The sequence below is a fragment of the Callithrix jacchus genome, chromosome 18 (assembly GCF_049354715.1).
Source record: "Callithrix jacchus isolate 240 chromosome 18, calJac240_pri, whole genome shotgun sequence".
Taxonomy (NCBI): Eukaryota; Metazoa; Chordata; class Mammalia; order Primates; family Cebidae; genus Callithrix; species Callithrix jacchus.
Window position 1 is genome coordinate 6,631,282 of NC_133519.1, and position 230,778 is coordinate 6,862,059.

Here is a 230,778-nt window from a genome sequence, read left to right on the forward strand (position 1 = left end):
ATTGCAGCAGTGGAGGCAGCGGCTGTTGTCCATGTGCAGCACCAGGTTGGCAGGGCACAAGGTGCAGTTCTTGGCCCCTGGTCCCTTGCATTCTGTGCAGCTCTCGTGGCATTTTTCACAGTTAAATTTCTTTCCCTGTTAAGAGCAATCAGGAGGTTCCTTTTGAGTGCAGAGGTATTAACAAGGCACTGGAGTTTCCAGATGGCATTTCATCTTGTCTCCAGAAGGAGGGCGGTGTATGGGGGACAGCAGAAGGATGGTGTGTTCTGAGCCCATTTTAACTGTGCTGGGTGAAAAAACCAACTGTCTGTGATGGGGTAGAATCATGGCTGGGCACTGCCCTTTGAGATCTGCTAGTAACAGTGGGAGAACAGATGTATAGAACAGCTTGGGTTAGGAACTGACAGCTCATGTACTCAAGGACAGCTCAGGTCAAGGACTAGTTTTATCTGGCCCACACTACTGACTTTCAGTTTAAAATATTTTTCATTCATTTCTCACATCTCAAAAGGGGGATATTTCACATGTAAATTCATTCTTAATTTCTCTTTAGAAACTAGAAGACCTGTCAACACTGGATTCATTACTCCCACGTGGCAATGGCCCTGATTTTTACTCTTTTATTTGACACAATCCCTAGCACTTGCTATTTTGTCACCAACATGTAGGTGATACATCAATTTCCTTTCCTTCAAGCTTCAAGCTTATGCTGTGGTTTTCTTTGACCCAGCATGTATGTTAGTGACCTGCTCGGCCTCTGTGCTTATTGGATTCTTGTAGTGTGGCCCCGGAATAAGGTATGTTGTGGCCCTGTAGCTCAAGTAGTTAAGTCTCTATGGGAAGAGAGTAGAGAGATGAGAAGAAAGTGGCTTCCTTCCCAACAAGTTATTCCTTAACTGGCACTGGAAATGTGGGTTAGGGAAGATGCATTCCTATTTTACTTCTGTAACTTTGGAAGTATGGTATGATAGAGAAATAAAGAGGACTATAATTTGCTTTTATTGAGCACCTTGGTGTGTTTCAGGCACTGTTAAGGTTTTCTCAGCTGTGTTACCTCGTTGAATCCTGTATCTCATGTATTACCACATCCTTCAGTTTTAACCCCAGCTTTGTTACTTACCACTCATATAATCTTTCTTTTTTTTGAGACAGGATCTCACTTTGTTGCCAAGGCTGGAGTATACTGGTGTGATTGAGTTCAAGCAATCCTCCTGCCTCAGCCTCACAAATAGCTGGGACTACAGGTGTGTGCCACCACGCTCGGTTAATTTTTGTATAAGATGGGGTTTCACCATATTGGCCAGTCTGGTCTCGAACTCCTCACCTCATGATATGCCCGCCTAGGCCTCCCAAAGTGCTGGTGTGAACCACTGTGCCCAATGTGAGCTACTGTGCCTGGCTGGTAGAAGATTTTAAAATATTAAACATACACTATTTCTATAGTATGAGATTTTTGGGACTTTTTGATTGCCCGGAATGACATGAAGGAACTAAGCTCATGTTCCTCTCTGGAGAGAGCAGATGGCTTCACACCCCCTGCCCTCCATACCTCTCCCACTCTGTATTTTCCAACAAGACAGTCCGAGGTGCAGATCCCTCCCATGAGGTGGTAACTCCACACACAGGTTAGGCAACTCAACGCTCCTTTTCCTGAAAGAAGAAACACTTTAAGTTATGATATTGACCTTAGATTTCAACCTCTGTCTTTGTTCCAGAACACTTAAAAACAAGGAATATGTCAAGTAAATTGAAGAAGGGTGAATTGATTGATGATATGAAAAAGAAAAATATCTCCCACACAAAGTAAAAATAATACAATTAGTTCAATCGATGTAGATTCTCAGTCTGAAAATTGAGGATTTAGGGATGACAGATCTTTTATTACAGCAAGAGAAAAGATTTTCAGAGAATGAGAAATCATGTTGAAAGCATATAAAACCTTTGTTCATCCTCCTGCTTATTGCTTAACTAGTGTGGAGGATGTTACTAGCTGTTTGGACAATTGCAATACTCAGTGCATAAATCATGAATAGACGGTTTCTAATTGAGCAACAACACTAAACTTGGCACTTAAAATGCTAGGGCTGAAAGAATTTAGCAGCTCATTTTGTTTGGCGGTTCTTAATTTTTGGGTTGTAATGATGGTGATAGATTCCTTTGCAATTCTCTTGAATGCTGTAAGTTCTCTTCTCAGAAATTTGACATTTATTTCTTATTTATTTCTCATTTAAAAATATTAATAAATGAAAATTAAGGCCCAGACATGTAATGTCACCTATCCAGGGTTACATAGGTGGTGGTCAGGATTCAAATTCAAGTTTGCTGACCTCTTGATCTTTCTTTTTTTTGTTTTGTTTTGTTTTTTGAGATGGAGTCTCCTTATGTTGCCCAGGCTGATCTCAAACTCCTGGACTCAAGGAATCCTCTTGCCTCAGCCTCCAAGTAGCTGGGATTATAGATGCGTGCAATTGCTCCTTGCTGAGGTGCTCTTTCTACCACACCATTTGCCTTATCACATGAGCCACCAAATAGAGGGGTTGGAATCTACAGCCTGTGTTTCCTATGGAGGCAGCACTCTTCTCTCCTAACTCAGACACCCCAAAAAGGACAGGCCCAGACATGTTTTCTATGCAGGTGTCAAGGGATAATAACTTCTGGAAACTTTGGGGATAGGAGACCTAAATCTAGCTCATTCTGTTAGGAATGCCTGAGCATTTTTGCTGTTAATTTTAAAATGGGAGCATCAGATTAATGGGCATAGAATATGCCTGGTATTGTAAGTTGGAACTTGATATAGGTCTTCCCATCAGAACAATCCTATAAAGGGTGGTTTTTGAACTTGAAGTAGAACCATGAATCTGTCCTTTACATTCACAATGTAGTTACATTGACTTTTCATGACTGATCTGTGAGCTCAATCATTTATAATGCTTCTGTGGAAAAATTAATTCTGAGCTCTAACAACAGCTTAGAGAATAAACACCTTTACTACTGAACTGCTTCTTAGATTGGAAGCTGCCTGTAGTGATATAAACCACTTTAGTTTTACCTTAACTCTAGCTTCATACAGAATTTCCTGCATGTTCGGGAACATTATTGTGGTCTCCGATGGAAAAATCAATCTTCTCTTATTTTCATTGTTCCTTTTTCCCATTCTACATTTTTCTAAAATATAGCTTAGATGTCTTACTTCAGTTTTTAACACAAAAGAGAGTTTTTTTTTAAATGATGAGAAATTAAGGGTAGATACATGCTCTCACTTTAATGTGGAATCTAAAACAATTGAACTCATAGAAGTAGAGAATAGAACGGTGGTTACCAGAGGCTGGGGGGACTGGGGAGATGGTGGTCAAAGGTTATAAGGTTCTAGTTAGACAGGAAGAATATGTTGTTGGAATCTACTATATCTTGTGATGATACTTAATAATGTACTTTCAAAATTGGTAAGAGTAAATTTCAGATGTTCTTATCACAAAAATGAGTAAGCATTTGAGGTGACAAACTCCTTTTTTCTTCTCCAACTGCCTTCACAGGAAACAGAGGCTGTAAGCTTTGGACCTCCTCTATCTGGTGGCTAAGGCAGATAGTGTGGTAGAAAGAGCACCTCAGCAGGGTGCAATTGCACACATCTGTAATCCTGGGCTGTTGCCCAGGCTAGATTGCAATGGTGTAATCATGGCTCACTTCAGCCTCAACCCTTGGGATCAGGTGATCCTCCTACCTCAGCCTCCTGAGTAGCTGGGACTACAGGTGCACGTACCATATGCAGCTAATATATATTATTTATTTTTACTTTTACTTTTGAGACAGACTCTTGCTTTGTCACCCAGTGGTGTGATCTGGACTCTGCAACCTCTGCCTGCCAGGTTCAAGCAATTATCCTGCCTCAGCCTCCTGAGTAGCAGGGACTACAGGCATGCACCACATCTGGCTAATTTTTTGTATTTTCAGTAGAGATGAGGTTTCACCATGTTGATTAGGCTGGCCTTGAACTCCTGACCTCAAGTGATCCTCCTGCCTTGGCCTCCCAAAGTGCTGGGATTACAGGCATGAGCGACTGTGCCTGGCCACATTTTGCTTATTTTTTGTAGAGATGAGGTCTCACTATGTTGCCCAGGCTGGTCTCAAATTCCTGACCTCAAGTGATCCACCCACCTTGGCCTCCCAAAGTGCTGGGATTACAGGTGTGAGCCACTGTGCCTGGCCTGATGGACATGTTAATTAACTTGACTTAATTATTCCACATGGTATACATAGATTATGACATCAATTTGTACCCTATAAATATATATAATTATAATTTGTCAACTTACAATAAAATAAATTAAAAGTAGAAAACACCAAAAGAGGGGAACAGGCCATAGCTACATTAGGTCACAAAATTCCTACCTTAACATTGGTTACATTTTTTTTTTGAGACGAAGTTTTACTCTCATTAGTAGAGATGGGGTTTCACCGTGTTGGCCAGGCTGGTCTTGAACACCTGACCTCAGGTGATCCACCCACCTCAGCCTCCCAAAGTGCTGAGATTACACACATGAGCCACTGTGCCTGGACATGGTTTGTTACATTTTTCTCAAAGACCAACAATAAATTGTCTGAGGCCCAGATCCCAGGCAATATCCAAGGGCACTACATGTCAGCTTTGGGTGACAAATCAGGGACTTCATTTACATCTCCTACACTGATTTATTGCCAAACCTGCACACTTAGGGTACCCAGAATCTTTTGCAAAAGGCAGTTTGTTAATTTCTAGAATGCGTTCCGTTATTTTAAAGTTTAATATAGTACATCTATCATTGCTTCTAAGGATCTGCAGGGGCTTTGGGACCTAAAAGACAGGCATTTTGGCATTGTTTTAAAACTCAGAGCAGCTCACCATCTACTCTCCTTCAGACTGAACCCCATGGGATGAATTTAAATGCGAAGCAACTTCTGAGCTCTGTTCATGAGCCTCAGTCCCCACAGAAAGATGCATCTTGGGAGAGTTAAGAAGCTTTGGTTACTCAGCCTGGATTTTGATTCCAAACCATTTTATGAGGAGAAGAAACAATAACACAAAATCAAAAAACAAAAACAAAATAGAAAAAATAAAATTTTATGAGGAGGATAAGTAAAAAGTTAAGTATGTAAAGGCAAGGAATGAGCTAATTATGGAGGTATCAGTTACAGAGAAAGGTACATATTAGGCCTGAGTGTGCTACATTTTCCCAGTCTACCCCTCCTTCCATGCTTTTACATATTTTTCTTTTCAATATCTTAAAATTGTTGGGCAGTCCAAAGTGAATAAAATACATAATTGGTAATTTCTTCTTTAGGTTGCAAATTTTTTCCTGATTCTTTCATGCATCCTCATTTCTTACTATGAGAGCTAATGACTTAAGAAGGAAGGAACGCATCTTTTCTTTTACCTAGTTTATTCTCCTGAGAAAAACCTGTCTCCAGATTTTGTATCTATATGCTGCAAAACCAGATGATTAGCACATTTTCCTAGCCAGCAAGGGACATATGTGCTATAGTAAAGAAAGGATTGCTCACTGCAAAGAATTATAAGAAAAAATAACTTTAAATAAAAAACTTAAATTAAAAAAAGAATGATAGCAGGAAAAATGAGTATCAAAGAGAACTTCAACTGGGCAAGTCCATGGGTTGATGTCAAATACGGAAGGAAGAGGTACGAACACTCCAGAGGGCTGCAAGATTCATCCACTAACTCCTGTTCTAGAATGTTTTCTATTATTTTAAAGTTTAACACCCTACAGATACGTTAAACTTCATTAATTTTTATTTTTGAGACAGAAAATTTTTTAGTTTTGAGACAGACTCTTGCTTTGTTGCTCAGGCTGGAGTACAGTGATAGATCTCAGCTCACTGCAACCTCTTTCTCCCAGGTTCAAGCAATTTTCCTGTAATTCTCATCCCTTGAATACAATCTCATGGATACTGTGAGGATGAACTTTTGAGAATGGTAATGCCCAAACCATCATCCTTGATTCACCCAGGAAATCTCAAACCCAAATAAAGACATGTATAGTATTTCTATAGTATAAAGCCACAGTAACCAAAATAGCATGGCACTGATACAAAAACAGATACATAGACCAATGAAAAAGAATAGAGAACCCAGAAATAATGCCACACACCTACAACCATCTGATTTTTGACAAAGTTGGCAAAAATAAACAATGGGAAAATGAATCTCTGTTCAATAAATGATGCAGGGATAGCTGGCTAGCCATATGCAGAAGAATAAAACTAGACCCTTTACAATCACCATATAGGTGATAACTCAAGATGGATTAAAGATTTAAATGTAAGACTTCGGCCAGATGTGGTGGCTCATGCCTGTAATCCCAGCACTTTGGGAGGCCAATGTGGGCTGATCACCTGAGACCAGGAATTTGAGACCAGCCTGGCATGCATGGTGAAACCCAGTCTCTACTAAAAATAGAAAAATTAGCCGGGCTTGGTAGTGTGTGCCTCTAGTCCCAGATAGGAGGCTGAAGCAGGAGAATTACTTGAACCTGGGAGGCAGAGGTTGTAGTGAGCTGAGACTGCACCACTGCACTCCAGCCTGGCCAACATAGCAAGACTCTGTCTCAAAAACAAAACAAAAATACACCAGGGATGGTGGTGTATGCCTGTAGTCCCAGTTACTTGAGAGGCTGAGGCATAAATATTACTTAAACCCAGGATGTGGAAACTGGAGTGAGCTGAGATTGCATCACTGCACTTTAATCTGGGAAACAGTGTGAGACTCTGTCTCAAAAATAAAATTAATAAAATAGATGGGACCAATAGACACTGGGAAATACAAGAGCAGGGAGAGAAGGAGTGGGGCAAGAGTTGAGAAACTACATATTGAGTACTATGCTCACTACTTGGGTGACAGATTCATTTATACTCCAAGCTTCAGCATCATACAATCTACCTTTGAAACAAACCTGCACATATAACCCCAATCTAAAATGAAAGTTGAAAAAAATATATTGTTTTTCCAACTGCGCTTACAATATCATGAATCATTTCTCTAATCCCCACAAATAACTTCAAAGGCTGGTGTTGTCCTGTTTTGTCTGGTTGCCAGTAAAAGACATTAGCTCACCTAATGATGGCTGCCTAATCTTAATTAGAAACCAAGTACCCCCTACTGCACTGAGCTGCTCACTCAGAAACACTAGTGGTTGGAATTAGGGTTGTCAGATTCCACAAATGAAAATAAAGTATTTTATCAGGCAACTCTATTTGAAATAAAGGTCTCACACATCCAATAATCATGGTAACAGAGATAAGTTCAACTTTTCAAAAAAAATCAAATAGCCAATATTGACCACCACGTGGCCAATGACAGTATCAGCTTTCTACCACTCCCATTCCACCCCAATTCAGTGTATTTTCTCTCATCTGTTATCTAATTCTGGTTAGATGTTTTGAGCATTAACCACATGTGTTTCTGGAATGAAAAAGAGATAACATGGCTTAATGAGTAGTTACTGCTGTTTGGAAGGCTAATTCTTTCACGGGCAGGAGTCAATTGCGAATGGGCACAGACTGGGAACCACTATATGGTAAAATTTTTATGGAGCTGCCTTAGGGGCTTCCTGGGAGTAGTGGAGATGGGCATCAGATGGGGCTCTGAGGTGGTTCCTCTGCTTCCACCCAAACAGCTCTGCCTGGATCAGTTTACCTAATACGGTTCAGCCTCATATTTTATCTGCGGAATGTGGCAACTGCTAAAATACCATTTGAAACCATTGCTCTAGATTATTACTGTGTGTCCAATACAGTAGCCACTACAGGTGGCAACTGAGCACTTGAAATATGGCTAGTGCAACTTGAGTTGTGCTGTACATGTAAAATAAAACATCTCTGTAACATGTATGTAGATTACATGTTCAAATATTTTGGATAAATGTGTACAATTAAAATTATACTTATTTTTATTTTTTAAACATGACTAATAAAAATTTTAAATCACGTTTTCTTTCTCTTGGACAGTGCTGATACACCACTATGTACAACTACACAAATTAAACTAGCCTGGGCTGCAGGGACCTTGGCTGGTTTGTTCACGGTTGTATGAACATTGCGCCATAAAAAAATGGATGAATGAATACACAGAGTGCTAAAGGAATATAGAACGAAGGGTCTAGGGGAGGCTTTCTGGAGGAAGTGATGACTCTAATGGATCTGAAAGAGGTACCCAGGCAGAGCAGGCTGGAGAAAGTAATCCAGAGAGAGAAAGTGGGTGAGGTTGGCTCAGGTTTACAGCAACTAACTATGCATGGATTAGAGGATAGGAGAGGAGATGGTGAGAGATGAGGCTGAAGATGAGAAGAGATCTGTGTTGACAGGCCTCATATGCAAAGATACTAAATTAAAATTCTATCCTGGCCAGGTGTGGTGGCTCACACTTGTAATCCCAGCACTTTGGGAGGCTGAGGCAGGTAGATCATTTGAGGTCAGGAGTTTGAGAGACCAGCTTGGCCAACATGGCAAAACCCCGTCTCTACTTAAAATATATATATATATAACAAAATTAACCAGCTGTGGTGGTGTGTGCCTGTAATCTTAGTTACTATGGAGGCTGAGGCAGGAGAATCACTTGAATCCAGGAAGCAGAGGTTGCAGTGAGCCAAGATTGTGCCACTGCACTCCAGCCTGGGTGACAGAGCAAGACTCTGTCTCAAAAACAAAACAAGATTCTATCCTAAGGTCAGTGGAGAGTTGTTTTTAAGTGGAGGTCAGTCACTATATTTGTTGTTTAAAGAGATCAGTCTAAGAGCCTATGGAAGACTGATTTATTACAGGCTGACCAATGCTAAAGCTAGGAAGACCAACTAAATAATTGGTAAACTATTCAGATAATGCATGGTGAGTCTGAACTATGGCAGTGACACTAGAATACCAAGAGAGTGGAGATGGAGTTAGGAGATATTTAAGGGGTAGATTTGGCAAGATTTGGGGACAAATTGAATGTGGGGATTGAGAGAGGGGGAGGAGCAGAGGGTAATGGCCAGGTTACAGTCTCAGGCAACTGGGTGAGTGGTGGAGCCATTTAACCAGATAGGGAGCATCAGAACGAGTGGTTTGGGAGTGTGGTGAGTAGTTGGAGGTCTCTGTTGAGCATCCAATTAGAGATATTCCATTAGCAATTGTATGGAACTGGAGCTCAGGAAAACCATTTGGGAAAAAGACAGATTTGGAGATACCAAGACATAGGTAATATTGGAAGCCACCTTAAACTTGGAGATGGCTTTATTCACATGTACTTGGGAAGAAGTTATTTTAAAATATAATGTCATCAAGACACTCTTCAGGAGTTTCAGCTCAGTAGCTAAACAGAAACATGCTGATGGTCTTCTTCCAGTGTGGGGAAATATGTGATTTCTCATCTTGTTTTCCCTAATTCTTGGCATTTCTATGTCATCAACCTATTGCCTCAAGATGAATCATTTTGGAAGGAAACAACAACCACCACCACCAGGATTAGAAGCAGGGTCTAACAGGTTGGCCTTTGCTTGTTTCATCTAAAAGTCTTAAGTGTTCCTCCTGCCATCCCACCAGGCATTTGGATTAATAGAGTGAGGCTGGGCAATAATTTAGGGTATAATCCTCTTCTAAGAATCTCATTATCCATTAGTAACACATATGCATTAAAAATAATATTTTATAAGTTCAGGTTCTGACATCCCATCCACATTAAACATAATGAAATCATAGAATAAATATAAAGAGAGAAAACAAACAAAAGATAGATAGATGGCCTTACAAAGAAAATGAAATCTGTTTGGAACATGAAGAAAATATCAATGCTAAATGGTAGTCAGATTCAAGGCATCCACCTTCTCTGCTCCAGGACTAGAAGTAGGCAATGGTGGCTGCGAGTTCACCTTTTCTACCAAAATAGGAATTAAAAGTGTTTTACATAAGACCAGGACCAAAATCTAGGCTTAGAGCTTAAATCGGGAGTCAGGTTGAGACTCTGCCTTCGTAGACATAACTTCCTGACGAGAACTCTCCTGAGCTCCTAATTGAATTGCTGATGGGATCTGTGCTGTCATCAACATCACCTCCAGGAATACTGGAACATCTTGTTTCTGGACTGAGTTTCAGGTTGGAGAGAAGGATAGAGTTAGTGAAAAAATATCTGGACTATGAGAAGTAAAGATAAAAGAAGAGATAGAGGGAGTAAAGAACCAAAACCAAAACATTTCATTTACAATGAGCTTAAGACCAGCATTCCAAAGTATATAGATAAAATGAATGCTAAGAAAGACGACAGGCCAGGTGCAGTGGCTCAAGCCTGTAACAACAGAACTTTGGGTGGCCAAGATGGGAGGATTGCTTGAGCCCAGGAGTTCAACATCAGCCTGTGCAACATAGCGAGACCTCATCTCTATTATAAAATAAAGTTTAAAAAGAGATGATAAACACAATAAACAATTAGATCATGAATTTACATCAGATAATATTGATATCATAAAGACATTTGACAAAGTCTTTAAAATTGGTATGTTTAAGATGCCCGTAAATAAATGAAGACATAGTATCTATAAATAAATTATAAGACACAAAAAGATCAAAAATAAAAATGGATAAGAAAAAGAAACAATTAGAAACCTTTCTTCTTTCTTTCTTTTTTTTTTTCTTTAAGGCATGGTTTCACTCTGTCACCCAGGGCTGGAGTGCAGTGACACAATTACAGCTCACTGCTGCCTTGACGTCCCTTGCTCAAGTGATCCTCCCACCTCAACCTCCCGAGTAGCTGGAATTACAGTTGTGTGCCACCATGTCTGATAATTTTTGTATTTTTTTGTAGAAACAGGATTTCGCCATGTTGCCCAGGCTGGTCTCAAACTCCTGGGCTCTAGGGATTCTCCTACCCCAGCCTTCCAAAGTGCTGGGATTACAGGTATTAGCCACTGCAACTGCCAATTAAAAATCTCAAAAGTAAAAATATAGTCACTTAAAAACAAAAAAATAGATGGGTTGGACTTTAGACTGAACACAGAGAACAAATCAGGGAATGAAATGGAGTGCCGGAGAATTAACCTAGTATAACTCACATAGAGTCAAAGGGGTAAAATATAAAAGAGTAGGTAGGATACAAAGACAGGTCAATAAACTCTAAATTGCATTTAATAGAAATTACACAAAAGGATATTGGAGTGGAGAGTAAAGAAACAATTTTTGGAGGTCTAATAGCTGAACATTTTTTCATTTGCAAAAAGACATTAGGAGTATGTCTTCCTATTCATTCATTCATTCAGTGAACACTTAATGAACACTTATGTTTTATACTCTAGAGTAGAAACAAGGGATACACAATGAAGTAGTATAATCCTTGCCTTTGCTTGGGGGGCTCACAATTAGTAGGAGAGATGGACATGTTTAATTAAAATGTAATCTAAAATTTCTATGAGAAAGCAATGTATTACAGAATTAAGGAGGACGAATACTCCTGGGAGGACTAACAAAAGCTTCACGCAGGAGATGGGATGATACTCAAGATGAATCTTTAAGTTGAGAGTTCCCTAGAGCATTGTTCTTCAGGAAGACGAAACAAAGTCAACAGAGGCATGAAAGAGCATGGCATATTTGGTGGCTGCTGAGTGGTTCTGGGTAGTTCTAGGTGGTTCCAGCTTCTAGAATACATGGAAGAAGAGTCCTTAAGACATATGTTAGAGACTGTTGGGAAAATCTTAATCAACTTTTAAAGATAAAAGCACTTATGGGCCTGAGCCTTGGCTCACATCTGTAAATCCCAGTACTTTGGGAGGCCAAGGTGGGTAGATTACGAGGTCAGGAGTTTGAGACCAGCCTGACCAACCTGATAAAACCCCATATCTACTAAAAATACAAAAATTTTCCAAGTGTGGTGGCGCACACCTGTAAGCCTAGCTACTCAGGAGGCTGAGGCAGGAGAATCGCTTGAAACCAGGAATTGGAGGTTGCAGTGAGCTGAGATTGCACCACTGCACTCCAGCCTGGGTGACAGAGCAAGACTCCATCTCAAAAAAGAAAAAAAAAGAAGAAGAAGAAGAACAAGAAAGAAAACACTTATTAAAAGTTTTTTGAAGGTTAATAAGGAAATGCATAGAATGGAGAGATCTACCATATTTATAAATACAATAACTCAGGATTATAAAGATGGGGTTTTCTCCAAAATAAATTCAATGTAATGCCACTCAATATCCAAATAGTTTTTAAAAATGAACAATTAAAAAAATGAAACTTGACTGATTATATATTTACATAAAAGAACTAAAAATAGTCGAGATAATTTTGAAAAGAACAGGAATGTACCCTACCAGGTAATACATTTTTCTAGAAAGTTTTTTTTTAAGTGAATCAAACACATTGCTTTATTTTAACATCAAGCTACTGTGGCATGGTCCCGGTAGAAGATATTAAAATATGCATATACACATAAAGCTGAGAATATGGGTATGGGAATTACAGAAAACATCAAAAAGTCCTCTCAGCTATTCCCCAGAGGATTTTCCATAACGTTTCAAGGTAGCCAAGTTGGCAGAAGGGTGGCCACCCAGGTTCACCGCGGAGTTCCTATTTTGACCGTACGGTTATTCAGAAAAGAGTAGCCGGACACCATTTTCAAGTCCTCCGGACAGGACACAGCCACTTTTCTCTGCATAGCGAACTCCCTAAAAGCGCTCGACTTACCTGGCAAGAAACCTGCCTCCAAGAAGTGGCAGCGTGAGGACAGGAGTCTGGACGCGCATTGTGGGGAGAACCACGGAGCAACCTGGGCATCTCTTACGCCCCGCGTCTCAAACACCCCGGTCCCCAAGTCTCCACACATCGCGGTTGCGCTCGGGCCAGCGAGGCCAAGCGGCCGCGGGGAGAACAACCTCTGCCCTCGCCGGGGAGGGCCTTATGGCGGGAGGGGGCAGCGGGAAAGGAAAGAGAATCTGAGCCGAGAAGGCGCCGACAGGCCTGGGTGAAAGCGGTGCCACCCACCTGCGCGACCTCTTCGCCAGCCTTCAAGTACGGCCTAGGGGCGGGCTGGACGGGGACGCGGGTCAGCCTCCTCTAGCCTCCGGCGAATGCTCCTTCTCCCTGACCCTCTAGCCGCGTCCCTCGCTCCCTCCGAAGGCAGCCGAGTGGGGAACGCAAGTCCTAGGCAGGGCGCGACGGAGGGACAGCGGGGCGGACCGCGACCCTCCCCCGGCCCCGGCCCGCAGCGCTGCTCCTAGACCAGGCCCGGCCCGTCCAGGGATGCCCCCAACACGTCAGGAGGCGCGCTCCAGCCCTCCGCCGGCCTAGCCCACCGCTTCTCAGCCTCCCTGCCCGGGTCCCAGCGCGACTCCGCCACAGGCGCCGACCCCCACCCTCTCCCCGCAGCTAGCAGTTCTGCAGGGATCGCAGCTTCCTGCAGGCTTTTGTCCGCACCGCCGAATCTCGCGATCTCGCGCGCAGCGGCCTCGAAAGTTTTAACAAAATGTAGACGTACTTCTTTCCTAAATATTGAGAAGCATTCATGGTGATCACATTTACGGAAAGATGTAAAGAAAAATGAGAAATTTGAATTTTAGGACAATCATTCTGTCATTAGTGTACCAGATGACCTGGTGTGGGGGCAAGATTCAGAAGTGGTGACCAGCCAGCTGTTTCAAAAGGTGTGATACTAGATACTGAGAATGGAAAATGAGGATAGTGAGAATGGAAGAAGATGTCATTAGATAACTATTTGGGAAAGAGAATCAACAGACCTTGAAGTTTCGCTTTGTTGGAGGTGGGTGGGTTGGGCGGGCATCAAGGGAAGGAGTCAAGGAGAACTTCAAAGTATTGGCCCAGGCTCGTGGGTAGATGGTGAGCCTTAAGGATCTCTGGGACAGACAACTAGGCTTCTGTAAAAGAGGCATGGAGCTTGGGAGAGTTTGAGGCAGAAGTCTCAGGGAATAGTGAAAGTAATGAAAATAAACAAGTTTCCCTCAGTGATTCAACAGGTAGAGTAGGAAAATGATGAGTGGGCGAACAATACTTCCTCAAGGAGATGATGCCTGTCTCTGGGCCTTGAAGGATGGGGGATGGGCAGGAGCAGCCCAGGTTAGAGGGAAGATGGGGAAGTTAAGAGCAAATGATGTTGGAGAGGATGATACATGAGGCGAGAAAGCAAGAGGAACCTCCAGGTGGTGAGAAGAGAGAAAGGGGCAAAGAAGGAAGAAAAACTTTCATTTTTCTATACCACATGCAAAATGTCAGACAGACTCTCAACTTTGCATTGATCACAAGTTGGATGGTATCTCTCACAGGTCTGTGTCCTTTGCTCGGCATAATAATGGTCTGGGCAGGTGCGATGACATTCTCCTTTAGAGCTAAGTAGAAAGAAAAATGTATCGCAAGACAGGCAGTCTGTGGGCTGTGGGCCCTGGCACGTCTTGCAGCTCCTGTTCCACTTCTCACACTGGCCAGTGGAGTTTTCTGCATAATATCTGAAACCAAGGGAGAAGAAAAGATGGAATATGAAGCTTTGCTCCTAAGTTGGTTGCGGTGGAAAACATGGTAGTCAGGTTTCATTTAAAAGCTGGGTGACTTTCACCTCTTTACCTTACTCATTAGATCACTGCTAATGCCACTAATGAATCCAATGATTCCCAGTGTTCTTACCTGTTAATTGGGCCAATCTCTACCCTACTATTTGTGAAAATTAAATTGGGTAACACATATGAAAAGACCTAGTGCTTATCACACCTTGTAGCACCTACATCATCACTAGCTACCATTGCCTTTTTGTTTCAGGTGTGCCTCTCCAAATTCATGCTTTAAGTTGTGGTTAATAGGGGGCATCAGGGAATGGAAGGATTTTTTTTTAATAGAGATGTGTATCTCACTATGTTGGCCCGGCCATTCAGAGATACATTTAAAAGATCCATCCAGGCCAGGTGCAGTGGCTCACACCTGTAATCCCAGCACTTTGGGAAGTTAAAAGAGAGTAAAGAAATTCTTTCTAAGGATGAACTTCTAAATGTCATCTGATTCATCTCTGTATCTCTAGACATCAGCACACTAAACCTATCCTAGAAACCTAAAGATTCATCTTTGGTTTCTCTGGTGCAAAACTATAGGTCCCAGTAGGCTTTTTTTGGTAGACTAATTCAGCTCCATGAACTTGATGAAAACTCATCCCATGCCTAGGTCATGGTGAGCCTTCCTCTATTTAGCCATCTGTCACTGATCTGAGTTAGTACACTTGTACCTCAGTGGCCCAGCTTGTCGTAACTTGAGACTTGCTTCACTTTCTGCAGTTATGTGAAGAACAATGACTACCATGTGTCAATCTGTAAGACTGAGGTACCTGAGAGACAAGGCAATAATGAACTGAATAGTTGACAAAGATCACATTAGACTCAAGAAACCATCAAGGAAAAGTGAAATCTACACAGAGCAGAGGGAATACATGGGATTAGAGTCAGAAGATCAAATTTTTACTCCTGACTCTGCCATGTGTTAGTAGCTACGTGACTTTGGGCAAGTCACTTACCCCTCTTAGGTTCACAAACCCTCCTCCCAGGTTCACTTACAGTTTCTTCATCTGTAAAATGAAGAGAACTCATATCAGCCTCATGAGATTGTCACAGAATTAAATCATAATGTAAAGACACATTGTGAGTGGAAATACTTTGTAACTCTTAAGCAGCATCCCCAATTTTTTTAACCTAATGTTCTTATTATAGATTGTTATAAAGATGAAAAGCATCAGTAGGAACTCTGGGAAAGAAAGCATATCAATTCCAAGTAGGTTTTTAATATTATCAAGAAATAATGCCGAAAGACAATGAAGAGTTTATCGGGTCAGATTAAAAGAGTGCAATACCGGGGTCCAAAGTGGCTGCCGCCGGAGGTCATGGCGCTTGTGAAGGCGAGGTCATCAGTTCAAGGCTAACCTGAGCAACCTCATAAGTTCAAACTGATTGGCAAAAAAAAAAAAAGAGTGCAATACCACTGCTTGCTCTGCGGACTCATCTCTTGAGCCTCCCAGCCTTGAAAATCATCTCATGCATAAGCACAAGCAGTAACCCAGGCTTCAAAGAAACTTCTCTGAGTTAAACACCAAAATAATTATGTAGGTTGGGATAGGGTGCAGAGAAATATGTATCTACTTTTCCAAGGCAGAGGTTTAACATAAGAGGCTTATGGCAAGCATGTGGAACACTGATTTTATAAAAGGAAGAGTTCTCCTCATACACCTCATGAATATTCCATTTCTTCTTTATTAAAGAGATCTATGACAACCTGTGCCTCTCCCCATCAGCCCTGGGTAATTTCACATGCTGTGGAACAATTGTCTTCTTAATTCCATAGTCTGCATTCTATTTAGATCACGAGATGATCAAGCACCCTTTTTGCGCTTGAGAGTATTTACTGGCTAGATTTGAGGAAGATGGGATCCACATCTTTGTAGACACTTACTATGGTGATGCAGAAGGGCTAAGCCAGGTAGCTTCATCCCTGTCTCTTTTTTTTATTTTTGTTGTTGTTGTTGTTGTTGTTTTGAGACAGGGTCTTGTTCTGTTGCCCAGGCTGGAGTGCAGTGGTGTGATCTTGGCTCACTGAAACCCACCTCCCAGATTCAAGAAATTCTTATGCCTCTGACTCCTGAGTAGCTGGGATACAGGCACCAGCTAACAGACCCTGATAATTTTTGTATTGTTAATAGAGACACAGTTACACCATGTTGGCCAGGCTGGTCTTAAACTCCTGGCCTCGAGTGGTCTGCCTGCCTCAGCCTCCAAAAGTGCTGGAATTACAGGCAAGAGCCACTGTGCCCAGCTATCCATCCCTGTTCCTGTCTGTCAGGGCCCTTTCTTCCTTGATCTATATAGCTGGTGCTTTTCCTTTTTTCCAAGATACGGTCTTGCTCTGTCACCCAGGCTGGAGTGCAGTGGTGTGATCTTGGCTCACTTCAGCCTCTGCCTCCCGGGTTCAAGCAATTCTGCTTCAGCCTCCCAAGTACCTAAGATTACAGGTATGTGATACCATGTCATGCTGATTTTTGTATTTTTAGTAGAGACAGGGTTTTACCCTGTTGGCCAGGCTAGTCTCGAACTCCTGACCTTGTGATCTGCCCTCTTTGGCCTCCCAAAGTGCTGGGATTACAGGCATGAGCCACCGTGCCCAGCCTGGCTGGTGTTTTTCAAGAGCTGCTAACTGTGGCTCTGTGCTGAGTGTTGTAGAAGCAAATGTAAGAAAGAAGAGGTGTTTTTCTTCCAGGAGTTTATAATTTTTGGGGGACAGGCATATAGGAATAAAAATAAACTCTAAAAGGTCAGTGATATGGTTTGGCTCTATGTCCCACCCAAATCTCATCTTGAATTGTACTCCCATAATTCCCATGTGTTGTGGGAGGGGCCTGGTGGGAGATGGTTAGATTGTGGGGGCAGTTTCCCCCATGATGTTCTTGTGGTAGTGAATAAGTCTTACGAGATCTGGTGGTTTCATAAAGAGAAACCCATTTTGCTTGATTTGCATTCTCTCTCTTTGTCTGCCACTATCCACATAAGATGTGACTTGCTCCTACTTGCCATCCACCATGATTGTGAGGCCTTCCCATCTGCCTGGGACTGTAAGTCGAATTAAACCTCTTTCATTTGTAAATTTCCCAGTCTTGGGTATGCCTTTATCAGCAGCGTGAAAACAAACACAGTCAGTCTTTGTCTTGCTCATCTTATTCATGCATACAAAGTGCTTGTCATGAAACGTGTTAAATAAATAAGTGAATGAATGAGATAAATCGAAATGCAAGGCAGCATATGGCACTAAAATGAATAAAATAAGCAGTAACTGCTATAGGACTGAAGAGACGTGTCTATTTGGGAGAAAGTATTTGAAGAAGGTCTAAGGTTACAGCCCTCTATTTGGGTCTGGAAACTCCCAATGCCATAGGTTATTGATTGGGTAGAAAGAGTCAGAAACAGGCCTATCATCAATCTTTTATCCCTTCCTGGGAATGCCCAAGGGGAAAAAACAGGATGACTGGGTCAAACCCTCTTCCAAATATGCTGGCAATCAGACCTTCTGGTAACACAGTTTTTCCTAGCAGAAAAATAATAGAGTCCTTATCTGTGAAATGCTTTTAGAGAGATACATCAAGTGTGTGTCTAGGTTGTTAATGATAACAAAACTTGTAATCTGTGGATTTATGGAGGGCATGACAGGTTGGGGAATTAATGGGGAATAAGTGGAGATGTTAATGGAACTGTTTCCTTTGTAAATCAATGTTGCACATGCACTGCTCACCTCACATAAGCAGGTTGGGAGAATGTGAGTCCCTGAATTTTAAATCTGAATCTGAACAAATTTAGAAACTGAAGAAAAAGAACCTCCATTAATGGTCTTGGGCTTCTCTGAGGAAAGGATGCTTTGCCTCTGCCTTGTGATTGCTGAGACCTTTCCCAAATTGTTTTAATTTTTAGAAACAAGGTCTTGCTCTGTCACTGAGGCTGGAGTGCAGTGGTATAATCATAGCTTACTGCAGTCTCCAACTCCTGGGTTCAAGTGACCATCATCCCCAACCTCAGCTCCCATAGAAGCTGGGGCTATAGCCTCATGGCTCCATGCCCAGCTAATCTTATCTTAATATTTTACAGATTGGGGTCTCACTATGTTGCCCAGGCTGGTTCAAACTCCTTGCCTTAAGTGATCCTCCAGCCTCAACTTCCCATGCCAGTGGGATTACAGGCATGAGCCACAGTGCCAAGCTGTCAATATGCTTTGAATTATCAGTGAGGACTGTTGCTGAGGAAGATCAATTGCTCATGTGACTCTGGCCGGACAATCTGACCCTTTGTGTTAACTCATTGGGTCACTCTGCCTCTCCTGTTTCTCTTCTGTTATGGTGAATTGGTTCATCTTTGCTCCTTACTAGCACTGAGACTTCAACCTCGTTTTTTAAGTGTTCTAAATCTTAGTTTCCTCATTTGTAAAATGGGTTGATATCTGGTGTGGCTGTGGAATTACATGGGGGAAATGTATCGAGCACTTACCCTTCCCTACACTGGAGCAGGTACTCTTTTCCCAGCTGAAACCAGCCCAGGTGGCAGGAGTGGCACTGCCTGCTATGTCTCCCGTCACATGTCCTGCAAGAGCTGTGGCAGCGGGCACACCGGTGACTGTCCTCATTGGCATAGTAGCCCTCTGGGCAGTCCTTCACACAGGTTGTGTCTGTCAGGGGAGGAAAAAAGTCTTTCTGGACATTAAGCATGACAGGTCTCCCCTCTGTTATCCCTCCTATGTGCCATGGTGGGAGGAAGGAGAGGGCTCCAGGAGGAATGGAACAATGTCCCTGTGAGTTGATGGATATGCTTGGGAACTAAGGTGAGTGCCCCAGAAACAGAACTGCCCTAAGGCCATGAGGAATACCAGGAAAACAGAGGTCACAGTGGATTAGCCGTGGTGAGTAGAACAGAAACTACAGTCCAGTGACTGTGGATGTTGGCAACGGCTCAATGTCCAGCTCATGTATCCGATTAACTAGAGGGAAGCCCCAGTTTCCTAAAGGAAAAACACCTCTATATTGGTCTCTTACTGCTGTTCTTACAAAGTATCCCCACCTTGGGGGCTTGAAACAACAATTGATTACTGTTCTGGAGGTCAGAAGTCCAAACAGACCCACAGGACTCTGTTCACTTTAGAGGCTCTAGGAGGGAATCTGTTTCATTTCCTTTTCCACTTAGTAGAGTTCACTGCATGCCTTGGCTCATGGCCCCTTCTTCAGTCTTCAAAGGCAGCAGTGCAGTATCTTCTCTCTGTCCCTGTGCTTCTGATCACATCACCTTCTACTACCGGCTCCAATCACCTGGCATCTCTTTTATCAGACCCTTGTGATGGCCTTGGGCCTATGTGGATAATTCAGGATAATCTCTCTATGCCAAGATCCTTAATTAAATCACAAAGTCCCTTCTGCCAAACAGAGTAATACATTGACAGGATCTGGGGATTAGGATGTGACATCTTCAGGACAGCCATTATCCAGTCTACCACAACATCCAAAAAAGTATCTAGTTTATAAATAGCCTAACCCTGGTGGTGTGGGGAAGGGTGGAGAGAATGTGAGGAGACCAGGCTGGGCAAATCTGGGCCCATCCCCAGGGGGCTACAGCTCTGTGTCCTACAGCAGCACTGAAGCCTCAGTTCTAATCTACAGCCTCCGTTGAGGGGAAGACCACTTTGTAGAGGCCAGGAGTCTTCCTCTCTGTATGAAGACATCTGAGATGATTACCAGTGGTATTCTAGATTGGAGATAAGTAGAAAAGAAAGTCCCAAGGATTGAGATTACATGGGAGACGTGGCTGGAGGGAATGCTTTTGTGAAGCAGCAACTGCTGGGGAGGAGAGTCACAGAGATTTGTGGACCAGGAGCTAAGGCAGCTGGAGACAGAAGACTGGTCTCCTTGAGTGTTTTCTATTGTGAAGTGATCAGGAATGGTACTGAGAAGGGGTCTCCCTGTGTCTTAGCAGGGGGATGGCGTCCTTGCTCAACATGAAGAAGAAAAGCTTGCTACACACATCTTTAAAATATTTCTTTTAATGTTTAAAAATTTAAAATTTTAATTAATTTTTTTTGTAGGGATGAAGTCTCACTGTGTCGCCCAGACTGACCTTGAACTCCTGGGTTCAAGCAATCCTGCCTCAACTCCCCAAAGTGCTGGGATTACAGGTGTGAGCCACTGCGCCCAGCCAACCACATATGTCTATTTGGAGTTTCACGCTTTTGGGAGGGGAGGAAAGTGCTCATACTTCCTGGTCTTCACCATATCCATCTCTTTCTTCTGTCTCCTATGGCTTCTTTTTTGGTCAAGTTTTATTTCATTTTCTTTTTCCCATGCTTGTTTTAAGCCTAGTCACAGTACCCCTGGAAACCTGAGGACATTGCTTCATATTAGCAATAACCTTCAAACCTGATCTGAGGGACATGGCCAAACTTGGACTTTGCCACATTTTACTTAAGATTTCTTAATCAGCCACGCTAATGAAGGGGAAATTTTGATGAGGAGCTGAATATCTACATGTTCTTAAAGTGTAAGCCCACAGGCAACTTTTTTTTTTTTTTTTTTTTTTTTTGAGATGGAGTCTTGCTCCATGTAGCCCAGGCTGGAGTGCAATGGCACAATCTTGGCTCACTGCAACCTCCGCCTCCCGGGTCCTTGTTCAAGAAATTCTCCTACCTCAGCCTCCCAAGTAGCTGGGATTACTGGCACGAGTCACCATTCCCAGCTAATTTTTGTACTTTTTAGTAGAGATGGGTGTCACCATGTTGGCCAGTCTGGTCTTGAACTCCTGACCTTGTGATCTGCCTGCCTTGGCCTCCCAAAGTGCTGGGATTGTAGGCATGAGCCACTGCACCCCACTCAGGCTACTTATTAATTACAAGGGAATAAATAGTAATTATGCATTAGGGAAACAACATCTTGGTCAGATGATCAACATTAATATCACCGAAATCACGCACCTCCAGGTGTGACTCTTGGAGGACACAACAACCCTGTGAAGTATGCTGGCCAACACCCACACTCTGCAACTGATCACAGGGCAACTTCACACCCATCCAAAAGGAAAAACGAAGACTGTATTTGTTTAAAGCATTGATATTGTGAAAGAGAAAGAAAGCCCATGGAAACATTTCAGATTAAAGGAGGCTAAAGGGACATGGAAGGGCCTGGCTTAGTGGTTCACACCTGTAATCCCAAAACTTTGGGAGGTTGAGGCAGGAGAATAGCTTGAGCCCAGGAATTTGAGACCAGCCTGAGGAACACAGTGAGACCCTTGTATCTTAAAAGAAAAAGAAATTAGCTGGACGTGACATGGAAGGGCCAGGCATGGTGGCTCATGCCTGTAATCCCATCCCATCTACTTGGGAGGCAAAGGCAGGAGGATCTCTTAAGCCTAGGAATTCAAGGCTACAGTAAGCCATGATCATGCCAGGGGACTCCAGCAGCCTGTGAACCACGCCTGGCCACCCGTCTCTTAAAAAAAAGTGGCTGGGCACGGTGGCTCATACCTGTAATTCCAGCACTTTTGGAGGCTGAGGAGGGCAGAGTGCTTGAGGCCAGGAGTTCAAGACCAGCCTCTCCAACATGGTGAAACCACATCTCTACCAAAAATATAAAAAAAATTAGCTGGATGTGGTGTGCTCACCTGCAGTCCCAGATACTCAGGAGACTGAGAATCCCTTGAACCCAGGAGGCAGAGGTTACAGTGAGCCAAGATCATACCACTGCACTCCACCCTGAGCAACAGAATGAGACTCTTCAAAAAACAAAACAACCAAATGAACAACAACAACAAGTGGGGGGACATGGAAGTGAAATGAAACAAGTGACTCTAGACTGAACCCTAAAGGGGAACTGACAAAATTTTAATATGGATAGTATATTAAAGTATTGTATGAATGAAAAATTTACTAGAGTTGATAACTATCCTGTGGTTATGTAAGAAAATAACACTAATCTGAGGAAATAGGTACTAAAATATTTACGGGAAAGGGGCCACAATATATGTAACCTGCCCACAAATGGCTTTGAAAAAATAATATTGGGAATGATGTTCATGTATACACTGAGAGAGTGAGAGAGTGTGACAGAGAGAATGAGCGAGAAGGGGAGAGAGAGCCACAAACAAACGATAAAGCAAATGGGGTAGAAGATGAGCAATGGGCAAACTGGGTGAAGCCCATCCCTGCGCTGTTCTTTGTATGGTTCTCACTCTCGCATTATTTGCCAAACACAAGGCAAAAAATTAAAAAGAAAGCAGCCAATATCTACTGGACAAGGCAGTGTTCGAGGAAGATTCCCAGAGGGAGGGAAACACAAAGCCCTCCTTGGAGAGGTAACTCACTGAGAAGAAGGCTGTCCCTGGGGCACGTGCAGCACTGGTCCTCTGACGGCCCTGTGCAGCGGAAGCACTTAGCATGGCAGGGCTTGCACCTAGTAGCATCCTCATCCCAGTACTCGTAGGGGGTGCATTTCTCATTGGCCATGCAGCTCCCACGGGGGTTCTTCATCAGGCCTTTCTGACAGGTGGTGCAGGTCCCAGATGATGAGCAGGTCAAGCAGGATTTGTGGCAACCTGCGGGCATGGAGGGGTGGCAGAGAGAGTGAGCGACAGCCAGGGTGGCCCTTGGTGGAATGTCTTCCCCTTGGAAATAATGCTCACAGTTCTTCCACATTTCTTCCAGAGATTTCCAGAACTCTGGGCCAAGGGTGTGGGGCTATGAGTTGGGTACAGCCCTTGAACTCTGGGGAGGACCATTCTTTTGCAAAATGAGAGAAAATTATTTTATTTTCTCTGTGGCACTCAGGAAGTGCCTTCATGCAACAGCCACCTCAGAAATCTTAGTAAGGCTCACTATAGTTACTCAAACTGCAACAAAATAATAACAAGCCATTCTGTAACAGCACCTTTTCCACCAGTGTAACACCTGTTATGGTCCTCCACTTACCTCACTTACCTCACTTACCTTGAGCTCATCACAAGTACAGCAGTTGCTGGAATGTATTTAACTGTCTGTTGACAAATAAAGGTCCCCTTTGCATTTATTTTTGAATACATAGTGCCTGTGAGAGGGCCTGGCATATAGCAGGACTCAGTAAGTATTTGCTAGACAAAGATAAATAACAATTCACTTTCACCTCTAGGTTTTCTTTTTCTTTTCTTTTTTTAAATTTAATTAGAAATGGGAGCCGGGTGCGGTGGCTCATGCCTGAAATCCTAGCACTTTAGGAGTCCAAAGTGGGTGGATTGCTTGAGCCCAGGAGTTCGAGAGCAGCCTGGGCAACATGGTGAAACAGTCTCTACAAAAAATCACAAGAATTAGCATGGTGATTTGGGCCTGTAGTCACAGCTACTCAGGAGGCTGAGGTAGAAGGATCACCTGAGCCCAGGAGGTCAAGGCTGCAGTGAGCTGTGATTGCACCACTGTACTCCAGCCTGGGTGACAGAATGATACCCCGTCTCAAAAAAAATAGAGATGGGGCTTCACTTTGCTGGCCAGGCTGGTCTTGAACTCCTGGCCTCAAGTGATTTTCCTGCCTTGGCCTTCCGAAGGGCTGGGATTACAGGCACGAGCCACTGCACCAGGCTGACCATCTCTGGGTTTTAGTAGTTGCTGTTCTCTCTGCCTGGAATTCTCTTCTCCCAGATGCGTGCAGGGTTTGCATCCTCCCTTTCTCAATGAAATCTTTTAAGACATCTCAAGTTTTATCTCCATTCTGCCAATCTTCGTGTCCTGCCCCTTTGCCTTATTTTTATTCTTGGCTTATGGTCTTCCCTAATAGAATGTGAGTTCTATGAAGGCAGAGACTCTTTTTGTCTCACTCCCTGCTGTTCCCCCGGCCTGAAAGAGCACATGGCACATAGCAGGCCCCCAGTAAGTCTTCCCTGCGTGAACAGATGCATGGTATTATTATTGTTGTTTATATTATCCTCTCATTTTATCTAAATCAGGAAATTGGGCTGGAGATGCCAAGTCACTTATGCTAAGTAGTATCAGGAGTTGAACCCAGGACCTCAGCAACTGCCTCACTACTTCTGTCCCAGTGCCTCAGGAAAGGTATGGGACTTTTAGAGGTGTCTGTACTATCTATTAAGGGATAATCTGGGTGATCAGAATGGATCTAAAGTTCTTGTGTTTCTTAGAGAAGATCCTGCTTAGAGATTGATTGGTTGGTTGAAAACAGGGTCTTGCTCTGTTTCCCAGGCAGCGGCAGTGGCCGCCCAGTCGGTGTAGCCTTCTTGGCGCGGCCCGCTGGCCAGCGGGGAGCCTGTGAGCTTGGGTTCCTGCTGGACAAGGTGCTGCTTTTCGGGCCAGTTGCGGTGGCTTAAGCCTGTAATCCCAGCACTTTGGGAGGCCGAGGCGGGTGGATCACGAGGTCAAGAGATGGAGACCATCCCGGTCAACGTGGTGAAACCCCATCTCTACTAAAAATACAAAAAAATTAGCTGGGCATGGTGGCGCGTGCCTGTAATCCCAGCTACTCAGGAGGCTGAGGCAGGAGAATTGCTTGAACCCAGGAGGCGGAGGTTGCGGTGAGGTGAGATCGCGCCATTGCACTCCAGCCTGGGTAACAAAAGCAAAACTCCATCTCAAAAAAAAAAAAAAAGGAAAAAGAAAAGAAAAGAAAACAGGGTCTTGTCTTGCTCTGTTTCCCAGGCGGCGGCGGCCGCAGCCCAGTCGCTGTACGCCTTCTCGGCGCGCCCGCTGGCCGGCAGGGAGCCTGTGAGCCTGGATTCCCTGCGGGACAAGGTGCTGCTTATCGAGAATGTGGCGTCCCTCTGAGGCAGCACGGTCCGGGACTACACCCAGATGAACGAGCTGCAGCGGTGCCTCGGGCCCGGGCCTTGTGGTGCTCGGCTTCCCGTCCAACCAGTTTGGACATCAGGAGAACGCGAAGAACGAAGAGATTTTGAATTTCCTCAAGTACGTCCGACCTGGTGGTGGGTTCGAGCCCAACTTCATGCTCTTCGAGAAGTGCGAGGTGAATGGTGCGGGGTCGTACCCTCTCTTCGCCTTCCTTCGGGAGGCCCTGCCAGCACCCAGCGACGATGCCACTGAGCTCATGACAGACCCCAAGCTCATCATTTGGTCTCTGGTATGCCAAAATGATGTTGCATGGAACTTTGATAAGCTCCTGGTGGGCCCTGACAGTGTTCCTGTGCGCAGGTACAGACGCCGCTTCCAGACCATTGACATCGAGCCTGACATCGAAGCCCTGCTGTCCCAAGGGCCCAGCTGTGCCTCGGGCACCCCTCCTACCTCAGCTGCCTGGCAGTTGTAACGCTGCTTTCTGGGGGATTTTCATCTGTGAGGGTGTTTCCTCTAAACCTACAAGGAGGAACACCTGATCTTCCGGAAAATACCCCCTAGAGAATGAACCTTCCACAGAATACCCCCTAGAGAATGGGTCCTGTCCATCCCAGTCTCTCTGCCAGACCAAGGCAAGTTTCCCCACTAATAAAGTGCCAGGTGTTAGCAGAAAAAAAAAAGAAAAAAAAACAACAACAACAAAAAACAGTGATGTGATCATGGCTCACTGAAGCATTGACCTCCCAGGCCAAAGCGATCTCCCATCTCAGCCTCTTGGGTAGCTGGGACCACAGGTACACACCACCACATCTGGCTAATTTTTATATTATTATTGTTTTTTAAGAAATAGGGTCTTGCTATGTTGCCCAGGCAGGTCTCAAATTTCTGGACTCAAATGATGCTCCAGCTTTGGCGTCCCAAAGTGTTGAGATTACAGATGCACGCCACCATCCCCAGCTGAGATTGCTTCATTCTAAATGCTTTTCTACACCTCCCTAAATCTTAATTTTCAGATCGGGTTCTTTGTGTCATCTCTCTGGAAAGTCAGTTTGTCTCTGTGTTTCTTCCAAGACCACATTCCTTTTCCTCCCTTTGGTCTGGTACAAAGTGCAATCACATTGTAGGGAGACACATCAAGTGAGTCTCCAACTCTGTCCTCACTAGAAGGGTCACATTGAGCAGGTGCTTAGCTTCTTAAAGCATCTATTTCCTTCTCAGAAAAATGGAGAAAATCGCCATATACCTCAATGGCTCTCAACTCACAGTAAGCATCAGAATTACTGGGGGTGGGAGGAGGAGTTAAAATGTTGGGTGCAGGGATCTGTGGCTTTTAGAGCTGTCCAGGTGATTTCAATGAGCAACCAGGTGCCTTTTTCAAGATAATGAAATCAGGTAAGTTAAGAAAACATGCTCTGAGACCTGTAAAGCTCCCTGTATGGTAAATTACTTTCATTATTGAACATCAGAGAAAGGCAGGAAGTTCACCCTGAGTTCCTGCCCTCACACAGGCAAGATGGCGCCAAAGGCCTGTGGCTGAGTTTGTCACCTCCCAGAAGCCATCTCCAGACCCGCGAATGCCCACCTGTTCTGCATGTGGGCACAGCCTTGATGTCCATGGTTTTTCACAGGTGAAAAACCATGTAGGACATTAACACTAAATAATGCTTTATATAAAACACACAAAAAGGGGTATCCGAATCACAAGGCTGGAGCAGAAAGCCTTCAGGAGTGAGACACATCTTCATGTCCTACCAAAAACCTTCCCCTGAGTATGTTCTAGGGCGTGGGTGTCCCAGAGTTTCTCAGTGGAAGGTCACTCTTGTTAGCGGAACTGCCTCTGGACATCTATCTTGTGTTTGCTTGGGGGTGACATAGAGGGGTGAAGGGCTGCTGGCTGCCTCATCGGAGTAGATCCTGGGGCTCTGAAAAGCCCCCTGACCACACATTTCTCTCACTTGCTAGAGAATTCTAGTAATGCATAACTTATTTTCCTGTCCCTTGATAATGAATAAGAGGCAAATGATTCATGCGGAGTTAAAATATAAGGGGGAGGGCGGATTACTTGAGGTCAGGCGTTCGAGACCAGCCTGGCCAACATGGTGAAATCCTGTTTCTACTAAAAATACAAAAATTAGCTGGGTGTGGTGGTGCATGCCTGTAGTCTCAGTTACTCAGGAGGCTGAGGCAAGAGAATCACTTGAACTCAGGAGGTGGAGGCTGCAGTGAGCTGAGATTATGCCACTGCACTCCAGCCTGGGCAACAGAGCGAGACTCCATCTCAAAAACAACAACAAAAAACATGGGCCAAGTGCAGTGGCTCACGCCTGTAATCCCAGCACTTTTGGAGGCTGAGGTGGGTGAATCACTTGAGGTCAGGAGTTGGAGACCAGCCTAGACAACATAGTGAAACCCCATCTTCACTAAAGATATGAAATAAGCCAGGCACAGTGGCACTTGCCTATAGTCCCAGCTACTCAGTAGCCTGAGGCAGGAGAATCGCTTGAACCCAGGAGGCGGAGGTTGTAGTGAGCTGAGATCATGCCACCACACTCTAGCCAACAGAGTGAGACTCTGTCTCAAAAAACAAACAACAACAACAACAAAACCATGGAGAAAGACAAGAGGCACCAAGAAAGTCTTTTATGGTGGCACAGTTTGCTTGTGCTATAAACTTTTAATGGCTTAACATTTCAAGAAAAGTCTTGGGTGACTTTTGAAGATTCCTCCTCTGTGCTGTAAATCTTCATGTGAGAATGTTATTTTGATCAGCAGTTCATAGCCACTGTTGTGAGGAAGGTCCATGTGATTTGTCACTAATAAAAGTTACCTGTACAAAGCTTATGAGAGATTCATTTAAAAGAAAATTTACAACCAATTCACAATAATGACTCCTTGAGTGAGGAGGTAAAGGATGAGATGGGCTGGACATGGTGGCTCACACCTATAATCCCAGCACTTTGGAAGGCTGGATTGCTTGATGAAGCCAGGAGTTCAAGACCAGCCTGGGCAACATTCTGAGACCTCATCTCTATATCCCCAGCAACTCTGGAGACTGAGGTGGGAGGATCACTTGAGCCCAAGAGACGGAGGCTTCAGTGAGCCATGTCTGTACTACTAAATTTGAGCCTGGGCAGCAGCGGGAGACCTTGTCTCAAAAATAAAAAAAAAGATTGAGATGACAGTTCTGGGGCTGGGCCTGGGCTGGAATTGTGCAAACCCTGGAGCCTATTTTGAACCCCAGAAGTCTTTACCTCTGCACTCCTTAGTCTCTTTTTCATAATAGGTTCCTGCCAGACACTCCTCCAAGCACAGCCCAGCCCATCGTAGAGGACCCAGGAACTCTATGATGCAGTCATCAGCGTTGGGGCCACTGCACTCCAGGCAGTCTTTATGGCAGGGGACACAGTGGCGTGAGTCTGCATAGGAGCCACGGGGACAGGACTGGTGGCACACATCATTGTGCAGGAAGAACTCAGGCATGCACTCTGGGGAAAGGAGGAAGCAGCAAGTTATCTCTGGGGGAAAGGAATACATTGTTTCTGCAGTGGGTGAGCTCCTCCCTCAGCTCTCTGGTTGATTTGACTTGAGAGTATGCTTACCCTTCCCCCACCTGCCAGGGTCTATATCTTATGAGATATCAAGTCTATATCTTATGCTTACTCCCCCCCACCCCACCACCACCTGCCAGGAGGGGAAGGGTAAGCATAAGATATAGACTTGATATCTCACAAGCCCTGGCTTGATGGTGGGAGGCTACACATGGTGACCATATTAGATGGTGCTGGACTTAAACACACTGAAGTGGTCTGCCCTTTGGAGGTGCAAAAAATTGCAATGCTGCAAAAGACAGGGATAGTTGAGAGGCTGGAGGTATTGTTTGAAAAACCCAAAAAGCATGAACAGATTTTAAAAGTTGTATTAAGATTTTAAAAGTTGTATTGAGAACTTCACACTCTGTTCAATACACTAAGCAGTTCAGGAATGGTTGGATGAACTTTTCATTCATTGTTCAGGTACCACAACAAATAAAGATTTGATCAGTGTGAAGAATATGTTGTGGGTTTATTTTATTTCTGTTCATTTTCCTACTTTGGAGGGAATCCTGGAAAACACTTGAGGTCACACCAAGAGAACACTTTGGATAGGGCAGCACCAGTTAAATCAGTCTGTATTATTATTCTGGAGAGGAAATTGAACAGCTTTTTGGGGGAGATAATTCCTGAGGAAAAAAACAACAAAACTTGTTCATAGCCATAGTGGTCAACTCAGTCATAGCTGCCCAAACTTATTTTTTTCTTACCCTTTTTAACAATTGTAGTTTTCTTCTTTTTAGACTGAGTGTTGCTCTTGTTGCCCAGGCTGGAGTGCAAAGGTGTGATCTTGGCTCACTGCAACCTCTGCCTCATGGGTTCAAGCAATTCTCCTGCCTCAGCCTCTGGAGTAGCTAGGACTATAGGCACCCCCACCACACCCGGTTTATTTTTTATTTTTTTCTTTTTCCTGTTTGAGGTCCCGCTCTGACACCAGGCTGGAGTACAATGGTGCAATCTCGGCTCACTGTAACATCCACCTCCCAGTTCAAGTGATTCTTCGGCTTCAGCCTCCCGAGTAGCGGGGACTACTGGCTTGCACCACCATGCTCTGTATATTTGTTTTTAGTAGACACAGGATTTCACCACATTAGCCAGACTGCTTGAACTCCTGACCCCAGGTAATCCTCCCATCTCTGCCTTCCAAAGTGCTGGGATTATAGGCATGAGCCACTGTACCTGGCCAAACAATTTCAATTTTCTAGCTACTTCGTGTTTTGTGGTTTACTAGCAGTCTGTAAGATTTTATGTTCAAAAAGATGGGAACAGCTGGGCGCAGTGGCTCATGCCTGTCATCCCAGCACTTTGGGAGACTGAGGGAGGTGGATCACCTGAGGTAAGGAGTTTGAGACCAGCTTGACCAACATGGAGAAACCCCATCTCTACTGAAAATACAAAATTAGCTGGGCATGGTGGTGGGCACTGTAATCCCAGCTACTCAGGGGGCTGAGGCAGGAGGATCACTTGAATCCAGGAGGCAGAGTTTGTGGTGAGCCAAGATCTCACCGTTGCACTCCAGCCTGGGTGACAAGAGTGAAACTCCATCTCAAAACCCAAAAATCAAACAAAGGGAACATTAAGTTTTTCTCTGTATCTCTAGCACTTAGGATAGCACTTGCACACCTGCTGTGTGTACATGTGAGTGTGTGTAAGAAATCATGCAGAAAGTGGCTCTTGCTTGTCTTAGCTTGCAGCATCCATAATGAAAAGGGTGTATCCCACCCTCAATTTCTCTGATGACAGGCACAGAGACGTACCTTTTGGGAAAGGTAGGACGAATGGTTCCCGCAGCTCTTTGCCATCCACCCTCAGATAATCGGCCCCACCGGGTGGCTCAGTAGAGCCTGGCTCTCCTATGGAAAGCTCCCAGGTACCTTTGCATGTTTTCTCATGGATGCAGTCCTGACACATCTCTGGGCAGTGCTTGCACACCCCCTCCACAGCCATGTGCCTCTCGGGGCAGGTTTCCTGGCACACTCCGTGGTGCAGGATGAGGGCTCCTTCACAAGAATGGCAGTTGGTGGCATTGCCTTCACACGTTCTGCAAGGAGAGCTACAGCATTTGCATACGCCATCTTCTGCATAGAAGCCCCTGTGGAAGGAAGAGAGAGCACAGCTGGAGAAGTGATTCATTCCTGGGGGAAAGGAATTAGGGCTAAAAACAAAAGGGCTGCTGCTGTTATCAGCTGAGAGGCATCCATGGATTTATGAGGAAGTGAAAAAGAACATGCAGAAAAATGAAAGGAAAAGGACAGGCATTATTCTTGTGAAAGGAGAATAAATCTTGGGACCCTAATATCACTAAGCCAAAGGGGAAAGTCAAGTTGGGAAGTGCTTAGGGCAAACCTGCCTCCTATTCTATTCCTTCAAAAGATAGCTACTGGCCAGGCCAGATGGCTCATGCCTATAATCTCAGCACTTTGGGAGCCTGAGGTGGAAGGATCTCGATGGCAGGAGATCGAGACCATCCTGGCCAAGCTGGTGAAACCCCATCTCTACTAAAAAATACAAAAATTAGCTGGGCATGGTGGTGCATGCCTATAATCCCAGCTACTGTGGAGGCTGAGACAGGAGAATCACTAGAACCTGGGAGGGAAGGTTGCAGTGAGCAGAGATCATGCCACTGCACTCAAGTCTGGGTGACAGAGAGAGACTCTATCTCAAAAAAAAAAAAAGTTGTTACTAAGATTTAAAAAAGCTACAGTGGGTTGGGTAGGGTGACTCATGGCTGTAATTCCAGCACTTTGGGAGGCCAGGGTGGGTAGATCACCTGAGGTCAGGAGTTCAAGACCAACCTGGCCAACATGGTGAAACCCCGTCTCTACCAAAAATACAAACAATTAGCTGGGTATGGGGGCGGGCACCTGTAATTCCAGCTACTTGGGAGGCTGAGGCTTCAGAATTGCTTGAACCCAGGAGGCGGAGGTTGCAGTGAGCGGAGATCATGACATTGCATTTCAGCCTGGGCAACAAGAGTGAAACTTTGTCTCAAAAAAAAAAAAAGATATATATTACTGTTAAAACATTTTTTTTGGCCAGGTGTGGTGACTCATGCCTGTAATCCCAGAATTTTGGGAGGCTGAGGTGGGTGGATCACAAGGTCAGGAGTTCAAGACCAGCCTGGCCAACATGGTGAAACTCTGTCTCGACTAAAGATACTGAAAAAAAAAAAATTAGCCAGGCATGGTGGCAGGCACCTGTAATCTCAGCTACTTAGGAGGCTGAGGCAGGAGGATCACTTGAATTCAGGAAGCGGAGGTTGCAATGAGCCGAGATCATGCCTCTACACTCCAGCCTGGGCGACAGGGCAAGACTCCATCTCAAAAAAAAAAAAAAACACTTTTTTTCATGAATAAATACTATATTTGCTAACTTATAAATAACTCTGAATATCTGGATGCTGTGCCATTGCAGGTTATGTTCCTGTTATAAATATTATTGCTGTTCTAGGATGGATCACACCCCAAGGGTGATTCTTAGAAATAGCAATAAAGCTTCCCGAGATAAACTGGATATTGTATGTTCCTCAGACTCTGTGTCTTCTGTTGTTAGTTTTCTTTTTTTCTGTAAACACAAAGATGAGGGATTCTGCCATAATCAGATCATCCTACCCATAACAGGACAACATATGCTCGTAATTCTGCAGTATTCCTAGGCCACGCTGGTAACTTTCCTACTGCTCAAAAAATATAGACTCTCTTGATGGCTGTTTATCTTCATAGTGTCCCATGGTTCCATGAGAATGGTTCAACCCAGATGCAGAGGAAAAAAACATTGAGCAATCAGCTAACTGGAGTAAAGCAAAATGCATCTCTTTCTTCCTTGTTTCAATGCTTTAGCAATTCCTGGAACATTCAAAGAATCCAAGAGAGAGTTGGAAAAGGTAATGATTAAATAAATAAGACAATAATAATGACAAGGAGTTCAGTCCTGCCACTGAGAAAGCAGCGACTGACTCTGATCCTGACCTTTAGGATCCCTGACCTTCACCTTTGCTTCATTGTAACACTTGGCTCATTTTGCTGGGTGGGATGGAGCTCGGTTGCTAGGGAAGGAGGACTGGGAGTTTCCTGACCTGCCTTGTCACCCGGGTTCTCTTACTCTGATGCTTTGCTACCCTTCCTCCACTCTCTGCTGGACAAAATCCTCCAAGAACTAGTGACCATCAAGCTCAAATACCCAGCTGGGGATGAAGCTGGAAAACAGCATGCTAAGTCAAAAAGTCGATCACCAAAAAAACCAAAAAAACAAAAAAACATGTTTTGTCTTTTTGGTTTTATATGTTTTGTTTTTGTTTTCAGAGAAGGATCTTGCTATGTTGCCTAGGCTGGCCTTGAATTCCTGGGCTCAAGCAATTCTCCAGTCTTGGGCTCCTGATAGCTGGGAATATAGGTGTGCACCATGGCCACCACGGTTGGCTAAAAGAACATATTTTATACAAGCCCATTTATAGGAAATGTCCAAGAATAGCGAATCTATCGAGATTAGTGGTTACTTAGGGCTGGGGAAATGGAAAAAGCGGGAATAACAGCTAAAAGGGTATAGGGTTTCTTTCTGGGTTGATGAAAAGATTCTAAAATTGATTATTGTAATGTTGCATAACTGTGAATATACTAAAAACTATTGAATTATACACTTTTATATCTCAAAGTTGTGATTTTAAAAAATACTCAATTGTACAAGAAGGCAGCATTGAGTGATAGTTAAGCATCTGGACGTCAATGCCAGAGAGGTTTGGTTCAAATTCTGGCCATACCACGTATTCAATGGATAAAATCGAGCCTAATATTATTTTCCTCATCTGTGAAATGAGGGAAAATAATATAGTATGTGGATAAGAGAATTCTTCTGAGAATTAATGGAAACATATATTTAAAGCTCTTTGCACAATACCTGGACATTGCAAGCATTAAAAATATGGTGATTTAAAATGTTTTTTCCTTTGGAATCTCTTACCTCTTTGTATATTAAGGCCCTGAGAAGTATGATGCTGACTGATATAAAACTTACTGGATCATAAGGCTTTTGCAGACCCAGACTTCCTGCACTTGGTTTTAACTTAGCTTCCCACATCAATATCAATACCAATATCAATTGTTGGTAGAAGAATAAACTCCACTGAGCTACACATCCACAATACAATACATTGATATTGTAACAGTATCAATTTTTACACCTAGTTGGTGCTAAATATGTATCTGTGTTATTGAACTGAATATGCTTGGCTTCTACACTAGATTGGATGCTTTTTTAGTGTAAATGCCATAGCTTATATTTATACTCTATGAAGTCCATCTCAGTAATAAAAACAAATACGTCATTAGGAAACAGGTGTTGTTTTAATCAAATTCTTCTAATAAGAGGGCAAATGAGAATTTGCCCTTAAAGTAGACACTGCCAGTTATTTTCCCAAATTCATTTTCTGCCTCCCTCTCTCCATTTTTCATGGCTGTCAGAGTTCTGATTTGGGTGTTCGGGGGTGAAGCTTGTTCAGGCTAAGCCAGTCCAGTCCTTATGTTTTCATGCTTTTTTCCAAAGATTGATTTAGGGAGGTATTAGTGATGCATTCTTGCTACTGATATCAGAAGGGAAGTCTGTGGAAATTTTCTTTTCTCTCAAGAAAGGGATCAACAAAGGGAAACATCGCCTTTCCTGGCCTGGTTATGGCTGCATGGGGCCACAGGGTCTGGAGCAGAGACAGACAGTGTGGGCTCAGCATTGGCACCAGTCAGAGTGGATGAACTAAGGTACAAGAGCAAAATGGAAAAACTGGGTTTTCCAATGAGCCTTTTGGCCACTGAAGCAAGCAGTACTGGACTTCCAACATTTTTGTTTGTGAGATAGTACTCCCTGTTGTGCCTCAGTCATTCTACTTGGCATTTCTGTTGCTTATTGCTGAAGGTTTCTTGCTGGACTTTGCATTTGCTATTTCCCACTTTCTTCCTATGTAAATTCTGAAGGTGGGACCATTGGTAGGGAGAGCAAAGCAATTACAAACCAGGAGACCAAGGAAACCAGGAGGAATCAATAAACAACTAACCAGGAGTTATTTATTAAAATTAATGTCTCACCTATTTAAACCTGTAGAAGAGATTCACATCACAGTCTTACTTTAGTAATGGAGAAAAAGACTGACAACAGTTGATCATTAATACAAGATGGGAAAAGAACTTTTTTTTTAAGAGACAGGGTCCTGCTTTGTCATCCAGGCTGGAGTGCAGTGGTGCAATCATAGCTCACTGCAGTCTTGAACTCCTGGGCTCAAGGGATCCTCCCACCTCAGCCTCCCAAGTAGCTGGAACTACAGGCAACCACTGGCTAATTTTTCGATTTTTTGTATACAGAGTCTTGCTATGCTGCCTAGGCTGGTTTCAAACTCTTGGCGATCCTTCCATCTTGGCCTCCTGAAGTGCTGGGATTACAGGCGTGAGCCACTACACCCAGCCCCTGAACATACCTTTCATAAAAGTAAAAATATACGCATAAAATAGTCACAAAGGAGGAGTGGGCATCTGGCCTCACATAAGTCCTCTGTGGCCCACAGCACTGTCAGTCAACAGAGGACATTTATGTGGGCACTCATAGAGCGAGAAGTTTTTCGGTAAATAAGAAGGAATTGTTACCGAAGGACCATAGGAGAGTGATTACAAGCAGGAAGTAAAAGAAAAAAGGGAACTTACTCCTGGCACTTGGAGAGGCACCTGCCTTCCTAAAGAGGGCGGCCAGGCTGCATCTGGCACTTTTCACAAAGACTGGCTCCAGAGAAGATGGCACAGGTCTCTGCACAGTTCTCACATCTCCTGCTCCTTACAGAGGGCCATGTGCCTTGAGGACAGGAAGGAACACAGGCCTGAGCCAACAGATACGCACCTAGAAATCCAGGGAAGAGGGAAGATGGGAATAGTCATCATGTGTTTCTCCATGCAGACATGGCCTTTTTAGCCTTTCCAAAGACCAAAGTATCCAGGCATTTATTTCAGGCTTACCAAAATATTTAGTAGTGATTCTAAGTCCTACAGGATGAGTTACATTTCTAGAAAGGCAATTCACAGAAAGAGGCTTTTGCTGTTTCTTTCCTTTTCTCCAGATATTAGGTGTAGGTCATGATGGGACTTCCCTTTGCCCAGCTGATCAGTCTTATTAACACCCTGTCTGTGTCTTCCTGGTGTAAGGCAGCTGTACATGTCCAGCTTGATAGAATCTATTAATACTCTGCTTCCCCAGAGCCCGTCTTGTAAAGACACTAACATAGTTGCAACTTTTTTTTTTTTTTTGAGACGGAGTCTTGCTCTGTCTCCCAGGATGGAGCGAACTGGTGCGATCTCAGCTCACTGCAATCTCTACCTTCTGGATTCAAACCACTCTCCTACTTCAGCCTCTTGAGTAGTTGGGACTACAGATGTGCACCACCATGCTGGCTAATTTTTGTATAATTAATAGAGACAAGGTTTCACCACATTGGCCAGGCAGGCAGGTCTCAAACTTCTGACCTCAGGTGATCCACCCACCTTGGCCTCCTAAAGTGCTGGGATAACAGGCATGAGCCACCACACCCGGCCCATAGTTACAACTCTTCCACCCAACTCTCCTTTTAACAGAAGATCCAACTACTGTTTAATTAAAAAAAAAAAACAGATACTCATTAAGGAAACCAATTTTCAAAATCACTCTCAAACCCAGAATTCTAAGAAAATGCTTTAGCTTTTTGAGTATAACCTTTTATATTTAATATGATTATTATCGTGGCTTGTCTATGGTAAACTTTTTTGCTTTAGTATCAGATCCCATTATTAACATTGTACATTTCAACATGGACTTCATAATGATCATGTAAACAGTCTTTTTTTTTTTTTTTTGAGACAGCGTCTCACCCAGGTTTGAGTGCACAGAGTAACCACTGCCTCCCAGGTTCAAGTGATCCTCCTGCCTCAGCCTCCTGAGTAGCTGGGATTACAGGTGCGCACCACCACGCCTGGCTAATTTTTGTGTCTACTAAGAGACAGGGTTTTGCCATGTTGGCCAGACCTGTCTTGAACTCCTGACCTCAGGCGATCCACCCACCTCAGCCTCCCAAAATGCTAGGATTACAGTCGTGAGCCACCTCGCCTGGCCAAATGACCATTTCTCTTCACTCCAAGGTGATAATTGAGAAGTCATTGTACCTCTTGTAAAGAAACTTCTTTTCTTTTTGTTTTTGTTCTTTGAAAATCCGATTTCATTATTGGCCAATGTTTGGGTCTCTGTGTTCTTTAGAGTAGCTACAGTGGTATGCAACCTAAATTTATCTCATCTTAAATTTGTCCCAAATCAAACATCAAAATTAAACATCAGAATTATCCCCCACTCATGAGCTTTCTGGTTGATCGGGCTTTAAGTAGGCTATCCCAGGTTAATACACCATTAACTAGGGAAACATTGGAAGTGTGTGTTCCCTTCTCCCCTTCCTTCCAACAGCATTTGATGGGGAGGCTTTCCCAGGAAGTCGCCTCAGCAACTCCATGGGACAATTTCAGAGACAGAACAGCTTCAATGACAGCACTCAATCAATACATCCTGAGACCTTGACTAGAGCTCAGGGGCTGCTCGGAAATCAGCACGGCTCACACAGGGAAAATCAGAAAATGAAGTTCTAGCTCAGAATGTGGGATTTAAATGACCCTGACCCTCAATCAGTATTGACATCTTACCATTTCCCTTCATTACCTCCTCCCTCCCTTTCTCCCTTCCTTCCTCTCATTTTCTTTCTGCTTGTCCTGAGAGTCAGCTGGGTATAGATGGCGCTCTAGTCACACCTGCCTTCAGATCCCAGCTGTGCCGCCAAAGGGTAGGGTAACCATAGATACAGTAATTAAACTCTCAGAGTCCTACTTTCTTTGTCTCTAAAATAAGAGAAAATGATTTGCCCTTATAGATTTGCCCTTATAGTGAAGACTAAATGAGATGATGTGTGTCAAGTGTGTGACTCAGTGGTGCGGTGAATGGTGGTTCCTTCTTCCCGTTGTCTCTCTCCTGTCACTGTTGCACTCCATTTCTGAGCCTTGTTTTACTCCCTTCTCCCTTCACTCTGCTTTCATACCTGAGTGGCACCAGGAGGCACTGCTTGGCTTCTATGATGATAGTCATGGATACAAAGCTGATGAGCTTTGTGATAGAGGAAACTAGATTCAAATACAGGTGAGAGAAAGATGCATAAATAGATAGGATGGATAGGTACAGATAAGGGGATAGGTGCAGATACTGGTGGAGATGGAGATATAAATGATTAGGCTGCCATGCTGGGTCATTGATTTTATCCTAGTTTGAAAAAATTACGCTGGTTTTCTTTTTTTGTTTTTGAGACAGAGTCTCGCTCCATCACCCAGGCTAGAGTGTGGTGGTGCAATCTCAGCTCACTACAACATTTGCTCCTGGGTTCAAGAGATTCTCTGGCCTCAGCCTCCCAAGTAGCTGGGATTACAGGTGCCCACCACCCAGCCTGGCTAATTTTTGTATTTTGAGTAGACACGGGGTTTCACCATGTTTCCCAGGCAGGTCTTAAACTCCTGACCTCAGGTGATTCACCTGCCTCAGTCTCCCAAAGTGCCGGGATTACAGGAGTGAGCCACTGCAGCTGGCCCCCTGGTTTTCCAATATACTAATTAAAGGTGATGATTGACTAATGTACTCTCTCTGGGGAATCTGCTAAGGGCTGAATTTAGCCTTGTGCAGAGCCACCTTAGCCACAGACTGTCACAAACGTGTTCCGCATGCCTCTCAAAGTAACTGATTCTGTCCCTGAAGGCTTTTTAATCTTGCAGTATCACTCAACCCAAAAGAGAAGACAGCCGAAAGGCGAGCAACCATCCTGTTGCTAATATCAGTCACGATGCTCACTGAATGGCTGAGAGCATTGTTCAAAGAATCATAACACAACAATATTTGTCAAACAATGAACACCTTGCAAATCTTCAGTGTTGTGTGCCCAGGCTTCAGACTGACTTTCCTTTGATGTTATCATTTATATACTAAAATACATTTATAAAGACATGAGTTTTCATTATTTTTCTCATACTTGTGTAAACTTTAATGTCTATATCTACACATATGCACATATTTATAATTACATGTATCTCACATTCTGGCAATTTGATATTTTACTACATACATCTGGCATAAAAATTGTACTGTCAGCCAAGCATGGTGGCTTATGTCTGTAATCCCAGAAGTTTGGGAGGCCAAGGTGGGAGGATCACTTGAAGCCAAGAGTTTGAGACCAGCCTGGACAACATAGCAAAACCTTGTCTCTTAAAAAATAATAATAAATAAAAATAAAATAAAGTTCTGTAATGCCTTCATATGTCCACCAGAGGGAGATCTATACAAGCAGTTAACTTAGCAATTAGGCCTGGGCAGAGGACCAAGTCCTCCCCAGCAGGAGCTCTTTATTGTAAAAAATAAGGGTCTTAATCTCAGCAAGTAAATTTTAACCGTGATCACAGTTTCTCTTTTTCCCATTCCAGAAATTCTAGACTGCACAGGACTGCAAAAAAATGAATGAATGAATGAATGAATGAATAAATACAAATAAATAAGAAAGAACAAACGAACCACTTTGACCCAGAAAATGCAGTGTTCATTCTTCAGAAATGACTAGCTAAACTACATAAAGCAAGGGGTTTATTTGTTCTATTTATTTTTTATTACATACATAATTCGCACATGTTGCATAATGGAGAAAAGGCATGTACTATGATGTCTCCCTCCCAATCCCTTCTCCACCCTTTTTCATACAAACTATATCTATTCATGCTGTTTATCACCTTGCCTGTAAAGTGAACAAGCAGTGTACTTGGAGATCATTCTTTATCAGTACATAAGGCACCTCTTCCTTCTTTTTGGTGGCTCCACAGTGTTCCATTGTATGAATACATCGACTTGACTTCTCTGTCTCCTACTGGTGATGATTTAGTGTTCTCCAGTCTTTGTGATTTCTAAATGCTGTGGTGACTGGGAAGGCTAGGTGCTTCCTTAGCCTATTAATGTTCTGCAAGGACAGAGGCTTTTCTAGCTAGCCCCTGCCAGGCATGACCACTTAGCACGTCAGGAACGTCCTTATATGTTACAGAAGTCTCCACTGCTAAAGTTCTCACAGTCCTCCTTCTGAGTGCCACTGACATTTTGTGTTTATGGCCCCTTCTCTCTCCATGTCTCTCTAATGATCTCTGCATCTCTGCACCCAATTTGCAACTGGCCTCCCAGCTTCTTGGGGTGATTTCTCCATAGAGACCATCTCCAGAGACGGTCTCTGCTGCTGTGATTGGTGCCTCCCTATTTCCCTGTTACCTCTTTTGATTTGAACCTTCCACCTTCATCGCTCCTGCAGCAGGCTCTTCACCACAGATAGGTTTGCAGTGGGCACAGCTTCTTTTTTATTAAAAAAAAAAGTATTTAGTTTTTCTTAATGCAAAAAGGATAAAGAAGATAAACTTTACCTATAATCCCACCACTCAGAAATGTCTGGTGTGTATACTGTGGCACATGAAAGCCTCATCTTCATATCGAGTGAGTATAGTTACAGCTATGTATAGATGTGTGATCATTTATAGCTTCAGTATACATAAGACTGACCCCACACACTGCATTTAACACTATAAATCTCATAGGCATTTTTCTTGTTATTAACATTCCTCATAAACATAATGTTTAAATTTTAAGATGGAGCCTTGCTCTGTCACCCAGACCAGAGTGTGGTGGCATCATCTCGGCCTGTTGCAACATTTGGATCCTGGGTTCAAGCGATTCTCCTGCCTCAGCCTTCTGAGTAGCTAGGACTACAGGTGAGCACCACCATGCCTGGCTAATTTTTTGTATTTTTAGTAGAGATGGGGTTTCGCCATGTTGGCCAGGCTGATCTCAAACTCCTGGCCACAAGTGATCTGCCTGCCTTGGCCTCCCAAAGTGCTGGGATTACAGGCATGAGCCACCGTGCCTGGTTGTAAACATCATTTTTAATGGTTTACATATTTATTTGTATAAATGGTAATTTACTTAGCTTTCTTCCTTTGTTATATTTTTAAGATTGTTCCCTTCTCTTTTTAAAATTATAAATAAAGCTACTCTCAACATCATTGTGAGTATACATTCTTGGCTAAGTCAGGATTCTGCCTATTAGGCATTCTGACTTACCATTATCTGCTGCCTTCTTTTTGGGGCCATTTCCCCCAGACCTCTATTTATCTTTATACCCTCCCAAATGGCTTTTTTTGTTTTTTGTTTTTTGGAAGAGAGTCTAGCTCTATCACCCAGGATGGAGTGCAGTGGTGCAATCTCAGCTCACTGCAACCTCTGCCTCTTGGGCTCAAGTGATTCTAATGCCTCAGACTCTTGAGTAGCTGAGACTGCAGGCACATGCCACCACATCTGGCTAATTTTTGTATTTTTGGGAGAGAAAGGTTTTCACCACATTGGCCAGGCTGGTCTTGAAATCCTTGTCTCAAGTGATCTGCCCACCTTGGCCTCTCAAAGTGCTGGGATTATAGGCATGAGCCATCATGCATGGCCCCAAATTGCTTTTCTTTCTTTTTTTTTTTTTTTTTTGAGACGGAGTTTTGCTGTTGTTACCCAGACTGGAGTGCAATGGCACAATCTCGGCTGACCGCAACCTCCGCCTCCTGGGTTCAAGCAATTCTCCTGCCTCAGCCTCCCGAGTAGCTGGGACTACAGGTGCGCACCACCATGCCCAGCTAATTTTTGTATTTTTAGTAGAGACGGGGTTTCACCTTGTTGAACAGGATGGTCGCAATCTCTTGACCTCGTGATCCACCCGTCTCTGCCTCCCAAAGTGCTGGGACCAAATTGCTTTCTTTCATGAGCCGGGGAATGCTGCTTTCAAAGCAAACTAGTGTTTCAAACATTAAAACTGGATCGAGTCAAAGGATAGGGAGTAGAGTAGACTTCAATGTGTCCTGAGAGCTTTAGATATATTCTCTCACTTGTTTCTTAAAATGACTTTGTGGGAGGCAGTTTCACGTTTTCACTTTATAGACAAGGACACTGAGGCTCAGAGAAGAATGAGTAACTCACTCAAGGTCACACAGCTAACAAATTACAGAGCTGGGATTTGAATTCATGTGTGTCACTCTCTGAAGCTCGAATCTGCTAGAGGGTGTAGACATAGGCTTTAGAATTTTTCAGTAATGAATTTAAATTCTGAAGTAGTTTGATAGAAGCCAAAGTAATAGTGTTGCTGGTGGGACAGGTCTCTAAAAAATGAAAAACCAAAAACTGATTTGTAGTGTTTCCAATTTCTGTGGTGTAAATACTCCCACCATAGTTAATTTCAAGCTGTCAATGGTTTAACAATCCACTTACAGAACTCCTGAGTATGTAACAATCCGTGCAAGCTGATACAGATGGTTCTTTCATCCTGCTGGCCAAACATTTAATTACTTACACAGTGCCATTTGTTTTTTTCACTCTGTGTTCTGGTTGGTTAAATACCTAAACAGGGTGTACTCATTTCTAAGTGAGGCAGCTGAACACATCTACAAAGTCTAAAAATCAGATTTCCAAGGCCTCTTTAAAATTTATTCTAAAGTTCAGTGATTATTGGGGAACAAATCTTCTCACTATTGAAGCTGATTTTTTTTTTCGCATGTGAGCGGCTTTCTGTTTTTATGACTAACTCTGGGACTCTAGTCTTTCCCCAAGGATAAGAATTAAGATCAAGAGACGGGCTAGTGATAAATCATTAGGATGTGGTCAGACAAAAAGCGAATTCACTATGGCTGTGTTCTGTAGATTAGACTATCACCAGAGGATGTAATTAGAGCCTGCTATAACATGGTTTTAATCAATGATGGAAATAGGGGTAGGAGAAATGTACAGAAATTACTCCTAGGACTTTCCAGCACTACCGGGTGGAAACCACTTAAGAAAATCCAAATGGTTTAACAGTAACAGAGGAAACTGTTGCCATTCGCAAACAATGGCTTCAGGAAACCAGCGGAAGCCATCACCTTTTTTCAGAGCTCATGGTCTGCCCCACCTGAACCTTTCCCCCAAGGCTGCATGATGGATGCTTGAGTCACTGCTGAAGCTGCTTGCAGCCTGTTGAATACTGGTTTTATTCCTGCCACTTAGGGGCACTAAATAATTGTCACAATATACTTGTGATCAGGAGAGAGGGTCTGGGGATGATCTGTACATTTGTGCAGTGACTTTTTGGTGGCTGAAAGAACAAGAGAGTCCAGCCCCATCTTTGATTACTTAGCCTGAGCTGGAGGATTTTTCAGGCACTGTCTCATAGCTGGAAGAATCTGCGTCCTTGGACTAGGTGGGAGGTATTCCCACTTTGTTGGTAGTTGGCAAAGAATGGTGGCTCTCTCACTGTAGACATTCTCATCCTGATCAGCCACCTTATTAAGAGAGGAGGGCAGGGAATTCTAGCTGGACTTTTATTTCAAGGCTGTCTTCCTTGCCTGTGCTGATAGATGTTCATGGATTTGCTCGTGGTCTTCAGATGCAAACAAGATCTTTTTGTTTCCACTGGGGAGCAGCATGGGCGAAAGAATAGACTGAAGTGTGTGTCATCTTACCTTTTCTACCTTAACCTGAATCTGTTTGAAAAACAAAACAAAACTCAAAGCAAAACAGAAAAATGTGCTGGTACCACCTGGGCAGCTATATCCTCTCAAAAGCACTCTGTAATTTGCCTGGGTGTCCTCTGAAATGACCCAGGGTGACTGCAATCTGCTTTCCATCCTCTTAAAGGTGTGGATAATTAGTGCTTGCTCTTTGGAACCCTCTACTCTCCTATTACACTCTCAATCCTGTTTTTTAAGAAAAAGAAGTCAGGAGAAGGTTGTAGGCATTGGCTCAAATACTCCCAGGACTTTATGGAATGCACTTCCCATTTACTATCCATTTCAGTGCTGAAACAATGCTGGGGGAAGCTGAGCTATAGCTTTACCTTGCTTAGTGAATAAATGGCTTCTTCTCTGTGTTAATGGTCTGCATGTCTTATTTCATAGATCATAGGAATGGGAAAGTACAGCTTTGTCATTGACTTGATTGTTTTTGTTCAGCCATGAGAAACACTCTCATCTCTGTCCCCAATCCCCTATTAGCGAAAAATCCCCAAATGCACTAATTCCTCCCTCTCTTCAAAAACATTACATTGTGATAGTAGAAAATGTGGAGGGTGGGCGTGGTGCTTTGACAAAAGGGAACCACTGAAGCCTGGTTTCTGCTTGCAAAATGCGTAGTCCAGTTGAAGGGACATGAAATCATTTGGGGAATCAAGGCCGCTCTAACTCTTGGCTCCTTGGACCGTGTCATCGTCTGGATGCCAGATAAAATACAGATGTTCAGCAAGAAACACAGCACCAGACCATTTTCCTCTTGGCTTGCACCACCTCTAAAATGCCTGAATGCCAGACAAACTCATTTTCAGCATTTTGGTTCAGCTATAACTCACAGAAGATATCCCAATCTGCATTGAATAATCTCCAGCTATGTCTATGAAATAGGGCCCGTGTTCTCCCTGGCCTTCGGCTGCTGGGGTTTCGACGGTCTCTGAGCTGCTCTTCCATAAAACTGCGGTGGTAGATGGCAGCCATGGGCACACCTCCTCTCAAGCCCGGCAAAAGCCACAGAACTGTCACTCCCCCAGGCCTTTAGCATACTCCTCCTGTGCAGCCCTCTTTTCACTGCCATTGCCTCTGCACCGGTGATGCTTTTAACAAATTCCTACCTTGAAATCAAATGAAGAGCAGCTCCTGTTTTTGTGAGTTGTCTCTGCATAGAACATGAGTCAGATTCTTCCAGCAGGGAGAGGATTTTGTTTTGTAACCACCTCCAACATGGGGAGGTGGCTGAAAGTTTGTAATTACCTTGCAAGGAAGCCTACAACCGAGGCTCAAGTATGAGGAGGCATGTTCTAAAGACTCGGGGAGGAACGAGCAGCTGCAGGGCTTTGCTGTTGGATCCCAAGCTCCCACACGTGTGCCCTCCACTCCCTCCTCAGAAGCTCCACACATTCCCTGTCTGCAACTGGGAAGAGCATCTTTCAAAGGCAAGCTTGAACGATGGTGAGCTCTAAGAACTCAGCCACAGAGACCATCTGTTTTTAGCATAAATTCTAACACATTCGAGCAGTTCTTCCTTGTCTAACTGGAAAAGCCTACCCTACAGGTAAAGTTTCCTTTTACTGTAGTAAGAAGATACATGCCTGGGATAGAATTGAGTCTTTCCCTTCTGGGCCTACTTCATCCAGGTAGGATAGACCAATCATAAATTGCCCTTTGGGCTCTCTCTGCTGGCTGAATGCCAACCTCAGCTTCCTACCCACTCCTGCCACAAGCATCAGAGAGACTCAGAAATGACCCCAACTTGCTTCTCTGCACAGCCTTTCTCTCCTGGATAACTAAAAAACCGGGGTTATAGAATGAGGAAAGCAGAGCAGGCAGCTCAGGATAGGTTTGATAACAATGGTGAGCAAACCTAGAGGAAGAAGACATCGTTTCTTTCATGATATATTCATCTTCACCACCCTAATTTAATCTCTTTACATATATCTATGCAGAGTTTTTTGTTGTGTTGTTTTGTCTTCTTGAGATGGAGTTTTGCTCTTGTTGCCCAGGCTGGAGTGCAGTGGTGTGATCTTGGCTCACTGCAACCTCTGCCTCCCAGGTTCAAGTGATTCTCCTGCCTCAGCCTCCTGAGTAGCCAGGACTACAGGTGTGTGTTACCAGGCACAGCTAATTACCTTTTCTACCTGAATCTGAATCTGTGCTTGAAAAACAAAACAAAACGAAACCCAAAGCAAAACAGAAAATGTGCTGGTCCCACCTGGGCAGCTATATCCTCTCAAAAGCACTCTGTAATTTGCCTGGGTGTCCTCTGAAATGACCCAGGGTGACTGCAATCCGCTTTCCATCCTCTTAAAGGTGTGGATAATTAGTGCTTGTTCTCTAGAACCCTCTACTCTCCTGTTACACTCTCGATCCTGTTTTTGAAGAAAATGAAGTCAGGAGAAGGTTGTAGGCATTGGCTCAAATACTCCCAGGACTTTATGGAATGCATTTCCCATTCATATATTTTTATATTTAATAAAATTTAAAATATATGAAATATATAAAATTTAATTTATATATTAATTAGTAGAGATGGGGTTTCACCATGTTGGCCAGGCCACCGTGCCCAGCTTTTGCCTTTGTTTTTAAAAAAACCAAGATTGCTTTAGCTTATTTTAACCAAGAAATGTGTTTTAATAAATCCAAGCCCTGCGCAGTGGCTCATGCCTATAATCCTAGCACTTTGGGAGGCCAAGATGGGTGGATCACCTGAGGTCACGTGTTCAAGACCAGCCTGGCCAACATGGCAAAACCCCGTCTCTGCTAAAAGTACAAAAAGTAACCAGGTACTGTGAAGGGTGCCTTTAATCCCAGCTACTCAGGAGGCTGAGGCGGGAGAATCACTTGAACCCAGGAAGCAGAGGTTGCAGTGAGCGGAGATGGCGCCACTGCATTCCAGCCTGGTTGACAAGAGCAAGACTTCATCTGAAAAAAAAAAACCAACACTTTTTACCTAAGCCCTCTTTCAACTGAGAATTTACATTGGCCATTAAAGGGTTCAGAGCATCAAATACAGAATCCTTGCCTGGCTAATGTTTATTTCCAAACCAAATTAAAATCCCTCCTTGGGCCAGAGGTGCCCACATGCACAGACCCTGAAACCAATCGCATGTGCACTCCTGTGGTCCAGACTGGGTGGAGCTCCAGTGCCCGGTTCTCACCTCAGATGGTGCCATTTTCTGACTTACCCAAGAGAAAGAAGCCCTCTTCACACCAGTAACACTCATTCTGGTCACAGCTGCCGCAGTTACTGTTGCATGCCTTGCATTCCAGTTCCTTACTGTAGGTCTTCTCAGGACAGAGTTTATAACAATGGTGATCAAACCTAGAGGAAGAGGACATCGTTTCTTTCACAACGTATGTTGATGTATTTCTCTTCACCACCCTAATTTAATCTCCTTATATATCTATGTGGGGTTTTTTGTTGTTTTGTTTTGTTTGCTTGAGATGGAGTTTTTCTCTTGTAACCCAGGCTGGAGGGCAGTGGTGTGATCTCTGCTCAGTGCAACCTCCGCCTCTCAGGTTCAAGTGATTCTCCTGCCTCAGCTTCCCAAGTAGCTGGGATTACAGGTGTGTGCCACTGTGCCTGGTTCATTTTTGTATTTTTTTTTTAGAGAGGGGGTTTCACCATATTGGCCAGGCTAGTCTAGAACTCCTTACCTCAGGTGATCTGCCCACCTCTGCTCCACAAAATGTTCGGATTACAGGTGTGAGCCGCTGCACCCAGCCTGTGCAGCATTTTCAACAGGAGTAGATAATTGAATTTCAGGCTTGGTCTGTTGTGCCCACCCCAACCCAAGTCATTAAACACCGCCTTTTGGACCTCCAAGGACTCTTTATCATAGCAGCTGGGAGAAGGAAGGGATACTGATACTTATAGAGTATTGATTATGTGTCAAGTATTAGTTCATCGAAATATGTATAAATGTCTTATGGTAGATATTGCGTATCTGTAATTTCTAGATAAGGGAACAGGAGCTCAAGTTTAAGTGCTCAAAATCACACAGCTAGTTAAAAGTGGGACTGGGATTTTAACCAAAGTCTGTGTGAAAAGGTCGTTTGCATGATTTGTCACATAGCAACTGGCAGTGAGGCCTGAAATAGCTTGGTGTTGAGTCCAAGCAGCTTACTAAAATGTCTGTGACCAGATTATTAACAATAATAACAAAATGCCTTAGCTTTTGTTTATAAATATTTTTATGAATGTTAACTGCTATTCTCATTATACAGTAAAATGTTGTAAATCAGACTCCACTGAATTGCAGGCCTACGTGAAGGGGGAGTGAACTGAAGCTGACCCCCCACTTGATGAATTTCAAAGCATCAGCATGCTATCAGGGGAAATCTTTGCATTTCTTCCTTAACAACTCTTTTTCTTTTTTTTTTTTTTTGAGACAGAGTCTCCCTCTGTCACCCAGGCTAGAGTGCAATGGTGTGATCTTGGCTCACTGCAACCTCCGCCTCCTGGGTTCAAGTGATTCTCCTGCCTCAGCCTCCCTAGTAGCTGGGATCACAGGTGTGCCACCACACACAGCTAATTTTGTATTTTTAGTAGAGATAAGGTTTCCCTGTGTTGGCCAGGCTAGTCCCAAACTCTTGACCTCAGGTGATCCTCCCACCTTGGCCTCCCAAAGTGCTGGGATTACAGGTGTGAGCCATCATGCCTGGCAATAATTTCTACTGTTTAGCATTTCGCTAGCTGTATTCAAAGTTGCTAAATGTTTTCAAGTATTAATTACATATGTTTGTTTCTTGAAACAAATCTCTCATGTTTTACCCTTAGTGATGTTGGAGTATGTTCTTTCAGGGTATTTGTTTCTCAAAGGGTTTTATGAAACATGCACATTTACAAGTTGTGGTGAGCTGGAGAAGCAGACAGTTTTGGCTCCAAAGTTTAACAGAGGATGCTTAACAAAGTTTAACAGTGCCTGGCCAACATGGCAAAACCCTGTTTCTACTAAAAATACAAAAATTAGCTGGGCATGGTGGCGTATGCCTGTAATCCTAGCTACTATAAAGGCTGAGGCACGAGAATCGCTTGAACTTGGCAGGTGGACGTTGCGGTGAGCAGAGATCATGCCACTGCACTCCAGCCTGGGCCACAGAATGATACTCTGTCTAAAAACAAAAACAAACATACGTAAAAAAACCAAAGTGTGTCAGGAGTGCAGTGATGTGAGACATGATCAATGCAGAGAATGGCAGGCTATTCTGGAAAAGTTAGATTAAAACCATAAGGCTAAGAACTGATAAAGTTAACTGATCATTTTTAGTATTTTTCAGCTTATTGGACTTCCCTTTCTCTCCCATTGTATTCACTCCTTCTGTCTTCCCACTTATTGCCACATTTCAAGTGTATTTGTTTTTGGACAGGTGGGTTCCATGGATGGAGGGAAAAGGCAATGTGGTGACAGAGGAGGTGACCTGCCAAAGCCCAAATGTCCCAAATGTAGACCTGTCACTAGTTGTGGTGCAACCTGAGTAAAATCTCACCCCTCTCTGAGCTTCAGTTTTCTTTTCAGGGGATCAACATCCTCCTTGTGTTTCTGACAATCTCAATGGAATGATCAAGAGATGAACAGTCATGAGACTTTGCATATCACGAAACTCCTGAGTTCTTAGGAGGACAGGGAGGGACTATGCAGCCCGTGCATTACACAGGGCTTTCCTTTCCTTTGCATCTCCTTTCTCTTTGGCTTTTCTTCTAGACAGTCAACAGGGTGTGCTGGAAGGTAGACTAGAAGAGGAGCTGATATTAAAACATGCCATTTTTGATTTTGTGGATTTTTATTAGAGTACATTGGGAGTGATGGTTAACTGTGTTTCATTTAACCTAGTGCTCTGTGTCTCTAAGTTACCTAGGAGTTGATTAAGAGCTAGCATGGCACCGGGTGCGGTGGCTCACGCCTGTAATCCCAGCACTTTTGGAGGCCGAGGTGGGTGGATCACAAGGTCAAGAGATCGAGACCATCCTGGTCAACATGGTGAAACCCCGTCTCTACTAAAAATACAAAAAATTAGCTGGGCATGGTAGAGCGTGCCTGTAATCCCAGCTACTCAGGAGGCTGAGGCAGGAGAATTGCCTGAACCCAGGAGGCGGAGATTGCGGTGAGCCGAGATCGCGCCATTGCACTCCAGCCTGGGTAACAAGAGCGAAACTCCGTCTCAAAAAAAAAAAAAAAAAAGCTAGCATGGCACCTGGCTTCACCCTGGAGCCTTCACTCTGGTTAAGGACAAGGTCTCCATGCTGACATTTACAAACAGCTTGCTTAGGACCAGGTATGTTATTAAGGTCTGTCCATGAACAGCAAGATCTGAATCTTGGTAACCCGTGGCAGGATTCCTAGACCCCAGTGTCAGGCTGGATGACTTCCAGGACCAAGAAAGAGATGGCCTCCTTTCGAGGCAAGGAAACAGCTGGGCTCTTATTGCTAAATCCAAGAATTGCTCATTAATAGCCTGACAGGACAGAGTTGCTTCGGGCTACAGGGCCACTTTGCTTTAATCACAGGATTGAGGATTAAGTCAGTAATGCTTAAACTGCAGAAAAGTCAGTGCCATAAGAGGAAGCCAGACTTACATGTAATACCCCATAGCGCAAGGCGTGCAGATTCCGGGATCATCTGGAAAAAATGAAAATAATGAAAAATAATAATAACGAGGAACTTGTCATTTTGAAAAATAGACTCTGGAGAAGCTGTAGCTTGGGATAAACAATCCTGTGGGATATTTCAGGAAACGTGCTGTCCAGAAATAACATTTGAACAGATTGCACCATTGTTAATTAGTAATAAGATGTACAGTAGGATTTATCTTTATCAAACGCAGTAAGAGTTCTCATAAACATTCGGCCCTTACTTTCAAGGAGGAATAGGCTCCAGCTACTGGGTCTTCAAATTAAAGATCAATGACCATCCACATCAAGAACCCCCTGGCTTCTACTGAGGTAGAGGGATGAGCAAGTCCACACACAAATATTTGGAAGGGGCTACAAGCTTCTGAAGAGAGGGTTTTTCATCAGTTACCCCAGAATCTTGCCAGTGGAAATGAGCATCATTTGGGACACCCCTTTGAAATCAGCACAATTATTTTTCCCAAGTATCCACTTCAGGTTATGCCTGTCACAACTTTCTTTAAAAAAAAAAAAAAAAACTGCCCTGTTCTCATTAAGAGCAATGATTCAGTGCATCCCTGTTGGCTCCGAGAAGGGTTCTTTCCTGCAGCTTTCAGGGGACTTCAAGAGAAAAAGAATTTTGAGAGTCATCATCATAGTCTGTTTCTCTCTCTCCTAACACTTCCCAGAAGATGCAACTCTCAGATATGGCTATGAAGTGCATTCTATGACTTTCTCTGGCTTGCAGTTCTTGCACGTAACAGAGTTATCTCTGGCGGATTCTTTCTGTGATCTCACCTACCCTCCAGTCTTGCTCTTTTTATTTTAATAGGAGATGAAAGGCAACTGCTCCTCCTTAAAATGTTCCTCTTGGTATGTGAAGATTTTACGTCACCTTTAATTAACAAAAGTATTATCATTTGAACTTTGTGCATAGCTTTTCTTTCTAATCTATTCTGGCCTGTTCGGATTTTCTCAGATTGCCTTTAGGAGGTAGAGACAGCCTCACCCAAATCTTAGTCACATATTCGTCTCCGGTCCTAGGGAAGCTACCGAATGATATTACTGTGTACTACACATAATACAATGAATGCATTGCACCAAATGTTAAGTGAGAAAATTTCTAGCAAAGGCTCTGCCAATTAAAGCAGGGATCTGCAGAACTTTCTGGAAATAGCCTGATGATGGTGCAGAGGAAAGAGTGCTGACCTGGAAATCGAGCTACCTGTTGGAAATTTCAACTCAGGCTTAACTGTCTTGTGAACTTGCACAAATGTCATTTTACTTTCTGGGTCCTGGTTTCTGCAGGTGTAAAATGAGCTGGTTGGACAAGATGGTTGTTAAGACTCCCAGAAAGTCACAGATTCTAAAGTTGAACCTAGCAAGAGTTGGCAACTATGGCCCACCCCAGGACCTTGACCTTGCCATCTATTTATATGTATTGTGCAAGAATGCTTTTATGTTATATAATCAGAGTTGAGTAATTGCAAAAGACTAGAGATGTTTACTCCCTGCTACTTCACAGGATTTGCCATCTCCTGACTATAAGCACTATCGGCTCACGACTTTGTCATGCTCTTCTTTGCTAGGGGACAATTACAAGTGTCTGTAATTGTCGTAACAGCTGGTTTCAGAGTTCCTTTTAGGAAAAGAACTGTCCATATTTAGGAAACTACTTTGTTAAGCTCCGTGGGGTAGAAGTGTAATTGGAAGAGTTGAACAAGAGCCAAGAAAGTCAAAGAGATAGAAGGGCCCTTCTGCAGGAAGCTGTTATCTGCTCATGGGAGAGAAATGGTTTTTAATGTCTGGGTCAACATGGTTTGTAATACGGTGACTAAGACAGGACAGTGAAATGAGCCAAAAACCAAGCTAATTAGGTGGAACCAGGAACTGAAGCTAGAGATGCCCATGAGAAAAGCTTCCTGGAATTCTTAGAAATCTTGGGGAAGGCCAACAAACTGGGGATCTGAGACCATTGCAAAGGTGTGCAGAGGCCCCAATGAATACCACCTGTTCCACTGGGCTAGTTCATTTTCCCTTATGAGTCTATGCATCTGTATTCTTTTCAGTTTCTTAATAACTTCCTACCCCTCAGCTTGCATTTGGTCTGCTTACTTTACTCTGCCTCCCTGATGAATGTATTTGACTCTAACAGTTTTGCTAATTCGGCAAGGGCTGGGGAAATCCTAATCCTGTTCTTTAATGTTCTGGTCATCCCTCCCATCTAGGAACTTAATGAGCTTGCTCTCTGCTCCTTTAAGCGGGTCACTGATGAGAATGTTAAACAGAACCAAGCCTCAGAAATGTGCATACAAATGCAATCTTGAGTTCAGGAACTTTTCCAGCCCAGTTGCACAGTGAATTTGGTATCTTTACAACAGTTTGCATAAATGAACAATGCATAGAACAGGAACTGTGTCTTATAACAGCTGATGAATGCCCATTAGTTTTTCTCATTATTACCAGTTGTTCTAAAAAATGAGAATTATTTTAAAAAAATTTTTCCACTTCAGAAGATCCACAAGTCAGACCTAAGCTAAATGAATTTAGCTTGACCACTGAGAGGCTGCTGTTATGAGATTAAGGAAGAAGGTAACAATCCCAAATCTAGAAGTTGACTCTAAGTCAGCTTGGCATTTAGATGGTAAGGAGGGGTGGCTTAAGGAGAAAGATGAATTTTCCTGGCTTCTAGTCTGTGTGTGACAAGGGGAATGGGAAGGGAGTCTGAACAAGCTACAGTTGTTAGCTGTCTTGGAAGGTGTTATCCAAAGTAGGATGTTTAAATAGCTCTGGTGATTTGATCTTGTCAAACTGTTGAGCTGAGAGAGCATATTTGGGGGGGAGAAGGGGAAAGCTCAGTCAGAATTCAGAGAGCCTCACATGTTTGGAAAAAAGCCTTCAGAAACAGTGGCTGGTTTCCAGCTGCTCATATCCCTGCTAAGGAGAACGTGTGAGCAGATGCCTCGTCAGGACAGGGATGCCGTCTTTCTGTCTTGAGAAACTCATTTTTACTGTCTCACTTATATGGGCTGGGGTGGGCAGGACTACAATGTCCACTCTATCTTGAGAGCTCTTCGTGATCCCCAGTGTCACCTTCCCATTGTGTCTTTGGGGATCATCCATACTGTCACTCATCATGAACTCACTGTCCTATGGAGACATTGCCTCCTGCTTCAACGTCACCTTCAGCAGTCAGTTTACATTCTGTGCCATTTTATTTTGTTCTCAGTAATACCGATCACCTTCACCATTGAATTTGGATGGATGAGGGCCACAGTGGGAGCTGTGCATATCTTACCTATAAGATGTATTGGAAAGGAGATATTTTAAACTTGAACGTCTGGAGGAGAATTTATTTTTATGGTTTATATAAACCTGGTGTCCCATAATTCAGGACACACACAAGTGGAGGGTAAACATAACCATGGCAACCCCATGCAGACCGTGAGAGGGTCCTAGCCTCTTGCTGCTCCGTGAGAAATAAAATGTCAGCTCAAGTCAGGAAGCTGGCATTTTATGAAGATTCAATGTCACAATTACAGGGTGAGCCTGGCCACCGTGGCCATGCTGGCTGGCCAAAGAGACCAGGTCTCCCTATGTCATCCAGGCTGATATCAAACTCCTGATCCCAAGTGATCCTTCTGCCTTGGCTTCCCAAAGTGCTGCAATTATGCGTAAGTTATTTTGTCACTGGATAAAGACATTTGTGAAAAAAACTGGACTTCCAGGTTATTTATCTGTTTTCTAGCAGAAAAGCATGCAGTTTAAGATGGGATCTCACTGTGTTGCCCAGGTGGTTTTGAACTCCTGACCTCAAGCAATCTTCCTGCCTCAGGCTACCAAAGCCCTGGGATTACAGACCAGTCCTTGGAGAGACCAGGAAATCCAGAGTTTTCTCCGAGAATGGGGATTCCTGAGAAGTGAGTTTCACCTTGAATCAAGAAATGAGAATCATATGATGTCAAAGGCAATCCCCCAGGGCCTCAGGAACAGGGGAATGAAGAGCTGGGCTTGACAGGATGATGGTGGTTCTCTCTCCCACCTAAAAGCTACCACTACTTCAAGACCCCCTCAAGATGGTGACCTGTCTTGGTTTCAACACCTTAAACAGGAAACATTGGGAAGATTCATACTTCTCCATTCCATATCAGACATGTCTTAGAGTAAACTCTTATATCTGAATGACCAAAGAAAAGTATGAGGAAAAATGCAAAATCTATGCCAGGCCATTCACAATTTTGCTGGTGCCCTGGAGTTCACATGCATTTCAAGAAGAATAAAGTGTGTCAAACCTGCAGAAGACTGAAGCATGTCTGTCAGACCTGCCTCTTTTTTTTTTTTTTTTTGAGACGGAGTTTCGCTTTTGATACCCAGGCTGGAGTGCAATGGCGTGATCTCGGCTCACCGCAACCTCCACCTCCTGGGTTCAGGCAATTCTCCTGCCTCAGCCTCCTGAGCATCTGGGATTACAGGCACGTGCCACCATGCCCAGCTAATTTTTTGTATTTTTAGTAGAGACGGGGTTTCCCCATGTTGACCAGGATGGTCTCGATCTCTTGACCTTGTGATCCACCCGCCTCAGCCTCCCAAAGTGCTGGGATTACAGGCGTGAGCCACCGCACCAGTCCCCAGACATGCCTCTTAGACCTGGAGCATGGCCTGCCTATCCAGGTTTGTGATACAGAATTGTCTTTATAAGATGACATGCCAAAGTCAGATGTCAGAGAAGAGTACTACATGCAGAATGTGGAGAGAGGGGTTTCTAACTCAGATTGAAGATGGCCAGTTGGCCTGCTGGGGAAAGCCACATCCACCAGTGACATGCTGGACAAACTGGCCAGACCATACCCTATTATCTAAGGAATAAGCCCCACATTTTCTCCTTTTGGGGGAAGGGAGAGGGTAAGAGAGGAGAGGAGTTTCCATACAGACATGAGAAGCCTACAGGTCCACATGATTCCCTTGCTGATCAGATATTAAAGATCAATATTATGGAGTCAATGACCCTGTAGCAGATACGCTTTTATAGTAGGTTTCAACCACACCTCATCTGGAACTACCAGAGGACAAGTCTATCCCCATACTAGATGTTAGTGGTCTGGGTGATACCATTACCGAGACAGATCTTAAGAAATAATCTCTACCTCTTTAGAGAGATCTGGACAATCCCTATTGTGCAGAGTCAATGGTGTGCTTTCATCCAGGTTTCCACAGGGCAGGCTGCACAAGTGGCTGCAGAGAAGTCCTTTAATAAGTTAACCGTCAATGGCTGCAGACTCAGTGTAAAATGGGAAGATCCCAGGCAGCCAGAGGAAAGGAAAATGACAGAACCCCAGACCCTGGGATCCAGCTAGAGCCAATTCCAGCACTGATGGAAGCAATTCCTCCTGCAGCAGCAGCAGATGCATCTGCCAATGACTTCAAGCAACCCCCGAGTGCTCCTTCAGCTGTGGTGTGTATTGCCTGGCCATGTTCAATGGCTATTGCCCTGCCCCCATCCATGCTTTGCTCTGCCTCTCCAGGATTTGGGCCACATATGTTCTACTCAATGGGACAACCTTCCTTTTACAAGAGGACTCCAGGATAAATCCACTGTCTTTCTCAGGACCCTCAGAGATGGGAGTTCATGCCCAAAAACAAAGCAGACCCTGGCATATTATCACACCCTAGGGCTGTATGGAAGAAAGGACACTTAAACATCCCTCTTAGAATAAGTACATTTTTTCTTCTGTTGTGGTTTCCACGGTATCTGAGTGTGTTCAGATGTGGGCAGGTGAAAAATGATGGCCATGCTTTTCTACACATATTCAAAGGATCGATGGACCTCAAATAAGATGCCATTAACACATCTGGCTATTAATATCACATGACAAATAAAACCTAAAACCTGTCTTCCTCATTTCTGTGGATGATAAACAGCTGGGTGAATTGCAATGTGCAACAAAATTACCAACCCAATCGTATGTTCACTTCACCTCTGTTTATGGGGGGAAAAATTGACCTGCAGGAAAAAAACCTTTTGAACATGCTTATGTCCACTGGGTATTTTATCATCTACAAAAAGGTTACTAGCACTAATTTTTGTAGTGGCTAAGTGTGATTGAACTGTTTCCAATTAACATTATCAGAAAGATAAGTAGAAACCAGTACCCATTACAGCCCAGATCTTTTCTTTGCTTTTCTTTTTCTCATTTATTGCCAAAGAAATTTAATAATCCACTGTCTAAAAAGAAGACAAAAATGAAATGTCTTTGTATTCTGATCAAAAAAAGAGGAACATACTAGCTAAAATGCTTCTAACTTGTTTTTTTCCTAATTTTAGTATTCTTTTTGTATGTTTATTTTTCTTTTGGGGGAAAGAGAAGAGACTCAATGTCTTAAAGATAGCTTTTTATCATAATATGCCACAATTGGCCATGAAGTAGACATTATGTTCAGGCAGAATCAACCCTCTGCAAAACTCGGTGGTGGGGGTGGGGGTTAATTTCAGGGTACTCCTATCTTATCTTTGGCTATCTCATTCAAACTTCTAGGACTTTCATTCATAGCTCATGCTAACAAGACTCCCCCCACCACTCCTATTGAAACCTGTCTGTCCTGTGCTCTGTTACTGCAAGAACCTACTAGGTTACTGCCTAGGATGATAGGTGAATGGGCATGGCTGTTATGTGCTCTTGGGAGACTCCTAGGCTGAGTCCGATGGTTTCATTTTTTTTTTTCTTTTGAGACAGGGTTTCACTCTTGTTACCCAGGTTGGAGTGCAATGGCGCGATCTTGGCTCACCGCAACCTCCACCTCCCAGGTTCAGGCAATTCTCCTGCCTCAGCCTCCTGAGTAGCTGGGATTACAGGCGCGTGCCATCATGCCCAGCTAATTTTTTTGTATTTTTTGTAGAGACAGGGTTTCACCATGTTGACCAGGATGGTCGCAATCTCTTCACCTTGTGATCCACCCGCCTGGGCCTCCCAAAGTGCTGGGATTACAGACATAAGCCACCGTCTGATGGTTTCATAAAGGGCAGATACCCCACACATGCTCTCTTGCCTGTCGCCCCCGAGTGCTCCTTCAGCTGTGATGCGCATTGCCTGCCCATGTTCAACTGCTATTGCCCTGCCCCCATCTGTGCTATTACTCTGCCCCTACCTCCAGGATTTGGGCCACATGTTCTACTCATCATGCCCAGCCTTCTCCATACTGTTTTGATTAATCACTCATTGACTTAAAATATTAGGACGTTAAAAAATACAACATTTATACACGTTATGCTCACCCACCACTTGCATACTAATATATGTGTGTATATAACTTATTCATTATTATGTACTAGTACATGAATGTATTAGTGTATTTTCATACTGCTATAAAGAAATGCTAAAGAATCGGTAATTTAAAAGAAAAAGAGGTGGGCTGGGCTCGGTGGCTTATGCTTGTAAATCCAGAACTTTGGGAGGCCAAAGTAGGTGGATCATCTGAGGTTGGGAGTTTGAGACCAACCTGACCAACACGGAGAAATTCTGTCTCTAGTAAAAATACAAAATTAGCTGAGGGTGGTGGCACATGCCTTTAATTCTAGCTATTCAGGAGGCTGAGGCAGGAGAATTGCTTGAACCCAGGAAATGAACGTTTCAATGAGCTGAGATCGTGCTATTGCACTCTAGCCTGGGCAAAAAGAGCAACACTCCATTAAAAAAAAGAGAAAAGAAAAGAAAAAGAAGTTGAATGGACTCACAGTTTCGTGTGGCTGGAGAGGCCTCGCAGTGGCCTCACAATCATGGTGGAAGGTAAAGGAGGAGCAAGGGCATGTCTTAAATGGCGACAGGTAAGAGAGCATGTGTGGCGGATCTGCCCTTTATAAAACCATGAGACATCATGAAACTTATTCACTATCATGAGAACAGCATGGGAAAAACCTGCCCCATGATTCAGTTAGCACCCACTGGGTGGGGTGACATGAGGGGATTATGAGAGCTACAATTCAAGATGAGATTTGGGTGGGGACACAGTCAAACCATATCAATGAATATTTCACATATATTAAAAAGATGTGATAGAGTAGAAAATTTAAGATTTAAGAGGATAACATAAAAATAAACATTTGCATACCTCTCTCTGGAGACCAGTGACCCAGGCCACACCTAATCAAATGCTACATCTGAGCTAATAAATCCACATTTAACCTTGTCAAAACATATTATGAGTTTGGTTCCTTAAGATTGTAACTAGAAGAAATGGCTCTCTGATGGGGTAACTCACTTACATGTACATAAGGAATCCCCTGCATTTGGCTTCCAGCCCTTCTTTATAATGGATTATTTGATTCTAATTAACTTGTTCATCTTGCATTTTTGGGTCAGGAGGTAAGTAGAGATACAGATGTGAATGATAATGTTTGAATGATATGATTAGATTCTACGTTTTCCACCTCTTCACCACCTTCTGTAGCTTCAGTACATAAATTTATTCCTCAGAACAAACTTTCTAGATGAAAGAAACAAACTTTCTAGATGAAAATCATCAATTATTATGTCTTGATAAAAACACAATCTGAAAGTTTATCTGTTGGGAATATATTTTTAAAAAGTATAGTACATGCATGCCTCAGAGATATTATGGGTTCAGTTCCAGACCACCTCAATGAAATAAATGTTAGAATAAAGCAGGTCACACAAACCTTTTGTTTCCCAGTGCATATAAAAGAAATACACTATACTGTAGTCTATTAAGTAAGCAATAGCATTATGTCTAAAAATGTATACACCTTCATTAAGAAATACTTTGTTGCTAAAAAATGCTAATGATCATCTGAACTTTCAGATCTTTTTGCTGGTGGAGGGTCTTGCCTTTGTATTGACGACTGCTTGACGGATCAGGTTGGTGGTTTCTGAAGGCTGGGGTGAATGTGGCAATTTCTTGAAACCAGTGGAATTTGCCAGATTGATTGACCCTCCTTTACATACAAGATTTCTCTGTAGCATGCGATGCTGTTTGATAGCATTTTTCCCACAGTAGAACTTCTTTCAAAATTTGAGTTTTCAAAAAACTGATGCTACTTAATCAACTAAATTTATGTAATATTCTGTTCACCGCATCTTCACCAGGAGAAGTTTCCATCTTGAAAAGCCACTTTCTTTGCTCAACCATAAGAAGCAATTACTCATCTGTTCAAGTTTTATCATGAAATTGTAGTAATTCAGTCACATCTTCAGGTTCCACTTCTAATTCTAGTTTTTTTCCCATTTCCATCACCTCTGCAATCACTTTCTCCATTGAAGTCTTGAACCCTCAGAGTCATTCATAAGGGTTAGAATCAACTTCTTCCAAACTGTTAATGTTACTGTTTTGACCTTCTCCCATGAATCACAAATGATATCAAGAATGGTGAATCCCATGTACAGGAAGATGGAAAAAGACACTGGGGACTACTGTGGGAGAGGGACAATGGCTGAAAAACTACCTAGTGGGTACTATGCTCACTGCCTGAGTGTTGGGATCATTCATACTCCAAACCTCAGCATCACACAGTATGCCCATGTACTAAATCTGCACATGTACTCACTGAATCAAAACAAAATATGAAATTATAAAAACATATGATGGGTGTAGTGGCTCATGCAGGTAATCCCAACACTTTTGGAGGCTGGGATGGGAGGATCACTTGAGCCTAGGAGTTTTAGACCAGCCTGGGCAACATAGGCAGACTCTATTTCTACTAAAAATAAAGATATTAGCTGGACATGTTGGCATGTACCTCAAGTCCCAGCTACACAGGAGGCTGAGGTGGAAGGATTGCTTTAGCCTTGAAGGTTGAGGCTTCAGTGAGTTAAGATTGCACTACTGCATTGCAGCCTGGGTGACAGCAAAACCCTGAAAGAGAAAGAGAGAGAGAGAGAGGAGAGAGAGAGAGAGAGAGAGAGAGAGAGAGAGAGAGAGAGAGAGAGAGAGACTATAAAGAATTAAAAACAGGAGATAAAACAAAAAATTGGCCAGGCATGGTGGTACACACCTATAGTCCTAGCTAGTCAGGAGGATGAGATAGGAGGATCACTTGAGTCCAGCTTGGGCAAGAGAGTGGGGAAAAACAGAGAAAAGAATGGTATACTCCAGCCGGGGCAGCAGAGTGAAAAAAAAAGAATGGGGACTCCTTTCCAGAGGGTTTCAATTTACATTGCCCAAGTACACCAGAGGAATCACTATGGCAGCTATTACCATACACAGTGTCTTTCTTAAACAATAAAACTTAGGTTGGGCTCAATGGCTCACACCTGTAATCCCAACACTTTGCAAGGCTGAGGTGATTGGATTATTTGAGCTAAGGAGTTCAAGACCAGCCTGGGCAATGTGGCAAAACCCTATCTCTATAAAAAGTATAAAAATTAGCCTGGTGTGGTAGCACACACCTGTAGTTTAGAAACCCAGGAGGCTGAGGTGGGGGAATTGCTTGAGCCCAGGAGGAAGAGGTTACAGTGAGCTGAGAACTTGCCACTGTACTCCAGCATGGGTGACAGAGTGAGACCCTATCTGATAATAATAATAATAATGAGACATGAAATTTGAAATTACTCTTCAATCCATGGACTGCAAAATGAATGTCCTGTTAGCAGGCATGACAAAAACATTAATCTCATTGGACATCACCATCAGCACTCTTAGGTGACCAGGTACATTGTCAATGAGCGGTAATAGTTTGAAAAGTCTTTTTGTCTGAGCAGCAGGTCTCCAGAGTAGGCTTAAAATATTCAGTAACCATTCGGTAAACAGATATGCTGTCCCCAGGCCTTGTTTCATTTATGGACCACAGGCAGAATAGATTTGGCATAATTCTTAAGGGCCTAGTGTTTTCAGAATGATAAGTGAACATTGGCTTTAACTTAAAGTCATGAGTTGCATTAGCCCCTAACAATAGTCAGCCTGTTCTTTGAGATTTTGAAGCCAGGCATTGACGTCTCCTCTATAGCTATAAAGGTCCCAGATGGCATCTTTTCCCAATAGAAGGCTGTTCTACCTAAGCTGGAAATCTGTTGTTTGGTATAGCCATCTTCATATTGCTCTTAGCTGAATCTTTTAGATGATTTGCTGCAGCTTCTGCATCATCATTTGCTGTTTCACCTTGTACTTTTACATTATGGAGATAGATAGCTTCTTTCCTTAGGCCTCATAAACCAACCTCAGCTAGCTTCCAACATTTCTTCTGTAGCTTCCTTACCTCTCTCAGTTGACATAAAATTGAAAAGATTTAGGTCGTTGCTCTGGATTATTCTTTGGCTTAAGGAAATGTTGTGACTAATTTGATTTTCTATTCAGACCCTCAAATTTTCTGTGTCAGCACTAAGGCTGTTTCACTTTTTTTTTTTTTTTATCATTTGTGTATTCACTGAAGTGGCACTTTTAATTTTCTTCAAAAACTTTTCCTTCACATTCACAACTTGACAAGATACCTAAATTTCAGCCTATCTTTTTGTTACTGTTTTTTGAGACAGTTTGGCTCTGTCACTCAGGCTGGAGTGTAGTGGTGTGATCATGCCTTACTGCAGCCTCATACTTCTGGAATCAAGCAATCCTCCCACCTCAGCCCCCCCTGTAGCTGGGACTACAGGCCACCATATCTGGCTAATTTTTGTATTTTCAGTAGAGACCGGATTTCACCATGTTGCCCAGGCTGGTCTCTAACTCCTGAGCTCAAACGATCCTCCTGCCTTGGCCTCCCAAAGTGCTGAGATTACAGGTGTGAGCCACTGTGCCTGGCCCCATCTTTGTTTTTGATTTGCCTTTCTCACTAAGCTTAATCAATTTCAAGCTTTTGATTTAAAATGAGAGATGTGCAACTTTTCCTTTCATTTGAACATCTAGATGCCACTGTAAAATAATTAACTGGCCTAATTTCAATATTGTTATATCTCAGGGAAGGTCTGATGAAAGGAAGAGATATGGGGAATTGCCCAGTTAGTAGAAAAGGCAGAACACCCTCATTTATCAATTAAGTTCCATCTTACATGGTGGGGTTCATGGTACCCCCAAACAATTGTAATTGATGAATTTGTGGCAGGGTTGCCACAAAGCTGTACTTTGTAAAAAAATGCAATATGTGCTATGTACAATAAAGTGAAATGCAGTAAAATGGCATACGCCTGTTCATTTATATAAGATGGGCTAATAGACAAACATTCAATTTTTGTTTCTCAAGAGTATTTAATGACACAGGAACATTTCATAATAGGCCATGTAAAAAAGGATGATAATCCATATCTATGTATATGGTAGGTAGATACCTACCTATGTAGGTAGGTAGGTAGATAGATGATAGATGATAGACATGGCTTTATCAAAATCAGAAGGAAAAAAGCTAAAATATTAACAATAGTCTCTCTCTAGTAGACAGATGATAGATAGACATGGCTTTATCAATAATCAGAAGGAAAAAAATGACTGAGGCAATCTGCCATTACCACAGCAGTCCATCATTACAGAGACAGTCCACCACTACTGAGGCAGCTCTAACTATACCTCTATAAACAAAACCACAAGGAAGTTCACACAGCAGCTGGACAGAGCCCCCAGCAGCTCAGCAACGCCTCTGCTGGGAGACTGTGACTATGCTACCTTCTTGCTTGGCAGGGCATCTCTGAAAAAAGGCAGCAGCACATCAGGAACTTATAAATAAAGCCCCACCTTCCCAGGACAGAGAACCTGGGGGAAAAAGGCACTTATGAGTTCCACTGCAACAGACTTAAATGTACCTGCCCAGCAGCTCTGAATGGAACAATGGAGCTCACAGGTCAGCACTTGAGCTCCTATAAGGGACAGACTGTCTCCTCAATCAGCTTCCCTACCCCTGTACATCCAAAGAGTCACCTCATAAAGGAGAGCTCAGGCTGACATCTGGCGGGTTTCCTTCTGGGACAAAGATAACAGAAGAAGAAACTGGCAGCAACCTTTACTGTTGTGCAGCACCACAGGTGACCCCCAGGCAAGCAGGGTCTGGAGTGGAACTCTAGCAGTCCTATAGTAGAGGGGCCTGAGTGTTAGAAGGAAAACTAAAAAACAGAAAGAAATAACTTTATCATTAACAAAAAGGACATCCACTCAGAGACCCTATCTGAGTCACCAACTACAAAGACTACAGGTAGATAAATCCACAAAGATGGGAAGAAACCAGAAGGAAAAGTATGAAAATGCACAAAACCAGAATGCCTCTCCTCCTCCAAGGGATCACAACTCCTCACCAGCAAGGGAAATAGGCTGGATGGAGAATGAATCTGATGAATTGACAGAAACAGCCTTCAGAAAGTGGGTAATAACAAACTTCTCTGAGCTAAAAGAACATGTTCTAACCCATGCAAAGAAACTAAGAACCTTAATAAAAGGTTTGACAAAATACTAACAAGAATAAACACATTAGAGAAGAATATAAATGAATTGATGAAGCCGAAAAACACAACACAAGAATCTTGCAAAGCATACACAAGTTTCCATAGCCAAATTGACCAAGCAGAAGAAAGGATATCAGAGATTGAAGATGAACTCAATGAAATAAAATAAGAAGGCAAGGTTAGAGAAAAAAAAGAGTAAAAAGAAATGAACAAAGCCTCCAAGGAACACGGGATTATGTGAAAAGACCTAATCTACATTTGATAGGTGAACCTGAATGTGACAGAGAGAATGAATCCAAGCTGGAAAACATTCTTTAGGATATTATCCAGGAGAACTTCCCAAACCTAGCAAGGCAGGCCAATATTCAAGTCCAGGAAATACAGAGAACAACACAAAGATATTCCTCAAGAAGTGCTCTCAAGAATTCCTCAATTATGTGCCCCAAGGCACATATTTGTCAGATTCATCAGGGTTTAAATCGAGGAAAAATTGTTAAGAATCTATAAATTACTTTGGGCATTCCTTTTGAAATCTGGCACTAGACAAGGATGCCCCTCTCTAACCACTCCTATTCAATATAGTATTGGAAGTTCTAGCCAGAGCATTCAGTCAAGAAAAAGAATTAAAGGGTATTCACTTAGGAAAAGAGGAAGTCAAGTTGTCTCTATTTGCAGACGATATGATTGTATATTTAGAAGACCTCATATCTCAGCCCAAAATCTACTTAAACAGGTAAGCAACTTCAGCAAAGTCTCAGGATACAAAATCAATGTGCAGAAATCACAAGCATTCCTATACACCAATAACAGACTTAAAGAGAGCCAAATCAAGAACCAACTGCCATTCACAATTGCTACAAAGAATATAAAATACCTGGGAATACAACCAGCAAAGGATGTAAAGGACCTCTTCAAGAAGAACCACAAACCACTGCTCAAGGAAATATGAGAGGACACAAACAGATGGAAAACATTTCTTGCTCATGGTTAGGAAGAATTAGTATTGTGAAAATGGTCATACTGCCCAAAGTAATTTATAGATTCAATGCTATCCCCATCAAGCTACCCTTCACAGACCTGGAAAAAACCACCTTAAGCTTCATATGAAACCAAAAGAGAGCCCACATAGCCAAGTCAGTTCTAAGCAAAAAGAACAAAGCTGGAGGCATCACACTACCTGACGTCAAACTATACTACAAGGGTACAGTATTAAAACAGCATGGTACTGGTACCAAAACAGAGATATAGACCAATGGAACAGAACAGAGACCTCAGAGGCAATGCTACACATCTACAACCATCTGATCTTTGACAAACCCAGCAAAAATAAGCAACGGGGAAAGGATTCCCTGTTTAATAAATGGTGTTGGGAAAACTGGCTAGCCATGTGCAGAAAGCAGAAACTGGACCCCTTCCTGACACCGTATACTAAAATTAACTCCAGTTGGGTTAAAGACTTAAACATAAGACCTAACACCATAAAAACCCTAGAAGAAAACCTAGGCAAAACAATTCAGGACATAGGCACAGGCAAGGACTTCATGACTAAAACACCAAATGCATTGGCAACAAAAGCCAAAATAGACAAATGGGACCTAATCAAACTCCACAGCTTCCGTACAGCAAAAGAAAGACATTAGAGTGAATCGGCAACGAACAGAATGGACAAAAATTTTTGCAGTCTACCCGTTAGACAAAAGGCTGATATCCAGAATCTACAAAGAGCTAAAACAGATTTACAAGAAAAAAAAATCCCATTTAAAAGTGGATGAATGACATGAACAGATACTTTTCAAAAGAAAACATTTGTGAGGCCAACAAACATATAAAAAAAGTTCATCATCACTCACTGGTCATTAGAGAAATGCAAATCAAAACCACATTGAGACACCATCTCACATCAGTTAGAATGGCGATCATTAAAAAATCTGGAGACAACAGGTGCTGGAGAGGATGTGGAGAAATAGGAACACTTTTACACTGCTGGTGGGAGTGTAAATTAGTTCAACCATTGTGGAAGACAGTGTGGCGATTCCTCAAGGACCTAGAAATAGAAATTCCATTTGACCCAGCAATCCCATTACTGGATATATATCCAAAGGATTATAAATCATTCTATTATAAAGACATATGCACACAAATGTTCATTGCGGCACTATTTACAATAGCAAAGACCTGGAAACAACCCAAATGCCCATCAATGATAGACTGGACAGGGAAAATGTGGCACATATACACCATGGAATAATATGCAGCCAGAAAAAATGATGAGTTCGTGTCCTTTGTAGGGACACGGATGAATCTGGAAACCATCGTTCTCAGCAAACTGACACAAGAACAGAAAATCAGACACTGCATATTCTCACTCATAGGTGGGTGTTGAACAATGAGAACACATGGACACAGGGAGGGGAGCATCACACACTGGGATCTGTTGTGGGAGACTAGGGGAGGGACAGTGGCAGGGGTAGGGGGTTGGGGAGTGATAACATGGGGAGAAATGCCAGATATAGATAATGGGGATGGAGGCAGCCAACAATATTGCCATTTATGTACCAATGCAAGAATTCTGCATGTTCTTCACATGTACCCCAGAACCTAAAGTGGAATAAAATATTTTTTTAAAAGTGTATCTTCAACTCCCCCCCAAAAAAGAAGAAAAAAAACTAAAATAGTAACCATAATCTCTGCCTAATTTTATGTATACATATATATGCTTGTATGCTTTTAAAATAAATGTGTGTTATAGCATTGAGTAAAACAAAAATGTTATTATGGAAAAAAAAAAAGCTCAGGTCTTGAGTTCCAGGTATCATTTGGGCCATGTGTTTGGAAACAGTATCCTCCCACAGATCTCCCCTGAGGGAGCTTGTCATTTGGCTAAGTTCTTTATTTTTTTTGTTCATTTCTTTTCTGCCCACACCTACTTTCTCATCTTCCCATTTTGTCTCTTGGCATTTCCTAATTCTACACCACCAGGACAGAACTGATGTTCTTCTGTGGGGTGTGTGGCTAAAATCGTGGCAGATATTTGTATAATTTCCTTGCAAAAGATTCACTTTTAAAATGAATTGGTTTTCTAATATTATTCGGCAAAGGAGGCCAATGAATAAGAAATGGGGTTATTCTTGGCCCTCCTGAGACTCGTGGCTTTCACTGGGGCCAAGCATTCTTAAACAAGTCCCTATATGAGCACCTGCAGCCTTGTTGGAGTTGTTGGATCAGCAGAATGTCCAATAATCCCTGCTGAGATGTCCTACTCCTACCTTTGAAGAGAAAGACAGCATTATAAGCAGTGAATACTTGAATTGTTTTGAGAGATAATTAAGCAAATTGTTAATAAAATGCATATTCTCCCAGGGTAAATATATACTTACTTACTGAACAATGCTGTACAAATTTGCAGAAGAGCCACTGACATTCTTCAGTCCACCTGAAGGTAATGAACTGGGTAACACATTTATATTCTCAAAGAGTACAACTAATTATAAGCCCCAAATAACACAAAAAAGTACATAACTCAAATAGGTCTTGCTCTTAGAATTGCCTCAGATAATTAACACTCGGATACAAAATGGATCCTCTGACAGTTTTGCCAAAGCAGATTTTTCTGGAAGGTTCAATGGTGCTGGGATATAAAGTATTTGGTGAGGGGTTTGCTAGTGATTTTCAATCATCTTGTCCTCATGGGTGTCCAGAGATAATGAATACATGTTTGAATTGGCAGTGATGCAAATGGTGCAGCTGACAGTGGGGCACAACTCCCTGGAGGGACAGGGGGGTAGAAGAGACTGGAATAAATAATCGAATTTATTGTCTACAAATGTTGGCTAAAGAGGGCTCAGTCTTCTATTGGACTCCAGTCTTTACTGATTTCCCTAATTCCAGCAAGGGAATATCATAATAGGCAAGTTGTTTGTGGATTTCCATGCTTCTCCAAGCTGACTAGCAGGTGGAAGTGATAGATGAAAATACGCAGCAGTTTTTATAGGGATTGCTCACTAAAGCTGTACATTCATTTATGTATTCATTTATTCTGAAGCCTTCATTTTTGGGGGACGACATAAAAGAAAAAAATTAGATTATTATGTATTTTGAGATGGAATCTCACTTTGTTGCTCAGGCTGGAGTGCAGTGGCATGATTTTGGCTCACTACAACCTCCACCTCCCGATTCAAGCAACTCTCCTGCCTCAGACTCCTGAGTAGCTGAGACTACAGGTGTGTGCCACTGTGCTAGCTAATTTTTTTGTATTTTTAGTAGACAGGATTTCACCTGTTCACCAGGCTAGTCTTGAACTCCTGATCTCAGCTGATCCACCCGCCTTGGCCTCCCAAAATGCTGATATTACAGGGGTGAGTCACTGCACCCAGCCTAGGTAATAATTAAAAGTGAAGCATAAATTTGTGTTCAATAAACACATGAAACAGACACTAAAACGCAAGCTTCATGAAGACATGTTCTGTTTTTTTTTTAATGTATCTCCAGTACCAAAAACTGCTGGTATATAGTGGATGCTCCAGAAATATGCATCAGGTGAAGAAAACAAAAAAGTATGTAAATTCAGATAAAGAATTAGAGAGTGATGAGACTGGGGCAGAGAGAAGAGGCTAATTTAGATGGGCTGGTCAGGCAGCGTCTTTCAAGAATTGACATTTGAGTAGAGATTCCAATGATAACATAGAGCTAGCCCTGGGAGGTTCTGAGGGCAGCTGTTCCAGACAAAGGCCAGGGAAAGCTTGTCCCATTCAAAGAACATCAAGAAGGCTAGTGGGGCTGGAAGAGATGGAGAGAAAGAGAGAGAGTCAGAAGGTGAAGCCAGGGTCATAGGCAGGACAAGATCATATAGGATCTTATAGGCCAGGATGAGAGATGTACGTTCTAATCTAAGAGTAATGGGGAGGCATGAGAAGCTTCATTAAAAATGACTTACATGATCTGATGTATTTAAAATGATGACTGTATCTTGTGTGGTAATGGCTTATTTAACTGCAAAAACAGATAGGTCTATTAAATCTTGCTCAACTAGATTCTGTGTAACACACTCAAGAAATCTTTTTTTTTCTTTTTGGAATATACGAGGGGAGAAATGATTACAAATAAACTAAGACTGTGGATACCGTGACAGGAAAAGTCAGATTTGAGAGAAAGTCAAGAAATAAAATTGAGAGTATTAAATGATAAGATGTGTGGGGTGATGGAATGGGATTATTCCCTGGCTTTGCCCAAGCGCCTGGATGGATGGGAGAAGAGGAGCACCCAGCAGTGAAGTGGACATAGAAGTAATGAACACTTAGTGATCCCACACTGCAGACCATCCACTGCTTTGGAGACTATAAGGAATATATGCAGGTGAGAAAGGCACTTCCTACCCTCAAGGAATTTGCAGTCTGGTGAAGGTTCAGTAATTAGTAAAGCTAATTAGAGAGAAACCACAGTGAGGCAAATGATAGAATGGAGAAACAACCTCTAATCTAGTGTACCACAGAAATGTTTGTTCAGGCTGAAAGAAGCCAAGTTATGATTCTCTCTCTTCTTTTTTCCCAGTTAATTAGGCTTTTACTGGCCAGATGTGGTGGTTCACAACTGTAATCCCAGCAGTTTGGGAGGCCGAGGTAGGTGGATCACTTGAGGTTGGGAGTTTGAGACCAGCCTGGCCAACAGGGTGAAACATCGTCTCTACTAAAAATACAAAAATTAGCCGGATGTGGTGGTGCCTGTCTATAATCCTAGCTGCCCAGGAAGCTGAGGCAGGAGAATCACTTGAACCTGGGAGGCAGAGGTTGTGAGCCAATATCACGCCACTGCACTCCAGCCTGGATGACAGAATGAGACTCTGTCTCAAAACAAACAAAAACCAAAGAAGCAAACAAACAAAAAATAGGCTTTTATCTATCTTGCTTAATAGACAAATTCAGAGCATTCTTATTATAGTTAGGGTTGTTCAATAAAATGCAGTGCTGGGAAAAGAACCCAAGGATTACAGTTTTAGTGAAGGATGAATGAAAGATAAACTTGCCAGGAGGAAGAGACAGGAAAAAATTATCCTGGTCTTATCTTTAGCATTGACTAATGCTATTTGACCCACTAAACCTCATGTTAAAATGTTATCCCCTCCCAGTCAGGTATAAAAACAATATTTTTTAACAAATTTTTTTATCTCCAATGGTAGAGGTAGGGCCTAATGGGAGGTGTTTGGGTCACATGGGTGGATCCTTCATGCATGGGGTGGTGTCATCCTCTTGGGAATGAGTGAGTTCTTGCTTTATTAATTTCCCTGAGAGTTTTGATGAGAGCTGGTTGTTCAAAAGAGCTTGGCACCTGCCCTCCTCTTGCTGTTTCCTGCTTCCACCATGAGTGGAAGCAGCCTGGAGCTCTCACTAGAAGCAGGTGCTGGAGCCATGCTCTTGTACAGCCTGCAGAAGCATGAGCCAAATACACCTTTATTCTTTTACATTTCCTGTCCTCAATTATTCCTTTTAGCAATACAAATGGACTAAGACAGGTAGATACAACAAAATAAAACAACAAAAAACATCCTTTGAGAATTTGTAACCCTAAGCCAGATCTCACAAAGGTTTATAGTCATAATTCATGTTACCTGTGTGTTCTGGAACATCTCAAAAAGAAAATTCAATTTCAAGTAGTTCCAGGTAAGTAGTGCCTTGAGGAAATTGATGGAAGGAAATGTAAATCTTCTCTTAAAAAATATAATCTTAATCCAGACCCTGAAGTATTTTCATAGGTAAATTTTCAAGGAAAATGATCATAATTTAAAAATAGAAACCACACAAGGAAGTCAGTCACCATGAGAGAAAGTGAGCAGAAATAACAGCAGAATCAGACCCATAGAGACTACAGATCTTGAAATTACCTGGTGCAGAATATAAGATATATATTTAAAAAGTTTAAAGAAATAAAAAGAACATCTTGAAAATATAAATAACCAAGTGGTTTGTAAAACAACTACATATAACTTCTATAAGTGAAAGGCATAAAAATTAGAATCTAAAGCTCAATGGACAGATTAAACAGTGGATTAGGCATAGCAGAAAAAGAATTAGGTAAACTCAAAGATAGATACAAAGAAAAGATAGAAAGCCCACAGAGACAATAAAAGCTAAAAAATAGGAAAGGGTGGTTGAGAAATGCGGAGGTTAAAATGAGAAGGGCTAAAAAATGTCGAAGATCCAAAAAGAGGTAACTGTGAGAATGAGAAAAAGACAATATTCAATAACAATAAAATGCCTAAGAATTTTCCAGAATTGTTGACAAAACCCCCCACCAATCTGACTGGGCACAGTGGCTCATGCCTGTAATCCCGGCACTTTGAAAGGCCAAAGCAAGAGGCGTGCTTGAGCCTGGGAGTTTGAGACCAGCCTAGGCAATATAGCAAGACCCTATCTCTACAAAAACAGTTAAAATTTAGCCATGCATGGTAGCATGCATGTGTAATCCCAGCTACTTGGGAGCTGGAGGCAAGAGGATTACTTGAGCCCAGGAATTCCAAGCTGCAGGGAGCTATGATTGCCTCACTGCACCCCAGCCTGTGTGAGAGAGATATACTGTCTCATAATAATAATAAATACCTATGATTAATTTCAAGAAACAGCACAAACATATATATTACTATTTTGTTAATCTATAAGAAGACTCATCACAGTGAAACTGAAGATTAACCAAGAAAGCAAACAGCTGTTAGCCTATGGAGAGCAGTAAAGAGATAGCATATAAGAAGAAACGCCTTGAGAAGGGAATTTGGAATTTGGTAGATGAAAGAACATCAGTCTTTTCAGAAAGACACTATAACCATGGCAGAAAATTCTTTGAAATCTTCATGAAAGATCTGGAATTGTAGAATGTAAGAGCCAGAGGGAAACAGGCCAAAGGCTCAGCTCAACTTTATAAATGTATGAAGCATTCTCATCTGTTTAGAGTCCTCTGGTTCTTCTGAAAAAAAATGGCCTTTATTTCTTTTTCTGAGCTTCCAGTAAACTTTGTCTTTAAAGATACTGCAACTATTTTTCTGGTTGGGGTATAGTGAATTATTAGTCATCTACCCTTTTTATTTTTTTATTTAAGATGGAGTTTTGCTCTGTTGCCCGGGCCAGAGTGCAGTGGTGTGATCTTGGCTCACTGCAACCTCCACCTCCCAGGTTCAAGTGGTTCTCTTGCCTCAGCCTCCCAAGTAGCTGGGATTACAGTTGCCTACTACCATGCCTGGCTAATTTTTGTATTTTTAGTAAAGGCAGGGTTTCTCCATGTTGGCTCAGCTGTTCTCGAACTCCTGACCTCAGGTGTTTCACCTGCCTTGGCCTCCCAAAGTGCTGGTATTACAGGCATGAGCCACCATGCCTAGCCACCCTTTTTTTTTAAAAAAAGGATAATTTTGACTTTTATTTTAGATTTAGGGGTCCCCGTGCAAGTTTGTCACCTGGGTATACTGCATGATGCTGACATTTAGTGTATGACTGATCCTGTAACCAAGGTACTGAGCATAGTACCCAATAGCTCGTTTTTCAGCCCTTGCCCCTTCTTCTCCTATAGTAGTCCGCAGTTTGTATTGTTGTCATCTTTATGTCCATGAGTACCCATTGCTTGGCTCCCACTTAAAAGCAGTAACACACAGTATTTGGTTTTCTGTTCCTTTGTTAATTCACTAAGGACAATGGCATCCAGTTATATCCACGTTGTGGCAAAGGTTATGATTTTGTTCTTTTTTATGGCTGCAGATCTCCCTGTTAGGGAATATACCTCACTTTTCTCTGAGCTGTAGCACCTAGTCTTGTTCTCAGCATGAATTCATTCCTTCCACAAATACATTTTGAGTCCTACTACGTGCTATGGCTATGAAGGAGACTAATTTCCTAGCACAATATTTAGCTCAGGGGCAGGGGGAATTAAGTAAATAGAAAGATATTGCAATGAATGCTGTGTTTTCAGTGTTGCTCAGAGGATTCTGAACGATTTGCTAAGAAAATAATGTGATACCTAAATTAGAGCACGTGTGTGTGTGTGTGTGTGTGTGTGTGTGTGTGTGTGTGTGTGTGTGTGTGTGGAATGCCTTCAAAGAATGGTTTCTTGAGGAAACAAAAGCTTAGGTGAGACCTGAAAGATGAATTAGAGGGAGCAGGACAGAGAGAGGACAGAAAAGGAAAGAAAGCCATTCATGTAGAGAGAACTAAATCTACAGAGATGATTCCTTTAATGAAAGGATTTATTCAATTCCCCTTGAGGAAACTGTAGAGTGAGTGACAAGACCTCAAAAATACAAATAGTTGCCCTCATCTTAAAAACATACAGGTTTTAAATAATAGGATGGGGAAAGTACCAAGGTAAATTGCAGAGAGTTCAGGGTAGCTAGAGTAAAGAGTAGCTATGCTTGGGGAAGCAAAAAGGCAGGAGAGGAAAGGCTGGACAGATGAGTGGCTGAAGATCAATGATCATGAAGAAGCTTTCATGTCATTCTTGGGAGTATGAACTTTATCCCTGGGCATGGGAAGTCATTTTAGATTTGTAGACAGTTGTCATCATCAGGTTTACTTTGTAGAAAGAAGGCCATTATTACAGTAGAGAGTGAATTTTTGAGAATGGGAGAATAGAAGACCGATGCTGTATCTGGGGGAATTATGTCCGTGGCTTGAATGGACATAATGGTGAATGGACATATGGTGATTGAGATGTGTAGAAGGAGACAGAGTGAAAAATATTTAGGAAGTAGAAAAGACTTGTTAAACCACCGTGGGTTGACTTATGTCTTCCAAAATGATATGTCCAAATATTAATACCTACTACCTATGAATGTGTTCTTCTCTACGTTCTTGGCAATAGGGTCTTAGCAGATGTAATCAGGTTACTAAAATGAGGTCACATTAGATTAAGGTGGGCCCTAAGCTAAATCAAATAAGTCAGTTCTGTATAAATGTGAAGACACAGACATGCAGACATAGAAGGGAGAAGGCCATGAGACTATGAGGCAGAGATGTGAGTTATGTAGCTGCAAGACAAAGAATGCCAAGGACAAAGAATGCAGCCACAAGGAGCTAGGAAGAGGCAAGAAATAATTTTCCTTTAGAGCCTCCAGAAGAAGCCAACCCTGCCAGCTCCTTGATTTTGGACTTCCAGCCTTAATAACTGTGAGATAATACATTTCTGTTGTTGTAAGCCACCCATTTTAAGAAATTTTTGTAGAAATGGGGTCTTGCTATATTGCCCAGGCTGGTCTCCATCTCCTGGCTTCAATTGATCCTCCTGGCCTGGCCTTCCAAAATGCTGAGATTACAGGTGTCATCCACCTGCTGGCCTAAGCCACTCATTTTAGAGTACTTTGTTACAGCAGCTCTGGGAAACTAAACTGCAACTTATTAGTGTTTAGGGACACCATGTGTTCTGGCCTTGATCTTTAAAATATTGGAAAGAGAGCTGCCTGTTCTTCTTTTCAATTCACCTACTTTTTTTTAAAATTGCATTTTAGGTTTTGGGGTACATGAGAAGAACAAGTAAGATTGCTGCATAGGTACACACATGGCAGTGTGGTTTGCTGCCTTCCTCCCCATTGCCTATTATCTGGCATATATACCCATATTATCCCTCCCCAACTCCCCACCCACTGCTGTCCCTTCCCTAGGTTCCCCCACACAGACACCAGTGTGTGATGCTCCCCTCCCTGTGTCCATGTGTTCTCATTGTTCAACACCTGCCTATGAATGGGAACATGTGGCATTTGATTTTCTGTTCTTGTGTCAGTTTGCTGAGAATGATGGTTTCCAGGTTCATCCATGTCCCTACAAAGGACATGAACTTATCATTTTTTATGGCTGCATAGTATTCCATGGTGTATATGTGCCATATTTTCTTTATCCAGTCTGTCTCTGATGGGCATTTGGGTTGGTTCAAAGTCTTTGCTATTGTAAACAGTGCAGCAATGAACATTCGTGTGCATGTGTCCTTATAATAGAATTATTTATAATCATTTGGATATATACCCAGTAATGGGATTACTGGGTCAAATGGAATTTCTATTTCTAGGTCCTTGAGGAATCACCATACTGTCTTCCACAATGGTTGGACTAATTTACACTCCCACCGATAGTGTAAAAGTGTTTCTGTGTCTCCACATCCTCTCCAGCATCTGTTGTCTCCAGATTTTTTAGTGATCATCATTCTAACTGGCATGAGATGGTATCTCAATGTAGTTTTGATTTGCATTTCTCTAATGACCAGTGATAATGAGCGTTTTTTCATATGTTTGTTGGCCTCATATATGTCTTCTTTTGTAAAGTGCCTGTTCATATCCTTCACCCACTTCTGAATGGGCTTGTTTGTTTTTTTCTTGTAAATCTGTTTTAGTTCTTTGTAGATTCTGGATATTAGCCCTTTGTCAGATGAATAGATTGCAAAAATTTTTTCCCATTCTGTTGGTTGCTGATTCACTCTAATGACTGTTTCTTTTGCTGTACAGAAGCTCTGGAGTTTGATTAGGTCCCATTTGTCTATTTTGGCTTTTGTTGCCAATGCTTTTGGTGTTTTAGTCATGAAGTCCTTGCCTACTCCTATGTCCTGAATGGTTTTGCCTAGATTTTTATTAAAGGATATGTAATCTGAAATAAAGGTAGTGCAGAGGGGATTGAGGAAAGATTAGTTCCCAAATCTGCACCTGTTCTTTGTGATTTTGAACAAGTAACTGAGGTCTCTTGGGGGTCAGTTTACTCACTGAAAAACCCTAGAAGAATTCTGGGATTTTTATGGTGTTAGGTCATATGTTTAAGTCTTTAATCCATCTGGGGTTAATTTTAGTGTAAGGTGTCAGGAAGGGGTCCAGTTTCTGCTTTCTACACATGGCTAGCCAGTTTCCCCAATACCATTTATTAAACAGGGAATCCTTTCCCCACCTACTTCTTTTTAGTGAAAAGGGGAATGCTCTATCATATGTGAATTCGTGAGTTTGGGAGAAGTAACTCATATGCCCAGCTGAGCGAGATGGGAAGGTTAAAGCAGAGAGGAGTGGTTAGGAAATTCACAGTTCAGAGATTGAATTCATGTTTTTCCTTTTGGCCTTATAAAGAATAAAGCTGATGCTTTGATTTTTTTTGTCTGTGTAATCTCCCTTCTTCCTTAATGTTCATTTGATTCTGAATTGTGGGAGAGCTGTGATTATTACTTTTTTATTTCAATAAAGCCCAAGGAAAGGGGGAGGAATGACGGGTTTCCTGGAATTTTGGCTTGTGCAGCTGAATGGTGCTGTATTTGGATCCCTGGCACTTGGGAGTGGGATCTGGGGATATCAGTGGAAGATGACAGCACACAGAAGGCACTTAATATGTTTGCTGAATTTAAGGTGTTCTGGCTTCCTCATTTTAGAGGAGAGTAAACTGACCCCAAAGAGTCCTCAGTTCAAAATCACACAGAACAGGTGCAGATTTGGGAACTACTCTTTCTTCAATCCCCTCTGCACTACCTTTATTTCAGATTCCATATCCTCTAATAAAAATATTCACACCCACTTTGAAAGACCATATTATACAGGCTTAGGATGCTGTTCCAGATCTTTGACCCTCTGCTGGTTAGCAAAAGCCCATATCGCACTTTCATCTAAAGAATGTCTGTCCAGGCTGCAGGCTTTGGGGCACTTCAGTTGGGACTTGTGCCAACAGTTTACACAAATCATTCAAGTAGGAGCTCTCCATCTGCCACAGAAGGGGTCTTCAGCATGTTTAATCATTGCGGTTTTTATTTCAAGACCTTGCCCTGAATGTCCTCTATTCAGGATACTGTGCCAAGGCTGAACTGCCTGGAGCAAAACAGAACAATCCTTTGGAGATTGTGGGAGCCAGGCTGGAGAGCCAAAGGGACTGGGCATGCAGTCCCACCAGAATCATATTTTTTATTACCTCTCCATTCAGCATGATAATGGAAGGTTTCAGCAAACAGCCTTCCATTTCCTGATTGCTTAGGTACATTTCACATTCTCAGCATTCAAGGAAACTCTCCAAAGAAATACATTGCAGGAAAAAATGAAAACCAAGACAACATACACTTATCTCCCTTGCTGCTTAAACAGAAACAGAACTGCTGAAAAACAAAGCTTATTTTCCAACAGATATATTTTCTGATCATTAATTTTTGCCTGAATTGCTGGTTCATGTAAACAAACTAGGACTTATGTAAACAAGTCCTGTTATCTGAAAAAAAAAAGAACAATGAAAGAAATCTAAGAGCCATCTGGTATGATTCACTTTAAAAAAAAATAAAAGAGTTGCTCATAATTTTAAAAAGATATTTTGAAAGACTCTGCCTATGCATCATCAGGCATATTTTAAAGAAGTGATGTTTTCTTTTGTGTATCTTCAAGTCGCTATAGCAACTGGATCACTTTCTATTCATTAATCAGGAGTCACCAGCCAGAGAATCTATCCTTTTTCCCTCTAGGTTTGGAGCCTTGGTCAATTGCTCTACCTTTTTAAAACTTCACAGATTTTGAAAACAGTTTTCTTCAAAAATGTTTCTCTTAATCTGAGAGTTTTGCTGTGTTCCATGTGTCATTTATTGCTGCACATTTTGTCCTCTATGTTATGTGATAGCTTTTATGGAATACTAGGTACATTTTGATTACTTCTCTCTACTTCTGTGCTTTTATTGCTTACAGCTATAGGGGCTTTAACTGAATCTCCAGAGTTGTGCAACAAATTATACAGAAGCACTTCCACTTGTTCTTTCTTTTGTATACTGCCGGCTGGAAACGCTGTCTAGTTTCAAATGGAGTTTTGTTTTCCTTAATACCCTTTGTAAGCTTCTCCTCCTTCTCAAAAGTCAGCAATCCATCTCAATTTTTATTAGTAACATGGACCTGCCGAAACTGTGATGAGTAATCAGCACAATTCTTAATCACTTGGTAGCCTGAGGAGCATCGTGATCACCTTTCCTGGGTTATATTCACTTCCCTGAACACTTGGATTGGATGTCAGCTGCTGAACGGCTCAAAACATCACATGAAACAGGGAAGGAGAGACTTGTGAGTGCCAGGAGTCTAGAAGTGTAGGCTGGAATACACTTTGCAGAAATGATTTGTTCAGCCAGTACTAATAGTGTTTAAATTATGTTTAAGGAAATCAAAAGAGTTTTTCATAAAAGTCTGAATTACCTCGAGTTCTGCATGCAGCAATTGGTTGGGACTGAGGAGTGACTCCTTTAGATAGGGAAGCCCTGTGGCCTCAGTCCCCAGCTGGCCCGCTTGACCATGGTGTCTGCCTGCCACCTGTAGATATAAATGTCATGCCTTGCCAAATTTTACAGATGAAGAAACTGAGACTAGAAATTTTTAGGGACTTGACCAAAGCCAAACAGCTGATTAGTGGCAGCTTGAGGACTAAATCCAGCTTCGCTGATCACTAGCCCAGTGCTTCTAGTTTTGTTTTTGTTTTGTTTTGTTTTGATTTTGGGGCAGAGTCTTGTTCTGTTGCCCATACTGGAGTACAGTGGGATGATCGCAGCTCACTGCAGCCTTGACCTCCTGGGCTCAAGTGATCCTCCCTCCTAAGCCTCCCAAGTAAATAGGACTACAAATATGCACTATAATCTCTGGCTATTTTTTTGTATTTTTTTTTTGGCAGACATGGGGTCTCATTATGTTGCCCAGGCTGGTCTCAAACTCCTGGGCTTGAGGGATCCATCCACCTCAGCCTCCCAAAGTGATGAGATTACAGGTGTGAGCCACTGGACCCGACCGCTTCTAGTTTTTGAAGATTAAAACTGTATCTTCTAGTTTCTCCTTACACTGCACACTGGGGTACACAGTAGGTAATCAGGAAATATGTTTTAGACTGATGATGACTGAGAGCTGTACGAATCCATGTGAGTGACCACCAGGCAACAATGCAACGACTCTTACCACTGTGGGCTTTACAAAAAAAAAACACTTGGTGTTATTTAGAGAAAGAAGCAAATCATGATTCAGGTATAAACACATTGCCATGTGACAAGCATGTGTATGTGTGTGTATGTGGGGTGGGTGGGCAGGAAAAGCGGAAATACCCTCTCAGCTCCTGCTCCAAAAGTGGCAACTTTTCAGGATTTTTCAAAGGCAATCTGAGAGCTAGGAATTATGAACAAGATGAAAGGAACTTAGAAGCAGTACTTGGGCCACAAAGCTGATTTATCTAGAGAAGCTAGTGAACGAGCAAACATACTTTTACATTGTTTGCTCTCCCGTCAATTAATGGCAGATGTCTTAGTCTCTGACACAGGTCAGTTTATCCACCTCAGTAGTCCCACATTAAAGGAAGGCAGACCCACAAACTGGTGTGTGTGCCTGCAAGCATGTGTGTGGGTTTTGTGAGGGTAGGCAGTGCCTTACCGAATTAAAAGGCAATGCTCTTCAATTTTGAGAGACTTTTCTCCTTGTATCCATTCTTAAAGAGGACAAAAACTTATAAATAAATCCTTGCTGTTTTGATGCCACAGTAAATTAAGAGAAAAAGTTGGCCATAAGTGAAGACTCAGGCTGTGGTAATACTTCATCTAAATGGCTCACAGGGAAACAAAGCCATTATAATAATAAAATAAAAGCTTAGCACCTGCCAATGGGACAGGCCACCACTGTGATATTATGTCCTGCTCGGCTGGGAGATGCTCTGCTTTAGTGTCTACAATGGTCTTAACACAGAGCTTCGTGATAATGAAGAAAAGATTCCTGTGAATAGCCAAATACCCAGTCTCTACAAAGCCAAGCTCTTCTTCCTAATGAACCTCATGTGACCACTCTAACAACATTCCAGGGGCACTGAGGTCTGAAGACAAGAGGGATTTTGCAGTATGACTAAGTTTACACAATAACACATAAAGTGGAAAGCAGGCTGACAATTATCTGCTGAATTTAGAGAGAGCTTTGCCCCACCATGAAATACCTTCAACTGGCCGCTTATCTAGGATATGATTCTTTAGGATAATTTCTGGCTTTCTCTCCCCTGCATTTCTACCTTTATGATTGTTTTATGAAATCTCCTCTATTTTCTTTCTGTCTGTCATGGGTACAGCCCAGAACCAGTTTACAGAGTTTACTTAGAAGAGGAGCTCCGTTTTAGAAGGCTGGCTGTTTCGTTGCACCGGGATGCCTCTCTCAGACACTGCAGATTCTGATTCCAAGGCCATTGTTCTTTGTGGCATTTCACAGCCCTCCAGGGGATCTTCATTCAGATTGGCAGGTGATAAGCTATTTTCAAGTCATGGGTAATCGCAGTAATTCAGCATTTTTCCTTATTAGCCCCCTCTGCATGAGGAAGATACACTGAAACTGCTCATCTGTGCCATCTATTTTTTTCCAGGTTTACAGCTTTGGTTCTCCAGATGAGCCATGTTGTTAGTCCAAAGGGATTCAATGAAAGGGCATCTACCAACCTTTCTAATGGTCACAAATTACCTGGATGACAATGCTCATCATTTTTTCCTTTGCTTCGAGAGAAGCAACTGGCTGGTTTGAAAACCACTGATATAACCATTCCAGCATCTTGAGGCTCTATTGAATGATAGATACACAAGTGACTGCTTAAGTTTGTGAGTGTTTACTCTTGGTAATGAGTAATTTTCCAAAGCATCCATCCATTTTAGAAATCTTCAGTATTTCACCGGGCATGGTTGCTCACGCCTATAATCCCAGCACTTTGGGAGGCCGAGGCAGGTGGATCACGAGGTCAAGAGATCGAGACCATCCTGGTCAACGTGGTGAAACCCCGTCTCTACTAAAAATACAAAAATTAGCTGGGTATGGTGGTGTGTGCCTGTAATCCCAGCTACTCAGGAGGCTGAGGCAGGAGAATTGCTTGAACCCAGGAGGTGGAGGTTGCGGTGAGCCGAGATGGCGCCATTGCACTCCAGCCTGGGTAACAAGAGCGAAACTCCATCTCAAAAAAACAAAACAAAAAAGAAATCTTTAGTATTTCTAAGAAGTTTGGCACTAATGGAAGATAGATTTGCTTGACCACAGAAGGCTCATGTATTTTGGCATGTGCATCCAGGGAAACAGGGCTGTTTTCACAAAGACACTGCTGTGAACATCAGTGTTCTTTATCAACATTATGAAAGATGAAAGGGCTTATTTTGCAATGGTAATTAAATAGACCCTTGTGATTGACCCAAGCTGCCATGATCCCTCCTTTTGGCCCATTATTGTCAATTACGTCTACATATAGTAAGTACCATGTAATAATTTTTTACAATGGACTATTTATTTCAATCATCTAGCAGTTTAGCTGAACAGCTTTGCCACTTTTTTGAAGAGATATATAGGCTACAAGAAATAATTTATCTCCTTAGATGAATATTTCCAAGCACTATGCTAATGCTTCAGTCTCTGTGTATTTAACCTCTAAAACCAGTGGATTACTTGAATATTGTACTTTCTTTAACCAGTGTTTACCTTTAGGGAAGGTAATGCACCTTCCCTAAATGTAACTAAAGGAAAGTCTGAAGAAGCTTTCTGCCTTACACTAATTGTGAAAGCTCTACATTGTGAAAGTCTGAAAAAATGGGCAGGCATAATAACACATGTATCAGATGCAATTATAAAACAGAAAAAAAAAATGTGGGTTAAATAAGCACCAAGAACTAACATTTCCTTCTCTTTATAGGACCGCAAAGAGAATTGGGTAATTTTTAAAACTTTTTATTTGAAAATAACTTCAAAATTACAGAAACTTGCAAGGATAAAGTATTCATCCTTTACCTAGATTTCACCTATTGTTAACACTCTGCCACATTTGCTTTAGTCACTCATTTCTTTTTTGTTTTTTGTTTTCTTTGAGATGGAGTTTCACTCTTGTTACCCAGGCTGCAGTGCAATGGTGCGATCTTGGCTCACTGCAACCTCCACCTCCTGGGTTCAGGCAATTCTCCTGCCTCAGCCTCCCGAGTAGCTGGGATTACAGGCATGCACCACCATGCCCAGCTAATTTTTTTGTATTTTTAGTATAGACGGGGTTTCACCATGTTGACCAGGATGGTCTCGATCTCTTGACCTCATGATCCACCCACCTCGGCCTCCCAAAGTGCTGGGATTACAGGCTTGAGCCACTGTCATTTGTTTTATATATTATACATACTTTTTTGGGGAACCATTTGAAAATAAGATGCATACTTGTGGTCTTTAACCCATAGATATTTCATCGTGCATTTCCTAAGTATAAGTATGTTCTGTTAGGTAACCACAATAGAGTCATACTTCAGAAAGTTTCAACTTCAGGAAATGTAATATTAATAAATACATTTATCTACTCTCCCATCTATATTCCAATTATTTCAATTGACCCAATAATGTTCAATAAAGATCTGTTCTACGATCATGCATTGCATTTAGTCATCCCATCTGTTTGGTTTCTCCTAATCTAAAACAGTTTCTTGGCTCTTCGTTGACTTTGGTGACATTGATATTTTTAAAAGGCAATTTCTTTTTTGATTTTCACTTTTTTTCAACTTTTATTTTCAATTCAGGTGGTACATGCGCAGGTTTGTTACCTAAGTATATTGAGTGATGCTGTGGTTTGGGGTATAAATGATACTGAGCTTAGTACCCGACAGTTAGTTTTTCAACTCTCATCCCCCTCCCTCCCTTTCCTCTTCAGTAGCCCCCAGTTTCTGTTGCTGCCATCTTTATGTTCATGCATACTCCATATTTAGTTCCCATTTATAAATGAGAACGTGCAGTAATTGATTTTCTGTCCCTGTGTTAATTTGCTTAGGATAATGGCCTCCAGCTGCATCCATGTTGCTACAAAAGACATAATTTTGTTCTTTTTAATGGCTGCATAGTATTCCATGGTGTTTATGTACCACATTTTCTTTATTCAGCCCACCATTTACCGGCACCTAGGTTGATTCCATGTGTTTGCTATTGTGCATAGTGCTGTGATGAACATATGCGTGTAGGTGTCTTTTTGTCAGAAGGATTTCTTTTGGGTATATATATGCTGGGTATATTTGGATATATTCCCAGTAATGGGATTGTTGGGTCAAATTGTAGGTCTGTTTTGAGATCTTTGAGAAATGTCCAAATTGCCTTTCACTGTGGCTGGACTACTTTATGTTCAAACCAAAAGGGCATAAGCATTCCCTTTTCTCCCCAGGCTTGCCAGCATCTGTTGTTGTGATTTGTTGATAATAGCCATCCTGACTGGTGTGAGATGTTACCTTGTTGTTTTGATTTGCATTTCTCTGATATTAGTCATGTGGAGAATTTTTTGATGTGTGTTTTCTGCTCCTATGGCTTCTTTTGAGAAGTATCTGTTCTTGTCTTTTGCTCATTTTTAAGTGTGTGTTTTTTTGTTTTTGGCTTGCTGAATTATGTTTCTTATAGATTCTGGATGTTAAGACCTTTGTCAGATGTGTGGTTTGCAAATATATTCTCCTATTCTGTAGGTTGTTTGTTTACTCTGTTGATAGTTTCTTTTGCTGTGCAGAAGCTCTTGAGTTTAATCAGGTCCCACTTTTCAATTTTTGTTTTCGCTGTAATTGCATTTGATGACTTAATTATAAATTCCTTCCCAAGACCCAGGTCCAGAATTATGTTCCCTAGTTTTTCTTCTAGGACTTTTATAGTCTGAAATCTTACACTTAAATCTCTAATCCACCTTGAGTTAATTTTTTGTATATGGTGAGATTGGGGTACAGGTTTATTATTCTGCATACGGCTAGCCAGCTATCTCAGCACAGTTTATAAAATAGGGAGTCCTTTCCCCATTGCTTATTTTTGTCAATTTTGTTACAGATCAGATTGCTGTAGGTATATGAATTTATCTCTGGATTCTCCATTCTGTTTCATTGGTCTATATGATGTTTCTGTACCAATACCATGCTGCTTTGGTTACTATACTTGTAAAGTATAGTTTGAATTTGAGTAATGTAATGCCTTCAGCTTTCTTCTTTTTGCTCAGGATCATTTTGGCTTTGGATTCCATATAAATTTTAGAATAGTTTTTGCTACTTCCATGAAAATTGACATTGGCAGTTTAATAGGAATAGCACTGAATCTGATTGCTTTTAGCAGAATGGCCACATGAATGATATTAATTCTTTCAATCCATGAGCATGGAATATTTTTGCATTTGTTTGTGTCATCTCTAATTTCTTTTAACAGTGTTTTGTAGTTCTCCTCATAGAGATTTTTTACCTCCTTCCTTAGATATATTCCTACATATTTGTGAGGGGGTGGCAGGAAGGGGGCTATTTGTAAATGGGATCGCATTCTTGATTTGGCCCTCAGCTTGAACGTTATTGGTGTAAAAAATGCTACTGATTTTTGTACATTGATTTAGTATCCTGTAACTTTACCAAAGTCATTGATCAGTTCTAGGAGTCTTTCAGCAGAGTCTTTAGGGTTTTCCAGGTATAGAATCATAACTTCCACAAACAGCGATACTTTGACTTCTTTTTTTTTTTCTATTTCGAAAAAAGCAATGGTTTATTTTTAATAAGGGTTCTCATTTGGGATTTTCCTGATGTTTCCTCATGTTTAAACAAGTTAATCATCTGCAGCCAATCTACTCTGAGGGTCATGTTGTACCTTTCTAAAGACATCACCCCAGGAAGCAACCACTGTCCGTCTGTTCCTCTTTAGTGTTGTTAATCTGTACACTTGGTTTCGCATCCCAGAAACTTCCTCTAACTGCAATCCAGCACAACACCTGGGCCTTGAAGCTGGTGAATAAGTTTTGTTAGGCAACTAAGAGTACACGTCTCCAGGATCGGCATGAAACGGAGTTTCAGAATTCAGAGCTCAGCATCGAGGCAGGAAGAGGCTATTGAGATAATCTAATGATATTAATAATTACCCCATTAATAATATTTATAAGAAACGCTCACATTTATGGAGCCCTTCCCATGTGCCAGGTACACACAACTAGCCTCTTACAGCTGGGCCAGGATTAATTTCTAACAGAAGGGTTTATCTAAGCTGGGAGATTTAAAATTTTACTTTAACAGTAGAATCCTTTACCAAATGAAAACTTAACAAAAAATCAAATACATTAACAAGATTAATGCAAAGCTGTCCTGGCTAAATAGAAATAAGTGGATGGTGAGGAAGAGAAAGGGCTTCACAGAAGAGAGGTAGCAGGCCACTGATTTGGCCCACTGGTCCGGCTCAGCCCCCTCTGCTTCTAAATGAGGGTGGGAGACCCTGAGACTGGTTTGAAGTGACTCACCTGAAGTGAGCGCTGAGACTGAAGTCCTGTCTTTCCCTGCTCCATAAGGGCCCTTTCAAATCATTCACCATAGATTTACTTGTGAGGATGCTGCCATTGACTTGGTTGAACATTACAGATTGAGCACCTGCATGTGGTAAGCATGATTCAAGGAGCTGATGGGACAACAGGAAACAGAACCCATCAAGTCTCTGCCTGCCTGCAAGTTACATTTTAAGCGAGGGAAGAAATACAGCGCACAAATACTAAAAGTCAGTAAAACATCAAAACATTAGATACGTATATCTGATCTGCTAGAATTAAAATCGGATGATTGATGTGTGTGTGAGAGAGAAAGAGAGTGTGGTGTGTGTGTGTGTGTGTGTGTGTGTGTGTGTGTGTAGTATAGACAGAGAGGGCGGGGTGCTGAGGATAAGCCTCTTAGGAGCTGACATTTAAACTGAGATGTGATGACAGGAAGGAGCCAGCCACATTAGTATCTTGGGAAAAACATTCCAGGTAGAGGGAACAGATAGTGCAGGGCCCCGGGGCAAGAATGGGCTACAGCAATCATGACTAGGACCCTGCAGTGTAGCTGGAGAGTAAGGGTGAGGAACAAGAGGTAGGCAGTGAGGCCGGAGATATGTAGGAGACTAAAGTTAAGGCTTTTTATTAAAGCACACATCTGTCAGTGATTAAGCATTATCTACTAGTTCTAGCTTGAGAGACATATTATAGAATTCTCAAGTAAAGGGTCACTGGCTTCTTGGCAGAGCAAAAGGCATCGTGTCCCATTATATGAAGTGTTCGTTAATTGGGCATAGCTCTGATGTTCTCCCCAGTTGCTGGCTAGGTTCCCAAGTGGCTCATCCAATTAGTGCACATTTGGGCACATAATGTGACAGTCGGACAATGGCTTTGGGTAACTGTCATTAGCCATGTGCATCATAGCAAAGTGAAGTTGTTACTGACTTCATGGTTTGGATTTGCATTTCAACATTCAAGAGAGTAAATGACCATTCTTGGTCTTAAGGAATAATTGACATAATTTATCTTTAAAGTCTCAGTAGGTCAAATTTCCCATTTGTAAAACTTTCCAGTTGCTCCTTCACTGAGCACATAAACTGAATTTGCTTCTGAACTAAGTCCTCGCATGCCAAATTTTTACAGCCTTAAATATAGTACTTTATCACTACTATAAATGGTTCTTGACTTACCTCCCACAGACCCTTTAGGGCTGAAGGCAAGAGGCCTCCATAAATCACTTGTTTCAATTCATGTAAGATTTCTAAGTTGAAGCTGGGTTATTTGGATAATATTTCAAATGTACAGGCTTTATTTCTTCTAAACACAATAAACCTGAAATTTTACAATTGGCTTGGGCAGCTAGTGTGATTGCACTAGGCTTTCCAATAAGCACCCCTTAGAAACAACTTTCTTTCTCTCTCAAGACTCATCTCCAAACCTGACCCAAAGGCTCAATGTCATCACTCAAATGCTGGGGTTGTGGTAATCTGGAGTCTGTATTTTCAGGTTGATTTTATTTTTCCAGTGGAACATTCAGGTTACTAGCAATTATTTGAGGGCATAAAATTCCACCATGATGATAAATCAGGCTGTCAGCTCTTTCCGGTTCATATCAGAGGGTGGAGAGACTGATAAACTTTTCTATTCTAATATTCTACCTCTTACCCCTCTGGAGATAATGCCATATCTGTCCTTAGATGTGCTCTTGCCCTGGCAATTTCATTGAGTAGAGACTATTCTCCCAGTATTCCCAGGCCCCTCCCTGTCCCTGTCCCTGGGAGCTGTGGAATAAGGAGCTAAGAGGTAGACATCCCTGGGTTACCTGCCTGATTCATACAAAATGTTATTGACTTGTCTCACCTAATGGTGGATAGTTTATAGCTAGTCAGAACATACTGACTTCATGGAAAAGATGTGTAAAAAAAGGAAAGTTGGTTGCTACAGATGACGATAGGCACAGCTGCGAGGAAAAAAGGTTTGATCAACCCAGTCACATCATCAGTGAGAACATGACTAAGGTTTGCAGAAGTCAGCCTGGATACCCCTTGCCTTCCACTGCTTCAATCTGGGGTACTTGGCCAAAGGGTGGTCAGTGAGGCATGGCCCTGCCCAGATCTTGCCTCTGGGCCAAGTCCTTCTCCAGCTTGCTGGGGTGTTCCATCCTGTTCTGCTTCTGACTCCCTGCGCTGGCCCACTGTGCTGGAAGCTGAACTGGAGGCTGCGGGGAGGGCTGGAGCCAAGTTTTCCCTGGTGGGAGGTGCAGAGAGATTTTGTGGAAAGGATGAGTCTGGACACCTACCAAATTACCCTCTTGTTGTCTTTTGGAAAGCAGAAATTTCAGGCTCTAGAGGTGCAGAGGCAATTTGCAGACACTCATCATTGGCCCAACTCTCAGTTGGAGACCAGCCTGTTGAGCAGCTGGGTATCAACATGCAGATGCTCCTGCCTCATCCACACACAGCTCCTCTCTATTCTGGTGTCCGCTCTGTGACTTAAATCCATTTTTTTTTCTCTTCAACCAGTGGAGCTTGAAGCTCTTCCTACCATCTGTTAAAGGACTATGAAATGGCAGTTTGGCTGTGGCATAGGGAGATGGAGAGTTGGGGGGTGAGATGAGGACAGCTAAAACAGGCAGAGAAGTCACAGATAGTTACTGAGTGACTCTCTGGTGACAGGCACTGTGCTATGTGCTGTGACACAGTGGTTCCCAAGTCACATGTGGCTTCAGATACACCATCAGGCTTCTTAAGAAAAGGGTGAACATGGAGAGAAAGCAAATTAAATTTTGTTTTGATATTCACAGTAGAGCCTCTTGGTTCCTCTCTCTTGAAGAACTCACAATATGAGCACCTTTCCAGTTTTCACAATAATCTCTGGGGACATATTAGGAGGTACAGGTGCATGATGCTTTTCTTTATAAAACTGTGCTGTGTAACTTACTTTGCACCTGTGTAACTTTGCCCAAAGTTACACAGCCAGCAAGTGCTAAAGCCAGATTCAAACTTAGGACTGTCTGGCTCCAAACCCACAGACAGTCACGATATGAGCACCTTTCTAGTTTTCATAATCATCTTCTAGGGACTTATTAGGAGGTACAAATATGTGATGCTTTTCTTTATAAAACAGGATGGAATTAAGAAACAATGTATGTATGGGCCTTGACCAAGATTTTCACTGTGTAAGGGGAAGGATGGAGATGAATAGAGACTAAGATTTCTGACTCAATTTTCCACACTCCTGCAAAACTAAATGAGACCTAATCATCCGAAGTTCTAGTCACTACTGCTGGGCTCATTTTTATTTTTCTTTAAGCTTGATGAACAACATTAGCTGGGGTCTTGATTGCCTAAAGATTTCAGAAAAATTGAAGACATTTCACTAAAAGGAAGTAATTTGGCAATGGTTTTCTAGCTTGTTATTCTTAATCATGTGGAATCATTCTCACCAGTTCCCAGATTCATCTGTAAAGGTGAATGTATCCCTCCAGCTCAGCTGCCCTGGGATGTTTGATTTCACAGACCCCACATTGCTTTTGAGACAGGCAGACAGTCTTCTAAACCCTCCACCCTGTGTGTCTGGCTGGCTCGACCACACTCCGCTTTTGTTTAACGAGGTTTGTTTTGGAAGTACTTGGCTCAGTCCTCTCTCTGCAAGCTTACATGATCCAGACAGACTTCGCTCACAGCTCAACTTCGCAGGTCAGTTACACAACAAGTAGGAGGAACTTTGATTATACCCGGCTCTGGGGGAAATAGCATAATAGCATGAAGAGCCAAGATGATGAGCTAATTGCTCTAGAATTGAACTTAAGATACCTCACCGCTATGTTCTCTGCCCCGCCCCCCATAACTCTAAGAATGTGAGCTTGAATGTCAGAGAAGGAGCAAAGGAAATGTCAGGAGACACAACAAAGGAACATAGAATGCAATCAAGAAGGAAGCAAATATAGCCGACCGACCTTTGCTGAAGCTGACTGACCTTTCATTTCTATTCTTTAGGAAAATAGTGTATGAGTGCAGTCTACTTTGGAAAAAGAGCAAATATTTAGATGGTCTGTGGGTTTGGAGCCAGACAGTCCTAAGTTTGAATCTAGCTCTAGTACTTGTTAGCTGTGTAACTTTGGGCAAATGACATAAGCTCCATGGGCACTGGTTTTCTCATCTATAGAATGACAATAAAGATTTTTTTTCCTTTTGAGATAGGATCTCACTCTATTGCCCAGGCTGGAGTGCTGTTGTGCCATCATAGTTCACTGCAGCCTCAACCTCTCAGGATCAACCAGTCCTCCCATCTCAGCCTCCTAAGTAGCTGGGACTATGCATGTGAGTCAGCACACCAGGCTAACTTTAAAAAAGTTTTTGTTTCTTTGTAGAGACAGGGCTTTGCTATGTTGACCAGGCTGCTTTTGAACTCCTGACTTCAAGTGATTCCCCCTACCTGCCACCTTGACCTCTCAAAATGCTAGGATTACAGGTATAAGCCACTGAACCAGCCTAAGATAAGGATCTTGAGAATTATATTGAAGATTAGAGGTCATGCTTGTAAAATGTCCACCTAGCTGAACAATACTAATATAATGTATCTGCCTCTGTTTCAGCTTCCATTCTCAACACAGTATCTTAAGCAGATGTTGAAGTTATCTGTTTATATATCTATCTTAATCCATGGCTTTCAACCCTGATTGTACATTAGAATCAGGGAGATTTTATTTATTTATGTGTTGTTTTTTTGAGACAGAGTCTCATTCTGTCACCAAGGCTAGAGTGCAGTGATGTAATCACAGCTCACTGGAACCTTAGTTTCCCATGCTCAAGTAATTGTCCCACCTTAGCCTCCCAAGTAACTGAGACTACAGGTCTGTACCACCACACATGATTAATTTTTGTATTTTTAGTAGATATGGGGTTTCACCATGTTGCCCAGTCTGGTGTCAAACTCCTTGGCCTCAAGTGATTCATCCATCCACCTCAGCCTCCTGAGATGTTAGGATTGCAGGTACGAGCCACCATGCCTGGCCAGGGAGTTTTTAAAAAATACCAATGTCCACACCTCACTTCAGACTAACTAAATCAGAAACACTGGGAGTGAGTGTCAGTACCTGCATTTTACAGCTTCCCAGGATTCTAATGTGTACCTGGGGCTGAGAAACTCTAGCCTATCACATTTTCATGTGAGCCCCTTAGAAGCAAAGAACAAGTTTTATTCATCTTTATATCCCTGTGCCTAGCCTGACATAGATGCTCAGGAAATATTTCTTGAATCTAACTCAAAAACGGAGAGATACTGTCCAGATTCCCAAGATGTGTCCTATATGGGCTAATACATTTTTTAAGGCAGCAAACAAAGGCAAGAGATAGCAGCACTTGTTATTCTCACAGTAGGCACTTGAAAGATGACAGTAAAGAAGGGCCAAGGTCCTTTGGGTGACAGCCTACCTATTGACCATATGGCATTGACCACTGGTCCTCTTCTTGACTCATCAGTTGCCAGAGATAAGAGAAGTGACATAACAGTTCTTTTTTTTTTAAATAGTGACTTCTTCAAAAGAGTTGCTTTGAGAGAAGAAAAAAGTTAGACATGTCCAAGGTGGACAGGGTCAGAGGGACAGAAGGGAAATCGTTTACGGACACATGTTTGGGACGATTTCATGTACAGACACATAATGTGAAAGCTCAGAATATACCAGCAACAGTCCCATGACCAACATTCATTCTCCTGTGAGACTGTCACCATTACTCACAATCATTACCCGCTCTCTTTTTTGCAGGCATATGGTAGGATTGCACCTCCCCACTCTCTGATCCCAGGTGTAATCATGTAACTTGCTTTAGCCAAAAATATGTAAGCAGGAGGTACAAGTGCCATATCCTGGAGAAACCTCTAAGAGCCAGTGTCTGCTTTGCCTCTGCCATGGCAAGATAGTGGCTGCTTCATCAACCTGGTCCTGGATTAAGTTTCATATAAAGCAGAGTTCTCAGCTTACCCATAATGAAGATGTAGCATGAGAGAGAGAAATAAACGTGTTGAAGTCATAAGATTTGGGAAATACAACTTGGTATATCCTGGTGTTTATTTATAACCAAGAGCTTCTAAGCCAACTACTTCCTTTGTGAAGACAGAGGGGGCAACGTTATGCATAAGGTTGTTCCAGACGAACTGTTTCTGAACTACTCCGTCATTTCTCACATGCATAAAATTGGTCACATTTCAACATTTCTCTAACCCTCAGCTTCCCCATACATAAAAGTTATTAAGTTGCCAATGTGAAAACACATCACGTGCATTAAGTATGTAGCCTGGTCATGCTTGATAAATATTAGGCTATGCAGTCCTATTATATGTGTAATAAACTGAACAAGTGATGGGAAAGCAGAAAGCACAAAAGCATGCAATAAGTATGAGCTAAATGAATAAATGAAGAAAGCCAGGATGAGTGAGGGACAACGGAACAGCACAATGTCTTCAAGTTCTTCCAACTTGGTGTTCTCTTTTTAAAGGTTTTATGCCTTTTTAGCTTCTACCAGTGAAAGTGGGTATCGTTTAGACAATGGGGGGCAGGGAGGCACTAATGAATAAAAAATAGAAACAATCAGTTTATAATTTTTTAAAGGACAGTATTGTCTAATGGAGCTTATTTCTCTTATATTCAGAGAACTGTTGACACTACATTTATATTTGAATCCTTTCTCTGAAGCTGGCTCTTTGTTTGGCCTTTAGAAAAAAAAAGAGGTATTCTGAATGCCCCTTCCCCATCTGTTCATAGAGACAATGGTCAGTAACTCCCTGGGTCGTGCACTAAGGTTGGCTACACAGTGGACGATGCACTAGACCTCTGAAAAGAAGATGCTTTATGAATGCTGAGCAGCAGTTGTACAATCAGCAACTTCCTTCCAATTTAAAGGAGACACTGTGCTAGTTATATTTTATTCTGCAATGCCTTTGGTTTGGAAGGTACCAAATGGTTTGACACTGTTCTTGTGCCTCTAAAAGTATGTGGAAAGGGTCCAGTTAGAGATGGGAGTAAAAATGAAATAAATAGTAATCTGTGGCTATAGTATTTAATCTGAAAACCTTATATATCTTCTGCATTAGCAAATTAAACAGTGAACTTCATGTCTCCAATATTGTCAATACTTTTTCTACAAACTAGAGTCTCGCTTGTGGAAAGAGGGAACAGTAAGATTGAATGAGGTTGGTTCTCTGAGTCCTGAATTTGAAGTTTGAATGTAATGTGGGTTAAGGTGAAAAAGATTAGGGTGTCTCCTGCCAATCACACACTTATAATAGAACCCACTTTTCCATAGAGCAAGAAAGTCCTTTGTGGAGGTAAATGAAACTGAAGGAGGGTAAAGTGGTGGGGAGGATGCCAGGGCTAACTGAAAATATGCTTCCTGACTCTCCTAGACTCGCTGCTGTAGAGCTCTACCTGTGTGTTTGATCCCATCTCAGAGCCTTCCAGATATAAGCCCTGAAGGCTGACAGCTCTGGATGAGCAGCAAATCCAAATTAATTCACAAGACTATGAAGAAAAGTGTCACTATTTCACTGGTTGAGTCAGTTCTGTCATTGGACATAAAGCTGTAGCCAAAACTAAGAATGATGGCTTTAGTAGGAAGGACTGAGGAAGGGGACAGAGAACAAGGTTTTCTTTTATCTCTTTATTATTGCATAAAGCATAATGCTCTGTGGTGTGATCAGAGTGTCATAAAACACATGAGTTTTGGTCTTGGGCTCTTCAGGGTCAAGTCCTGATTCTAATAGTTACCAACCTAGTGAACTTATCCATATTTCATAAATGTTCTGACCTTAATGTCTTCATCTGAAAAATGAGAACAATTATATCTATTCCACAGAGTTAAGTCAGGTAATATGCTTAAAAACTTAGTACAGCACCTGGCACATCAGTAAGTATTCAATAAATGCTAGCAATTCAGTGACTATTATATTATTCAGAATCAGGAAAGAGAATATTAATGGAATCCTTCTAATGTTGAAGTACTTTTCTTTTCTTTCTTTCTTTTTTAGAGATGGCATCTAGCTCAGTCTCCCAGGCTAGAGTGCAGTGGCATGATCATAACTCATTTCAGCTTTAAACTCCTGGGCTCAAGTGATCCTCCCATGCAGTATCATAAGCAGCTAGAACTAGAGTCATGCACACCACACCCTGTTAACTTTAAATTTTGTGTACAAATCGTGTCTGGCTATGTTGCCCAGGCTGGTCTTAAACTCCTGGTCTGAAGCCATGCTCCTGTCTTGGTCTACCAAAGTACTGGGATTACAGGGCTGAGCTACTGTGCATGGACTTTTCAAGTCAGATTTATTGAAATACAATTTTCATAGTGTAATATTTGCCCTTTTTATGTGTATAGTTCTTTGAATTTTGACAGATGCTTACAATCATGCAGTCACTCCAATAATCAAGATATAAGACATTTCTAAAACCTCAAATAGCTGTATCGTGACCTTTATTTTTATTATAATGTGGTTATTACTAAAGTCTGTAATTTATTCAGCTTTCTTTAGTTTTCATCCTAGTGTCTTTTCTGTGTTTCAGAATCCCATCCAAGATGCCACATTGCATTCACTCATCATATCTCCTTAGGCTCCTTTTGGCTGTGACAGTTTCTCAGACTTGTTTAATGAACTGGACAGTTTTGAGTATTAATCGGGTATTTTACAAAGTGTCCTCCATTAGGATTTGTCTGATATTTTCTTCATGACTAGACTGGGATCATAGTTTTTTAGCAGAAAGACTATAGAGGTCAAGTGGTTCTCATTACTTTGTATCAGGAGTACCTTCAACCCGTATGATTTATCAGTTACCTTAATCACATGGATGACGCAGTGTTTGTCAGCTTTCTTCACTGTACAGTCCTTCTGCCCCTGCCCTTTCCATGCTGTGCTCTTGGATGAAAGTCACACTTAAGCTGTAGGGAGCAATGCTCCACTTTCTTAAAAGAGGAATATTTAAGTAAGTTATTTGGAATTCTTTTACATGAAAGATTTATCTTCTCCTTCCTATTTATTTACTCATTCAATGATTTATTTATATCTGTATGAACTCATGGATATTTATTTTATTCTTTGTGTTATCTTCTAATACCGTTTTATCTATATGATTGCCCAAATTGTTCCAGTTAAGGCCATTGAGAACTCTTCAGTTGGCTCTTGTGTCCCTTTGACATATGTCCATCATTGTGGATTTTTCCTTTGAGCACTGCTTTCTGCAGTCAAATGCTCTACCCCTGAGCTATAACCCCTACTATCCTCCTATTTTCTGTCATTACAAGATGCTACAGGTTCATCCTGTATATCTCCTTTCCTGGTTCAAAAATCAGCCAATTCTCCAAGAAGCCTTGGTATATTTCACTGTAGAATGGTATTAGAAACCACAATCAAGTGGGTTACCATGCCTGGCTAATTTTTTGTATTTTTAGTAGAGATGAGGTTTTGCCATGTTGGCCAAGCTGGTCTTGAACTTCTGGCCTCAAGTGATCCTCCCCATTTGGAACAAAGAACAATTTTGTATGATTTATCTAAATCCTTTTTGTTTTTTTCCTGAACCATTTGAAAATAAGTTATAGACATTATGACATTTTATCCCTAAGTACTTTGGATATGATATTGTTCAAACAGTACAGTTTCAGGTATGCAGGATGAATAAGTTGTGGATAGCAAGCGTACAGAAAATTCTGAAATTTGCTAACAGAATAGATCTTAATTGTTCTCACCACACACACACATACACACATATACACACACACACACAGAGTATGTGAGGTGATTAGTAAATTAATTTCAAATATATACATACATCAAAACATCATGTTATACAGACTATAGTTAATTATGATGCATTTGAAAACTACCAGTAGATTCTAAGTGTTCTCACCACAAAAAAATGATAAATTTGTGAGGTGACACATATGTTAATTAGCTTAATTTAGCCATCCCACAATGTATACATATTTTAAAATATGTACATCATAAATATATATGTTTTTAAATTCACCAATTAAACATCAATTTAAAAAATCTCATTGCGTATCTTAAATATATACAAATTTTATTTTGTCAATTATACCTCAAGAAGGGGAAAAGAAAAAAACCCAGGTTCTAATCAATATTTATGCATTTTCTAGGCTGGACAGGGTGTCTCTCTCCTGTAATCCCAACACTTTGGGAGGCCGGGGTGGGTGGATCTCTTGAACCCAGGTGTTTGAGGCCAGCCTGGGCAACATGGCAAACCCTCTCTACTAAAAATACAAAACATTAGTTGGGCATGGTGGCATGCACCTGTAATCCCAGATAACCAGGAGGCTAAGGCAGGAGAATCACTTGAATCTGGGGGCAGAGGTTGCAGTGAGCTGAGATCATGCCACTGTCCTCCAGCCTGGGTGACACAGCAAGACTCTGCCTCAAAATAAAAATAAAAATAATTATGCATTTTCTTGATTGTTTTTTGTGTTTAATCCCCTAATTTTCATTTTTTCTCCCCAAATATTGAGTTTTCTTTCCAAGTACAGGTCAGTTGCCTCATAAATACGCCACATTCTGGATTTATCTTGCAATTATCTTGAGGCTAAGTAAGGTTTTTCTTTTTTTTTATTTTTTATTTTTTATTGGATTTTAGGTTTTGGGGTACATGAGCAGAGCATGCAAGACAGTTGCGTAGGAACACACATGGCAGTGTGTTTTTCTTTCCTTCTCCCCTTCACCCACATTTGGCGTTTCTCCCCAGGCTATCCCTCCCCACCTTCCCCTCCCACTGGCCCTCCCCTTTTCCCCCCAATAGACCCCAGTGTTTAGTACTCCCCTTTCTGTGTCCATGTGTTCTCATTTTTCATCACCCGCCTATGAGTGAGAATATGCGCTGTTTCGTTTTCTGTTCTTGTGTCAGTTTGCTGAGGATGACGTTCTCCAGATTCATCCATGTCCCTACAAACGACACGAACTCATCATTTCTGATTGCTGCATAATATTCCATGGTGTATATGTGCCACATTTTTCCAATCCAGTCTATTATCAATGGGCATTTGGGTTGATTCCAGGTCTTTGCTATTGTAAACAGTGCTGCAATGAACATTCGTGTACATGTGTCCTTATAGTAGAACGATTTATAGTCTTTTGGATATATACCCAGTAATGGGATTGCTGGATCAAATGGTATTTCTATTTCTAAGGCCTTGAGGAATCGCCACACTGTCTTCCACAATGGTTGAACTAATTTACACTCCCACCAACAGTGTAAAAGTGTTCCTTTTTCTCCACATCCTCTCCAGCATCTGTTGTCTCCAGATTTTTTAATGATCGCCATTCTAACTGGCGTGAGATGGTATCTCAATGTGGTTTTGATTTGCATCTCTCTGATGACCAGTGACGATGAGCATTTTTTTCATATGATTGTTGGCCTCATATATGTCTTCTTTCATAAAGTGTCTGTTCATATCCTTTGCCCACTTTTGAATGGGCTTGTTTGTTTTTTTCCTGTAAATCTGTTTGAGTTCTTTCTAAATTCTGGATATCAGCCCTTTGTCAGATGGGTAAACTGCAAATTTTTTCCCATTCTGTTGGTTGCCGATCCACTCTAGTGACTGTTTCTTTTGCCGTGCAGAAGCTGTGGAGTTTCATTAGGTCCCATTTGTCTATTTTGGCTTTTGTTGCCAATGCTTTTGGTGTTTTGTTCATGAAGTCCTTGCCTACTGCTATGTCCTGGATAGTTTTGCCTAGATTTCCTTCTAGGGTTTTTATCATGCCAGGTCTATGTAATTCTTTGTCATGGGGAAGCAGTCCTGTGCATCGTAGAATATTTAGCAGCATCCTCAACGTCTGTCCACCAGATGCAAGTAACAACTTCCCAGTAATAACAATCAAAACTGTCTGAAACATCAACAAGTGTCGCATGGGGAATAATCGCCTCCAGTTGAAAATCAGTGATCTAGACACTTTTGTCAAGAATACGAGGTGAAGCCTGGGTATGGTGGCTCACACCTATAATCCTGGTACTTTGGGAGGCCAAGGTGGGAGGATTGCTTAAGGCCAGGAGCTTGAGACTAGCCTGGGTAACATAGCTAGACCCCATCTCTACAGAAAATAGGTTGGCCCAGGCTAATGGTACATGCCTGTAGTCCCAGGAGCTTGGGAGTCTGCAATGGGAGAATCACCTGAGCCTAGGAGGTTGAGGCTGTAGTGAGCTGTGATCAAGCCACTGCACTTAAACCTGGATGATGGGGAGACCTCGTCTCAAAACAAAACAAAATAAAACAAAAAGAATATGAGGTGATGTTATGTACTTGTTAAAGTATCACATCAGGAGACATGTAATGTCAGGTTTATGGAACTGATAATAGTGATGCTATGTAAAATAACTTGCTTCAGTTAGTAACCAGCAAACCTCTTCATTGTGATGAACTATTAATTGTGGTCGTACTCTGAGTCTGCATGCTTATCTTGTTCCGTAGCAATTTTCCACCCAATGTGTTTAAATCCACTTATGATTTGATGATTCTCCCTTGGGTCCATATACTAGGAGATGCAAAATTATGACTTCCTAATTCTTTCCTCAAATACATGACAGCTGAAATTTTTCTGTAAAGAAGAGTTTTACCTTTAATTCTATTCCTTTCTCTTCCTTTTTCTTCACAATGGATGCATAGATTTAAAATATTAATTGAGTTGGAATTCTTTATCATCCATTTTTTTAAAATGCTCTAATTGTCCTAAATTTGGCTAGCAGAAGTCCATTCACACGACATATTATGTCATTTGTTATGAATATGTAAAATATTTATCTGGTTCAAATCAAAACTAAAAAGATATAGCTAGAGGCTGGATGTGGTGGATTATGCCTGTAATCCTAGCACTTTGTGAGGCCAAGATTGGAGGATTGTTTGAGGCCAGGAATGCAAGACCAGCCTAGTCAACATAGTTCGACCCCATCTCTTAAAAAAATTCTTTTAAAAAAGATTAAAAAATAACAAAATATAGCTAGAGAACTCCTGCCCATCTCCTTTACCTTTCTCTATAGGTAACCATTTTTATTAGCTTCTTGGTTATCTTTTGTGTTTCTTTTTGCAAAAGTAAGTAAAATTGTAAATCAACTACACATTTTATCTCGCCATTTTCTGACCACCAAGGTAGCATATGATGTGCACTTTTTGCCCCTTGCCTTCCATGTAACAGTGTATCATGAAATCACCATCAGTTCATGCAGATCATCTTTGCTCTTCTGGTAGCTGCAGAGTGCTCCATTGTGTATATGTACCCCATTCATTCAACCAGTCTTCCATGAACAGACATTTGGGTTGTTTCCAATAGTTTACTACCACAAATAATACCGCCATGAATAGCATGGTGAGTCTGCTGTTTTGAATCTGTGGATGTATGTCCCCAGGGTAAATTCCTAGAAGGGGTGTTGTGAGGTCAAAGGGTAAATGCATATGGAGTTTTGTTATCCTGCCAAATTTGCTTCAAGAGCCGTTATACCATTCTGTCTTCCCACCAGGAGGCAATAACTGTGGTGTTCGCTTTCCTACAACCTTACCTGTAGAACTTGCAAACTTTTGAATTTTTGCCAATCTGTTAGATGAGAGATGGTATCTCACAGTAGGTTTAATTTGGATTTCCCATATAATGAACAAGCATCTTTTCTTATGCTTGTAAGCCATTTGTTTCATGTGATTTTTAAAAACACACCTCTCTGTTCTCGTAATTTCCTGGCTAGCACCTTAGATTTGACCACTTTATTTTATATCTGGATTTCTGAAATAGTCTTCTAGCTGGTTTAAATAATCCTGAACACAGTAAACACAATAACCAAATTAATCTCTTAAAACACCCTTCAAGACACACACTCTCCCACTTCTGTTTTTAAAAAAACCTTCAATGATTCCCTTTTAACTACAGAATACTTTTAACCTCATTAGTCTGGAATTCAAGATTTTGTTTTCAACCACTTCTCCAAACTTCTCTGCCTATTTCCTTATTCCTTCTGCAAAATCAGTATACTCAGTGTCTTAAAATCCACAGCAGAAATTCATCCCTCCAAGCCTTTTTTCCTGCTATTGTCCAAATACAAAGACCCCCTATAGTGCAGCTCTTCTCTCTTATCTGTGTAAATTCTATTTAAACTCTAATTTTCACCTCAGCTCCCATCTTCTTGAAAGCCTTTCTTGAATACGTCAGTGCCTAGAGGATCTCTTTTAAAAAAAAATCCTTTTGGTGCCTGTATTTGTCCCCTTATTTGGCACTGAATTTATATAGTCTTTCTCCTTTTTTTGCAATTCCTTAAAATGTTAAAATTTGCGTATATTTTATCCCAAGGGTGGAGACTAAGCCATTTCAATGGGCAAATACTAATAAATTTTCATTATCTCTTTCTAAGTTAAAACAAGGGCACATGAAACACTATATTTATTGATGAGGTAGAAAAGTAAGAAGATCTTATGTAATTTGATGAAAATCAATCATCAGGTCAGTGGTGAGGTCAATATGGGCTCTGGAGTTTAGGTTACAGTTAAGTGTCATAGCTATTGGTACCATCCCTAAATTAAACAAACAAACAAAAGCTGCCTCAAAACATTAGGTAAAAGTTACTCCATTCACTTCTATGCTCACTTAGTGAAGAAATATAATTTTAAGCTCTTAGATTTATCTTAGTTAAAATTTCCATTCAAGATACTGGTTAGAAAGAGAATTGACATCAAATATTCTTGGAAAAAAATGGTTTTATATAAAATGTTATCTATTTGTTTGCAACTTGATAAAGAAGAGAAATCGAATCTCATAATAAAAAAATCCTTATTTTATCTCAAAGTATCTAATTCAATATTTTCCTCCTGACAAAATAATTGTTTTTGGTCATGAGTTTAGTTTTCTGCCCACTTTTTGGAAATCTTTCCTTGGAATGACAGATGGCTAGCTCCACCCAGAAACCAGATGAGATTCCAGAAACCTCTGGTATTTGAGGGTTTTTTTTTTTTTATTAGGTATAAGAGACAGATATTAATGTTCACTAAATAGCTGGAAAGGAATACAAAACCAAAAAAAAAAACACACCAGGATTTTCGACAGCTGATTATTATATAATGTAGATAAAATGTCTCACAATGACTGATTTCACTTTTCTTGGACTCCCCTAGAGATCATCTAGATCTGGCCCAGAGATGAATCTACATTATTAAAATGGAACAAAGTTAAAATCTCTCCAAAGGATGATGTTTCTTCTCTCAGGAAGAATCTTGGGGAAATCTATAGCACATTATTCAGGTGTTTCAAGTTTGTATTTATCTCTTTAAAATTATAAAATGTAATAAACCATGGTCTGTTCAAAGGTATATTTCTAATAGTTCATGAAAAATCATTTATTTGTTTATTTTGAGAAAGGGTCTTGCTCCATTGCCCAGGTTGGAGTGTAGTGGCATGAATACAGTTCACTGCAGCCTTGACCTCCCAGGCTCAGGTGATTCTCCCACCTTAGCCTCCTGAGTAGCTGGGACCACAGGCACATGCCACCACAATTGGCTAGTTTTTTGTATTTTGTAGTAGAGACAGGGTTTCACCATGTTTCCCAGACTGGTCTCAAACTCCTGGGCTCAAGTGATCTGCCCACCTTGGTCTTCCAAAGTGCTAGAATTACAGTTGTGAGCTATTGCACCTGGCCAAAATAATTTATTTTTGTATTGTAGGATTTCTTTTTTTCTTCTTGGCTGAAAAGTTTGATTAGAGAAAACAAGAAAATCTGAGTCCCTGTGTATCCTAAGCCATTCATCTCTGCCATGAATTTGGTCAATTCTCAAATTCAGTTCAACAAACATTCATACATTAATTGTGCATTTATTATGTCCTGGCATTCTGCTAGTTCAGAGCATGTCAGTCAAAGAGCATGTTCTCAGGTAGTTCAGTGTCCAGGCAGAAAGGCGTGTACATACCAAGTATTACACTAGTCACCTGTGAAAGGTGTCATCACTGGCCTAACAAATAAAGGGAAACTAGACAAGGGAGAATTTTTTCTACTGGAGAGAGCAACAAAGGGTTCAGAAATAAGGTGATAATTGAGTTCAGCTAAGTCAATCCAAGAATACATGAGGCCCGATACATAGAGATATTATAAATTAAGGGAAATTTTAGAATTTAAAATGAGCAATTAGAGCTATTTAGAGTGCTCTTGTCACCCTTTCTGATGGTGTCACTGCACTTAGACCTGTGTCTACTCTGGCAGGTTGCTGTTTATGAGATTTCATTCGAGGCATTTCACTTGGGACAGATCCTGGTAACCGTTATAGCAAGATCACAGCCATATCACCTTTGAAATTCTCACCACCAAGGTGAGCACTCGGCATACCGTAGACAACGTTTCTTAAGTAATGAATGGACTGAAGAGCTTAATAGCGCTTTGTAAAGTAAATAAAACTTTCTAATCTATCTCTTTTCACAAGTTGAATCTTTTGAATTTTGAGTCCCCAGAGGGTGAGTGTCTGCTGTGGACTCCATTTCCAGTGGCTTCCCCCTGGTCTCATCTTTAGCTGGGTCAACTAAGAGGAGGATGAGCCCAGTGCAGCCCCTAGTGATCATGGTTGCCTTGTCACTATTCCCACCTCCATGCCAAGATCCTCACTGATCCTGAGAAAGTTCACACATATTCGTACATTCCATCTCAAGGTGTCTTGAAGCTTGAAGGAACTTCCCAGGGAAGGAACTTGAACCTTGAAGTTCCTTCCCTGGGTGGACTTGCCCCACTGTCATCACTGAGCAGAGCCAAGACAGCGCAATCCTCAGGTTTTAGATTACACACAACCCCACTCCAAGATGCACAAAGATGCTAGTATGGGTACATAACACACAACAGCAAAGATGCCAGAGAAGACCACAGAAATTAGCTAGGATGTGAAACTTAATGGGAAAATACATCTGAAATGGGCAAACAGTGAAATCAAGATAGTCAAAACATTCATCACTGCACTGTACAAAATCACCTTCTATGACTTCATGAGACAGAAACTGGAATTTGCTTATAGTTTTTTACTTCGGTACTTTTATTATTCATGCCTAGGCTTACTTTTTGCTTCCCATGTAATTAGCATTTTAACCTTAAATATCTGACTCTAAATTTATCTTCTTAACTGTTTATTAACTTTACTATGAGATTTGATCATCCAGTAATATAAGCATCATTTTATAGTGGAAGATAATGGGGGAATGGTATTTAAGCTTCCAGAAACTGTATTTTGTAGTTACAGATACTATAGAAAGTGCATGTTTTCCATTTAAGGCAGAGTGTGGTGGTGATAGCCACAATATAAATTATAATTCATGTCTAATATTTAAGTATTAATTTTAAATTAGTGCAACTAATGTAATTCATGTATAATATTTAAGTATTAATTTCAAATTAGTGCAACTAATGTAATTCATGTATAATATTTAAGTATTAACTTCATATTAGCTCAACTATCCTCAGTGAAGAAATATAATTTAAAACCCCTAGATTTATCTTAGTAGTTAAAATTTCTATTCAAAATACTGGTTAGAAAGAGAAATAATTGACATCAAATATTCTTGGAACAAAATGATATAATAATTCATGTATAATATTTAAGTATTAATTTCAAATTAGCTCAAAGAGAAGATTTAGAATAATCCTAGCACAAAGAAATGATAAATCTATGAGGTGATGATATATCAGTTACCCTGACTTGATCATCACATATCATATGCATATATCAAAGTATCACATGTATCCCATACATATGTAAAACTATTATGTATCAGTAAAAAATTTTAAGAAAATCCATTGGTTAAGACAAATAAAAAGTCTACTTCATTCTGGCACAATCTTACCCCTAGCAACTTCATGAGTATTCTATAGAACAGAATTGGCCTCACTAGGCAGCTTGTCAGAAACACAAATTCTCAGGCTCATTTTACACCGGTGAATCAGAATCTGCATTTCAACAAATTCCCTAGGTGATTTGTGCCCATACTGAAGTTTTAGAAGCATTAGTCAACCAATCCCAGGGCTTCATGGAAGTTCCATGAAGATAAATTATTCCATGAACTTTTTAGTTGAGTTTCCTTTCAAAGATCCCACATACTAATTATTTTCTATATGTTGCCTAAATGGACAATAAGAAACAATCCTGGAATTCAGTAACCTCCCTACTTTTCACCTGATAGTCAATGTAATGGTGCCATGTGTTACGAACTGTCTCCACTATCTCCGCCAGGCATGTGAGAAGGGAAGAAAGAAGGAGCTACTGACTTGAATTAAGGAGTTTTATGTGAGAGTGACAAGTGCTTTGCATTGCATGGTGGAGATTTCAATTCCGTTGTCACCATGATGTGAGGACATACTTGCTTTTGAAGTATTTTATTCTCTAAGAGTTGTCTTAGGCTCCAAGCAACAGTCATTTTTATTTTTATTTTTGAGATGGAGTCTGGCTCTGTTACCTAGGCTGGAGTGTGGTAGTGCGATCTTGGTTCACTGCAAACTCCACCTCCCAGGTTCAAGTGGCTCTTCTGCCTCAGCCTCCCAAGTAGTTGTGATTAGAGGCACGTGCCACCATGCCCAACTAATTTTTGTATTTTTAATAGAGACAGTGTTTCTATGTTGGATAGGCTGATCGTGAACCTTTGACCTCAGGTGACCCACCTCAGCCTCCCAAAGTGCTGGGATTACAGGCATGAGCCACCATGCCTGGCCCAACAGAGTCATTTTTATAAAGGAAAACCCCCATCCCTCTACCCACAAAATTTTGTGTTTTGCACTCCAAGTGAGTTAGAGGAATTAGGCATATCTTTGCTTGAGTTTATTCACTGTTGATCTTCCAAATTTGTTACCTTGAGAAGCTAAGGAGAGGCTGAGTCTTAGGCACCTGAAATGTGGTTGCTGGTCAGCCCCTACCAACTCACTGACAACCAGAGGAAAAGGCGCCATAGCCTCCTTTTCTAAACTTGAGTTTCATAAAGACAAGAAACCCATTCATTGCTTCAAAAGCAAGTTACTTCCTCACCGTGATCCTGTTTGTATTGAAGAGAGCCTACTTAATGGATGTTGATGGTAACGCCGATGCTGGCAGCAATGACAGGAGTGCCTGTTAGGGCAGTGACAGGATGAAGATGTGTGGAAAAGAACTCAGCTATTTCAACTCTCTAGGTGGCAAAGGAAGAGGACATAACCAAGCTACATCCCAGACATCCTTCTTCACAAGGGACACATTCTTCATAGTCTGGGTCTTGGACTTCACCTACACAGAAAGAGAAATGAAAAACACAATTCATTTCCATTGAGTGGAGACATGTCACTTGCTATAAAAATATGTTGGTGTGCCACTTATTTTAAAGTAAATCATAGAGCAATTACAAAGCCCAAAACCATCCTCAAGGATATATGTAGTTTCTACTTTTTAATCTCCTTCTATTAATTGAATAGACTGTATCAGCTTGATTGGGTACAAAGAGAACCAGGGTGGACCATATGCTAGGCAGCTAGTTTTGAAGTCAAGCTAGTAGATGTTATTTATTAAAGAAATCAGTTCTGCTTCTGGGAAAATGGAATTGGGTATGTAAATGAACAGGTTCTCTTTCTCTTTTTATCTGTCCTACTAAACACTTAAAAAAAAGTTTAAAATCTTTCACTACATTCATAAACATTAAAAAGAAACAGAATTGAGTGTCTTAATTATTCTAAAAATGTCTTAGGGCTCTCTTCAGCAACAGACCAGGCATAATTTTTATACAGAGCAGAGCAATAACAGTCTGTGGCATTCTTACATAGAACAGAGCTGAAACTATGTGTTGTATTTTAATTTCCTTCTTCCCATAAAAGATAAGAAATTGGGCAATAACAATAACATATAGGATTCGCAGACCAAATATTTTCAAGTGGTTTTAGGCCAGTTCTCACTGGCTTCTCAAAGCTGCCTGTAGCTCTGCTCTTTTTTGGATGGATGAAGATACCAAGGCATGGGCAAATTAGATAAGTTTTTCCCAGGGTTTCATGTCTAGCAATTGGGAAGGAGAAAACTTGACCCAGACTTTTGGATTCTAATCATATTTTCTCTCCCCTATATCCTGTCCACAATCTCTCCACCTCCAAGTTTCTTTTCTTTTTCTTTCTTTCTTTCTTTTTTTTTTTTTTTTTGAGATGGAGTCTTGTTCTCTCACCCTCTCACCCAGGCTGGAGTGCAGTGGTGCAATCTTGGATCACTGCAACCTCCCCCTCCTGGGTTCAAGCCATTCTCCTGACTCAGCCTCCTGTGTAGCTGGGATTACAGGCATGCAACACCACACTCAGATAATTTTTTATGCTTAGTAGAGACAGGGTTTTGCCATGTTGCCCAGGCTGATCTTGAATTCCTGACCTCAAGCGATCCAACTGTCTTGGTCTCTCAAAAGTGCTGGGATTATAGGCATGAACCACTGCACCTGGCCAATTTTCTATACATTTAAGTGCTTTCCTACTACCTTGGATTGTGTCTGGGGAAACCCAGAGAAAGGTTATATGAACAGAGAGAGAAAGGGGAAGCTATCTTTCTCCCCACCTGGGTATGGAGTCACGCAAAATCATCCCAAGTGCCAACATGCAAGCCAGGAAAGCAATTCAAGTCTCCAGGACATTTAGGACACAGTCCCACCTCCCATGTTCTGGTCCTGGGCAGGGATGCCAGAACAGGCTTACCTCGTCCACACTCTAACTTCTGGCACGTGTGGTTGGTGGGTGCTATGAAGTAAACCCTCGTGCATCTTGTGCAGACATGTACGCTGTGGCAAAGCTCACACTTGTCTGGGCAGGGCAGGCAGGTGTTCCCCCCAGTGGGAGTGGCCATCTGGGAAGCTATTTCGACACTCTCCCTGGTACAGGAAGTGCTCTCGGCCATAGTTGTCTGACCAGTTACAGGGATGAGGAAAAGAGGAAAAATGTACAAAGTTAGCCATGAAGTTATTATAATGTAAGATATTATATTTTAAAATGATGTGACTCAGTGCTTTTGTTCCTAGGGGATGAGGGGTATAAGATGGATTTAATGAAAAATGCAATAGCTACATCCTTGTAGTTGAAAAGTTTTCCTTGCAGGGAATCATTTTCCAATATTTTATATATTTCTGTGAACAGCAACTACTATCTGGCATGTGATATGAAAACCATGCTCTGTGAATAACTACAATTCAAAACGTGTTTAGCCTTCCCAAGAGCTCCTTTTGGTATCTGTGAAAGCTCTTAGACTTGGGGGATACAGAGATCCCATGAGAATAAACACATGCATAATCATTGACACGTTTTATGAAAGTGCAATCTTTTAAAATAATTTTGAATTCTTTTCAGTCACATACTTGAGTTAACTATCTAAGGTTTGAATTTCTGCAGAGCTGCCAATGCCCACAATGACAGCTTTATTGAAGCAATAGACCAAGCACACCTTTTTTTAACTCCTCTACATGCATTCCTGAGGGTTCCTGACTTCTGTCAACATTAGATTCTATAAGGAAAGAATCCACAGTGCCCACAGCCTAACAGACCATGGGAATTTGTTCCTGGAGGGAATGAAAAAGTCTAACCAGTTACAAAGCATCACAATTAGTTACAAAGGATTCTAATCAGTTACAAATGCAAAAACAACAATAAGATTAATAGTGATGCATCTAGAGGTCTCCTATTCCCATCCTCCTGGAGCTTTTGTGCTGAGTGGACTCAGGGTATCCATCTTCTCTGAATCAGATTTCCCATATGTCCCTGCCCTGAAGAGCAGTTGATCTGTGTTACTCAGAATAACCAGGGTCTAGGGTTCATTCTTCATGTGATCTACCACATGGAAATCCAAAATCATTGACCTTCAAGATGCAAGCCTGCTGAATTTGTGGATAAAGATAGCACTAATCCCATGTTCCAAGTGCAGAAACTGAAAGTCAGTATAATGTTAAATTGACTCACGTGAAATTGCCGATATTTGACTATTTTTTACCTGTAAGCATGGCAACTTTCAGGTCATTTATCATAACATTTCTTATTTATTCAAAGCCATGGTTGAAATACAGTTCTTTTTTTTGAGACAGGGTCTCACTCTGTTGCTCAGGCTGGAGTGTGGTGGCATGATCTCAGCTCACTGCAACCTCTTCCTCTGGGGCTAAAGCGATCCTCCCACCTTAGTCTTTCAAGTATCTAGGACTACAGGTGTGTGTCACCATGCCCAACTATTTTTTTTTTCGTATATTTTGTAGAGAGAGGGTTTCACCATGTTGTCCAGGCTGGTCTTGAACTCCTGAACTCGAGTGATCTGCCTAATTTGGCCTCCCAAAGTGCTGGGATTACAGGTGTGAGCCACCAGGCCTGGCCTGAAATGCAATTTTTAAAACACGCTTTTGGATTATGGACTCTTAAGCTATCTTTTTTGCTGATTATGATTTCACACCAGAAATCATACTGGTTCCTGTAGGATCAAGAAAATAAAAAGGGCTTCCACGGAGGTGGTGAGAGAAAATATTCTGCTGTTTCCAAGTTAGACATAGAAGACATTATCCTCTAAGGAAAAAGGAGGGTTTTTCCCCTATAAATCATGCACTTGGTGATTTTATAGCTATCAGTCAACATTGTGGAGCACAAAACTGATGTGGTGGAACCTGGAATCTCTGGAGATCACAAGGTCAACCTTCCAAGTTATGTTCTCAGCCACCTTAGGAAAACTTAGCAAATGCCATTTCCATCCACCATGACACATTCAGAACAAAATCTTTTTTTCAGAGTTCCCCAATTTCTCCCATGTAGGCAGGAAGATGTGAGGGAGAGCAGTGAGGAAGTCCACCTCTTCTCTATCCCCTATGCCTTCACATGACATCAACTCAGGATCCAGATGCTTAGGGGGAGTATGAGCTTCTAAATACGTATTTGTAAAATGATTGAATGAGTGAAATTATATTTGGCAATATTACATTTTCCCCTCTACACAACTGGATAATCAATCTTAAAAATTAGCAATGATGAGCCTAGATTTAGAAGAAAATGTTATTCAATCTCATTTTTCTTGTTTAAACATGGCTTTATTGAGGGGCCTCTTTGGGTGTTATAATTTGTTTAAAGAACAAGAATATGAAGGGGTCTCAGTGTTTAAAATACATAGACCTGCAAAGGGAGGTCACTTAGATGCCTTGGCCATGATCAGCTTTTCCCACAGGTTTGGTCCAAGACTATGTCAAGATTTGGTCAAATTTCGAGTAGCCCTGCTCAGTTAGTTATGGATGATAATTTGAACAGCTCAGAAATTTAAATACCATGCCTAAATTTTTGGCTACTTGCCCAGGGTCTTCACCTTTAAATTATTATAATAGTATGTAGATGAAGATATTTCCAGTGGTAGAAGGGCTTATACTTTTGTTAGGCACCAAAAACCTTCCTGTGAAAATAGGAGACAAGAGTTCAAATGGGATAATAGGGGATAAGAGTTTGGATTGGCTTTTGTTTATTCTGGACAGTAATTCCCCTTCATGAGAGCATTTCTTGGCAGCTGATTCTGTTAGGTGAGTAGGTAGACAAGCATGAAGATATTGGATGTCCATAGAAGAAAAGGAAAGGTGAGGGTTGAAGGCATGAGGCCAAAGGACTGCTGGAAAGGATAAAAGAAAAGTGGACAGACTCTGAAAATAGATTTGATGAAGTTGACTACCACATTTTGCTTACTGTCGCTGTTGTGTAATTGATGGAACTTAGGTTTGGGTCCAGTTTGGAACTGAATAAACCTGGAATAGAATTGGAGTGAATCCTCAGCAATATAGCTGGAGATGTACACTTCCAATAGGCATCATACATAAACCTTAATAAAGTCACAATTAAACAAGGAATTGAATCTCTACAAACTGGTGAGAGGGACTTATGAAGGTTGATGGGACCCTCCAGCTGGAGGATTTCTAGCCTTTTATTAAAGCTTCCATTTATGGATATGAAACTTCTTCAACTAAAACATCCATCTTCTCTACTCACTACAGCTGGAAGGGATGCTGCTTCTCTGATCTGGGGTAGGATTTCTACCATGCATTTCATCTTCATCTATTATTTTCTTGTTGTGTAACATATGAGGACAAACCTTGTTGTTAGACTGTAACTCCTTGAAGGTATCATGCTATCATCGATTTCATTTTCCGTGACATTCAATGCATAGTAACTTGTACATAGAAGGGATGCAATAAATGTTTAAGATGATGCATTAAACACAATTTCAAATAGAAAGTACAGTAGAAATGTCAGAGCATTTATAGGTAGATTGGTCCAAGTAGCTGTAGGATGCTTAGAAGACTAGACATTTGTTTGGTATCTAAACTTCTTTCTAATTTTGTGCTATGTATAGAGATGTGAAACAGATTTTAGATGTCATCTTGTCCTTTTTCTCTCTATTTTTTTTAACACATAAGAAGAGGCATAAAGAGGTGAAATGACTGGTTTAGTACCTTCTCATCAGTCAGTAACAAAGCTGGGACTTGAACCCACATTTTCTGACTGCTGGTCTTAACATTCCTTCCTCTGAACAATTCATTCATTCATTCAGTTATTTATTGTGCACCTTCCATATACCAGACACTGTGCTAGTGCTCAAAATACAGCAGAAACAAGGTAGAAACCATGGCATGCTCTTATGGAGCATAGACACTTATGGACCAAATGGACGCCAAATGTGTTGAGGCTCATGAAGAGGGAAGGGCAGTGCTCCCAGGGTGCTCAGGTGAAGGCCTACTCTAGGCAAGGAGGTTAGGGCAGCCCTCACTGAGGAAATGATGTTGAAACTAAGATGGAATAGGAAGACATCAGCCAGACAACAAGTGAAAACATTGCAAATAAAGTCTTAGGAGCAAGAGAAACTCAAATGCCCAAAAAAGTAAGCAGCTATACAGTAATGATAATAACAATAAGAATAGTTAATATTCCCTGAGTGCTCACCATGTGGCTAGCCCTGTTCTAAATGCTTTATTGTTTTATTTCATTTCAAGTCATTTAATTTTCATAAAAACTCTTAAGGAAGTAAGCATTATCATCAGCTTATGGATGAGGAAGGAAACAGAATAAGACAGTCTAGAGGTAAAATATGACAGATATTTGTCACATTTTGACAAAGAGAGCCCAAAACAATAATTTTTAATTTATACAAAGAAATGTGTTATCTTCTGATCTCCTGCAAATGCATGGCACTCTTAATGTATTCTTCATTTTTCTTGGTTTATTGCAAGGAATAATAAAGATTGATAATTCTCTTCTACCAGAAAAATGATGAAATGATGATGCTGGTAACTGACAGCCTCAGGATCAGTGAGACAGCTGGAAATGGTGGGGACTGGGAACAGACGGAGAGCAGTGTCTTTTGGACCCCAGGCAATGAGTTGGGAAATGCAGGTCCAGTGCTGCCAGATCTTTTGAGGCTCATGTGCACTCCAGCCTGGGCAACAAAAGTGAAACTCCATATCAAAAAAAAAAATTTTTATTGCTCTCTAATATATGGTCTTTTAATTTCTTGCATTGGCTAAAGCTTCCAGAGTACTGCTAAATAATAATTGGTAACAAATATACTTGTCTCATTAGTGACTTGAATGAGAATGCTTTTAACGTTTTTTCATTAAACATGATGTTGGCTTTGGAGTTTAGTTCATTTTATATACTTATTTTTATTATTATTATTATTTGAGACAGTCTCACTCTGTCACCCAGGCTGGAGTGCAGGGGCACAATCTTGGCTACTGCAACCTCTGCCTCCTGGGTTCAAGCAATTCTCCTAGCTTAGCCTCATGCCAAGTAGCTGGGATTACAGGCATGCACCATCATGCCTGGCTAATTTTTGCATTTTTACAAAATTTAAAATACAAAAATTTTGTCGTGTGTGTGTGTAAGGATCAAATCAGGGTTATTGGAATATTATTTTGAAATATACAATAAAATGTTGTTAACTATAGTCTCCATACTCTGCTATCAATTTCTAGAATTGTTCCTATTATTTCACTGTTTTTGTATCCATTAACCAATTTCTCTTTATCCACCCCCGGTCCCCTCACCCTTCCCAACCTCTAATCACCACCATTCTATTCTCTACCAGAATTTCTCAATTTTCTATTGGGCCATGTTTATTTTCTCCCTGTCAATTATTATTTTACACGTTTATACTTTTTTGCTTTTATTCATAAGTAGGTCACTTAAAGGCTTGTCAATTTCATTTTACCAAAAACAATCTGTTCTCAATTTGCATTATTTCTTTTGTTTGTCTGTTTTCTAATTTATTACTATGTAATTCCTTTAGGTTTTCTTAAAGGTCTTTTGTTTTCTTCTTCTAAATTCATGAATTGGTTAACCCTTTTCATTTAATTTTTTGCTTATTAACACGAACATATCTTTTGACTTACAGCTGTAGGACAACTCAGAAAATCAGCATACCTACACTATCTTACGTGTTCTTTCTTCTCCTCTCAACTTTATTAGATATGTCATTTCTACATTGTCATTGCTCATACATTTATATTTTCTTCTGAAACCACAATCCCCATACATGTCTTACAGTAAAAAATATTCAGTGCTTATTATCAATTCTCATTTTCTTTTTCCTTCCTCTTCTCTTTGTTGGCTGAAGTTTATCCTCTGGAAGATTATTCTATTGGGCTCATAGAAAAACTCTTTTTGAGTTTTTGAGTGTCTAAAAATATTAGGCTGTTGCTTGCATATTTGAGTTACAGTTTGTCTCAATAAAAAATTCTCTGGTCACATTTTCCATCCATGAAGATTTTATAGGCAGCTTTCTAGCTTCTTCTAGCCTTGAATACATCTATAGAGAAATCTGAGATAAGTGTCTTCTCGGTCCATTGTAAGTAAGTTGACCTCTGCTGATGTACCCAAAGGATCCATTATTTTTTCATTTCAATAACCTTATGAGGATTATCTCAGAATGGAACCTTTGTTTCCATGTCTCCTTGTACATGTTGTGACTTTTCAGTCTCTAGAAGGCAGGCTTTGGCTATTTCTGAAAAGTTTTCTTTTGTCTAATTGTTGGCTCCTCCGTGCCTATTTTTTCCTGAGTTCTGTTATCTCACATTTTATCTCCATCTAGTATCTTGAAACTCTTCCCTGAGGTCTTGTATCTCTGTATTGGGTTCTTGTTATACAGAGATGAATGATTTATTTCATGTTTTAAATTCACACTTTTTTTCTGTTTTTCAGTTATTCAGCAGCTCCATAGCACCATTTTTCTTCTTAGCATTTGTTTGTCCTGGTTTCTCTCCTCTCCCCTCTCCATTTTTTTCTTGAGTATCTTTAACTAGATCTTGTGTTGGTTCTCTTTTGAAGTCTAAATGAATTGAAAGGTTTCTGAGCCAGTGTTTCGTAAGAGGGTTTTGTTGGGGACAGATGCATGTCTTGACTCATGGGTATTTTGAGTACCTTTTCCCTTGACTTTTCTAGTTCAATGCTGACAGACAGCTGAGGAACTGCTGACCATGGCATTTTCTTGCTTTTACAATCTCACATGAACACTACACAATCAGCTTGTCTGGGTGGCTTCTCACTCAGTCCTGCCTCCTCTGCTTCTCAGATTCAATCTGAGACCAAAGGAGACCATGCCACAACCATTCCCACTTTTATGAACAAGGGGTTTTTAAGAATATTTTGGTGACCAACCCCCAAAACAGTCATATCAACCACACTACTGCAGCACTTTGATTTCTGGGATCTGATTTTCTTAACCACTCCTGGCCCTGAATTTCACTGCCCTGGTTCAGGCAATCATTATGCTTCCCTTTCTGTTAGAGTTTTCAGATCCAACTGCCTCCCATCTTCTGATTTTAGATACAAGGGTATGACATTGCTCTTCAGGAAGCTCTAGCCCTACTTGTCTCTGGTCAATAAAGACATTGATATTTGTTTGATGTGGCATAATTCAATATGGCTTTCCAAGTACATGCCTTCTTCATTTGAAGACATAGTCTTAGAGGCATTGGTGAGTCTACCATGCCTGAATGAAGGACAAGTAGAAGACGAGTGACTGTGCAAAGTAGAACCCTTACCACACATGGTGGCAGCCAACCCACATGCCATGATTACAACTTTGGTTTTAGAGAGGAGTAGCAGACAATATGCTCAGAAAAAAATAATTTTAAATTAAGTTGTTAGTCAAAGTCCATGGTAAGGATTTAAGTAACAATAATACCACTAGCAATTTATTGAACGAGGAGTGTTGGATTGACACTTCAGAGTGTGGTCCCTCACTGAGAAGAAATGTGCTCAGCTGGTCTTTCTGACATCCAGAATCATGGATATCTTCTATCTGATTCTTGCCATACCTTCCCTTGATCTTCACTAATTTCCAGAAGCCTTGAAACCTGGGCAACAGTTTCAATATTTTCTAGTTTATCTGAAAATCTCATAAATTTTTATATTTTGAAGTCTGCTTATTGGTCTCAGATTCTATGCCATCGACTTTTTAGATTCCACATATAAGTGAAATTGTAAAGTATTTGTCTTTCTGTCTAGTTTATTTCACTTAGCATAATGTCATCCAGTTTGTATAAAAGGATATATGTTAACATTCTCACCACAAAAATGAGTTGGCGAAGGGCTGGATATGTTAACTATCTTAATCCCACTACATTCAAAGAAAAGTCCTTTGCCTTTTTTAAACAAATTTCATTGTGTATATTTAAGGTTCACCAAGTGAAGTTATAATATACATGTAAATAGTAAAATGATTACCACAGTGAAACAAATTAACATATCCATCATTTCACACAGTTACCCATTTTCCTTCCTCTGGCAAGAGCAGCTGTAATCTACTCATCTACAAATATCTTGAATACAATACACTTTATTAACTCTAATCCTCATGTTGTAAATTAGATCTTTTATCTTAATTTATTTTCCCAGGTATTCTGACCTTTTCCACTAATAGAGGTTGAGAGGGACAAGGTGGTGGTGGCATTGGGCATCTCAACCAAGAGCAAGGTAAAGACACTGAGGTGATGGTGGAGGTCAATGAGGGAGGGACGGCCTGGGGACCCACCATGGGGCTTTCAACATAAATGGTTTAAAATGTTAATGTGAACTGAGTGGACTGGTGCCTCTCCTGCTGAGACATGTCCTTACAGAAACTCATAGAGCAAGAAGCTGGGATCAACAGGACAGCTGTTGCTGAGTTCATTCTGCTGGGCCTCGTGCAAACTGAAAAGATGCAGTCTGTGCTCTTTGTGCTCTTCCTCTTTGCCTACCTGGTCACAATTGGGGGCAACCTCAGCATCCTGGCAGCCATCTTGGTGAAGCCCAAACTCCACACATCCATGTACTTATTCCTGGGGAACCTATCAGCACTGGATGTTGGATGTATCACTGTCACTGTTCCCTCAATGTTGGGTCATCTCTTGTCCCACAAGCATACAATTTCCTATGACGCCTGCCTCTCCTAGCTCTTCTTCTTCCACCTTCTGGTGGGGACAGACTGCTTCCTGCTGACTGCCATGGCCTATAACTGATTCCTGGCCATCTGCCAGCCCCTCACCTACAGCACGTGCATGAGTCAGACAGTCCAGAGGATGTTGGTGGCTGCGTCCTGGACTTGTGCCTTCAGCAATGCACTGACCCACACTGTTGCCTTAACTACCATCAACTTCTGTGGCCCCAGTGTGATCAGTCACTTCTACTGTGACCTCCCACAGCTCTTCCAGCTCTCCTGCTCCAGCACCCAACTCAATCAGCTGTTGCTCTTTGCAGCAGTAGCCTTCATGGCTATGGTGCCCTTGGTCCTCATCAGTGTGTACTATGCCCATGTGGTAGCTGGTGTGCTGCAAATCTGCTCTGCTGAGGGCAGGAAGAAGGCCTTCTCCCTATGTGGCTCCCACCTCACTGTGGTGGGCATCTTCTATGGGACTGGCCTCTTCAGCTACATGAGACTGGGTTCGGTGGAATCTTCAGACAAGGATAAGGGGGTTGGAGTTTTCATGACTGTGATCAACCCCATGCTGAACCCACTTATCTACAGCCTCAGAAAAAACTGATGTTCAGGATGCTCTGTGCCAGGTACTGGTGGTGAAGCAATCACTGACCTGAGAGATGACCTTTTTTCCTGCCTTTTCTGGACTGAGGAAAATTTCCCCAGAAGACAGCAACCAACAAACTTTGTTTATAACCATTCTTTCTGTCTCCTGATGCCTGAGGAGTGGTGTTCTGTGTTTCCTGCAAGGAAACCCTACATAACTTATTCATTTATTTATTCAACAAATATGTATTCAATTTCTTCTATGATCCAGACAGTCTTCTAGGGCATTGGTGAACAAAATGGACAAAAGTCTCTTCACTCAAGCAAATCACATGCTATAAAGGTAGGCCAAATAAATAAATAAGCATCATCTATAGTATACCACATGGTGATATGCTCTGTAGAGAAAAGCTAGTAAGACAGGAAAACATGGAGTCAGGTTCTACCAACCATGCCTCCTGGGCAACTTGCTACCTAGTTTTGGGCTGTGCCCACTTTCTTGGTAGAGTTGAAATATTAGCAGCAGTTTATGCCTGGGCAGCAAAGCCCTACAGGAAAGGGCTGCTTAATCCCAGCCTAAATAACCAAGAATATCACTGCCAAGTTTCCTTTCAGAGGGATGTGAGACTCCCTCCGGATTAGACTGTGGAAAGGTATTTTGAATGATGGGCCCAGTGCCAAGAATTATTTCTTACTACTGTTCACCTTACACATCCAATAAAATCAGTTCCATCTCTTTAATACCACAAGAGGATCCCATAGGATGATCAGGGTCCAGAGGAGGAAAGAGCTGCTAAATAAAACTATGTTAATAGGTACATGAAATTGCAATAACCTAGCTTGTGCTAGCCTGACTGACTCGATTTGTTTCTCCCTCCCTGACTCTGGTGATCAGGTGCATTACTGGGTCATGCCACCCTCAAAGCTCTGAACGATTAAGAGTTGTTCACACTGTTGACAGCACCTGTAACCACTGCACTCAAAGCTCTGAACCATTGAGAGTGGTTCACACTGTTCGCAGCACCTGTAACCACTGCACTCAAAGCTCTGAACCATTGAGAGTGGTTCTCACTATTCACAGCACCTGTAACCACTGCACTCAAAGCTCTGAACCATTGAGATTGGTTCACACTGTTCACAGCACCTGTAACCACTGCACTCAAAGCTCTGAACCATTGAGAGTGGTTCACATTGTTCACAGCACCTGTAACCACTGCACTCCAAGCTCTGAAACATTGAGATTGGTTCACACTGTTGGCAACACCTGTAACCACTGCACTCAAAGCTCTGAACCATTAAGAGTGGTTCTCGATATAAACTTGCTGGAGACAGATCCAAGATGGCCAATTAGTAGCAGCTCAGGATTGCAGCTCCCAGTGAAAGAGCAGAGGCTGAGTGGAGGCCACATTTCCAGACAAATTTTTGTTGCCCACAGACCAGGAGATTCCCAGGTGGAGGAGCCCCATGGGTCACCAGTGCAGCTGTTTTGGCTGGCCCAGTGGGTTTCTGCACAAAATACATGGGTCTTGGCACCATTTTAGCTGCTGATTGGAGCTTGTGAGAGTCAGAGTCGGCCATTCAACTGATAAAAAAGGGGACCAAAACAGGGAGCCAGGCCAGGAAATTCCCAGGCAAAAAAGTGTCACGAATCTCAGAGCAGCTGTTTCAGCCAGCTCAGTGGGTCACGACATGGGAAATCACACAGATCCTGGTGCCTTTTCAACAGGAGACTGGAACACCTGGGAGACAGAGTTGCCTCTTCAACTGAAAAAAAAGGGGGGTCTGAAGCAGGGAGCCAGGTGATCAGCCTCGGCTGGTCCCATCCTCACAAAAAAACAGCAATCTGAAATGCTGTGGGTTGAGAGTTTCACAGCAAGCATAGCTGAACCCGGGATGGTCCAGCTCTGTGGCGGAGGGGCATCTGCCATTACTGAGGCAGTCCACCACTACCGAGGTAGTCCATCATTGCTGAGGCAGCCCGCCATTGCTGAGGCGGCCCTCCATTACAGAGAGAGTCCACCATTATAGAGGTGGGCCTCCATTGCTGAGGCCGTTCTAACTATACCCATATAAACAAGACTGCAGGGAAGTTCACAAGGCAGCTGGGCAGAGTTTACAGCAGCTCAGCAAAGCCTCTGCAGCCAGACTGTGACTAGGCTGCCTCCTCGCTGGGCAGGGCAGCCCTGGAAAAAAAAAGGCAGCAGCACAACAGAAACTCATAAATAAAGCCCTAACTCCCCAGAAGAGAGCAACTGGGGGAAAAAACAGAGTTTATGAGTTCTGCTTCAGCAGACTTAAACGTACCTGCCCAGCAGCTCTGAATGAACAATGGAGCTCAAAGCTCAGCACTTGAGCTCCTATAAAGGACACACTGTCTCCTCAAGCAGCTTCCTGACCCCCATATATCCAAAGAGTCACCTCAAAAAGGAGAGCTCAGACTGACAAAGATAGCAGAAGAAGAAACAGACAGCAACCCTTACTGTTCTGCAGCTGCTGCAGGTGATCCTCAGGCAAACAGGGTCTGGAGTGTACTTCAGCAGTCCTACAGCAGAGGAACCAGACTGTTAGAAGAAAAACTAAGAAACAGAAAGAAATAACTTCATCATCAACAAACTGGACTTCCACTCAGAGACCCAATATGAAAGTCAACAACTGCAAAGATGACAGGTGGATAAATCCACAAAGATGGGAAGAAACCAGTGAAAAAGGATGAAAACACCCAAAACAAGAATGCCTCTCCTCCTCCAAGAGATCATAACTCCTCACCAGCAAGGGAACAAGGCTGGATGGAGAATGAGTGTGATGAATTGACAGAAACAGCCTTCAGAAGGTAGGTAATAAAAAACTTCTCTGAGCTAAAAGAACATGTACTAACCCAATGCAAAAATCTAAGAACTTTGAAAAAATATTTCACAAAATTCTAACCAGAATAAAGAGCTTAGAAAGGAATATAAGTGAATTAATGGAGCTGAAAAACACAACATGAGAACTTCACAAAGCATATAACAGTTTCAACAGTCGAATTGACCAAGCAGAAGAAAGGACATCAGAGGTCAAAGATCAACTCAATGCAAAGAAGGCAAGATTAGAGAAAAAAGGGTAAAAAGGAAGAAACAAAGTCTCCAAGAAATATGGGACTATGTGAAAAGACCTAATCTATGTTTTATAGGTGTACCTGAATGTGATGAAGAGAATAAATCCAAGCTGTAAAATACTCTTAAGGACATTATCCAGCAAAACTTCCCCAACATAGCAAGGCAGGCCAATATTCAAGTCCAGGCAATACAGAGAACACCATAAAGATATTCCTCAAGAAGAGCAACCCCAAGGCACATAGTCGTCAGATTCACCAGGGTTGAAATGAAGGAGAAGATGCTAAGGGGAGCCAGAGAGAAAGGTCAGATTACCCACAAAGGGAAGCCTATCAGACTGACAGCAGATCTCTCAGCAGAAACCCTACAAGCCAGAAGAGAGTGGGGGCCAATATTTAACATCCTTAAAGAAAAGAACTTTCAACCCAGAATTTCATATCCAGCCAAACTAAGCTTCTAAGTGAAGGAGAAATAAAATCCTTTACAAACAAGCAATTACTCAGAGATTTCATCACCACCAGGCCTGTTTTACAAGAGCTCCTGAAAGAAGCACTAAACATAGAAAGGAACAACCAGTACCAGCCACTCCAAAAACATATCAAGTGGTAAAAATTATCAACACAATGAAGAAACTGCATCAACTAATGGGCAAAACAGTCAGCTAGCATCAAAATGGCAGGATCAAATTCACACATAACAATATTAACCTTAAATGTAAATGGGCTAAATGCCCCAATCAAAAGACACAGACTGGCAAATTGGATAAAAAGTCAAAACCCATCAGTACTCTGTATCCAGGAAACCCATCTCACATGCAAGGATACACAAAGGCTCAAAATGAAGGGATAGAGGAAGATATACCAAGAAAATGGAGAGCAAAAAAAAAAAAAAAAAAAAAAGCAGGAGTTGCAATTCTTATCTTTGATAAAATAGACTTTAAATCAACGAAGATCAAAAGAGACAGAGAAGGACATTACATAATTTTAAAAGGATCAATGCAACAAGAAGAGCTAACTATACTAAATATATACGTACCCAATACAGGAGTACCCAGATACATAAAGCAAGTTCTTAAGGACTTACAAAGAGACTTAAACTCCCACACAATAATAGTGAGAGACTCCAATACCCCATTGTCAATATTGGACAGATCAATGAGATAGAAAATTAACAAGAATATCCAGGACTTGAACTCAGACCTAGACCAAGCAAACCTAATAGACATTTACAGAACTCTTCACCCCAAATCCACAGAATATACATTCTTCTCAGCACCACATCACACCTACTCTAAAATTGACCACATAATTGGAAGTAAATCACTCCTCAGCAAATGCAAGAGAACGGAAATCATAACAAACAGTCTCTCAGACCACAGTGTAATCAAGTTAGAGCTCAGAATTCATAAACTAACTTAGAACTGCACAGCTTCATGGAAACTGAAAAACTGACTCTTTAATGTTGACTGGATAAACAATGAAATGAAGGCAGAAATAAAGATGTTCTTTGAAACCAATGAGAACAAAGACACAACATTCCAGAATCTCTGGGAAACATTTAAAGCAGTCTATAGAGGAAAATATATAGCAATAAATGCCCACATGAGAAGCAAGGAAATATCTAAAATCAACATCCTATCATAAAAATTGAAAGAGCTAGAGAAGCAAGATCAAAAAAAACTCAAAACCTAGCAGAAGACAAGAAATAACTAAGATCAGAGCAGAACTGAAGGAGATAGAGACACACACAAAAAAACTTAAAAAACTATAAATCCAGGTGCTGGTTTTTCAAAAAGATCAACAATATAGACAGACCACTAGCCAGATTAATTTTAAAAAAAAGAGAGAATAATCAAATAGATGCAATAAAAATGATAAAGGGGTATCACCAAAGATTCCACAGAAATATAAACCATCATCAGAGATTACTACAAACAACTTTATGCTCATAAACTAGTAAACCTGGAAGAAATGGATAAATTCCTGAACACTTTCATCCTCCCAAGCCTAAACCAGGAAGAAGTTGAAAGCCTAAATAGACCAATAACAAGGGCAGAAGTTGAGGCATGAATTAAGAGCCTACCACTCAAAAAAGCCCAGGTCTAGATGGGTTCACAGCTGAATTTTACCAGATGTACAAAGAGGAGCTGGTATCACTCCTTCTGAAACTATTCCAAACAATACAAAAGAGGGAATCCTTCTTAAAACATTTTATAAGACCAACATCATCCTGATACGAAAACCCAGCAGAGACTCAACAAAAAAAGAAAACTTCAGGTCAATATCCATGATGAACATAGATGCAAAAATCTTCAATAAAATACTGGCAAGCCAATTGCAGCAGCAGATCAAAAAGCTTATCTATCACGAGAAAGTAGGCCTCATCTCGGGGATGCAAGGCTGGTTTAACATACGCAAATCTATAAACATAATCCACCACATAAACAGAACCAAAGACAAAAACCACATGATTATCTCAATAGATGCAGAGAAGGCTTTTAACAAAATTCAATAGCCCTTATGCTAAAAACTCTCAATAAACTAGGTATCAATGGAGTGTATCTCAAAATAATAAAAGCTATTTATGACAAACCCACAGCCAATATCATACTAAATGAGAAAAAGCGAAGCATACCCTTTGAAATATGACACCAGACAAGAATACCCTCTCTCACCACTCCTATTCAATATAGTATTGAAAGTTCTAGCCAGAGCAGTCAGGCAAGAAAAAGAAATAAAGGGTATTCAATTAGGAAAAGAGGAAGTCAAATTGTCTCTATTTGCAGATGACATGATTGTATATATAAAAGACCCCATCATCTCAGCCCAAAATCTCCTGAAACTGATAAGCAACTTCAGCAAAGCCTCAGGATACGAAATCAATGTGCAGAACTCACAAGCATTCCTATACACCAACAACAGACAAACAGAGAGCCAAATCAAGAATGAACTGCCATTCACAATTGCTACAAAGAGAAGAAAATACCTAGAATACAACTAACAAAGGATGTAAAGAACCTCTTCAAGGAGAACTATAAACCACTGTTCAATGAAATAAGAGAGGACAAAAACAGATGGAAAAACATTCCATGCTCATGGTTAGGAAGAATCAATATTGTGAAAATGGCCATACTGCCCAAAGTTAATTTATAGATTCAACACTATCCCCATCAACCTACCTATGACCCTTTTCACAGAACTGGAAAAAACCACCTTAAACTTTATATGGAACCAAAAGAGAGCCTGCATAGCCGAGTCAATTCTAAGCAAAAAGAACAAAGCTGGAGGCATCACACTACCTGAGTTTAAACTATACTACAAGTCTACAGTAATCAAAACAGCATGGTACTGGCACCAAAACAGAGACACAGACCAATGGAACAGAACAGAGGAGTCAGAGGCAATGCCACACATCTACAATCATCTGATATTTGACAAACCTGACAAAAACAAGCAATGGGGAAAGGATTCCCCGTTTAATGATTCTGGGAAACAGGCTAGCTGTGTGCAGAAAGCAGAAACTGGACCCCTTCCTGACAGCTTACACTAAAATTAACTCCAGATGGATTAAAGACTTAAACATAAGACCTGGCACCATAAAAACTCTAAAAGGAAACCTAGGCAAAACCATCCAGGACATAGTCACAGGCAAGGACTTCATGACTAAAACACCAAAAGCATCGGCAACAAAAGCCAAAATAGACAAATGGGATCTAATTAAACTCTAGAGCTTCTGTACAGCAAAAGAAACAATTATTACAGTGAACTGGCAACCAACAGAACTGGAAAAAATTTTTGCAATCTACTCATAACACAGTGGGCTAATATCTAGAATCTACAAAAAACTAAAACAGATTTATAAGAAAAAAACAAATCCATTCAAAAGTGGGTGAAGGATATGAACAGACACTTTTTGAAAGAACACATTTAGGAGGCCAACAAACATATGAAGAAAATGCTCATCACTGGTCAGTAGAGAAATGCAAATCAAAACTACATTGAGATACCATCTCACACCAGTTAGACTGGTGATCATTAAAAAATCTAAAGAAAACAGATGCTGGATATGAAGATTGACCCAAAATTGATTAAAGACTTAAATGTAAGACCCAATACAGTACAACTACTGGAAGACAACATAGGGAAAAAATTTCAGCACCTTACTTTGGGCAAAGATTTTATGGATAAGACCTCAAAAACATAGCCAACAAAATAAAAAATAGACAAATTCACTTTGGGAGGCCGAGACAGGTGGATCACGAGGTCAAGAGATCGAGACCATCCTGGTCAACATGGTGAAACCCCATCTCTATTAAAAATACAAAAAATTAGCTGGGCACCGTGGCGTGTGCCTGTAGTCCCAGCTACTTAGGAGGCTGAGGCAGGACAATTACCTGAACCCAGGAGGCGGAGGTTGTGGTGAGCCGAGATAGCGCCATTGCACTCCAGCCTGGGTAACAAAAGTGAAACTCTGTCTCAAAAAAAAAAAAAAATAGACAAATTGGATTATGTCAAACTAAAAAGCTTCTGCACAGCAAAGAAAAGCATCAACAAAGTAAAGAGAAAATCTGCAGAATAGGAGAACATCTTTGCAAACTATTCATTTGGTAAGATTTTAATATCCAAGATACAAAAGGAATTTAACTCAACAACAACAACAAGAAGTACTAAGTAAATAATGGGCAAAGGATCTGAATAAACATTTATCAAAAAAAAAAAAACCATACGAATGGCCAACAAGTGTATGAAAAAATGCCCAACATCACTAATTATCAGGGAAATTCAAATCAAAACCAAAATGAGACCTCATCCCACCCCAGTTAATACGGTATCATCAAGAAGACTAAAAATAAAAAATGTTGTCAAAGTTGTGAAGGGCAATTCTTATATACCGTTGTTAGTGGGAATGTAAGTTAGTATGGCCATTATGAAATGTGGTATGGAAGTTCTCAAAAAAGCTAAAAATAGAACACTACTAAATGATCCAGCAATCCCACTACTGGGTATGTATGCAAAAGAAAGAAAATTGGTATGTCCAAGAGACATCCATACTCTATTACTATTTATGTTACCCACCAAAGAATTAACCTAAGTGGCCAGCAGCAGATAAAGAAAATATGGTGTATATATACAGAATGGAATACTATTCAGTCATTAAAGTCTTCAATTTTGTCATTCATGGCAACATCGGTGAGCCTGAAGGATATTTTGTTAAATAAGTCAGGCACAGAAAAATGAATACCACATATTCTCACTCATGTGTGGAAACTTAAAAAGTTGCCAGTATAGAAGTATAGAGTAGAATATGGGCCACTAGAGGCTGAGAAGGGGACGAAGTGGGGTTATAGAAGTTAGTTAATGAATAACATATTACAGGACAGGAGGAATAAGTTCTAGTGTTCTATAGCACTGTAGGATGACCCTGGTAAACAACTTATTGCATTTTTCAAATAACTAGAAGAGAGAACTTTGAATGTTCTCAATACTAAGAAAAGTTTGAGGTGATAGAAATGCTACTTTTCCTGATCTGATCATTGTACATTGTGTATATGTATCAAAATATCACACTGTGCCCAATAAATATGTAGGATTATTATGCATCAATTTTAAAAAATTAAAATAACTGATATAAATGAATTCTGAACAATGAGTGAGGTTCTTAAGCAGTCTTTGGTCCCCTTACCCATGCTTGAGAAGTCCTTTTTAGAGCCTCAGGTATGACTTAATTCTCAGATACAGATAAACTAAACTATGGTAGCAAAGCAAATAGAAAGTTTGTTTTAGGTTTGGGTCAAGTAAGAAAAAAAGACATACAGATATAAAAATTAAGAAGAAAGCAAGGTTAGAAGACAGACTGATGTGAACACTTGCTCAGGAAAATGAGTAAAAAGTTTTATTTAAAATTTGAAGTTTTCTTTAGCAAAGAAGGGGACTGAGATGTTCGGGTCTTATTATTGACAAGAGAGGACAGAGTATTATTTAAAACAGACCTACAGGGTTTAATTATGCACGATAAATTAGTGGCTTAACAGTGAAGACAGAACTTTCAAAGATTTTAAATTATACCTCCTTAGGGTCACTTGGGATTAACAAAAAGGAAAATCTTCCTAGCAGATTACTGAGAACAACTTCCTAGTTCAACTATATATTCTCCCACATCTGTTTACTTATTCAGAAATTATGTAATGTTACATTTAAACAAAAAATTCCGCATGGAGAAAAAAGAGAACTGAAATAATATTGAAATATTAATGTTGATATATTCATCAGATAAAATTATGTAAGACTCCCACGTATTCTATCATGGAAGGGATTTTTCCTTTTACCATTGACTCTTTCCAGGGCTCCCTTCATGTCTCTGTTACTCAGGCTATAGATGAAGGGGTTCAACATGGGGGCCACCACAGTGTACATCATAGCCATGACAGTCTACTTTAGAGTAGAATTATTAGTTGATGGGCATAAGAAGAGACCAATAACAGTCCCATAGAACAGTGACAGCACAGAGAGGTGGGAGCCACAAGTAGAGACAGCCTTGCAGATACCCTTAGAAGAAGGGACCTTGAGAATGGAGAAGACAATTCATGCCTAGGACCCAATGATAAGTAGAAATAGGATGACAAGAATGAAGCCTCCCATGATTAATATCACCAATTCATTAACTCGAGTGTCAGACTAGGCCAGCTTCAGCAGAGCAGACATATCACAGAAAAAGTGGAGGATCACATTGTCTGCACAAAAACACAACCTGGCCGTGAGTAAAGTGTGCAACATGGCATGGGAGGTGGTCAGCACCCAGGACAGCACCACCAGGGAGAGACACAGCATGGGGCTCATGATGGTGGCATAGTGTAGGGGGAAGCAGATGGCCACATAGTGGTCATAGGTCATGGCCACAAGGAGGAAGCTCTCTAGATCCAAAAAATACAAGAAGAAGTACATCTGGATCAGGCAGCCTGCATAGGGGATGGATGGGTCTTGGATCTGCATGTTCTGCAGCAATTTGGGCATTGTGACAGAGGAAAAGCAGAGGTCTGAGAAGGACAAGTTGCTGAGAAACAAATACATAGGCATGTGGAGATGGGAGTCTAGTCGAATGAGGATGATAATGATGATGAGGTTCCCCAGGAGGGTGGTAAGATACGTGGCCAAAAACAGGGCATAGAACAGTTTTGCTACTCTGGCTGGATGGGCAGGCCCAGGAGGAGGAACTGGTTTGAGGTGCTGGTTTGATTTCATCCCATCATGCTGTCTTCGGGTCCCTTAAAAACCTGAGTAAAAATAAACATGTTTCTATAATACAGGTCATTAGGTGTTCTTCAGTCGTTGGTTTCCCCATTATTATCCCTAACAACCATCTCTATAATCAGAAATGTGCCACATCAAAAAATGCACGCTTCTTTTCACTATGATTGATCTCACCTTTCATAATGTGTAACACAATTGACTCCTTTCCTTCTAAAACACTCCGATCTTTTAGCCTCTGTGCGATCACACTAGTTGCCTGACACATACAGATCATTCCTTCTTAACAACTGTGATTGGTTTCTTCTCTAATAGTACCTTATATATCGGTGTTTTCTGGGGATTTTTCTAAACTATTCTAATTTTACAGACTGAGCCCTGAAAGAGTTCACCTGTCCCCATGACATTGATTATCATCTACACCTTATGGGTAAATGTATCACCATTAGTATTTTGTAACCAGTTGCTTCCTGATTATCTCCCAGCTTAACAGATCCCAAGCTATTCTCAGCTTAACAGATCCCAAGGGCAACTCATGATCTCACCCTGCCACTCTCCCAATCCACTCACTCCTCCAGTCTCTCATATCTCAGTTAAAGAAATCCAGGCTCAAGTCAGAAACCTGGGAGTTTTCTTTCATTCATTTATTTCTCTCAAGCCCAACATCTTATCCTAGCAAGTCATGTAGAGTCTGTATTTCATTCTCTTTCTAATCCACCCACTGCTTTTCCCAACTGCCACAATCCAGAACAGGCTGACATCCTGATCCCCCATCTGGACTACTGCAATGGTCTCATCTCCCTGCTCCTGTGCTCACTAGCCTTCAATCCATTCACACTGTGGAATTCTAAGATAAAAATTGAACCATCATTCTCCTGCTCAGAGTCCTTATGGATTCTCATTATTTTTAAGATATAGGCAAAATTTCTTTCAAGGACACAAATATTTCATTATCTGACCCATGCCTACCTCCACCGCCTCATCTGGTCCCACAATGAAGCTGCATCAGCATTCTTCAACATTCTCCAGAAATGCTGACCTTGTAAGGCACAATTTCTTGCCTCCAGATGTTCACACTTGCTGTTCTGTGTAACATCTTCTTCCCTCTTACTTGGCACACTCCTGCTTCATGTATATTACATGTCACTGGCTCAGCTAAATCTTCCTTGGTCTCCCCAGGTGAGACCTGCTTCTGTGTTTCCACAACATCCAGTACTCACCCAGCAGCATTCAATGCCCTTGATTGCTTGTTTATAGCTCAGTTTCCTACCAAACTGTAAACTCCATACAGGTAGGCTGTAAAACCAGCCCAATACTCAAAACTATCCTAAGAACATCATACAACTGGTGAAATGAAGACCCTCAGGTTGTAGGGACACTAAGGTACCAGCTTATTTACCCTCCTTTGTGACTGCAGCAAGGTCAGCACCTGGGATGGTGCCTGGATATGGCCAATGTTTCACTAATATTTGTTGGCTGTCCTTCAGGCTGAGACATACATTCCTCCAATTTTAAAGCGGCCAACTCCCATTGTAGTTAAACTTCTATTAAATCCTTCCAGAATAAGAATTCACTAGCCTTAACCATTCGGTGCTAATTTTGACGCTTTATTACAAAATTCTGAGATAAACTTCAGACCTATGGAAAATGTTAGACCATCCAACTACACTACTCTTTATTTTAAAAAGACAGCCCAGGCCGGGCACAGTGGCTTATGCCTGTACTCCCAGCACTTTGAGAGGCCAAGGTGGGTGGATCCTGAAGTCAGGAGTTCAAGACCAGGCTGACCAACATAGTGAAACCCCGCCTCTACTAAAACTACAAAAAAAAAAAAAAAAAATAGCCAGGCATGGTGGTGAATTTCTATAATCCCAGCTACTCAGGAGGCTGAGGCAGGAGAATCACTTGAATCCAGGAAGCAGAGGTTGCAGTGAGCCAAGATTGCACCACTGCACTCCAGCCTGGGCGGCAGACTCTGTCTCAAAAAAAAAAAAAAAAACCCATTATGCATGTTTACAGTGTCATTTTGGTTTCAGTGTCAATGTCTATGTGGTTCAGTTATGTTGACATGAAGAAATGTATCTGAATGTTTGTATAATTTGGAGATAAAGGGAATGAATATACCTACCCTTGTGACCTCGCTGTACATCCTCTCCAGATATTTATACCTTAAAATGCCTCTGAGCTAAGAAAGCTGAAGGGTGTTAAGGTATGTGAGAAGTTCCTTCCTGAAAGGGATGTAGCTGAGTCTAACTGCTGGGATTTTCACCCTGCCAATGCTTAATCTAACCACATCAATAGTTTTTCACATTTGGACATAATGTGCTAGTACTGTAGCAGGAAAATGGCATCAAGTGAAGTTTCCTATGCTTGTTTTCTCAGAAGTCTGCCTCCTTGGGAAATGAGTGGGACCAAGCTCTGCTGTCAAGGATCTTATTAGAAATTTCAAACCAGAGAGACATCACTTGTGAATACTGCTGCTGATCGGGAATATGAATTTCAGCAGCTCCCTCAATAATGCCTCTCATCTTCTTCACCTGGTAAATCTGTTTCTCAGTCTGGACTGCATAGAAGAATCACAAAGGTCGCTGCTTCTAAAATTTTAATTTACATACAAACCACCTGGTGGTCTTGTTAAATGCTGATTTGATTCAATGGGCCTGGTGTAAGGCCTAATTAACATTTTGAAAGTTAAAATTGTACATTTGGTGATGCCAATTCTGCTGTTCTGTGGACCACAGTGAGTAGTAAGGACATATAATACATTTTTAAAAAACAGATTACAGCACCATCCCCAGATATATGTAATCAGAATCTCAGGAAGGGGGCCTTAAGTAAACTCCCTAAGTAATTCAAATACATAGCCGAGGGATTGAAATCTGTACTAAATGCCTATCTCACAGATATGTCATTATGTTGAAATGATACAATCCTGTAAGAGAGTACATTGCATAGTATTAATGGACACTATCATTAATGAAAAGATACTAAGTTGTGAACATTAAATCAAAGAATTTCTGGAATGTAGGAAAGTCTTGAAAGGCAGAGAGGTGAAAGGCAGAAAAGGAAAGTTATCATATCTGAAAAACTATCCTATAGAACATCATACAACTGGGGAAATGAAGACCCTCAGGTTGTAGGGACAGTAAGGTACCAGCTTATTTACCCTCCTGCCCAACTTACTGTGTCTGAGGTTAACTCCAGGGCCCTGATCCAACATCCTCCACCCCTTTGTTGGCGGCATATGATGTAATCGCCTTTAGAGTCATCACCTGTGTCTGTAGCCACCCTCCTCACTTCTCCCTTCCTACCTATCCCTGGCCCTAGGAGACTGTGCATCCCAGAAGAGTCCAGATCCTGGAAGAATTCATTACAAACAAAGCAATTACACAGGGCCTCTCTAGAACAAATTATCTTAGAGTCTTGCAACAGTGACTGATTACAGTTGCTGATCACATCTTACTACACTTTGGGGAATCATGAGAATGGAGAGCTCAGGGATGGGTGCTTAATCATTGCATGCTTAGGGAATGGAGAGTACACCTGTGAGGCTGAGGCCTACATCTTGAGAAGTGAATAAAAATGGTTGGAGAAGTTGTAAAAGTAAGCAGGGACCAGTCCATAAATGTCCTAAAATATCTGAAGGGTGTTAAGAGTTTAAGCTTTATCCTGTAGACAACAAGCCATTAGCCGTCTTTGAATAGAGGACAACTGTGGAAGGACATATGTTTTGGAAATATTTCCAGGTGGCAGAATCTCTCACTATACAAATAGGCCCTGCAAATAGGCCCTAGGAGAGAGAAAAACTGTAACCAACAAGGATCAGACTTTCATGACTCAACCATATATAGATACAGAGAAAGGACAGGAGTAAGAGAAAATATGAACTCTCAGATCACATTCAATTCTTCCTTGGGCCAATATGAAAAAGCAAATCCAGATCTGCAGCCCTTTGAGTTACTTCTAGTTCCTTACCTCTCTAGGAAAACCTTAATAACCAGACACCATCATTATCCCAACCACTCTCCACGTGTCAAGTTACCTCCTCCTCCTAGCTTTTCCTTATCCTACAATTGATCAGAAGACCACAACTGACATTTACAACTCCTTCTTCCACACCTAGTCCATGTTCCCTTTTTCTTAACTGCAGCTAGATTCACCCTTCCTTCCTTGTGAGCCTGCATCCTCAGTGTTATTGCTTTTCTTGGGTTGTCGTAATAGTGTTTCATTAAACTTTGCTGACAACCAAAAGAATCCTCTGCATAACAGATATGGTCTTCTCTTTCCTCATTATGCAGAGAAACACAATTTTCCATTGTTAACTGGGATTGAAGTACCACAGCCAGTAGAATAACCCCCTTTCTGCCTATTGATTCGGAAACATAAACAAACAAAATTGCCAAATGGCAGTCTCAACTTTCAGTAGAATAAAAACAACGAAGCACTTCTGGTAAAAGCATTCCTTTCTTTAGAATTGTAACAGACACTTCCTGTGCACAACTTCAGATTCTCTCAGCCATCCTCTTATTCCAGCCACAGCTGCAGTAACCAATTCTGCATAAACTTTGACCAGCTTCACATAGATTCAGTCTGACAGTATTACCTCAGGTCTAGTCCATCTGCTTCTTGTGTCCTGCCATATGGTTTCTCTGACCCCATGGGGTGGAATATAATGGAAAACCAGCCCAGTACTCATACATACCCAACCAGGAAGTGGAAGAGAGTTGTTCCTGTGTTGGTCACCCCTTAAGTACAGGTGCTGGGAGCTTATGCATATATGCTTTAGGTCCTCCTAGTGGCTGCCAACTCATTAAGCCATCCTAGTAACTGGTCTTCCTCCTTCCCTACTTAACACCCCCGCTATAGCTTACTTCATGTGACCTAAAATTCTCAAATAAACTACTTACAAATAAGACTTTTTCTCTGTCTCTACTTTTTGGGTAACTAAAGCTATGACAGAAAGTAAGATCTGTGAATTAACAGAGCCCAAAATTGTGGGGGCAGGAAGCAAAAGTTCTGTGGGTACATTAGTTGATCTAATAATGAGGAATGTCAGCCCTGCTACCATTCCCTGATATCCAGACTCATGAATCATGGCTATGGGAGAAACATATAGGAGAAATATTTGGGCTCCTGGTTCAAAGCACATCTACCTTTCTGGTACCCCTAATTTTTGTTACTTTGTGAACTGCTTTGTCTCTAGCATTTGCAACAATGCCTGGCACAAAGCAGATTTTCATTAAATATTTGAATTAAATGAACCACACAGACTAGCAGTTCTAGAACAATGCTTAATAACAGTACTGACAATATGCAGACTTGTCTTTTTCCTGATAGTGCAAATACCTCTACTATTTCCCTCTTAAGACTGATGCTGGCTTTTAAGCTTACTCAGATGTGTTATTATCCCATATTAAATAAACACGATCTATTCCTGTTATAGTGAGCATTGTTATCTAGGATGGTTGTGAAATTTTAGCAAATATATCATTTTAATAAAAACATTAAAATTATGCTTCAAAAACTCCACATTTAAAAGGATTCAAATACTTTAATGCAACAAATGAAATACAGGAAAACAGTAGCTATAAAACTACGGAGATGGCAAATTAAGCAATAACAGAAAACTGCTATAATTTATGCTATTTAAACTTCCTTTTATCCCTACTTAAGATTCATTTGTTACATTAACATAATACTGCATCTCAACATCTGCAATTTTGACAAATGCCTGGAAAGTTTTTTGTTCAGAAACAGATGCCAGTCCGACTGAAACACATTTGAAAATGTTCTTTTTCTGGTCATATTTGCCAACACATCTATGAACTCGGCCTCTAATCAGTCTTGGAAGTTCACGATCCTGTTTTTCAAAAAATAAATATAAAAAATTAATTTCTTCCTTTGAATTTCAATTTTTTAAAATATTGATACAATCAACTAAACATGTATCACCTCAAAATGCTATAATTCTTTCATGTGAGTCAGGGCCCCAATGTTGACAAGACTATGACAGTTATTTGCATATTGGTGCCCTGTAGCAGAGGAGAGACCCTCACTTGGTAGGGCTTTTACATGCTAGCAAGTTGTTGCTTCTTCAGAGACTGAATAATTCCCAGGGTAACAACACATGAATTACCAACTCTTATGTCAGATTCTCCGAGTTCCACTTTCAGTAGGCAGCAGACTAGGTGATTCCAAACAGCTCATCAGATAACAGCAATTAGAATAACTGGATGAAATGTTTTGTTAAAAATCTCCCAGCTGGGCATGGTGGCGGATTCCTGTACTCCCAGGACTTTGGGAGGTCGAGGTGAGTGGATCATAATGTCAAGAGATCAAGACCATCCTGGCCAACATGGTGAAACCCCATCTCTACTAAAAACACAAAAATTAGCTGGGCATGGTGGCACACACCTCTGGTCCCTGCTACTCGGGAGGCTGAGGTGGAAGAATCTCTTGAACCCAGGAGGTGGAGGTTGCAGTGAGCCAAGATTGTGCCACTGCACTCCAGCCTGGCAACAGAACAAGACTAAGTCTCAAAAAAGAAATCTCCTTGTGGCCAGGCATGGTGGCTTACACTTACAATTCCAGCACTTTGGAAGGCCAAGATGGGTGGATCATGAGGTCAGGAGATCAAGACCATCCTGGCCAACCTGGTGAAACCCCATCTCTACTAAAAATATAAAATTTAGCTAGGTGTAGTGGTGCCCACCTGTAATCCCAGCTACTCCGGAGACTGAGGCAGGAGAATCACTTGAACCCAGGAGTCAAAGGCTGCAGTGAGGCAAGATTGTGCCACTGCACTCCAGCCTGGCAACAGAACAAGACTCCATTTCAAAAAAAAGTCCTCATAAACATCAGAGAGATATCAAAACAGTGAGGAATTACAGAGACCCACTCCCCATCTAGAAGAGTATGGGAGTCTCAGATGAAACCTGATTTGGGGGGTGCTTTCTCCCTGAGATATCTGCAGATTACAGAAAGCCAGTTGAGATTCTAAGAAACTGAGCAGAGCTTTCATACTTGCATACATGGGAAACAAGTCTGAGGCCCCCAAAAAAAGAGATTCTAGTAACCACGCCAACTTTGACCCAAGGCTTACCATTGGTACTCAATAGTGCTATGTCTTTAGAGACAAGTGAATCAGAAAAAGATTAGCAATCTCCAAATCCTCTCAATTATGAACAAAATTAAAGCCTTTTGAATTGCTTTCATTAAATAGTCACAAAAAGCACTAATTAAAGGGAAAAGATTAAAATGAAAAACTTCTGTTTATCAAAAGCCATCATTAAATGTGAAAAAGTGAACCACGTGTATGAGAAAATATTTGCAATGCACATTATGGACAGAAAACTTATTCCCAGAATAGTTAAAAAAAATTTCTAGAATCAGTAAGAAAAAGACAAATAACTCAATAGAAAAAACAGCAAGATGCCCAAACAGACTTTACAAAAGAAGATATCTAAATAGCATATGAAAAGGTATTAATTCTCATTACTCCCCAGAGAATTATAAAGAAATAACACTCAACTTACTCACCAGAATGATTATAATAAAAAAGACTGACAATACTAAGTGTTGGTAAGAATACAGAGAAACCACAACTCTCTTACATTGCCTGTGAGTATTTAAATTGACAAAATCCTCTGAAAAATTATTTGGCAATAACTACCATATTGGAATATACACATGATCTATGACCCAGCAATTTTACTTCTCGGTATATATCAAACAAAAATGCATGCAAATGCATAAAAGACATAGATAAGAATGTCCATAGAACATTACATGTAACAGCAAAAATCCAGAAACCCAAATCCCCACCAACAGTGATATAGAAAGCTGTGGTATATTCATGCAACACAATATTATACTTAGCAATATAAATGAGTGAACTGCAGCTACACACAACATGGATGAATTTTACAAACTTTGTCAAGTAAAAAAAATCAAATATTTTAAAAGATGTACTGTATGATATTATTTCTATAAAGTTCAAAAACAGAATTGATGACATTAAAAGCCAGGCTAGTGGTGACTTGTAGGTAGAAGACAAGAGGTAGTAAATAGGAAGAGGCACAAAGGGGTTTGGGGGTGATGGCAATATTCTATTTCTTAACCCGGGTAGCATTCACTTTGTGATACTTCCTAGAACTGTAAAGTAATGATTTTTATTCTTTTCTGTAAATGTTATACTTCAATAGCAAAGTTTTTTTAAATCAGACTAGATAAAAATAATACTCATTCAAAATATTATAGGAATTGACATGACAATTATTCCTTGATCACCTGCTATGTGTCATGCACTGTATATTCATGTTTTATCATTTAATCTCCATAACAACCTTTTAAAATAGGAATTTGTTTCCCCATTTTATAAATTTTTTTTCAAATCTGAAATTCAAATAATTTAAGCAGGTTACTTAAGGTCATAAAACTAGTAAATGCTGGAGTAAATGCTAGAATCCAAGTCTGATTTCAGAATTGAGGACAATTTCAGAACTAAGGTTAAACTTTTACAAAGTATGTAGTTCTATACAGCCTCAATGTATATAGGTGTGCAGCCTCCTTTGCAATTTCCAGACTTCTGTCAGCAACCCAGCTACTTTCAGTTCCCTAAGCAAGTGAAACTCTCTCTTGGCTTCATGTCTTTGCATATGCTGCTTCCTCACGTTAGACTACATCCTTCTTTCCCTCCCCAACACATTTGGCTGAGTTGATTCTTACTAGTCCTTAAAGATCTAGGATAAGTTACCACCTTCTTTAAAAATCTTTCCCTGATCTGTCACACCTTTTCTACCTACTTCTTCAGCACCCTGCACATACCTAGCTCCACCATGCCATTCACCATACCACCGTGTAACATTTCTGTACCATTCTACCTGGGATTACAAACTTCTTGGGAGCCATTTACAATTTATACCCCACTTTATATCCCTCATATCCAGCACAGTACCTGGCACATAGAAGGCTCTTCATATTATACAAATAAACAACTTTCATATCAGAACTAACACCAAAGTGTTGAAAGTACTAAATTGTTAACAGAATTTTTATTTCAACTGAATTGTAGCCTGCACTTTTATATTTTGTTGACATAGGCTTTGCGAAGACTACTTTAAAAATACTCACAATTTCATAAAATACACAAGGCAGAGTATTTTTCCCATCCCTCAGAAGAAAAGTCTTTGAATAATATAGGCCAGGTGTAACAGCCGAATCAAGAACAGCTAAGCAATATTGAAATGGGGGAAAAATAAATGTTGGTAAATTGCAAATAAAATTTAACAAAGTTGATGTTTAAATAACTATTCATATTATTTATAGTTTGTATACAGTAATAATAAAGAAGACATTTTAAGAAGGGAAGATATTTCTCAGACAGTTTTATATGAAGGAAAACAAAACTTCTGACTCTCTCCAACTTAGGAACAGATCATATGCCAAGCTCATACAATTGACAATAAACAGCCATCTGAAACTTTTTCCTTAAAATGTGCAGTATAGAGTGGTTAAATCCCCAGAACAGTCTACAAGATTATAATAATAAAATGCACAGGTATAACAAATAAGCATCATAATGTAATGAAAAAAGAAACATTGAATTAGAATCAGGAGTCAGGTGTTGAAGTCCCAGGTCCTTCAACTTACTAATATTTTGTGACTTTGAGCAAACTGAGTTTTTAATTTATTTTCATTATACACATTTAAGGTATACAACATATTTTCATATATATTCATATATGTATATATATAAAATCAGTCCTACAGCAAGCAAATTAACATACCCACCACTGTCCATAGTTATGCTTTTTGTGTGTGGTAAGAGCACCTGAAAATACTCTCTTAGCAAACTTTTAATATACAGTACAGTAATATTAACTATAGACTCCTCTGCGCATTAAGTCTCTAGGCTTATTCATCTTACATAACTGCAAGTTTGTACCCTTTGACCTACATCTCCCTATTCCCTCCTCCTTGAGTAAATTGTTTAACCACTTTCAAATCTGTTTCTTCACCTATAAAATGCAAATTGTAATTCATGTTTATCTCAAGAAACTATTATCAAATGACAGCATTATTCATTTATTTAATAACCATCTACTGAGTTATTTTGAGGCTGTCCTCCATTTCTTCTAAAAAAGACCCAGTTATCCTTTAGAAAAATTCCATTTTTAGCCACATGATTTGGATAGGATTTGTCCCCATCCTCAGATCCAGGAGTGAACTGTGAGTGACTTAATCCAATCAGCATATTTTATTACTCAACTACACAGTTCAGGGTTTCTGTACTGGGCGTGTTACATTCAGAAATGATTATATGCAAAGACTCATTTGTAAGTCTCTAGGAAAGAGCAACCAGAAGAAAAACCTAAGAATCTGATAGTGTGGCATAAGAATGCATAGTCTACAGAAATTTAATAATCAACTTGCTACCATAAGGGGAGCGTCAGAAGCTTCTGGAGAGACTATAGTGTGGAGCCTTAAGATGAAGCCAAAACTATGACTGGCCAGAAAGATGGAGATAAATCATTGTGCCATCTCTTGAGCAGCTAGATTAAGCTTTGCCTAAAGTCAAAAACCCAGCTGCTTTTCAGTTTCATGAATAATTCTCTATTATTGTTTAAAAACCACTAAAGTTGTTTTTTTGGGGGGGACGTGGGGGGACTTGCAAATGAAAAGGACTTCCTATATACTGTGCAGTGTGCTAGACATTAAAGTCTAACAAAAAGGAAGTATCTACCTTAGGTAAGTTTAGAGTCTAGCCTAGAACTCAGGATTATTAAAGCACTATGAAAGCTAATCAACAGGTATAAAAGCATGGAACCCCTTCATTTCCTGGTAAGAATGTCTACTTCTGTCTATATTGGATATTGTGATATTTTTAAAAGGATTATTCTGGAGGAACCTGAACAATTCACCAAAGAGAACTCGGGGAAATGAATGGAATTAGCACATCCTTTTAATAGGCTCAGGTTATTTCTAATATTTCTATTCTGAAAATGAGTTGAAAGCCAAAGGCATTCTTCACATAGGAAAAACCAATTTAGTGGGAAGTCCAACAGGGTTTAAAATATATGAAATAGACGTTCTACCTCCGACAGTATATTAGTTCTGACAGAAAACAGACATGAAACAGAATACCATCTGCTATCGCAGTTATATAGCTACCCGTAAGAACTGAACAAAATAAGAGCTAAGACAAGCTTCAATGTAGAGTAGTAACAGCCACACCAACCAGCTCAGAAATATGCTTCAGGCAAAATGAGTAGGACTTGATGAAGAATCCCTGAAGTATATGGGAGTTCCAGAGGCCAGAGGCATGGAAAACTTCAAAAAGCCAAAAGTGAAAACTGAACAAAACCAGCCTGGCCAACACCTTGATTTTGGCACTGTGATATCCTGAGTACAGAACACAGTCGGCCCACATGGACTTCTGACCTACAAAACTTGAGTTAAGAAGCGGGTGTGGTTGTTAGCTGCTATGTTTCCATTAATTTGTTAAGCAGCAATTGAAAACTAATACAGTGTGTTTACTCAGAGTCTGAGTCTCTATTGAATCCAATGTCACTTCACATAATAAAGCTTTTTCCTTAATGGTAACGAGAGAAACTGGAATCATTTTTAGGTGAAAGTTACACATGTGAAATGAATGCACTGATGGAAATCTGAGACACTGATCACTGCTTGCTGAGGTCTGTCAGGCAGACCTTGACTCAGTGACTTAGTACAGTGATTTGAGTGGGCTAGGGATGGTCATCAGCTGCCTTTAGAGGGCAACTGCAGCTAACTGACCACTACTCCTTATATATCCACATTTATATTTATATTTATATTTATATATAAATATAAGGAGAAGGAGGCTGTATCTTTCCTGCTGCTGCTGTAACAAATTACCACAAACTTAGTGGCTGGCTTAAAACAACACAAAAGCATTATTTTAATGGTTATGGAGGTCGGAAGTCTATAATGAGTCATCAAAGCTATGTTCCTTTTGGAGGCTCTAGAGTAGCAACTGTTCCCTTAATTTTTCCAGCTTCTAAAAGATGCCTGCATTCTTTGGCTCATGGCCCCTTCCACCATCTTCAAAGCCAGCAAGGTAGCATCATTCAATCTCTCTGACTGACCTTGATGCTTTCTTGTATAAAGGACCCTTGTGATTACACTGAACCCACCCAAGTAATACAAGATAATCTTCCCATTTCAAGATCTCTAACTTAATTACATCTGCAAAGTCCCTTCTGCCATAAAAGGTAGCATTCACAAATTTTGGTAATTATAATTATACCTACCACAGGGACTATTATTAAACTTCAGTTCTTTGAATATACTTTAGGGAGTAGCAAAAATCAGACTGTTTTATTTGAAAGAAAAAGGACTAATCAGACATTAAAACTTGTTGTTCAAATAGTATTACTGAAGTATTTTTGAAGTATTTTACTTACCTAATACTTCAAAAAGAAGTACAGTTTTCTGAACATGTTCACGCCAATACTTCATGCTTTCAATAACTGCAGAAATAATTCTTAAAGAATTGTCTTTTTCCTTAAACTGAACCTGATACAATGAGGTTTCCTTTTGAAAAAATAAAAAACAGCATTAGAAAAATATTTCTTTTTTTCATCATACTCATTTATCTTCTATGTAAAAATTCTAAGTCCTTATAATGGACAAATGTGTAAAAAGAACTACTGAAAATTTTAGTTACCTCCCTAAATTAATGCCATCATTACTCTATTGGAGGAGGAGAAACCAGGGTGCACTTGGAGACAACTAATCAAGAGGAGAATTATTTATATGGGCACTTGTTCACTCATTCATTCACCAAATATTTTAAAGCATCATATGCCAGATCCTGTGTAAAGCCATTCCTTTCTCTAATGCACTCACACTCTAGGGAAGGAGCCAGACACATTCATTCATTCATTTACTTGTTTCAGAAGTGTTTATTGGGCACCTCCTACCTGACAAACATAGCTATTAAGGAAGCATTCATGGACAAAACAAACATGGTATCCACTCTCAAAGATTTTATAGTCTAGTGGAGAATTTATAAAATAAATAACATATAACAGAATGTCAGGAAATGTACTTTTTTAAGAAAAAAACACAAGGTAAAGGGAGAGAGAGAGAGAGAGATGGGGGTTATTATTTTAAGTGGGTTGTTGAATGAGGACAGAGGGAACAGCAAGTACAAAAGCCCTGAGAATGCAAAGTTCTTAGCATTTTTTAAGATCAACTAAGAATAAAGTGTGTTAAGATACCAATTTTCAAAGGTAGGGGGACACTCTCCTTTGTGAGGGTGAGGGTTGTGAAGAATACATAATGAAACTTTTCTTCAAAATACAAGTAGTTTCCTCCCTTTTCCCCCTCTTAACCAAGATCCTAACATGCCTCCTGTTGAGGATTATGGCCACAGTAAACCCCTGTTACTATGGTGATTATGTCATACAATTCTTGAGTGCAAGGAAACAAAGTTGAGAACCACTGTGAAACCTGCTTTATTTGTCTTTTTTCCAACAGAAAACAAAACACGCAAAAATAGATTTTACCCCAATGGCTTACGCTTTTTCAGACATACAGGCAGAACAAAAACTAACAACAGTAAGAAGCTCTTAGCAATCTTAGCCTGAAAGGACAAGAGGAGAAAATAAAAGTATCAAGCCCAGGAAAGCTATACTCATGAAAAGGCTGCATTATGCACTGACACAGCCACTGCTGGTGATAGAATATTTAAGACTGGAGAAAGTGAGAAAACTCAATCTTTCCTCCCACCCTTTGATGTCATACCAGTGACTCCTACTGGATGACCTCTAGCAAAAGCCAGAAGTAAAGAATCTCAGGATGATGTACTTTGTAGGACAATTCAGCCTTCCAGAACGGAGAAGGGCAGGTGAAGAATCAAGTGGGCCAAGAGGTCAGGGAGCAGAGATGAGGAATAACCAGCACAAATAATATATAAATAAAATTTACAAAGAATATTTAGAGCACTGAGCATAGAGAGGAAGTACAGTTGACATACAGCTTTAGGGAATAATATAAACCAAAGCACAGAATGTATGCTATGTTTAGAGAATCGTGATAAGTCCAAAGTGGCTGGAGCATTGGACAATTAGTAAAATATGAAATATGAGGCTACAAAGGTAGAATAGGACAAGATCATAAAGCAAAGGTCATAATAGGTTGATCATAAAAAGAACTATGGACTGCAGTGCAAATCTAACCTGCCGTCTGTTAGTGTAAATGCTTGCTGGAGGACAGCCACGCACATTCATTTACATATTGTTTATGGATGCTTACAAGCTACAGTGGCAGAGTTGAGTAGAATTGAGTAGCTTCAACAGAGACAGTATAAACCATAAAGCCAAAAAGTACTTACTAACTGGCCCTTTAAAGAAAATGTTTGCTGACCTCTGTTGAAAAATACTTAGAATGACATATGAAGAGCCTGGGTAACTTTATCAACAGTAGATAAACTATCATTATCTTTAAAATGAGTATAAAGTGAAAGTCAAAAATCCAGTAGAAAACTCTAAAGTCTGAAAGGAAGAGGAGCAGCCACTCATATCCTCTAAAAAAATATTCTGGAAACTAACATTCACCCATTTCAATGGAACTAAATATTTATGCTAATCAAGTAATGTATGTCATGGAACTGATTTCAGATGCTCTTATCCCTGTAAATTTCTAAATATTTACCTCACATTTTAAAAAATGTGAATAGGTCATTAATTGATGTTTATTTATTTATTTATTTATTTTTGAGACAGAGTTTCACTCTTGTGACCCAGGCTGGAGTGCAATGGCGCAAATCTCGGCTCACCGCAACCTCCGCCTCCTGGGTTCAGGCAATTCTCCTGCCTCAGCCTCCTGAGTAGCTGGGATTACAGGCACGCACCACCATGCCCAGCTAATATTTTTTTTTTTGTATTTTTAGTAGAGACGGGGGTCTCACCATGTTGACCAAGATGGTCTCGATCTCTTGACCTCATGATCCACCCTCCTCGGCCTCCCAAAGTGCTGGGATTACAGGCTTGAGCCACCGCGCCCGGCCTAATTGGTATTTAAACATTTATCTTCAGAGTGTTTTCTCCTGGAAAATCATCCAACATTTGTTTCTTATATTGATTTTGTTGAAAATTGGGCTTAAATGTCTGTAATGCACTGTTTTTGTCTAGCCCTCTCATTGTGGAACCAGATATTTTTGATGAATGTGTTGGTCTAGGTAGCTCAGTTTTTTTGTTGCGAGATAAGTTAGAAGGTTCAGGCATTCTTAACTGTTTTTGTTGCTGAGCTCCCAAACTCATTGGACAGGAATTTTTTCCGTCATTTGCCACTAAGTTTGTTTGTTTACACTGAGGCCTAAAATCATTTTCATTCCAAGTTTTCAAGTTGGTAGTTTTGTTGCCATCTTTGTAGCTGTAATAGTGGGGAAAAAAAGAGGATTTGTTTCTATAAGCTTTCTTAATTACAAAAAAAAAATTAACTTATATGGCAATTTATTATTTAGAAAGCACTTTATAACTACTAACTACTTAGAAATTCCAAATACATCACAACAACCCTACAATATATTATCTCTCTTTCTAGATGAGAACACTGATCCTTAATGAGGAATTAACTTGCCCAAAGTCATACAGCAAACTACTCACAAGTCTAGAGCCCGGGAAATACAAGATCTCCCAACTCAGAGTAAGATTTTGAGGACATTTGCATACTTCTTTATATATTCAAAATTTTAAAATTTTCTACAAAGTAAAATTTTAAGAAGTTAAACTGTGGCTTATCAATGATTTTAAATCACAAGGAGAATACATACAGGCAGGATGGATAGCTATTAATACTTGATTAGAAATTTTGTGCTTTTACTATGTAGCTTAAAAGCCCTATAATGAATTAAGTGCAGGATTTGCCAGCAACATTAAGTGTGTTGTATCAGCTGACCAGAACATTATGTTAGATGCAAATGAGGCCAAAATCAAAAGCATGATTTCTGAGCAGGTTAGTTAGGAGTTCCACAGGAAATAAAACTAGTCCAAGTCACAAATTCTTTTTCTGTTTGTTTTCTCTCAGAGACAGGGTCTCGCTCTGTTACCCGGGCTGGAGTGTAATGGCGAGAACACAGCTCACTCTAGCTTCAATCTCCCAGGCTCAAGTGATCCTCTCGCCTCAGCCTCCTGAGTAGCTGGAACAGGTGAATGCCACTATGCCCAGCTAATTTTTGTTATTTTTTCATAGAGACAGCGTTTCACCATATTGCCCAAGCTGGTCTCAAACTCCTGGGCTCAACTGATCCACCTCCTTGGCCTCCCAAAGTGCTGGGACTACAGGTATAAGCCACCATTTCCAGCCCACAAATTCTTAATTCTCAATAATTTTCCTGGAAATACAAATATCACAAGAGGGCGACCAATACAACCCACCCTTTATTTAGGTAAATAATCCAAGAGAGGTCCAGGTATACTACTGAGCAGGAACAAATTCAAATTTTATGAGGCCTGAAGCTTGCATAATTTAGGAAACACTGTTAATTGGGTACAAAGTTAGTATATAATAATAAGAAAGCAAAATTATAACAATTTAAGTTATAAACACCACAAACATCACAATACTTAGAAAAAAATATTATTAGAATTATTATTAAATTAACTGCCTAATACCCCTTTATAGGAAGTTTTCCTACATTAATCACTTCTTCATATGACAATTTTGTAATATTTTTTGGATTCATGATCTCATTATGTTGCCCATGTCAGTCTCAAACTCATGGGCATAAGTGATTCTCCTGGCTCAACCTCTGGAACAGCTGGCACTACAGACATGTACCACCACACCCAACAATTTTGTAATTTTATTTTCAATAAAGAGAAGAGAAACAGTTTCATCTTTCCTCTCTCTCACAGTTATAAAAATTACGTTTATTATTCATGGTCTAGAAAAATTTATTTCAGCTTTACAACTCTCTATTGGTAACAGCACATTTGTAGTAATATCAAAGATCACTGATCACAGATCATAACAGATATAATAATAATGAAAAAGTTTGAAATATTGCAAGAAATACCAAAACGTGACATAGAATCATGAAGTGAGCACATGCTGTTGGAAAAATAGCATCTTGCTCGATGCAGGGTTACCACAAACCTTCAACTTGTAAAAATGCAAATCTGTGAAGTGCAATAAAATGCAATATAATGAGATAAGCCTACATAAAGAGGATTTGACTGGATTAGAGATCCAACTGTATGCTGTCTACAATCAACTCAGTTTAGATTCACAAGACACATAAAAGCTTAGAATAAAGGGATGGAGGGCCGGGCGCGGTGGCTCAAGCCTGTAATCCCAGCACTTTGGGAGGCCGAGGTGGATGGATCACGAGGTCAAGAGATCAAGACCATGTTGGTCAACATGGTGAAACCCCGTCTCTACTAAAAATACAAAAAATTTAGCTGGGTATGGTGGCACGCACCTGTAATCCCAGCTACTCAGGAGGCTGAGGCAGGAGAATTGCCTGAACTCAGGAGGCGGAGGTTGCGGTGAGCCGAGATCGCGCCATTGCACTCCAGCCTGGGTAACAAGAGCGAAACTCCATCTCAAAAAAAAAAAAAAAAAAAGGGATGGAAAAAGATATTCCATGCAAATGGCAACCAAAAGTAAACAGAGGTGGCTGAGTTTATGTCAGACAAAATAGACTTTAAGTTAAAAGTTGTCTCTAAAGACAAAGAAGGTTATTATATAATGAAAATGGGTAAATTCAATAGGAAGGTATAAAAATTATAAATATATACACATCCAATATCGAAGCTCCTAAGTATATAAAGCAAATATTGACAACCCCCCCAAAAAACTGACAGCAATGTAATAATAGAAACAAAGCTCAATACTCTACTTTTAATAATAGATAAATCATCCAGACAGAAAAATCAGTAAACAGTGACCTTGAATAACACTATGGATCAAATGGACCCAAAAGACATACATAGAATTTGCCACCCAACAGCAGAAGACTACACATTCTTCTCAAGCACAGATGGAAGTTTCTCCAGGATAACTCCCATGTTAGGTCACAAAATCAGACTTAACAAATTTAAGAAGATCAAAATCATACCAAGTATCTTTTCTGACCATAATGGTATAAAACTAGAAATGAAAAACAGCGAGAAAATGGAAAAATTCACAAATATAACAACACACCCTTGAACAACCATTGATCAAAGAGGGAATTAAAAGAGAAAATTTTTACATTGTCTTGAGACAGAAACAAAACACAATATACCAAAACTTATGGGAAAGCAAAAGCAGTGCTAAGGGAAGTTTATAGAAATAAATGCCGAAGTAGAAATAAAAAGATCTCAAATAAACATCCTACTTTTCACACCTAAAGGAATTAGAAAAAGAGTAACAAACTAAACCCAAAATAAGCAGATAAAGGAAATAAGAAGACTAGAGTAGAAATAAAATAGAGAATAGAAAAAAAAAACAGTAAAACTAGGCTGGGTACGATGGCTCATGCTGTAATCCCAGCATTTGGGAGGCCGAGGCAGGTGGATCACCTGAGGTCAGGAGTTTGAGACCAGCCTGGCAAACATGGTGCAACCTCATCTCCAATAAAAAATACAAAAATTAGCCAGGCATTATGGTGGGTGCCTGTAATCCCACCTACTTGGGAGGCTGAGGCAGGGGAATCACTTGAACCTGGGAGGAGGAGGTTGCAGTGAGCCGAGATCGCACCACTGCACTATAGCCTCCAACAGAGTGAGACTCTCTGCCTCAAAAAAAAAAAGACAAAACTAAGAGCTTATTTTTTGAAAAGATAAAGTCAACAACCCCTTACATAGACTAAAAAGAAGAAAAGAGAAGGTTTAAATAAATTAAAGAGGAAAGATAAAATGGATTTCTCAGAAGTAAAAAAGATCATAAGGGGCTATTACGAACATTATATGACAACAAATTAGGTAACAGAGAAGAAACGGATAAATACCTAGAAACATGCAAACTACCAAGATTGAATCAAGAAGATGTAGAAAGCCTAAACAGACCAATAAGAAGAAGATTACAGAAGTAATCAAAAACCTCTCAACAAAGAGAAGCCCAGGACCAGATGACTTCACAGTGGATTCTATCAAACATTCAAAGATAAATTAATACCAATCTTTCTTAATTCTTCCATAAAATAAGAGGGAATACTTCTAAATTCATTTTATGAGGCTAGCATCACTATGATATCAAAATCAAACAAAGACACTGCTAGAAAACTACAGACCAATATCACTAAAAAACATAGATGCAAAAACCCTCAATAAAATACTAGCAAGGAAAATCCAACAGCACATCAAAAAAACTACCTAATGAGTACTCTGCTCACTACATAGGTGAGGTGACAGGTTCCATACTTTAAACCTCAGCATTAACAATACTCCCATAATCCGTGAGCGATGGCTCAAGCCTGTAATCCCAGCACTTTGGGAGGCCGAGGTGGGTGGATTACAAGGTCAAGAGATCGAGACCATTCTGGTCAACATGGTGAAACCCTGTCTCTACTAAAAATACAAAAAATTACTGGGTACGGTGGTGCGTGCCTGTAATCCCAGCTACTCAGGAGGCTGAAGCAGGAGAACTGCCTGAACCCAGGAGGCAGAGGTTGCGGTGAGCTGAGATCACGCCAATGCACTCCAGCCTGGGTAACAAGAGCAAAACTCCATCTCAAAAAAAAAAAAAAAAAAAAAAAACTCCCATGTAACAAATCTGCACATGTGTTCCCTATATTTAAAGCAAAAGTTGAAATCTTTTTTAAAAAAATTACACACCATGATTAACTGAGATTTATTTCTAGGATGCAGAGTGGTTTAATATCGCAAATTAATAATGTTATACACCACAGTAGCAGAATTAAAAATAGATGCAGAAAAGGCATCTGACAAAGTTCAACATCCATTTAGTTTACTCTCAAAACAGTAAGCACAGAAGGAACATACTCCAACACACTAGAGGTCATTTGCAAAATTCCCACAGCTAACATCATAATGGGGAAAAACTGGAAGTTTTTTCTTGAAGATATAGTACAAGGCAAGGATGCCACTCTCACCACTTCTATTACTGGCTGGGCATTCTAAATATGAAACTCCAAAATTTGAAAGCTTTTGAGCAACAACATGAGGCTCTATAGAAATGCTCATTGAGCCATTTCAGATTTTGAATTTTCAGATTTAGGATACTCAACTGGTAGGTATTCTGCAAATATTCCAAACTCCAAAAAAATTGGAAACATTTCTGATTCCAAACATTTCAGGTAAGGAATTCTCAACTTTTCTTGAAAGTCCTAGCCAATCAATTAGCCAAGAAAAGGAAATAAAAGGAGTGCAAATTGGAAAGGATGAAGTAAATGTCTCTGTTTGCAGATGACATGAACCTGTATGTAGAAAACCCTAAAAACTCCATTAAAAAGCTGTTAGAACTAAAAAACAAATTTAGTAAAGTTGCAGGATACAAAATTAACATACAAACATCAGGAGCATTTCTTTACATCAATAACAGATATCCCAAAAGAAAACCAAGAGAATGATCCCACCACAATAACATCAAAAAGAATAAAATACTTAGGAATAAATAGCCAACATGAAGAAAGAGCTATACACTAAGAAGTATAAAACACTGATTTTAAAAAAAGACACTGAAGAGAAAATAAATGAAAAATCCTGTGTCATGGATTTGAAGAATTAATATTGTTAAATGTCCAAGCTACCCAAAATGATCTACAGATTCAATGCAATCTCTATCAAACTTTCAATGATATTTTTCACAGAAATAGAAAAAAAATCCTAAAATATTAAACCACAAAATACTTTGAATAGCCAAAACAATCTTGAGAAAGAAGAACAAAGCTGCAGCCATCACACTTCCTTATTTCAAATTATACCTGAAACCCACAGTAATTGCCACAGTATGGTACTGGTATTAAAATAGCCACATAGACTAACAGAACAGAGTAGAGAGCCCAGATATAAACCCACACAGTTACATGTAATTTATTTTCAACAAAAGTGAGAAGAACACATAATGGAAAAAAGATAGTCTCTGCCACAAATGGTGTTGGAAAAACTGGGTATCTACAAGCAGAAGAATGGAAGTGGACCCTTATCTTACACCATATACAAAATTCAACTCAACATGGATTAAAGACTTAAATGCAGAAAGTGAAACCATAAAACTCCTAGGAAAAAACATAGCGAACAAACTCCTTAACATGGGTCTTGCTAATGACTTTTTAAAATATGACACCAAAAACACAGTCAACAAAAGCAAATATCAACATGTGAGACCTCCATCAAACTAAAAAGCTTCTGTACAGTAAAGAAAATAATCGATAGAGTGAAAAGCCAGTCTACAGCATTGGAGAAAATTCTGGCAAACCACATATCTGATAAGGAGTTAATATCCAAAATATTTAAGGCATTCACAGAACTCAGTAACAAAAACAAGTAACACAATTTTAAAATGGGCAAAGAACCTAAATAGACATTTTTCTGAAGAAGACACACAGATGGCCGAAAGGTATATAAAAAGGTGCTCAACAACACTAATCAGGAAAATGTGAATCAGAACTACGATGACATAGTATCAATTCACACTTGTCAGGATAGCTCTCATCAAAAATTGAAAAGATAACAAGCGTTAGCAAGGGCGTGGAGAAAGGCAATCCTTGTACACTCTTGATGGGAATGTAACTTGGTACAGCCATTATGAAAAACAGTATGGAAGTTCCTCAAAAAAATTAAAAACAGAACTACTATATAATCTAACAATCCCACTTTTGGATATATATCCAAAGGAAATGAAATTAGTATCTCAAAGAGATATCTGCATTTTCAGATTCATTGCAGTATTATTCACAAGAGCCAAGAGGGCCAGGTGCAGTGACTTATGCCTGTTGTCCCAGCACTCTGGGAGGCCAAGGCAGGTGGATCACCTGAGGTCAGGAGTTCGAGACCAGCCTGGCTGACATGGTGAAACCCTATCTATACTAAAAATACAAAATTAGTTGGGCATAGTGGTGCATGCCTCTAATCCCAGCTACTCAGGAGGCTGAGATAGGAGAATCACTTGAACCCGGGAGGTGGAGGTTGCGGTGAGCCGAGATCACATCATCGCACTTACATTGTCTTGTCGCCATTGCTTGGGCAACAAGAGTGAAACTTCACCTCAAAAAAAAAAAAAAATCCAAGATATATAAACAATCTAAGTGACAGATAAATGGACTAAAAAGTATGTCATGAAGAAATAACAATACTATTTAGACATTAAAAGGAAGAAAATCCTGCCATTTGTGACAACATGGATGAACCTAGAGGATGTATGCTAAGTGAAATAAGTCAGACACAAAAATAAAAATACTGTATGTGCCTACTTATATGTGAGATCTTTACAAATCAGACTCATAGAAGTAGACAGGAGAATAATGGTTTCCAGAGGTGAAGAGGTGAGAGAAATAAGATGATGTCAGTCAAAGGGTACAAAGTTATATAGGATGAATAAAATCTAGAGATCTAATGTATAGCATGAGGACTACAGTTAATAATACTGTGCTATACAGATGAAATTCGCTTAGAGAGTAGATCTTAAGTGTTCACACTACAAGAAAAAAATGGTAATTATGTGAAGGGATGGATATGTTAACTGGCTTGACTGAAATAACCAGGTCACTATGTTTATGCATATTAAAATATCAGGTTGTACAACTTAAATACATATAGTTTTAATTTAAAAAAAAACAACTTTTTTTGAAACAGGGTCTCACTCTGTCTCCCAGTCTAGAGAGCAGTGGCAGGATTTCAGCTCACTGTAAACTCCACCTCCCAAGTTCCAGTGATTCTCCTGCCTCAGCCTTCCGAGTAGCTGGGATTACAGGCACGCACCACCACACCCGGCTAATTTTTGTATCTTTTCATAGAGACAGGGTTTCACCAGGCTGGTTGGCCAGGCTGGTCTCAAACTCTCAATCTCAAGCCATCTGCCCACCTCAGTCTCCCAAAGTGCTTGGATTACAAGTGTGAGCCACTGTACTCAGCCCTAATTAAAAATTTTTAACATAATAGAAGTACAATAAATATTCAACTGCAATCAGAACTATAACAAGGATGAGAGTGTCAAGAGAGTGTTCTAGAGGCAAATAAGAGTCCAAAAACATATTTCTCATATCTTTGGCCCTCTTGAGCAAGTTGAAGGAGATTTAAAAGATTAAAAATTTAGTTATATGGGTATTGGGGGTCTGCCACCTCCTTTTATGAATTACTGACAAGTTATATACCATTTTAGATTATTAAACTTTTACAATAGATCTGTGTAACAATAATGGCTGAAAGATACGCTGTGCAATAAGAAAACAATACTGGGTGAATCAGCGCAATAGGCATTCTAAGTATTCCACCACATACAAACATGTTAAATATATTTGTGTATTTGTAAAATCCTTAATCAATGGTTTTCTTGGTGGTAATAGACAAGACAGCACAAACTTACATAAATACATCAAAACTGTATGTTTTATCCACAATATATACTAAGCACTGAAGGAAACTTAGCTGTCATCTAGTTCAACTTTTTTCCCATGGATAAAGATGTAAGACTCAAAAAAGGTGAAATGGCTTTTTTTCTGTTGAAAAATAAATAAATGGCTAACTCTGGATCAGTGCAACTATGAATAATTTTCTTTTTACCTTTTTTTCTAGAATTATTCTATTATTTCTATAATGAAAATAGTAAGTTAGTTTAGAAAAAAAACTATACCCCAATATTCCTTTAAAATGTATGCATTTACCTGATCCTGTTTGCCAGTTTGTGTTCAGTTCTCAGCTTCTAAAGCCTTCATCTCACTGAGCACAATAGCTTATGCCTGTAATCCCAGCACTTTGGGAGGCTGAGGTGAGGGAATCACTTGAGCCCAGGAGTCCAAGACCAACCTGGGGAACATAGCGAGATCTCATGTCTACTAAAAATTAGCCAGGCATGGTGGTGCACACCTATAGTCAGTCCCAGCTATTCAGGAGGCTGAGGTGGGAGGATTGCTTAAGCCCAGGAGTTCAAGGTTGCCATCATGCCACTGCATGGCAGCCTGGGCAACAGGGCAAGATCCAGTCTCAAAAAAAAAAAAGATTAAAAATTTTTAAATTTTAAAAGTTCTCATATCACCTCAATTGCTCAACTGAGATTTCTTAACTACTAAGTAAGTGCAAGCTCAATTTCTCCTCAGAGTCTAAAGCCAATTGTAGGAGCTTTGGATACAATTTTACTAATTTACGATTTTACTAATCTACCCATCTTTACTAATCTTACTAATTGCCTATATCCTAATTCTGGTGAATGAAATCTATATTGACAATGTGTCTAACATTGGAGTGTACTTTGTTCTTGAAAATTCCATGTCCCAAGGGAGTCTAGACTAGGCTGCTAGAAAAAAATACAGGATGCCCAGTTAAATTTGAATGTCAAATAAGCAACATATTTTTGATATAAGAATGTCCCAAATATTGGCTATAACATAATAATGTCCCAAATATTGGCTATAACACATACTAAAAAATTAATGATTACCTGAAATTCAAATTTAACTGGGAATCCTCTATTTTTATTTGCTAAATCTGGTGATGCTAGCCTGCTCTCTAAACCTGAGGATTAAATCTTTAACTGGTTCAAAAGATCTTCAATAGATTACCAACCGCCTGTATGGATTTTTAAATGTTCTCTCTTCCTGGATTTTCTGTTGTATTCCAGCAGTCTGACAGATCATGTATTAATTCAAATTGTAATATCCAATACTGGCTACCTGTCCAGATTAAAATCTTTTACCTGGTTTTCTGTCTAGAGCTTGTGAAAATGGATTTTCTTCTAGCACCTGAAGTTGGAACAATGTCTAAGAACCATCCCAAACCACTGAACAGGTCCAGTTTTAAGGCCTTATTGTGAAGAAACTAATGGACTGGTCCTGGGGAAAGTAGCATGAATAATAAAATCAAAACTCTTTTTTTTTTTTTTTTTGAGACAGAATCTCGCTCTGTCAACCTGGCTGGAATGCGGTGGCACTATCTTGGCTCACTGCAACCTCCGCCTCCCCAGTTCAAGTGATTCTCCTGCCTCAGCCTCCCGAGTAGTTAGGACTACAGGTGTGTGCCACCATGCCCAGCTAATTTTTGTATTTTTAGTAGAGACAGGGTTTCACCATGTTGCCCAGGATGGTCTCTATCTCTTGACCTTGTAATCCACCCACCTCGGCCTCCCAAAGTGCTGGGATTACAGGCATAAAATAAAGATATTATTTCAATGTATTTATTAACAACTATATAAGAAGTTCCTCCTTTAAAAAAAATACAGCATCTTTATCTAATAGAAATAAGAATAGTATTAACTTCATATGGTTGTTGCAAGGATTACTGAAATAATATATCAAAGCACTTAACAATGACTGACATATGTATTTGGTGGTGTTTTCCCAGCACTTTGTTTCCAGAGTTATTTCCTTCAATATTGCCGTTTATCCAAGGCTATTAAAGTCCAACCAAAAAAATCCATATTTTTTTCTATCAATTTTTTTCATGCTATTTAAACATTAAACTTTGGTCCTTATGGCAAGAACCCTCACCATCTTTTGATCATCTTATTCACTCCTTGAGCCCCTACTGTTGCAGATGCATATGCATCTCAGCCTCCATTTTTCTTTCTTCTTCCATTCTGTTTACCTCAAAGCTGACTGTCTTACAGGATAAGAATGAGCACTCTCACTGGTTCTCGATTCCTACATATAACCAATACTAAGATATGATTCCTATGTATTGTCAATTAAATCATTAATAACCCATAAGCAAAATCATAAATTCATGGCAATAAAGATTGCCAGAAATTTCATTATCACATTAAGAATCTTTTGAAGCATAATCACTGTCAAATTTACATATTTTTAAAGTTTTCCATGCATGTTCTTAAGTTCTTTTATAAAACATGATTAATACTGATATAGTTACTATTTATAGAAATTAAATGTAATTCTATTTAAGAAATGAAAAAGTAAAGGAAAAAGGAAAGATGATGAGAAAGACAGGAAAATGAGAAGGAACAGAAGAACAAAGAAATTTTAAGTAGACTCACCTCCAACCACTCTGGCTTCTTTCAGATTTTGATTGAACAGAGTTAAAGACAGAATCCTGACTTCTCAGAGGATGAGAAACTGAAGGTGGTATTTGCCTTTCAAGGAAATATGTCTTGTTAAATATTAATGGTTTGCTTTCAAATTGAGAAACTAAGATATACATAGAAGAATAACATCAGTCAGTAACAGACACACATCCATTGGTTTATATTTTTCTACATACACAGTGTCCATTGTTTTTATTACAGGAGCCAACACTGGATTCATAGCTTCCCAGGCCCAATCTCAAAAGATATAAGTAACATAGATAAAAGTAAGATAGGTTGTATTTTTCAAAATAATAACTTCATACTTATTTAATTTGGGGGGTTTAAAAACTTGAAGGAGAAAAGAACTTGCATATACAAACTTCTTCAACAGTACTTTGTTGGAAAATTTGTCACAGCCTGCCTTATTAATTTTTATAGATGTCTTTCTTATCTATTATATTTTAAGCAAAAATAATTTAATCTGTATCTTTTCTACAATCAGTTCTAGTATAGTAACTGAAACTTTGTAACATGAATTTCATTTAATCCAATGTTTCTTGAACTTTTTAAATCCCACCAACAGAAAGAAATACATCATAACTCAGAACATATATACACATGGTGTGTATGTGAGACAGAGACAGAGAGATAGAGAAAGGAGGAAATAGAATATAAAACTTCACCATCAAATCTTATCCTTAATATGTGTGATACACTGACAGTCATGTGTCACTTAATGACAGGGATACATTCTAAGAAATGCATTGTTAGGTGATTTTGTTGTTGTGCAATCATCAGAGAGCATGCTTATGAAAACCTGGAGAGTATAGCTTGCTACACACCTAGGGTGTAGTTATAGCCTATTGCTCCTAGGCTGCAAACCTGTGCAACATGTTACTTCACTCAATACAGGCAACTGTAATATAATAGTATTTGTGTATCTACACATATCTAAACATAGAAAAGATACAGTAAAAATATAATACAAAAGATAAAAACCAATACACGCAAGAGGGCACTTACCATAAATGAAGCTTGCAGGACTTAAAGTTACTTTGGGTGAGTTAGTGATTAAGGGGTGAGTGAATATGAAGGCCTAGGACATTACTATACACGACTGTAGACTAAACACACCATATATTTAGGCTATACTAATTTATAAAAAACATAATAAAGTGTGCTATGACATCATCACAGCTACTATGTCACTAGGAGATAGAAATATCAGCTCCATTATAATTGTTACGGCACCACCATCACACAGGGAGTCCATCACTGACCAAAACATTGTTGTGCAATGCATGGCTGTGTTTTCTATCCTACTCTACTTTATTCTCTTCTATTTCTTCTTTTTAAAGATCAATTATATCCCAGCCCAACTAATGGATCAAAACAAAAATTTTTAAAAAAAAACAAAAAAAAAAAAACACTGATGTAGTCCTCTCTCTTGTCCAATACAGGAAAATTACTATTTCTGACAAATAGTAACGCTGGTCAGAGCCTGAAGTACTTCAGAAGGACACACATCAGGAGATACAGAGGACAGCCTACCAATGACCTCTGAAAACTAGAACTAAAAGGTTATGTAAACTCCCAGCAAGGGCAACTTAGTTCATGTGCCAGTTGAAGCTATAAAGAAGCCCACTGGACAAAGGTGTATCTTAGTCTGTTTGAACTACTACAACAAAAAATACTTTAGAATGGGTAATTTATAAATATGATACATTTATTTCTCAGTTTTGGACGCTGGGAATTCAAGGCCTTTTACTGTGTCCTCACATGACAAAAGGATCACACGACTCCCTCACACCTTTTATAAAGTCACTAATCTTATTCAAGAGGGCAGAGCCTTAAGTACCTCCTAAAGGCCCCACATCTTAATACTATCACACCAGCAGTTAAGTTTCAATGCATGAATTTGGGGAGCGGGGAGGATACACTGAGACCACGGAGTAAACAGCCAACAAATGAATGAGGCAAAATGCCCTAAGAAGAGAAAAAGACGACGGCCAGTTACCAGGTATTTCCAGGCGTTTGCACTTCCTAAAATCTATCTATTTTTTTTTCCATTTCTCCTGTGTTCCCATGTACACTTATCCCCACTCTTGAGACAATTCATGTGTTTCCATTCTTTACCACCAAATGTATAAGCTATATTATCCACATGTATTTTGAGAATGAAAAAATATTTTTTACAATATATGTTATTACTTTATTAGAACAAAGGTTCCAAATCTAAGATACTCCATTTAAATGCTAAGCCACCATTGTAGATAAGGAAACTCAAACTCCTGACCTGGAATGTTCAGAAAGAGCCATGTAATTTCCATATTTGGATAATGGAAAGAAGGAAAAATAAACTCTCTGTTTTCATTATAATAAAATAGAAAATACAATTTTATATAATCCTAGTTGGTATTTCGTGAAAATTTTTACCTTATTAATTTTCTTACCTGCAGGTAGAGGAGGAAAATCAAAATTGTCAGGAGTACTGATACGTGGATCATCTTTAAGTGGATTGGAAGTTAATGGCTGTTGGTTCCTCTTTTTCTGATTGAACAATGGAACAGGCAAACAGCCTAAATTGAATGTACCAATAAATTAGTATATAATAGACACATAAGCAGATCTAGTTGTAAAATAACTAGCATATAATATACATTCTAAATTTGCCTACTTCTATATGCTAATATACTTTTACATTTCTCTATCTTTGGATTTTTATTCTTTTTAAGATCCTGAATAGCCTCATTTGTCTCTTCAAAAACCTTTTCTTATCCTACCCTAACACTGTTTTAATTCCTCACATACGGAATTAATTCCCATCTCCTCCCTCATCCCCCAACCTTTCCAAATCCTTATCCATGTCCTGTGCTTGCCTATTACCATATTCACTGCAGGGGACCTCTGGAGTACAATGGAGGTGAGGAAGAACCAAGCTCTGAACCATGCTTTGAACAACAGTGCCATATCTTTTGGGCCTTGTTTCTCAAAGCTTCATTGGATGAAGATTCATCTGGAATGATTAATATGCAAGTTCCTAGACTCCACTGTCACAGATTTTATTTCAATAGTTAGCCTGGAACTCAAAACTCTGCAATTTTAACAAGTACCCCAGGTGTCTGTAATTATATTTCTTTGTGGATCATTTTGAGAATGCCTTAGAGAAAGTAATAATATCTGGTCCAAATAAGAATAAATACTACTACCAATTCCTCCAGATAGCAGATCTAGGACCTCAAGTCAGGCTAAAAGTCACAAAATATAAACTTTAAAACTTAGGGAACTTGAAGGGGAAAGAAGTTCAAAATGCTTGTGCATTGCTATAAGGCAAGTCAGTAGAAGAATCTAGATAGGACCCAAGATTCTTAAATATCAGTTCAGATCTCTTGCCACTTTACCATTCTCTAACTGGTCATCATCAATTGTATTACAGGCAAATACAGACTCTCTGAAAACTCTCTGATTGAAGGCTGGGAGAATTATGGGCTCTGGCATCAGACTGCCTGGTTCCGAATTACGACTTCAAAGTAGGTTTGAATTACAACTTCAGAGTATGACCTTGGGCAATTTCCCTAAACTCTTTGTGTCATTATGACATACACTGACAGCATAATGATTAAGAGCATGGACGAGGAGCTGGATTCCTAGGTTCAAATGCTGATTCTGCTACATCACAGATTACTTATTCAACCTCTTTCAGCCTTGTTTTTCTCATCTGAAGAACAGAAATGATTATAATAACCTATCTCAGGGGATTGGTGTAAGGAATAAATAAATATATATAATTAATGTCTTGAATACAGTTAATCCACCATAAATAACAGTTACTATTATCTTCGTTATGCATCATCATTCCCCTGGTTCTCATCATCCTTGCCCTCTGTCTTTACACTAATGAACTGGGAAAGCAAAAGTGATAGGAGAAGCTATAAGACAGAAGTGCTTCTGAAAACAATTTTGGCAAGTCAGTCACAAATACAAACAAAAACAGATCTATTTCTTTGTTTCCAGTTTAAAAGCATAGAATAACTCAAGCACATCGAATTTGTAGGAAAAACACCAAAATAAATCCAAGAAGTTTGATTTTACTCCCATATCTACCACTAAATGTTTTGTCTTGAGTAAGTTATTTTACTTTCTTGGGCCTCAAAAGTAAAGAGGGTAGACTAACTGTTCAATCTATTTTAAAGTTATTTCCAAAACGTTACACCTATAAACTATACAAGCTTTACATGATATACAGAAAATTGTAAAATAAAAGTTGTTCAATACCTGCTGTACTTCGAGCTGAATTTTCTTTAGATTTTGCTTTATTTCCTTCAGTATCAAAATCTATAATTTTCCCTTCAGCATTCCAAATTTATGACATGGTCCCACTAAACCTGCAAAGAAATTTATAACTCATTTTGTCTCACCACAAAACCAAATCCTCAGCCCAGTAATTACTAAAATTATGGTTTTAAACCACTTTCAAACCTGACCATGTAAATACTTTAGGGAGTCCCTTGCTTTCCAGGAGTTTACAACATAATCCACTTCTCCAACCCTGTTCAAATTAAGTTATGACTAGAGCAGCTGTAACCTTGCTTCTGAAACATATGCAGATTTTTTCACACAGTATATGTAATTTATTTTAGAATCCAACACCCACAAAGAGAATTCTGAACCAGAACTACAAAGAGGAAAATGGACAACAGCATTGGCAAATATATATGCTTCCAAGACCAGGAAGGAAACACAGTATTTAGCCACTGGGAACATCCTCCATGCCCCACTTTAGGACACTGTGCAGGTTTTCTGCCTTGGCATCAGTTTGAACTGCCTGGATTATATAATACCAAAGACTAAGTCCTCCTGAGATCAGGACTTCAAGACCAGCCTGGCCAACATGTGAAACCCCGTCTCTACTAAAAACACAAAATTAGCCAGGCAAGGTGGTGGGCACCTATAATCCCAGTACTTTGGGAGGCTGAGGCAGGCAGATCATCTAAGGTCAGGAGCTCACAACCACCCTGAGCAACATGGTCAAACTCCATCTCTACTAAAAATACAATTTTTTTTTAAATTTAAAAACATATACAAAAATCAGCCAGGCATGGTGGTGGGCACCTGCAGTCCCAGCCATTCAGGAGGCCGAGGCAGGAGAATTGCTTGAATCTGGGAGATGGGACAGAGGTTGCAGTGGGCCAAGATCCCACCCTGGGCGGTAAGAGCCAGACTCTGGCTCAAAAAAAAAAAAAAAAAAAAAAAAAAGACTAGCTCCTCCTTCATATCCAGAATAATTGTAATGATAAGTTGTGAGTCCATTTCCACAACTTCATCAAGTCAAACAAGTTTTTCCTTAGTTTTCTTCTTTTACAAGTTCTCTTATAATTTTGCATGTTTAGCCCCTAATACATTTCAACCCCAATCTAATTCAACAAACACTTCCCATCGCATGAAGAGGCAAGATACAAACCCAAACCAGGTAACTTCTGTTCCAAATTCATGACCCAATGGGACAGACAGACACATACACAACAAAGCAACATGCGAGTCAGGCCGAGGTATGCATTTTCAACTATCGTGTGTAAAAAGAAAACTTGGGAAACACGAGGTCAGGTGCTGCCTCTGCTTTGTTCCAACATCTTGGGCTTGAAGCTGGGCCAAAACAGACCTTTTAGAAAATATTTTTGTGCTATCCTAGGAGCCAGGAAAGAGATTCCGCCACTTTCTCTACCAGCGCAACTCACATCCTATATTTAGAGGGACTTACAAAGGCTAAGATGTTTTTTAGTATCAAACAAACAATAAACAGCAGCAAAAATTTTCTTTTTTCTTTTTGAGATGGAGTCTCCCTCTGTCACCAAGGCTGGAGTGCAATGGCGTGATGTCGGCTCACTGCAACTTCTGCCTCCCAGGTTCAAGTGATTCTCCTGCCTCAGCCTCCCGAGTAGCTGGGATTACAGGCGCACGCCACCATGCCCAACTAATTTTTGTATTTTAGTAGAGATGGGGTTTCACCATGTTGGCCAGGCTGGTCTCGAACTCCTGATCTCATGATCTGCCTACCTTGGCCTCCCAAGTGCTACGATTACAGGTGTGAGCCACCGCCCCGGCCAACAAAAATGTTTTCAAGTGTAACATTCTCCCCACAGGGACACTGATCCTGAGGGCAGGGACTCCAAGATGAGCAGGGACCCCCAAATCCCACTCATCTTGAGGGCAGAGGCCCCCAACCCTGGCTTCTGAATGGACCTAAGCGGCCTTAGTAAGAGGGTTGGTGGCCCTGGTGTGCAGAAGTTTGCAGACTGAGCATGAGAGCGCGCACGCACGCCCCCCACAAACGCCGCGGCCTCAAACGGCGGCCCGTTTTGGCTCCTGGCAGGGGCGTGAGAGAGGAGGCTCCAGTCAGAGCGGAGACGCTCTTCCAAAGGCCTCTCCCGACCCGCCCACGGATGGGGCAGTTTGGTATCTGCGGTCAATGCCTCGTCTTTCCCTTCTAGACCCTCCTGCCAACCCAACACACAACTTCAGCCCTCAGTTTCCCTCGCCTCAGACAACGGTCGTCCAGGCAGCCCGCTCAGTAGCCGCCGCCCTTCCCGCCCGCGAAGAAAGTGGGGGCATCCGCCGAAGGTAAGCGCCGTGCACTGCGTAGGCGCCGCGGCCCGCACATGCGCAGAGGCCGCCTCCTCAGGCTTCTGCGGGCCCGCCTGGCCTCCTTTGGCTGGGGGCGATAACGTTAACGAACCTCCTTGGCGATCTCACACTGTGAAGTTCTCACACTGCTGGCGCAAGGATGGCACCAACCCTTTAGAGTTTTGCCCAGAGAGGAGACGAGACTGTCCTGTGACTGGAGAGGCCGGGGGAGATCTCCTGCGCACGGGGCCTCAGCCCCAGCATCATCACAAAAGTGTGCCCTGCATCTCCGCACCCCCTGGCTGTGTCTTAGGGCCCAGACATCCGTTTGTTAGATGCTGGTGGCCACCCACAGGGTGGTATCTGGCTGAATTTCTGGGTTGGATCAGGGTCAGGGAATCTGAGTCCCCAGGAGGCTGGGGACAGAGCTGAAGCCCGGGATCGGGTGGCAGCCATGGAAGGTGGAGAGCGGTCAGCGAGGCAGGGTGCGGGGCTGCGGGAGCTTGCGGGACAGAAGGCGCCCGTGAACCGCAGAGACGGTCTGCGGGGGAAGCCACGTGGTGTGCGACCCTGGGCATTGAGCTGCAGGCCTCCTGGCAAAGACGACTGGATTCCTGGCCCTGTGAGGTTGGTTGTTTATTGAATGCCTTCTAGACCTACATTTACTTCCTCAATAAAAGAGCAAAAACAACAATCACCCTAAAAAAGTATTAAAAGATGAAAGAGACAATCTGGCACGCAGTAAATGTTAGCCCTTAATTAATATTAATAACAGTAGCTGCCATTGAGTAGGATCTTACTGTGGGCCAGGTACTGGATTCTAGCTCTGTCTGTGTTCAAAGACCATGTTTTGTTGTTACCATGTCTTCTAACCATTTGAAGACGGTGGAAAGGAATCAGAGATGAAAAGAAGATTGTCAGTAAAACCCTAGGACTAGAAGACATAGACATTTCAGTAGTTTCTTTGAAAATTATCTCAAAAAGAGATAATTTATTAGGAAATAGGAAATAACATTAGATGTAGTCTGGGACCAGGTAATAGCAGACCTTGAATGCCAGAGTAAGGAATAGCTTTCAAGAAATAGGGTCATCTTTTATTTTGGGAAGAAGAAGACTTGGAACAATAAAAATAAAACTTGTTATTTATCATGGTTCCAGAGAGGAGTTACCCAAAACATGAATGGAAGCTTCAGGGAAGCAGATTTTGACTTGACATCTACACACATATATATATATACATTTACACCACATACCTACCCACCCCAAAAATAGATTTTTCATAAAAAAAACCCGAAGCCAATTACATCTGTAAGGACTGCAGACATGAGCAATATAGAATCTTTGCTAACAGTTTACAAACTGACCTATTTTATCCTTGTCTTGTTTTTGTTATTTATTTCCACCTGGAAAGTTGGTCAGGATGGGCCACAGGGAAGGAGAAAATTGAAGTAGTAAAAGTAGTTTTGATTACATAACTATTGAACATCACATTATATATGAGCCATCTTATGTATAATTTTTAACAAAAAAACCCTTCTTATCCCAGAATCATACTATTTACAAAACAACCCACCTTAAATTTGTCTCCTACAAGGCCAGACACGGTGGTTCACACCTGTAATCCCAGCACTTTGGGAGGCCTGTGGATCACCTGAGGTTGGGAGTTCGAGACCAGCCTGACCAACAGAGTGAAACCTCATCTCTACTAAAAATACAAAAAAATTAGTTGGGTGTGGTGCCACATGCCTGTAATCCCAGCTACTTGGGAGGTTGAGGCAGGAGAATCACTTGAACCCAGGAGGCAGAAGTTGTGGTGAGCCGAGATCACCCCATTGCACTCCAGCCTGGGCAACAAGAGTGAAACTGTCTAAAAAGAAAAAAAATAATTCTCTTCTACTGGACAGCCACGACTGTGAAGTAAAACTTTGCTCTCCTTTTGTTTTGTTTTGTTTTTGAGACGGAGTTTTGCTCTTGTTGCCCAGATTGGAGTGCATGGCACAATCTCGGCTCACTGCAACCTCCACCTCTGGGTTCAAGTGATGCTCCTGCCTCAGCCTCCTGAGTAGCTGGGATGACAGGCACTGCCACCACACCCGGTTAATTTTGTATTTTTAATAGAGATGGGGTTTTACCATGTTGGCCAGGCTGTCTTGAACTCCTGACCTCAGGAGGTCCACCCACCTTAGCCTCCCAAAATGCTGGGATGACAAGCCTGAGCCACCATGTCCAGCCTCCTTTTGTTTTAAACTACATTATTTTACCATAAAATTAGGCAACTCCATCCCACAAAACATTTGTAATGCTGGAAGTTATGCTTACTCTTTTGAGTACTTCAGAACATTATGTATTCAACTTAATAATGAGATAGTGACAATTAAAAAGGGTTTCACATTGTATACTATCAGTTCTCTGAACTCTCAAAAAAGAAGTGAACTCATAAAAATGTGTGGTTTTTGTGGGTCCCAAAAATCAAGTACGCTTTGGGAAACAGGGAGTTAAAAACCTTTTGGAAGTTAACTTGGTATAAGAGTATGAAAAGCCTCTGTTGCTCTAGTTTAAGGAAATGCTCTCCTTTTTCCTAATAAAGCTTCCCACAGAAGACAAACTCTGTGCACAATCAACAAGGTAAGTATGGGAAATAATTACTGCAATTCACTAACTCTCAAAAAAATTATTCATTCTGACATGTAAGGGAAACTTTATGAATGTGAAATGTGCCTCAAAGTGCTGATCTGTTAAAATTCCATAAAACAAGCTTCAGAATGCAAGTCATTTGTACCAGATACAAGTAAATAACTGAAGCAGCATTTCTAGAGAGATTAGGCCAAAGACAGAACAAACAACGAATCCGCAGAAAAGAAACCAAGCACAGTAGAGTGTTAATAATTCACCATAGTTACTGCTCTTAAAACCAGAGCAACTAAACAACTGTCGTCTGTTTCCTTCTATGTGTGTTTTCATCATCTCTACACCATCTGAATGAAGTGTTCAGTGTACATGGATGCCGATAGACAGCCAAAGGCTACAGGAGCTTTTGTAAAAAATATTAGAACAGTTTTCACGTGTTGATTTGATTTGGTGATTTTGCTTTCTCTATCTCTGCATTAAAGCTCTTAAAAGAACATTCAATTTGGTTTATTAAATATTAGAAAGCATTCATATTTTATCTTTCTACCATGTATTTTTTTATATGCAGGTTGGTTTCCCGAGCACTCTGTAATGGCTGCTGTTTATATGAATTGGCAAAGAGTAAAACTAGAACTGAACCATGAAGAAGACCAACAATAACAGAGAGGCACCCCATTGTCCTGTGAAAAACACTAGACTTGGAATGAGAAACACGGGTCCCAGGCCTAGTTTCTCCTATGTCCCTGAAGAACCTTAATTGGGTACTTAACCTCTCTTTTATTTACCCTGCAGTGGGGATCTCAATACCTAACCCACCCTACCTTATAAAATTGATGTATGAGTAAACTGAGTGGAAGAACATTATGAATTAAGATACTGTGCAATGGTAATAAATTACTCTTATCATACCCTCTGTCAAACCTGGCATTACTAGTACATGGTATTTCCAGTACTTGAACATATCTGTCTTTCTGGGTGATTAAGCATGAAGTCAAATCAGATTGGCTCAGAGTCATTTCTCCAAAGGGATGTAATCATCTTAGTATTCTGGATAATTTCCCTTAGTAAGATCCTCTTTTGAATAACACAGTTCAGTGGAGAGTCCGTGCTGACACTGAGTTAGGCTGTGTCTGTAAATTCACATGATGTGGTTAGTACCTGGAGGATGTCCCAAGAGATTTTCGGGAATCATAAAGACTTGAAAATTACTAACAGTTGTCTTTCTTTTGGTATTTAGGCAAAAAAAATAATAATAATAATGAGGAAGATTCATAAGGAAGTTAACAGAGAATTACCAAAAACTTCATGAGAAAGACATTAAGGGATGTTTCAGAGTAGTTTTTCAAGTGATCCCAGTGATCATTGAATTGGCCCATCTGTTTCTGACTGTGAAAAAGCATTCTGAAAGAACTGGTGTCAGTTGAAAAAGAAGTCTCTGAGGGTCAGCCTTTGGCTGCTTAGAGAGGTGAGATTCAGATGCCCTCAGATCATGAAAAGTGTTTGAACTCATTTCAGAGTAGAAATGTTTTTAAATGCCAATGGAAATACCGAGTGGGCCACTTTTTTTGAGATTAGAAATGTATAAAAAAGTTTTATTATTACAAGTAATTGTGAAAGCCTCACTGGATGACATTCTAGCTGAGGAAAAGAACAGAATTTTTGTATTAGTATGAAATGCTAATTTATTACTGTATTTAGATCTACTGGCCATCTGAGGTAGTTAGAAGTTAAAGTAAACAGCTGTATCTCTAGTTGAACTTTGCATATTTTAAGCCAAATATGGAAAAGGGCAGGGCTAAAATAGGGAGTGTCCATAAACGGGGCTCAGAACTTGTAACAGAAAATTAAAAGATACTCCTCTCAAGGGAACTCTGTACTTTGCCCTTTGGTTAAAGTCTCATTTAGATTTAGATTTCTAAACCGTTCTTAAGAAATTGAATTTCTTTTGATCTCTCCTCTGAATTGCAGAGATCAGATAAAAAACTACTTGGTGAAATGACTTCTTGTCACGTTGCTGAAGAACCTATGAAAAAGGTTGCTATCTTTGGAGGAACCCATGGGAATGAGCTAACTGGAGTATTTCTGGTTAAGCATTGGCTAAAGAATGGTGCTGAAATTCAGAGAACAGGGCTGGAGGTAAAATCATTTATTACTAACCCAAGAGCAGTGAAGACGTGTACCAGATATATTGACTGTGACCTGCATCGCATTTTTGACCTTGAAAATCTTGGGTAAGACTAAATTTTGTATTGTGCATGTATGTATGTATTTGTGAGTGAAAAGTGGTGGGCATGTGAAAGAGAACACATGTATGTATATGCATATAATTCATGTCGGTACATGCAGTCACTGTGTTGAATAAGATCACTTTCACTTTTAGTTACACTGCATTGTGAATTACACAATATCTAAACTAAGCATTCACATGCTCTTTTATAAACTTTCTTAAGCACCGAGTTGATGATTAAGTTTTCAAGTGTATACAAATGGAGACAATAAATAGAAAAGAGTTTTGTTTTTAAATCATCTCTTTAGAGAAAAAGATTTAATAATCCTTTGCATTGAGTTAGTGTTTGGCTGCTATACTCGTGTACATTATTGTTAGCTTCTTAGGAAATTCACTACTATCGTTTCAAGCAACTATGCTTATAATACGCATTCAGTTCTAGTTCCGAAAAATGTAATGTTTCAAGTAATATTTGTTGAAGGAAAGAGTGATTAAATACCTTTTGCCAAAAGATATCAGACTACTCTGTAATCCGAGGTAATAGATGTACTTAACCTCAGCAGTGGATTGTCTTAGGTGGGATGCCAGAGACGAGAACTAAAGACATTTCACCTGAATTTTCAGACTTCAAATTTTGCTGGATGCAACATATTGCATACAATGTATGTCATCATAACATGCTAGGTTAGGTCCTTATTAATTATTTTTGCCTTTGATTACATCATAATAGCTACCACTGTGGATATAATATGCCTCCACAACTTGCTTTTTACCACTTCTTTCTTTCTTTTTTTCTTTTTCTTTCTTTCTTTCTTTTTTTTGAGACAGAGTTTCACTCTTGTTGCCCAGTCTGGAGTGCAGTGGTGCAATCTCATCTCACTGCAGCCTCTGCCTCCCGAGTTAAAGCGATTCTCCTGCCTCAGCCTCCCGAGTAGCTGGGATTACAGGTGCCTGCCACCACGTCCAGGTAATTTTTTATGTTTTTGATTAGAGACAGGGTTTTGCCATGTTGGCCAGGCTGGTCTCAAACTCCTGGCCTTGGGTGATCCACCCTACTCAGCTTCCCAAAGTGTTAGGATTATAGGCACAAGCCACCACACCCAGCCACTTTCTTTGACTAAAAAATATTGTGAAACATCTGTTTTTTCCAGGAAACTGTGCCAGGTACTGAGGGAGTACAAAGCTCTATACAACATGGTTTTGACTCCTCAAGGAGTCAGTAGACCACTAGCTAAGATAGAAGACACACACAGGCACAACTCAGGGCACCATTCTATGAGCTTGTTTTCTGATCAACTCTAATTTGAGTTAGACAATTCCTTTGGTTTAGTCTTACCACAGATCAAAAGGTGGACACTATTCTCAATAGAAATATTCCCCGCTTTATGGAATAGATGTTATTTAGTCATATTTTTACTAGGGTAAATTTTAATTTGAGAAATGCTTTATCTTCATGACTAAGGTCATGTCAACAAAATTCATGCTTATAATAACCAAAGATAGCTGTTAACTAACTTTGTTTTGTTTGTTTTTGAGATGGAATCTCAGAATCTCACTCTGTCACCAGGCTGGAGTGCAGTGGCACAATGTCAGCTCACTGCAACCTCTGCCTCCTGGGTTCAAGCAATTCTCCTACCTCAGCCTCCTGAGTAGCTGGGACTATAGGTGCCCATCACCACACCCAGCTAATTTTTGTACTTTTAGTAGAGACAACATTTCAACATATTGGCCAGGCTGATCTTGACCTCCTGACTTTGTGGTCCATCTGCCTTAGCCTCCCAAAGTGCTGGGATTACAGGTGTGAGCCACCACACCTGGCCAACATTACAAGTAAGAATTTATTGAAGATTAACTTTTAGTCAGCATGTTAAGTTCCCAAATAAGTCTGAAATTGACTGGGCGAGTTTATGAGCTGTATGCATTTCAGTGAGCACAGTCTTTTCAGTTAAACCCACTTTCTGCCTCTTACTGTTAACAATAATCAGAGACTACACTGTTCTCAGGGTGGTTAGAAAATAATAAAATCAATAAACTAATTAACTTCTCCCATCTTACATCTCCCAAATTTATTCATTTTCCTGTATTCCTCCTCTCAGTGGTAGCTTCATTCCCTACCAAGTCCCCTAAGAAAATCACCCTAGAACCTTCCCAGGGCTCTGTACCCCAGGTCTAGCAGGTTGCTAAGCCCTCCCAATTATTCCTTGCAAGTTCTTTACAAATCCAGCCTTTCTCTCCATTTCTACTTCCTTAGTTTATTTCTTCTCTGGACAGTTAGAATAGCCTCCTAAAAGATCTCTCTGCATCCTTGCTCTTACCCTTCCTGCCATCTGTTTTCCATCTGATACCTCTAAAAATCATTCTACCATGCAAATCTTATCATGTCTCTCCCCTGCTGAAAAATTTATAAAAATGTGTCCAGAGTAGATTTAATCAGCTTAGTATGGCTAACGCCCTTCAGAATCTCACTCTTCCCTATTCTTCATCCCTTGGGACTCTTCCAATGGGAGCTGAACTGCAGGCATGAGAACTCAAAGTGTCCATCACTTCAAAACTTCAAGACTTGACTCTGAGCAACTAGGTAGATATTAGCTCCATTTACTCAAATGCAGAAGAATGATATAGAACCAAAATTGTTGAGGGCAACCTCAGGGGGTTATTTCATGAATTAATTTTTAAAATACATACATACCCATTAGGTTTTGTTTGCATATAATAGCAACCTGAGAATAGTGGTTTAAACAAATAAGGATTTCTTGTTCACAAGTAATAAGTCCAGAGGTAGCAGTCCGGGTCCCGTGCAGCAGCCACACCATATCATCAATGTCACAGGTTCCTTCTATCTTCCCGCTCTACTCTTTCAACATGCCAGCTTTGTCCCCATGGTTTTTGCTTCTAATTCACAAAATAACAACTCCACCTTCCTGATTGCATTCCAGGCAGGATTTACCCAGCTGTAAGCAGTAGGTCCCTTGAAGATACTAGCAAATATAGCCAAGGAAAACAAATAGATGGAATCTTGGGAAAACGTGCTTGGATGGCTTAATGAGGAAAAGTAAATTTAAAACACTATTATATATAGAAAAAAATGTACTCTAACCATTTCAGGAAGTGGGGAGAGGACAGAGGCCCATTTGAGAATGGAAAAAAACTATTGGCCCTTGTGCCAGGAAAATACACATATGTGTACCAGCAAACTTTTGGCATTTTTGAAGAGGTTACAGACTCTGGAATCTTTGTCCCTGGACCTCTGGTGGTTCCTGGACCTCAATTAAGAACCTCTAAGTAGGCCAGGTGTAGTTGCTCATGCTTGTAATTCCAGCACTTTGGGAGGCCAAGGCAGGAGGATTGCTTGAGGCCAAGAGTTCTGTAACCACCCAGCAAGTTCTCCTTGTCCACTGCCCAGACAGAGCTGATTTATTAAGACAAGGGAATTGCAATAAAGAGTTTCATTCACAAAGAGCTGGCTATATAGAAGGCCAGAGTTTTATTATTACTCAAATCGGTCTTTCCAAAAATTTAGAGATTAGAATTTTTCAGAATTATTTGGTGGTTAGGGGGTCAGTGAGTCAGGAGTGCTGATGGGTTAGATCGGAGGTAAAATCATAGGGAGTAAGTCAGGAGTGCTGATAGGTCAGATGGGAGGTAAACTCATAGGGAATTGGAGCAGTCTTCTGGCACTGAATCAGTTCCTGAGTGGGGGCCACAAGACCAGAGGAACCAGTTTATCCATCTGGGTGGTGCCAGCTGATCTATCAAGTTCAGAGTTTGCAAAATATTTCAAGCACTGATCTTAGGTTTTACAATAGTGGTGTTATCCCCATGAGCAATTTGAGGAGGTTCAGAATCTTGTGGCCTCCAGCTGCACGACTTTTAAACCATAATTTCTAATCTTGGGGCTAATTCATTAGTCCTACAAAGGCAATCTAGTCTCCAGGTAGGAAGGAGGTTTGTTTTGGGAAAGAGCTGTTATCTTTGTTTCAAAGTTAAACTATAAACTAAGTTCCTCCCAAGGTTAGTTCAGTTTACACCCAGGCATGAATGAGGATGGCTTGGAAATTAGAATCAAGTAGAAGTCAGGTTAGATCTCTTACATTGTAATAATTTTCTCAGTTGGCCAGGCGTGGTGGCTCATGCCTGTAATCCCAGCACTTTGGGAGGCTGAGGTGGAGTGATCACAAGGTCGGGAGATCAAGACCATCCTGGCTAAAACAGCGAAACTCTGTCTTTACTAAAAATACAAAAAATTAGCAGGGTGTGGTTGCACATGCCTGAAGTCTCAGCTACTCAGGAGGCTGAGGCAGGAAAATTGCTTGAACCCGGGAGGCAGAGGTTGCAGTGAGCCAATATCACACCACTGCACTCCAGCCTGGGTGACAGAGTGAGACTCTGTCTCAAAAATAAATAAATAAATAAGACAGTTGTCTCAATTACAATGTTTGCAAAGGCGATTTTAGTTCAAGGCCAGCCATGGCAACATAGCAAGACTTCATCTCCACAAAAGATAAGAAGAAGCAGATTAGCTGGGCATGGTGGCATGCACCTGTAGTTGCAGTTACTCAGGAGGCTGAGATGGGAGGACTGCTTTCGTCCAGCAGTTTGAGGGTACAGTGAGCCATGATTGGGCCACTGCACTCCAGCCTGGGCAACAGAGCAAGACCCGGTCTCAAAAAATTAAAAGGATCTCTAATTAAATTCTGTGAGCCCCTAAGTGACTATATTTGTGCACTAGAGTTAGCTAAAGTGGGGGGAAAATGATGCATTTGATGGTCTAGTCCCATAATAAATAACCCAGTGTACCATAACTACTAAGAAACTGTTCATTAAATTAATGGATATGTTTTGTTCAAGATTGAAATCAAATAATAAATTCTGCTTGATATGTCTGTCTTGTTCATGACCGGTGGCATAAATGAACTTATTAGTTGGCAAGCATGCCAATGCAACATTAGTTATATGGAATCAAATGAAGAAAAAGTTTGTAATCTTTCATTTATAAACATTTCAGGTAAGTTTTTACTTCCCATACAGATTTTTCATATTAAAGATTTGGCAACTGGTCATTTTTACACTGCGTTCTTATTCTATTTCTGTTATCTCTGCACAGATGTTGTTAATCATTTTCTTTCTGCTTATAACAGCAAAAATTGTCAGAAAATTTGCCATATGAAGTGAGAAGAGCTCAAGAAATAAATCATTTATTTGGTCCAAAAAATAGTGACGATTCCTATGACATTATTTTTGGCCTTCACAATACTACCTCTAACATGGGGTGCACTCTTGTTCTTGAGGATTCCAGGAATAACTTTTTAATTCAGATGTTTCATTATATGAAGGTAATGTTAATGCTATTAATTTATAAATTAGCAAAGGACTTGTACTTTTAAGTCAATTATAGATGTGAGACAATCAGAAAACAGTTACAAGGGAAGGTGTGAGACAAATGGGATTTATTCCACAGCCAGGTTTGGTGGCTGGGGGAAAGGGTGCTGCCAAAATACAGAGGCAGTGGTAGAAGGAAGGAGAAAAAGAGAGGAAATAAGTAAAATCATAAACACAATTAATAAAATAATAAAACACTTGTGGATTTTTGAGTCTATAAAATTACACATTTTATCCAGATAGCCACAAAATTGTGGGTTATTTGTTAAAATCAAGTAAAATTAATATTAAAATTTTAAATGATGCCGTCAAAGTATCTCAATTACAAGGCTTTAGGAAACTTCAGAAATAGTCATTTAATGTTGACTAAAGCACAGTGATAAAAAGATTGCCTCCCTTTAGTCCTGCCCTTGTCCTCATTTGATCTAGATACCCCAGAACACATCTAATCTTTCAGGGCTTCATATAGCCAATCATTTTAAGGTTCAGAAATCTCAGAGAAAATTTGCTAGAAAAAAGCAACCAACCAGAAATACACATAAAAAATTGCATGCCTATTTCTGTGCACTAGACAGCCTTCCTTCCTGAGAGCTAGTATGATTGGGAGGAAAGAGTGTAACCTGTGTTCAGATCCTCACTTTCTCCTTCAATAACCTTAGACAGAACACACCATTCCCAAAACCTTGCTCCCCTCATTTCATTTTATTCTTGAGACAGAGTCTCACTCTGTTGGCAGGTGCCAGGCTGGAGCGCAGTGGCATGACCTTGGCTCACTGCAACCTCTGCCTCCCGGGTTCAAGCAATTCTCCTGCCTCAGCCTCCTGAGTAGCTGGGACTACAGGCGTGCACCACCACATTCAGCTAATTTTTGTATTTTTAGTAGAGACGGGGTTTCACCATGTTGGCCAGGATGGTGTTGATCTCCTGACCTCATGATCCGCCCACCCCAGCCTCCCAAAGATCTGGGATTACAGGCCTGAGCCACTGCACCCGGCCGCTTCCCTCATTTTATAAAATTGGGGTTGTAACAACACTTACCCACGAGGACACTAAATGAAATAAAGTATTTAAAGCATTTAGCCTAATACCTAACCTATAGTAAAGATTAACTGTTATTTTTGTTTCCCTTAAGCTTTGGATAATAACCGGGTGGTGGTCCTCATAGGAGAAACAATGTAGCTATTCCTTGTTGCCTATTGAAGAGAGAGCTGAATGCTTTGATGTCCAGACATGGAGGCAGTGTTGATGACACTTTGTTATAAAAACCAAGAGGCCTGTCTTAAATTCTCATGCGGATAAGCAGGAGGAGAAGGAACCACTGAACATCTGTAGAGAGCTGGACCATAGGAGTAGAAACAGAATTGCTTAAGACACCAACACCAAGCTAAATAGCGCAACCAGTGATGAAATAAAAATAGCCACAGCCATTAAGAAAGAACATTGAATTCATGTTTTTAGATCATGGGTCTGGAGAACTATTTAATGTACATTTTACCTGGAAAGACATAGCATAATTCAATTTTATATGAATTTTATATTGTATAATTTATTTGTTTTCAAATCTATAAACATTGGATTTTACAGTGTTTCATAAAGCTATCTTACCAGTCCTACTTGACGAAGTAAAACATACTGAAGGCATTATTGACTCTTGAAGTGAAGAGAACAAAACACATGGTTTTAACATAATGAGAAAGACATTTTAAATGTTTTTCAGACTTCTTTGGCTCCACTGCCCTGCTATGTGTATCTTATTGAGCATCCTTCCCTCAAATATGCAACCACTCATTCTATAGCCAAGTATCCTGTGAGTAAGTCGCAGTTCCCATTGACATAATGCTATAAAATATATCCTAACTGAAACTCAGAGAAATTTTCCTTTTTTTTGGAACAGAGTCTTGCTCTGTCACCCAGGCTGGAGTTCAGTGGTATGCTCTCGGCTCACTACAACCTCCACCTCCCCAGTTCAAGAGATTCTCCTGACTCAAGCTCCCTATTTGCTGGGATTACAGGCATGTGCCACCACACCCAGCTAATTTTTATATTTTTAGTAGAGATGGGATTTCACCATGTTGGACAGGTTGGTCTTGAACTCCTGACCTCAGGTGATTCACCTGCCTCGGCCTCCCAAAGTGCTGGGATTACAGGTGTGAGCCACTGTGAAAAATACTAGCCATCTAACTTTGGTAATACATACATTCATGAGCTTGTCCAGAGTGGTCAGATTTGATTGGATCAGAAAGGCAAGGGGTGTGTTTCTCCGAAGTGCTCGTGCTGCCAGCGACCTACTCCAGGTTGTTTTCCAACCTCTCCTTATCAAGACCTGTAAAAGATCTGAGAAATTTTACCCAACTTACACATTAATGATGAGCTTGGCACTTTTGAGTGGGTGTCAGTAGAAGACACAAGACTCCTGAAACAGAGACCAAGAATAGGTGACTAACAGTAGTAATAGCAGAGTGTCAGCACTTTTACACCACTCCCGAAGCTCCACTTCCCACAGGGTGACATGAAAGGAGTCAGAGGCAGTTCTACATGCCACTGGCTGCATTCTAGGAGAGAAACACTCAGCAGAGGAATCTTAATTTTGTATAATGGGCAGTAAGCATGAGCACCCTTTGCCCCAAGGAAAACCCCATTCCTAACTTCCAAGGCTGTTCACTGTACAGACATCCTTGAAAAGATAATATGGAACAAAAATAGTCTGTGTCAGGCCAGGCTTGGTGGCTCATGCCTGTAATCCCAGCACTTTGGGAGGCCGAGGTAGGTGGATCACGAGGTCAGGAGATCAAGACCATCCTGGCCAACATGGTGAAACCCCATCTCTACTAAAAATACAAAAATTAGCTGGGCGTGGTGGTGGGTGCCCATAATCCCAGCTACTCAGGAGGCTGAGGCAGGAGAATTGCTTGAACCCAGAAGTCAGAAGTTGCAGTGAGCTGAGATCGCACCGCTGCACTCCAGCCTGGGTGACAGAATATGACTCCGTTTCAAAAAAGAAAATTCATGTCTTGCTCACGAGACTTGCAGAAATGCAAAAGACCCATGAAGAATCCTCTCTCCACATCCCTCTTGTCACCTGCTTTGCAATAGATGTTTCATGAACTGTTTGTCATCTGTTCTCTTGTTTACCCTGCCAGTTACTAGGCTGTGAGTCCATCTTTACCTTCTGGTAATTCCAAAGTGCAGGCCCACACTCTGGTGCACCCTCTCAAACAGATGCTCTTTCTTATCTATTCCATTCTCTTTCCTGAGCACCCCATTAGCATAATTAGTTATCTGCAGACTACACTACAATTAAAATTACAACTTAAAATAGTTTTGTTAAATCTCAGATGGCTTAGCTAAGAGTAATTTAATTTAAAACCAGGTTGGCAAACAATGTAAATAAATAAAAATCTAAAATTATTCTGGATATTCAAGTATTGATCCTTTTGTGCATAATAAAAGGATCTTTATGTGGCCATCTTTGGTGACCACATTGTCCAAACCAAAAGTTAAGTTTTCGCTACGAGATCTCCTATCAGAGCAGAATATTTAGATTGTAGGTTATGGCTATGGCAGAGTCAGGGGTGGAGCTGAATGAATAATGGTTACACAAACAAATTTCTAAGTCTCAAATGAGACCATGGTTGAGAAAGTTAGGAGAAGGCTGTGTCCAGTTTCTTTCCCATGTGTGTGTGTGTGTGTGTGTCTGCATGATCCTAAGACTGGCTGCAGTACACTGCTTCTTTCCAGGGTAAGATTTACCTAGAATGATCCTGTCACATTTCTTCTGCCTTGGGAACAGAATGCGAAGGTGGTCCTTGTAAGTGCAGACTAGAAGTTAAAGCAAATTTGTATGCAGTAATATTCTGAGTGTGTGATAAAATGTTGACTCAGAAAGATTATCTCTCTGATGTTAAACATGCTTTATTTTCCAATGAGTGCATGAGATAAAAATCACCCAAATAAAACAGCAAAGTTGAAAGGAGAACATATAACATTTCTAATTATTTACAATGAGCTTAATATTTCCTCAGATTGAAACATTTTAAAGATTTGGCTCAACTTGTAAGGGCCAAACATAATCAGCAGATGTTTGTTCTGTCTAAGAGTAGCATTGCCTGCAAATATCAGAGACCAAGGCTGATATTTGAAAGTTTGGAAAGCTTGTGCTTTTATTTGGTGTCACAGAGAAACAGGATCTATATCTCTTATTGCTAAGCCTTTGGTTTGTTTCAGCTAATTGCCTCTATTTGGGTATTTAGCTTACACCAATTCCTTACTTCAAGTATTGATACTTTTGTGCATAATAAAGATTTCTTTATTTTTTTTTTGGGGGGGAGGAAGGCAGGAAGGAAGGGAAGAAGGACGGTAGGGAGGAAGGAAGGGATGAAGGAAGGAAGGAAGGGAGGAAGCAGGGAGGGAGGGAGGGAGGGAGGGAAGGGAAGAAAGGAAATCAAGCAATGAAAGAGACATTGCCGACCTGGATCTAGAGGTTTACAAGTTGATTTCTTTTTTTTTTTTGAGAGAAGGAAAGAAAAAAAAAATAATAAGTAAAGGAGAGGAAGAAAGAGGAGAGAAAGAGGGAGAGTAAATGGAAATATAGCTTTATTTTGAAAAAAATGGGTATTAATAATGGCCAATCAATGTTTCATTTAAACCAATGGGTAGGTGTGATGTGGTATTGACAAGAATGTATATTTTGTGTATTTGAAGTGGAGAGCTCTATAAATATTTATTAAGTTTACTTGTTCTGGATCTGAGTTCGAGTCCTTGATATCCTTATTAATTTTCTGTCTCATTGAATCTAAGTCTCCTATCTGGGTGTTAGGATCGTTAGCTCTTGTTGTTGCATTGATCCTTTTACCACTATATCTTTGTTGCTTTAAAATCTATTTTCTCCGATACAAGAATTGCTACTCCTGATTTTTATTTATTTATTATTTATTTTTGCTTTCCATTTGGTTGGTAAATCTTTCTCCATCCCTTTGTTTTGAGTCTTTGTGTATCCTTGCATGTGAAACAGGTCTGGATGTAACATGCCATTGGGTTTTGGCTGTGTCTTTTGATTAGGGGATTTAGTCGATTTAAATTTAGGGTTACTGCCATTTGATGTTGACTGGCTGTTTTATCCATTTGTTGGTGTAAATTCTTCTTTATGTTGGTGCTCTTTACTTTTTGGTGTATTTTTTAGAAAGGCTAATACTGGTTGTTTCTTTCTGTGTGTATTGCTTCTTTCAGAAACTCTTGTAAAGCAGGCCTGGTGGTAATAAAATCTCTGAGTTCTTGCTTGTTCATAAAAGATTTTATTTTTCCTTCAGTTGTGAAGCTTAGTTTGGCTGGATATGAAATTCTGGGCTGAAGGTTCTTTGAGGATGTTGAATATTGGCCCCCACTCTCTTCTGGCCTGTAGAGTTTCTGCCGAGAGATCTGCTGTAAGTCTGATAGGCTTGCCTTTGTGGGTTATCTGACCTTTCTCTCTGGCTGCCCTTAGTATCCTCTCTTTCGTTTCAACCCTGGTGAATCTAATAATTATGTGCCTTGGGGTTGCTCTTCTTGAGGAATATCTTTGTGGTGTTCTCTGTATTACCTGGGGTTGAATGTTGACCTGCTTTGCTAGTTTAGGAAAATTTTCCTGAATAATATCCTGAAGGGTATTTTCCAGCTTGGGTTCATTCTCTCTGTCGCATTCAGGTACACCTATCAAACTTAAATTTGGTCTTTTCACATAGCCCCACATTTCTTGGAGACTTTGCTCATTCCTTTATATCCTTTTTTCTCTAATCTTTTCTTCACGTTTTATTTCATTAAGTTGGACTTTGACCTCTGATATCCCTTCTTCTGCTTGAACAATTCGAGTGTTTAAACCTGTGCATACTTCTCTGAGTTCCTGTATTGTATTCTTCAGTTCCATTAATTCACTCATACTCCTCTCTAAGTTGTCTATTCTCAATAGGATTTCATCAAATCTTTTTTCAAAGTTCCTAGTTTCTTTACGTTGGGCTACAACATGTTCTTTTAACTCACCAAAGTTTGTTATTATCCATTCCTTGAAGAGTGATTCTGTCATCAGGAGGCGCTCGTTCTCCATCAAGCCTTGTTCCATTGTTGATGTGGAACTGTGATCATCTTTAGAGGGAGAGGCGTTCTGACTTTGAGTATCCTCAGCTTTTTTACATTGGTTTCTTCCCGTCATTGTAAATTTATCCTCCTTTCAGATTAGGTCTCTTGAGTGGACGTCCAGGTTGTTAGTTCCCAGGGCCAGAGCAGCGGCGTTAAAACTGATGGTGCTTTTCTGCCCAGGATTCTCCTGTCGGGCTTCCTTCTTGTTTCCGTAGTAGGTGACTCTGCCTTCCCGGGGCTCCAAACCTCGGTCAGAAGGCGAACCGGTCCCGTTTACTCTGCGCCGAGTGCTGCTGCACCGAGGTGCCGGCGGAACCGCTCCGCCGACCACGAGAGTCGCGCTGGCGACTCGTGTGTTTCCACCACTGGGGGATCTTCTGCTCCTTGAGCGACCAGCCTTTGTCTGGAAGTGTGGCGTCCTCTAGTTCTCCACGCCTTCCCTGAGAGCTGCAATCCCGGGATGTTAGCGATCGGCCATCTTGGATCGTTCCAAGATTTCTTTATTCTTAAATCATTGACTAGGTGATTACTATGATTGACTTAAACTGTTCAACATTAACTCTTCAACTGGAGAAAAATTTACCTACTTTGAAGACTGGAAGTCCAACTAAAACCAGGATTCTATTAGAAAAAGGAGGAAGGTGAAGTGGATTTGGGGTAGGCAAATGACACCGTATTCTGTAGTATTCCTACAGACATATCTACAAACACACTTTTTCACATATTTGCATGTCATTTATGCACACATGCATTTATGACACCATATACTTAAATATAATATGTTCATACATTTATGCAAGAAACCTAAGCACAGCAAACAAAAAATGATGCAAGAGGAAATGATAGGATTATGTGTATTGGGAAATAACAGAAGTGGGTGAAAATAGGATGAGTGTAAAAGAATGTAGACCATGAATGGGGTGGGAGAGGATGAGGGTAGAATGAGGGTCGTGCATTTGGTAAATGGTTTGATAAAGGAGAAGGTAATGGCTGGGGAGGTGGCTTTGTGGGAAGCTTGAATAGGAAGGAAGGGTCTACAGAAGTAGTTTACAGAAAGAGTATTTTGTAGATTTCAGGATGGATGTTTGACAGCCATACAAAGTAGACCCAGCAGTACAGGCATCCTTTCATATGAGTCATGAAAAATGAATACACGTTTTTCCTACATAAAATTAAAACCAGGCCGGGCACAATGATACCTCATGCCTGTAATCTCAGCACTTGGGGAGGGCCAGGAGGGCATATTACCTGTGGTCAGGAGTTCAAGACCAGCCTCACCAACATGGCAAAAGCCCATCTCTACTAAAAACACAAAAATAAGCCAGGAATGGTGGCCCTTGCCTGTAATCCCAGCTACTCAGGAGGCCGAGGCAGGAGAATCGCTTGAACCTGGGAGGCAGAGGTTGCAGTGAGCCAAAATCACACCATTGCCCTCCAGCTTGGGCAACAAGAGTGACACTCCATCTCAGAAAAAAAGAAAATAAAAGAAAAAAAATTAAAACCATTGCACTATTGTATTAGGATGGATAGTTATGTTAAGGTCAAAATTGTTGCTTGGCCAGGTGCAGTGGCTCACTCCTGTAATCCCAGCACTTTGGGAGGCCAAGGCAGGCAGATCATGAGGTAGGATTCAAAACCAACCCGGCCAACATGGTGAAACTCTGCCTCTACTAAAAATACAAAAATTTGCTGGGTGTGGTGGCACACATTTGTAATTCCAGCTACTCAGGAGGCGGAGGCAGGAGAATCACATGAACCCGGGAGGCAGAGGTTGCAGTGAGCCAAGATAGTGCCATTGCACTCCAGCCTGGGCGACAAAGCAAGACTAAATTTCAAAAAAATAATTGTTGCTGAAGGGTCACACAGATTGTCACATTGACTTATATCCATGATTCATCTTGTCTAGATTTCTGTGACTAACTAGATGTCCTTCCTCCTGTCAAAGCTAAATGTCAAATCTTAAGTTTCTCTTCATGTCCACCTCTTATTTTGTCAGCATAAACTTGTTCACCTCTTCTACTATGTTATGATTTTTAAATATTTTGCAAAACTGAAGGAAATTTAAGGGAAAAAAAACACAGAGTTTCCTATGTCTAACAGTACTGATTTTTCATCCATGTTCTCTCCTGGTGTTTATTCACTATGCACATAACTTAAACGTGTAAATGTCCTGCTTTCCTCTTGCCAAACATGACACCTCAAATATTTTCCATGATGCTACATGATTCACCTTTTTAATAATTTTGGAGAACATAATTCTAAATCTTGATACATTAAAATGCTTAGTTTTATAATATATTTTATTACTGGTATGAATGTGACTGTCTGTCCTTCTGTACCTAGGTATAGAAGTTGGTCCTCTGCCTCAAGGGGTTCTGAGAGCTGATATCTGGGATCAAATGAGAAAAACGATTAAACATGCTCTTGATTTTATACATCATTTCAATGAAGGTAGGTAAGTAACGAAGGTAACATATATAAAATTTAACCACCAAACATTTAGGTTACAATTGGAACCTAGGTCAAATGTGCCAGGCCAATGATATTAAGTGCTCTAAAAAAATTTGTTTACTTCAGCCATTCCAGAATAGACACATTCAAGAAAAGCATCTACCAAAGAAAGCCTCCAAATTAAATTTTTATTTCCTATTAATCTCCATTTTAAAAGGAAAAGAAAAGGCTAGAAAATACAAATGCCCGGTAAACATATGAAAAGATGTTCAACATCACTAGTAATTATAGAGAAGTGCAAATTAAAATAAGAAACCATTTCCCCCATTAAGTTGGGAAAATATTAAATTCTGACAATATTAAGCATTGGTAAATGTGCAGGAAAGGGGGCACTCTCATTCCCTGCTGGTGAACATATAAGTTGGTAAAGACTTTTTTTTTTACAGCAATCACTTATCTTTCCAGATTTGGCAAAGACATTTTAGAGGTTAATTTTACAGTATCCATTTCTTAAAACACACCACTAGTCTGGGCTTGGTGACTCACGCCTGTAATCCAAGCACTTTGGGAGGCCAAGGCAGGCAGATCACCTGAGGTCGGGAGTTTGAGACCAGCTTGGTCAACATGGTGAAACCCCGTCTCTACTAAAAATACAAAAATTAGCCAGGTGTGGTGGCAGGTGCCTGTGATCCCAGCTACTAGGGAGGCTGAGGCAGGCAGGAGAATCGCTTAAGCCTGGGAGGTGGAGGTTGCAGTGAGACGAGATCACGCCACTGCACTCCAGCCAGATGGACAAGGGCAAGACTGAGTCAAAAACAAAACAAAACAAAACAAAACACCAAACTTATTACCCAGCAATTCCACATCCCAAAAAAACACAAGCACGACCAACGTGTTGCTTACAAAGACTGTGATTCTGCATCATGTATAACAGCAAAAGAATGGAGACAGCACCAATGTCTATCTGTTGGTCGACAGATAAATAAACTAACATGGAAGAATCTTCAAAACACATTGGTAATTAGCAGAGAAAGCAAGCTCTAGACCAAGACATTCAGGACACCAATTGGCTTTAAAATAATGATTAAAATAATAATCACTTGCTAGGATACAGATATATGTTAACATATCACAGGAAAAGTCCTAGAAGAAAACACACCAAAATGATCACAGTGGTTACCAGGAAGAGGAGGAAAGACCCAGGCTAATTTTGCCTTCATTATAGTCAATAAGAATGATGCATTCATATATTATTTCTGTAATTAAAAGTAAATTAAATGGAGACTGGTGGACAAGGTGCATATATGGAACCCTAGGTACTATCTGCTCATTTATTTATTAAGTAATTTATTTGGTAAATCTAAAACTGCACTAAAATGTCTATTAATTATAAAAAATAAATTTAAGTTGGAAAATAAAATCAAAGAGACATCCTGTGAACAATTATTCCAGCAGACCGAGCTGGAATTGCTGTTGAGGAATGGGTAATGACAGTAACAGAGCTGGTGAGTACCTCAGTGTCTCTGGGGAGTAAATTCCTTTGCCTCGGACGGTGCATCCTGCTGCAGTCATGGGCTTTTCTTTTGTGCTTGGGAATCCTTGGACTCCAAAATCATGAAAATTGAACATTTGATTTTCACCATCTTTGTCTGAGGGCAGGTTCTGTACTGTTTAATGGAACTGGTCTTGAGAAGATCACAACATATTTGCAATAAACCCTCTGAATAGTAAGTGTAGAACTACAGTATGTTATGAAGTGATACATTCAGATAGAAGGCACAAATCTGGGTGGAAAACAGGATTTTCAGATTATGGACCATAGTATCCTCTCACAGGGTGGAGAAAAGCAGTTCCTGGAATACCTTACCTCTTATCTCTGAGTCAACTGAGTTGTTCTGTATGTCATAGCTCTTCTGTGTAATATTTCATTTAAGCAAAGGATTCTGCAATTAAAAAACTGTCAACCACAATTTATTTAGACTATCCAGCTTGGTGAATTTTCAACTGAGCACATGAATCCAAAGAATGCTGACAAATAAATCAGACCCGCCTAGTGAAAAGTCTCAAGAAGTGTGTAGAAGGACTTCATCCTTGACTCTGTACTACTCGGAATTATAGTTAGTGACCTGAGTGACAGGTCATAGGAAGGTAGCAGGAAAACACCCTGCTTGAGGAGGCAGATCCCAGGAGTCCTGACAATCTTTAACAATCTTTTAAACCAAACATTAAAGGCTAACAACATCAGGGACAAAGTTTTGCTCTTATGTTTAGAAAAAAAATCCCAGAATAAGGAAGGTCATGGTCTTTTTTCTGCCTTGAATAAACAACACTGGAAAACTGTAAGTCAATAATCCAAGAGAAACATCTATAAAGAGGAATTTAGCCAAGGAGACATTGAGAATGTTGAAGAGCTTGAAAACCATGATGAGAATAATTTCTGGTTCATGCCTCTAATTCTGCACTTTGGGAGGCCAAGGCAAGTGGATCACTTGAGGTCAGGAGTTCAAGACCAGCCTGAGCAACATGGAAAAACCTCGTCTCCACTAAAAATGCAAAAATTAACTGGGTGTGGTGGTGCATGCCTGTAGTTCCAGCTACTCTGGAGGCTGAGGCATGAGAATCGCTTGAACCCAGGAGGCGGAGGTTGTGGTGAGCCAAGATTGTGCCACTGCACTCCAACTTGGGTGACAGAGTGAGACAATCTCAAAAAAAAAAGGAAAGAAAGAAGTCTACATTGGAAATAAATTAGACATATTTTCTGTGACTCAGAGAGCAAAAGAGAATCAATGAGATAAAGTTACCTAGAGGCAGAAAATTTTCTCTTTTTTTCTTTTTCTTTTTTGAGACAGGGTCTCACCCTCTTGTCAAGGCTGGAGTGCAGTGGTGTGATCATGGCTCACTGGAGCCTCAACCCCCTGGGCTCAAGCAGTCCTCCCACCCAGCATCTTGAGTTGCTGAAACTATATGTCAGTGCCACCACTCTGGCTAATTTTTGTGTTTTTTTTTGTAGAGATTAGGTTTCACCATGTTTCCCAGGCTGGTCTTGAACTCCTGAGCTGAAGCAATCTGCCCACCTCGGCTTCCTGAAGCACTGGGGTTACAGGCCTGCACCACTGCACCTGGCAAGACAGAAATCTTGTTAACAAATCTGAGCAGCCATGAAACAGGCCACACTTTGTGAGGCTGTTCATGCAGAAGTAAGATGACTATGTGGCCAGAACAATATGGAGAATACTCAAACATAGATGGAAGTTAGGCTTTCAAGCCTCCTTCCAACTCTGAGTAGCAAAAACATACTCCTCTGTGTTCCATCAGTTTTTACTTTCTTCCTATCAAACATTCTGGTTTAAAGACATGAGATCTGGTAAGTTCCCATCTTCATCTTGGAAGGTGTGGTAGGTTTTAATTCTTCCCTTTCCTGCATCCACATCCTGGCAGTGTGAGGTTTCATATCGTTCTGTTCAGAGATAGAGTCAGTCTATTTTCCCACTCCTTGACTGTCTGGCTCGGCCACGTGCCTTGTTTTGTGCCATGGAAAAGGCTTGAAAAGCACTTGCACACTGCAGCTTGCTCTCTTTCTGCCCTTGGAAGCCCTGTACATGTACCTTTATGCACACCAGTTCACATTGGGCTGCTGGATGCTGGAAGCCGATGAAGTGGAAAACTCAGGCACCCTCACAGACAGTCATGCAACTCCAGCTGACAGATGTAAGAGTCAGGTCATCCCATATGGTCCAGCTTCCCGATGAGCTGTCAGCTCACCACAAAGGCATGAACGAAACAATAGAAAATCAACAAAGCCAGTGTAGACCAAAGGAACTTCCCAACCAACCCATAGAATCATGAACTAAATTAAGAGGTGATTGTTTCAAGCCACCAAATTCTGGGATAGTATATATGTTGTGCAGCAAAAGCTAACTGATAGAGAAGTGATCGCTGGGCATCCCCATTCTAACTCTGCTCTAATGGCAAAGGAAGCCTTTCCTTTCACTTGTGGCCATAACACGCTGTGGGCCCTACATTGCATCAAAAGTTCATCCTATTTGCTCAGAGATAGCCTGGTATATATATAAACTACTCCTTTTCTAGGTTTCTTGGAATTGGGTTGTTTGATGTTGCTGCATCTTTGGAATTTGGTCTCTACCATTGGCAGCCTGCTTGCATCCCAAGAGATCATTGCTCAGGAGCTGTCCCAGTGTTTAATGTACTAAGTTAAGAAAAAGAGACCAGGCACGGTGGCTCACACCTGTAATCCCAGCACTTGAGGTCGAGGTGAGCAGATCACAAGGTCAAGAGACTGAGACCTTCCTGCCCAACATGGTGAAACCCTGTCTCTACTAAAAATACAAAAATTAGTTGGGTATGGTAGCACGCACCCATAGTCCCAGCTACTTGAGAGGCTGAGACAGGAGAATCCCTTGAATTTGGGAGGCAGAGGTTGCAGTGAGCCAAGATCACACCACTGCACTCCAGCCTGAGCAAGAAAGTGAGACTCCATCTCAACAACAACAACAACAAGCACAAGACCAAAGTCACCTAAGTTGCTGGAACTCCTCCTGAAAATATGCAGTCATAAAATATCATGGCTGGAAGGGCCCTCCAAGATAAGCCAATCCAATACCTTCATTTGACAGGTAAAGAAAGTGAGCCTCAGCCGGGCACAGTGGCTCAAGCCTGTAATCCCAGCACTTTTGGAGGCCAAGGCAGGTGGATCACGAGGTCAAGAGATCGAGACCATCCTGGTCAACATGGTGAAACCCCGTCTCTACTAAAAATACAAAAAATTAGCTGGGCATGGTGGCACATGCCTGTAATCCCAGCTACTCAGGAGGCTGAGGCAGGAGAATTGCCTGAACCCAGGAGGCGGAGGTTGCGGTGAGCCGAGATCGCGCCATTGCACTCCAGCCTGGGTAACAAGAGCGAAACTCCATCTCAAAAAAAAAAGAGAAAGAAAGGAAAGAAAGTGAGCCTTGGCCAGATGCAGTGGCTCACACCTGTAATCCCAGCCTTTGGGGAGGCCCAGATGGGCGGATCATGAGGTCAGGAGTTCGAGAAGAGCCTGGCCCATATGACGAAACCCCGTCTCTAAAACAAAAAAATACAAGGAAAGAAAGTGAGCCTCAAGAAGCTAAGCATCTTGTTTGAGACTACAGAGCCAGGAGATTAGAGCCCAGGTCTCCTGACTCCCAGTCCTAGATTCCTTTTCTCCCAAACTGGCTTTTTAAGTTCTGTTTTCTACCTCTGTCCATCAGTGCCTTTGTGGACAGAGAGCTGACAGGAATAACTGAAGAACATCTTTTGCTGAGTGTTGTCTGTGAACATCCTTAACAAAACACGATCTGTTCTCCCCGTCCCTGTCTTCATTTTGTTACCGCTGTTATTACTGTCTCTTCCTTACATTATCAATGTCCCTTTTTCCAGAGATTTTCTTTTCTTTTCTTTTTTTTTTGAGTTGGATTTTCACTCTTTTTGCCCAGGCTGGAGTGCAGTGGCATGATCTCGGCTCACTGTAACCTCCACCTCCCAGGTTCAAGAAATTCTTCTGCCTCAGCCTTTTGAGTAGCTGGGACTGCAGGTGCCCATCACCATGGCCGGGTATTTTTAGCAGAGATGGGGTTTCACCAAGTTGGCCAGGCTGGTCTCAAACTCATGACCTCAGGTGACCCACCAGCCTTGGCTTCCCAAAGTGTTTAGATGACAGGGGTGAGCCACTGTGCCCAGCCCAGAGATTTTTTACTTGGCATTTATACATATTCTTTTTGTCATAGGAAAACAATTTCCTTTCTGTGCCATTGAGGTCTATAAAATTATGGAGAAAGCAGATTATCCCAGGAATGAAAATAAAGAAGTTGCTGCTATCATCCATCCTAATCTGCAGGTAACATTTATTTTTTCTTTAAAATATTGAAAATAATAATGCTGTATCTTTGAGTAGAAGTTTACAGTTCATACAGCACTTGGTGTACATTCGCTCATTTGATGCTCTCAAAGACACTGACGGTAGGGAAGATGCTCAGACAGTCGCTCAATAAATACTTTTTTAAAAAAAATAGAGTTTCATTCTTGTTGCCCAGGCTGGGGTGAAATGACACAATCTCAGCTCACTGCAACCTCCACCTCCTGGATTCAAGCAATTCTTCTGCCTCAGCCTCTCAAGTAGCTGGGATTACAGGCATGTGCCACCATGCCCAGCTAATTTTGCATTTTTAGTACAGATTATACCTGTAATCCCAGCACTTTGGGAGGCCGAGGTGGACAGATCATGAGGTCAGGAGTTCGAGATCAGCCTGACCGACATTGTGAAATCCCATCTGTACTAAAAATACAAAAAGTAGGTGGGTATGGTGGGAAGCTCCTGTAACCCCAGCTACTCAGGAGGCTGAGGAAGGAGAATCAACTGAACCTGGGAGGCGGAGGTTGCAGTGAGCCGAGATTGTGCCATTGCACTCCAGCCTGGGTGACAAAGTGAGAGTCCATCTCAAAAAAAAGGAATAAGAAGGAGTCTTAGGCAGTGTTTTAAAGGAAAGGGAAAGACTGGGGCAGAAAAAGGAAGAAAGCACCACTGGTGACAAAAACATCAAATACAAGAAACAGAGGCCAAGGTGATGATGTCATGACAGGCTAAAGCAGGATTTTTCAAGTTTTAGGATACTCTTGAGGAGTACAGAAACAATCTTGGGGAGGCTGGGAAGTGAGAGGAATGAGCTCAGTGGCAAACGGGGTCAGCGGGAGGTCCTGAAACTGAGGAAGGAGAGCTTAGATTTCACGGACAATAAGGAATGGCTCAATATTCTACAGGAGGGATTGATCACTCAATTATGCCAATAAATATTTTTCAATGACAACTAAGCTTGTTCTGGGCCCTGAGATTCAAGATAGGGAAGGTTGGCTGGGCGCAGTGGCTCACACTTGTAATCCCAGCACTTTGGGAGGCCAAGGTGGGCAGATAACGAGATCAGGAGTTCGAGACCAGCCTGGCTAACATGGTGAAACCCTCTATCTACCAAAGATACAAAAAATTGGCTGGGTGTGGTGGTGGGCACCTGTAATCCCAGCTACTCAGGAGGCTGAGGCAGGAGAATTGCTTGAACCTAGGAGGTAGAGGTTGCAGTGAGCCAAGATTGCACGATTGTACTCCAGCCTGTGCAACAGAAAAAAAGATAGGGAAGTTTCCTGATGTAACATCCATGCTAATGGGTGAGGAGAACTCACCACGAATACATAAACAATACATAAACCAAATCATTTCAAACTGTAATAAGTGCTACACAAGAAATAAGCAGAATGATACAGCAGAGGGTAACAAAGGGTTCCAATTCGATGGAGTGGTCACAAAGTGCCATCTCAGCGATGGTGACACTGAAGTTAAAACCCAGAAGATGAGAAGCCAGCTATGCAGAAGGCAAGTGAAAGGCCTCGAGGCTGGGACAAACTTGGAGTGCTTGAGGCACAGCAGCAAGAATACCTGGGTCCATGGAGAGTAGGAGTGAGTGGACGATGGCAGAGCCTGGAAAACACACAGTCTGGGACCAGACTGTGAGTCTAGATTTTGTCCTAACAGCGGTAGTTCTTAGTAAGGATGCTCCTTGGAATCACGGAGGGGATGCCCTCCCAAAGCCTGGAACCCACCACAAACTAGCCAAGTAGTGCTTCTCAAACTCAAGCCACATGAGAATGACCTGCAGAGCTTTTTAAAATGCAGATTCCTGCATCCCATTCCCAGAGGTTCTGATTTAATTCCTGAGTGTAGACAGGGAATCAGATGAGTTCACCAGGTGGTTTTCATGTAGCTCAGCACATCAGAATCTCTGCAGGTAGGTCTAGTCCTTTGTGTGCTGAAGACATTCCTTTAGTGATTCTGGGGCAAGTCGCTGCCTGAAAACCACCGGTTCAGAAAAGTGGTTCTCAGCCAAGCCACCCCGTAAATCATCTGGGGCTTAAAAACAACAAACACAGAAAACAGTCAACTATAAATGGGTAGCATGAGGGATTCGAGGAGGGGGTAAAAGAAGTATTTATCCAGCCAGGTGTAGTGGCTCACGCCTGTAATTCCAGCACTTTGGGAGGCTGAGGCAGGTGGATCATGAAGCCAGGAGTTCAAGATCATCCTTGCTAACACGGTGAAACCACATCTCTACTAAAAATACAAAAAATTAGCCAGGCGTGGTGGTGGGTGCCTGTAATCTCAACTACTCTGGAGGCTGAGGCAGAATTACTTGAACCTGGGAGGCAGAGGTTGCAGTGAGCCGGATCGTGCCACTGTGCTCCAGCCTGGGCCACAGAGTGAGACTCCATCTCAAAAAAAAAAAAATGTATCCTGATTGCATGATTGTAGGTTCTGTGTGTCAAAACTCACAGAACTGTACAGAAAAATGAGTGGATTTAACTGTATGTAAATTTTTAAGTAAAATTTAAAAATAATGATGCCTGGGCCGTACTCTGAGACTCTGATTTATCTGCAATGGGCCTGCCTCTCTACCTGTATATTTGTATTTGGCATCCCAAGTGATAATGATGTGCTACCAGGATGGAAAAAGTCTCTGTGATATGGCAGTTCTCAACATTCATGTTGTGCAGGTGAATGAGTGGGGACTCGTTAATGTGAAGATTTGGATGTGTCAGGTCTGCTGCATGTAATGAAATCCCACTTTTCTAATAGGCTCCTAGGTGATGTGGATGCTGCTGGGAAATGTTAGAAATGCAGAATCTCAGGCCCCCGCCCCCAACCTATGGAACCAGAATCTTCATCTTAGTAAAATCCCAGGCTGGGTGCAGTGGCTCATGCCTGTAATCCCAGCATTTTGGGAGGCTGAGGTGGGTGGATCACCTGAGGTCAGGCATTTGAGACTGACCTGGCCAACATGGTGAAACCCCATTTCTACTAAAAATAAAAAAACTAGCCGGGTGTGGTAGTGTGTGCCTGTAATCCTAGCTACTCAGGAGGCTGAGGCAGGAGAATTGTTTGAACCCAGGAGGTGGAGGCTACAGTGAGCCGAGATCACACTGTACCACTGCACTCCAGCCTGAAAGACAGAGTGAGATTCCATTTCAAAAAAGAAACAAAATCCCCAGATGATTCACAAGCACATCAAAGTTTGAGAAGGACCATTCCAGGGTTCCTGTGGTGTGACAGCCTTGGTGCTTGAGGTCTCAGAGCTCCAAGTCCCCGGTGTAGGACCCTTCAGGAAACTCAGTTGTTACCCCGGTGTAGGAGCACATTTGGAGTCCTCCCACCTGTCTCAGACTTTCTCCAGCCCAGCACTACCTTCTCCCACCAATCCCCCCATCAGAATAGAAACTTCTTGCATGCAGGTTCAACATGGCTCACTTTTATGTTTCCCAGCAGAGAATGTCCTGAACGCAGAAGATTCTTAGTGGCTATTTCCTAAATTTTGCTGAACAGACTTTAACTTGAGCTGGCAAGAGGTGGAATGTGCACTTACAGACGTGCACTTAGTTCTGCCTTTTAATGTTGTCAATCCCTTTGGCTACATTCACGGTAAACCTGGTATTGAAGCAAACTATTTTTTATTTTTTTAGAGACAGGGTCTCGCTCTGTCACCCAGGCTGGAATGCAGTGGTGTGTACACAGCTCATTGCAGCCTCGACCTCTGGGGGCTCAAGCAGTCCTCCCACCTCAGCCTCCTGAGCGTCTGGGACTACAGGCATGCAGCACCATACCCAGCTAATTTTTTGTATGTTTTTTAGAGACAGGATCTCTATGTTGCCCCCGCTGCTCTTGAACTCCTGGGCTCAAGCAATTCACCCACCTCGGCCTCCACAAGTGCTGGGATTACAGATGTGAGCCACTGCACCTGTCTGAAGCAAACAATAATTACATATGTCAATTATGAAAATTTTAAAGGGAGCTTTTTTTTTTTTTCGAAACAGAGTCTCCCTCTGTCACCCAGGCTAAAGTGCAGTCACACGATCTTGGCTCACTGCAGCCTCTACCTCTCAGGTTCAAGCAATTCTAGGCCTCAGTCTCCCGAGTAGCTGTGATTACAGGCACCTGCCACCATGCCTGGCTAATTTTGTATTTTTAATACAGACAGGGTTTCACTATCTTGGCCAGGCTGGTCTTGAACTCCTGACCTTGTGATCCAGCCTCCCAAAGTTCTGGGATTACAGGAATGAGCCACCACACCCTGCAGGAACTCTTAAAAGTACTGCCAAAATTCATTCCCCAATTTCAGCGTAGTCAGACCACTTGCCTGAATCTCGATGTCTCTCTCAAGGGTCTCTTTTAAAAGAGTAGAATACTGTAATGTGTTAGTTGTCTAGAGTCTGACATAGATTTTTAAAGGAGAAAAGCCAAATATAATGTATTCATTTTGATTGTTTCCTGAGAGGATCAAGACCGGAAACCATTGCACCCTGGGGATCCCGTGTTTTTAACTCTTGACGGAAAGATGATCCCGCTGGGTGGACACTGTACCGTGTGCCCCGTGTTTGTGAATGAGGCCGCATATTATGAAAGGAAAGAAGCCTTTGCAAAGACAACTAAACTCACACTCCATGCAGAGAGCATTCACTGCTCTTTACATTAGAAATCACTTCTAGCTCTCATCGTGTACATGTGTCTTACACATTCTGCTAGTTTGTAAGCTCCTCAAGAGCAGGGCTGTGCCTACTCAACTGCACACAGAGCTCCTAGCACAGTGCCTTACCCAGTAGGCATCCAAGCAAATGTATTAAATTAATTCATATGTCTTAAAGATACCATACTTTAAGTATGTAGCTTATTCAAAGAAGTGTTTTCTATTTCTGTATAGTTTATTATACATACTACTTTGGTAGTTTGACATTCTCAATAAACAGCCTTGTATTCAGAATATAAGATGGAAATAGAGGTATATATAAAGTTACTGGTTTTATGCTGCTTTGCTTTATTGCACTTCATGGTTACTGTATTTTTTTTTGTGAATTGAAGATTTGTGGCAACCCTGTGTCTAGAAAGTCTAACAGTGGCGTTTTCCCAACAGCATCTGCTCACTTCTTGTCTCTGCTCACTTGTCTCTATGTCACACTTTGATAATACTTCAAACTTCTTTTTCCCTTGAGACAGAGTCTAGCTCTGTTGCCAGGCTGGTGTGTAGTGGTGCAATCTTGGCTCACTGCAACATAAACTTCCCTGGTTCAAACTATTCTCTTGCCTCAACCCCCCGACTAGCTGGGATTATAGGCATGTACCACCACACCCAGCTAATTTTGTATTTTTAGTAGAGATATGGTTTCACTATGTTGGCCAGAATGGTCTCGACCTTCTGACCTCATGATCTGCCCACCTTGGCCTCCCAAAGTGCTGGGATTACAGGCATGAGCCACCACACCTGGCCTGAACCTTTTTTATTATTTATTATATCTGCTATGGTCATCTGTGATCAGTGGCCTTTGCTGTTACTATTGCTAAGTGTTTGTGGGCACCATGAATCATGTCGATATGAGACTGTGAACTTAGTGAATGTTGTGTGTGTTCTAACTGCTCTACTGACCGGCCATTACCTTGTCTCTCTCCCTCTCCTCCAGCCTCCTTATTCCTTGAGACACAATAATTAATAATTCTACAATAGCCTCTATGTGTTCAAGTGAAAGAAGGAGTCATACTTCTAAAAATTAAGCTTAGTGAGGAAGGCCTGTCAGAAGCTGAGACAGGCTGAAAGCTAGGCCTCTTGCCCCAGTTAGCCAATCTGTGGATTCAAAGGAAAAGCTCTTGAAGAAAATTTTAAAATTCTACTCTGGTGAATACACAAATGATAAGAAAGCAAAACAGCCTTATTGCTGATATGGAGACTGTTAGTGATCTGGATAGAAGATCACATTAGCCGCAACACTTCCATAAGCCAACGCACGTTCCAGAGCAAGGCCCTAACTCTCTTCAATTCTGTGAGGGCTGAGAGAGGTGTGGAAGCTGCAGGAAGCTGGCAGACGCTGGTTCATAAGGTTTAAGGAAAGAAGCTGGCTCCAAACCCTGCAAGTGGAAAGTGAGGCAGTGAGTTGCTGATGTGGAAGCTGCGACAGGTTATCCAGAAGGTGTGGCTAAAATCATTGATGCAGCTTCCACACCTCTCTCAGCCCTCACAGAATTGAAGAGAGTTAGGGCCTTGCTCTGGAACGTGCGTTGGCTTAAGGAAGTGTTGCGGCTAATGTGATCTTCTATCCAGATCACTAACAGTCTCCATATCAGCAATAAGGCTGTTTTGCTTTCTTATCATTTGTGTATTCACTAGAGTAGAATTTTTACTAGACAACAGACTTTCAGTGTAATTGAAACTGCCTTCTATTGGAAGAAGATGCCATCTAGAACATTCCTAGATAGAGAGGAGAATTGAATGACTGGCTTCAACGCATCAAAGGACAGGCTGACTCTCTTGTCAAGAGCTAATATAGCTGGTAACTTTCAGTTAAAGCCAATGCTCATTAACCATGTCAAAAATCCCAGGACTCTGAAGTTGATGTTAAATCTGCTCTGCCTGAGCTCTACAAATGCAACAGCAAAGCCTCGATGACGGCACATCTGTTTACAGCATGGTTTACTGTATATTTTAAGCCCACTGTTGAGATCTACTGCTTGGGGGAGAAAAAGATTCCTTTCAAAATATTACTGCTCATTGAAAATATACCAGGTTACCCAAGAGCTCTGTGGGAGATATGCAGAGATTAGCGTTGTTTTCATGCTCGCTAACAAATATCCATGCTGCAGCCAAGGATCAAGGAGCCATTCTGACATTCAAATCTTAACTATTTCAAAAATACACTTCAGGCTGGGGGAGGGGAGAACAAAATGAAAGAAAGAAAGAAGAACACATTTCATAAGGCCATAGCTGCCTTGGATAGTGATTCCTCTGATAGATCTGGGCAAAGTTAATAGAAAGCCTTCTGGAAATGATTCAGCTTTCTTGATGCCACTAAGAACATTCAGGATCTCTGGAAGGAGATCAAGGTATCAACATTAACACGAGTTAAAAAAAATTGACTCCAACTCTCATGGATGACTTTGAGGAGTTTGAGACTTCAGTGAAGGAAGTCGTGCAGATGTGATAGCTAGAAAATTAGAAGTGGAGCCTGAAGATGGAACTGAATTGCCATAATCTCATGATCAAGCTTGAATGAATAGGATTTGCTTCTTATAAATGAGCAAAGAAAGGGGTTTCCTGAGATGGAATCTACTCTTGTTGCAGAAGCTGTGAACATTGTTGAAATGACAAACGACTTAGAATGTTACATAAACATAGCAGGGTTTCAGAGGATTTACTCCTACTTTAAAATGAGTTTGGCTGCCTCATGCCTGTAATCCCAGCACTTTGGGAGGCTGAGGCAGGCAGATCACCTGAGGTCGGGAGTTCGAGACCAGTCTGGTCAACATGGTGAAACCCCATCTCTACTGATAATACAAAAATATTAGCCAGGTGTGGTGGCACATGCCTGTAGTTCCAGCTACTCAGGAGGCTGAGGCAGGAGGATCATTTGAACCCGGGAGGCAAAAGTTGCAATGAGCCGAGATTGCACCAGTGCACTCCAGCCTGGGCAACAGAGCAAGACTCCATCTCAAAAGAAGGAAAAAAAAGAAAAAGAAAAAAAATGAGTTCTACTGTGAGTAAAATGCTATCAAACAGCATCCCATGCTACAGAGAGCTTTTTGATGAAAGGGAGAGTCAATCAATGCAGCAAAGTTAATTGGTGTTTTATTTTAAGAAATTGCCCCAGCCACCCAAACCCTCAGTACCCACCACACTGATCAGGCAGCAGCCATCATCAAGGCAAGGACCTCCACCAGCAAAAAGATCATGAATTGCTGAAAGATCAAATGATCATCGGCTTTTTTTTTCTGGCAATAAAGCATTTTTAGTGAAGGTATGTACATCTTTTAGACATAATGCTATTACTTAATACACTACATACAGTGTGAGCACAACTTTTGCATGTACCAAAAAACCAAAAAAAATGTGTGTGACTCATCTGTTATATTTGTTTTATTGCGATGATCTGGAGCCACGGCCAAAGTGTGTGCCTGTAATGTGTAAGTGCCAGTAGAAATTAGTTGTGCAGGCTTGCTATTTTTTCCATTTTTATATTTGAGTTAATGGTAATATGCTAAGTATCCAGTCTATAAACTTCAGCATTCCTTAGAAATCCAGAAGAAACTTTTCTGGGTTGTTTTTGTTTGTTTGTTTTGTTTTGTTTTGAGACGGAGTCTCGCTCTGTCACCCATGCTGGAGTGCAGTGGTGCAATCTCGGCTCACTGCAACCTCTGCCTCCCGGGTTCAAGTAATTCCTCCACCTCAGCTTCCCAAGCAGCTGGGACTAAAGGCACTGGCCACCACGCCTGGCTCATTTTTTTGGTGTGTATTTTAGTAGAGATGGGGTTTCATCATATTGGGCAGGATGGTCTTGATCTCCTGACCTCATGATCCACCCGCCTCAGCTTCCCAAAGTTCTTGAATTACAGGCATGAACCACCTTGCCCAGCCCAGAGGAGACTTTTAAATGCTGTTTCGTAGATGAAATGAAAGAGAAAAAAGGGCTTCATGGTAAAGATGACATTATGAATATATCAAGGAGCTGAATGGTCCTCTGTCCACAAACAGACAATAATCCACACAGCATCACTACCGTGGCTCATGCATTAGCTCTGCACTGACCACATGGAGCAGGGAGCCTCCTCCTGATACCCCACATACCTGAGGAGCTAATGTTTCTTCCCAACATGGAAAATTTGGAAGAGGCATATTCTTCACAGCTGTTACTTCTCATTTTGAAAGAATGTGCCTGCCCTTATTCCCAGGCAAGGTGTGAGGAGGTCTTTGGGTTCCAGATGTTGCCAGCAGAGATGGTGAAAGTCAGTAACAGGGCGGTGGACACTCAGAGAAATGTGACTCACAGCTCTGGTTTGCAAATTCAGTCTTTCAAGAAATCCTGCAGTGTCCTAAATGCCCAAATCCCCTGCCTCCCATGATCCTTCTCTGCAAAGGACCTTCTACTGGACACTGCCCCACCCTCCCCAGCCCCTTCAGGGCCTTCCCCTCTGTCCTCTTAGGCTACAGCAGCCAGTAAAGCATGTTTTTATTCCACGATCTGTACTCCAAGGAATCCATAATCATAGTTTCAAATGTATTTACTGAAAATACTAACATTATCTGGAATAAATAAATAATAAATATTATATGCTTAGACATTTTCATTCCTAAGTAAACCCCACTAAGCCGATTTTACTCCATATTCGGTGTTCTAGAAAGCACATATCATTTCTAAATTTTTCAGCATTCTTTCTGTAATTGTACTTTACTAAAATTGTTTGCATTGGAGTAACTCTCTTCTTTCCAGATTCTGTAGTAAAACTGTGTTTTATCAGCTTTTGTACCTAAGTTTTAGCAAGCTTCCTTCTCCCACTGTGAATGTTCCATTGTGTTTTATTTCTGAGTCCAACTTTTCTAGGTCAGCATTGTCCAAATGTAAATTTTGGCAAGAATACTCTGTTCCCCCATCAAACTTCAGTTATTTGTAAAATTTACAAAGTACAATTTAAACTACTGTGATTTTAGTCAGTTTTAGGGTTGGTTATTTCTAGCAAGTCTAATGTTTCCCTTTTACAAGTCTTTAGCATTTCTCATTAGATGTGTGTGTGTTTTTAATCTATAACATATTGCTGTGTGGTTTTAGCCACTCTGAGTTTTGTTTTGTTTTGTTTTATTTTGTTTGAGATGGAGTCTTTCTCTGTCACCCGGGCTGGAGTGCATCAGTGTGATTCTGACCATCTGCATTTGCATGTTCTCTCATTTATAAAATGGGAATGATCATAATAATAGTGCCCCTTTCATAGGGTACCGTGAGGATTAAGTGGGCTAAGACCTGGAAGCACTTAGCTCTGTGCCTAGCACAGAGTATGTACCTAATAAATCATTCAAGTTCAAATTCCTGGCACGAAAGGCCATTCATGACTGCCCTCTCCCCCACCCCCCATGCCTCTCTACACTTATCTCCCATCAGGCCGCGTCCACCTTCACGTAGACGACTCCCCCACCTAGAATCCCCTCCCACTCTCCTCCATCTCCCACCAGCCTCAGGCTTCACTCTAGCTAACGATGCCTGTTTCTCCTCTAAAATGCAACTCACTTTCATTCCATAGACAGCACCTTCCTGGGATTCCTCTCCCTGCCTTAGTTGCCACTCTTCCCCTCCCCTACCCCATCTTGAGGGCTTTTGCAGTGTGTTTTTCAATGTCTACAGTCTAATCAGTGACCAACAGAGTCAGCTGAATAACTGAGCATGCTCAAACGTCCCTTCTCTACCGAAACATCTTCGTGTCCCACCAACGCCCCTGCCTTCTTCTCTTCTTCCTTCCCAGTCACTTCCTGAGGATTGTCCCCATCGCTCCCAAGTGAAACACTTCGTTCTACACCCTCAGACTGTTACTATGTCCCAAAAAACACCCACTGAAACCTGCAAACCCATGAAAAAAAAAAAAAAAGGAAATGTTCACACTCAACAATTGCCCTGTTTAAAATCCTTTTGTCGCATCTTACCCTTGTTATGAGATCTCAAAACCTCACTGTGGTTGTATGACTCCTCCATGCCCTGGCCTCTGCCCATCCCTCCAGGCTTATTTCATGTCCCTTGATCCCTTGCTCCCAGCAATTTGGCCACATAAGGCTTCTCCAGTCCTCAGATACATGAAGCTCCCTACTACCTGTTGGTGTTTGCCCACATTTTCCCTGCTTATTGAAACCCTTCCTGGTCTCCGCACTTCTGTTGGCTAAATGATGCTTAGTCTTAAACATGACTCAGGCGGCTGAGTGCAGTGGCTCACACCTGTAATTCCCAGCACTTTGGGAAGCCGAAGCAGGTGAATCACCTGAGCTCAGGAGTTCGAGACCAGCCTGACCAACATGGTGAAACCCCATCTCTACTAAAAATGCAACTCTCGCATCTGATAGAATAGATTTCAAAGCAACAAAGATATAGTGGTAAAAGGATCAATGCAACAATAAGAGCTAATGATCCTAACACCCAGATACATAAGACCCATAAAGAGACTTAGACTCAACAAGACAGAAAATTGATGAGGACAACCAGGACTTGAACTCAGATCTGGAACAAATAAACTTGATAAATATTTATAGAGCTCTCCATTTTAAATAAACAAAATATACATTCTCCACTTTAAATACACAAAATATTGATCAGCCATTATTAATACCCACTTTTAGAATAAAGCAACATTCCGATTCTGTCTCCCTCTTTTTTTTCTCCTTCTTCCTCTCCTTTACTCCTGTTTTTTCTTTCTTTTCTTCTAAAAATAAAAAGAAAAAAGAAAAAGAAAAATCAGAACAACAGGGAGATTATGTGTAGGTTCTAATAAACACCTTTATTGATATATACTTCATATATCATAAAATTCACCCATTTAAAGTGTAAAAAGTAGGCCAGGCATCGTGGCTCACACCTACAATTCCAGCACTTTGGGAGGCTGAGGTAGGTGGATTATCTGAGGTCAGGAGTTTGAGATCAGCGTGGCCAACATGGTGAAACTTTGTCTCTACTAAAAACAAAACAAAACAAATAACAAAAAATAGCCAGGCATGGTGGTGGGTGCCTGGTAATCCCAGCCACTCATGAGGCAGAGGCAGGAGAATCACTTGAACCCAGGAGGCAGATTTTACAGTGAGCCAAGGTCACACCATTTTACTCCAGCCAGGGCAACAAAAGAGAAAATCCATCTCAAATAAATAAAGTGTAAAAATAAATTGATAATGTTTTTGTTTCCTGCTTAAAATTACAAACTCTTTTGTAGACTATCAACCTTTGATAGTCCTCAATAATTTGATCTTAATCAAATTATTGAGAAAATGATAATACCTTGTAATTCTTACACTAACATTTGTAAGATTCCATTCTACTTTAATAATTTCCATTGCTCAACTTCTTCATTTCAGCAACTGTGATTATTTTAATTTAAAAAATAAAATAAAAATAAAAATGCAAAAATTAGCCGGGTGTGGTGGCAGGCGCCTGCAGTCCCAGCTACTTGGGAAGCTGAGGCAGGAGAATTGCTTGAAGCAGGAAGGTGGAGGTTGCAGTGAGCTGAGATCATGCCATTGCACTCCAGCCTGGGCAACAGAGCAAGACCGTCTCAAAAAAAGAAAATAAAAAAGAAAAAAAGAGGGAAAGATAGAAAAGGAAGGAAGGAAGGAGAATGAACGAGAGAGAGAAGAAAGAAGGAAGGAATGAAGTAAGGAATGAAGAAGGAAAGGGGGAGGGAAAAGAGAGAGAGAAAGACAAAAGAAGGGAAGGAGGGAGGGAGGGAGGCATCTGAAGCTTAGGAATGTGGGCTAAAATAAATTCATCCACAGGTTTGGTGGTTAGAAGCTGAAGGTGATTCCAACTTACGGCTTCCAAGCTATTGATACGGAAGTGGTGAGGCCTCAGGTTTAAGAAGTGTGATGGGTCTGAAATAACAAAATATGATGATTTTAAAAAATAAAACGAAACGGATGAAAGAAACAGGACAGCTGGGCAGTAATCAGGTTGCTATACAAAGTAAATGAGACAATGTATGGAAAGAGCATGGCGCTTTATAAACACTCATTTCCTTCTCCCTCCTACTGCCGCCTTAAATGGAAGAAATTGTCTCGCTGATATTTGCATCATCCATCATTGCACATACTTCATATTCCTTTTTTGTTGAACTGGTTCTAAATCTTCACACATATAGGTGAGATACATTTTTAGAGTTGGACTGAATCACTTCCTTTCTGCAGAACTTTGCTGTTATTGCTGGTACAGCAAGAAAAATGGTAGCTCTTGCTACTGGACTAACTAAACCTCAGAGAACCTGAATCCTCCAGCCGGGAAAAAGTGTGATGAACTTTGCATGTCATTCTGTCTGTCTCCAAGTCTTGATATCCCTACCTATTAAACTGGGATATGACACTCACCAAACCTACAAAACAATCACCAACATGATGAACAGAGCTTTTTAAACAGCAGAACATACAATCTCAAAGGCTGCACAAATTGATGAAACGCTTTGGGGAAGCAATTTTTCACAGTATCAAGAACCATAAAAATGGTCAAACCTATTGACCTCGGCAGCTCGTTTCCAGAAATATATTCTATCCGTTTTCTATCAGTCCACCCAACATATGCCCATGGATGGCACATTTCTAAACTTTGGACTAACGCCTGTATGAGCTGGGATTCGAGTCACATGCAGTCCCTGTTTTGTTGCCAGTCAACAAGATACAGCCCAGTGAAGGAAGTTATTCTAGGAATCATCTGAATTAAGTAAATAATTCACCAAATACAGTATTTCACTTATTAATAAAGTGGTTGCGAGCTCCACAGCCCACCAAGACAAGCAGTGAAGACTTGGCATTCAAGTTGAGAACTGCCATCCTTACAAAATAACTCAGAGGAATGAAGAATTGCATATACCTCCGAATTAGGCTGATAGGCAGTAATGATAGTCACAATGTCAGCTCTTTCCTATCCATTCTCTCACTGCCTCCTCATGAAAATCCTGTGAGGTAGACAAAAGGGATTTACACCTTCTGTGCTCCAGGTAGAACCATGGGGTTATGTTCACCTGAAATAAGTTGACAGCCAACAGGCATGATGGATAGAGCACTGTTATCTTTTTCTTTATTTCTTCTAAAAAAATGGGATACTTGGTGGAACAGGCATGTTTGTTGCATAGGTATACATGTGCCATGGCAGTTTCCTGCACCTGTTGGCCTGTCCCCTAAGTTCCGTCCCCCAACCCCCCAACCCCCAACAGGCCCTAATGTGTACTATTCCCCTATCTTTGTCCATATGTTCTCAGTGTTCAACTCCAACTTATGAGTAAGAACATGTGAGATGTGGTTTTCTGTTCCTGTATTAGTTTGCTGAGGATGATGGTTTCCAGCTTTAGCCATGTCACCACAAAGGACATGACCTCATTCCTTTATATGGCTGCATAATATTCCATGGTGTATATGTACCACATGTTCTTTATCCAGCCTATCATTGATGGGCATTTGGGTTGGTTCCAAGTCTTTGCTATTGTAAACAGTGCTGCAATAAATATATGTATGCATGCTTCTTTATAGTAGATTGATTTATATTTCTTTGGGTGTATACTCAGTAATGAGATTGCTGGGTCAAATGGTATTTCTGGTTCTAGATCCTTAAGGAATCGCCATACTGTCTTCCACAATGGTTGAACTAATTTACATTCCCACCAACAGTGTAAAAGTGTCCCTATTTTTCCACAGCCTCTCCAGCATCTATTGCTTCCTGACTTTTTAATCATTGCCATTCTGACTGGTGTGAGACGGTATCTCACTGTAGCTTTGATATGCATTTCTCTAATGCAAATTAGATGATGTTGAGCTTTTTTTCATATGTTTGTTGGCCACATAACTGTCTTCTTTTGAGAAGTGTCTGTTCATATCTTCTTTGCCCACTTTTTGATGGGGTTGTTTTCTTGTAAACACGTTTAAGTTACTTGTAGATTCTGGATATTTGACATGTGTTAAATGGGTAGATTGCAAAAATTTTCTCCCATTCTGTAGGTTGCCTATTCACTCTGATGGTAGTTTCTTTTGCTGTGCAGGAGCTGATAGGGCACTCTCTGAGGGGTTTTGTGGCCTGAACCACTGACATCATGTGGCTGTGAATCTGTGAGCACATACTTCAACCCCTTGAGTCTCCTTTTACTCAAACTGCTTCCGGAGCTGCTGAGTGGTTCAAATTGGCTCCCTGATGTGAATGCACCCTGAGATGTAAACCCGTACAAAGGTGACATGTCTTCTGGCTTGCTGGCTCTGCTCCTGAGCCAGAGCCAATGATAGTGCTTCAGGCCCCAAAACTGGCCTCCCCTTTACCCACCCCTGTTAGCAACCCTCTAGGGGTCCTACTCAGTCTGCACATTGGCACACCTAAGGCAAGGATAAAGCGTGGCCATAACAAGCAAAATAAATATTTATTAGAAATCAAAACACCATTTCTTCAATGGCACAAAAATGTTCTTACTCTTTTTATGATTTCTTTCTTGAACACAGAGTTTCACACACACACAACACTAAGAACAAGTTATTGAATTAGAATTTACAAGGATCCAGCACATTCAAGGGGAATGGGGTGACAATTCTGTGTGAGGAAGCAAGATCACAGTAAAAAGTATGTAAATCAGTGCAGAAGTCAAGTACAGTTTACAGGCACAGATGATGGCCCATCTACCCAGGCCCTGCCCAGAGCAAAAGGACACAAGTCACCAGGCCTTGAGGAAGGAAAGGACCGTCAGTAACACTGGGCTCTCTCAGGCAGGAGCCTTCTAGGAGCTGAATGACTTCACAGTACAACCTCCGGCAGCTTCTCCCATGTCCCCGGAAGGAAGGCTAAGCACCCTGAATTCCAAACAGATATATCACATAATGTCTAGAATAAGGAAATTTTCCTGAGGAAATGTTTAGCTAACAGGGCATTTGCAGCCAAAGGCACTATCTGAGCCTGGGAAATCCCATCCCTGGAAAACGCCTTCCCCTGAAATTAATGAAATGTCAATCACGGAGTTTTTCAGATGTCCTGATGGACCCATGGTTCAATGGGTATATCTGCGGGTGTGTGGGGGGAGGAGTGTAGGTGTATGGGTGTTAATGCATGGGTGTGTTTGGGCACACAGGGGTGTGTGTGTGTGGCTGTATGAGCGTGGGCATGTGTGGAAGTGGGTGGGGGTGAGGTGATGGTTGTGTGTGTTTGGGTGTGTGGTGTGTGTTTTGTGCACCCCTGTGAGCACACTGGAATTTTCAACCAGTCATGGGGAGTATAGGGACGATGTGGACTGCCAAATGAGACATCCGAGAAAATAGTCCTGCCTCCCAGCATATGCTAACCACAAAGAAGAACTCAATATTATGGAATAATGGTGCTTTTTAAAAATAAATAAACAATGGCTCAGAGAGGCATCTGTGGTCCGAGAATCAGGACACTCCAGCTTCCACAGTGCTGACAGGACTTCCTGCCCGACTCTGCACAGGTACACATTCCTCTCGGAGTGTGAGTCTCCGGGAGTGAAGTGAAGGAAGTAGTCCTTCTGATGCTGATGCTTCTTGACTCATTGCTTCCTTTTGCCTTGGTGAACCTTCCTAGGCTCAGACCTTTCGGATGAAAGCCTTTTGGGGTGGACACTGTTGGGAAGAGTCTCCAGTATAGAAAATGGTCTTGTGGCTGGGCACGTGGATCACACCTGTAATCCCAGCACTTTGGGAGGCTGAGGTGAATAGACTACGTGAGGTCAGGAGTTCAGGACAAGCCTAGCCAACCTGCTGAAACCCCGTCCCTACTAAAAAAAAAAAAAATTAGCCAGAGGCACCTGTTATCCCAGCTACTCAGGGGACTGACACAGGAGAATTGCTTGAACCCAGGAGGTGGAGGTTACAGTGAGCTGAGAATGCACCACTGCCCTCCAGCCTGGGTGACAAGAGTGAAACTCCATTAAAAAAAAAAAGGAAGGAAGGAGGGAGGGAGGGAGGGAAAAAGGGAAGGAGGAAGGAGGAAAGGAGGGAGGGAGGAAGGGAAGGAAGAAGGGAAGGAAGCAGGGAAGGAAGAGAGAAAAGAGAAAAGAAAAGAAAAGGGTCTTGCCAACTAATTCTATCCAGACCCACAGAGAGCAGTGCTCCATAATGTGAGATGACAAAGGCTCTCCATTTCTCACTTGGACAAAGTGAGGTTAGGCAAATAGAAATCAATCAATCTATCATGGCTTTATCCATTAATGTCTGAGTCAAAGCAATTCTGGATATGGCTTTATCCATAACAGATAACCTTATCCATTAGTGGGTATGGCTTTATCCATTAACATCTGAGTAAAGCAGTTCTGGAATTCCTAGCTCTGTGGTATAGAACCTGGCACCATGGATCCAAACCACTTCCTTTCAAACAAGAGTTCTGTTCAGGCTTAACACAGGTAGCTGACTCCACATGTGGAATTCTGATCGGTAGACTCTCCAGGCTAAGGGACCTTAAACTTCATCCGATTACCATTTTCAACAACATGCCTCATAAGTGCTCAACCAGCTTTCGCTTAAACATCTTCAACATCTGGGCCGGTTGCTCGATTGGATTGAGTTGAAGTCTTCCTCAGTTGACTAGTTCTGCTCATTCTAGAATGCAACTACTCCTTCTGCCCCAGGACAGGGCCCCTCCAATCTTCTCTTCTCCAGGGGCCCATGCCCAGCCCTGTTCCCCCTCAGAGCCTGGTCTGACCACTGAGGCTAAGAGTACACAGTTCCTCCCTAGGTCAGCTAGGAGGGCAGGGGCTGCTGGGGTTGTGACGCCTCTCACACCCCAGACCACCTCTCCCCAACCGGCCCCATCAGGGGCACAGAGTCTGAGTCTCCACCTGCTCAGCCAGTCTGGCACACAGAGTGGCCCAGAGTAGAGAAACTGGTCCCAAGTGCACTGCCAGGCCTGGACTCCTCAATCTGCCTCAAACCAGATTAACTCATCAATTACCATGTCATCCAAAGGCCAAATGTCTATTTCTGCCATTTAAGATGAAAACTTATGTTACTATTTTTGTAATTTTTAAATAAATCCTTTCACCAGCTAATGGGGGCAGAGGAGATTTTCTAACGGTTTAGGCCCAAGTTACCTGGAAAATCCTTCGGTCTCTACTTCCCCTCTGCCCCCAGACTGACTCCGTGTCATTTCCAAGGGAGGACATCAGAGGATGAGGACCTAAAAATAAGCCCAAAGTCTTGGCAAATGTTTCTCTCTCACAAGCTTCCCCTTCAGCTTCAAAATTCACAGTTAAAAAAAAATACTTCATACCAAAGCAGTTCAGGCATTTTGTGAAATTCCCCCACTGAGACACACTGAGGTATGCTGACTGCTGAGCTCTAACACGGTAGAGACAGAGCAGCTTCTATTTCCGCTTCTGCGGAAGCCAGGATCCCAGTGCAGAGGCGGTCGCTGCTGCAAGGCCGGGACAAGGAAAAGAGCCAGGCCCTTTCACCCAGATCGCGGCGGCCCAGCAGGACCTGCCCCGCACGTCTCATGCAGACTTTTGTGTGTGTGAAGAAAAGCTTTTTGTCTTGCTCTGCCAACCCTAAGGCCAAATATATAATACTTACATCCAGCCCCAAAGCCCCTAATCTGTCTCCACTTTCAAAATCAATACTTCATTATTATAATGTTCATTCTTAACTGAAATGTCTTTTCCATGCTGAAAATAAAAACCCTGCTAAAACCATCTCTCCCTTTGAGACAGTTCGATCCTTGGGGTTTCAGGGGATGCTCACTCCAAGAATGGTTTCCTTTTCCCTAAAGAGTTCCCAAAGGTCATTTCCAAAGCTCACTCCCCTCCTCTCCCAGGATATCCGGCTTACCTCCATCCCTCGAACATTCTGGGATGGGATCAAGGGTGTCCCACAAATTCAGGCAACCCCATGAGATGGTAGAATGTGTGGACTGGGGCCAGGGCTGACAAGGGGAAGCTGGCAGGAGGAAAGCCCACTCCTCAAGGCCCGTTCCCCGCCACCCACCTCTCGCAGCCAAGCCAACCTGCAATTGGTAAAACCAGAAGCTTCACCCAGGACTTTAGGTGTGTCTGAGGCTCCAGACTGTGGCTATGGGTTTACACAAGCTCTTTGCCAAACAAGAAAATCTAGGATGTTTCCCACTCAGACAAACTGCCAACTGCCCCTCAGTCCAGACACTCACTCAGCCTGAGGGTGTGTTCTGCGTCTAGGCCAGCAAAGCCAGGCTCCACCACTCCTCAAAGCCCTCAGCACAGTCCAGGACTCCGCCTGCAGCACCAGACAACCCACGTGCACACCAGCTCTGGGTTGCACTTCTACACCCACGTTTCTGGGAATTCCTCTATTTCTTCAAATGCATTGAGAGTGGTTCTGCTACTGTTCCTGGAAGACTCTTGGATTTTGTTGAAATCTGCTTTTGAAAAAAGATGTATTTTAGAGGCCAGATGTGGTGGCTCAGGCCTGTAATCCCTGCACTTTGGGAGACCAAGGTGGGCAGATCACCTGAGGTCGAGTTCAAGACCAGCCTGAACAACGTGGTGAAACCTCATCTCTACTAAAATACAAAGAAAAATTAGCTAGAGGTGGCGGTGCAAACCTGTAGCCCAGCTACTCAAGGACGCTGAGGCAGGAGAATCCCTTGAACCCAGGAGGCGGAGGTTGCAGTGAGCCAAGACTGCACCACTGTACTTCAGCCAGGGTGACAGACAGACTCCATCTTAAAAAACAACACCATATGCGTGTGTGTATGTGTGTATACAGAAACACACACACACACACGCATGTATGTTTTAGAAATACATCATTCTGCCTGACGTGTTGCTATGGCCTAAGGCTATATCGTTTTAAAAGTTGTTCCAACTCGGGTTCTAAAAGTCAGAGCTGGAAGAGACCTATGAAGCACCTCCATTCAACCCTTCCATTTGACAGATGGGGAAATCAGGTGCCTTAGACTTAATCTGCCCCGGGTCACATGGTCTCAGACAGGAGCAGACACCATGTTACCTCGCAGCAACAGTACGTGTTCACCTCCCAGGCCCCGGGTCTTTGTTAAAAAAGGAGACATGTGATTTCCATTCAGTCCACTTCACCTCATTGATCCTGCAAGTGTGGCCATCGCTCTTACTATTTCGCCATTGCCTCACTGGATGCAAACAAACAGCCCTGCACTTGGGGCATCCCGGTGTCTACACAGCTCCCCTTCTGTCTGCCCTAGAGATCAGGAGAACCCCTGCCCCGAGCAGTCACACCAGCGTTGTTAGAGTTTCAACTCTATCCCCATCTCCATTTCGCCGGGCCTCAAAGACTCAGTTCTCCTTCCACTGTATGGAACTCAGAAATCCTGCAAGTTTCTCGGACGGGTGTAAAGGGTACAACTTCACACTGTGCAGCTGTACCTGACAGGTGACAGCCCACGAGAAAGCGGGGATAGACAGAGGGAGGGCCCAGGCCATGAGGGCATGAAGATTAAACTCCAAGTGTCACAAGGGTTGAGGAGGTACTAGGAGCTTGTGATTAGGGCCCATGACCAATGAGAGAGGGTGGCATCTGAGGTGTTAGAATGGAATGGCAGACATTGATTTGACCTAAATTCACATTCAGAGAACATCTCTAGAGCGAGCGTGACAACATCAGAAATACTTGCTAGGGTAACGACTGCAGTCAGAAATGCTGCTTTCCAGGGGCTGGGATTTCAGCAGAGAAGTGGGTTAAGGTTTGGTCATACTCAAAAAAGGTGGTCCATAGGCTTGGGAAGCTGGGTCAGGGAAGGAGGATGTGGGCTTATCAGAAAAGGTGGTCATGGGGCCGGGTCCAGTGGCTCACACGTGTAATCCCGGTACTTTGGGAGGCTGAGGGGGGTGGATCACTTGAGGCCAGGAGTTCTAGACCAGCCTGGCCAACATGATGAAACCCTCATCTCTACTAAAAATACAAAAATTAGCCAGACGTGGTGGCACGTGCCTGTAATCCCAGCCACTTGGGTGGCTGAGGCAGGAGAATCACTTGAACCTGGTAGACTGCAGTGAGCAGAGGTCATGCCACGGCACTCCAGCCTGGGAGATAGAGTGAAACTTCGTTTAAAAAAAAAATACAGAAAAGGTGGTCATGAGACATGTAAGGACTTTTTTTAAAAATCGTAAAAGATCTGTCAAAGCAGCCTTGTTGCCTTCTGTCTGCCAGGGGCAAACGTGCCTCATGTCCTCCGGGATCACAGGAACTCACACAGGGTACACAGCAGGAAAAGGATTGCCAAGCAGGCAGATCTCCCCTACACCAGACAGTGAATGGACAGAGACCCTGGAGGCACCTCCAGAAAAGCAGAGATGGGACCCACTGCTGCCAGTCTCCTTCCCTTCCCTTCTGGAGCTCGAGAACCCCCATTCCAGGCCCTGCAACCCCATAAACAAATTCCTTCCTCCAAGAGGCCCCAGGACAGAAGGTAGCTGTGGTTATGGTGAGCAAGCTGACCTGCCCCACTCTACCCACCCCAAACTCACCATCCCAGGGCCCTCTGTTACCACAAACACAGTCAGAAATCTTCCTTGGCCACTTTACACATCTCCCCCATCTGGAATCTGCTCCTCAGCCATTCTGGTAACATTTTCTCAAACTCCAAGATGGTCCTGGCTCTCTGGGACATGAGCAAGCCTATGGAGTATGCAGGCACACTCACAACTGCTCACAAGAGCACACACACAGCCAGGGCACACACTCACAACCACACAAAACAGCACACACACCACCAGGGCACACCCTCTACAGAGTATTCATGCACACTCACAACCACACACAAGAGCACACACGCCACCAGGGTGCACACTTCACCCTTGCCCCATGCTTGATGCATAGATCCCAAAGGTTTGGCTGATCTACAGATTCAAAGACAAAAAAGTAGGCCAGGCAGGTAGTTCACACCCATAATCCCAGCACTTTGGGAGGCTGAGGTGGGCAGATCACCTGAGGTCAGGAGTTAGAGACCAGCCTGGCCAGCATGGCAAAACCCCGTCTCTACTAAAAACACAAAAATTAGCCAGGCATGGTGTTGGGCACCTGTAATCCCAACTACTTGGGAGGCTGAGGCATCACTTGAACCCTGTGAGGCAGGGGCAGAGGTTGCAGTGAGCTGAGGTTGTGCCATTGCACTGCAGCCTGGGCACCAGATATAAATATTTCCAAAAGCAGGAGCTTCCTATCAGAAAGTGCTGGATCCTGGAATCCCACTGTAGGGGACGGTTCAAACACCATTTAGTCCCACCCTCTTCCAAGCTTGGAATCCCCTCTGCATTGTCCTAGACACTATACTCCTCATTTTTCCAGTATCTCTTCAACAATATCAACAATCCAATTAAGAGGGCCTTAATAGGCAGGCGAGGTGGCTCACGCCTGTAATCCCAGCACTTTGAGGCAGAGGTGGATGGATGACCTCAGCTGAGGAGTTCAAGACCAGTCTAGGAAACACGGTGAAACCCCGTCTCTATCAAAAATATGAAAATGAGCCAGGCGTCGTGGCACATGCCTGTAGTCCCAGCTACTTGGGAGGCTCAGGTAGGAGAATTGCTTGAGCCCGGGAGGCGGAGATTGCAGTGAGCCACCACTGCACTCTAGCCTGGGTGACAGGGCAAGACCCTGTCTCAAAGAAAGAAAAAAAAGGAGGGCCTTAATAATGAGAAATGGGTTACATGAAAGCTTTTCTCCCTGTAATGCCCCATGTACACCTGCCTCCCGTGACCACAGAACGTGTCTGCTCCCTCTTTCACAGGCTTCTCTGCAGATATCTGAAGGAACTCTCCCTTTTTCAAACCTAGTTTCAACAACTGTTTTTTTTTTCCTTTTGAAACAGAGTTTTTGCTCTGTCACTCACGTTGGAGTGCAGTGGCACGATCTTGACTCATTGCAACCTCCACCCCTTGGATTCAAGCAATTCTCCTGCCTCAGACTCTAGGGTAGTTGGGACTACAAGCCCACACTACCACACCTAGCTACTTTTTGTATTTTTAATAGAGATGAGGTTTCACCATATTGGCCAAGGTGGTCTCAAACTCTTGACCTCAGGTGATCCACCCACCTCAGCCTTCCAAAGTGCTGGTATTACAGGGGTGAGCCACCATACCTGGCCACCAACAACCATTTCTTAAGACAGTCTCCGGTCTTCTCCCAAACCTGGTTACCACCTCTGAACCCATCCTATGTATTGGTTTCCTCAGCACGTAAAAAGTGTTAAGGCCAGGATGAAATAGAGCAGAAGTGTCACCTCCATTGTCCTTTGCACAGCCACACCTGCTAGACTTGACACTCAAAGAACATAGGCTAAAGCTTCATCAAACCTGTGTAAACACTGCAGAGCTTCTGAAGATTCTCAGGCCCCACCCCAGACCTGAGAACAAACCATAGAAGAGATTCACTGCTGGATGGATGGTTGGATGGATGGATGTATCTGCCCTGGCCTCCTGCAGAAAGTCCTCTGCCTAACAAAGCCTGGAGTATTCTCTCCTTCCTCTAACCCCTCATCTGCTCTTGATCACCTGCAGCTTTGCAGAGCTGCTAATTATAATCCACATGTGTGTCCCTGGCTTCCCAGCTTGTCTTTGAGCTCCTGACTTCCTCTAGTCTGGGTCACCTCCCTCAAAGCTGTAAGATCCTGAGTCTCCTCCTAATGCTCTGTTATGAACTCCCCATGAGCAGGACCAGATTCACACTTCTCTTCTTTCCAACACACCACAGTAGAGGTTCACTGCTGAATGGATGGATAGATGGATGAATGGATGGATAGATGGATGGATAGATGATGACTGAATGGATGGATGGATAGATGATTGGATGGATGATTAGATGGGTGGATAGATGGATGGATGGTTAGATGGATGAATGATTGGATGGATGGATGGATGGATGATTAAATGGGTGGATAAATGGATGGATGATTAGGTGGATAGATGATTGGGTGGATGGATGGATGAATGTATGAATGATGACTGAATGGATGGATGGATGACTGAATAGATGGTGGATGATTAGATGGGTGGATGGATGGATGGATGGATGATTAGATGGGTGGATAGATGGATGGATGATTGGATGGATGGATGGATGGATGGATGGATGGATGGATGGATGGATGATGATTGAATGGATGGATGAATGGATGAATGGATGATTAGATGGGTGCTGATGGTAGTCAATGACCATGTGCTGAACTGGGGAGGCCCCCACACTGGGGTCTCTGCCTAGACTCACCTGCAGGTGCCAGATGTGCTCACTTTCCTTGGAGACCTTCTCCACAGTCTCTCCCATCAAGGCAATGAGCATGTTGAGAAGCAGAACGAAGGTGAGGATGACATAGGTGATGAGCAGGAACAGAAAGACAATGGGATACTTGGAGTTCTGCTGGATGTTCAGGTCACCCAGGCCTACGGTGAGCTTGAAGAGTTCCAGAACTGCATCCCTGAAGCTGCCATAGGAGCTGCAGTCTTTGTTGTCTTTGGGACACTTCTCGATCAGCGAGGCCAGGGCTAGGGGAACATAACAGGGTGCTCTCCTCAGCTCTCTGCCTGGCAAATTATTCTACAAGCTTGCATGTATTTGCCCACACAACAAGCCTGCTGCCTCCTTCTCTCTGGCCATTAATCATCTCCAGCTTCAGGTCCTCCCAAAGTGTCATCAGGCTGGTGTATCTGCCCTGGCATCCTGCAGAAAGTCCTCTGCCTAACAAAGCCTGGAGTCTTCTCTCCTTCCTCTAACCCCTCATCTGCTCTTGATCACCTGCAGCTTTGCAGAGCTGCTAATTATAATCCACATGTGTGTCCCTGGCTTCCCAGCTTGTCTTTGAGCTCCTGACTTCCTCTAGTCTTGGTCACCTCCCTCAAAGCTGTAAGATCCTGAGTCTCCTCCTAATGCTCTGTTATGAGCTCCCCATGAGCAGGACCAGATTCACACTTCTCTTCTTTCCAACACACCACAGTAGAGGTTCACTGCTGAATGGATGGATAGATTGATGGATGGATGGATGATTAGATGGATGGATAATTAGATGGATGGATGGACAGATTAATGCATGATTATATAAATGGATGGATGGATGATTGGATGGATGGATAATTAGATGGATGAATGGATGATTATATGGATGGATGGATGGATGATTAGATGGATGGATAATTAGATGGATGGATAGATGGATAAATGAATGGATGATTGGATGGATGGATGGATGGATGATTAGATGGATGGATGGATGGATGGATGAATGGATGATTGGATGGATGGATGGATGGATGATTAGATGGATGGATAGATGATTAGATGGATGGATGGATGGATTCTTGGAAAATTCTTAGAAAATGGCAAGCATGGGAAGTGCCCCACTGGTAGCTGATATAAGTGTTGCCGAGGCAACCATGCATTTTGTCATTTTGACATCTGTATAAAGTGTTTACGATGTGGGAGTTACTATTATTTACAAATCAATTACCTACCCCAAATCCAAGCAAAAAAACCGATATATACGAACAAGAACTTCAGAACGTCATGCAAAAGGACCTACAAGGAAAGAAACAGAATTGAAGTGTAAGGTGCAAGCACATATTCACCATACCCTGATCTTCCTGCTTCCCACCCTCTCCCAGCCCCCACCCTAATCGTCCCTTCACGTAGGCCATTCTCCCCTCCCCCAGCCAAATCTTCCTGATGCTCCAAGGCTCAGCTCTGGATCCCACCTCCTCCAGGAAGCCTTTTGTTCCTGCTCCAGCCCCAGGTTCTCTTCTCCCTGTGATCTACCCTGTACTTTTCACCATAGGTTCTGACATCTGGAATCCTCATACTTCCTGGGGGCAGTGGCATGCTGGAGCCAGCTCACAACAGCTCACAAGAGCTGATAGTTACATTTTCCTGAAGCCTGTGAGCTGCTTGTTAAACACAGCCATTACTCGGAACTAAATCAAACTTTCAGTTAGAAGATGAGTAAGTTCTGGGGATTTAATGTACAGTACGATGACTACAGTCAGCAACACTGCGCTGTGTGCTGGAAATTCGCTAAGAGAATAGATCATAGATGTTCTCACTGCACACAAAGAAATAGCAACTATGTGCGGTGACAGGCGTGGTAACTAATTGAAATTGGAAATCATTTCACAATATATACCTATATCAAATCCTTGCATTGCAAAAAAAATTAAACCATATAAACTTACAATTAAATAAGTTATATTTTTTTAAAAAGACAGGCCAGGCACAGTGGCTCAGTCCTTAAGACAGTGATTGAGAAAGTGTTAATCCACATCACATTTTTAAATCTGTTCTGTCTGCAGCCTTTACACTGTGTACAGCACACACATATCAATAAAATATTCTTCCAGTGTTTGCAAATTATCATCCAATTCAGCAAAGAAGTTGCTCAAATCATTGATAAACAAGTAAAGTCCAACATAAATCTTAACTGTCTCACTTTGATCACTGCTTATAAAGAAGAATAGCAGCCAACATTCATGTCTGAACAGCACTCTTGTCAATTGCAACTAAAGGTTGATGACAAGAACTAGAATTCAATAAAAAACAACAAATAAGCCAGGTGCACTGGCTCACACCTGTAGTTCCAGCACTTTGGGAGGCCGAGGCAGGCAGATCACCTGAAGTTAGGAGTTCAAGGCCAGCCTGGACAACATGGTGAAACCCTGTTTCTACTAAACATACACAAATTAGCCAGGCGTGGTGGTACATGCCTGTAATTTCAGCTACTCGGGAGGCTGAGGAGGGAGAATCGCTTGACTATGGGAGGAGGAGGTTGCACTGAGCTGAGACTGGGCCACTGCACTCCAGCCTGGAGGACAGAGCAAGATTCAGTCTTAAAAAAAAGCAATAAATTATTCTAAGACTCAACTGGCTACGTGGAATTTACAATAAACTGTATATTTTCATTATTTACAAATTGCATGATAGACCTCTTTTAATAGTAAAATGTATAAGTGTATGTGTATACATACACATACCTATATATGCATATTCCACCTACACACACCTATATATGCATATTCCACCTACACACACACACACACACACACACACACACACACACACACAGAGTGGTTGTTAAATGTTTACCAGCACGCCACTGCCCGGGGGTGAGAACATTCCTTCACAAAGCGTCCCCTCCCCAGTGCCCCACAAGCCCAGGGGATTTAAGGTCTGGACACCTGAAGCCTGACTGAAAGCAAATGGAGACCACAGCATTCGGGAAAAAGAGCAGTGGCCGTCCTTGGTCAGCCCCTCTGCCTCTGCAGATCCCAGTGTCCCCATCTGAAAAGTGGCCATCCTCTGAGGGCCCTCCCGCTGGCATGGCTCCCAACGCACCTTCTGGATCATGATGCTGTACATGCCCATGGACTGGAATCCCCACGTGTAGTAGAGCATGTTCACCCAGCCCAGGGCCATGGCCAGCACAAGGCAGGCAAGGTACTCTTTGTAGGCAAACAAGTATAAGAAGTCAGACAGTATCACAAGCAGAGCTTGGATAAAACTGTTCAGGAGACACAGGAAACACCAGCCTTACTTACTACTCCTCAGCATCAGGGCAAAGACATGCAAATCCCCAAACCTCCCCTACACCCCCTGAACAGTCACCCGGGTCAAGGGTGCTGAAGAGATAGGTATCAGGCTGCCCCAGATCCATGCAGCCACTGTAGAATTCAGCCTGTAGAAGCATCACCAGAGGCCAGTCACAGCCCATGGTAGGCTGACTGCAGCTGATTGGGACTTAAAAAAAATACAAATCCACAGGGACACAGAAGGTTCTAGGGTACAGCCCAGGAGGCCGTATACTTTTTAAGTTACCCACATGGGCCGGGTGTAGTGGCTCACGCCTGTAATCCCAACACTTTGGAAGGCCGAGGTGGGAGGAGCGCTTCAGGTCGGCAGTTCAGGTTGGCCTGAGTGGCACAGCAAGACCTTGTCTCTACAAATAAAAAATATGTAGAAAAATAATCTAAGTTACCCACAGAATTTCTGATTCCCACACTGATTTGAGAATTTTTAGAGTAGACCAAAGATGTGGCAAATAACTGAATTCTTAACCAAAATGACAAAAACTGCCAATATCTATACTGATGAGCCAATCACAGTAAGTCCCCCAAACCCTACTTTTTAAATCTTTCTGTGTGCGTGGGAGATTGAGTCTCACTCTGTTGCCCAGGCTGGAGTGCAGTGGCATGATCTCTGCTCACTGCAACCTCTGCCTCCCAGATTCAAGCAATCCTCTTGCCTCAGTCTCCTGAGTAGCTGGAATTACAGGTGTGCAGCACCACGTCCAGCTAGTTTTTGTATTTTAGTAGAGACGGGGTTTCACCATGTTGGCCAGGCTAGTCTCAAACTTCTGACCTCAGGTGACCCACCTGCCTTAGCCTCCCAAAGTGCTGGGATTACAGGCATGAGCCACTGCTCCCAGCCTCAAATCTCTCTAAAGTGTGATATATGGTAAGTGAAATAAGCTAATCCTAAAAAGCAAGTACTATATGACTCAACATATAAGGTACCTAAAATAGTCCAATTCACAGGGAAAGAAGGAAGCATGGTGGTTATGGTGGGGGGGCGTCGAAGGGAAGCAGAGGAGTAGGGGCTGTTGATTAATAGGTGTGGAGTTTCAGTTTTGCAGGACGGAAAGAGTTCTCAACACTGACTGCCCAACAATGTACTTCACAGTATTGATTTGTACACTTAAACAATGGTTACGACGGTAACTTTATGTTATGTGTACTTCACCACAATTAATTTTTTTTTTGAGATGGAGTCTCCCTCTATTGCCAAGGCTGGAGTGCAGTGGCATGATCTCAGCTCACTGCAACCTCTGCCTCCAGGGTTCAAGCAATTCTCCTGCCTCAGCCTCCCAAGTAGCCGTGCATGCCACCACACACAGCTTTTTTGGAGAGACACATATTTTTTGTAGAGACACATATTTTTTGTAGAGAGACAAGGTTTTGCCAGACTGGTCTCAAACTCCTGACCTCAGGCTTCCCAAAGTGCTAGGATTACAGGTGTGAGCCATCGTGCCCAGCCCACAATTAAAATGTTTTTAAGTACGGTATATCCCAAACATACAAAATCAAAAGCTACTATACAGTCCATAATGCAGACGTCTAGATACAAACACTGTCTTACTTATAACATTAGGCAGTTTCTAAAGTTATAACATAGTTAACCAAAGTGATGACACAGGCAAAGTTGTAAGAAAAGCAGAGATCAATCGAAAGATCAATTTGATTGATTGATCAACTGCTTTTCAGAATGAAATGAAAAATGTCAACACCTTCCTCTACACTAACAAAACAAGAAGCAGAAGAGGCCGAGCACGGGGGCCCATGCCTGTGATCCCAGCACACTGGAAGGCCAAGGTGGGTGGATCACTTGAGGTCAGGAGTTTGAGGCCAGCCTGGTCAACATGGTAAAACCTCATCTCTTCCAAAAACACAAAAATTAGTCAGTGGTGGTAGCCGGCACCTGAAATCCCAGCTACTCAGGAGGCGGAGGCAGGAGAATTGCTGAGGCAGAGGTTGCAGTGAGCCAGGATTGTGTCACTGCACTCCAGCTTGGGCGACAGAGTCACACTCCGACTCGAAAAAAAAGTGAAGAGCAAGATAATGCCTTGGCGCTTTTTGTCTGCACTAAAACCAGTGTCTGAGTAAGTGGATTTTGTCTGGAATCATAATAGTTCCTCCCACGTGGTTTGCATTGTGGGGCAGTACTGGCTGACCCATTTCCTGCAGGATCTGGGGGCTTCCCCTGCCCTCGGGGATGAAGAACTCAATTCATGCCTCTGGAAGGCGGGGAACCTACTTAATAGAACACCTAGGTATTTGGAAACACTCAAGGTCCTAGAGACCTAGCTTCCCAAATGCTCAGAAGAGAGACTTGAGTAGGGTCTAATGCGCTTCCAAGCCCGATTTTCTTCATCCCAAGCTGCAGAATCTGTTCTGCTCCACAGCAGCAGCGCTAAATCAACTTCTGTTCATTCAGAGGCAGAGGTCACACACGCCGTGATGTCAGCTACATGTGAGCTCCTGCAGAGGCTGCTGAGCTGGGCTGTCTGCCTGGGACCCTGGGATCATCAAACCAGCACTAGCTTGGAGTGAAGACGACCAAGGGCTGGAGCTTCGTGTGACTCTAGTGACTCACCTCCCTGCTTTGATGGTGTCCACAGACGAGATCAATAATTTCTCAGGTACCTTCCAGTCCTGATCTGCCCAGGTCTCAGACAGCAACTTCTAGGTCCCCATAACTAGGGGGTTTAGGGCCCCATGTGACTAGAACATCCCTTTGTCAAAACCTAACAGGACGCTAAGCCTGCTCCTGCCTTCCCCATGCTGCCTTCTGCCTGGGGCTCTGTGACAGGTGGAGTCGGCCATTGCCACCAGCAGATGGTGGGCACTGCCTGAAGTCTTCTTTCTTTCTTTTCTTCCTTTTTTTTTGAGACGGAGTCTTGCTCTTGTGCAGGCTGGAGTGCAGTGGCGCAATCTTGGCTCACTGCAACCTATGCCTTCTGGGTTCAAATGATTCTTCCTGCCTCAGCCTCCCGAGTAGCTGGGACTACAGGTGTGTGCCACCGCGCCCAGCTAATTTTTTTATTTTTAGTAGAGACAGGGTTTCACCAGATTGGCCAAGCTGGTCTCAAACTCCTGACCTCAGGTGATGTGCCCCCCTTGGCCTCCCAGAGTACTGGGATTACAGGGGTGAGCCCCTGTGCCTGGCTGCCCTGAAGTTTTCTGATCCTGTCCACTGGCATCCATGTGTCTCCGGCTAGGAGGGAGAGGAGATCCCTGGCGTGTCCCTGTGGCAGAGTGCCTGGGATGCTTTTTCAAGGGGAACGCAGTGGCCACCACACAGGACGTCAGCCCCGCCTGTGAGGTGGTAGCCAAGGCGCCAGACCTACTTACAATACAAAGTGAAACCAGGCGTCCGAGAGGATGGACTGCAGATCCGAGGGTCTCAGCAGGAAGATCACAATGCCCTAAGGCCAGGAAGGAGAGAAAAGTGGTTCCCTCTTCATGGCCCTTGCTGGGGGAGCTGAGCGGGGGGTGCTTTCCCAGGACCGAGACTCAGTGAGGGTTGAACGTGCGAAGGCCCGGCTGGAGCCCAGGTGACAGATATGAAAGGGGACCTGTGCCTGGGGGGGGCGTAGGCAGCTCCACGGTGAAGATGGGCTTACCCTCAAATCTCACCTCCCTCAGTCCTTACCCCATTCTCACCCCAGAACCTGCAAAGCGGTACAATGTACGGCTACCTTTCATTCCCCAAATCCAGCCTCTGAGCCTTTGCTCATGCTGTTCCCCACACCCGCCCTGTAGTGACCTTGTCCCCATGGTCCTCATGCCCAATCCTACTCCACCAGAATAAGTGCCAGGTCTGCCTTCGAGCATCTGTTATCCCCTGGCCCCAGATAAAATTCACCTCCCTTCCTCTGAACACTGATCTGAACCCAGCTTAGGGTCTTGTTTGGTCTACTGTCAAGTCTTGATATTTGTGCCCATACTGTATCCCCCACCAGGCTATGAACTCAAAGATGGTAAACTCGTCCCATCCCTATCACCTCCTCCAGGGCCACACATATATAGAAGGTGTTCAGGTTACATGGGTTGATTCATTGAATGGATGAATGGATGGATGGACAGATGGATGGATGGACAGACAAATGGATGAATGGGTGGATGGATGGATGGATGGAGAGATGGAGAGACGGACAGACAGACAAATAGATGGATGAATGGATGGAGGGATGGATGGATGGAGGGATGGAAAGATGGTTGAATGAAGGATAGAAGGATGGTCGGTAAGGATGAGTGGGCATAGGAATGGATGAATGAGTGGCTGGTTCCATGAAAGAGAGCAGGTGATCGGATGGGTGATGGGGGTGGGAGAGGAGGATGGACACTGAGGGGCTGGGACGGTAAATGGCGGAGAGTTGGGCAGATGGATAGAGAAGTAGATGGATGGAGTAGGGAGGATAGGCCAGCTTTATTCATTTGTTCCAACTCAGAGAGCTAAGGCTTGGGAAGGAAATGCCTCCCCAAAGCTCCCCAGCTGTAATGGCAGAGCAGACAGGGATGAAGGCCAGGCCCACTGCCACCTGCCCGCCTTAAGGGATGGTACAGAAGGGCTGAGTGGCCACTCATCTCTTTCACAGAGATGCACGTGGCCCAGATGAGCACAAACATCCTCCCCAAGAGCTGCAGCCACCCCATCTTGTGGGTCAGGGCCAAGGGGTGCAGAGGGTCCGGGAAGAAGGAGGAGGGGTGGTCAGAATAGGGATAAAGAAGGGCCGAGCTGGCCCCAACACTAGAGCAGCCAAAACACAGGAAAACCGCTCAAGCCAGGTCTGAGGCCAGAGTGAAACCCCATCTCTGTACAGGTCGAGAGAAGAAAGAGCCACTCCCTGACCCCCATCCTCCCCACCCTTGATGGAAGCCCAGATCTCTACAACGAGGAGTATCATCCAATCCGTGCTAAGCACCCTCATGCTCTACTACAACAGCCTTTCCAGAATCCTCCGTATTCAAACACTCAACATGGCCTCACAGCACAGTTAATAAAGCCAAGGCTCCATGCCCCACGTGATGGATGGGAAACCAAGGCCCAGCAGGCAGGGAGCACTTAGCCCTCTCCCATTTCCTGCAGCCCTCACAGCAGAAACACCTGACCAGTTCTATATTTAGACAGAGACCCTGGGCAGGGCCTGAGTCTCTGAATTCTCCAACTTCCCCCAACATGGGTCTACCTGAGACTCAGCACCTGGAGTCTATTTTGCAAAGCTTCCTGGGTGGATCCAAGTGCAGGGATCGGATTTTGGATGCAGAGCTGCTGCTCTCTGGCTTCCTACATTCTGAAAGCTAAGCCCTGGGTCACCCCAGGGTGGGGACATGGGCTTCCTAGGGCACCAACACAAGACCCAAGAGGAAGGGACTGCTGGGAAGGACAGCATCCAAGGCCTGGTCTCAGCTGACCCAGGGGGTTCCATCCTGTCTGTCATGAGAGTCTAGCCAGAGAGCTCCAAGGGATAAGGCCAAGTCTCTCAGTCCCGAACCCCAGCCTGTAAAAGCCCCAGGATGGTGGGCAACCTGGGCAGCATCCAGAAAAGTTTTCTGGAGGACATGGAACAGAGGAGGGGAGCAGGGGACAGGTGCCTCCCCCATGCTGGCCACAGCAGGCACACTGTCCCCTAGAGAACAAGGGCATCCTGGGGCCATGCTTCATGCAGGAAGCCTCCTCCCTGGGCTGGGGCAGCAGGGGCAGCACATGCCAGTGTCACACAGGGAAGCCGGCCTTGGAGAAAGCTCCATCTGCAACCACAAGCTGATTCCTCAAAGCCTCGGCAAGCTGTGGCCCTGAGGGTGGGCAGAAGCCGAGGGGAGGCAGCCACACAATCCCTCCTCTGTTGAAGCTGTTCTCCAGCTCCTCCTCCCCCACGGAAGAATAAATAGGGCCCTTGTGGGGCCCAACCCTGGCCACTTGGGACAGAATCAAGGCCCTCAGGGCAGCTGATGGGGGTTGGGAGGGGAGGGGAATAGGGGGAGGGAGATGGGGGAGAGGGGAAGGGAGTGGGTACCCTGAGGCTGGCAACGCTGTGATTACACAATAGCCACCCCCCGCCCCCAGCATTCTCCTTCGGCTTCCAGGGAGCCATGGCCTCCTCGCAGAGGGCAGAGAAAGTGAGGCTGAGGAACACGCTTGGTCCCCAGGATCAGTCCCCCAGAACATGAGGTCCAGCCATGACTCCAACCCCTGAAAGAGATCCATCCAGCCTTCACCAAGGCTCCCAGCTAAGCCTCGACTTCTCAGCCGCGTCACACAAGGCAAGAAGGGCCCGAAGCAGCCACACTCTGCTGGGGACGTGGCATGGAGTTCCAACCCACAGCCAGGCTGGGGTCTCTCCATAACTGGGAAATGGCAGACCATTGGTTCTGGGCCGGAGCAGCCGTCCTGAAACTCCCGTCCTCATGAGGGGCAGAAGTCCCCGAGGGTCACCCACTCAGCCCTGCGGGGGCTACGGTATCACCTCAGCCTCAGGCTCCCCCAGAGCAGCCCTTGCAGGACAAGGGATGGAAACGCGGTGGATTGGGGACAGAAATGTGGGGATCGGGTGCACAGGCCGAATGGCGCCAGCTCCGTGGGGCCCCTCAGAATAAACCCACCTCTGCCGCCACTGCATTTCTGGACCTCAGGCTGGGACCTTCCTAAGCCCGCGGCTGTGCTCTGTGGATCCCCCGTCGAGGACCCCGGAGGCTGAGGGAGTGACCGCTGTTCCCCGCGCCCGGGGCCCCGCCTACCGCTCCCGGGCCCCACACCCCGCACCCCGGGCCGCATCTTGGCCTTGCCCATCTTGGCCACCAGCTGGAGTGGCGTGAGGCCGTCATTGTTGCGCGTGGTCTCCAGCTCCCAGCTGCCGCTGCGCCACAGGATCATGTTGTACATGCGCTTCACGAGGTCATTCTGCGTCTGGAAGTTCTCGGCCATGGTCACCAGGGCGTGGAGGATGTTGTTGCCCCGCGAATCCTGGGAGGCAATGTCGGTGCGCTGGTGCTCCATCAGCAGTTCCACGATCTTGGGCTGGTTGGTGCACACCGCCAGGGCCAGGGGCTTCTCGCCTGGGGGAGGAGGGCGCCGAAGCTGGGTTCTGGGTCCTTGGCTTAGGTCGCAAGCAGCATTCCCCAAGCTGCAGGACTGGGGCCCACATCCTATCTCAGCAGGATTGGCAAGTGAGGTTCCCTGGTCCTCTCCCCATCTCCTGCTTCTGTGGGGGAGGATGAAGCTACATCACTGTGCAGCCTCCTGACTGGCCTCCCTGCTGCCACCCTGGCCCTTCTGTACCCTTCTGGGTACAGCAGCCAGACCAACCTGTTAGCGCCTCCCCCAGAATGAAAGCTCAAGTTCCAATGACACCCACAAAGCCCTGTGTCCTCTGACCTCTCCTCCTCTCCCATCACTCACTCCCCTGACAATGGCTTTCCTCCAACACGTGGCCAGCCCCAGGCCTTTGCTTGGCTATTCCCTCTGCTCATAGACAGCCAGTCCCTCGCTCCCTCACCTCCTTCAAGTACTTGTTCAAACATCACCTTTCAGTGATCCGGCCTAACTGGCTCTATTTAAAACTAAAGAATTTAAAACTATTTAACTCTATTTAAAATTGAACTGTTTAATTCTATTAAAATTAAAATAAGGTGGTGGGTCACGCCTGTAACCCCAGCACTCTGGGAGGCCAAGGCAGGCGGATCACCTGAGTTCGAGACCACCCTGACCAACATGGAGAAACCCTGTCTCTACTAAAAATACAAAAAATTTAGCCGGGCATGGTGGCACATGCCTGTAATCCCGGCTACTTGGGAGGTTGAGACAAGAGAATTGCTTGAACCTGGGAGGCGAAGGTTGCTGTGAGCCAAGATCAAGCCATTGCACTCCAGCCTGGGCAACAGAGGGAGACTCCATCTCAAAAATAATAAATAAAATTAAAATCCACCCCTCTCTTGCCACAGACAGAACTCCTAATGCCTGTCCTCTCTGCTTTACTTTGCATTTTTGAAGAGCACTTTTCATTTCCTGTCATATTACACTGGCTCCAACAAGGTTCTCCGTGCAGGGCAATGGTACACACTAGGAACTGGACAATACCCTGTTTGCCAGGACACCCAGACCTGGACACCCAGGGCTGCCCAGAGCACAGGCTAGCTAGTCCTGCTGATAAAAAAAACTACCCAGAATATAGTCCCAGCTACTTTGGAGGCTGAGGTGTGAGAATCACTTGAACTCAGAAGGTAGAGGTTGCAGTGAGCCAAGATTGCACCACTGCACTCCAGCAGCCTGGGCAACAGAGCCAGATTCCATCATCAAAACCCCAGAAGAGAAAACAAATGGGTGATCACCAGTCAGGCAAGACTGGATGGGAGGAGGGGTCTCCTCTGCAACAGAGTTGCACAGAGAACTTTCCGGAGCCCGTGGTTCCTGTCCTGATTGCAGTGGTGGTGAGCCAACCGTCCATGCTGTGAAAATGAACAGAACCGTGCTCTAAACGGCTGGATTTCACTCTGTCTACATTATGCATTTCCATTTGTTTTTGTAGAGCCTCCTAACCCCAGTTGCTTTTGGACTCTGTAACTTGTCAGGCAGAGGAGTTTGGTCCTCTCACTCTCGACTTCCGACTCCCTGTTTGCAGTCCTGAGAGGCACTGGACCCGGCACACCGAAGTCAATGCCAGCTACACTGGGGCAAGTCCTTCCCTTTCACAGAGCAGTCTCCTCGCCTGTAAAATGTGGCTGCCTCCTTGGCCTCTCCCAGGTCTCTGTTCCCTCAGAGGGATGTCCAGGATGATGCTTCTAAGACCACCAGGTGACACCCCCGGGGAATGTGGGCTTCTCCCCCTCTCACCTCCCAGCCCCTCCTTCTCTGGTCCACACTGATGTCCTCCCAGATGGACATCTCCAGCCTCCTCCTGGCCCAGCTCTGTCCTCTGGGGCACCAGAGCCTCTTGACCGTGGGGGTGGAGTGCAGAGCGAGGCAGCCCCTCCCTTCCGCCCTCCTCCCTTTCTCCTCCCTTCCTCCCTCTCCTTTCCTCTTCCCTCTCTGTCCTCTCTTCCTCCCCTCTTCTTACCTCCCTCCTTCCTTCCTCCTTCTCCCTCTTCCTAACTTCCTCCTCCCTCTTCCTCCTCCCTTCCTCCCTCTTCCCTCTCCCTCCTCTCTCCTGCCTTCTTCCTTCTTCCCTCCTCCCTCTCCCTCCTTTCTCCTCCCTCTCCCTCCTTCCTCTCCATCCTACCTCTCCTTCCTCCCTTTCCCTCCTCCTTCTCCCTCCTCCCTCCCTCTCCCTCCTTCATTCCTCGTCCTTCTTCCTTCCTTGCTCCTCCCTTCTTCCTCCTCCTTCTTCCTCCTTCCCTGACCTTCTCCCTCTCCCTCCTCCCACCTCCCTCTCCCTCCTCCCTTTCCATCCTCCCTCCCTCCCTTCCTCCTCCCTCCCTCTCTCTCCTCCTTCATTCCTCCTCCATCTTCCTTCCTTGCTCCTCCCTTCTCCCTCCTCCTCCCTCCTCCCTCCTCCCTCCTCCCTCCCTCCCTCTCCCTCCTCCTTCCTCCCGGACTCGGCGCCGGGCGGGGGGGGGACACCCACAGAAGTAGAAGCTCTCGTGCTGGTTCTTGGGGTTGAAGAAGGCCCCCTTTGCGTGGGCGTTGACGTCGGCTCTGGCGGCGATGAGAAGCGCAGTGATGTCCCCCTGCCGCCGCTTGATGGCGATATTCAGCGCCGCCTGCCCTGCGGACCCGGGTAAGGGGGCGTGGGAGCCTCAGCGCCGGGGGGCTGGGGCGGGGACTGGCCCGGGGGCGGGGGGCTGGCCACACCCTCCCGTGAACCCTCCACACCCTCCCGTGAACCACAGGGAAATCAGGACTCCTCGCCGTGTCTCCCGCCACCGGGAATCCCAGCTTTATTCTTTGCTTCCTTCAGGCTTGCCTGGCCCAAGGAGCGCGTGTGGAGCGCCTGCTCCGAGCTTCGGCACCAGCGCGGGGTTCAGGGGTCAGGGGTGCACAGACGCAGTGTCCATGATTTTCCTCAAGAGGCCACAGTGGCTGGGCGAGGTGCCTCACGCCTGTCATCCCAGCACTTTGGGAGGCCAGGGGGGGTGGATCACCTGAGGTCAGGAGTTCGAGACCAGCCTGGCCAACATGGTGAAACCACGTCTTTACTAAAATTACAAAAATTAGCTGGGCGTGGTGGTGTGCACCTGTAATCCCAGCTACTCGGGAGACTGAGGCAGGAGAATCGCTTGAACCCAGGAAGTGAAGGTTGTAGTGAGCTGAGACCGATCCACTGCACTCCAGCAGAGTGAGACTCCATCTCGGAAAGAAAAAAAAAAGCCCGCAGTGCCACTGAGAACTAAGTGCCACCATTCAGAGAGGGGCAGGAGCTGGGGGACCAAGAGCAAGGGCCCTTCACAGCCAGAGAGCATCAGGGTCTTCCCAGAGGCTCTCACCTGGGACCTCAGAAGTCTAGGAGGTTGGGTGGGGCCAGCTCCTAAGCCAGGCTAAGAGGGCAGAGCTTATACTAAGCGCTAAAGTCACAGAAGGCCTTGAAGTAGGGAACTGGCCAGATCAGAAGTTGGAGTTTGGTGCCTGGGTGCTTTCAGATCTCTCGGGCTGCAAAACTGGAGGATGCATTAGAGGCAGCCAAAACTAGGGAAAGAAATGAGGAGGCCTGAGCTAAGAGGCAGAGGGCACATGAAGGGTGGAGAAAGCAGGACGTCCAAGGACCCTCAGGACCATGGGCTGGGGAGAAGGGTGTCTCAGGTAAGGCTAGCATCTGGCCCTGGTAGGAAGTGAATTGTATGCTGGAGACTGAGCAGGAAGGGCAGAGGGAGAGGCATTCAGCCTGCTAGAGGCCGGAGAACTTCCAGATGGAAGGGACGGGCTGGGAGGAGGGGAGGGTCTCAACATGTACCAACAGAAACAGCATTTCCCAAAGAGCTGCCACTGTGCTGTGAACAAATGGTGGATTAAAGAACTAAGCTTTAAAAACAATTAGGAATTTTTAACTAACCTTTTGGTAGGGAAGATCCGAAGATCTTGCTTCTTCTTAAGCAAGATCCAAAAGGCAGAAACCACAAAGAGAAGGCTGACACGCTGGCTTACAAAAAGGCTTTTGGGTTTGGGGTGTTTTGTTTGACACAGGATCTCGCTCTGTCACCCAGGCTGCAGTGCAATGTCACTATCTGGGTCACTGCAACCTCTGCCTCCCGGGTTCAAGCGATTCTCTTGTCTCAGCCTCCTGAGTAGCTGGGATAACAAGCGCGACCCACCACGCCTGGTTAAGTTTTATATTTTTAGTAGAGATGGGGTTCTACCACGTTGGCCAGGTTGGTCTTGAAACTCCTGACTTCAGGTGACCTGCCCACCTCAGCCTCCCAAAATGCTGGGATTACAGGTGTGAGTCACCACACCTTGACACTATTATAACTTGAAATGTGCATGCATTTGAACCCAAATATTCCAATGCAAAATATTTTCCTAAACATATGTGCATCTGTGCACAGGGTCATAGAGAGGAACATGCACTGCAACATTGTCACAGCAAAACAACTGGAAACACCTGACGACTGTCTGCTGGTGGTGGGGGTGGTGGTGAAATTAGCCGTGGTGCAGACTAAGCTGCTGAAAAGAAGCTAGACTTTCACATTTTGGTGTAGGAAGTGCTCTAAGGCCGGGCGTGGTGGCTCATGCCTGCAATCCCAGCACTTTGGGAGGCTGAGTGGGGCAGATCACTTGAGGTCAGGAGTTCAAGACTAGCCTGACCAACATGGAGAAACCCCATCTCTACTAAAAATGCAAAAATTAGCCAGGCATGGTGGCGGGCGCCTGTAATCCCAGCTAATCCTGAGGCTGAGGCAGGAGAATCGCTTGAACCCAGGAGGTTTCAATGAGCAGAGGTCATGCCATTGCACTCCAGCCTGGGCAACAAGAGTGAAACTTCATCTCCAAAAAAAAAAAGTGTTCTAAGATGTATAGTTAATCAAAAACAACAACAACTCATAGAATACAGACAGTATGATACTATTTTATGTTAAATAAGTAAATAAAACCTCTTCTGTGTGCACATATACACGCACATATGTCAAAAGCCTAGGAAATTCCTCAAAGCATATGGGTAAAGGCCCTAACAAAAACTTATCTGAAATGTTGGACTGCTTTACAATGAAGCTGTATTCATGTAATGTGGATGTAGCTAAAAACAGTTAGGCTGGCTGTGGTGGCTCATGCCTGATATCCCAGCACTTTGAGAGGCAGAGGTAGGAGGATCACTTGAGCCCAGGAGTTTGAGACCAGCCTGGGCAACATGGTGAAACCCAATCTCTACAACAAATAGAAAAATCAGCTGGGCACGGTGGTGCACACCTATAGTTCCAGCTACTCAGGAGGCTGGGAAGGAGAATTACCTGAGCCCGGGAGGGTCACGGCTGTAGTGAGCCGTGATCATGCCACTGCAATCCAGCATGCCCAACAGAGTGAGATCCTGTCTCAAAAATTTAAAAAAGGTAAAGTAAAGCAATAAAAATATACTGTTTTGTTGAATCTGATGATGGATGTGTAGAGGTTTATTATGCTAATATCTTAACTTTAGGTTTAAAACTTTTATAATAAAAATGTCTCAATGGAATAATTGCTTTAAAAAGTAAAACTCTGAAGACCTCTGATAAAATGCTTTAAAATGATATTAATAAAGTTGTGATTGGTTCCTCTTTAGCAGCATAGGGGAGAAGTATTAGCCCTTGCCCAGTGGGGAAACTGAGGCTCAGAGAAGCAAGGTAACCTGCCCAAAGTGTGGAATAGTGCTGCTCTGCTGGTCCCAGAGCCCCTCTGCCCCAGGTGCAGGAAACGCTGAGAGGAAGGGAGGCATCAGCAGAGAGGGTGGAAAGGTGGTGGGGCTGCTTTCCAGGAAGACAAGAATAAATGGCTTCTCCCACCATTCAGAGAGAGAGTAGGTGCCCACAGCACCCCAGACCTCCTCTTTCCAGCAAGAGGCAGATTCATGAAAGAAGGAAAGCAAAAGGGGAGGCCAAGAATAGGGAGAGGGAAAGGTTTGTGACCAGGACAGCAAAGCCTCAGTAGAAACCCTAACAACCTTCTTATATTCACTCATTCAAAAAATACATGTTGAGCATCTCCTATGTGAGACCGTAAGGGCACCAGGAAATCAACTATGTTCAGTGGACTTCATCTCTGCCCTCAAAGGAAACATGCTGCTAGCAAAGGCTCACAAATCCTGCAATACTGACAAGAAGAAAGCAGGAGACCAAGGGGACTGAGAAGGGAGGAGAATTAGGACAAGCAAGCTTAAGGCACTGGCCTGAACCTCCCTGTCTACGGGACTGCTGTCAACTAGAGACAGGCTGAGAATGTGATATGGTTCATCTAGTTTCTCTCTTTGCTTTGGCTACCAGGGAGCTCAGTGTGCAGTTTAGCACTCAGTAGCAGCAACCTTCCCTAGGTTTCCTCTCCTCCACTCCATACCTTCTAGTTTGTCACAATCCTTGACTTCTTATATATAACAAAAATGCTTTTGAAAATCTGCAGAGTTCAAAGAATAAATCACAATTACTTTCTCCCATGAGAAGGGTTAAAGGCCCAAGCCAGATTCCCACCTGGCAAAAGCTAAAATGTGACCAGGCATGGTGGCTCATGTCTGTAATCCCAGAACTTTGGGAGGCGGAGGTGGGTGGATCATCTGAGTTCAGGAGTTTGAGACCAGCCTGACTAACATGGTGAAACCCCGTCTCTGCTAAAAATACAAAAAAAATTCCAGTTACTTGGGAGGCTGAGGCAGGAGAATCACTTGAACCCGGGAGGCAGAGATTGCAGTGAGCAGAGATCACACCACTGCACTCCAGCCTGGGTGACAGAGTGAGACTTTGCCTCCAAAAAAAAAAAAAAAATGCTGAACTGTTGAGTGCCCCTGGCAAGTCAGCAAGACTGCATCCAGTCATCCTTGAGCCAATCACCTTTGCCACACCTCATAAGACCCTAGAGGGCTGTTTGCTGACTCCAAAATTCAATAAGGACACACCTCACTGCTTTTCCCAAGTGGATTTGCTGGCAGGGAACCTCTCTCCCAAACCTGGTCTCCCAGGCCCATCTCTGGCCCACTTACAAGGAAATCCACAAAACTGAGACCCAAACAGGGAAAGTTAATGATGATGCTGCTAACAGCTGACTTTCAGTGGCCCGTGCCCAGCTCTCCTGCCTCACTTCCAGCCTTCTTTCCACTGCGCAGGCATGCAAAGCCCAGTCCTGTCTGGGAGGTCTCGCCCACGTCCCTCTCCTCATGCAGTCCTCAGGCCGAAGGTGACCAACCTGACTGTCCACTCTAAAGTGGCCCTTCCCAAACAGTCACTTTCTGTCATACTATCTTCACTTGTTTTCATAGTTTTTATTTATTTATTTATTTATTTTTTGAGACAGAGTCTTGCTCTGTCACCCAGCCTGGAGTGCAGTGGGGCGATCGTGGCTCACTGCAACCTCTGCCTCCCAGATTCATGATTTTCCCACCTCACCCTCCTGAGTAGCTGGTACTACAGTTGCACACCACCACACCCAGCTAATTTCTTTTTGTAACAATGAACTGCTCTGGTGCAGGATGCCAGTAGTTGGGGACGTTGCGGGTATGAGGGGACAGCAGGTGTATGAGAAGTCTCTATATCATTTTTGGGTCAATTTTGCTGTGAACCTAAAGCTGCTCTAAAAATAAAGCTGGCCAGGTCCTTTAGCCGGCACTGCAAAACAGCACTTTGTGGGGCTAAGGAGGGAGGAGTGCTTGAGGCCAGGAGTTAAAAAGACCAGCCTGAGCAGCATAGCAAGACCATGTCTCTGCAGGGGGAAAAACAATTGCCAGGCCTGGTGGCTCATGCATATAGACCCAGCTACTCAGGAGGCTAAGGTGGGAGAATCGCTTGAGCTCAAGAGTTTGAGGCTGCAGTAAGCCACGACCACACCACTGCACTCCCACCTGGGCAACAGAGCAAGACTCTGTCTCAAAAAAATTAAAATAAAGCTTATGATTTTTTTTTAAAAGAAAAGAAGTCGCGTGCAGTGGCTTACCTTGTAATCCCAGCACTTTGGGAGGCTGAGGTGGGTGGATCACGAGGTTAAGAGATGGAGACCGTTCTGGCCAACTTGGTAAAACTCCGTCTCCACTAAAAATACAAAAAAAAAAAAAAATACCCAGGAATGGTGCCACGTGCCTGTAGTTTCAGCTACTTGGGAGGCTGAAGTAGGAGAGTCGCTTGAACCTGAAGGGTGGAGGTTGCAGTGAGCCAAGATTGCACCACTATACTCCAGCATGGGGGACAGAGCAAGACTCCATCTCAAAAAAAAAGAAAGGAAACATACCAAATGTAGGTATGTCCTTCCTTGAACAATCTCAGGTTTCTAATCTAATAACAAAAAATTTCTATCATTAGTTTTGGAAAAGTACCCCCACTTTTGATGATCTGCCTGCCTCTGCCTCCCAAAGTGCCCACAGGATCCCTTCAGGTTCTGAGCGAATTCAAAAGCTGATCAGGCTGGGCAAGGTGGCTCACGCCTAGAATCCCAGCACTTTGGGAGGCCGAGGTCGGGGGATCACTTGAGGTCAGGCATTCAAGACCAGCCTGGCCAACACAGTGAAATCCCATTTCTACTAAAAATATGAAAACTAGCCAGGCATGATGTCAGGCTCCCGTCATCCCAGCTACTAAGGAGGCCGAGACAGGGGAATCACTTGAACCCAGGTGGCAGAGGTTGCAGTGAGCCGAGATCACACCACTGCACTGCAGCCTGGGCAACAGAGCAAGACGCTGTCTCAAAAAGCAAACACACAAAGCGGATCCAATTTGAGAAGTTTGCAGCTGTCTGACACCCACACATTTTCTAGGAAAGGCCTACAGGTACAGCACAGAGTCCCAGGCCCACACAAAAAGCAAGAAGCCCTCCTGACTCCCTCTGGCCCAGGACAGGTAGGCCTGCCCCCACACATTCTCTGCCAGGCAGCCTGACACAGCAGTTAAGGCCCAGGCTTTGGAGTCAGACTGCCTGGGGTCAGATCCAGGCCTTGTGTTTACTGGCTGGCCTTACTCACTGCTGGAACCTTGAGTTTCTCATCTATAAAACAGAACTAATAATAGTGTCTTCATGAGCTATTAGGAGACTTAAAGGCCGATGCACATGGAGCACTTTCATAAACACTCCCCACATCCTGGCTTTCCACCTCCCTCCTGCAGGCTCCAGGCTCACTTGCCATGGTTGCACACAGGCACGTGGGCACCATCTCTTGGCTCCTCCGTGGGGACCCCTGTGGGCAGGCAGACGCCAAGCTAGAGAACGGGGGGAGGGACTGGGCACTGAGAATCACACCTGTAATCCCAGCACTTTGGGAGGCTGAGGTGGGTGGATCACCTGAGGGCAGGAGTTTGAGACCAGCCTGACCAACATGGTGAAACCCCATCTCTACCAAAAATGCAAAAATTAGCCAGGTGTCGTGGCACTGGCCTGTAATCCCAGCTACTCAGGAGGCTGAGGCAGGAGAATTGCTTGAACCTGGGAGGCAGAGGTTGCAGTGAGCTGAGATCACAACATTGCACTCCAGCCTGGGCAACAAAAGGAGACTCTGTCTCAAAAAAAAAAAAGAAAAAAAAGACAAGTGCTGGTGAGGATGTGGAGAAATGAGAACTCAAACACTGCTGCTGAGAATGTAAAATGGTACAGCTGCCATGGAAGAGTCTGGCAGTTCCTCCAGACGTTAAATACAGAGCTACCCTACGACCTAGCAATTCCATAGCAAGGTATACACACAAGAGAAATGAAAACATACGTTCACTCAAAATACCATGATTCGTAATACCTGAAAAAGTAGAAACAATCTAAATGTCCATTAATTGATAAATGAATAAACAAAATGTGATACTCTGTCCAGTGGAATATTATTCAGCTGTAAAAAAAAAAAAAAGAATGAAGTATTGATACATGAACCTTAAAAACACTAAGTGAAAAAAACCAGATATAAAAGGTCTTATATTGTATGAATCCATTTCTATGAAACGTTTAGAACACACAAATTTACAGTGATGGTAGATCAGCAGTTGCCTGTGGCTAGGGAGGGGCGGGAGGCAAACAGATAATAGGAAATTCTAATGGGCTCAAGGTTTCCTTTTGAGATGATGAAAATGCTCTTAAATTGACTGTGGTAGTTGCAACACCTCTGTGAATACATCATTGAATTGTATGCTTTAAATGAGTGAATGATACGGTATGTAAATTTTATCTCAATAAAGCTGTTAACTCCCCTCCAAAAACCACGCAGTAAAACAGAGAAAACAAAAATTAGTCATGAGCACACTAGGGAGAATTGCCTTTAGCATCTTAGTGTGCTTTCTTTGTGTGTGACACTGAATTAGAATCCTGAATTTTTATTTTCTGATTTTCATTTTCTTGTATTTGGCTATGTCATCAAATATTCCTCCAACACATGCCTTTATTTATTTATTTATTTATTTTTCATTTTTATTTATTTATTTTTGACATGGAGTCTCACTCTGTTGCCCAGGCTGGAGCGCAGTGGCATGAGCTCAGCTCACGGCAACCTCTGCCTTCCAGGTTCAAGTGATTTTCCTGCCTTAGCTTCCCAAGTACCTGGGATTACAGGTGTCTACCACCACACCCAGCTAGTTTTTGTATTTTCAGTAGAGACAAGGTTTCACCATGTTGGCCAGGCTGGTCTCAAACTTCTGACCTCAGGTGATCTGCCCACCTCGGCCTCCCAAACTGCTGGGATTACAGGTGTGAGCCACCACACCCAGCCCCAACACATGGCTTTTAACAGGCTATAATATTTCAATACATCCTGTAAATATCATGTAATGTAGTATATTGAGCTGAGTTCTGCTACTGAACATTTAGGTTGTTTCTGATTTTCTGGTTATAGCTATCACCATCAACCACCATGAGAGGCATCATGAACATTTCTTTCTTACGTTTTTTTTGAGATGGAGTTTCACTCTTGTTGCCCAGGCTGGAGTGCAATGGCACAATCTTGGCTGACTGCAACCTCCACCTCCCAGGTTCAAGCGATTCTCCTGCCTCAGTAGCTGGAATTACAGGGGTGTACCACCAAGCCCAGCTAATTTTTTTATTTAGTACACATGGGGTTTCATCACGTTGGTCAAGCTGGTCTCAAATTCCTGACCTCAGGTGATCCACCCACCTCAGCCTCCCAAAGTGCTGGGATACACAGATGAGCCACTGCACTCAGCCAATACTGTATGTTTCTAAATGATTCTAGATCTAAGTTTATATTTCCCTTTGAGTTTCTTTTTTTTTTTTGAGATGGAATCTTGCTCTGTCATCCAGGCTAGACACTGCAGTGGTGCAATTTCAGCTCACTGCAGCCTCTCTCTCCTGGATTCAAGCAATTCTCCTGTCTCAGCCTCTGGAGTAGCTGGGATTACAGGCATGCCACCATGCCTGGCTAATTTTTGTATTTTTAGCAGAGATGGGGTTTCGCCAGGTTGGCCAGGCTGGTCTCGAACTCCTGACCTCAGGTGATCTGCCTACCTTGGCCTCCCAACATGCTGGGATTATAGGCATGAGCAAGGAGGCTTGAGACACTGCCCTGGCCTTCTGTTTTTTTGTGTGTGTGTGTGATATGTCTCTCACCAGGCTGGAGTGCAATGGCATAATCTTGGCTCACTGCAACCTTCGCCTCCCAGGTTCAAGCGATTCTCCAGCCTCAGCCTCTCTACTAGCTGAGATTACAGGTGCCCAACAGGACACCCAGCTATTTTTTTTTTTTTTTTTAGTAGAGATCGGTTTTTGCCATGTTGGCCAGACTGGCCTCAAGTGATCCACCAACCACTGCCTCCCAAAATTCTGGGATTACAGGCGAGGGCCACCGCTGCACCTGGCAGGCATGGAAGAGGTTCCCTTGGGTCCTGCTCAGAGGAGTCACGCTGGGGAAAGCAAGTGGAGGTGCTCCTTGAAGAAAATAGGGAATCTCACATCTCAGCAGTTCTGTCCTGGCCTGCCGCCCTGGATCGTCCAGCCTGGGTCGGGGTGGAAGACCTCGCCCTTCTTGACTGGGGTTGAGTGTGAGGGTCCCATTTCGCCAAAGGTCTAGCCCTGGATTCCCAGTCCCTGGCACTACCCAGCAGCTCCCGGCTCCCCCTCCCCTCCAGACCTGGCACTCGCCCTCAACCAACATGGCGCCGATGGCCTCAGTACGTCAAGCGACGTGCCCGCCGGCCTCCTCCCGCGCTTCCTGCGGAAGCCGAGCAGCAGAGCGGAAAGCCTGGCTTCCGGGCCGGCGGTGGCCTAGGCAGCGCCAGGGTGGTTGATGTGTGGCTGCGCCGTGGCGAGGCAGGCCGGGATGCTGTACCCCCGGGAGAGCCCGTCACGGAAGCGCAAGGAGCTGGACGACCTCTGGAGCTTCCGCGCCGACTTCTCCGACGACCGGCGCCGGGGCTTCCAGGAGCGGTGGTAGCGGCCGCTGCTGCGGTACTTCGGGAAGGGCCGGGAGGCACACAGAAGCCGGGCGGAGGGAGTAGGGGAGCCCGGGCCGCCTCGCAGGCTCCTTCCCCTGGTCGCCCGGGGGTTGGGGGCCCAGAGGAGGTTAAAGGTCAGTGGGCTTGGGAGCGCTGGGTTGGGGGAGTGGGGCAGGGAGGGGGCCCAGGAGGACCGCTGCGGAGGAGGCGGGAGGAGGAGGAAGCGCCCCTGCCGAGCCCCCTCCCCAGGCGAAGGCTGAGCCCGGGCAGTGTCCTTTTTTTTAATGTTTGTTTTTAATTTTTAAAATATTTTTTGAGACTGGGCTTGGCCCTGTTGCCCAGGCTGGAGCGCAGTGGTGCAATCCTAACTTCTGAGCTTAAGCGATCCTCCTGCCGCAGCCTTGCAAGTTAGCTGGGGGCTCCACGCCTGGCTAATTAAAAAAATTTTTCTTTTAGATATAGGGTCTCACTACTTTGCCCAGGCTCGTTTCGAACTCCTGGCCTCAAGCCATCGTTTTATGTTGACCTTCCAAAGCACTGATTACCGGCATGAGCCACCCAAACACTCCTCCCAGTAGTCGGGCCAGAGCGTCTTGGGCTGCACAGAGCTGGACGTGAGGATGGGGAGGTGGAGACAGTTTAAACATCCTGAGGTCAGCTCTGCAAAGAAGGCAGGAATGTACCTTGGTCCCAGATCTGTTTGGGGGCCTAGGAGCTGAGCACCGCCCTTCTCTCCACAGTCTGGCCCCACCCTGGACATGGAGGTTCTCTCCAGCTTCAAGAACATCTGCCAGGACTGGCGGCTATGGCATTTTGTCAGCTGGGTGTGGCACAAATGGGAAGTGACCTTGCCAGAGTGGTGGACCCAGGACCTGCAGAGAAGAGTGGTGCTGAGGATTGGCAGCGCCCACTCCTATGCCATTCTGGTGAGTGCAGCCAGGAGCACGTAGGGCAGGTGGGTGGGTGTGGCTGCTGTACCGCATGGGAGTCCCAGGTGCCACCCACAGCCTGTCTCCTGGGATGGAACGGTGAGGGGCCCTTCCTTGCTCTGCCCTGGAGGCTGTTCCCTGTGTAGGGGGATAGGTGACCTCCTCTACCCCATTGGGATGCCATTCTTCCCATCTGGCTGGCAGGCCTCAGCTCTATGCTGCAAGTTATGAGGGAGTGCCCGATAACAGGGCCCCTCCTCATGCACTGAGCTGCTGCCCCCTCCCCATATCTCCAGTGTCTGCAGTGGATGAATGGGGTCGATGCGCTAGAGCATGGGGGGTTTACCTCTCCTTCAAGGCCAACATCAGCAGCCTGGTCCAGGTGGGGCCCCTGCCCTCCTGCCTCCCCGTCACTGTTGCCATCAATGACACACTCCCTCCATCCAACCACCGGGGATCATCTGCTACATGACTGACACCTGCAAGTGGCTACCATCCTGCCTCCACCACACGCCCCCACCCCATAGTCTTCCTGCTAGGGACAGATTTGCCTTCACAGAGTGGAGGGGCCTGGATCTGGGGAGGCCACAGACATGTGGGCTGAGGTTAAACAACCCACAGCAGGGGTCCAGCAAACCACAGTTCTCCCACCCTGGATATCCCAAGGGTTACTTTGTCCACAACACAGACTTTGACTTCAGCTCGGCGGGACTGCA

General features: G+C 42.3%; 4 protein-coding genes, 1 long non-coding RNA gene and 4 pseudogenes across 31 annotated transcripts; 4 read left to right on the forward strand and 5 right to left on the reverse strand.

The window, feature by feature from the left end:
- Positions 1 to 23,234: 23,234 nt before the first annotated feature.
- Positions 23,235 to 25,798, forward strand: LOC144580191 (glutathione peroxidase 1 pseudogene; annotated as a pseudogene).
- Positions 25,799 to 46,719: 20,921 nt separating this feature from the next.
- On the reverse strand, positions 46,720 to 66,946 carry LOC144580174 (uncharacterized). Its single transcript, XR_013529287.1, has 3 exons — positions 66,889 to 66,946; positions 50,112 to 50,154; positions 46,720 to 46,856 (listed from the first exon to the last, which is right to left on the reverse strand). It is a non-coding gene; the product is annotated as an uncharacterized LOC144580174 (long non-coding RNA).
- LOC144580112 (pre-mRNA-splicing factor RBM22-like) lies at positions 54,028 to 55,825 on the forward strand (annotated as a pseudogene).
- Positions 66,947 to 99,663: 32,717 nt separating the features above from the next.
- On the reverse strand, positions 99,664 to 158,102 carry LOC144580172 (uncharacterized). Of its 15 annotated transcripts, XM_078355415.1 has the most exons (9): positions 157,722 to 157,821; positions 155,461 to 155,570; positions 153,639 to 153,764; positions 151,156 to 151,251; positions 140,299 to 140,439; positions 137,466 to 137,595; positions 134,152 to 134,249; positions 105,383 to 105,587; positions 99,664 to 103,949 (listed from the first exon to the last, which is right to left on the reverse strand). In XM_078355415.1, the coding sequence occupies exons 6-9, from the start codon at positions 137,518 to 137,520 to the stop codon at positions 103,855 to 103,857; spliced, it is 453 nt and encodes a 150-aa protein (XP_078211541.1). In that variant the 5' UTR covers positions 137,521 to 137,595; positions 140,299 to 140,439; positions 151,156 to 151,251; positions 153,639 to 153,764; positions 155,461 to 155,570; positions 157,722 to 157,821; the 3' UTR covers positions 99,664 to 103,854. The 15 variants fall into 15 exon arrangements, 5 of the variants coding, with proteins under 5 accessions (XP_078211541.1, XP_078211543.1, XP_078211545.1 ...); XM_078355417.1 differs by lacking the exons at positions 140,299 to 140,439; positions 157,722 to 157,821 and adding an exon at positions 157,919 to 158,102; XM_078355419.1 differs by lacking the exon at positions 140,299 to 140,439 and having other exon boundaries at positions 155,461 to 155,564.
- LOC144580170 (olfactory receptor 3A3-like) lies at positions 113,788 to 114,754 on the forward strand (annotated as a pseudogene).
- Positions 123,920 to 125,021, reverse strand: LOC128930012 (olfactory receptor 1E5-like; annotated as a pseudogene).
- Positions 157,539 to 187,090, forward strand: LOC118151201 (aspartoacylase-like). Of its 9 annotated transcripts, none has more exons than XR_013529284.1 (7): positions 160,359 to 160,431; positions 161,003 to 161,195; positions 162,403 to 162,665; positions 163,490 to 163,628; positions 176,492 to 176,603; positions 182,368 to 182,477; positions 186,952 to 187,090. XR_013529284.1 is itself a non-coding variant. In XM_078355424.1 (4 exons), the coding sequence occupies exons 2-4, from the start codon at positions 161,172 to 161,174 to the stop codon at positions 176,532 to 176,534; spliced, it is 330 nt and encodes a 109-aa protein (XP_078211550.1). In that variant the 5' UTR covers positions 157,539 to 157,803; positions 161,003 to 161,171; the 3' UTR covers positions 176,535 to 176,600. The 9 variants fall into 9 exon arrangements, 2 of the variants coding, with proteins under 2 accessions (XP_078211550.1, XP_078211551.1); XR_013529283.1 differs by having other exon boundaries at positions 176,492 to 176,599; XR_013529280.1 differs by lacking the exons at positions 160,359 to 160,431; positions 163,490 to 163,628 and adding an exon at positions 157,539 to 157,803 and having other exon boundaries at positions 176,492 to 176,599.
- A 10,458-nt stretch (positions 187,091 to 197,548) lies between these two features.
- Positions 197,549 to 209,563, reverse strand: LOC118151261 (transient receptor potential cation channel subfamily V member 3-like). Of its 2 annotated transcripts, XM_078355408.1 has the most exons (4): positions 209,464 to 209,563; positions 207,594 to 207,657; positions 206,356 to 206,630; positions 197,549 to 198,851 (listed from the first exon to the last, which is right to left on the reverse strand). In XM_078355408.1, the coding sequence occupies exons 1-4, from the start codon at positions 209,542 to 209,544 to the stop codon at positions 198,822 to 198,824; spliced, it is 450 nt and encodes a 149-aa protein (XP_078211534.1). In that variant the 5' UTR covers positions 209,545 to 209,563; the 3' UTR covers positions 197,549 to 198,821. The 2 variants fall into 2 exon arrangements, with proteins under 2 accessions (XP_078211534.1, XP_078211533.1); XM_078355407.1 differs by lacking the exon at positions 197,549 to 198,851 and having other exon boundaries at positions 205,881 to 206,630.
- On the reverse strand, positions 209,489 to 219,418 carry LOC144580171 (uncharacterized). Of its 4 annotated transcripts, XR_013529262.1 has the most exons (5): positions 219,245 to 219,418; positions 216,288 to 216,740; positions 213,036 to 213,109; positions 209,948 to 210,064; positions 209,489 to 209,629 (listed from the first exon to the last, which is right to left on the reverse strand). XR_013529262.1 is itself a non-coding variant. In XM_078355412.1 (4 exons), the coding sequence occupies exons 2-4, from the start codon at positions 216,679 to 216,681 to the stop codon at positions 210,029 to 210,031; spliced, it is 504 nt and encodes a 167-aa protein (XP_078211538.1). In that variant the 5' UTR covers positions 216,682 to 216,740; positions 219,245 to 219,418; the 3' UTR covers positions 209,900 to 210,028. The 4 variants fall into 4 exon arrangements, 3 of the variants coding, with proteins under 3 accessions (XP_078211539.1, XP_078211538.1, XP_078211537.1); XM_078355412.1 differs by lacking the exon at positions 209,489 to 209,629 and having other exon boundaries at positions 209,900 to 210,064; XM_078355413.1 differs by lacking the exons at positions 209,489 to 209,629; positions 213,036 to 213,109 and having other exon boundaries at positions 209,839 to 210,064.
- Positions 219,419 to 230,778: the final 11,360 nt, after the last annotated feature.

Bases quoted from the DNA above. Each gene is read 5' to 3' on its own strand.
- LOC144580172 (XM_078355414.1), bottom strand. The intron at 134,250-137,465 runs GTAAGTAAAATA...AATATTGCTTAG, and splicing joins ACTTCTTTTTGAAGTATTAG to CTGTTCTTGATTCGGCTGTT. The intron at 105,588-134,151 runs GTGAGTATTTTT...GTAACTGGTCAG, and splicing joins CTTGTGTATTTTATGAAATT to ACAACTATGGCCGAGAGCAC.
- LOC118151201 (XM_078355424.1), top strand. From the start codon at position 161,172: ATGTCCCTGAAGAACCTTAATTGG. The intron at 161,196-162,402 runs GTACTTAACCTC...TCTGAATTGCAG, and splicing joins CCCTGAAGAACCTTAATTGG to AGATCAGATAAAAAACTACT. The intron at 162,666-176,491 runs GTAAGACTAAAT...TTCTGTACCTAG, and splicing joins TTTGACCTTGAAAATCTTGG to GTATAGAAGTTGGTCCTCTG.
- LOC118151261 (XM_078355407.1), bottom strand. From the start codon at position 209,544: ATGGCCCTGGGCTGGGTGAACATGCTCTACTACACGTGGGGATTCCAG. The intron at 207,658-209,463 runs GTGCGTTGGGAG...CTTTCCTTGTAG, and splicing joins ACAGCATCATGATCCAGAAG to GTCCTTTTGCATGACGTTCT. The intron at 206,631-207,593 runs GTAGGTAATTGA...ATGTTCCCCTAG, and splicing joins TTTTTTTGCTTGGATTTGGG to CCCTGGCCTCGCTGATCGAG.
- LOC144580171 (XM_078355411.1), bottom strand. From the start codon at position 216,681: ATGGAGCACCAGCGCACCGACATTGCCTCCCAGGATTCGCGGGGCAAC. The intron at 213,110-216,287 runs GTGGGTTTATTC...TCCTGGCCTTAG, and splicing joins GAAATGCAGTGGCGGCAGAG to GGCATTGTGATCTTCCTGCT.